Raw genomic sequence first — 231,429 nt, 5'->3', positions numbered from 1 at the left:
TGGGGTTTTCGGGTTTTTTTGAGAGGCCCAAGCCACCTATCGCTGAATGCTAAATTCTTGTGATCCTTAATGAGCAATTTAGAATCCAGTCATGCGGAGAGCTGCGAAAGTTTAGGTGATGATAACCACTTAGTTCGTATTTCAAGGGGGATTCCGTTTTACTCAGTTGGTAGAGTGTTGAGATAGTTGCATCTTGCTAAGCAACACTAAGCAATGCAACTGTTGATGAAATCTAGACTAAAGTGTGGGATTAATCCTGAAAAAATACCCTTTTAGTACAAGTAAACACACACAAAAAAATCATGATTTTGAGATTGCACTTAACTTGTACACCTTAAGTAAAAATGACAAATGAGGCTTCTTGTTGGAGGCTTTGCCTCTTAAACCATGACACTGCCTCAGGTCCCCCTTTTCATATGTGCAGCCTAGAAAATTACATGCAAAAAAAAGTAACTTCTGGAAAGGGTACTTAATAGCTTTTGTTGCAGCAACTGGACACTAATATGTTGCAAAGATTCAGCAAGTATTTTGTTCAGAATAGGGCTTTGAAACACAATAGCAAGCCAGATTTTTCTGGAAGGGCCTGCGTGTTTCTAAATAGGAGCCATACTAGACTTCTGGAAACTTCATGCCCAAGTTCAACTGACTGTAAAGTCATGGAGGACTTGAGTGCCCACAGAGCTTTACTGTGATGTGCTTCTAGCATGTCCTGGGCTACTTGAAAGAGCTTGGAATAAAGTTCTGCAGTTAATGACTGGATATAGAAGGCCATATCAAGTCCATGGGATGCCACTGTTGAAAATCAGCATTTGTAACTCAGCTCAAAGTAAAGCTACTGTTTAGAAAAATAACAAAAGATACCTGTGTTCTGTTACATGGAAGGAGAGAGGGAGTCTTCCTGACTGCTAGAGGTTGGTCTGTGGCTGCTTCTCAACTGTGACAAAACAACATGTTGGAGGAGGTGGAGAGCCTAATTACAATCTAGAGGATCAGTTACAGTCTGTATTACATGGTTTTCCTGCTCCTGCCTCCTTACAGAAGGTGATGCATCAGCTTCAGATATGGATGGGGCTTAGAAGAGGAAAAAAAAGATTTGTGGGAGGTTGCAGAGAAGATTGGGACCCTGGCTAATGATGAGAGAGGACACCATGAGGGGAAGGAAGAAAAGGTGGATCAGTGAGGCCTTCAATATAGACATAAGAACACAGAGAAGGGGAAGAGATGAATACCTTGAAATACAACCACTTGCCCCAAAGAGCCATGTGGCTTTGCTTCTGGCCAACATCTTCCTAAGTGTTCCCTCATCTGCCTCTCTCAAAATTGTAGTTGAAGACTCCCATTTATAGAATTAGGGTTCCAAGGTTGTATGGTGGAACAGGAAATAGAAATGGACGTTTCTTTGAGCATGGGACACAGTAGATGAGCATTTCAGGAGATAATTCAAGCAGAAAACTGTCAGAGTTTACTTTCAATTTCTGAAAGAGAGAAGTTGGCCAGAATGAATAAAAGAAAAGGAGAAAAAAAAAAAAAGGCAAGGAATAGAAAAGTATCTCCTTGAAAAACTTTTTAAGGGTTAAATTGGAACCTTCTTGATGTCAAATTTTCCCAAGCCTCTCTACCAAATCCTGTCTAGGTGAGCACAGACAAATATCTACAATTACAATTACCTTCAAAACAAAAACTCCTAAATTTCTATAAGCCATATATAAAAAAGAAATTCCATTGCAACTGAAATACATGAAACTAAATTTAGACATATTTCTAGAACAGCTGTTGGTTAGTCTAGCCATCTTTGTGCTCTCTAATTTGTGGAATTTATAATTTCTGATTCATACTTAAAATCAGCAGTTGAAAGAATGTTTTTATAGTGTAAAGTGAATTTCAATTATATATGTAAAGAGTTCTGTAAATTCATTTTAAGAAGTTATCTCAAAATCTTATCTAAACCTGGTAGGTACCATTTTGGTGTGAATTTTGAACTTACGATAGTTAAATTGTATAGTTGAATGCGCTGGAATTGTGTATTTGAAAGAAACCCATGTCACATACTAGAAAAATAGTGCTCTTTTCTAAGTGCTTTCACTTCTTTAGACAACAAAAAGATATTTGTCTGTGAACTGTTATTATTCCCTGCAGTTTAACATGGCAGTGGATGTATATTATGTGGTGAGTTATTAATGAAAAACTTAGGGTGGAAACAGGGCACAGGGTTTAACAGTGTTGATAACTGAAGAGCAATTTAACAAGTTTTGTGGTGGATTTTATTTCACAGGCAATTTTAAAATGATGGTTGGAAGTTAACTTTCCTAATAGACATTCTCTATTTCAAACAAAAAATAATTCAGGAAGGATTGTATTTTAAGAATCAGATGAGATGATCACAGTGGTCTCTTAGATTTTTTTTTTTTTTATTCTATACATATTTAACTCCTAATAATGAAAGAGCAACAAATATGTTCAGAAATACGTCAAAGCACAAACCCAAAGCCAGTTTCATCAACAAGTTTATATACATTCTTATGTATGTCATCACTTCTTGACTTGAAAGGAGTCCAATGTGAATCAGTATACATCATGTTTTATTAAATAAAATATTCTGTTATACTTCTTTATTCTGTGTGTTTATGCATATAAAATGGCTCAGTTAAGAAGAGGTGAGTGGGAAGAAATATGAATTAATGTTTTACAGATTAGCCACCCACAAATGTACTTTAAAATTGTAATTAAAAGTAGGTAATTTCTTTAAGTTTTGAAACCTGTCTTATAAATCATGACTTGCCATTTTCTCCTGGTGGGAAGATTACTTTTTATCTTCTGAAGTTACAAAGCAATAAAGTTTTCCTCCTGGATGGTTTTTATGGAGACACCCAGTTTAAAGCCATAGTGTTAGAAAAATGTATACTAAAACTTTTTTCGTAGTCAGGAGTAGTTGCAGAATCATATGTCTAACTTTCTATTCTCTTATAAAAACTGTGGCGATAGTGGTATGCAAATGAAGTCCAGGATCAGAGCAAATAAGTGAAGGAAGCATGGAATCTTCTCTCACAAAATTAATAAAATGTGGGACTCCTAACAAAGTAATATTGGATAGATTCTGATATTTTTCCAACCCAAATGAATAATCTTTATTTTTGTGCAATAGTAAATTGAGTAGTAGTCTACTATGTTTAATTAAATTAAAAGTCCAAATTTAATTCATCTGTAGCATTCCATAAAAGCAATACTCATTTGCTAAGCAAATTTTTGATGTATAGATCTCCTGCGTACACTTAATACTGTTTTTCATAAGCACTACTGTGCTTTCACGTTCACTTACTGCACAGTCTCCTGTTTATACATCCTGACCACACCTTTGGGCCTTCAGTACTTTTACTGGCCACTTTATTTAAGAAATATGCACTGGTTTAATTTCAGGAGATGTTTAAAGTTATCCTAATTAAACTGGTGCAACCTATTTTTAATGCATTTTAAAAGTGGTTTATTTTGATTCATCATAAACCTGCTCCTAAAGGTATAAACAGACAATCAGGAAAAACTACCCTGTATAAAAATATAACCTACATTGAGAGGAAACGGATGGTAACAAACCAGTTATTAGCAGTTCCATCTTGTGACTCAAGCAAGTCATACAATGTATGACTTAACAGATTGAGTCTGGGAATGGAGAAGAGTTGTGTGCACTGTGAGCCCTTCACTCGTTTCCATCAGTGCATTGTGCAATTGGAGGTGGGTTATTCACTGATGCACCTTTTTCAATTCCTTGGAAAATCCTGTAAATCACAAAATGAAGAATGAGTCACCATTTCAGGCTGCAGAGCAGCAGCTCAAATACATCAAAGTTCGCAGACATCCATGCTATTGCAGGCCAGCAGAGACAGATAGTGGAATCCAAGCTGCTTTCTGCTGGCAGCTTCACAAATCCACAGTGGTTATCACTTGCATGCAAAAACAGATGCAATGAACTGCGGGTGATGGTTATTCACAGGAAAAATTATTTATTTTGAAGGTCCCACCAAAGAAACTGCCCTGTCATTAGTGAAAGAAATGATGGGTTAGGACCGCTGTCTTTCTCTTAAATGGTATTTCTGAATGCATGAAGCAAGCATTGATGGGAAAAGGGTGCACAGCAGTGCAATGGCTGAAGTGTTAGCAACAAAATAAACTACTTCAAATTTCCTGTGGGGATGCTGAGGGAACACAGTATGCCACCAGAGCAGCTGCTGTGATAATGCCAAGAATCTTATTTTTGTTTTACAAGTCTTCTGTTAACAGTGTCCACATTAGGAAATTGTATTACTGCAACCATTCTTGTCTAGGTAAAGCAGTAGCTTTGGACATAAATGTCTAAAATTCTAAAGCGGACACAGCAGTGCAAACGTTGAGTGCCGGTACTCTGCGTGCATCTTTGGATTTCAAACAGCTTCAATAGCACTTGAAGTTCCCTCCTTTGAAGGAGTTAGTGTGTAAGGCAGCTGAGCCACTACAACCGACTACATGCATGCTTTCAGGCATGCCTCAAACCTCCCTGCCAGAAGTCCCTACAGACACAGTTAATGGCGGGCTCTCACAACCCCCTGCATGGCTAAGGCACCTGCCTGGACACGCTGTGGCCCCTCGGCTGCCCGAGGAGCAGCCCCCCCCGCCCTCTCCCTCACGTAGCCGTCCCTCGCCCAGACGGATCAGGCCGCCGGGCCACTCCCGTACCCTGCCGGCCGGACTCCGCAGGAGCGCTGCAGATCTCACCAGGCCTCGAAGGACGCGGAGCAGACGGCCACGGCCCCGCGGCGACGGCCGCCGGCGGCGCGCTCTGCCCCTGCCCCGCCCCCCCCGGCGGGGGAGGAGGAAGCCGGCCCCTCCCAGAATGCCCCGCGCGCGGCAGAGGCCGGCGCGCCTGCGCGCTGCGCGGCCGGCTCCCAGCTCAGCGCAAGATGGCGGCGGGCGCCTCGGACCCCCTGGAAGAGATGCTGCTCTTCTCCGAGGAGGTGGACGAGAAGGCGGTCAGCGACCTGGTGGGCTCCTTGGAATCGCAGCTGGCCGGCGGCCGGGGCTCCAGCGAGGCGCCTCAGCCCAGGACCTCCGCCCCGTCCCAGCAGCAGCAGCCGCAGCAGCAGCACCAGGGGAGCCTAGCGGGGGGCAGCAGCCCCGTCCGGCAGCAGCAAGGGCATCCCGCGCCTCCTCCCGCTCCCGGGGCAGAGGAGGCGGCGGGCTGCCCCGGCGCCGCGGAGAGCCGAGCCCCTGCCCAGGGGCCGCTCCCGTCCCCGTCCCCCCCGGCGGCGGCAGCGGCGGCGGCGGCAGCGGCGGCGGCAGGGAGGGGAGTGAGTGTAAACAGTAGTAGTGTGCAGCAATCACATGGAGCGGCTCTCCTCAGCAGCGGCGGCAGCAGCCCCGGCGCGCCCGCCGCCCCTGCCCCGCCGCAGCCCGCCGCCCCCCCGCCCGCCGGCGCCCCTGCCCAGCCTGTCAACAACCATGTGGCTGCCGGCGCCGCTGCCCGGGACGCGGGGAGCCCCAGCCCCGGCGGCAGCCCGCCCGCCGCCGACAGCGCGCCGCCGCAGCGCGCCGAGGCCGCGGCCGCCGCGGGGGGGAGCGGGACCCCGGCGGGGGGCGGCGGGCCGGCGGGAGCGGCGGAGGGCGCTGCCGCCGCGACCGCGCCGCTCCCCGGCGAGGCGGCGCCCAACGGGGAGGGCGCCGGGGGCCGGCCGGCGGCAGTCCCACCAGTCAGCAGCCACGGCAGAGCCGACGCCGCCACAGCACAGACCAAGCCCGCGCACGGCCCGCTCCCCGCAGTAAACGCACTCAGTAACTCCGCCAGCCCCGCGCCCGCCGCTGCCGGCGCGGCCGCCCCGCCGGGACAGGGCTCGGTCGCCAACTGCGCCCCGCCGGCCCCCGCGGCCCCCGGCGCCGCGCCCAAGCCGGCGGTCGGCGTCGCCAAGGCGGGCGCTGCCCTCCCCGTCGCCCCCGCGGCCCCCCAGGCCCTGTCGCCCAGGCCGGCGCTGGGCGCTGCCCCCAGGATCGTGGCCCCCCAGCTGATCGTGAGGCCGCCTCAGCAGACCACCATCCAGCTGCCCCCCGGCTTCACTATCCCGCCCGGTAAGTGGAAACACAGCAGCCGCGGGCTCGCCGCTCTTTCTAACCCTTTTTTCTTGGCTGAGGGTTTTTTTTTCCCCAAAGTTGTCTTCCCGCTGCTCGACGTGCTGGAAACAAAAGAAGAGACACCTGTCCGAGGGCGACGTCTGACAAACAGGCTGCCGTTAATGAGGATGTAATTGGTACGGGACGGGCGGTTGCTAATGCAAAGTAATTATGACTGTTGGTTGATGAGTTACTTGTTTTGTCTTGGGGAGAGGGCGGCAGTCACGGTGAGTTATTTTGTAATGGTGTAGTGAGCAGTTGTGCAGGAGATAAAAAGCTGGGCTGTTAGAATAATTTTATATATGCTTTGAAGGACTCTGTTTTCTGCTTTACTCTTGATAGGCTTGAGAAGTTTTCCTTTTTCGAAGAGTGTCTTCTGCCGTCAATCAGGTGGCAAGATACAGGCTAATTTGTGTAATTTAATCTAAAATGTTTCATTTCAGTAAGTGTGATGGTGTCATTCTCCACTGCGTCTGGGCAGCCCTTACATCACCGGATTTTATTTCTAACTCTGAAGTAACCATTGCGTCCTGTCTGTTCTCCTTTTAGTTTCTTAACTGTCAGTACTAAAGATGTAAGTTCAGCAAGGTTGCTAACTAACCAAAACAGCATCCCTTCATCTCAGTGATTTCTACTCTAATTGTATAGTGATTCATCTGAAATTTTGAAGGGTTCTGTGGTCCCCTACTTAGATTTCCATGTTGCAAAAAGTTGGTAACTTTGTGCCTTCTTGATTTAGGATATGATTTAACATTTGAACTAATTTTTTATTTTTTGCTTTTAATATCAATAGCATGATAATATGCGGAGCTATCGATGTAGTCTGAAATAACTTACTTCTTCCACCATGTTTCTTAAAATATTTGATATTTATTAGCTAAGTGGAGCAAAAATGTGATGGTGTAGAAGCTTGCTTCTAAGTGGACTTTCAGTAGTTGTGTCTTTGGCTGTAGTTTATGACACTCGTGCTCCAAATTCTAATGCTCCAACCAGATAAAGCTCAGTGGTTTCATGAAGACCTAACTAACTTAAAACAGATAAGATGTTGCTATTCAGACTGTATTAGTGCCTTTAGCCTTTGATTTCCTGTTGTTAATCTGTTTGATAATTAATATACACATATGATAATGTGTATCATAACTTTGCATACAGTTTCTGAAGTTTATTGTGTCAGTACTTGGTTCTGCTACTTAATTTTCAAACAAAAGAGGAAAACAGAGCCCTTAAAATCAATCTGGTCCAAGGTTTAGAAAATGTTACAGAAATAATACTGTGGAAAGTTATAATTTTATTTTGTTATGAGATAGTTTGAAATCCATTAAATTTGCATAAATATGAAGACAGTATGTTCTAAGATGAAGGTATTCAGAAAATGCAATGTTATTTTTGAGTTTTTACTCTTTAAATTAGTGGATCATTTTTAATTTATTTTGAAACTCCCATATGGTAAACTTCTGTCTAAAGCAGAAATTTAGAATCAGTTTTTGAGAATAGGTTATTTTAGTATATAATACTCAAAAATTGTGTATTTCATCTTGACATGGCTGACAGGAAAAATTAATTTCATAATTTAACCAGATTCTAATTTGTACATATTGTTCAGTAAAAGAAATTTGAAGTCCTCCAAACTGAATTAAAACATAACATTAATACGTGAAAATTTATGCATCTATAATGGTAATTATGTCTGCAACTTTTTTGAAACTGTGTGGCATGTATTGCAATTAATTTGTCCATTCCATTCTTTTTTTTTTTTATTCAGAATGAGTTCTATAAAATTGGAAGTTAAATTAACAAAACACCTGTGAATCAGTGTAATGCCAATAGAGTGTGTGTTTTTTAATGCATAGCAGGCATTATCCTATGAGGATTTTTATATAAGGTTCACAACATAATCAGAGAAGCGATACCTGTTTGGCCAGTTGGCAACGTACTAATTTTTGTGTGTCCAGATGGTTTAGGAACGGTGTGTATCAAATACATCACCTGCTTACAGAATTTTCTATAAATACAAACCCTGAGCTTTGGTGCTTGAAGGGCTAGTGAACCTAAAATGCTATCTTTTAAAATAATTTTTATGGTGTGTTTTTTTTTCCCCCAACTCTTCTTTTAAAAATTACTCTCTGGGCTTTGAAAGAGAGTTAGGATTGTGTCTTTTAGATGTGGTCCTTGCTGTAGCTCTCTGTGCCTTTTATCTTAAAGCTTGATTTCCACAAGTCTTTAATTTGTAGTAGCAGAAATTTGCCTTCTCTTCATGCTTTTATCAGTGACGGTTGGCTGGGAGCACCTAAGACTACGTGAGTGAGGGCTTTTATTGGTGCTGCAGTTCACTCGTGTTCATCCCAGGACTGGGATTTGTATTTCTGTGTCAGACACTGAAAGAAAGACTTTCTTGGTACAAGGTACTTTTGAAATTTGTTACTTGCTTGATGTAATACTGTTCAAATTTCTTTATCCTCATGATATGTTGCAAGCCGCATCCATTTGCTGAGGTGTTTTTTTTCTGGGAAGCTAATAATTAGAAGTGGATGTAAGCTTGTACCTTCTTTATTTTCCCTTGAAAAGTTAAAAAAGATATATGAAGCAATTTGCACGTAGAGATAAGTTGCGGAAACGACATCTACTGACTTTATCAACAGAATAAAAGTTGACTTCCTAGATCCATATTTTTTGGTTCTCCAGTAGTTACAGGCAAGATGTTTTTCTGGTTATAGACCCATTATATCCTACGTTGTATCCTATCTAGGTTAAATTATTAAAATGTATTCTGGAACGAACTTGGAAATTCTTGTAAAATAATCTGGCTGGGGAACTGCTTCTTAATTCTGAGAGGACTAGAGGAAGCACATCACATGCTTTGCAGTGATCTTGAATAAGTGTGAAGCTCCAGATGATCCAGTGACCAACTTAACCATTGTCTCCCCTTTTCTGTCCTGCTGATTGTGGAAAACTTAGGCCGGTTACACTTGGGGCAAAACTTGTTGGCACTGACTGTGTTGTGTAGAAGGCCTCTATTTGTGAAATGTGTTACTAGAAAATAATCTGAAAGTATTATCCTTTACTTCCAGAAAGTCTTAGAAAACACTTGCCAAGTACTCAGTTAATTTGAAAACAATTCCTTTGGTGTTTTCCTAAAATATCTGCACTTGTATGATTCTGTGCTGAGGAGTAGTTGTGTTGGTTCTCTGGGTATGACGATATTTTTTCTTGATGTCTGAACCACAGGTAGTGCCTCCCAATACAGTGATGGTGGGTCCCAAATAAATCCATGTGTTAATGCTCAACAATTAACTAAATCTCAAATACTGTATACTCAGAAATGTGTCTGGCCTAATGTTTGCATGTACACATCCCCTGAAGCTGTTGTTTTAGTAAAGCTCTCATGTCATTGTCCTGGTATGTTCATACTGAATTCTGTTCTCAGCTACTGGATTGTTGTTATAGTTTACTTTTAATGAATATTGCTTTCTAATTTTATTCTGCTGACCCTGGCTAGACTGCTGCAAGTCGCTGTACGCCTGTACACTCAAGTGACAAATTTTTTTTCATCGCTGTTATCCATAAACTGCAGTTACTTGAATTCCAAACTGAATTGAGTATTAGTTTTTGTCTGCTAGTAGGGGCTCCTTTTCTTTGAAATAAAATCTCATGTTATACCATAATAAAAAAAAAAAGATACAGTATAAAGAAAAATGTACAGTGCTATATGTTAATGTTATTCTGTATGCTGTAGTTAGATAGTTCTTTATATATTATTCTTCAGTCTATAGTTATTGTTACTTTGTTCTCATTAGGTATGGTCTTGGTGCGCACGGATGCTGGACAGCTTGTAATGGTGCCTCAGCAGGCTCTAGCACAGGCTCAAATGCAGGCTCAAGTACAAACACAGGGACAAGGTCCTACCAACATTTCACCTAGACTTTCAGTGCCCACAACTGGCCCTGTTTTTCGCCTCTCAACAACTCAGGTATGTCTGGCTTGATTTCACTTTACTTTTGTGCATGATGTTTTCCTCTGTCTTACACACTGTTAGCTCATATGTTTTTGCAAATGTGCTTTCCTCCCCTTTTTTGTTGTGAAAACAGGAAAAACTTACTCAAATGCAGTTTATTTTCTGAGGCCTAGGATTTTTTTTTGTATTTCAGAAAAAAATCTACTTTATGGAGTCTCTCAAGACCTTGTTCAGACTGTGAGATCACTGGAGGCTAGAAGGCTCAGTCTTAGCCAGAACTTAGTTTGGACTGTATACCACTGGTTCAGTAAGCACCCCTTGTTCCTCTGAATCAGAAGCATTGTGATATCCCAGCATGCTGAATGGATGCACAGGATAGCTAGATTTCACTAGAAATTAGAAAAGAAAAAGCCAAGCACATTCAATACAAGGAGTTGGAATAATTAACTTTTCTAATATACTTTATTCAAAATAAAGTTTTGATTCCTTTGATTCACCTCTGGGTGTGATCTGTCTACACTTAAAGTTTTGTCTGTGTTATGACTACATTTCCTTTTTCGTATGGATTGACAGGATAGTATGCTTTCCTACCCCAGACTCTTGGAGTGTGTTTATTTCAACTCAGAACTGATTTATTTTCAAGGATGAAGGTGTACTGTTTTTTAAATTACTTGATAGCCTACCAAGTGCATTGGTTTAGAATTTTGTAGGGAGGCTGTTTAGTTTTGGGCCATTTGGGGCTAGAGCTGAGCTATCTTGCTAAAATCACAGAATCGTATAGGTTGGAAAAGACCTTTAGGATCATCGAGTCCAACCGTAAACCTAACACTACCAAGACCACCACTATACCATGCCCCTAAGCACCTCATCCAAACGTCTTTTAAATACTTCCAGGGATGGCGACTCAACCACTGTAGAGGCAAACATCTTTGGATGTTAGTACAGGGCAGCTGTGCCATAATAATAATAGGTGGAGTTTAAGGTAGTTTTGCCTAAGGTCTTTGTTTGCAGAAGTAATTAATAATTCTGAGTGGAAAGAGGTGAAGAAGGTGTTTTTATAATTTTTTAATTGATTGTTGTATAGGTTGCTTGAAATAACTCAAACATATATTTCCTGATGTTTAACATTTGATTACTGTCCCATTATATGGTTTGTGCATTACACCATATTTACAGTCTAAAAGATAATTGTTTAATTCAAAACTGAAAACAATGATAAACTTTTCAGGAGAGGAGGAAGCCAGAATAAAACTGGAGACTTGAAAATAAATTACTAACATGAGGCAATCTAAAACACAGAGTAGCCAACTAGAATGTTAAGCTTTAGAAATGAGTGTCACTAGGAAGACTGTAGCTCAATGGAATGTATCTCAGGAAAGACATAAATAAAAGCCTGGAAACACTTGAAGACCTTTATGCTCTCAGAAAAGAGATAAGTGCGGTATTGGATGGAATTCGTAAAAGAACTCTTCACAGAAAAGGAAGCCGTTTAATGTTTACATTTGTGATATCTGGAAGGACAAGAAGACTTGTAGAAGCCTTCAAAGATAAATGTATTTCAGGAAAAATAAACACAGAGATAAGCCTGTGTTAATTTTGAGATTTTTTTGACTAGTTTGACGACAACAAAAATCCAGACAAGTTGTTCTTTTCAGTTTGTATGTCTGTCTTTGGTTGTTTGGAGCTTTCTTTGTAAATAAGTACAATCAGTTCTTTAGTAGTGACTACAAGGGACTGTATAGCACACATTCTAGCAATGGATCCTGAGACAAGTCCATAGCGTAAGTGCAAAACAGAAATTGTGGAGTGGGACTGTACCAAGAATATGATCTCAGTCTGTTAGAATGAGTTTTTTATCTGTTTCTGTTTCATGCTGTTAGTTTTCATGTAACTTTAACTGCTGTGGCCAGCATACAGAATTAAAATTCAGAGTGGAAACATTCATAGAAAATTAAATATTAACAAATTGTCTGTAGTTTGAAAACGTTTGAGGAATACATTTTTATTGTACATAGAACCTTAGGAAGCATACAAAAATGTAGACTGACTGCTTGGCTATGTGTGTTCAGTCTTTATTAGAAGACTGGAGTTTAGATCCCAAAGTCAACCTTAAGATGTGTGCACAGCAAATGTTGGGAGTCGATCATGTTGGCCTCAGGCAGCTGTTCTCTAGTTATATGAAGCAGTTAAGGTTGCAGAAAGAGTATAATCTGACTTGCTGGATTTATATAAAAATAAACCTGTGACGATACTACATGTTCATGTGTTTGTAGAGATACCTAAAAATCTGAAGGAGTTCAGGTATTAGAAAGATGCAATTGTTTTTGTGCAGAGTTCTGCTCAGATAAATACCCCGCTGCATTATAGTTACTGCTTTACACTTGTTAGTGCTAATAAACTGGTTGAGAATAGAGGAAACCAGCAAGGCCTTATGAATGATAAACGTCTTGCAGGATGCAAAAGTTTGATTATTTTAGTGTGGCAGGATTAGAATCATGGTATTGTAGCTTGTCAGGATTCATCTCCTTTGACAGATCTTTGTGGTAGCTGCCCAAACTGTACTGCATCATTTCTTTATTTGTTGTAATTAGCAAGGATAAGAAATAACTAATATTGTCCTTGGGAAATGTAAATTGAACTTCCATGACTCTGCATGTGGTCTGCAGACTCTTCTTTCATTTTTACAGTGCTTATGTTTTATATATGTTTGACCTTAGAGTGTTCTTTAAAAATCATGGTTGACAACCTTTTAAAAACAGATTGTAAAGGTTTAAATTCTAAAGGTTTATCATATCGGAACTAGACACTAGACTTTTATTTCATTAGGTGGGTGGTTTATAACCAGAGATTATTCATTGGTTTTCTGGAAGAAATGTCCAATGACAAATATTATGCTAAGGTTTTAGAAGTATCAGTTACTTGTTTGAGTAGTCATTATGATTAACCAAGAAAAAGGATCAAGTTCTAAAATAGAGGAAATTGTGTGTACTGACAATTTTTTCAGTGAGTTTATAATTAAACTTTTTTCTTTCAGAATCAAATTCTGATGTGTCAGCAAGCTAAATTCTGTCAATTAAAATTTTTGGTAGAAATTTAAAATGTATGGAAAATAGTGTCTTATGTTTTTATGTCTATAAAGTGTAATATTCAGGAGTCCTAATCTCCACTGTGACTGAACACAGAAAACTTGTGTGTGCCATTAGCTCAAGACAGACAGAATGTAAACATTAATTGCTTGAGTCCTGTGAAATATTTTGCAAGATTGATGAACATTGCAGGCTATGCGGTTTTAACCTCTAGAACATCAAATACCTCTCTCTCCAATACGTTAGTGAAATGATTGTTACTTTACTGTGCAGAGCTCATTAAATTTACTATTATGTTTTTATTCAATTATTTTAAGATAGTTTTATTTGGATTAAAATGCAGGGTGCTTTAAATGTGTAGTATTTAGTGATGTACTTCAGTCACTGAGTTTGTGTTTTACTCTACTTTTACCTATGTAGAAAGTCTATGCAGGTGGAAGTTTGCAGTCTACCATAAGCATTCTAGGAAATAGTATCCTGTTATGAAGAATGTATGATCTGTCTCAGAAAAGCCATAGCTTTCATGGTTCATAGGTATTATGGTTGCTTTTCTTCAGAGTGTCCTAATTTTTAGCCAGTGTCAAGTGTCACAAGTTACTCAGCTAAGTGATTATTTTCAGTGTTATAGTTAATTTGTATATACACTTTAAATAATTTTTGTGTTAAGAAAGTGTGTTATGAGCTATTAGTTAGATATAAAACACAGGTTATTAAATAATATGCCAAAGAAGTTGCAAAAGCTGGCAGTTACTTTTGGCAACTCATTAAGAAGTGTTGAGAGTGATAACTGGAGAATATAAAATGAATTATGAAATCACCTTTTTAAAAATTACAAGAAAGATCGTCTGAAAAATTACCAAAGTGTTCATCTAAATTTGAAACTAATCGACAACTAATTTATTTCTCCTTCACTCTCAATAACGGAGGAGGGGAAGATAAGGAAATGTTTCAAATGTTCTTAAATGAGATTGAGTTGATCAATACATACAGAGCTGTCCAGTTTCTGAAGTGCTTCTGCAGCCTGGTAGTATAACAGGATTTCTTCCCGTATCCCAGGGCTGTCATTTGATACATCTTCTCCCAGTTATTTGGGAGGAAAATGATTCAGATTTCCTGTGAAAACTCCTCTAGCTTCAGTAGATGGGCTTAGATCCAGGACAGTGTGTGAGGAAGGAGCCACCTTTCTCTAGGAACAATGGAAGCTGCTGAAAGAGAGAAAGTGTAGTCTGTTTTCCCTTGGGATTTAGTGTATGGGCTTAGGATAATGCTTTCCTTGAAGACAGTGCCTTTATCCTTACATGTTGCATTGCTGAAGGTTTGGAAGTCAAATATCTGTATACAGTAGTATTTACCTCTGTAGGGAAGTGATATAGCCATCCCTCCTCCCTTCCCAAGTTAAAATATATATTGATTGCAGTGCCAAACACAAAAGTTCAGAAAGATTAAGATACATAACTTCCCGTTCACCCTACATTAATCTCTTCTCTACATGTGCAGTGTATTACGGTCTTTGCATGATAAATGCACAAAGATAAAAGCTTCAGCTAGGCAATCAAGGCACACAATTGATGTTGCACAGCAAACTTACATCTGATGTTTCTTACATTTCGAGTGCTTGGCTTTGCTATTTAAGTTATTGTTTGACTTCTGTTGTTTGTAATACCTTTGTCTCATTTTTTGCAGCTTTTAGGAGTAGATGATGTAAGCAAATGTAGTACGGCTTTGGGGACAATTTTGTGTTAGATTCTTGGAAGAAGATAGGCAAATCAATTTTGAAAGGAAGACTTGGGTTCTTTTCTCAAGTCTTCGGTGGGGTAATCTTTGATTAGACATTTACTTATGCTCCTCTCGATTGCCGCTGTGTAAAATATGAATAAAATCTGCTTGTTTTCAGTTCCTAGTGGAATTCTGGAAAACTGGCTAATCAGGATAAATAAGTACCTTGTAGGAAGGATCTCAATTGTGATCAGTTCAATGCCAAGCTCAAAGGGTCTGGAGCATGGGAATGTGTCCCAAAAGGATGTACAGTGTCTGAAGCACAGAGTCAGAAGCACATTTCACTGCACAGAGTAGCAGTGAAATGGATTCAGTCAGAAGAATCAGAATATGAAAGTAACAGACTAATATGGAGAAAGCAGTAATTGAGAGAAGTGCCTGTAACAGGAAGATGTACTTGATATTTTAATGATCTTTTACAGTTACAGTCTTTCTGGTTTCTTTAAGTAAAATATTCAAGAAAAGCATGAATAGGTACAATTGTACCATAAAATAGTTTTGTTTTAGGTCCAATTATAAGATTGTAGAGGACTGTAATGGGGGGATATTAACTACAGCTAACTACATTTTTTTTAGGGAAAAAATATTGCAAAATATTCAATATATAAAACCATATATATAAATGGTATATAAAACCATGTTTTGGTATATAAAACCAACATTTTTCAGATTGTGAATATAAATTCATCTTCTTGGTGCAGCTACCAGAGGCTTGACTTTTTAAAATTGGTATCCTATGTTTTACATGGAAGTACTCAGTCTTACCAAATATTATAATAATCTTTTGATGCGTTAAGAAGTGCAATTTTGTTGTACTGTGAATACATTTTCAGTGATAACATGCTTGTTTGAAAAACCATACTTAATGAAATAAAAAAGATTTGGATGTTTAAAGCAAACATTGATTTGAGTTAACTGTGAATAATTGTGATTGATCAATTTTCTCTTTCTTCATGATTTTAGTTTCCTTTTAGTTTTTGATTGACATTAATTTTAGCTGAATATTAAAAAGTGATTAATGTTGCCAAAGTTTCATCTGCTATAGGATCATAGTTAAGGTACAGGATTTTTAGGAAACAAGCGATAATTCGATGGAACTTCAGTTGATCTTAGAAAAATTTTGTTCTGGATTCTTGTATTACAAGCAGGTCAAATAAGTGTGGGTTTGTTTGCATTACTATATTCTTCAGAGATAATAAGTAAATTTGGAAGTCTTTTAGAACTGGTTATTTAGATTGCATTACATTTTTGCCTCCACATCTTGTTTTGAAGCTTATACTTGTGGAATTATGAAAAATGGGTAGGTGCTGCCATCTAGTTTTTCTTTGGTGAGTTTCTTTTGTTTATCTACATTTTTCATTTGTACAGTTTATGACTTTTCATGCTTTTGATGCAGATTTTATTTGCTGGTTTCAGTATCTTAATACCCAGTTGGATTTACATTCATAACCAAAAAGCAAAAATAAGTTACTTATTTTAAGTTATTTTTAATTAAAATTATTTTATGTTACAAGATTAAAGTGCTGCTGTACACCAGGAACATAAAGTGAGTATCATACAGGAAAGACCAATGTTAGCTTGGCCCATAATATTTTCTTGCGGAGTATCTGTTATTGGAACTTACAAATTGGGTGAAATAGTGTATATTAGAGTTTTCATGAGACTGCTGCTGAAAATGGATTTGGTCTTAGAGTTTACTAATGTTTTTGTTTCAAGTTAGATTCAAAATGTGTTTTCCAGTATTAAGTTGCTTTGTATATTTCTAGGGATCAGAAAAGGTAGTGTAAAGTTATGTGTAAAGTTTGATGGTTTAGTCCAAATATTTAGGCACATAAGTGGGCTACTTAACAATTCTTCTGCTACAAATATGATTACCAATCACTTGAGTTTTCTTTCCATTGCATAAATAGTCCAATCAATATATATGGATGTATTTTTAAGAAAATGACAATTCTTTTCTAGCTTTGGTTTTATTTTTTTGCTTTAGGCATTTTTCTAACTTCTACTCTGCAGAATTTCATGTTCATGATATAAACTTTACTGGTTTGTTTTCTGTGTTTTGACATTCACTTTCTGTTAAGTTTCACTTTACCATCCTTTTTCAAAATGAAAAAAAAGTCTTTTGAACTTGTGAAAAATGCTGAATCACCTGCTCTGGAAGTGGCTATATTTTTGCTATGAAATACATTTGATGCAGACAACAGCAGCTTAGTCTTTGCCATCACGTGTGATGTTGAGAGCAGTTCTAAACTTTTCTGATGTTTCACAAGCTGCTGTTCTTGCTAAAGCGGAGCCTTTCAAGTCTGAGATAGTTCTGATAATATGCTATGCCTGTGTTTTCAGCAGTGTTTGTATTTTTATGTCATCTTTTAGTTTTGGTAATTTTTTTCTTGTTTTTTGAGCTCTTCTTTCTTTTACACTGTTTTTCCACACCCTTTCTGCTTTTCTGACAACTGCTTATTTTACTTTTTGCAGAAATTTTAAGAAAATGGATAAATCTTTGTTGTTGCCTGAGGTGCATTACCACTGTTATCAAATAAGCTATTCTGTACTATTTCTTTTGTATAGACAGTTTTTGGGTTTCTTGTGCAATGTTCTGGAGAAGACGTTTGTGTTAGCAGGGCAGGTAGGTTGAAAGGCTAGAGAAAGTAAAAAATGTGTGGTCTCGGCTATGCTTTAACCTCAAAACCATTTTCCTTCCTTGATTTCATGGTGAGTGAATCTTTCTGTATAAGCAGATAATAAGTTCTTGCTATTTACAAATTCTACCATTTACATTTTCATAGTATTAATGTATCTTTCAAAACTTTTTAGAAAACACTCAAACTCAAATTAGAAAACACTTTTTAGAAAACACTCAAATTAGTAAGACTGTAAAATTAAACATGCAAACATCAGGAAATGCTATAAAGAAGGTTCCTGAGCAATCTAATAGTGGCTCCCATGTGCATATGCATTATACTGCATGACCACATACTACTGTTATTTTTAATTTCTACAGTATGTAGGCTGGACAGTCTTAATTAATGAAGAATTATGTAATATTTTTTTTTCCTCCACTGTTCAGTGGGTTGCTTCAGGCTTATTTGCTGCATATTATCTAAGCCCCCCTCTGAAGTGGGAATTAATAACCAAGCAGGTTTTTTTGTGAAGCTTATCCCTATAACACTTTCTCAACAATGCAGGGGATTGTTGAGAAATTAAGGGGATTATTAGCCTCTTTTTATAAGTAGAAAACAGAGCCCAATTGCTTCTATTTTAAATATTGAATTAAAAATACTGGTTAATTTTTTGTGTTCAGTTTGACTTCATTGTCTTCATTCCTGGTCACACTGCTGGTCACAAACCCCACATTTCAAGTTGTCTGGCCGAAGAGGCATTGTTTACAATAGATTATCTACATTTGCATGCAACACAAGTACTGAGAAATTGAGGCAGGGGTAGAATCTAATTGTAGGGCCAAAATTTGGCTGCTTTTTATCCACCAGATTCTTTGGATGAATCCTAGTGATTATAGATGGACCAGCCACTTCACCAGAGAATGAGAAAGTACTTTGATAGTGTATTATATAGGTATTTGCTTATACCAACAGGATGCTGAGACTTCAGAGGTAGGGGTTTTGGACTTAGAACCCCTGGTTTCTGAAGGTTTTCTCTGGTGGCCCCAAGCTCCTCTGCCTGTCTTGTCTAATTGCTCCCAGTCCTGTGTCTTCCTTCCCTGTTGTTCTTCTAGTTCGTGAACCCAAATGGGACGTCACGAATATGAGGAACACAGCAGCGTCTCCCTGCTTTGGGTTCTGATGCTTGACTCCAGCGATGCTGTGGTGTCCCAGAAGTGTCGTGGTAATGAAGGTTCTGCCTCTGTTGGCTGACTTGTTAGAGATTCTGCCTCCAGTCATTTTCTGCAATTGTGGGCAAATGTCAAGTCTTTAAAGGGTTAGTACTTTGGCTCAAATTTGGCTATATTTTTACCAGAGTGAAAAAATCAAATCCCTGACACACAAGTTACTCTTCAACTGACGTCTTAAGTGCATGTTCCAGATGAACCATAACCAAAAGAATTGAGAGGCAGTCAATGAAGTTTCTCCATGAACTCTTTGGAAATCTGACAGAATTTTAACTATTGGAAAACAGAGTTTGGTAGTGGGGAGCGTTATGATACCTTACTAGTAGGTAGAACTACCAGCCATGCCTATAAGAAAGGTTGTATAAATTAGTTACTCTGAAATGAGCTACCAGATTTGACCTTTAGCCTATGCTTCTGCAGGTGTCTGCAGCCCCACCTTAGTTTTCTCTTTGTTAAACACTGCCTTTTATTGTTTGAGGCATCAGGGCATCTTAGCATGGCCTGTTTTGTTTGTAAGAAATCTTCCAGATTAATGATTAAAAATAAAATGAAGTTTTATTTCAGATTTTGCAACTTTAAATCCAAACTTAAAGGTCATATTCTGCTAAAACTGAGTTTTGCATAGTACCTAGCAAAGCCAGGTATTGGAAGACACAGAAAGAGGTGTCATGATGTGTATCGTGATAAACTTTCCCCTGCTTTTGTGTTAACGTTTGTTCAAATGCTATTGGCGTATTTTCTTTCTTCCTTTTGTGATTGATAGTGGACAAGTTTATTGACAGGACTGATCATGAAATGATGTATACAACATACTTGTCAAAAGTAAGCTCTCTTGCTTTGTAGCGCAGAGACCGTGTTGCTGGTACCCTGAGTGTTCATCAGTAGGTGGTACTATAGTACAAAATACAAGTATACCACAAACTTGTTTCCAAGGATTTACATACATCAGTGTACTAACTTGTGGCAGCTTTAATTGTCTTGATTTTATAAAGCTGTGAATACACAATGCAATCCCTAAAATTGGTGTAGTCCTGCCTTGGCAGTGACAAATAATCCCTGGATATTTTGGCATATTTTCTCCATATTCAAGTGTCCTGCTTTTTCAAATGCAGCCTTGTATATTCCTCCGAATATAGAGGCGGCTTATTTGTGCACAGCAGGTACAATGCGATTTGCTCCTGTTTACGCCTCGAGCTTTGCCTCTGTATTCATGTGTCCAGAGCTCTGGGGAGAAGGTCTATGTAGGAAAGTTAAGGTGTAGTTATTTAGGGAGTGGATTTACAGGACACAGAGTAATTCCACACTAACTTCTTCTGTGAACAATTATAATGTGCACTGACTGCCTTTGTGGAAGTGATTTACTGCACACTGAAACTGGAGTCAGTTGCATTATCTGCATGACATGTGCAGGCAGGATGAACCTTGGGACATGCCCCCTCCAAGCTGGCCAGACATGAGCCAGATCTGTTTTGAAATCCCTATTTCCACAGTAGCACTGTGCTGCGCTCCACTTACAATTTCTAACCTCTCTGTGTGGACAGAGCCAGCTCAAGTGTGTATACAAAAGGCTATCTTAAGCATTCTCAAGTGTCCCCATGGAGATTGGTAGGGGATTATATGCTGTATTCATTCATGTTCTAGTTTCCTGCCTGTTAGTGTCAGAGTACAGGGAAAAAGCCTCTTAAACATTACTTTCATGTATTTAGGAAACGTAAAAATATGTGATGTGTCTAATCAAAAAGAATACAGTTACATCTGAAAATATGTTCCTTTCTAAGTCTCTCTTGGTAATTTTGGAATTTAGCATCATACCAAACCTTAGCAGTTTTTCTTTAAAGAACATCATAAATTCTTTTAGATTGTTCCAGTAGGAGCTTGACACATTGGGTTATGATTTTTTTAATATAATGTTGATCTTTTTTGTTTTCTTTTTGATGGATTTCTCATGAGATCTGTTTACAGCTTTCCTTTCATAGAAAACATAGCTATTTGTTTCTAAATAGTTTTTACTAGTTCTTCTTGAAGTATTTGTGTTGGGAGTCCTTATAGTGTCTTCTGGCAACTTGTAGCTGTCATTTGAAGATCATTTCCATGATACTTAAGAATTTCTCTAGGCTAGTTCCTTGTTATGTTTCTCATCCACTCATTTCATGCTTACCTTTTTAACATTTATGAGTTTTAGAACCACGTCAGTAAACTGTTGCATTACTTTTTTTGCAGTTCTTTGATAGGCTTTTTTTTCATATCCAACATATTAATAGATTTTACTGCCATTTTGTATCAAAGGCTTTTGTAACTATTGATTTTTAAAACTGAGGGTGAATTTAGTCTGTATGTTGCACAGTTTGCTCCTGTGGTCTGGCACGGTGGAATACTATGTGTGGAATGTATTGCATACTTAGTTGGGTAATATGCTGTTATGATACTGAAATTTTATATTTTAATTATATGCAGTTTTGTTTTCAAGTATGTTCCTATGATGAATTGTGGGCATTTATTAGCTGAGAAAAATTTTCTAGCTAGCAGTCTGAGCTATTCATTTGCGGATTTCTGGCTGCAGATCTTTCTTGGAACTGAGTAGCTGGTTCCAGAAGTTTGCCTGGTTGTCTGCTTGCTTTGTAAATCCTCACCTCTGGAGTACTGACAAGAAGGGGGTAGATAACACAGGCATGCTGTGTTTTTAGGTTGGAAACACTGATTGTAAGCAAATGAACAAGATGCACAGTATTTGTGTTTTTAAATGCAAACATTCACAGGTAAATATAGTTTAATTCAACGAGTATTTTAAGGAAATCGAAGCAAGTGACTTCTTTGCAACAGAGGGAAGAGGTATGGTATCTAAAAACAGAAAAAACTTATATGATCCTTCTTCCAAAAAACCAGACAATTCTACCTATTCATGATGATGCTGTTTATTGCCTCTAGGCTGTCTCAGTATGAAAGACATCCCTAGTCAAGATTTTAAAAATCTTTAAAGCTATCCAAACAAAAAAAAAGGTTTTGTTCAGATGTCAGGTAGATTTTTTTTTCCCCCCTCTTTTCCCCAAGTACAGAAGATTGATATCCAGTAGATGATGTTGCTGGACTGATTGGTAAGGAATGCTTGGGGCTTTGAATGCCTGCCTGGGCCTCTGTTCCTTTTGGAGATCTCTTAAGTATACTGGATGTTCTTTGAAGAAGTATTTTATGTAGGTCTACTAGACAATGTAAGAATCTAAAATAAGCCATTCTTTATAAAAATATTAATTATAGAGACATATAACTTAAAATGTAAATCAAGGAAAATTAGTTTTATCTTGTGAGAAACAATATTGTCTGTGGTTTATTACTCCAGCCAGTTAGAAAATTTGTCTTTTCTAAGTATGTGTTTGAATGCAAATCTTAATAAATGCAAGTTATAAGAGACCAGTGGGGCCTCCATTTTTAATAACGAGTGGTTCTCTTTTTGTCATAATTGCCATATTGTGTGAAGTATTTCTTCCATAATGGTATTTACATTCCTGTAGAATTAAATAACTTTCCTGGAGACATTTTTTATTCCTAAATCTTGTCCTTTTATATGATGGTAAGAGATTTCAATCTCTCTCTCCCAATTAAAGTAAATTACAAAACCAATTAATATGTTTGCTGCATGAGGCAAATTTACTGAGTTGTAGAGTATGCTATTGAGTGAAAGGCTGTAAGCCAGTCATTTTCCTTTGTCTGCACTTACCATTCCAGTTGCTGTCTGGTAACAGAGTGTGCATTTTATGACAAAGATTCTCAAAATGCTTAGAATTAATTTCCGTGCAAGTTAGTTTCTATGTAATTTAATCTGAAATTATTTTGAAAATATTTTTCTGCTCTCTGAATTTTCTCTCCATATTAATTTTCTTCAAGAAAAAGCCCTACAAAAGGCCCATAAATACCAAAATGACCAATATGTGTTACTGGCAATTATAAACTCAAATATTGATGAATACTGACATGTAAATATTACAACTGAACTAATACATCAGTGTAACATCAGTTTTTGCATGTCACATCGTATTTTTTCTAATCTTTTCCACGTATCTGTATGAGAAATAGCTTTTAGGAGAAATATTGCAAACTTATCGTTGAACATAAGAAAACTCATTTTTGCATTATTTGTGAATATATATTTAAGAATATATTACCGTTTTTGGTTTTTTGCAGCGTTAATAATCATTACTCATGTAATTGCTATTATTAAAAAGTCTTGGAGATCAAGTTATGAAGGAGGAAAAAATTAAAATGCTTATTTTTCCTTTATTAGCAACCAACTTCTGTAGCCACATCTACTGTCCGCCTAGGACTTCCAGTGCAAGCCAAGGTTGTTCAATCAACTGCTACACCTGTCAGTGCTACGTCTGCTGCGACTCTGCCAGGAGGCTCTATTCTTTCACATACCACAGTAAGTAGTAGGAATATAAAAAGCGGAAGATGTGTGAAGAAAAGGATGTTTGTAATTACATGGTTTTTTGAAAGTGAATTTTGATGTGCATATGTTTGCTTTGATCGCAAACATAATCCCAGAAATTAATAATGAATGTATAGTCAGACTGTGTTATGTAGGTGCTGAGTGATAGCCTAGATCTTATTTTCTGTTGTTTCCTAGATGATAAAAAATTTGGGGGTAGTATAGATTCAGTTTTAAGCTTTTTTTTTTAAAGAAAAACTTAAATCAGCTGGACTTACAAATACTGTGTCAGTAGTGGACATGCTGCACTACGTTTGTCCCCTGTCAAGAGCTATGGTGTCTGCTGCATGGTCACCAGTGCCACAGGATCCACAGCATCACCTGTGGCATTGCAGTGCAGGTGCCTGGGTCAGCTTGTTCTGCATCTGTGCCCAAGACAGAGCAAAGCTCTGCAGTCAGGCTGGGTTGGGAAGTCCTGGTAGCTGCTGCTCAGCATGTTATGCTGCCTGGCTGAGCTCTCTAGCTTCTGCAGTGCCGTTTGGTGTGTCTGAGACGTTTTGGCACTTGGAAGGGTGGCATATTAGGTCAGATAAAGTATGAGAGCTGAACTGGATGGTGGGGGTGTCTGTATGTGGTGCTCTGTGCAGCCTGAAAAGCTTTCCAGCCTTCTAAGCTTGAGTGTGCGCAGCATGATCTTTGCCTGTGGCCCGGCTAGGTCCAGGACAGTTTTGTTTGCTAGGGCTTTGCATTGGTGCAAAAGCATGTATGCTGCTTCTGGGTTCAGATTAGGTTGGGATGCTGTGTTACTGCATTTGTGTCATCTGGATCTGAGCTGTCACTGTGACTGTGGTATAGGTAATTGTAAACCTGATGACATGACCACAGATCATTGGGAATTGACTTGTTTATATCAAGGGCCAAATTTACAGAAAGTTGAGTTACAGAAGTCACATCATCATGGTGATCTTAAAGGGCTGGATAATAGCAACTAATTTTTTAGTGGTACATTTATTTTTGTAATAAAAAGAACTTCAAATGAGGACTTTCACTGTTCAGTAAAGGGTGACAAAATTAGGGTTATAATAAGTAAGTAAAGTCAATGGTTTTATTTTGGCAAGGGTGTGTTTGAAAGGAAACAAGTTTTTCTGTCAGGCTTTCAAGAACTTCATGGTTGAGTAAAAGAATTAAAAGAAGATAATTACCTATTTTTTCAATATAAAATATTAATAGGTATCAGTAGCTACAACGAGCGCTCAAAATTTATTCAAGACAACAGTAGCAACTGGAACATCAGCTTCTCAACAACCTGCAGTAATTACTGGTGGACAAACTCAAGCTTCAGCACAAAACCAGGGTCAGCCTCGGCTGCCACTTCCACCTCATACAACAGCACAAGTACCAGCACAGCCCCAGGTCATACCAAGCTCTCCTGTACCTGGAACTACAGTTGTATCACAGGTAAGTTTTTTAAAATATTAGATGCTTGGTTTTCTTAGTACTCGATGAACTTCTGAGGTCTGTTCAGAAGCAGAAAGAACTTTTTCTTCATGCAAGCACACTTCCCGTGATGGAACAAATACTTTATAAACAAGAAACCCTTCCCCTCATTTCAACTAAATGGGATACAAATTCTGAGAGGCAGGAAGAACACTTGTGGTCAGTTTTCCCCATCCTGCCATGTATGTGTCAGTAGTGAAAGAACTATTCTATTTCTGTAGACAGAACAATCAGGCCTTCAGTCTATGGCCTTCATTATTATTGTGTTGCTGGGCCTCAAAACTGTGGTTAGACTGAAGTGTAACGTTTCTTTTTCTCGGAGTAATTAAATCATATAGAAATAATGGCTTGAAAAAATTAAAGCATCTGTTTTCCTACTGATGAAGAAAAGATTAGATATGATGATGTGTGAAGACTATTTCTAATTTGACTTTACTGCTCTAGCTGCTTTGTACAAAAACATATTGAATCAATCATTTGTTACTGAATTTAACAAATTAAGATAGCTTGGGGAACACTGCACATTGTGTATTGGGCATCTCAAAGGAGAATGCATCTCCAACAAATTGTCGTTACGTCTCGTATTTAAGGTTATTTTTATCAAAACAGACTGTAAAATATTAAATATATTTCTTTCATTGATTTTGTTGTTGTTGTTAGTATTTGTGAGGTATGATGTTCAGTTACATAAAGAAGTGAAGAAAATGTCAGATAAGTAGCAGTAATAGTAAAATAGCTGCAGATGTATTTCAAATATGTCCTGCCTGAATTAGAACAATTTCATCATTTTCCCTATTTATAGTGATCAGAGCTTGCATTGATCCTGATTGGAAAACAGCATGGATCTGATATTTGTTTTCTTTGACTTTTGCAGGAAATGCAAGAGAATGTGAAAAAATGCAAAAATTTTTTAGCTACCCTTATAAAACTTGCTTCTCATAATTCGCCATCTCCAGAAACGTCCCGTAATGTGAAAGCTCTGGTTCAGGATTTGTTGGTAAATATTTAGTTATCTTTCATTTTGTCAGTTATCTATTAAGCTTGTTATTTATGTATGCTGAATACTATTGCTTTGATCTTAACAAATTTTTTTTGCTGTAATTAAAGTGAAAGGAGTTGGGCTACATCAAAATGTAAATATTCTGTACGTTACATATCTTCAAAAATCTGTTAAAGGTAGGCTTTCTCTTAGTTTCGGAAAGGGGAAATGCAATGAAGTATTTAGTACGCATTTGTCAAAAACACTCTTGTTTTGATGGATAATATTTTGGTCGTTTATCTAGAAAAATAGAGTAAAATACAGGATTTTTCCTTGACAATTTATTAAGTTTCTTTTCCTCCAAACGATGGTCTTTCCTGAAACAGTAAGAAGCTATTAAATGTTTTAACCACAGAATGAATGTAGATATATGCCTCCGCAATGTGGTTTAGAGCTTCTAAAGTATTTTGCTAAGCTGCTGAGTCCAAGCAATTCTGCAGACAGATGCCCCTGCATGGAGCCTTAACTGCAAGTGGATTTCAAGAGGCAAAATTGTGTTTTGGCTAGACAGTCCTTGGGCCCGGAAAAAGTCTGACTTACTGTAGTCTCCAGTGCAACAGATGTTTAAGTGAATTGTATAAATGCATTGCAGACAGATGTTACTGTGGAGCTGGACAAATGGTCAAGCTTCTTAAAAGAAATTAAATACAGTCTATGAAGAATTTGTATTTAAAAGTAGTTGATACGTATTTATTGGAATTAATTGACAGAGAAACCTGTGTATTTTAGACAAGCCTAAGACTTTTTTCAAGTATGAGCCGTTCAACGATAATATTCAGTGGTTCCAGTAAAAACTTACTTTAACTTCTGAAAACTAAGAAAGATTAACTAAGTAAAGGTAACTACTTATAATATTTTAAACAAAGTCATGAGACACATATATAATAAATATATTTATTGAAGGTTGTTTTGGTTTGTTTGGTTTTGTTCTTGTTCTATATCTGTTCAGGAAAGTTAATTAATGTTTCTATTACAAGTTGAGATTGTAACTAATGATACTTCAGAAGTATTATAAAATACGCCTGTGTTACAAAGTTCTCCTGTATTAACTACTAAATAAACTGCTGACTATATATTTCATATATTTTTAAGTGTATATTTTGTGAGTATATACACATATATATACATACACACATTTATATAGGTGAAAATTTTATATATATACACATACATGTATACTTTTTATATATGCATATACTTTACATATATAGGTTTTTATATATGCATGCACATACTCTACTAAGTTAAACTGAACTTTCAAAATTGGTTTTGGAATTAAGTAAACATATTTTCTTATTACAAGGGCTGACAAATTTTATAATAGTTTGTAAGGTTACTTCAACAACCTGTTTTTATTAATATTTCTAAAAGAAATCACTATGTAAATGTTAGCAAGAGAATGGAATCCCCCGAAAAGACTTGAGTGTTTGTGGGATCTCGTTGTGTCTTAAATTGTGCATCCCAAAGGGAACTCTGTGAATTCTGAGTGCAATGTTAACATACCTAAATTAGCTCTTGACAGAAGGATTTTATAGCTACAGAGGAGTTGAGGGACTTCAGCTTTGAAAGTTCTTCTTGATATGGTAGCCTATTTAGCTAGAGAGAGAGAGAGAGATATTTTATCTGGGGAAAAAACCAACCAAACAACTGAACTGAGCTGTTGATGCTTTTTTTCTTCCCCCTGAAGGATGCAAAGATTGATCCAGAAGAATTTACAGGCCGCCTTCAATCAGAACTCAAATCATCTCCTCAGCCATATCTTGTACCTTTCCTTAAGGTAATGTGAATATTGTTTAGATAAATACAGTTTAATGCAAATGTCAATACATTAAGTTACAGACTGTACTTTTAAAATGAAATTAGCTTTGCCTGTCAAGAGCAGAACTACTCAATTTTTACTTCATGCTGCCAATTTCTGCCGAAATCGTCTTGGCGAGCCAGGTTCTGCTTACTGCTTTCGTGGCTGGGAGCTGTGGCTGTGTGCTGCAGCTGACTGCTCCCTGACAGGTTGAGAGAATGGTAAGAAATAGGGATTTCCTGCAGGAGGGAGACCTCGTGTTTGGGGCCTTGGTTTAGGTTTAAGAAAAATTTATTTGTCATCCAGAGCTGATCTGGAGTTTACTGCTTGAGTAGCCCTGATCTAGAACATTGTAGTAATTAGATTAACATAAAAAAGCAGTTACTCCCTAGTTTGGAAATAATCCATTGTCTATTCTGTAGTGATCCTTTACTGTTATAATGCATATACTTTTCTGTGGTAGTAGGTCATTTTTTGTGAAGAAGTACAGCATTCACATTTGGAAGAGTCACGAGTTATTTCTATAGAATGCTTCAAGTAATTTAATAAGCTTTTCCATATTGTTTTTATAATCTACATTTGAGTCATTGATAACTTTCAATGCATGTGTAACAGTGATTATGAAAAACTAAACTGGATAATGCCGTTGAAATAATTGATGAGCTGATCCTGCATGTAATCTGGAACTAATCTATAATAGAAGTTCTAATGTGATACCAAATCGATTTATTGTTGGGTCCTAAGTTAGTATATGTGGGAGTAAATTTATTTCGTTCTTGTACATTAGCTACAATAGCTTCCATATGCAAGATTATATATAAACATACAAAGCGCGTTTAATTATGCCCCAGCAAAACCACAACTATAATTTTAAAAGCATTTTTCTTCTAGTCCAAAACTTCTCAGTTTAGGGCAGATTTCGTCCTCTTTCTTCTCTCCCTTCAACTTTTCTTCAGAACTCTCTCCCTCTGCTTCTGTTTTTTCAAGTTATCATTAACCCTTATTTGTGCCTTTTCCTGCTCTTATACTGCAGTCACTTCTAGCATCATGATAAGTTTTAACTTGCTTCCTTTCTTTGAAGTCCTTTCTTGGCAACAGGCATTAAGTTTTTAAATAAATATTAGAAGTTTAGAAAGAACTGTAGCTGGGGCTAAACACTGTTGCATTCTACAGCTGCCTGGGGGAGCACTTCAAAAGAACACTACTACCACTTAAAAAGTAAAAAGTTTATTTGTGAAGGTACAGTATAGCCTTTTAGAACTATATTTTTTGGTTGAACTGGTCTGAACATGAAGCTTACAATAGTATACTTCTCTAATCCAGTCAGAATACATTAGATCAGTAATAATACAGTAAACACCTATTGCTGTAGGGCATCAACAGTTAAATCATCTTGTTCTGGGTACTGGAGGCATGTCAGGAGAAGTGAATCGGTGCAGCTTACTTTTTCTAGCATGCAATGGGAATAGGGTTGTTCCTACGGTTCTGCCTTTTCTATTTCCATTTTTGCCCTTCCAAAGACCTAAGCTACAAGTTCTAGATAGTCTTGAGGAGGGGAGTGTTATATTTTACTGCTTATGGTGGAATTAGGGCACATCAAAATCTACAGGATTGCTAAATCCAAATTGAAAGCTTACTAGAAATGTAAACTGAACTTTCTCTCTTACAAAATATGTTCAGTCTTATTTCTTTTTGATGAATAGGCAGATAGTAAAATTGGAAAGAAAGCTGCATTCTTTGAATTATATTTACAGCAAATTTCAAAATATTTTTTGTCAACCTGCTAAATTTGATATTTCATAAACTTTCTTCTGTTTTTAGAAAAGTCTACCTGCATTGAGACAATCTTTACTGAATAGTCAACATTCAGTTTTGCAAGGACAGCCGTCTCAGCAGTCACTTCAACAAACCAAGCTATCACAAGTTATACCTCAATCTGCCTCTGGAAGCATTTCCTCTGTTGTCACAACGCAGACAATAGGAATAAGGCAACCAAACAACATTTGCACAGTCTCTGTATCAAATACAGTGCAGCCTCCTCAGGTTAAGGTGGTACAGTCAAATCAGAGTTCTCAACTGGTAGGTACTGTAGTATAAAAGAGAATTTATTAACAAACTGAATAGCAGTTTTCAATGATATTTTTATTGCAGCTTGTTTGGGAAAATACTTTTTTGTTTGTTTGTATCATGTTCTGTGATATATAGTAGTACCTCATTTTGTGGCAGTTCACGTGTATGTTCAACCATTAGTTTAGATAACGTTATTAACATAGCTTAAATTTAAGAAAGTACACTCTTGGCCTTTTTGTCTGGAATACGGTGATTGTTATATGAGCACAGTGGAATTTGAATTAATTACAAATGTAGAACAGAAAGCTTTTCAAGACTTACAGGCAAGAGTATAATTTTTAGTGTGTCATTAGGTATGCTGCTTTGCTTAGATTAGTCTGCATTAAAATCAACTCTATCTCATTTTAAACTCTTCTACACATAGTTATAAGATCTTGTAGAAGAATAGCTGTACTATACCAGCATGTTTTGTTTAGAAATAGTGCCATACTTTATTTACTGAAATGTATCATTGTTGTGCATATTGGAGTATTATGTGCTTAGACTGATTAATTTCAAAGGCACTATCAATAAGGCAGCTGTACAGCCAGTTACTCACTGACAGTGTGGTGAATTATCCTGCTGTTATATAGGATCTTGCGTGTGTGTGTACAGTTGTAATTAAAATATGTTTAGGATTTTTACGAGGCCTTGAGTTTATACAGGCATTGTCATCCTTCAAGCAAAGATGTAAGAGTTTCTTTGTCTGTGGTTTCTGTGCATATATGAGTAAAGTACTTGACTTAGGTTTCAAAATCAAATTGACAAGTTCCAGAAGGTGTATGAAGTTGGTAAAATTTATATTACCAAGATTCAGAAATGCACATACGTTAATGTAACACCTTACAGTAATCTATCCTTGAGTTTATAGGCTCTATAAAGGATATAAATAATTTGTAGGGTGTGTGGAGAGAGAATATTTCTTTTCCTTTAATTTAAAAGTAGCAGTGCACAATCTGAAAATGTCTGAGCCATCTGAGCCATGTCTTTTGAACCTTACAAATACTTTCTAGCAGTTAAATTACTAACTTTAAAATGAAATTAATATAATTTTACCATCATTTAGTGAGGATAGTTTTAATGTGTAAGAACATTTTAGATGCTAAGACTTCTGACTCTGGATTTTGTAATACACACAAGACATTTGGAAATTTTGCACCTTAACTCATCTGCTTTCTGTTCAGCCACTTGCATTCTTTCTTTTTCTAAGATTGGTTCTCCCCACCCCTTCTGGACTGTTGTATTAGAAAAGTGTTCCTCAGACTTCTTTTTGATTTGTCCATGTTTCGTAAGACTGAATTGACAATAGCTTTGGTTCTTCGAGGTCGGGGAGCAGGACCTGGTTGTAATTAACAGGCAGTAGGTGTAAAAATTACTCCCTGTCTGGGGGAAAGCACATTTCTGACAGCAGCTGACAGGTTCCTTACAAGTATAAATGTTCATGGCCAGTGAATTTAGCCTTATCTCATGCCACAATCTTAGGACTAACCTAGTGCCAGGTAACACAGCTTTTCCCCATGTTTTGCAACCCACTTTAAACACTCCTGTGCCTACTAGGCAGGTTGCACCCACCTTTTGAGAAATACTGATGTAGAACAAAAATGTGTCAGTAAGTCCACAGGAATTCTTAGTCTTATGATTGTAGTTCTTGTGGAATATTTTCTGAATGGAATAAAGCCAAATTTATGGGAGAGACACCTTCTGTGTCTCTCTCTCACATGTCAATGCATACTCAAAGCAAGCAATCATGATGTTAACCTGAGTAGAGATTAACAATGTGAAGAGTTGCTCTGTCATCTTATTCAACATACCTATGCAATATGAGGGAGTTGAAAACTGCTAATATAATATATTGTGGAGATTGACCTGATGGGCAAAAGAAGTTGTTTTTCTCTCTGTAAGGAGCTCGTAGGTCTAGGACTGAATTTTCATCTTACTGGGTACATGAAATGACCACTACATTTTCAAAAGGTAGCAAACTGCACAGAGTAAAACTATGCTTACTTAATACTATTCCTTTTCTAGAAAATATTTAGGGAGAAGTGAATATGCTAAAAATTATAATTTACTGGCTTTATTGCAAAACTGGCTTTCTGTATTTGCTTTCAATTTATCAGTAATTAGTTAATAGAACCAAACATTACATTAACCAAGCACTTAATGGCCCTCAAATTAGTTCTATACAGACAAAAGCAGCCTCAGACAGTGAGAGTTACTGCATAAGAAAATCTTTTATACCACAACAACAATCAACTCAGGTGCCAAGCAGACAACCCAGCAACATCTCCTTATCACACTAGTAATTGTTCGTAAGTATTGACTTTTTTTGTAGTGACAGTGATCACACTCTTCACACTTCTTAGTGCTCCCCGAAATCAGAGCATGGCAAAGAGCTGCTGGCCATCTTGCCTGGGACTTGTCCGGAAGAGGAAGATTACAGCTGGCTTGCCTAAGGGTGGCCAGCGCTGATGGAGGAAACTGGCTGAGCTCCAAATTTTCCAAGCCTGAAGCTCACTGGAGAGAGTTCCAGCTGGCTTTGCAAACTGTCCAGCTGCAGAAGGGCAAGCCTGTTTTGGAATATAGATCCTTTCATACCAGCCAGTTTACAGTAGTCTAGTTTCTTTTAAAATGTGGAGAATCTGTTAGCTGTTCCTTTCTTTTGACTTTTCTGTTTTACAAAGGGGTCAGATGTGGTGATACTTCTTCCAGTTATATTGAGGTATCTTGCAACATGGGAATTCTGTGTACGCTGTTCAGCATGCAATGTAGATTGCACAAAGGAGACTTCAGCATTAAAATGTATAGTGTTAGTGGACATGAAAGAGGATACTATTTTATTTATCTGTTTTGTAAAGTATTAGAATCACGTTCCAAAACTATGAAAAAGCTACACTCTACAGAGCTAGTGCTGTTAGTACTGGTAACTACTTCTAGCTAGGGAAAAGGGGAATAATCTTAGGCTAATATTTTATTGATGAGACACTAATGAGATAAGCCAGCAATCAATTTTTTTAATTGTTCTAAGTGCAATGTTCAAAGTTTGTCTAAATTGTCATTCTTAGGGGGCAGGAGCTCTATATAGCCTTATATATGCAGATGTTACCTGTCTTGTTCTGGGTGTTACAGCAGATAAAGAATGTCTCTCTTATTCATAGAAATGTTATTAAATGTGTTGAAGTTGTAAGTAGATTGATGAGTAACGGAGATCGATTAGCACTTTATATATTGTGTTGACACTGCATCGTAAGGAGAAGGGGAGGTTGCTTCTGGAGGTTGAAGCCAATTATTAAATTTAAATGATAAAGAAACAGGAAGAAATTCAAAGTGATCCATCTTAATTAAAACAAATTTAATTATATGCAAAGCAATATAAAGATTTGTGCAGGGCTCAGATTAGGAGAGATGTATAGAAATACATCTGGACCGTTGTTGCTGCAGTAAATTGTGCACAGTGTCCACATCACCGAAATCGGGAATCAAACTCCTTAACACCAATGTAGTATTAAGAAGCAGGCATTCTTTATTACGGCGCCAGATGCACGGGGAATCGTTCCACCTAGTGTGCATACCACAGGTTACATCAACTAAAGCTTATATTATCTGATTACATACATATGCATCAAATTTCCTGGAATGATCATACATATTCATTCTGTTTCCCAGAACTAATTATCATATTTACATGGTCATTCCGCATGCGTCCTTGAACTCCAAGGGGCTTCCATGGGGGGTCTCTGGTGGTCCTTGGTGGATGTACAGGTGTGTCCTTTAGCTGACCCCTTCTTATGGGCATGCGCAATTTCACCTTGCTTATGTAACTTGCTTCCCTTCTTCATGGTGCATGGTCCCTAACAATGATTTGGCACCCTTAACACAAACCAATTATTCTAACCACCCTCGACTCGTTGTCAAGATGGGCTGGGGCTGTACTGGGTGCATAGCAGCATGTCCGTACTACTCGTCCAATTGTCTTTGGGCATAGTAGCCTATCCGTAGCCATAGATCTATAAACACAACATTAAAGTATTGTCTACCCCGCTCCTATCTCTATGTTGCTTAGTTACAAAAGAACAAACTAATCACTTTGGTTACATCCAGAGGGGAGATTTTGCCATCTTCTAAGTTATGTTAGAATAGTATTTGCTAAAACATTTACTAACACTTTTCCAGGGACTGTCATAGTGGTTGGAGGCTCCCAAAAGGTGAGATACAGTAATGGAATTTGGAAACAAGGTACAACAGCAGAATAAGCATTATGTTATATGGGGATGTTCTGCTTTGCTTTTTAATTCTCTACTGAAGCTTCTTCTGGCATCAGTTTTCTGTTGTTGAATGGTTGTAATTTGTACACATTTTAGTTACTCACAGGAAATAATTTTCTTTTTGTCCTGTGTGCAAGGCAGCTTAGAAACGGAAGAGTAAAAGATGGCTATTTGGATAAAAGAAGTAGTTTCTATTAATGAACTAATAAAGACCTAGTCACTGACTTGGAATCTGGTGTACAATAAAATTTAAATAAAAATGGCTGTTGAACAGTAGACGTCTGGGATCCATTAACAGGAGCAAAGCCTATACTTGACAAATTGTCTGCCGATTTGAAATGGTGCCTAGTAGTTTTCTGAGTTGTTATCATGGACTTTACTTTCAGAATTTTGTAGGCTTTACCTTAATATAAGGAGGATATTGGCAATGAATGTTGTTTAGAAACCGGTAACAAAAGATGGCAGTTAAAGGACAAACTTGAAAGCAAAGACTAAAAGAAAAGCTTAAGAGAAGTAAACACACGTAACTTGGTCAAACACTGACTAAAGGGGAGCATAAAAAACATTTACAAATATTTTAAGGGTTTAAACATCGAAGCATATCGATGAATTATTTAGAGCGGTCTAAGAGAGTATACATATGAATAGCAGGATATAATTAAGCAAAGTAGGATTTAGGTGAGACATAAGGCAAAATATCCTTACAGTAAGACAGATTATTAGATGGTAGATCAGGCTTCCAAAGGCAGTGATGAAAAAGCCATCACTGAAAACATTCAAAATTAGACCAGGTGAAATACTGTAGGAAGAATTGCATACTAAATTGGGGAGCAGGTGGGACAAGTGATCCAGTGGCTTTTGGTTTTATTTTTCTTCATTGCTTCTTTGAAAACATGTACTCAATGGAACAATATTGTTGTCATATTAACATTAAAAATTACGTGCTGAGTTTTTAAAAAGTCCTTTTTATTTGAGAGGAAAAATAATTGCTTATGCAAATTTTGAAGCACTGTTGAAAAATTGTAACTTAATATTACAGCACAGTAAACAATGGTAAATACAAATTCTAGGCCCATAAAAGCATGAACATTGTAAGTTAATGCTGCCAGATTACATGATAGCTGAAGTTTGATATGACATTTATCTTCAGGAGTGAGTAGACTGATAAATCACAAGTGGCATAGCCACAAGTGAGTTAGCAAGTGTTTACTCATGAGTGAAGATAAATGTCATATTGGACCATAGCCATTCTGAATTTTGTACATTTACAAGTGGCTTGTTTCTTCCTTCCACAATACTTTTTTTTAACTCAATTGAGAGAAAAAAATGCTTGGTAGAGGATATATTTTCCAAATTTATTTTTATTTTCCATTCTTTGTGGAAGCTTCTATTTCCAAATGCTTTTGTTTTTATTGCTGTATTTGATATGCTTAAGCTTTTGGATCAGATGCTTTTGTTGCAAAATGTGATTTATGCAAACTGAGTCAGGCTGATTTTGCAGCCCTTGTCAAGTAAGGGGAAGCATATCGTTGGGACCCCATGCATCTGCATTGGTAAAGGAGCATCTAGATTGTTGAGACTTGGAAAATCCTTGTCCTCAAAAACGTTAGCAGTGAGTTCCAATCTAATTGTCCTAAAGGACTTTTCCTTTCAGTGCTTTGTAGGTAGTAGCTTTCATTTTTACATAGTATCTCCTCTTTAGGTAAGAGAAAAAGAACAGAAGTTGCTTCTGTTGCTTCTGTCTTTCTACTTTTATACATTTTATGTGCTTTGGCTGAATTATTTCTCAGTCTGTGTGTGTTAGTCATTTGTGGTGTTAATTATTGGTCTGTGTTCACATTTGTAATCTGTTCTTTGTCCTGCAATAACACGTATGGTAGAAGATTCATACCTGTCATGGTGTGGTCATCACCTTTTGGCTTGAGATTAGGACCAGAGAGCACTATTACTTAATTCTCGTATAGTTATTGAATCTAAGCTTTTTGAAGAAGGGCCTTAAGAAAAATTAGTATTTCAGCTGTCACCACTTTGGTATTCTGGTTATCAGTAGTGTGACTGTTAAATATCCTTTTTTCATCTTCATAAGTCTGCTTGGTTTGTGGAAGCACCTTTGTATAAGCATCCCTTTTTACAGATGTGAAAATAAAGTGAACTTTAGAAATGGGCAGAGTAGTAGTCTAAAGCATTTGGGAAGTGAGAGAAGGAACTTGTCTAGAGGAGCAGACAAATGGTGAATCAAAGTGAGTGTGACTAGTGGAGTGGAAAGATGATGGTAAAGCGGAGAAGTGGGAAGATGAAATAAAAAAATAGGGAGAATACTTTCTATTGTGAGAAATATGAATCTTATTTTGCAGAAAAATGTTATTTTATAGGAAAAAAATGAGGTAACTTCACGTATTGCACTCGGAGAAGCAATGCCGTGACTTTGCTGCTTCAGTGTGTTCCCTGAAGAGCTCCAAAGTGCAGCATGGAGCTGATCTCCAAAGTGCACTAGGAGATGATCCTTCAACTTTTGACTGGTAGACTGAAGAGGAATAAGCTGGTATATGACAGTACTTGCTGTCTCAGCACTGTCTTGATCATAATTTTGTTTGGTAATTTTCCTATTTTCCGAACTCATTATCAAATCCAGGCAATGGCTAAGTCACATTAAATCTTTTCTATTTTCCATGCCTTTGTTGTTATTGTTCTGCTGTTGTGCTTGCTGTCTTCAGTGGTGGAAATAATGAAAATGGCCTCTCTTCTTTTTAGTGGAGATGGAATGATGAACAGTTTCTGTAAACTTTGAAGACTTTTATATTCTGTCTTGTTACCTTTTCTGACTGAGCACTTTTATAAGATCATTGATGTTATGATATGGATGTAGTGGTGGGAAAGGACTTCTGGAGGTGTCTAGTCCAACCTCCTGCTTACAGGTTAGCATGTTGCCCAGGGCCTTGACCAGTCATGTTATGAGTATCTTCAAGGTGAGATTACACAGCCTCTCTGGGCAATCTGTTCCAGTGGTTGCCCACCCTCATGGTAATTTTTTTTTTTCCTTATATTAAATTGAAATTTCACATATTCCAACTTGTGCCCATTGTGTCACATCCTTCTGCTCTGCACCTCTGAGGGAGTCTGGCTCTATCTTCTCTACATCTTGCCATTAGGTGGTTGCACACAGCAATAAGATCTCCCGTTTTCTGAAGGCTGAAGTAATGTCTCTGATAACCTCAGTATACTAAAACATCCACTTCTGTATCTTCTATATCAGTCTGGGTTAGTAAATTGGTGCTTACGAACTGGTCATTTGGGATTCAGCATCGATTCAGCATATGAATAGGTAACATTAGATGGGGTACACTCATTGTGTGTATTTTTAGTCTGTGAGAAATATGAAATAATTTGGTTAAGTTAATCATCTCCCTGACTAGCTTGCTAGTACCTTGTTAATTGTCTACACTTTTCAGGCCAAGTTAAGGACATAATAGTAATGTTCATGCTGTTGGGAAAATAAGCAAGAGGATTAGAACAGTTTGAATTATTTTAATTGATGAAGGGTGGTTTAGATTGTTTATAAATTTTAATGCAGGGTCAATTACCTCTGATTCATCAGTTTTTACTATGTCCCTTGTTTGCCTGCAAAGAAGGTTACACATTCTGTTTCAGAAACAAATTGCTAATGTCCATTCCTTAATCACTTCCAGATCTGAAGATTACATCTCTGTTGAAAGGTATCTTAAAACTGTGTAGAAACTGGAATTCAAGTTAGTGTAAAATTTTGCTCTGAGTTCAGGTGCAGTTGTTCCTTTTAGAGAGTAGGTGCTTGTTGCTGATTGGTTTCTGTATGGAATTTAAGATGACAATTTTGATCTGTGCCCCTTGGAAAAGTTTATTTCTCAATCGTTTTCTGCACTTTCAGCACCTTTGCATATGTTGAGGTCCTGGTACAGTACTTGTTGAAGGATACTTTTTGAATGTATTTGATAGTAAAGAAAACATTGCCATTATTTATGTCATCTTAAGTGGTTAAATACTGTCCTATCTTTAATGGTGTTAGTGGCTCATTTTTTAAGGGCATTCACATGAAAGTATTAATCAGGTGAAACAGAACTTGATTCTGAACTGTAGAAGTTGCTTGCTTCACAGAGAAAAAAAATCTAATCGCAGATGATTACTGTAATACCAGATAGTAATTCTATTCACAGGTCTCACACATCTCCTTTTTGGCCTGGCTTCTGGCCAGTTAAGGTATGGCTGCTTTTCTTCACTATTCTCTAAAAACTCATCCAATAAATTATTGTAAAAGTGGTAACATTCTCCTTCTTTTTCATACCAATGTAGTCTTTTTTTTCTTCTGTGGGCTATTCTGTCTCCTTACTTATTAAAATACACTTGTACATGTTTCCTGTGCATCAAAATGCAGTCAAATTGAACTTTTTCCGTCATTTTCACTTACCACCTCTATTTCTTTCCTGTTTTTAAGCATGATAGCTACCTTATTCTTTCCCCTCTGAGTGTCACTATTTACTCACTGCCTGCCTTGACCAAGTAAATTTACATCCATTTGCTCCATTTCTGTGCTTAGTACAAATGCTTCATTTTCCTTCAGTGTCCATAGTTGAAGTGGAATCCTTAATCTTTTTTTCCCTTTTCTCTTTCTGCAAGGTGGCTATTGCTAATACTTCTACATCCACAGGTTTATTATTACTTTTCAACTTTTAATATTTTAGGATGTACAGAATGCAATTTTTTAACCTCAGAATGCCCCTATTTGTTTTTTCTCCAGACTACATTACAGGTCTTGTTCCCTCATTACTCTTTTCTTGTTTGTAGTTTTCACCTCTCTTCCTTACGATTTGGGAGCCCTGGTTCCTGCTGATGGAACAATTTCCTGTTTGTTCTGTAGCCTCTTCATTCTCTACTTTTACATCTCATTTGAAAATACTGTTTCTCCTTTCCTTTTCTCCATAGCATACTTTGAAGTCAGAGATTTGGCCATTCATTATTCAGCTAAATAATATGGTTTTAGATACAGTTTGTAAGAAGAATGCCGACTGGTGCTGAATAAAGGTGCAGTCGTTCCCATTTGCTTCATGTAGCGGTGCGTAGCGTGGCATATTGTCTTCTAGGAGGGAATACTGCGTCCTGTGGGTGTGAGACTGAGATGTGCAATTCAGAAACAGCAGACTTGTTATGCAATGGGGGTAATGTAGTTGTGACTGTGAAGAGCACATGACTTCTGAAGTTGTCATGCCTGAGTTGTGGTTGTAATCTTATTTGCACCTATTTGCCCGTGTTTTGTTTTCAGAGTTTGTTTATGCATTTTTTTTCCCAGCTCTGCAGCATCCACACGTCTTTTTGAATCTTCTGTTCATTACATCTGTGCCTGCCTTGTCCTTGATTTCATGAACATACATGTTGCTGTTGCTTAGACATGACCCTTGAAGGTTGTTTTTTTTTTTTAATTTGATTTGTTTATGGGTCAAATTCTAAGTTTCTAACCCAGTTTCAGTTTTGGGTAAGAACTTGGCTTAGTAGTAAGTGAAACCTTGAGAATATGCAATTAACATTTAAAAGATGAATAGTATATGATCACCACAAAACATTGTTTTCTTTCTTGTGTATATCTGACTTGGGAATCCATAGTATTTTAGAATTTACTTTTAGTATATATTTTCTTTAAAAAGCGTAGATATATAGTGAAAGGCCTGATGGTTGTAGGTGGATACCACTAAAATTATTGCAGCATTTTCTTCTACAAAAATGCTTTTCTTCCTAGTAAAGTTTCTGAAGACAAAAGTCTGAACTTTAATATTTACCTTACTATGAAATATATTTTTGATGAAGGTTGTGACATGACATTTGTGTCAACTATTATTTGATTTTTTTTTTAAGCATAACAGCAAAATAGGTATATACACACACACACAACCACATGCATTACATGAATATGACTTTTGTCACTAGCTGATTGTGCTTTTAGAGATCCACATGCTTATATTAGTAATTACAGGTATTAGTTTATTTACGTTGTGTGTGTTTGTGTATAAAGAGTATAATATAAGTATACTTTTTTTTAATAATAGCAGATTATCCAGTCAACATCTGCTCAAACTGTGAAACGAAACCCTGCTTGCCAGACTACCCAGATTAGGATGCCAGTGGTAATAACTCAGACCATTAGACCACAAGGTATGGGTTTAAATATTTTAGTGAGATTGTTACCTTTGTATGAATTTCATTGTAATTACAAACTAGTAGCATGGGAAAAACTTACAGTGTTGACATTGGCAGGCTTGACATTTATTTTTTACTTCATACTGGCTGAGGAATGCATGTTTTCACTATGCAGTTTCAAGGTATTTCAGACCAACACAGTGAAATGTTTTGAAACAACCTTAGGACTAAACTCTCACATGATTAGCTCCTTACTCAGCAGTTTTTCATGGAAAGTTCTGAAAGAAGTCAGGAACTTGACTGTTACTATCCTAAGCTCTCACTCTGGCCCAAGAAAGAAATTTTTCTTTTTTTCCTGAAGCCTAGAGGATGCCTCAATTTAATCATCTTACTTTTAACTCCTATCGCTGAAGCGGAATGTGATAGTCACTGTCTCTGCAGCTACAGAGGTCAAGGTAGGAGTCCTAGAGAAATCTCTCAACCCACATACTTTTTTTTTTTCTCCCCCCCCCTCTCCTGCCAGTATGTTTACTCTTTGGTGAGGTCAGAGACTGACTGCAGCAACCTGACATGCCATGGTTAGCCAGGGGAGCAAGAGGTGGGGTTTGTACACAACTTCCTCATCTGTCTGTGGACAGGTGGATTAAAGTCTGGCTGATACATCCCACTTTTTAAGAGGGTTCTTGAAGCCTTCTTACTTTCTAATAAATATCCATTTGTTTCTTTCCATCACTAGACCTATTAGGCTCAGGTTTTATTTTTCCTGATTATGTGTGGGAGTATCTTTTTGGATGTGGGCATTTAGATGATTGAGGGTTTGTAATGGAATACAGAGCTTGTCATCTTTAGGTATTGAATCAGAAGTCAAACTAGTTTAAATGCATATAAAAGCTATTGCTGCCTATTTGACTTTATTGCTTGGTCTTTTCTGTTCTCCTTGGGAAAAGAAAGCATCAAAAACCCCAATGATCACAGTTAATAGCAGTTGATAATCTGCTTGCTCTGTTCTCTTCAGAGAATCCAAAGGTTGAATGGATGTGGAGACCAAGCAGTCACTGTAATCCTGTAGGCTGTTTTTCCAAGTTAGGAAGAAATGCATTTACTTGTCATAAAAGGTGTATATTTGATAGCACTGATACTCATGTCCTGAGTTTATAAACAGAGAAGGTATTTGGCATCTTATAGCATGAACTTCCACTTCTGACTAATGTGTCTGAGCGTGAAGGCTGATTTAATTTCTTTGCTTGTTCAGTCTCTAAGTTGTTAATGTCAATAGTGTGCCAAGAATTTGCATGATGCTGGCATCTGTCTTTTAAACAGTGGATTCAGAATACAAATTTATTCATGATAGCCATTGATCAGCCAATGAAATGCAACTTAACTGGCAGTTCGGCTTAAGGAAGACAGTGGTTCACAAAGGCCAATTCATGCAAAGCCCTGCTTTCAGATGAGCTTATTCCTTATTTACAAGTTTGTTTAAGCCCACCACTATATTGTTTTAATTACACAGGCAAAGCAAACAGGATAGAAATTTAGAAAACATCCCATTGTAAAACTGCTCATCCTGCAGCCCACGTCTAGGGAAAAGTCCGCCTGTGTGCTTGCAGCTCTAAGAAATGCTGCTATGGCGTACTGTCAGATACCAGTTTATTTTGATCTTGATATTTTGTTAAAACTTTCTACTGTAAACACCAGTATAATTATATTTTTATACTGGCCTAGGTATTCGTGTAGAAGGAGGTAAGATACTGGGATAGGACATGGTCTATATAGAAAATTACAGTAGTATAATATTGTGTGGAGTGTGACTTTTTAAGGATCGGTACACCAGAACTGAGCTGACTTCCACAGAATGGTGCATTTTCCTTCTCAGATAGGAGTGAACATCCTAGTGTAATGTATCTTTACATTAATATTAATGCATCCATGTGAACAGACTGTAATGGTTTTTAAAACAGTAGTTTAGATAAGGTTGGCAGGTTTTAAGGACTTTTTTATTAATAAAATTACTTCCACACTAGGGGAAGTAACACTATAGTTATTGCACGAAAAATTCACACTCCTTTATCAAAGCACTTACCAGTATAGTAATTAGATGAATTGCATCTTATGGATGGGGGAATTGAGCCAAAGAATAAAATAAATAGCCAGAGTATTCATTGCAGCTATTTAACCTGTGCAGAAATACAACTAGGAATTTATAATCTCCTAAATTTGGGCTTGTTTCTCTAGATCATGCTACTTAAAATTTGAAATGAGGACCCAGTGGTGAAAGACTCTGTATGTCATTACTAATCCCATGAAATATCTAGGCCCACCGGTGATTTTCATTTTCAAAATATGCCCTGCCTCATAATATAAATTGATGTTTTACCCATATTTTATGTCTAACTGCTCAATCATGCACAGTTGTGATTTAAACCAGAAAACTTGTATGTCATCCCAAAAACTTACATTTACTTTGCCAGATCCATCTGAGTAGAATTACATGTACATGGGGTGAAAGAAAGTGAGACTTAATTTTCCCATATCCAGTGTAGACATACTGTTTTCCTGAGACCAAGAAGTTAACTATTCTGTTGCTGTACCTTTTTGTTTTGGGTTTTTTTTTTTTTGATCAAAAGTTATTATCTGTAGAAAACAAACCATTGATACTAGTTCTAAAGGAATATAATATTAATTCTGGAGGCGTGCCACTGTTACCTTAATTTTGCCATTGCAATGATTTTCAAGGTTAACACACTTTTAATCTCCTAGATGTTAAACGTAGAAAGCAGAGATCTGCTCATTTTTATTATTGTATTATTTCTTTCCTTCCAGTTCACTTAGTGGAAAGCCTTTCAATTAGTTCATCTGAAATAGATAAATGAATTGTCTGGTCCATGAACTAATGCTATCTGTGACATCTCATGGACCTTGAATATTCTGATGACAAAATATTTTTGTTCCCCAGGCTTGGAGCCTGAAGTCCTGAATCTTGTTGTGTATTTGCTAATCTTGAGAGTCCACACAACAATTTATTTATACAGACTGAAGAACTGAATGAACACTGTCAAATTAGTTTTGTTTTAAGATCATATGTTGAAGTTGATGAAGACTTCAAAATAAAACAAGTAATGCTGGACTTGTTCAAAGCTAACACTTTTGTTTTAGCAAAGAACTGTTCTTAAAAGGACTTGTTGGGATAGTTGTGTTTCAGGTTTTTATAATTCGTGAAAGTAGAATAATGTAACTCTACTAAGGTTCATGCCATGCCATTTATATGCAATTGAGCCATAGATGTGCAGGAATAACTTCCATGTACTTCTCAAAGTCTCAAACACTGTATGTATGTAATGCTCAATAAAATTGGGTGATACACAAGAAAAAGGTGAGATCTTTAAAGTCAAGTAGACATATGAATTAATTATTTTCACATGCCAAAACACAGGTGGGATTAAAGGAAACAAAATATAACCCAAGTAAACGTGTTTAAGCAGTAAAGGAGGGCTTACTTCAAACGTTTCATTTGTCAGTGCTTTTCCAGTTGCATACTGATACAATGTTTTTAATAATAATACTACAGGTCTGTTGATTTACTAATTAGCAACATAAATTTGTAATTATTTTTGGTTAGATTTTCCAAATGTCAGAGAGGAATTAATATCCATTTTTAAATTTACTGTCACAAGAAGCTGAATGGCCACTACACTTCAGCTCATTTAGAAAGCCCAGTTCTACTTCTAGATATAGACCTGTAAAGTCTAGATACAGATATGAATTACTTTTATATTATAATTTTCAAAGTAAGAAAGTAAAAGTCAACGTTTATGAGGGGGGTTATGTCAAATTTTACAACAGTATTTTTTCTTTTACAAACAATATAAAACATTTAAAATAATGTTTTCAACTCTGAAAATACATGTTTTTCACTGCGACAAAGAACAATGAGTATAGAAAAAAATGTAAAAGGCATAGTTAATACTCTGAGTGACTGACTTAAAGCATCTGTATTAAGAACATTTCAAATTCTGCTTCTTTATTCTGTGCAGATTATCTAGAAAAGTGGTTTACTGGCAATTGCAAAGACACTTATAGCCATTATGTGTATTATAACCAGTTATGGCCAACAGTTTTCAGTTTTGGAATCTTCAGTATTCTGTAAATATTGAACAAACTGTAATGTTAATAGAAATTTTGTATTTTAAATTGTTCTTCTTCAGCAGTGTAATCTTTAAAAATAATAACTTCCTTTGTTTGCAATTTACAGACAGTTAAATTTAGTTCCTGGACAGAAGGTTCTTTGATGTAAATTGCCTAAGACAGCTCATAATAACATTGCTTGGTGTTTTTCAGGCACAGTAGGGAAGGCACCAACAATACAAGCCAGCAAAAGTCCTGGGGGCTTTGGTGTTCAGGTCTCTGCAAATCAGAAAAACAAGCTGAATGACCCTGGAGGTGGTTCTTTCAGGTAAAAAAATAAAAAATAATAATAAAAAAAAAATGCAGGGGGGTGGTGGTGGTAGGATCTTAAATATAAAATAGAATTTAGAATTGGCTTAACACCAGAGGGCAGTGTTTTACAATAATTCCTGCATTTTCTTACTGTGATTGGATGACAATTTTCTTACTTAGTTCTATTTAAAAAAAAGGGAGGGGGTCATCACATGGCTTGAGGATTTTTCTCTACATGCACTTTTTAATGTTTAGTAAAGCCTTCAGTTCTGTGGCTTATAATAAAACTTCTGGTAAATGGAGTTATGTGTATGAAGTTTTAAAAAAAATACACAGTTGGTTTTATGTATCGGATTCTAATATTCAAATGGAACGTATCGTGCTGAGAAGGTGCTAATTGTGACAACAAGGCATCCTGTTGATAGGCTTCTGCAGCTAAGCTGCAGCTATCCCTTCATCAGCATAGAGAAAATACTGCATCGTTTTGGTAGTGGGTTTGGAGGGGGTTTTTTTGTGTGTGTGGAGGACTTGTTCTTGGTTTTAAAGAGAAGACATTGCTGTATCTATTCTTCACGTGCTTACTTAGGTAGCAGAGGTTGGGGCGTTCTGTGGGTCCCTGTAGTAATCAGGTGCTGCAAAGGTTCAACACTGTAGTATTGATGCATTGTGCTGCTATACCAGTTCTTTTGTACTTCAAACTTCTATTTTATATATATTCTGGATATTTTTACTCTTTGTAGTGAAAAGCTAATCTTATGTTTACTGCATTTTGCTTTTGCTACCATAATTTTATTTTTTTTCCACTGATGAAAGTACATTTTATTTGTGTTTAAACATTTTCTTTCTTTGTTAAATGATGAAATATTCCTAGATTTTCATTTTTGTCTTCTGGAATTCTTATGTTGCTCTGACATCATCAAACCAGTAATTAATTTTCAGGTTTATGCTTTTGCAGGTGAAGAGAATTTGTAGCTCTTTGAAATATCTCTCCTTTGAGGCATGTCAGTATTGCAACTAATAGTGGTAGTACTTAGTATTAATCTAGACGCAAAATCATTCAATTTTTTATTTTCCAATGCTTTTGCCTCCCACTGAGTATTTAAATGATTTAAAATGTCTGTTGGGTTCAATTGTACTGTCTTAATAAGTATTTTTTATGTTTGTAAGCAACATGAGCATTTATTCTTCGTTAGTATAGCTTTCAATTTTACATACACCAAAAGGGACAGCATGTTTTTAACTGGATGTTGTAAACTGTGCCAGGATTGATTCTTGCATTCACTTAGTTTATACATAGAATATATTAGGTTAGCTGGAATTGTTAATTTTCCCTTGGGGAGAAGCAAATGCTCAAGGCACTGATTGATAAATCAATAAATCTTTAGTGAGTTTGGTAAATAAGCTGTCAAGGGTGTATGTCATTTTTCCTCTAGAGAACAAATTTTAGTCAGAATGAATGTGTTTGTTTCCTTGCATTGTTTTCTCCTGCAAAAGAGTAAGACACAAAGCTGCATTTAAATAAGTCCATAAAATTGCAAGGATTTATTAAACAGCAGCAAAGATCAAGCTTTTTCTTGATATCTTAACAAAGAATTCCGTTGTTTGTGTATTTGCATTTCAACCCCTAACCTCTCCTGGGGACAAATAGATGTCTGACTATTAAGCCTAAAGGCACAGAGCTGGAAATCTGTATTAATCCTCTGAATGCTGACTAGTTTTCCTCAACATTCCCAGCATGTGTGAAGAATGTGTTTTTAGCCAGAAGGCAAACTGGCATCTAAAGCAAAGCAAGAATTTTGAAAAATAGTTGTGTTATGTATAAATTTATTTTGCCCTTAGTGTTTTATTATTGCATATTTGTTTCATTATTTTATATTCTGCTTTCTTTAAAATAACTTACTTGAGCTTTTCACTCTTGTGAGCAAAGTGTTGGTCACCAGAAATGGAAATGTGAACTTTTTTATTTTCAGTTTCTTCTATTCTGGATTGTGGGAAATACAGGAAGGAATTACATAAAAGATGTAGCAATTAGGAATTTTGCAAATTACCGCTTAACCTTTAATGTCAGCATTTATTAATGAACTGTAAGACTGCTTACATGAGTCCACTGGATATTATAGTAGCTGTTCTGTGATGCAGGGTTTTCAACCCAAGACTTCTGCAATGTAAAGTTGTATTCATCAAATTTTATGTCACCTTTTTTGGTATTAAAATTTCTTGTTGCTAAATTTTTCAGAGAGAACTACAGACAAATCCATTTAGTTGACTTTTCAACTATGTTAATACCTAAGGATGGAAATTTGAATTCCATTTTTTGTAATTTTTTTGTTTGTTTTACAGTAGAGATCCAAACTTACATTTGTATCATAATAGTCCAGCTAGAAGTTTCTGTAGTTGGGAGAGATGAAGCAGAAGGCCCACTGAAGTCTGCTAGGGGCCTGTGTATTTGGCTACAACTGCTGTGTACATCATCATCTAGTTTGGTAACCTCAGAGCTCCCACTAACATAATTACCACTGATGACAGTGAAAGTAGCAGGCTCTCAAAGTAATTATTGCCCATAGTTCAGATTGTGGCCAATATAAAGAACTAGTGGAAACATTCGTTGCCCTGATACTGAGTTAGAATAATTTCCGTTGGAAGGGACCGTGGGAGGTCAACTAGTCCAACTTCTGACTCAGAGCAGGTTTGGGTAGATCAGGGACTTGTCCAGTTCTGCGTATCTTAAAGGACGGAGATACATGTTTGTACTCTTGCATTATCCTACCACTTCCTAACTGTATTGAGTAAGGCTCAGTGGCATTGCATGTAAAATGAGGCAAGAAGTGGACAGAACCATTCCCTTAGTATGTGTGATGATGATATGTTTGCCATAGTGTACCAGCTAGCCAGATGCTCCTTCCTTTTCACAGCAACCTTTCTTTTTCTGAAACAGTATTGCAAAGTTATACGTAAGCTCTTGGAGCCTGGCAGTATCAGGTTTTATACAGACAATGTGATGGGTTTTTTTCAGAATCAGTTCTATGAAGTGACTGAGATCATTTGAAGCTTATCTTAGTATTTTATGCTGCTGACTGGCAACATTTTAAAGTAGAGTCTACCTGGAAATAAAAAATTTCTTTTCAGACCTCTTTTGCCTAGCCAAAAGAATCTGTTGCCTATTATTCTATTTTTATTTTTAAAAATAAAAGTTTAGTAACACAGTTCTGGCAAAATGCCTCAAAATGCATGATGTTACATCTAATAATGTGCAAAGCAGCCTGTCCTTTAAGGAGAGATAGAAAGCTAATGTAGGTGTTACATGGATAACTTCAGTGTTTTCATTTCAAAATGGTATATGATGTAAAACCTTAAGCTTTAAGTTTCTTTGTTTTTCCAAATAAATATTTCAAGCTATAAGGTGATTGTGTATTTTTTCCATATTTTTCAAAATAAGGAAAAATGCTGACCCCAAAGGTGGTATGTTCTGTTATCCCTTTTGCTTATTGGTGAGAAGATCCAACATAGACCAGGAATGAATTGTACAACAGAGCAGTATTAGGGAGAAATTTCAAATTAAAGCTTGAAAGTCAGAATAAACATTATAATAAATTTGTGTAAATAGAATTTATGCCATTATGAAATGTAATATAGTAATATAGTATGTAATTTCAAGTCACCGTTTATATCCAATGTATTGTTGTTGATCTCTGATCTTGTGATTTGTGGAATTTGAAGACTTACTCAGTCTCTTGCATACGTGTAGGCACTTTGCCGTAACAATATGAAATTTCACTTTTGAGAGACAGTGGAATCAATAGTATAATGTTGTCTCAGTTGCTTTATGTATTCTCATAGCTTATTTGGGAACAGTTCATTATTGCAGATTTGGACATCATTGGCTCAAATATTACAAAGTGCATGAGAAAGAAAAACAGTATGCAATCGTGCAGTTAAGATTTGTTCATAAAGAAAATGCTACCGGAGTTTTATAATGGCTTGTCTTAGTTTATACAACATTTGTGAAGCATGTTACAGACCACTCTGCAAATATTTTGGTTTTTCTTTCTTATTTTCAAATAAGATTTTTCTTTTTTTGTAATTGCATGAGTGTTTTTAATGAAGAGGAGAGGGAGAGGTGTTACAAGAGATTGAACATAGGAGGAAGAATTGAACTTTTAGGCTGCTTTAAGATGTAGCTTGCGTTTGGAAAAAGTTTGAGAACCCATGCTGTCGTCTTAAAAATAGCACGCATGTTGGAATGTTAGATTTATCCCATAAGAATTTATCAGAATTTAATTCAGTAAAAACCAGAATAATTACTGAAACAGTATAATTAGTATGAGCACAGTAATATATACCAAGAAACATAAAATCGTTAAATACTGTGCTGGGATGAAAATGGAAAGATAGACAGTAATCATCAATCTAGACGACCACTGGATGGCATCTTTGTTCCATGGAGTGACTTCTGAAAACTCACTCATCTGGACTTAAAAGTTGACTTCTATAGGAAATTGTTTGGGAAGAATGCCAGCCCTCTTTATGTGTAAACGTGTGTGTGTTTCAGTATCCAAACCCAAGCTCTTTTTCGTGATGAAGTTCCTCAAAGTCAGAAAGGATATATTGATAGAGTTTTTCCCATTAGACTGAAAAATTGTAGTCCCAACTATGATTAAAACATTTCATATCTATCTTCCATGTAACATTTAAAACCAAACCAAAACAAAACAAAAAACCAAACCCAAACCAGATGTACTCACAGATAGTAGATTGCCAATGTAAGATGGAAGGCAATTATTCTGTCCAGGAGTTACAGTGATGGTCTTTATAAGTGCTATTGCATTGATTTTGATAATTTCACTGGAATCCTGGTTTGTGCCCAAATTAATGGTCTGGTTTTATTTCAGACAATATTTTTTTATTTATAATGTGGTCGCAAATCTGTACTCTAAACAAAAATTGGAATAGCTAAAATGCTAAGCAGAAGGAAGGTAAAAGATTGTTTGTACTTTCTTCAGCTATTAAGTAAAAGTAGAGATAAGTATAAACTTCTCTTAAAAATTGTGTTCTTGAAGTCGAGTGCTATCTTGATTTTTGTATGGATGATTGCTTGAAGGAGATGAAAGTACCTCAATCCTGGCAACCCTATCTGGAAGTACGGGATTGAGACTGTATTACTTACTGCTAGCCAGATTGTGCATAACTGTGATAAATGCTTGCTAAAGCAAGTGAGATCATGGGGGCTGTATATAGAGAAAGCATATGAGTATCCTACTCAGTTAATATTTTATCAAGATCCTTTGAGTCCTTGTGCTCAGGTCCCCCCAGCAGGCAGCGGTACCCAGGCACTGCTGGACCCCACAGGGCAGCAGTGCTGCCTTCGCACCCACAGAGATGTGAGGGTCTACTGGGAATTAATATTGGGGTTTTTTTTCTTTTTTTTTAAACTGCACAAGCTGGTTAATGTTTTGTAGTATGGTCAGTTTTAGCTTTATTTTGAAATTGTGGGTGCAAGTCTGTTTTCCAGTAGCTTTCACTATCTTACATAGTTTTGAGTTTGTGTTATGATAACTACCTTTATATGAATTTGGTTTTGCCATGGTTTAAAAGGCCTGGTGGATTTGGGCCTTGTGAGTCCTGGGTAGATTACCTTGGGTGATGCTCATTCTATTTCAAGCGTTGAGGTTTTTAACCCCCTCAAAATCTTAGTTTTTCCCCTTTTTCAGTTTTAGTCGCTGTTTTTCATTTGTAGTTAGAGTCTTTTGAATTTGTCACTGAATATTTAAGTCACTGTTAGTTGTCCTGTGGCCAAATACATTTATCAGCTCTGATACTTGGGGGCAGTTTCACAACTGGTTGGACAAGGCCGAAGAGTAGTTTGGTCATCTATGCACTAAATGCATAGGAGCCCAGTTTCTTCATGGCAGCTCTCGTGACCCTCCTATGAGTATCACATACATACCATGTGAAATGTAAAAATGAAAATCCTTTAGACCCAGCATTAAAACCACCAAGGTAGGAGATCAATTTTGTGACACTATCCTCAGGAATTTCATTCTAAGAGAAGAAATCAAGTGCTTAGCACTTGTGGAAAATAATAAAAGCTCATTTGTGTAGCATTTTTCTGACAATCATTGTAAATTTTCCATTTTCTGCCTTAAGTGCTCAGTACATTTCTCCAGATTGATACGAACAAAAATCCCTTCTTAACTTCTTCCCACAAAAGAAAACAAACCCAATATTTAACAAACCATGGAAGTCTTCCACCAAAATTTGGCTGCTCTAGTGCAGATATCAAGGAGAGTATGGGAGGACAGGGAGGACCTAGATTATGGATTTCTAGATTTCTCTCCTTTTGTTCTCAGACCTCACTTGTAGCTTTTGGTTTTTACTGTAGGCGTTAAACTTGTTACAAATGACAGAAAGTATTCCAGGGTCCACAGGGTGACATCTATGTAATAAGTTTTTAAAAATCTTTTAAATTAAGCTTTTATTTGTTTGCTTTATGCAGTAGTAGGAGCCTGGACTATGTATGTGGATCTTTTCCATATACATACATATATATACATATATATATATATATATATATTCTCAAAGGTTGTGTAATTGCTCCTAGAATATGCTGAAAGACAGTGTTCATGTCAGTAATGGCTCCTAAACAGAATGTGCTAAAAACAGATGGTTGTTTCCACAGTTATGAGTCATACCTCATAGAGGTAGGAGGTAAAAGATGCTTGGGCGATTACAGGTATGGAAGCTCTAATTTGTTAGTCAGTACTTCCTCAAGCTGTTAGGAAGGGTATTGCAGGGCAAACAGTGGCCTGGGAAGTGCTGCTATCATCTTCTCAAATGCAGCTCATTTTTCTAAAACTAGTTGACATGTTCAACTGATTTTTGTGTGTTGCCAGAGAAAAATATCAGTGCATATTCAAACCACCCTTGGAACCCAAACTTACCTATGAACTCATCATGGTCAAAGAATCTTTCTTGACTATTGCTGAAAATGCTTTGGTGCCCATTTTGATAGGAACTTGTGAAACATTTCAGGATTCCAAACTCATGTTTTTGCTTGTAATGTCTGTGGGGTTTTTATTTATTTTATCATTTTACGCCTAGTTTTCAGCATAAAGAGAATAGCCAAATGCTCTGTCTTTAGTGGTGATCACTGCCTTTAGTTTCCTGACCATCCTGGTTTCATTGATATCACTGACTCTCAGATGAAGAAGAGACACCTCTGTCACACCTTCTGTTACAGACAAATTGTCCTGCTTCTAAAGTTTTCCTAATGTGATCAGAGAAATATTTAGTTATTTCTGAATCTAGAATATATTCTATGAAAATGGAGACCCTAGCGGTTGTGCCTCAGGTTGGCCCAGCCACCAGGCACGTTGCATGATGATTACTTTTGGAGAAGCAGGTAATATACAAAAAGAATATATCACATGCAGAATTATTTTTATTTGGGTTTTTTTTCATTATAGAGATGATGATGACATCAATGATGTTGCCTCTATGGCTGGCGTTAATCTTAATGAAGAAAGTGCCCGAATTATGGCTACCAACTCTGACTTGGTTGGAACCCAGATACAGTCCTGTAAAGATGAACCCTTTCTTGCTGCTATACCTCTACATAAACGCATACTTGAAATGGGTGAGAAACATGTCCTTTCCTTTTGACAGTGTTTCCTTTGAAGTTATGCGCTTCTGAGTAACAGAATATGCTTAGCACTTAAGACTGTTTTTTAAGCGTTTTATTACATAATCCTGTATTACTAAACTTTCAAGGTTTTTGTGATAAAAATAACTTAGTTATCTCAAGTTGGGAAAAAAATAGTATACTGGTACTTTTATACTTTATGCTTTCCCCATGTTTTTTATATCCAAGGATCTCAAAGCTCTTTGCAAACATGAATTATTTCTCACAATCCTCCTTCATGTTTTACACATGAGAAGATTGAAACAGAGAGGTAAAGTAAGTAGTACAGGTCACAGAGGACACCTGTGAATAACATTTAACAGAATGTTGAAGTTATCTGTCAAGATTTTCTTTCCCCTTACAAACCAGTTATTCAGTTCTTAACACCTGCATCTATTTAAGTTCATAGTGATTTTCTTACAGCATTTTTTAAAAAAGTTGTATTTATTTATCCTGGCAAAAAAGTATATTTATTTATTCTGCCATTTGAAAATAGAAGTTGAAAACTTTAGTAGAAAAAAAAACCTATTCAAAATTAGTAATGTTTTATGGTTAGTATGTATGCTCAGAATGTATTGTGTATGACATACTTCATTAATACACTATATATGCTCTCGTACCTAAATGTATCTCTGTCAACATAATTTTAGTAATAGTTTCAGAGCTATCAGGGTCTTAAGATACTAAGCTCAGATTGTTTAGGGGCATAAATCATGTATTTCTTTTAGAACTGTGCTTACATCACTAGTTAAATTTGTAAAATTTTTAGGGATCTAGTTCTCATAATTTTAAAGATAAGACCAAAATCTTGTTACAAATCGGTACAGTTAGGTTTTTAAGTCATGCAGTTACTTCTGAAATGTTGTTTGTGTTTATGTTCATGGAATTAATGGAAGCCTTTTTATATTGCAGTTGCAGGCAAAGTTCTTCATGGACTTGTTGTCAAGCTTCACTCTTGTATTTTAATTAGTGCCCTTTTAAGTTCTCATTCAGAGAAATGAAATATTTTGCATGCTATAGCTATCATGTTGCGATGATGTGATGGATGGCATTATGTGATGCAGTCTGGGAAAGCATATGTGCAACACTTTGTGAGATGGCTTACCACCACCTGAGATAGGAAGCCAGCAAGCTTTTAATGAAATTTGTTTGAGAATCTGTTGTGAGGGATGCTCACATAATAGTTTATACAGGTGTAAGAAAACAGAAGGGAAACAGACATAAAACTGTTAAAAAGAATGGGAAATCAGTAATGAATTCGCCATATAAGCCTTAATGAACTGTCTGGGTGTAACAATTGCTGCACAACATGAAGCTGTAATTACAAGTGCAGGACTTACAGGAATCTGTACATACTTTCAGAGCCACAGAACCCATCACACTATTCATCACTGCCTTTTGGGGTTTGCTCCTCTGAGGAACAAATCCCTATGGCTGTTTTTGAAGCTTTATTGGCTTTGATAATTGAAATGAAACTTTCAAAGCTTTTAAAAGCAGCTGCAGGGATTTACTTCTCAAAAGCAGTGAATCCAGAAGAGCGGCCACTCCTAGTGATCTCCTGCAGCCACTTTTAGAGCTTTATTTTGGCTTTACATGAAGCCTTTTATAGTTTTGAAAGTGGCTGTGGGGTTCACTAGTGGCTACTATCTGGGATCTATGGCTCTTGAGGAGAGAATTCCTTCAGCTGATTTTGAAGTTTTAGAAGCTTGGTTTTCACTGTGTGTGGCCAGATTTGTTGTTTGCATAGGACCACACACAAATTTAGTAGTTTGTGCTACTGGGCACTTAAAATAACGACATTGTAAGTTCACGACAAAACTCAGTCTTACCATATGTTGCTGTGCCTAGACACACCAGGACTAAGCAAAGGAGGCTGTGACCTTCTCAAGCACATTAGGAAAAAGAAAGTATGTTATGTGAGTCCTCATTCTTCTGTTTCCGTTATGGCTGTTGACAAATGAGATAAAATAGATTGTTTCTTCTTACTTTTACCTGAATATGACTTAAACAGACCTTATTTCCTACCTTTAAATCTATTCATATTTAATGATCGCTTTAGTTTTAGGGCACGTTTTTAATGTTTTAGTAAAAGAGAGATTTGTGGTATGTACAGTATTAGGAAACTGCTATTCTCTCCTTTCTCAGAAGCTAGATCTTTCAAGTTTTCTGTAATATTAATCTTCTTCTCTCTTTTTCTGAGCAAGAGCTCTGTCGAGCAACTCAGTAGTGTTCCCCAAAGGCTGTTTCAGAGATTGTGCTTCCATTCACCAGAGTCAGAATATAAACTGCTAAAGTGAGAGCAGATGCTATTCAGTCTTTGGCAGTAACCACCAGCCAAATGCCTCAAAGTTACAGTGAAATATATTGTACGTTCTTATCTCTACTGTAACTTGGCAGTGTTATCATCCAAAGTTTATTTTAAATCTAAATGACTAGTATTATTATTGATCCTTTTAAATGGAAGAAGTAACTGAAAGGTAATTCATGCAAAGATATTTATCTACTTCCCACATGCTTCCTTATCCAATTTTGTATCTAGTCATCTTTGGCTGGTAATCATTACTGTTTGTTCATGTAGGAAGACAGGGCTGTGACTGTTACAAATTCTTCTTTGATGCAAAATGAAGAGTGGGTATTTCTTAGCAGATAATGTGTTTCTTTTGCTATTCCGTTCAGGATCATAAAATTTTAAACCCTGATCTTTCTACATGACAGCACAGCACAATGAAACACATGCAAAGAGTTGTAAGGCTTTTGTTTCTCCTTTTGGGAAGTTGAGATGTAAGAGGTTGATGTTCTTCATGCATGTGCATGCTGATGTGCATACAAACTCTTAAAACTTTCTAGGTCTTTAACTTTATTACTAAAATGGGTAGTATTTCTTTAAAGGGCAAGATAAGCCAATTAGACCCTCACAAATAAATGATGCTGAAAAATCCTAGCTTTTTCATGTGGTTTTATGGGAAAGAAAAGAGAAAAATAACCTTAATAATTTGTAATTGTTTCACTTTTATTTATTCATAAGCTATTTCTTGGTGGGTAAGAATGCTGTATTAGTTAGGTTTTAGAAGCTTGTTTTTGACATTCTGAGTTTCTACTGTTTACCAAAAGGGGCAACGCTTTAGTGAATAAATCTATGACTTAGCAAGTTGTTTTAAGCATAACAATTTTCTCTGGTTTGTAACCATCTTGTGATGGTTACACAAGAAACTCTGTGACTCAGGAATTACCTTATTACAGCATTGTTTCTGAGAGCAGATAAGAATTAGGCTGCGCTGTGTTTTATATTTAATATTAGTGAAAGGTAGCAGGACATGGTGAAGGGTGGGATAAAAGGTGATCCTTTTCATATTGCCTGATAACTAAATCCATGGGAAAAGATATGTTGTGTACTTTCCTGAGAAGTCTTTTGACTGAGAGTTGGTGGTCTCTAGAACCTCCACTAACGGTTCCAAAAATCTTTGCTTTATATTTTGTGGTCAACAGAGCATGATATCCTCACAAGCTTAGAATCTGCAGCAGCTTATTAATTCCCACAGCTTTTGTTTTAATTCTAACTGATTTCTTCTACAACCAGATGATGCCATTTTTGCTTTTACTTGACTATCCCTGGAATGTCACAACTTGTGGAGAATCTTAACCATAAATTAACTGTCTTAATGCAATAATAATGAAGTATAAGTTTGGCATACTGTATTCTTTGACTTGGATTGTTTCTTTCTCTCTTTCTCTTCACTTTCAATGTTCTTCACCCAATTTTTCGACTTCATTTTTTATTGTTACAGAGCACTGACTGAATAGAATAATTACAAATGTGATATTTTAAGAAATGTGGGACTGGTTTGGCATATTGAATACATTTTAACTGTCCATCTTGTATTTTCAAATTATTTTTATTTAAATATGTATGATAAAAATGTATTGGAGAATCATTGATGATATTTTTTTCACATTCATTCAGAATTATTTTTACATCTGCATTACGAAATCAATTTTTCTATAGCATGAGTTTATGAAACGCACTGTATTTATGTCTGTTATCTAGCATTGTTATAAATTTTCTTTGGAAAAAGTCTCTTACATTGACAACATAGCATATACCTGCAACATTTCCTATCAAAAAATTAGTACTGCATTCTCTTGCTTCGTCCAAATAGATTTTTAGGCTAGAACACATATACTGGTGCAGGCCAATTATTATGAAGCTTGAAAATGTGCTGATGAATCCAAATTCTCCTAGTCCAGTAGTTAAAAGGCCTACAGTCTTCCTTAAAACAGCTTCAGAGAAGCTTGGCTTGATAGAATTAAGCTACTGTCTCTGTCAATGTAACAGTTGTAGGGTTAGGCTCAACATAATTTATAGATTTACCTTTTTGTTATTTTACATGTAATAGGTTTTTTAATTCTGTCTGATGAAATATTGATCACTGTTCTACCTTGATTCTTTCTTTGTTCAGTCACACTTGAATTGCATGTCTGCGATAAAAAATGCATGTTAAAACATAAGGAAATAGCTTATCTGTGTTTTCTGTATTCTGGAGTGTATTGAATCTACTATGTGGCATCACAGTGGCATCCCAGATTTACACAATCCCAGATTTATACAACGCAGTGGCATCCCAGTTGTATGCATATGTATATATTTTAAATAAATAATTTGAATACTGTAGAGGGCATTTTATATTGCTAAACCATCTAAAAACTGGTTGGGATATCCTTCATGGAACCAGGCCAGTAGATTTCAGAGCCTCTATTTAAAGCATTTGTTCCTAGTTTAATAAGAGAGTCACTCTGTCATCCTCATTTCATCTGTTTGTTTGTCAACAGTTGTATTCATGTTTGAATGAGATGAAACTGTCCTATTGATGATTGCTCTTTCATATACAGAGCAGTTCTAACATAAAAGTATACTTATTTCTCTGGTTGGTTTACTTTAGAGGGTTTTTATAGTTGCTTAGATTACAGTTGTGGGTTCTGAAATTCTGAGCTATCGGATTGCCTGTGAACATAAATTTTTTGTTTTCACTGCACTTTTTGTTGATGTAACTTAGTTGTTTTCATTGTTGACTTTTAACTTTTTATCCATGAGTTGATTTGACTTCAAACCGAAATATTCCTTTTAGTATCAGTTTTTCCACCAGCATCTTTCTGTCAGGATGACCTCCTTAAATACCTGTGGACATAACTCTTGATTGTGTTTGGAGATAGGTCTAAAATGTACTTGTTCTTAAGCATAGCATTTTGAAGTCGTGTGTTGTCCTAATGACATACTTAGTCCACTTGAACTGTACCTAGAGTGGTGTTTTCTGTGATTCTAGTTGCTTTTTCTCAGGAAAAAGAAGTCATGATAGGTATCGTATAATCCAGATTGCAAGTTATTGTGCATGCCAAATACGCTGACTTTCTCTAGTTCCTATAAACTTCAGTATGTCACCTGCAGATGTATGCAAGTGTAGAGATGTATCTACATTCTGACATCTGGAATAGTTCTGTAACTTAGTGCAGAGTTAGGAGGTTTTTTCCATTAGTATAAAACGAGCAATTTGCTAGAACTTTTATTTAGATTAGAATGTGTGCACTGCTCCCAATCTTCTTATCAATGTCCGTAGTTGTGATAATTTAGTTTCTTATGTTGAGATTGGAGTTTATTGTACATGTTCAATAGAGAATCTGGTTTTATATTCCAACTTAATCGATTACTAATCTTACAATATTATAAGACAATTATATGTTATTTGCATTTATTATTTCCTTTTCAAAAAAGGTGGGAATACATTCCAATGTTAGTATCAGCAGCAGTGTTGCCAAATAAACATAACCAGTAATTATTTCATCAGAATGTTAAACCGTATTGTTGTTCTTTCTTTAATAGGTCCATGATTAGACTTCCTGTTTTACAAGATGTCCCAACATGTGTTGGAATGGTAACTTCAGTACCACCTGAGAGCTTGGAGTCTGCCTTTCTGTGAAAGGTAGGGCAGCTTCTGTTCAATATTTTTTGTGTATTTCTAAGGTTTTCTTTTTATTAATCTTACTGGTTCTGCAACACTACAGAATCTGAGTTATGCTTTTAGCAGTATCACCTCTAAGTGCCAGACTGATGTTATTTCATCAAGCAGTAATTTCTCAAAATAAATGTAGATAATGTTCAAACTATGATTATTTATGACAAAAATGAAGCTGTTTCTTCAGGCATCATTTTCAAAGGTTTTACTCACTTGAACTGAGAGCATGACCATACTGTTTGCTCCCAGAAATATTTGGAGAATTCAAGTTTTGTTTTCACCATAATACCTTGCTTCTGTTTTATGAATGTAGTGGAAGAGCCTTCTGTAAAAGATCTTGCTATTTCTGGAAGGCAGTTCTGGCCTTCAGGGCCTACCAAAATACGTTGCCCAGCCTCCAAATAAGTTTGTATCTGGGAATTGAATGACTTAAATTTCTTGGTCTTTGCAAAGGAGAGTAAAATTAAGATCATCATTCTGTGGAGATGCATTCTCTACCAGATTCACTTATAATGTCCATCTCATAAAGAGATGGCTGGTAATAAATATCGGATGTAAAATAAGAACAATAAAAAGAAAACCTTAGAGAACCATTCAATATTGCAATAAAGCTGACTTACGTTATCCCTGTAGGCAAACTCCATGCTCTAGAGGTGGTACTAATGTCCCCAACTCTCAACACATGTTGGAACATCTTTGTGGAGGAGGAAGTCATTGATCAGTGAGCAGCATCTTCAAGGATCGTTTAAGGGGGAAAAAGTAAAAGGTAATATTTTCTAAAATATGTTGAAATGATTGTTCATTACGTTTATTTGGCAATCCTGCTGCTCATACTAAGGTTGTAATGTTTTCATTTCTTAAAATTATTGAAAAACCTCATAAACTTCACTTTAGTCTTTCCTTCTCCAATGAGTTTGAATTGCATTTGTTAGCCTCCTTCATGTTGCTGAGTCTACTGCATACAAAGTCCAGATTCTACTATAACTCATTGGCAATTTGATACATTTTTTCAGTGCTTATAATATGGAGAGTGTTAGTCTGTGGTTTAACCAGTTTTGCAGTGTCTAGTGTTAAATAAGTCACAGCCAAATGTTGCAAAGTGTCGAACTGGTACAAAGATATTCTACTGGTGACGAACGGGTATTTGTTTTCAAGGAAGTAGCTGCAACACTGGATGTTGTGCCAGATGAGGTACTACCATCTGTTCTTGCACAATAATGTAGAAGTGCGACTTTAATATGAATTATCGTAAACTACAGCTGTTTTGACAAAATCAAATGACCATGTCTGATCTGGATAAACTTTGTTGTGGTGGATGATCTTGGTGGTGATGCACAGATTTGTTATTAATGAATGTGGCCAATGTCCTGATCTTGACAACTTTTCCTCTAATCTTGGACATACACAGATGAAGGTGCTGACGTTTTGAAATTCAGGTTATGGTCTTCGATCTACTCTTCTGGTATCATTTATAATTTCCTGTATTCTTTGTGCGTATCCTTTCCAGCTGACATGCGCATCCCGCCTCCTTAAGATGAGGCCTCATGTTGAGCTAGTCTGCCTGGCACCAGGCTTGTAGTGGACAGCTGTGATACCTGTTCAGACATGTCCCCAGTAAGACTTTTATAGTGTTAGAGAGAAGGTTTCTCCAGAAAAAAAAAAATTGCCAAAATGTCTGCATTGTTTACAGAAGTTGCTTTAAAAGAACAGAAGCATATAGGCAAATTGTTATACTTGGTACTCCTTTTAATCCTTGTGTGGATGTGATTGAGAGTGTGTTCTGTTACTGCAAGGACTATGTTACAGGATGCTGGCCTCTGTGCCTCCACGTGTGTTTGTCATCTCTGACATTCTTAACAACAGTTCTTCTCCATCTCTGTCTCACCTGACATTGTCATAACCATATACTTCTTGTATTTAAGCCTGAGGTCCTGTAATGGTTTATTATCTTTTGATCTTGGGATTAGCCCAAGAAGCACATTCTTCTAGCCTGCATGAAAACAGGTAGGGGATAAATCCCCAACTTACAACTTCTCTATTGTTTTCTTAAGGACTCTTATTGGTGTCATTGCCATATTAGTTCTTTCTCATCTGGTTCCTCTAACAATCTCTTTTGATTTGACTCTGTAGTGAGTAACCAAACACAAAAGTGCATTGAGGCATGTACTGTTATTCGTAAAAATAGTGAACATATTTTCCAGTTCTCTACAGCCGCTCTATGTTTATTCTTGAATGTTCCTGAATGTCTTTGGACATGCTTATTATGTTGTATTGTATTTATGTTTTGAGAAAACTAAGATTAAAAAAAATATCATATAACCGTAATCTGTATATTCTCATTTGACTTGTTGAGACCTGCATCTATTTCAGTTCTTATCCCCTCCTCTGTCTTTTACATTTTCCTCACACTCTTCAGTTGCTGCAGCACAGGTTACTGGGATTATAGGGTAGGATCTGGATGTAGTTCTCAAAAATTCTTTGACCTTCAGTGCCTCCCTTTTAATAACTTCAGCATCCTCCCTTCTTTTAGCATATACAAATGAAATTACACAAAAGTAATCTTAAAGAGGAATTATTAAAAGAGAAGGAATTAAACATCAAAATTAAGGATAACGTGTTTCCTTTGTACATTGAGATTTTGATTTCTTCTAAAAGGAATTAGGTAATATACAGTTTAGTTACAGAAAAAAATAGGGAAAAGATTAATCAAGTCACTTCCGTTCCTTCAGAGTTTACATTCCTTCTGTCCTCTCCGATCAAGCTATAAGGCTTCCTTGCCATCTGAAGACCAAGTATTCTCTTCTCCTAGATGCACTGCTTATGTGTTCACGCTTCCATGATTTGTGGGAGCTCCTTCCATTTTCCAAGCCTCCACATACCTGTGCATAATGTTGTTTGGTGACTAGCTTGGTTCTGTTAGAGGCAAACCACTAAGGATAATAAAAAGACTCTTTAGGGATGATTAATAGGTACCTTTCAGCTGTTTAATTATCTAGCTTAGAGACAGAATTTTGGAAACTGGATTGTCTGGTTATATACATTTTAGGTCAGACCTCTTCTCAAATTAGTTCATTCTTTTTGCCAAAAAGTATGAATTATGTGTGGGTTCCCAGACTTACTTACCTGCTTGAGAATTCTTAGAGAAGTGAAGGCTTTTTTTGGTCATTCTTACATGACTTTCATCAAAAAAACACTAATCGTATAAGTAGGGTTAAGTAGGATTCTTGAGAAATTCTTTTTCTAATTGATGAATTTTTTTGTCCTGCCCCAAATCCCACCGACTTGCATGAGAGCTTTGAATCAGCACAGAAAATAGGATCAGACATCTTGGCCTGGGTTACAGATAGATTTTGCATGGATACAACTATTTCTCTGGCTCTGTTGAGTTAAAATAATTATACCAATATGACCCCCGAGAATGGAGGTATTTTTCAGGTTTTCCCTTTACAAGAATTAGGGATATCAAATGAAATGAAAAGGCAAAAGTTCAAAACAAGCAAAAAGGGCTATTTTTTTTGCCAGGTGAGTAGTTAAGTTGTGGAACTCTTTGTTTTAGCATGTTGCAGGTTCAAAAAATTACTTGAAAAATTAATGGGAAAAATATTCCATCCTGACCTAATAGAGAGAAAGATCCTCTAACTTAAGATGGTCCTAGGCTGTATATTGTCACATAGTTATCACTGCACACTTTTTTTTTTTTTTAAATAGTCTTCTAGCAGCATCTCCCACTACTGCTGTTAGAGAAAGGACACTGGACTGTATTACCCAGTATAGCTTTTCTTAACTTTTTATACAATTATATAAATACGTAACTATTTATTATAGTATAGTTTGTACTGAATAAGTTAAATCCACTATAGTACCTGAAGGAAGCTTTATGAGTGGTTTTGTACCAGTGCATTCACACTACAGAGCTTATGAGTCTTAGCTGAATCTTACTTTGCTAAAATAATTTGGTTGCCATTTACTTTGGAGGGAGCAGAAGGAGAAGAGAGTATTAAAATTTGTGTAGCGTTTATTCAGAATTTTTATTCCTTTAGGTTACATTACAATTGTATGCCTGGTTATCTTTCTTTCTGCTGTGTCTTGCACTGAAAATGGCTATGTATTTTGAGGATTTTAATCTGTAAGTTTGGGATTTATTAATTTATTTTTTTAAAAGTAACTGATGTTTCACTAGTTTCTCAAATTTCACAAAAAGCTTCCTAGGGAATCATCTCAAGGTGGGTAGTTCTGAAGAAGTATAGAACAAATCCTACACCCAGCAAGTCTTGAGTTCTCAAGACTTCACGTCTTCAAGTTGTCCACTTTTATCCAGAAGCCGGCTCATGAGATAATTTTTATCCTATGAGAGGAGGAATGTTCTTTTACAAACAAGCTTACTGAAGTAATTAATGTAGGGTCTTCTGTTATTTTGTAAATAACAATTACAGGGTGATAAAAAGTTAACAAAGTTCTCCGTAACAAAGTCTGTTTATTACATATGAAGGTGAACTGGAAGTATAGTGTTGAACAGTATCAGATACTGGTTTACAAAATCTTTCCCATTCCAGTTCAGGGCTGGTTTGGAGCTGTGGAATATATCTTGGCCATCTGCCCCTCACAGAGGGGTGCTGGTTTGTACCTGCTATAGGGAATCATTTACCAAATCTCAAAGCACTTGGCACTGATAGTTTGGCAGGGAATGCTCCCTAGCCTGTGGCTTCCCTAAACACACTCCAGGTTACAGGTTCCTCAGAGGTGCCTGCTCAAACGACTTCATTTGGATTGGCTTTTTTTGTGAAGGTAGCAACTAAAGTTTTTTGGTTTCTCCTTTCTTCCTCCTCTCTTCTAGCACCAGACAGGCTTAACAGTACAGCAAGTCAACATTTATTAAATTATTTATGCATTTAGTTAGTAAGACTTAAAATGAAGCTTTTATTTAAAGGACTGAAAACAGAAAATTACAGCTAAAATTATCATACTGGTTTTTTTCGCCTGGGATCACTAGGTTATTTTGTACCCCTAGGAGTCTCTAATCCTAATCATCAGAGCTAGTGATTTGTTGTTTGCACTATCACTCTGTTTAACAAGTTTTTCCTTCAGTTTTTAATACTTAAAGTCTGTCTGGGGGTCTGGTAGCCCCCCCAGCACAACCCCAGGGTATTTTGTACCCAAACAACCTCCTCAGTTTTTTCCTTTGTTGTGTTCCACGCCCCATTCTCTAGCTTAATATTTAAGATTAGGTTTTCCCTTTGATAGCAGTATGAATGCAGTATTGATGGATTACTTTGTAGGCTGAGGACACTGCTATATGGGAGATGTGCCCTGTTCTTAAGTCCCACCTGATTAGGTTGGGACAAGTGAGTTCAATTGCCATTTATGGCTCCTCAGGGTGCCAGGGGCCCATAGTGTGTTAGAGTCGTTTCCCCTTTGTGTTTAGTCAGCCTGATAGTTAAATGCTGTTGCTCAGTTTAGAAGTACCAATATAATAGTGTTAGACAAAGCAGCTATTGCTTTCTCTTGATTTCATGACCCGATTTCTGTGGACACCACACATGGTGTGTCTTAGGACATACGAATATTGCTCGTCTAGTTTTAGAAGGTGAACTGCTCTCCCCTTTCCCCCCAATTTTTTCAGCTGTTAGTCTCCAGAAGTTCCTGTATAGCGTAAGTCTTGAACAGTGACTACTTAACTGATAATGTTGTATTTAATTACCTGTAATTTTACACAGATTAAGGTGTTTTAAATGTTTCACTGCTGACACCTACAGCAGAACTATAATCATCAGTTTCCCTTATGCTATTGAAATGGAGGAATGGAATTTATTAAAGAATTGTGTAGTTTGGAAGGCTGCAGAAATTCAAGTGGCAGTTTTTTGAATACCTTGCTTTTCCCGATGGGAAAGATTGCAGAGGGACTGAGGCATGTAAAACTGTGGTGGTTCTGTTGGGATAAAAGAGGAAGGAGGCTTGAGCCTAAAATTGTAGATGCAATCCAAGGCACAGCCTAGTACTTACTGTGCTGTGAGGATGAAGTAGGGAGGTAGGTAGATATGACCAGATGCATCTTTGTTGCATTATTCTAGATCTGATGCTGTTGAATGAGGTTAAATAAAAGTTTAAACAAATAATGTCACAGATTCAAGGGGGATGGACTTTTGTGATTTGTTTCCATCCTGTAGTATGGAAGCTAGCTATAAAAGCAGAAGAGGCCTGGACCTAAGAAGTCTGGTTCTAGTTGCATCTTGGGCCAATATTTCATGCACGGAATTTAAAACCAGGAGCAAATTCTTAAACTTTAAGGTGATAGCAAAGAGTGCTTTCTGCAGTTCTGGCTGACCTGTGATTAGGGCAAATAGAGACTAATTATGTGTTCTCCCAATGTTTCTGTTGGGGAACAAGACAAATTCAAGCCCTAAATACGTGCCGTTTAACTGTTTAAAACCAGTTCTTCAAGGTTTTTTCTGTTTTAAGTGTAAACATAAAGAGATTTTATACAGGCACTCAATAATTTATCACATCAATAATCAGAGTCAGACCTAATGTTTTACAAATAATTTTTTTAATCTTTGATCTCAATCCTGTCAGTCCTCTTAAAGTATAAATTATTAAAGTAACTTTTCGATTCTTTGAAAGCCTATCTGCAAAGATAGTATTTTTCTTCTGCTTCTCAAATAGAGCAGTACTCTTCTTACGATTTATTTCAGTTTGTTTGATCAATAAAATATAATTAAACTTTTAAAGTGCAGCAAAGCCAGTACCTTTCAGATAGCTAAGCAGATGATAGCACTCTTCAGAATTTTCACTTCTTGGGACCTGAAAGTTTTCAATGACAAGGTTTAGGTGCTTTTATGTTTGTAAAAAACAATCTTGTGCTAGTGACACATATGCCAATATCAGAATAATATTGCTGAACGTTTTTTCCCTCAAGGTTTTTGGAACTTTGTATATAAGTTCTAACTTTGAGATATTGCAATAGAGTTTCTATAAACTTTTAAATAGAATATAGTTTATTTGTAACTAAAATATTCTAACACTTATACTTCCTTTGCATGCTGTCTTGTATAATGTTGATCTTTATTAAATGCTGATTGAACCATGGTTTGCTATTAAAGCTTCCAAACATGTAATTAAGAATTAATATGTAGGCAGGCTTTATTGTGTTGTTCTAGAAGTGCTTGGCAGATTAGAAATTTGCTTACTTTGGGGGTATTAATCTGTGATCCCTATTTTTCATATAGGATAGTGTGACTCAACTGACTGCTTTAGTAGCATTCGATGCCTCTGAGGATGTGTTGAAACTGAGTCCTGCCACAAAGAATTGAAGTGTTCATGCAATCAGTCATCAGTTCTTGATGGTCTTGTACAGTTCTGGTGTAGCAGAGATCTGGCAAGAACACTTGAATGAAGAACATGACCTTAGTTATGTCTTTAAAAATATAAAAACTGGAATTCAAGTCGAGAGATTGGTTAAAATTATAGCTTGGAGCATTGCTTTGCTCCAGCTCCATTTTTGTTGTTATCCTTGATGATGTTTTTATCATAGCTCTAGGAAAAGTTCAGAATTACATTTGCTAAAGTAATTTTAAAGACTTGAAGCATATACTTGTCAAAAATGTCTAAATTTAACAAATATATTATTTAAAAGCAAGCAACTTTTTTCAAATTACACATTTCTTGATGTTTTGCTTTTAAGTGTGTGGCTCCTTACTGCTTTAGATGCATAATTTTGGTCACAAAACTACAAGTTGAGATGGCCACATTATAAAACTCAAAGCACATTAGGAAGATCACCTAAAAATGAGAAACAAGTTCAACTTTTTTTAACAAAAGACAGATGATAGCAGTCTGTTGATAGAAATAAGTTAATTTTTTTGTTTAATCTTAATTTTTTCTCTGGGTTTTGAATTTCTGTACATATGTAAGTGTGTATGTTATGACTTACTATTGCAATGATCAGATGGCGCAATGAAGACCAGAATCCAGAATGCTAGGACCTAAATAAAAACATCTGTAGATGAAGCCACTGTCCAGTGACTTGGTTAGAAAGATGAATAATATATTTAGGATATTTGTGTTTTGTGATACAATTAAGTATGTATAGTATTAGAAAATATATATGTGTGTATATACACATTTCTTAAAACTAGAAATTATAGTTTATATTAATATAAATTATAAATTATTATTGTATATTACTTTATATACTATAAATAAATTACTATAAATTATTTTCCCACATCATCATCAGTCTAGGGAATCTTGCAAAGGGAAGAGAAGCCTTTCCCTGTTAAAACTGGGAAAAGTAATTATGCAGACTGGAAGAATATCTCAGGAATTTCCTATTTAGAGATCAGCATTATTTTCCTTTGATGGCAGACAGAATTCCAGTATGCTTTTTATAAATGAGAGTGGATGAAACTCAGGTGGAGATGTAGCAGTCAAGAAAAGAATATTAAGACTTTTATATAGAAACATATGAAAATCAACAGTTCCAGCCCTTTGCATAGATTCAGTTTCTACTTGTCATTTTCTCTGAGTAGCAGAAAGCAAAAAAGACAATCCCTAAACAATGGTATCAGAACTTTTCTGAGGTCAGCGGATCAATAAAGTGGTATGCATGACTGTTTATGAACGTGTAACTAGGCCAGCCTTTCCAAGTGTAGATGAGATTGTTTCAAGAGCACACTGGTACTTTTACCATGCTTCCCCCAACTACAATCCAAGTATTTAAGCAGTGTGCCAAATCTTCATGTAGTATACAGCTTTGGAATGCACCCTGCTTCTGACATCCTATGCTAACAGGATTTTGACTAATGTAATTTAGAGCAGGGAAGACATGATGATGCTTCCACACATGATGAATGTTGTGCATGACAAAATGACTTTTTAAAAATTTATCTTTTTATCTTTTTGTAGTCTGGTTTCTTGATGCAAATTCATTTTTGGGGAAATTTGTTTTGTATTCTTTCTTCCTTAGCCTATTTTCTAAAGTAAACTAGCTTTACGTGATTGAACAGTCTATTTGCCTACCTTCTCTCTCTCTTCAGGTAACTTCTGAATCCATTGATAAATCAGCAGTTAGGTAGCCTCTCCGTGTGTCCCAGTTGAGGGGGAATTCAACAGTTTTTTCCTTTTCTTTGCTCTTCTGTCTAGTTGGCTGCCAGTCAGCACTCTTGTACAGACTGGCCAGGCTGTCCTCAGGGTGAGCTGACTGTGCCCAGCTAGCAAGCTGGACAAATATGGACTGGGAGACGTGCCAGGGGGTGACCCTAGATGTATGAGGGAACTAAGGGTATTGTGCCATAATAAGGAATATGGGAAGAAGTTTGAGCTATGCAGGAGGACAGGGATCATAGAATTGCTCCGGTTGGCAGAGAACTTGAGTGGTCATCTAGTCCGACCTCTTGCTCAAAGCTGGGTCAACATGAAATTCAGACAAGGTTGCTTAGGGCATTATCTGGCAGAGCCTTAAAAACCTGGAAGGTGGGAGAGTCTACAACTTTTTTGTGCAAAGTGTCCCAGTACTTAATTATCTTCATAATGAAGAATTCTCCCCTGTATCCAGTCAGAACCTCTGCTGTTTCAGTTTATGAATTTATTTCTCATTCTTCTTCCAGGCATCCTCAATAAAGAGTCTGGCTCCATCTTTTCAATAACCTCTCCCTTAAGCCTTCTTTTCTCCAGGATAAAGAACCCTCAGGTTCTCCTCATATAGGTCATATGCTCCAACCCCATAACCATCTTGGTGACTTTTCCCTGGACTCAAGTTTTTCCAAGTCTGTCTTGTACGAGGCGACCCAAAACTGACTGCAGTATTCTAGGTGTGGGCTGAGTGAAGAGGAATAATCGCTTCCCTTGACCTACTGGTTACTGTTCATCTACCATTTTGCTGTTGATACAATCCACTCTGCTGTTAGTCTTCATTGTTGCCAGGACGCACTGCTGAATCCTGCTTAGCCTACTGCCCACCAGACTCTCATGTGCTTTCCATCAGTGCTGCTATCCTGGTAGGCAGTCCCCAGCCTGTATCGTTGCAGACAGTTAGTCCATCCCAGGTGCAGTACTTTGCATTTGTCCTTCTTGAATTTCCATGAAGTTCCTGCTGGCCTGCTCATCAGGTCCTTCTGACTGGCAGCCCTTCCCTTTGCACCGCTCATTGTGGTGCCATCTGCAAACTTGATGAGGGTGCTTTGTGTCTCCCCATCCAGGTCACCAAGAAAGATATTAAAAAGGGTAAGTCCCTGGACAGACTCCTGAGGGACTCTGTTTATAACTGGCCTCCGAGTAGTTTTCTGGACTTGAGAATATTGTGTTCAGGGATTTCAGGAGTAGAAAGTTACTGCGATATCGCAGAGGCTGATGAAGAGGATGTAGGACAAGAATCTTTAGGAACCAGGCATCTCAGGGAATGGTCCTTTGATTATGGATGGATTTCTGAAGAGTGGGATAGGCAGAACCAGCCATATAATGGTTGAATTTACTTAGAACAAAAGTCTTTACAATTAGGAAAACCTTCATTGTGAAAAAAAAACAAGGTGTGATAGTTCTTTATTATGAAAGGATAATATTGAAAGGATTGAAAGGATATTATGAAAGGATAATTGTGTGTGTTCAGGGAAGTTGAGTAGCTGTAGTTACACTGCTGAAATTAAAAAAATTATTATTTTAACAATTATTCATTCGTACTGTTACCTAGAATACTCGGCAGAATTTTCCATCTCAAACCTCTTTTCTGGATACTAGTTAATTAAATTTCCCTTCTTACTTGCGTTTTATCTTTCAGACTAGGGTTTTTTGATTGATAGCTTTGCTTACACATGTTTGCATAATAAAATGGTGCATGCTCAAATAGGTCTTGATATTGCAAGTCTGACTTGCACAAATAGCTCCTACTGATATGAATAGTCCTACTGACTTCAAGGACTTAATTTGCATGAGTAACAGTTGCAGCATTGGGATCTTAATGCGTATGTCTGCTTTCCATTATACGTTCAGCTTTCAGCAACTTCAGCGCAGGTTCCATCTCTATTACAGAGGACAAATTGGGCACCAAGAAAGATTTAATTTTTTTTTAGCGATAAAGCAAAAATCAGTTAAAAAGCATATATACATATTGCTAAAATCCTTAAGGTAACGTGTACAATATGGAGTCAGTGATGGCTTGAGTTAGTTTAAGAGATAACGACTTCAAAGAATCATTAAAAAAATTAATATCAGAAATACACGACATAGAGAATTCAGCTCTGGGAAGTGTGGGAATGGTGTACTGTAGTGATGTAATAAAATATACATTTAAATAGACACTGCAGATCAAAAAAAAAATGAGGAAGAGACGGGGCGAGGGAGAGCTGCAGGAAACATAATCTGTTTCGTTCGGCTTAGCACAAAACGAGCGATAATAGCCGTATCTGCAGACGGGACTCACTCAGAGCGGCTGGCACCGCGGGCGGTGTTGCTGCCCGGCTCCGCGGCGCGCCAGGCACTGCGCGCAGCGCGGCCCGCCTCGGCGGCGCGCGGGAGGAGCGCGGGCTCGGCGCGCGGGGCCGCCGCAGTGCCCCCTGCCGGCGGCGGCCGGCCCGCCCGCGCCGTGATTGACCGGCCCCAGCCCGGCCCTGACAGAAGCCCAGGGTGATGCTGAACGCTGCCAGTTCGTCTCAGATCACATCATTAAAATAACAGAAGTATACATCCATGTAAGACCACTGCTCACTTGTTCGTCTTCATTTTTTCGACGTGTGATGGTTTCTCGCTCTTGAATTTGGCCAGGAAGAGATAGGAATGCCTCACAAAACAAATACTCGTTCTTAAGCCTCTCAGGTTTGTATTTGCTCAGGGACCCCTCCCACAAACGAAGATTACAGTTTTAATTAGCCATTCAGGAAACACTTTCCAAAATATTCTCAAACAAATTTCCTGTAGTGTTTTGCGTACCCGTTAATGTATTGCGAACAAACAGATTCACAAACGTTATTAAAAGACTTGTGTTCGTTCAGTGGAAAACTGAGTCGGTGTAATCAGAGTATTTACTCTTTTATGGTGGGTCAAATCCAAAAACAAAATGCAACTACTGATTTTTTTTAAATATATAAAATATATATGCGTGTGTGTGTGCACACAGAGTTTTCTATCCAGAAAACTGTCCCACTGGGACTACTCATATATATGTCATTGTAGGACTGTAGCTTAGATTAGTATGTATGTTTTTATGTCTACAAATCTATATCACATACTTAGTATTTATTTTGATGAATTTAGGAATTCTTAAGTGTTACCCATATTCTTGTTTCTGTAGCTTAGGTGGTTTTTTAATATATCAGTACATTAGACTGTAGAGTGCTTTTTGTGTAAACTCAGCACAAAGTATCAAATGTCCAAATAACTACAAATATGTCTTTTAGCAGTGTTTGGGGGACAACTGGTGTTTTTAAACAACTGTTGTTAATATGACTTTATTTCCTCATATTCAATTAATAGTTTTTCTTCCTAAAGAATTGTTATTATCAGTAGTACACCAATAGTGTAGGCTAAAGTATGCAACAGTATGCTTTGGGCTGCAGCCTCATCTCAGTGACACTGAAATTAATCTGCACTAATGCTTCTGAAGATAAAGGAAATGCTTTTTCTTGTGTAGAACAACTGAGAACTCAAATTGTCTTATACTCTGTTATGCTTTGTTTTAATATACTAGGATAAACTTCAGTAAAGTTCTTAAATGCTTTCTAAGTGGTAAAAAAAAAAATGCTCTGATTTCTCTTTCAAACTTTGAAGTGTAGTCACACCTCTTTTCAAGGGGTCATGAACGTATCACCAAAGCTACATAAATACACTGTCACGGATTTTTCTGTTCAGGAAAATGAAGTTATGACTTCATGTTCTTTAGAGTTGTTTGGTTTGGTTTGGTTTTTTTTGTAGGGTGTAAGCTAATTCTGTTTTGTTTTGTTTTTTGCTTTAGCTAAAAAACTAGGAATTACTGATGTGCCAGCTGAGGTGGTTACTTTTATTTCCCATGCAACACAAAACAGATTAAGAACAGTGATAGAAAAAGTAACAGTGATAACCCAGCACCGAATGGAATCGTACAAAGTAAGTGTGCAAAGAAAGGTATTGTATGTTACAGAACGATGCAGTGTGATGCCGTTTTTTCTTAGTACACAGTAGGTGTTTCGTGTTCATTCTGTGTGCAAAGCATGTTTTAATTGCAGGTTTGTCTACCTCAGCAAATAGAAAGTGGTGGGATGATAGCACTGCTTGCCAGATCTGTCTTCCTCCTCTGTGATAGAATTTGTGTGTAGAATTATGTTTTCATCCTTTTGTGCTAAAGGGTCTAGCATGGAGCATCTGTTAAGCTGTTTCTGCTCATGGATTGCAACTAAGGCTGTTGATTCTTGATGTCTCCTTTTTCGACCAAGGTATCCATTGGTTGGATCAAAATTGCTTCAATATATAGGAATCTCTAGTAACTTTACATGTCCTTAGCTGTGAGAAATACTAATATTTTACAAAAGCTACCAATTTGTCTTAAACCAGCAACTAAAGAATTCAGCTGTAAATTCTTCACTGTAATTAAACAATGATGTTCTCTTTAAAAAGAACATTTCAAGATAAAATGCTACTCTGATTCCATTGTTAGTGATTGTATTCTTGAAGAAAATTGAAACAATTTAGATATCTTAAACCAGGGGGGGAATTTAAATGAGAATCTGCAAACCAGCTTGAAATTCAAATAAATCAAACATCTTTATTGATAAATATGAAATATCTTTTTTGATAAAAGATGCTAATCGTTGTTAAACTGGTGTAAAAGAAAGATGGCAATAACTGTGGTTGTGTGTTGTGTCTAAGCTGTGTTTAGATTTCTTTAGTGTATATATATGTTGAGTAGCTCTGGTTTGGTTTTTTTGCTTGTTTTTGATTTTTTTGTTTGCCTTGAGTGAAAGCCTGGTCAAACAGCTTTGAACTGTATCTTTGCTCACCTATTTCCCGAACCTGAGTCACAGTTGGACTAATTATATGTATGTGGCATTTGCAAGAAAAATTATCTTTGGGCTCTGTGACTAGAATCAACATTACTGTGATAGAAAAATGGATTAAAAAAAGTAAAGGCCACTATACCTGTGTAGTACCTACACTTACATCTTTCCTTGCAATTGATGGGTATATTCTACTATATTGGACTGAAAGTAAAATCTCCTTGTTTCTTTCCAATGTTCTTCATCAGCTTTAGCAGTGTTAAATCCCTCCTTCCGTCTCCTTAGGATGGTGTCTGAGAAGAAAGCACTTTGCTTAGTCCGTGTTAAGCCAAAGATGCATTTTAAATAATACCTTAACAGATTGTTAGAAGAATAATTAGTGTTGTCTCTGATTGAACTACAGCATTTTCATTGTCTTCTGTATATTTCTTGGTTAATAGTTTTCTTTCATTTCATAGCATTGCAGTCAAAAAGGAAAATATTAAGCAGATAAATGAGATGGAAGTAATATGGCTAACTTATTTTTCTGACTGACATTCTGAGTGTTCCCCATGCGGCTTGTCATAAATTCTTACTGTTTGTTGGGTCCTAGGAAAGCTTGCATGCTCTTAGTTGTCATAAAGTTATTCTATTTTAATGGTAATTAGAGGCTTATTTTCAACTGAATTTTTACCTTTAATGCTTTTATAATGCTGCATCTTGATCATGCTTGTTACTAGTTCAAGATGAGTAGAAATACAGGAATTGCAGTTTATAACCAGGCTTATATCTGATGTCTAGGATTGTTCAGTAATAAAGTTAAGCATCTTAGGGTTGTTTAATCGGTAAGTCTGTTGGTTTTACTTTTTTTAACTCTTTCATGTCTCTGGTGCAAATAAATCAATCCTTGTTTTTTAATTTGCTTAGATATTAGTTAAATAATCAGATTCTAGCTGCGTTATTAACCATAGGCTGGCTTCCTTCCCCTGAGCTTAAAAAAAAAAAAAGATAATTTGTTTTTTTTATTGTTAGTACAATGGAAAGATTTTAATATCGTAACACCTATAGTCTTCTTTAAATGCATAGTCTTGATGAAAATGCATGCTTTTGTACAACATGGTTCTTATTTTACAGGATGATGAATGGTATGAACAAGCTACAGATGTCCGATCACAGTTAAAGTTTTTTGAACAGTTGGAGCGTTTAGAAAAGCAAAGGAAAGATGAACAAGAGAGGGAAATCTTGCTAAAGGCTGCCAAGGTATCTGTTTTACTCTATTTTTTTAAACTACTTAACAATTCATAGTCTTCAAACAATTATTTAATTTTGTGAAATCTGTTTCATAAACACATTTTGTTTCTTATAACAAAAAGATACTGTTGTTGTGACATCACACCTGTAATTCATTGTCTTGCTGTCTTATCTATGATGACTCCAGACCTACCTGACTGGAATGCTCCTGTGTCTTCAAGATACAGCTCCAACTTTGATGAGTTCTTGGCAGTATAGGAGACAATGGCTAACATTTTCAGAGTAACTTGGTGAAATAATTTTCACAATTGCCTTTGAAATTTAATAGAAGCCAGGGTTTCTGTGCCATTTGAAAATCATAGCCTACACCTCTGGTATTTAAACACAATTCAGTAAATTGTTACGTATTTTTCTGAGGCTTTTTACTTTACTTCTTGAGTTTTTTGTGGCTTCTTACTTCTTGAGTTTCTAGACTTTTTTTTAAAGAAACAGTTTTGTTCATTTGTTTATTTTAATTTAAATACTATGTGTCCCAGTTAGTGTTCCAGTCACCTCTATATAACTGCATTATTTAATTGATTCATGCCTGTCTTCAGTTAACTATCAGTTCTTCTGGACTTGTTCCTTTGTAACTTTAATTCTGAAGACTGAATCTTCATACATGCAATAGAACAAACTAAGACGATATTGTTTCAAGAGCATACGGGTATAGATAAATCTGCTGTTTATAACTGCAAATTTAATTATTTTGTATATATCATATAAAACTGCAAATAAGTTTATCCCTTAGTTATCTCAATTTTCATTGCATTTGCATTTTTATTGAATTATTTATTGTATATTCTGAAGAGATTACACAGAACAACTCAATGCTCAATTGTAACACTTAGCCTCCTGATTTTGTGCCATTAATGTTCACAAATTGAGAGACTTTTTAAAAAAAACCTACCCTTGCTTATTTCGTAAATTTGTTTCTCAGTTTGGCTACTTCAGTCTGTCCTGTTTTCACTCTTAATTTATAATTGTTCACATTGTTAAATATTCTACAAATTCCCACATAACATATATGCTTGTTAAATGTTCAGATGAAAACAGATTTACTGTTTTCGTTCTTAATGCTTATTTTATAAAACAAAGAAATGCCCTTTTTTTTATCCTGTTTTCTCCATTCAGTGAATACATCTTGATGAATCATGTTTTCTTTTCTGTGTATCCTGCTGCTTGTTTATGTTGGTTGTTTTTTTTAATGGACATTGAGGAAATACAGTAGCTTGCAGTCCTTAGTTGAAAAAACGTTTCCCTGACTGCACAAAGCCTTGCTATTGCTACGCAGGCTTATCTGGGGTTGGGTTAGATGACCTCCTGTTGTCCCTTCCAACCTGAATTACTTCATGATTGAATGTTCTTTGTTTTCATTTTTTTGGGGGGGGTTTGTTTGTTTTAGTCTTGAATAATATAAACTCCTCTGAAGTGAAAATTTAGGAAATAGATGTATGATCAACAACTTTGATTCCTGTAGATTACAGAAAGAGCAAACTAAAGAATTCTGCAACAAACAAATATAAAAAAAGAGTCCTCTACTTGTTTTGAATAAATTATCTTAATGAAAATAAGGAATGCATAAATCAACTTCATAACCAGAAGGTGATAGGATACAGCTTGGCATAAATACATGGTATACTAGAAAAATAGATGAAGGCATTAAAAAACCAAAACCAAACCACAAAGTAGCCATGGAACAGCAGTGCTGATTTATCAGTATTAATGTTTAGAAAGAGAAGTTGAAGATACTGTGAACTTTTTGGGGGGTGCTTATGCAATGTTGTGATTTAAGTGTAAATGCCAATTTGGAGCTGAACTTACATTGATAGCGTCTTTCCTTTGTGGAGTGTTCAGCTAGCTCTCAACCATCCTGTTCCGATGGATTGACCACCTATTGCAAGATGTAGGTAGGACATAGTTTAGCAAAATGTGGTCAGATTACAACTTTTTATTCTAAATAATAGATTGTTCATGGTTTCCTTAGAATCTAGGTTGCTGCTCAAATGCAAGACCACCTGTACATTAACAGTGATAACTGTTGAGGTCTTTATTCTGAATTCCTATGTACTAATTCCTTACCTAGAATTTATTTTTTTCTGGTCTTTAATGAACTTGGCTAGTTGTCTACGGAGATCTAAGTCTTTGTGGAAAGGATGCAGTAATTGTAATGACATAGTTATTAAATGGACACAGTTAAAACCTGCCCCAGCTGCCCTGATAACTTGTGATAAAGATCAGTAACCATTTCCTGTCTGTTTGTGGCCTGCTGATGGATATTTGTGTCTGCAAAGTGGGTAATGATTAAATACCCACAACTGAAATACCCACTATGCAAAGACATTGTTTCCCCGATCATGACATCTTTATCACCTTGACAGTGTGGTGTCTTTAAAGATTAGAAAACATGGGATTTCAAAATGAAATTTCTGTTTCTGGTTTGTTGTTTTTTCTATAAATGCTTAAATCTAAAAATCAGAAATTTTTTCTTTTATTTGTAACTGCAGCTTCTAAATATGCCTTTTGGACGAACAGTGTGATCTTTTATCTTGTACATGTTTTGTCATGTTATTTTGCAACATGTTTTTAAAGTTACTCAGCAGAATAATTTTAGGAAGAGTTTCAAAATTGCCTGCTAGTGGTACGTCATCTATTGTCTAATATGGAAGAGTGTAAACAGGTTTAACTTGCACAGTGAAAATTCTATTTTAATTATTTACACTTCGGCGCCTTGTTAACAGCCAAGGTCCAGGTTTTGACAAAGAATAAGATAATGAAGGAAATGTTTTAGGCATTGGAGTAGATTTGTATTAAATAATCAACAACAAAATAATCAACTGAAAAGATGATGAAAAATGAAGGAATAGACTGAAATGAAAGGGGAGTCATCATGAGTCTTTGGGAAGCCTTGAAACCAACTTGGTAATTTTGCATTAGAATTCAGTAAGGAGTAAGAAAGATATGTAAATGATGGTCAAAGAAAGTGTCAGGTTTGCAGGTTTTTGTTGGGTTTTTGGTAGTGGGTTGGTTTCTTTAGGAGGAGATAAGAAAATATTTGACACTAGTGTTCTGATTCATCTGCAACCATAATTTCAGTTATTACAGTAGGATGTGATTGCAGAATTTGTAAGCACCCAGATGGGGTTGGGTTTGCTTCAGGAAGTGTTTTTGGGAGAATGAGAGATAAAATCAGATGGGGAGATAGAAGAAAAAAAAGTTAGGTTTCAAAAAATATTTTAAATTTTTTACATTCTGAGAAAAGTCACTATCCAAATTAAAAATAATTGTGAAGCTACGAGAGTATCTTTAAAGCAAAATAGCAGTATTATTTGGCTTGTTAAATGAGAGAATATTACAAAATCTTACGTCTCATGCCTGGGAAGTACTTGAGAAATAGAAACTTCATACCACAAGCTTAGAAGAGTAATGACTGATGTTCACATTCCAGTGAGATATTTTGGGGGAAGCAAACTTGACAGGAAAGGAAAAATCATAAGGTATGCTATAGTAGCAATGCAACATACAATTTCTTTTTAATTAAAATCCTAAAAATTGAAAACAAGACTATACTGTTTCAGGAGCTAGCATGATCTCTTGTACTTCAGGGATCTCTGCATCATGTTCCACAATGTATGCATAGCAACCTAGAACATATGGCCCAAAGCATTTCTCTAATTTACTTCCTAGTGATTCTTTCTGTAACAGAAGTGTTTAAAGACATATTGGTCCCCAAAACTGTGAGATCCAGTCACCTCCTGCTGCTGGAACAGCTTCTGTTTCAAACATCCAAGATAATATGCTGTGTCAAATATAGAAGCTGTACAGGGAGAGACTGCAACTGCCTTGATTGTCATTACTTTTGGGTTATCTTCCTGATAATAGGGTAAAATAATAATGGCACAACAAGGGGCCATCTTGTATGTAAGCACGTATGTAGAGTGCAGTCTCTTTAAAGGAAATATTTGGGAGAGTTAACTCTTTGCCCCTGTTTGTTTTCCCAGTAAGAACCCACTGGCTGTTGTTTCCACGTGTGTGCAGAAGCAGATCTTTTGAATCTGTATTTGGTGGCTGGTATGGGAAATTGCAAGAAGAGCTAAGGAGAGTCTTAAGACTGCAGAAAGGTCAAAAGCCAGATTAAAATCACTTGAGGAATTTACCTTTACATGTGACATGGTGTGTGGACTTTCAAAAAAAAAAAAAATTCCACAAAACAAAACAAAAAACCCCAAAAAACAAAGCACAGGTCTTGCTATAGTAAAAGATGTGTTCCGTGCTGCTTTCATAGCTATTTCCAAAACTTGGGAAATGCAGGTTGTGTGTGTCAGATTGAATGAGGTTCTGGTTCTGGGCTAATAATGGAAATATTTCTGGCAGCAGGAGGAATAGGAGTTTGTAGCTGATTTTTTTTTTTTTTGGTTGGTTTTATTTCTGAATTGTTTTTTGGAGAGAGTGGTGCTTTCTACAGTAAAGGTACAGCTTGGGGTTGTCCTTGTTTTCAGAAAATCAATGAATAATACTTCTATAATAAAGTGGATCACGTTAAAATTACTGTGTTAATTCATCTGCTCAAACTGGCTAAACGCATGTTTATTATCAAATTAATTTTGAAAATTAATTCCTAATAAATACATTCTATTGGTCTATTATTTTGAGTGTTCTGTTTAAGTAGCACAAGCCTGTCAAGTTTTGGGGTCTTAAGTGTGACTATCACAGGAGTAAGATCTATTCTGTAAAAAGAATAATTACATAAATTAATGGAAAATTATGTTTAGTGTTGTTTGCAAAGTTAATTAGTATTTATGGGTGATAGTGATTTTATAGTGCTATAGGCTGAAGGGCTTTTTTATTGGAGGGAGATCACTGAAATTTGGCAATGCAGATTTCCTTACAGACGCATCCTATCATTACTTGAAGGGGCTACCTTCTTAAGCCAGAGATGAGTTCAGTCATGCCAATTTAATCCTTTCCCTCTTTTCTGAGAGTACAGTGGATGTAATGCAGCTTTCTGTGAGATGAAGCACTCTCTGAACAGAAACTTATAACTCACTTCTGATGAGAGGAGAGCAGAGAGGAATTATTGTGTTGAGATAATTTTTCTGAATTTTTAGAAATTTGTTACTTCAATTTTAATGATTTTAAAATAAATCTTTTTTTAGACATGTACTCTTGCATTCCACCTCACTGTGGTCGTAGCTCTGAATAGGGTTTTACCCTCAGCTATGCTGCTTTTAGCTTTGTTAATAAAAAGTGAAAGTTAATGTGAAAGCAAAGTGTTTCATGTTGCCAATTTAATTTCTTTAATTAAAAGTGAAAGTTATAAGCTGGTACAGCCGTGGGTGAAGTTCTAATGTCATCAATGGGGAAAAATAGGTTTAAAATTGAAACTGTTGGCACAGCAGTGGCTCTCAATAGTACAGCACCTGCAGTTGTGACTCTTAACTTTATTTAATGAAAAAAGATGAATTTGAAGCATTAAAGACTCCCAGTATATGTGTTGGGAAGGGGGAGTAGAGGTGTAAGTGCCTTAACTGGGATCAGATGTTGTTAAATGCAGGAGACGTATTTAGGAGGAGAGACCCTGTGAGACATTTACTAACGCAGGTTTAACAAGCTGAGACTTTAAAATTACTATAAATCTAATAGAAAACTTTTTTTGTTAGTGGGACAGAATTAACAACAGTGCAGCTTTGACATTACAAATTACAACAAAATACTGAATAATGATCATAAATACATCAGAAGGACTGTTGGTCTGCCCATCTGCATAGATGCACAGAGTATCCTTGAATTTTAAAAATAATTGTTGCATATATTTAAGTATTACGTGAGTTATCATTATTTTAAAAATATTGTTGCTTTCTAATTTAAGACAATTCTATGAAATACAAAATCCCCTTCTTACAACTGTGCTGTTGAATGTGTAATTAGATGTCTGTTTTTGTGGCATTCTTCCTTAACACAAGCAAGGGGAAAAGCTGAGGTTTGGAACATTAGGGAGTTTGGTAACATGTAAATGAAACCCCATATTTCTAATGTGTTTTGAATACACATTTAACATATGCTGCTTTTCATACTTTCAAAGTCTAATATTTCCATAGACCTAATGTGATCTATGCAGTTTTCAGATAAATAAGATAGCAAGTTCTCTAACACAAAGCACTTTCTTTCTTAACAATTAAAATATCAGGCTGTCTGGTCTAATAAAAGTAGTTTATGTTTTGGAGAAATGTTAACAAACCTGGTTTGGTGAATAAGTTCTCAGTAGGAGACAGCATTTAATGTATTTAAAAGTATGTTATCTGGTTAGGATCAGGCCTAGGTTTCTCTAAAATTACTATGGGAAGCTAGCTTGCTTCTAAAGGTGTTTATTCATCAACACGAAAATTTGTTACGTAAACCCAGATTTCTTTCTTTACAGATCTAGACGTGAAGAATAGAGAAGGGAAAAGGGAAAGGACTTGTGATAAACTCCTTGAAAGTATTTGAGTTGGGGGGGTTCTGTGATTTGTGGGTGTTTCCGAAGCTTTAGAGGAAGTAGGCATTGGTGCATTAAAAGATGGTGGAAAAACATGTTTCACAAAACAGGTGAGATGCAGCATATTATGATTTGGATGTTAGAGGGAAAGGAGAAAGTAAGACAAAACCAAAAATATGAGATGACTTTGAAGAAAAAATTTAAACTGGAGTTTAAAAAAACTAGGAATGATTTGTCAGTAGCTTGATGAAAGTAAGTGTAAAATATTAAAATAATTGGTGAGTAAAAATGGTGAGATGTAGACAAGCACTACAAGAGTTGAGCAGGAGCAAAATTTTTCAAACTCTTCAGAGGAAGGAAGAGATGTTCACATGTGGAATGGAGTGTAAAGAGAAGCCAGTGACATTTTTAAAGCTTATCTAGGCACCTCTATTAAGCTTGACATTTTCATTTGCTTATATTTGCTTTAATCTGTGTTACATGGGCATTGAGGAAGCCTTTTATAATTTACATTAGATCGTAAAGTGAAGAATTAATAAAATAGTCAATGTTTATACTTTTTCTTTAACACATTTTAGCCTCCATATGCTGATGACTTTATTTCTGAAGCTTACTGATTTGCAAACTGACATGGTAGTCAGCAGGAAGGTATTTTAGTCTTAACCATCTGTTTAAAAAAAAAAATCTGTTAAAATTTATCTGAACACAAAAAGAAACAGAAAATGACAGTTAAATTCCCTAATTTTATTAGTGTTACTTACACCAGTAATGACACATCCAGTGTAAAGTTGGAATTCTACCTGTTTGAAACAAGAGCTAGCCTGAGCTCTTTGAAAAGGCCATTTTGTGTCCGTTCAAGGAATAACCAGAAACTCATTGAGTTATTCTAAATGTGTAAGTAATTCTACCTTCACCTTCAGTCTGGGTTTATAAATCTAACATCACCTGGTATTTTAAATCTTCATTACTGAAAAAAATCCTGTATTTAATATCAGTCAGGAGTTGAGTACCTGTTTTCACCTCTGCAATAATTTTTATTTATTGTGAATGAGCTGGAGGTTTACACAGAGTAGATCATCTGCTTTTTTGCCTGTTGGGATCTGCTTTTTCAGATTATCCTGAACTCCAGATCTACTTTTATTTGGTCAGTTTCAGGGCGGGGGGGAAAGCCCCAACTTTTGAATGTGGTGGGGGGTTTTTTTGTGTTTTTTTGTTTGTTTGTTTGTTTTTAGCACTTTCAGATTTTTTTCTTTCACTGATGGAGTCCAGGAAATTGCAGTGTTACTTTGCATCTGTTGCTTTAATTTTTCTTACAATGTCCCCAAACACAATGTAGATCTGGTATGTTTTCCAGGATTCTATCACTTTCTTGTAGAAACTTGGTAACAATATTAGAAGTCTCAGCTTGACTCTCCCAGGACACTCTGCTTTCTCCTTAAGCTGAAGTGCTTTTAACTTATACTTTGCATTTGGCAAATGATTCTGCTTCATACAGTAGTAAAACAACACTTTGTATTTCTGTACTGCTTTCACTGCGAGACTCAGAAGGCAACAGAAGTTCATTGTACATTTATAAATTTATCATCAAACCCATGAAGGGGCTAAATATGATTTTCTGTACATCATACTGGAGAAACTGAGGCACACAATGATTGAACTGTCTTCACAAAATGACAGAGCAAGGACCTAATTCAGCTCAGTTCATAAATACTTACCTAAGTCCATCTCCTAGAGAAGCAACTCATTGAATGGGGGGTTTTGTTTGTTTTTTTAACCTAATAAGTATAAATATAATCAAGTTCTTAGTAATTGCTCTAGTGAATAGACTCCCAGCTCTCTGGCAGATCCACATATTTCATGAAATGCCTTTTTGTTCTCTAAACATTAACTAGATCAGATTATCTACATTTTTCTTTTTGTCTGACCACAGCAGTTAGAAGAAATCTCAGTCTAAGTTAAGTTGGGGTTTCTTTCTTGATTGGCACAACTACAGCATAGGAGTCTAATTTGGTCATTAGCTATCTACAGATTTTAATTTCTCATTACTTTACTCCAGACGCTATCCTGTCAAACTGCCTTTTATGCTAACAGGCACAAAATCACTAGTAGGTGGTGTTGGAAGATGAAGCTAATGTGCACAGTGGAAGAGTCAAGCACATCTTCTAAAAATCTCATTATTGTTTAATTTGGCCATGTTTTGTCATCAGTGTGTTTTATATGAGTGCTATATTAGCTGAAAAAATAATCCCAGTTTAAAAAAAAAAAACAAACAGGAAAAAAGGATAGATGATTCCGTGTCATTGGTGCCCTGTCTGCCAAATCATAGTCAAGGCTCTCTCCAGGTATATCAACTATATTACATGTCCCCTTACCCTTAAAACCTATCTCCCTTCGGTTTTCTTCACGGATTTTTAACTTCTGAACAGAATATGTGATGAAAAATTCAAACAACGGGAAAAAATCTTAGCATATGTAAGTTTGCAAGCTAATATTCTTTCAAGTTTCAGGTCTGTCTTCAGCATAGAAAGAGGCAGAGAAAGATAGATGGGAGAGGGCATAGATATTCTTATTCCTTTAGGAGTTGTGTAAATGGTATCACTTTAAATCTCAAAGAAATACCGAAATAAAACAATTACATCTTTCAGGTATTGGGAACAACAGTTTTCCATGGATGTCGCAAGTTTTATGCAGCTTCTTACAACTTTTTATGCAACCTTTTCTGAATACTGACCAATCATGCAATTAAAAAAGTATAATGCATTTATTATCTACCTCTTGTGTTTTGAATTTAATAAGTTTGAGTATGCTTAGTGAGCATAAATAAGAATTTAATAATTTAAACATATGGTTGTAAAACAGTCTGTATCTGAAGAAATGTACTGTTATAGGATTTTATTGCAATTAAACAGTTATTCTTAATGGGGTTTTAGAGCTATTGTTCCTGGTTTTGAAGGAAAATATGAAAGTTGCCATTTGTCAATATTTCTCCAGTTTTAAAAATTACAATATTAATATTATTAGTAGTGCATGAATGAGTTTAACTTATGTGTATTTCTATGCTGTACTCAGAGTAGGCTCATACGGATAGTAACATCTTCATTATGAAGATTTACTGTTTGGGAGGCTGACTTTACAACTGTTTTCTCCACATTTGCTACCAACAGCTGAATAAAAGCTTAGTTGCAAACAGTAAATTACTTTAAAATAAGTGAGTGTAAGGAGTTTAAATTAAAAAGATCAGATAATGGAAAGGGTGTCATTTCTGCTCTTGGATGCTTGAATTTGTTTGTATTAAATAATTGAAATCTAAACCTGTATGGAGAATTTAGCATTGACAAAAACATGTTTGTTTGTTTGTTTTTTTAATTTAAATCTAGGGTAGATCTTATTTACAACTGAATGTTTTGGGTGAGGCCTACGGGTTTGAAATAGCAATTCTATGAATTCAAGCATCCCATCTTTGACACCTTCTATCCTGTTCCCGTTTCTTTGCTATTTTTTAACTTACTGCAACAGATGAGGGGTTCTTAAACCATCTGTTAACCTTTTTTCCCCATTTTTTTTAAATACGTAGAGTCGCTCAAGGCAAGAAGACCCAGAGCAAGCTAGGCTGAAACAAAAAGCAAAGGAGGTAAGCAGAGCTAGAGATCATTACACTTGACATTTCAAGGCTTGAACATATTAATTTTTTATGCCTTGCTACTTGTATATCGTTAATAAAAATCTGACTAAAAACTTTTTAGGATGTATTTGTTGCTTTGCCTTTGATCTTAATGTTTGCAAACTAATACATTAATACATGTGAAGCCTAAGGAGATTTTATAAGAGAATATTTCCATACATTACATTTTCATTTCCATTTTAGGTAGCTGTAGCTTTTGTTGGGTTGTTGATGACAGCAGCATTAGATTTTGGTGGAAAATATATGCCTTTGTCTTTTTGTAAAATATCACTTTCTTAGAAATGTGTTACTTAACAATTTTGTTCTGGTAACAGTCTTTGAAGTAATGTAATTGCCAGTCATTTTCTCTACACTGTGGTTCAGTGGACTATTTACTCATCAGTCTAAATTGCAATAATCTAAAAATTATCAAATAATTTCAGATGAAGTTTTGATATGTTATTCTAAGAGTTACAATTTGTGAACTACTGAGTACCTTAATTTGCTGTAAATGAGAGTGGCTGTCCTTTGCTTAAGGCATCTCATGGCTTAGGATCGGGTTGTAACTTAAATCAATTAGACTAAAATATCTATCAGCAGAAAGTCATTCCTATTTTGAAAAATTAGCAACATCATTTGCAGCAAACGGATGTTGGGGGTTTTTTAGCCAACTTCTTTGGATATATGCATTAGAAGGTAATAATTATACATTAGAAGGTCATATATACAGAAAAATGCATGTAACAGGTTATTTTGTATTGACCCATTCTTCCTGTTTTATTTTCTTGTTGGCAGTATTCTATAGTTCCGTTAGCTATACAGATTTTATATATATAACAGTCAAAAAAATCCACGTATGTGGTTGAGTTTTATTTGTCTTTTTTTTTCATTATGCAGTAAGATTTGCTGAAATGAGTTCTTGTAAACATTGGGCCATGCCTTAGTGTTTCCAGAGTTGGGTTTGTCAAGCAAGTATTCAAATGAAATAGAGTAACCAAGTTATTTGGCAGGAAAAGACATAGGATTTTAATACTACTTGAGTTTAGTATGTAGCCAGTATATGCAAAGGAAGAATCAGATTTGTGAAAATAATTGATGGCAGGCAAAACTTGCTGTTGAGCTGAGAACTAAAACTACCATGCTGCTGGAAGTGAAAGCAAGCTAGAAATAAATGCATTTTTTGCTGCCACAATATTTGCATTCATTGTAATTCTTTTTTGGCCATTGGAAACTCGAGGAAGCAAAAGCAAACAACAGGGCTAGTAAAAACATTTTCTAGTAGTCAGAGTGAAACAGTGGTTCTCTTTATAGCTGTGATAGAAGACTTGCACTCTAGCCAGTGTAGATGCAGGAGTACTTCTCCCTTGTATGAAAATTTGGGTTGTCCGTATAAGCTGTGTTTCTTACCCACTAGAGGGAGTGATGCTGTGTTGACATGTGAATAAAAGAAAGTGTATGAAATATATTCTGAGTAATGGTAATAGTGGTATTAGTAAAGAGGTAGCGAATATTTTGGTGCTTAGATCAAACTGGTATGTGATTTTAAAGTTTTTCACTTTAAAGAATTTAAAGTGATGTTTCTGGATATGATAACATATTTGAGTAAATGCAGAATGAATACTAGGTTTTCTGTTTGAGTGCTGTACCTTATTCTTTTGTACATTAGCCCTGCCTTTTTTCCCACCCTTCTAATGAAAGTGTGTAATTTGCTGGCACTATGCCTCTCTCTGAAGTTGAATTTCTTTCTACATATTTGAAACCATAAGAAATATAAGCATGTCTCTGTTTTTGGTAATTAGGGTTCTAAAGCTCTTTCTTCAACTCGTTTAGAGACTTTCACCTAAAATATTCAAATATATTTAATAAAAACATATTCTTTTGCATTAACTTTTGCAAAGGGGAGCAGAGAAGTGGGACTGGCAAGAGTTTGGTTTAGTATTGTTCATATTTTTTTCTGCATTGGATACCAAATATATGCTGTTCTCTCAAATTGTATTGGCACTGCCAAAATAAAATATAACCAATTTTATAGTATAACAGGTCGATTAGATAGAGTGTCTTTGGCATGGCTTTGTTACCTGAAATTAAAAGTTTTTAATCAACTCCTATAAAAATGTAAAGATTTCAAAACTTCACTGCCAGCTAGGCTACTCTTTAAATGTGCATATGACCCATAACTGAGAGAGAAATTGGGTTTCTTCCAGGTTTTGTATAAGCTGATGAATATAATACTGTCAGCTTTGATAATAAGCTGATTTTGAAGCTGTGTTTCCATTATTTCAGTGTCTTGAATATTGCCTGAAAACCTTTGTTGGTCAGATATTCTTCTGGCCAATAGTAAAGTGGCTACTAGGTAGTGTTTTAAAAAGCATAAAGAGGGCATCCAAGAAACCTGCAGCATTTTTAGCTTGTGTTACGTGTTTAATGATAAGATTGTCAAATAGTTGGGGTTTTTTTTCATATTGCAAAGCAGCTGATGATTTCATTATTATGTTCTGGAAATGGATAATGTTTCAGACTTTGCAGTGTACCTGCATTTGAACAGTGACACTGCTGCATTCCTTCTGCTAACCAGGCAGTCTGGAACCATCCTCTTCAAAACTGAGTGGGATCGATACTATACCCTGGTTCCCTGCCAGATAGAAATGGATGAATATATAAAACAAATGTAACCAATGTATGAAGTCTGATAAAGAAAATATAGCCCAAGATACTTAATGAAGACAGAAGTCAGAGGGAGAAAGTGAAATACCAAAGAAGTAATTTAAAGTCTTTAAGAAAGTCTTTTAAATCTTTAAGAAAAAACTTTTCAAAACATTGAAAGAACTCTAGAAAACACTGTCTTGGAATGCAAAATAAAGGTACCAACACAAGGATAATAGGATGAAGGGGGAGGAAAGAAGACTAGCAAAGGGTATTTGTTCCAAAACATTCTCCTTTATGGATGTTTTGGAGTCCTTCATTCCATAACGCTCTGGTTTTCTTCCTAATTTAAAAAGAAAAAAAAATTAGTTCAATTTCTTTCACAGACCTACCATTAAGAAGTCCCCTTCTTGCTTATTGTGTCATCAAGAAAATGTACAGGGAGATCACTATGTCCTTTGAACATATTTAAAAATGAATTTGGTAAGGTGAAGATTATTTTTTGGTTTGTTCTGTAACTCCGTCTTACTCCATTTATTAGCGAGTCTTCAAACCACTCTGCATATTGTTTAAACCAAACTGGCATAAATCAAGTTTAAACTTCGTTTAAATACTTACAAAACAAACAGAAGGTCCATCTACATATGGTCTTACTGCAGAGACTAGACATAACAGTCAGGTTTCATTCACACACAGACTAGCACTGTTTTAGTTAAGTCAGTGCAAACCCACTCTTATTTCGGTTTGATTGACTTATTTTGCTTTAGCATTAACCTGTTTCAAATGGACTTGAGTGAAAGCAGTAGGATAAATGTGCCTGTGGGGGGTTATATTGCTTAATACTCTCAATTTACTTTCACACTTTTAAATTGGTGCAGCTTTTTGTCAGTGGACTTACATGATTGTTTTAATGGTAAACCTATTTAATAAACTACTGAAAAATATTTTCCATTGAGACTATTTCAGGGAAAAATGCTGCTCTTCAGCTGTTACTTGTTACATTGTTTTGTAACATAAAATCTGAAATGTTTGACTGTTAGTACCACTTGATGTAAGAAATAGTATCATTTGTGAGCAGTGTCTACTTCGTATGGCATGATTAAAGCTTTTAAAATCAAGTTTTAGAAAATACACTGTGATTTATGTAGTCTGTTGGAAGCATGGAAAGTCACGAATACAAGTTAAAGAAATTATGAGTTCTCTAATTTCCATTAAAAGCGTTCATTAAATAGGACATAAAACAGGCCGTATAACTGATAGCAGGAATAGATCAACATTAGGAATAATTGAGTCAACACCTAGTAATTAATAATACCAAATATCTAAAAGAAAGACAGGAAAGGTAAAATCCTAAACATCTGGATATTTTTCTACATATTCAGTGTCTATTGGCTAAAAATCTTTTAAATTAAAAGTCAAGTAGCTGAATTTGATCCTGAAAGATTAACTTGGTAAAAATCTTTGTGTCATCACCAACCAAGAATATTGCATAATAATAAAGACTTAAACCAGACACCATAAATGTCTGGGCATGTATCCAGGGACCTAGATCAGTTTAGATAACACTCAGTTGAGTCTATTCTCAGATGTACTCGTCAACCACGCAAGTGAAATCTCAGACCTGTTGATACTCAGAATATAGAAACCTTAACCGATTTCAAGGGAAGGCAGAAGACAGCCCTTTACATACCTTTATCAGCACAGATAGCCCATCTTTCTAGGATTGGATAAAGTCCTTTAACAGTGATATGTATTTAAGCAGGTTGCTGTTGTGACTGTACACCGGCTAGGAGCTTTGGGAGTACCCAGTTCTTGCATAAGCAGACCAGGGGCAGGTTTTTTCCATACTCCCAGAAGGAGTGGTATCCACTGCAGCATTGTGGTAACCGCTCTGCTTTGGTACTGTTGTCCCCCGTGTCTGCAATGTCTTCTGTAACAAGAGTCTTACTCAGCTAAGTTTTAGATTTTGAACTGTATCCTTTTCTGAGTTATGCATCTGGACTGTTAGCAGATAGAGTTCTATAAGAAGCCATAGGATCCTTCTCTTAGTTAAAAATAATAATGAAATATGTATATCACATGATGTAAACCTTATGCGGCTCTAACACCGCCTTAGAAATTTTAAATCCCACATAAAAAGGTAATGTCATAGCAATATTACTGAAACTCCAGCATCATATATTTAACAATTAGATTATGAAAACAGTTTTACGCTGTTTATAATAATTTCTTGTCACCACATTAATATTTATTTATCAACAAGGTAGGAGTGGTTTCTTTTAAAATATTTAAATAATAGTTTACTGCAGTTATCCCTGTTTTCATAAGGCGTTACTGCAAATGAAAAGGATTTTGTTCTGTTTGGTAAGTTCATTTATTCACTTTTTTAGCAAAACTGAAGTCCTTAAAGATTGTACTAGTAATGCAGTATCTCTCGTTATGAGAAGTCTAAAGAAGTTTTCTATTTTATCATGCCTGACATAAAAATATTGATTCAAAATCAACAATCTTCTCTTAAAAAGGTTTCTTATAACATTCCACTGAGAAATGGAGCACTTGGACAGAAATAAGTTTAAAATAAATTTCCACTTAGCTCTCTAACCCATCTGAGGGGTCAGTAGGTAGAAAGAAGGAAAAGCTAGGAATATGATACCTGAAGTAATGGTAGTGCAACATTTAGGCAATAATGATTCCTCAGAACTGAGTTGTTCCATAAATAGTTTTCTGCATTAGGTTACCAATGCTATAGCTGTGATGCAGAAGGAATGAAAGTGTTTTTGTCAATGCATGTAGAAGGTTAGATAACTTTGTTTACACTCTCCCTTTACCACAGGTCTGTTGTTTGTACCCAGAAAAATGCTTCAGAAAAATGCATAGACTATTCCGGTACTGTCTAAGCCCATGCAACACTGCCATGGATTTGGCTTTAGAGTACAAGATTTTCCTGAAGTTATAAAGTTGTTGCAGTGACTTCGAATGTTAATTAAACTTGCATCTCAGAGAGAAGTGGTCCTGTCTGTTATCAGTCAAAATACTTTCATGAAAATCCTGCTGCGTTATCAAGCTTACTGCTTTAATGTTAACTGTATTTTTTTCATTTTGAGTAGATGCTACTTTAGATGTACAGATATATTACAATAACAGTTACAAATTCTGATAACTGGAGTTGATTATGAACTCCTGGAAAGGACAGGAGAGGAATGGTATTATATTTGCATATGCAAATACTGCTGCTGAAGAAACAAGAAGATCTATAACCAGTAATAAATTTATGGCATATGAATCTTGGTGTGTAGATCTTGATATCGATATGATCTTTCACATTTAGTTTAAAGACAGTGGGTTTTGCCAAAAAATTTCCTGTGTTTCCAAGGATAAGGTATTACCCTGCCATGAATTCTACAAGTCCAGAAGAACTTCAGGCAATAGTAGACTTAGTATTCACCAGAACTTTTGCATATCTCTTTGTAAAATTGAAGACCATGACACTTCCAACCTGTTTTCCTGTGCTTAGAGCAGAAGTGAGGGCAGTTGTTTGGCTGAAGGTAAAGTGTGGTGTTACCCTTGCTGTACAGAGAGTCAGAAAACTGGGTAATTGACGGAAACATGCCAAGGGATCAAAGGAATGGCTGTAATATTTTCCAACTGAGTCAAATTGTTTTATTCCTGCTTAGGTAAAATGTATATTAATTAGAGTTAAGTCAAGGGCTAGATTTTTTTTTTGTCTTTTCTCTAACCCAAGCTTGACCCAAGATTACCTCATTAGTCTAGCAGAAATCTAAATTAAATCCAATCCTGTCCAACATAGTAATTTCCTTCTACAAAATCATATTGGTGGAGTTCCATAGTGATTCATTTTAGTGTCATACACTGCCTAGCTCTTGTTTAGTTAACATGAATGCTTATTTTTTGTGACTGATGACAACTGTTGTTTTTAGCATTCTAAAAGCAAATGCTGTTTTACTGATGTATGAGCTAAATGCATGGCCTTTCTTAAGTAACAAACTGGTTTCGTACTTGATACATCTTTATAATTTAAAGAAAGAACACTCTTTTTATGTTTGTTTATACTTGCTGTCTAGAAAACAAATTCTTAGAACTTCGTTTACTCCCTGACTAAAGTTACATACAAATTGAATGTAATACATACAAATTGAGAAGGGTCATTAGTATTGTATCGATGTGTAGTCCTACCTCATGAAGATCTGTATCAGATTTGTGAGTCTTTGTATGCGAGGTGTTTATAAACGCAGGTAAATGGGATTGCATACTTGGAGAATGGGGGCTAATGCAAAACAAAATGGGACAGGTGAGTATGACAAGAGAAAGGAACAAGAAAGCAAGCTGTTTAGTCAAGCATTGTTTGTTGTTTAGCTGATGTCTCATGTCAGGGTAAAAGTTACTCTAGAAGAGGTATTTGAAAGATAGCCTTCAAATTAACACAGTAGCAGTGTAATTTCCTTAGATTTTGTATGACAAATGTATTTGTACTGATGCAGTCTGCCATTTGAGACATTAGCAGCTATGTACACAAATGAAATATTGTCTTAGCTTGCTACCAAAAGGTTCCCACGTGGCGCTCTGAGAATTTGGGGACATTAAACAAGTAAGAGTTGTATACATTTGTAAAAGTTGGCTTTTCTTTTCAGGATTCTTAACTTGTTTTCTCACCTTTCCCAATGAAGTTTTAAGTAAGTGTGTACTCTAATTTTCAAATAAAACTGGTGAGGAAGACTTGAGACTCATTTTCAAATTAGAGTTTAGCTCTGTTGTGAAATATATTTGGTTTGTGTTTGAATATTTCCAAAAGAGCAATATGTGTTACAAATTCTGCTCTAATGGATTTCATTTTTTTAAAAAGCTGAAAAGAAGGCAAGGGAGGAGAAATCCATCCCTGTTGTTTACATTGTCTTCCAGATTGCATACACACCAATGGAGTCCTGCCTAATAAAAGATTGTTATAACAAGTAGTCTCTCATTATAAAGCAACAGGGCTACTTCAATATGAATTTCCAGAACTTGGGTTTAGAATGGTATAAGCTTTTTGTAAAGAATTTCTGAAGCTGAAGGTGACTTTGCTTTTCTGAATCTCACCAAAATACTTGAGCAGGAACTTTCTCTTGTAAAATGAATTCTCTGAAGGTGGTGTCTGACTTTTCCACCACAGGAAAGTAACAGAATTTTCAGCCCTTCAGATCCCCTGCAGTTTTCCTTCCAAGTCTATAGGAATAACCAGTGCTACTGCTTTTGGATTTTGAGGCACTGCTAAACAAGTGGAGGGTGGCAGCCCCCTTTTTCTAATCACTTTTGGGTGCCCAGACAGCAGAGCTCAGTGGAGGGATAAGGGAACTGTTTTCTTCCACCTTTGCAGTGTGAGATTTGTGATAAGGATGGTTTGGCTTTGCCTCTCCTGAGTATTGACAATTGCATCCGGAATTTCCCCGAGAGGCAGTGAGGAATGCATGCAATGGTACTTCCTTTTCCAAAAGATTTTAAAAATTCTTTTTATATATCTAAATATATACATGTATAGATATATATGTCAGATCAGTTTCTGCAAGGAAGATGTCAAGACTGAATTTCCAGTTCTCTTTCTTTGTCACACTGGCACAGCCAAAAAAAACCAAACAAACAAACAAAAAAAAACCCCCACATTCATTTGGAGCAAGCCATGAACGTGGAAAAATCACGTAACTGTTTTATCTGAACACTGCAACAGATTTACTTCCCTGCTGATCTGGCAAAATAATAGCGCTTTAGACTTCAGAATATGATTGCCTATTTAATAAGTAGAGGGCAGCAAATGTCAGCTGTGTCTGCTTGTCAGAAACTGAGGAGGTTGCTTGGACAACAATCTAAATTATTATTTAGATGTTTTGGTCCCTTAGTCAAGCCTGCCCTACAATACAGAAGCTTGCAAGGAGAGGTCAAGGTGTACTTAGGCTTCAGCCTGCAGGGCAAGTTTTCCCCCCATCCTCTGTATGCACATTGGTTTCTTACTCCAAAATAAACCTGAATAAGGGCTTTAATTCTGCCGCTGAGCTAACATGTTTGTAAGCCCTGTTTGGCAGCCTCGGAGCGCCTGAGGCAGCACACAGCTGCCAGCTTTCATCTGCCCCCAGTTCCTCCGGGCGCTCCGCGTCACATGATATAACCTAAGGGGATTGAGACGCACCTACTAAATCTTCTGTTCCTCTGCCCACTCAGTCTGGGTGCTGCACATTGCACCGGCAGCAGGCAGCTGGCCATCAGCAATCAGCTGCATACCTCCTGCTGACAAATCTTCAGTCTCTTCTTTGTGCAAGACCCACATACAAAGGTCTACCCGTGGTCCCCACATCTACTTCCCGGCTGTAGTCTGGAAGGGTATTTGCATGTTCTGTCATCTTATAATGGCAGGACCTCGTTTGAAATGCATACATTTCGTAGAACGTGCTGCATTTCATCAAATCTGTGGTCCGTTTCTAGCCTGTTAGTGGAAAATGAAAGAGTTCATGGGAGCAGAGTTAAAGCTGAAGTTGGAACTATAGTAATAAAATTTTTAAGAGTAATTTAAAACTTCCTTGCCAGCACATTTTTGAGAGAGTTGATATATGTGCATGCGATACTTTTGTGTATCTCCAAGTAATTTATAAGATACACAAGACATTAATTTTCACAGCTCTCTTGAAGAATATTTTATTTAGCAGATTGTAAAATCAAATACAAAGAAATAATCTGGTTCTGCAAATCTGCTTTGTAAAGGTATGCTATAATTTTCCTACAAGGTTCGTCAGCATTTCCTCTCTGTCTGTGCTGGGATGTGACAATTTATGTAGTTAGGTATGTATGTAATTGTTGTGGAGTAATGTGAACATTAGCTTTGTTGTCATTTTCAGGTAGTTTATTGTGGTAGAGTTTTAAGGAATATTTAATACAGTTAACAGTAGGGTAAAAAGTGTCAGTTTTGACTTAGTAAATAGCAAACATTTCTGTCTGTAGCTAAGTTATATGCATTCTCTTCTCCTAAACTACACCAAACTACAGGTGGCTGGTCAGTGACGTGTAGAGGTCATGAAAGGTGTGTTAGCATTTATTTCCTATTTTTAGTTTGGTCTTGTCATTAAAAATACCTTTGTGTCAGCCTGTGAAAGTCTCCCAACAGTTACATCATCCTAGTTGAATAATGAGAGGCTGCTCAACATACCCCCAAAAAGTAGTTCCCCTTTAGTAATAGTAATTTTTTAAATAAATAAAATGTATTATTGCCATTCACAATGTAAACAGGATGGTCATTTTTCCCTCAAGTATGTGTTTACTAAAGGTAGATATGATTATCTCTAAAATGTAAACACTTGAAAGGTATTACTGTATTTTTAATGTTATTAGCCAGTTGAGTAATGATTTTAAGACTTTTTGTTTTCATTTAGCGTTGAAAATTGTTGCTGAATTGGTGGTTAACTTCTGGTTTTCCATGGAAATGGTCAGAAAGATGTAAATGGGGTTTTCTGGAATGGGAAAGTGTATTACATGTTTGTGCTGCTGAGTGTCTGTATACTGAGGTGTTACAGCTTCCTTAAGACTGATATCTCAGTATCTGTAGGATTGAAGTGAACCAAAATGAAAAACAGTATGATGCAATTACAGTTCATAGGTTTATTGACTCTGCACAGCCATGCGAAAATCTAAATAAGCAATCTGAAGTACAGAGTAGGCTTCCTTACACTTCTGTGTCCTTTCCCTTTGCAACTAGTCAATCTATTTATATTCGGAACAGACGTTTGTATTCTTGAAACAGAAATAACACCATGTAGATTTCCGAAGATTTCTCTTAATCTTCTTTTTTGACATGCTATCAGGTTTTTAAAGGGGTTTTCACCCTATATGGCTAAAAGTCATATTCACATGTCCAGGTGCATGAAAATCTATTAATTTCCCAAAAAGTAAGAATAACTAAAAAAAAAAAAAAAATCTATCCTGGAAGAAGTACTCATATCTGGCAAACATGTCAGACAAGTCAAGTAAGCTTTAGGAAGGTGTCAAATATACAGAAAGGGAAATTAGACTGAACATCAAAACTGAAGTTGGGTGTTAATTGTGTACAGGAAGACAGGAGAGAGGGAGAATGTTCACTTTAAAAGAAACATAATAGAAGTGAGACTGGTGAGAACAGCACATTTTTATGAGAAATAGGATAATTTTGTCTGTCTCTTTTCAAAATCTATGTTTAAATTCTTGAAAAGTTTTATATATGTTTTCATAAGGAGCCCTTAGCCTTAAGGCAGCCCAGCCCTTTGTGGCTCTAATGGACATCTGCTAGCTCTGGAGAAGTGAGATAGGTATAGGGTACCTGTGGAATATATAGGGATATCTACTGTGTCTTACTATGACAGGAAATAATTAAGAAGGTTATTGAATATACATTACTACTTTACTGTATATGCTGCTGTTTAGTTAAGTAAAACACTTTCAGCTTCCTATTTTGAGGAAGAGTAAATTCAGTATTCAACAAAATTGTTCTCTATTTTAATAATGGTCTGTCATTAGCAGTTGCCAGTTTTTCCTTCTTAAGCAATATGTTCAGGGAATCCATTGTTTACTAGGGTGTATCAGAACACATAAATATGGGATGATATTTTTTTCCCCTCTAAGAATGTAAGTTGTTTGGATCTTTTAGCTATTTTACCTTTTTAATGATCTAGGTGACCGCAAGATGGAGTGATACAGACCTCTAGCTTGCATGGAAAACATCTAAAGAACGTGCAGCTATACTAGCTAACCCTATAAAGTTCTCTAATTTAGTCTCAAGTTGAAAACTTGTGCGTTATTTTAGGATGCAGAAGTTGAACAATGGTCTGGATTATACTAGAGATGTTACTTCTCAGAGGAGAAAGGTAACTTCAGGTCATGAGGGTGTCTCTGGCACAATTTTCTCAGACCAGTTGTTAATCCCAGTTTTTTCAAGGTTTAATCTCAGTAATTTACGTAGAGATAAAATATCCTTCACTATTGAGCTAAACTTTTGTGTGTGTTGCGTGCAGTTGTGGTGCTCAGTAGAAGGTGCCGGGGTTTCAGTAATATATGATAGCATTCCGCTCTGTATTTTTTTATGTTTTGGATATACAGCAATTATAATGCATATTTAAATATCTTGTACATTGTAATTTTATCTAAAATGCATATGTTTCTTAAATTTGTCAATCAATGATTCTGTGAACATTACAATATATGATGATTTCTGTGATCTGCTCAGCTGTACAAAATAAAAAAATTAATAAATGCACATTTCATAAATATCCTCAGGTAATTTCAACTGAGGCATTAAAAATAATTCCTGAGTAAAAAATGCTCATCTGTCCATCTATCTATGTGGAGGGATTACTTCTGGTTAGTATTGAAATTTGAAAAACAAATCCCCTAAATCTGATGGAGAAGGAAATGTCTGTCGTAGCAGGCATGCCAACATTAAGGAATGCTGAGAACATGTGGTAGGCTATGTGGCAAATACGAGAATGATCTGTTTTGATTTTTATTTTTGCCCTGTTTGCCTCTTAGTGCATTTTTGCTCCTGTCACTTCTTAAATGTGCGTTCCTCATATTTAAAATATTGGAGATTGAATTCTTCTCTGTCATACCATTGTAACTCTGGAGTAATTCTATTGACATCAGTAGCAGTATTCAAAACAAACAGAATTTGTCCCTCTGGTATTAGATATAATCTTACATCAAAACATCTCCCGTGGTCAATTATGATTTATTGTTATCAGCTACATTTAACATTTTTACTTAAAGGCAAAATATTTTTTAATTATATATATAAAATAATCTGTGTTTATGTATACCATTATTTGAAAATCAACTAAAAATTTTGTGATTTTGCATTAATTTCTGGTTTTGCATATTTATCATATATTTCCAGTCTCCTCACTTTGATTTTGTTACTTAAGATGCAAAGAAGAACGTAAAGCTTTTTAATGCACCAAATCTGTTTTGTTTTTGCAGTAGTTTCACATTTAATTACAGCTGTCTTTGATAATAAATTGTGTGCCAGAGTTTGTAACATATTTTATAAAGCGAAGTCCTTTGGTGAGTTGGTTACTGAAACAATAAGCATTTGTGACAGGTTGTTTGCTGAATACTTCCTCTGTGCATATGGCAGATCATAGTTCAGTTGTTAGCAGATTATCCATTGTGCCTGGATGTTAAAAGCGGATACTTTTCAGCCTGTGTTTAAAGCTGTTCTGCACTGTCCTAAGAATGGTTATGTTGAGTGGGATCTAAGAGAAGTTAGGGGAAGTTCACATATACTAAGAAGGGAAAAAAATGAACACAGCAAATAGCTTGTAGTGATTTTAGCTTTCGGCTCATGATCTCTGACAGTATTTATTGTGAATTTTTCCACTGAATTTAAAACTGCTTTGAAACAGTTAATCAGTTCTATAATAGAACATCATTAAATAGTCTCCAAATTTATAGCCAAAAAATAACCTTTAAAGGCGTGTAGAAACATTATTATTTAGGGGCCAGTATTTTAATCCCATATTTTTAAAACTGGACTGGTCAGAAAAGTGAGGGTTTTTTTAGAGATCAGTATTTTGAACATCAATTTTAGAACATAAGGAAATTTTAGCCAATTAGAAGAGGAAAGTCAGAAATACTTGTTTTCAAGATTGTGAGGAGGAGGAACCTGTAATGAGGGGATAATCTGTAGCTTTCCTGGCTTATTATAATGTGCCAAGGAATAGAGAGCAAAGAATATAGTGGAATTTTTCTGTGAAGAATTAGATTCTGCTGCTGGTGACACACATTTTAGACTTCTAATATGTTGGAGGATCATTAAGATCTAAATCAAAGGTTCAATTTGCAATAAATTGAAAATGAACTAAACCCCATTGTGTTGTTTTGGAGATGGGGAGAGTGTTTTTGGGAAAAGCAGAAGGAAGAGTGAAAGATTAAAAATATTTTACTTGAGAAGATGAATGTAAGGAGGTACATTTTAGATCATCTCATTTCCTTTTTAATGCAAATCTGATTCTTTGATTATTCACTTTTATTATTTATTTATTTATCCTTATACAAAAGTTAGAAATTATTACTTATTGGGAATGTAGGCATTTCTATAATGCAATAATAATAGTGCAACTATTGCACTAATTTCAGCTATGGGTGAAAAAGGATTTAAAGAAAAAATAATTTTTAATATAATTAATTAAGGGATTCTTAAAGTGCTAAGCTTAATGTAACTGCAGTTCTTTAAAGCAGAAAAACAAGAGAGAAAACAAATAATGCCCCTTAAGCAGGTGCTTATTCATGTAGGATAGCTACTCTTTGATTTTGGAGAGGTCGTGTGACTTGCAGTTGGAAACCTTGAGTATTGTGTCGTTATTTTTATCTGCAATAAATGAGGAATAAGCATAAAACATGAAAAAGGAAATTAGGTATTACGCTAGTTCTCTTACTTTCTCTTACTATTTACATGAAATACACATTTTTTTAGTGGTGTGTTGCTGTGCCTTTTGTTGATCGTATCTGTACGCCAGGTCTGTCTGCTTGTTTCCATTGGCTTGTCATGTTCACTAATTAGGGAACTGCTGCATGATTCACCTTGTTAATTAGAGGGACTTGCACACAAAGGCCCTTCGGGCAGTGCGAAAGAAGAGCCTAGCACTAGTGCCCTGAGAAAGCTACAGCCTGTGAAGTAATTCTTCTCATCTACCTTCTATTTTTTATTTGAAATGAATAAATCATTGAGATTTTCCTTGTGGAGTGAGAATGCAAGAATTCACATCTTTGTAAGATGTAAATTATATGTGATCAATAGAAGGGGGTGACTACTGTATTGTACTTACAAGATTCCCTAATTTACTACTTGTCAGTGTATGAAAAATTGCTTGAAATATTTTGTCCCCACACTGTGGTATGTTGTTCCCTTGATCTGCAGGAGAAATGAACAGTAGCGGTTTTGCTATAGTTAAGTCTAAAATAGAAAAGATGTAGATTATTTAAATTTCGAACTTGTTTTGCATCCCCAGTGGAACTTCCATTTTGCAAGTGAACGCCCAGTACTACCCCCACAACTTTTAAGGGGGAGAAGAAGGTGGGCGTCTGGCTATTTTTGTTCCCGATACCGCTCTGCCTCAACTCTCACTTTTGAAAAGAGTAGCATACTCACTATATTGTGTATTCTTTAGTTGAATATAGTTTCAGAATAAATTAAAATTGTTTTTGTCATGTCACTTAGACTTGATCAAACCACAATCCAGACTGCAAAAAAGGATATTGCGTTAAAAGTGCACAACCAGTCTCTACACTACACATTTCCCATCTGTTTATGACACTTCAGAAATTAACTTCAATGCCATTCTCTCTAACTATTGGATTAAAATTTCTTATTACAGCCAAATGATTTTTAGTAGATTGCTACATTTGCCTCATTTCCTCAAATGAAGCTGGCAGTTTCAAGATGCAGATTTCCCATAAGACTGGTAGAGGACTGGTATCAAAATCCGGGCAGTTTCTTTTGGAATAATCTAGTTAATAAAGCCTCTTGCCAGAATTTCTCATTAACTAGTATTTTAAATGCACTTAAAATTTCTGCTCTTCTGAAGTTTTGTGGTGATGGCATATAGGCAGAGAAATTTTACCAAAAATTAGAAATATTTCTTTTGGAAAAAATAGGGAAAATGCTTCAGGCTGACTTGGATTATATGGTATGATATACTGTTGCTCTTCACTTCCATGAAGCTGAGATCTTTCTACATACCTCAGTCTTCAGTTAATTCCATTGAAGTACTAACCAAGAACATACTTTCCCCGTGTTTTTGGTACAGTTCTGGTATACTGGTTCTTAATTATTTCAGATTTCAAGTGTGTGCCAGGGATGGAATAGAAATAAAAGTACCAAAAGCCCATGCTATGCTATCGAAACTCATCATGCACTGAAAAGATTATGCAGATAAAATTCTTGATTGGAGTCTCATAGTAATAAGACAAAGTTGTAGTGGCCATGGAGAGTTTTCACTATCCGAGTAGCTGTTGTATTACTCAGATACATTGAAAGATTCTTTAAAGGGTGTTTCCAAAATTGTTATTTCAGGGATACTTCACCATCTGAAAAATAGAGCAGTTGATTCATGTTCTAATACAACCTTTAACACTGTGTTACAGTGGACAGCATAGCCTCTGGGAGTTACTGCATGCACTCCAGCGGCAAGCATGGGGAGCTGATAGAAAGCTTGGTTGTGGGGTTCATCTGACCGTCATATTTTCCAGTGCATGATTTAAAAAAGCAAAGTGTATTTCCTCACTTCTCTTGGTTGAGTTAGCTCCCATTATCCCCATGTTTCTGTCAGACCTCCCTAACTAAAGCCACAGCTCAACAAGTTTGCTGCTCTGTGTAACTCTAGTCTGTAACTCTAGACATGACTTGTCATTCATACAGCTTTTCACTGTATTTTATATTCCCTAATCTTCATTAAGGCATTGGTTTTGGAGCCCTCACATAGTGTCTCACTTCAGGGGGAAAGGAGAACATCCTAGAAATCTTGGGAGGATAGTAAACCCCCACTTAGATTAACACAGGGCCTGGGAAAAGGTCTTAACCAGGCTTTCTTGACAGTGCCCCACGAGTGAGGATATTCTTCTGTTCCTTGCACCTGAATTCAGGAGCCTGTGAGTAAGCCATCAACCTTTTTGGCTGATATTCTTACCAGTCATATTTATACTATACAAGTATGTCTCGTTTCTTTTGAAGAACAGTTTGAGAAGATTTGTAATTGGCCATTGTTGGGTTGCTCCAAAATAAGACAGATAACAAAAAATAAAATAATAGATCTTAGGGAAATTCTTTCAGAACTTTTTCTGATCTTACTACAAGTAAGTTACCTGCTCAAAAAGCTGCCAGCTCTACTAATGCTGATCCTGGCAGTTGTCTGTGCCTCAGAAACTGTTTGCTCAAATGATCTGTGTTTGGTTCAGTAAATCTACCAAACACCATTATGGGACCTAACAAATATCAAGGCTTAAAATAGGGGTGTCTCCAGCTTAGTATAGAAGAGCCTGGAACTGGTGCGACTGGAGAAAAGTTGTTTGAGGAACAGTATAACCAAAACCAGACCAAATGTGCTGGAGCTCCAACAGCAGTTTTTGAGGGATGAAGAGATGTAATGATTAAGGTTACTGGAAGGACAAAAAAAAAAACCAACCCCACGTTGTAGAACTTTCAGAGGAATTTGAGGGATATCTTTCTAAAAAAAGTAATTATTATACGTTGTATACTATAGATAGGAATATGTAGCTTAAGAGATGGTTGGAGAGTTGTAGAAATAAATGGTTTTAAGTTAAACTAAAATAGTGCATTGTATTTGGAAAATCAAAAAGGCAACCAACCAAGAATATACAGAATTAACAAAAAGAAGTTCATAGATACCCATAAAAAGCATTAGTTGATTAAAGGGACTAGTGGGATGAGAAGAACTTCAAACTATTTGGGGAATAAAATAGTACTAGAGACAAAAATATGCTAAAAAATGACAATACTTTCTAAAATCACACTCAAAATTTGTCATGCTTTTGATTTTTTGTAAGCTATGAGCAATCTCTTAGGGAGACTTCCAAGAAAATTAAACCTACGACTATGAGTGTATATGAATCAGTTCAGACAGTATGTGGTCTTGAGTAGTAAGGAGATAAAATTCTAGTTTTACTGATAATTATTTTAAAATTGCATTTAACTAGGTAATGTACATGACTTGAGAAAATTACAATTAAGGCTTTTCTTCAGGGAAAAATAAAAATGAAAGGCAGGATGCACCTGGCATTTTCTGTATCAGAAGTTTGACATATATTGTGTCGAAAGTAATAGGGCAAATGTTAATGGAAAATTTGAGTAAACTTCTAAAACATAATGAAATTAGATGTAATAAACATAAGCGTCTATTGTAAGAAAGACACTTGGTCAAAAGTATCCCAATTAAGGTTCTAGAACTGTATTCAGATGCTCATTATTTCGAGAAACATTCATCTTGGGGGCTGAAATGTTCCCAGCTTAGTCTTTGCCTAGGGTGATTTTTTCAAACACTATGCAATAATTTTCGACTGTTGTTAAAAGTGTGTGGGAAAGAAAAAAAAGAAGAAAAAAAGAAAAAAAACCCCAAACCACACACACCTTTTTCAGTAAAGTAAAATCTTGATCTACTTCAAATAGATGTACAGCCATTGCAAGTGATGATTGGAGCTGTTACTGAGTTGTGGAAGAATGCTTGTGGAGAAGTAGCATCCAGTTTTGTATTGAAGAAAATTAGATATATTTTGGCAGAGCTGTGAATGTTTAAAAGTTTCACAGAATGTGTCCGCTATATGATTTGCTATTATACATGTAAAACTTCTCTGGTATTGCATTATTGCAGTGCCACTTGTAAACTTCAGCTACTTTGGACCAGTTTCTTACCAGTCAATGTTCTATTTCTGTAGGAGTTCTGCTGACCTTTAGAGACTTCAGTAATGCAAAAGAGAGGCGGTAGCTTAGCATGGGCATTCTGCAGACATTATCTGTTTTTCAAGACAATCTCTCTGAAGTTCACTGATGTACTGATCCTTCTTGATCATTGTCCTGGACTTGTTGAGGTTACTGCCAGCATTTTTAACGAGTTTCATTTTTTAATGGCACCTTCTGTTGTGGACATCTTGGGACATGTGTAAATGGTTCCACATTTCAGGCTCTCCTCAGCAAAAAAGATGTTTTTCCAGGGGGTGTAATCACTGCCTGAGACTGATAGATATATGTTGCAGAACCATCAATTAAGACAAGCCTTTCCCAGCATATGACCCTGTTATCAGGAATTAAACCATCCATCGCAAACAGAATTAGGAGGGATCTCCATTGATGCCTATTGGCTAGAAATCAATGCTTAAATCATTGTTTATGTGATCTTGCTTTCATCAAACACTTCTGCCATTTAGCTCTCTCCGTTGCCAATTTCCTGTTCGGTGTTCATTCCTGGCTGTCTTCATTCTTGATTGCGGTTTATAGTCTGTCGATATTTATAGCTTCTGCTGTGCTGTTAGCCTCTTCTCTGTCCTCTTTTCTTCTTCTTAGGTGGTATTTCTGAACTATGTTAGGAATTTTAGGTAGCCAAAGTCTAGTTCTTTGTGGGCTGAGTTGGCTCTGTGGTTACAGAAACTTAATTTTACAACTCAGCTTCTATTCCCCTATCAAATCCTATGTTGACAGTATTTAAACATACTTGACTACTTCCTCAAGCTCTTCCTTCTTCTTTGCAATCATCTCTGTCTCTCTGTCACTGGGTTATTTTCCTTCCAGGCCAAAAACCATCCCTGATTTCCGCCTGTAGGTAGAGAAACACCTCCTTGACCTTTCTTTCTCTCATGTGGTGCCACTCCCTCTTCTCCCTTCTATTTTTGAAGGTATTTATGTGTAGACTTGAAGCGTTAGAGTTCCAGTCGTCCTCTTGCTTTCTGATCATATTGAAGGAAATTTCTCTTAGTGTAGGAAATTGAAGGAAATTTCCCTTAGCAGCTACAGCTCAGGCCCTTTTTCCATCTACATCTCTGCTTTAAACAAAGCTAATTTCAGTTTGCTTAGGTTTTGCCCTCCATTTGGAGCACATTTTGCCTTCCTTTCAAGATGCTTTTTGCTCATGGTTTTGAACAACTGCTGTCTTTCTGATAACTAATGCAGTGCCTCATTTGCTGTTTGACATTCACTTTTCCTGTGGATTCAGGTGAGCAAGCGAGATTCACTGGGATGTTTGCATAGCTGACATTAACAGTCTTATTTCTCATGAGAGATTCACTTTTGTGCTCACTGAAGAGGAAGAATTCTCTGTTGACAGTACAGATTACAGCCACTGCTAGGCCATTTAATGTTCTGGATTGGAGGTGTTTGACTTGAGATCTGTGGGTGTTTATACCAAGTATCCAGCATTTGTTTTACAATTGTCTTTGCTGACCAAATTCATACCTTGAACAAATCCATAGAATTTATTCCTCTAGACATAACTTCCTTGAATTTACTCTTGTTTTAGTTGATCTTGTAGAAAAGTGGAAAATAATCTTCACTGTTCTCTGTGGTTATTATAATACTAGTTAGAGTAACGGATGGGGGATTTAGTTCTTAGAGAAATGTTTAAAATGAATCCATACTTGTCTGTGAAACAGGTGGTTTCTTCCAGTTGTGTGGACTGCCACAACTGCTGGTGGAAGTAGAAATGTAAGAAGAAAAAAAAATTCACTGAGCATATATTCACACTCTATATTTATTTATTTATTAATATCTCACTGACTGTTCTCACAATGGCTTGTAGTGCAGAAAATGCTTAAAGTGAAAAAGGCTTAAAGTAAATGCTTGGTTTCTGTTGCAAAATTATTTACAAAGCATGCCATGAATAAGTGTGTTCTTGGTTTTTGAAAACTATTAAATCTAGATTTTAAGATCTAATGTTGATACTTCAGATAGACATATAGCTGTCTTCCTTGTGGCATATGGCTTGTGGCACTTCTTTCTGAAATACCTAAATGTATCATAACAAATAATGATCTAAGGAAAACAAATTAAAATTTTAGAACCTCTATTGTTAGCTCTGCTTTATTAAAGTAGTGAAGTAGTGTTCTTTCTGTAGTTTTAATGTTATGCCACTGTCACAAATAAGAAAATTTCATTGTGTGAAATAATATTGGTGCCTAATTCTTATACTGTACTTTTCATCAAAGGGATCTCTTTAAGTTAAAGTTGTCATTAAGTAATTAAATACCTCTCAGTAAGTAAATGGCATGCTAAAAATAAATTGGGATCAGATAAGGAGCAAGGAACAGCATCTCCTTTGTAAGCATTTTTCTTGTATAATATATTGGAATATTTGTCTGTGTTTTAGATAAATATTTTGACTTTCAAAAAAGTTAATTGTTGTTGATTAGTGTGGTTCTGAAAGCATTGCTTCCTTCCCAGAGGGCAGAAATTTTAATATGCTATTGATAAATATATCCATGTTAATTGTGATGAAGGCAAGTTAAAGAATGATACCACGTCAGCAGTCCAATATGAAAATGACAGTGTGAATGAATGCAGCTATCAACGGTTGCATCTTGTTGGCTGATGTAGTGAGTTAGATTCATTTCTGCGAAATCATGTTAATTAACAGGAAATTTATTTATTTTATTAGGATGTATAGATATTAACAGGTGCTTCATTTGTTTAAATATCCAGAAATTATTAACTGGCTTAGTTATAAGATAAACTATGTTGTAATAACAGGCTGCTTTCTTACTTTAAAATATAATTGATCATGTAAAGTAAGAAGCTTAAGTAGCTTTAGTTTCACAGGTACTTTTAAGCATAATTTCAGAACATTGAAGATGGCTACGTTTAATTCACGTTATTCTTAGCGCTGAGAATTTAGAGGGTGATGACTTTGGAACTATGTATGCAAAACTGGTTGCAAAGTCATTTCCACTTGATGTAGAGAATATGGTTCCAGAGTATACTGGGGAAAAGAGCCTCCACTGGTCAGGGTCGTGCATTTGGCATCTGGTGGTACAAGAGGTATGTCTTAAAAGTAATCTCTGTTGACAGCAAAGTAGAGTAATTAAATCTACATTAATTACACAACTCCCACAAAACTGTTTGGCTATTCCTAAACTTCTTGCAAGATACCTGCAATAACCATATCGGGTTTTATGACTATTAAAAATAGTTCATATCTCCATGGCATTCATTTTTAAAAGCTCCTGTTGGATCAGATATTACCAGCCACATTCATGTGTAAATATCTTTGAGAGGTATAGTGTCCCCTTCTTTTGAACCAAAGCCAAGATACTTTTTTTTTTTTTTTTTTAACAAAGATTATGATTGGGGATAATATTTTTGATGAAGAGTCAGATGATGAGTAGGAAAGAGATTTGGTACAGCTAATCTGATGTGTAGGGGTATGAAAAAAACAGAAGTATGTGACTTGGAGATGGAAAGAAGAGAAAGTTGGAGTGGGGATATGAAGAAGCCAACAATGGTGGTTAGTCTGCTCTGGGATGTTAAATAACATCCAGGAATCTTGTCAATGTCTTGCTGGTAAGTATCCATAAACTGCAAAGGTGTCTTATTGTAAGCAAATTGATAGTTAATAGTGAGTATGCAAAGATGTTCCCTTAAACCAACTGGAGTAGACTAACCACTGCAGATGAATGCCTCTGTTGGTAACTGGTATCAGGATCATAATTCTTTTGATTATTTTTAAATGTAATTTTATGATCCTCTGCCTTCAGATGAGCTTTTAAAAAAAAAAAAGATCAGTGATAACTAATTTTTAAGAGAGTGATGAGAATTTGTGTAATATATTTCAAATATTTCAACGCTTCAGCCCTTATTTTATAAAACGTCAGGATACTGTGATCTTACTCATAATGCATGTGTGTTTGATGTATTTGATATGTTTTGACCAACATTCATTAAGATTTACATAAGAAGGTTGTTCTTTTCTATTGTAGTATACCAAGGTGTGTACTGTAAAACCAATATCAGAAACTTTATTGTGGTTTTGTCTGGAGTTTTTGTACCTGGCAGCATATTCCTTATGTATTAAAGTAGTGTCTGTTAGTCCCACCGGGGCTAGATGGTAAGTAAGGCACGTAGTACAGGAGGATCCACGTCTGGAGAGCTTATAGCCTGAATGGACAAGCTGGGTGAAGCGGGGTGAGAGGCACAGGGAAGTGAAGGGAAAGGTCTTGCTGGTATTCACCCAGTGTCAGTAGAACAGAGCCCAGCTCCCAGCTCCTGTCATGTGCTAAATTACAGGTAGTTGAAAATCTTATGCGTTTGTTTGGGCAATCAGTGCTAGGCTAACACATTTGTCAAAAATTAGTATGTGATATCAAGAACTATGTTTAGCTCTTCTCACTGAATAAAAAAGAAAGGACAAAGAACCTGAGGACTAAATGAGTGCAAACCCTTCTGCAGACTCTTGAATCTATTCCATGTTTGCTTGGTAAAACAGCACCAGAAGCTTTGCAGGTTTCAAAGTGAGGGCAGGATTTGTCCCACTATGTGGAATTTAGCGAAATGCCATGTTTTGCTTTACAATTTGCATGTGCAAAAATAAAAAAATACTAAATTATAGTTCTTAGAGCAACTTTTCAGAGGCACTATGTGCTTATATTACATGTTGAAACAAGCACTGTATATTGCAGTACAGGTATTATAAAGAGCCAAGTAAGTATTAGCTTACAGTTGGTTTGAAAATGGTGACTTTGGATAAGATACTCATATAATAACATTTGCATGATACCAGTTATCTATCAGACTATATTTCTCACCTGCACCTCGCAGGAAACGAATACTTACTCCAGTGCAAAATTTCTTATTCTGTGAAGCCATCCACTCTACAACTTTGTCTGAGATCACTCTAAGCCAGTTGGCCCTCGCTTAAATATTCATCAGACTTCTGATAATTGTGATAACCCTTATAGGCTGGCAAGCATGGCAAATTAGCAAAAAGATGATTGATCTTTTTTTATATGCAGTTTTATCTTCAACCTTTCCTGGATATATGTTATACTATAGTAATAATTTCTTCTCTAAGGTATTTGCCAGTATCTGGATTTGCACATCTATTTACAGTTGCCTTGAAGCCTCATAATTACAATACAGCTGAAATGTCCATTTTCTTTCCCTGACTACAAATAGGGATCAATCGAATTTTAAATGACTGCTTACGGGCTAGCTTCCGATCATGACCTTTGTAAATGATTAGAGCTCACCACTGTTGCTATCTACCTTGAAAGGGTAAGCGGGCAGGTCTGTCTAACTGGCATTTAATCTGGAAGAGAGCCAAAGATATTTGAGCTAAAAACCTAATATGAGTTGGCAAAGAGAAGTATGTATAGACCTTTGCACTATTATTTAGATATTTTTCCACATTCCTTTTTTCTATTTAGGAAATTCCTTTATCCTGTAGATAAATGGGATGTGTATTTGTAGATAATTTTATATTGAAGATATGATAATATCTGAAGCTGCAAAATATATAGCATAAAAATGTGAAAAATGTTTTTTCAAACTCTAAATATACTGAATTTTCTTTTTCTGAAGAATGTCAAGATATGTTGCATTGCTAAATGAATAAACGTGAAAAATGCAGTAAATAGGATGCATGAAGTGGACCTGCTTTTTCTAGGCAGAAGTGAATGGAGAAAAGATACCATACGTTGGTACTTTTTTGTTTAAACCTCCTTTCCTTTTAATACTGACCAAGATAGCTCAGGCCCCGCTTGTATATGCAGCCCCCATGCAATTAATGGCTGAGACACTTCTATCTACACTTGTCAGTTCAGTTTTATTTTAATGAAGAATTGTGCCTGTGCCATACGATGTTTGTATTACCACTACTGAATTTCTTGAGGTAGTGTTCTGTGCGTTTCTGTTGAAGTGGGAACAAGTATGACATCAATGAGATTAGAAAACAAACACCTCCTCTGAATTTACTGAAGGATTTTGCAAACCTAAAGTTTTTAAATTAATAAGAATGATTACTAAGAGCTATGAATGCTTTTATCTAATTAACATCATATGCTGCATTACCTAATCAATTATTCTTGTGTAGTATTGATGATCAGAATGTTTATTAAAGTAATGTTGTTCATGGGAATATGTCTCTTACCATTAACTCTCTAAAAGGATTCTACAGGTTATAATGAATGTGCAATCTTACGTCTTCATCATGTGGTGGCCCGAGTATTTGCTTTTATTTTCTGTAGCATGCCACACTGTTATGTAATGCAGCTGGCAGGTTGTTTTCTTAGCCTCAAACTAGTTAAATGTGTTGTTACCTAAATCCTAATCCCAGAAAGCAGTTGTAAATTCAGTTTGTAGGATTTCTGTGTTAGCATTACCTTCTGCTAATGTTTAGATAGAGGTGTTTTATTCATTTAGATATAAATTTTTTTGGAAGCAAATATCAAGTATATTTAAATATTCAAAATCTGAGATGAAAGAAAATGTTTGAGAAATTTTTTGGGGATTTGAATTTGTATTTACACTCTTCATATTAATCTTAAACTGGAGATGTGTAGTTAGTGTATAGTACTTACTGGCTAAGGCAGTTTTCAAGGACAAGGATGGAGTTTTCAAAAACGATTGAGTTATTTGGAAGCAGAAATCCTATGGGAAGTAAAGAGAACTTCTGTATCTTCTTTATTACTCTACTGCAAGGCTGCATGCTTGAGCTGCTAAAATGGCATTTCTAGGAACAGCAAAGTACTGTTAGGGATTGCTCATGTGTGATTTTTACCTGATGCTCACAAGTCTGAGAATAACTTTTAGAAATGACTACAGAATAAAAACTAAAGAGAGTTTTTTCTTTCTCTAATAGATGCAGCAACAAGAACTTGCACAAATGAGGCAGAGGGATGCCAATCTAACTGCATTGGCAGCTATCGGTCCCCGGAAGAAACGGAAGCTTGATTCACCTGGACTACTTACTATAGGAGGAGAGGTATATGTCTATACACAGAATAAGAGAACTGATTATTTCAAAACCTAGTAGGAATAACTAGAGATGCTACATGCCAATATTTTCAGTGAACTGTGTAACTTGGAAAAGGTGATACAAATTACTAAATTAGAAGGACTGTGAGTCCAGTTTATCTTACTTTGCCACAGTTAAAATGACATCTTCTCTCTTAGTTTTATTTTTCAAGTGTTAACTTTAAACAGATATTTAAAGAGTATTTTAAAAAGAAGTTAAACCTGAGGTATAGGTCTCCCCCTAAAAATGCTCACTGCCTTTATACTGGTTTTCTCCTCTGCATAATCCAAAGGAAAACAGGAAACAGTAGGGCATGAAGCAATATCCGGAAAAACATAACTGCAGCATTGCTTAGTTTGGACCAAGAGCTTGTAGTAATACCAGTAAGTGTGGTTTTGTGATGAATATGTGTCAAAACTTTTTACAGAATGGCTGGTTGTCTCCTGCAACTGCAAAGACGAGTTTGTAATCATTCTAAAATGTATGTTATTTTAATAAGAATACTGTGCTTTAGAAGTAGAATCAGACTTGTTAGTGTGATTCTCCTGTTACCTTAAATGGAGAAGTAGCTATACTACACAATGCAATGCAAAATCCTCAAAAGCAGGATATGTTAACCAAGGTGGAGAACGAGGGTAACATAGCTGCATTACCTTGGATAACTCTTAGAGAGTACTGTGTTGTTTAGTACAGATATAGTTGGGCTTCTTTTGTTTCTGCTAAATATGCCTACACAATAGGAGTCAAAGTAATTTTCCCTACTATATGTCTGTTCTGAGGAAAATGCAAACATTTTTGTTTTGAATAACTAACAGTTTTGGCTCAGACGTTTGACTGTCTAAATGCCAGGCCTTTCCAAAGGCCTTTTTGTTTCCCATTTTGGATAGCTTTTATCTGACTTCTGTCTCTCTTTTCATGTGCTAAGATTAGTGCTAAGGAATGGGCTGAGCTAGGAATAGAAGTGGTCTTGTTTATATTCTAAAGTTGACTTACGACTTCAGATATGTAGGAGGTGCTCCCGTTTTCTGGTCAAATTAGTTTCAGACTGAGGGAGCTTCCTGGGTTTTGTGTTGTCCTCTTACATTCCCTTCCTTTCGGTCTCCCTCCTTGTCTTGCATTCAGTAAAGCATTCTGTTCTCCTCTGTATGCACCTGTAAGAAATCCTGCAGCAACAAGCCAAAAGAAGCTTTCATTAGAAGCTCAGTTGGATAGTGATAGCATTGGCTTTCACACAGGATTCATTTAAAAATAATTTGAACCTTCTAATAATACATGGATCCCTTCAGATTTTAACAAATGTACATTCCCCACTTGTCTTTACTTGACCAAAGGAGTATTTTGTCCTAAGTATCAGAATTTAATTTTTATTGTCTATTACCCCTTTTAAAAATGATCCTTTTTTAAGCTTTTATAGTTTGATGACCCAAATTGTGGTCACCTTTGGCAAAACATTTTATTCAGAGCTGTATGCCTGAATGGATTTATGGTGAACAGTTTCCTTCTCTTTCTAGAAGCTCCTTTCTCTCCTGGCACACTGCTTCAAGGAAAGATAAAGGTCTGTGGCAAATTCCAAAGGCTTTGGGAGATTTTTGCCTCCTTTTGTTGCTCCCCTAGTCCAAATTTTGCTGAACTTCTGTGTTATTCAATTGCTAAATTATCCTCGAAGTTTTTGCCGATACATGGATTTCCTGGAGTCATGAATTGTGTGGATCTTCTGCCAGTTCAGACTGAATTGCTCCCATCCCTCTCCTCTTAGCTTCTAACCATCCTGGCCAACTCACATTGGTGCCTGGCTGCAAGCTGATTTCAAGGACTTGGATACTGTATCTGGATTAGTCAATGTATTTTCTGGGGATAGGATAATAAAGCATTGTAGAAGCTGTGTCATGCAGGTTGGCTGCTAGAAACTCTCTGTTATTCTTCTGAGCTACTCATTAGGGCTGCGATGCAGAAATAAACTCAACTCCTCAAAAATGTTTCACTCTAAAAAGGTACTGGAAATTTGCATTGTTTGTCTAAGACTATCTGATTTCTCTTCTTTGGATTTCTGGAGATTATAAACAATGTAGAAAACTATTATAAGACTCTGTCCTGTCTTACAGACATCCCCTTAGCCCAATTCCACCTTCAGATGTCTGACTTCCACCATGGTCTGTGACCCTCTGATTTCTCTAAGCAATTTCTAAGCTTCTTAAGATAATCTCTGTTTGCAAGGTCTGACTTGGCAAGAGCTTTCTTGGCCTGCCCTTTTTTTTGTCAGAACGTCCAGTTTTTGTCAGTGAAGTTGCTGGTCTCGTCATTAATCTTTTTTGACATATATGTCTGCTTTTGTTGCAGCTGGGACACTGCATGTTTGCTGATCCAAAGAGATATCATTTACAAATCATCCCACCCCTGCATGTTACATTTTTTTTCCTTTACTGAACTAACTCTTGTTTGATATTTTACTTAGTTGCATTGGCCATTTTTTTCAATGAGAAGTGTTGGATTTCAGTCCAACTTCTTGGTTCAATAGAAATACTAGCTCACGATTTCTCTCTGGATAATTGGATCTTTTTAATAATACCCTTTTGATCTGAGCAGGAGGTCAATTTAGGGAGCAGTGATGGTTATTTTGCTTAAGAGAAAAGTTGATGGAAAAGCTTAGTGTTTCTGTGATCAAGTAGTGTTTGTTGTATACAGAGAAACAGCTCTTATACAGCTTTTATAAATGTGAAAGCTTGTGCTCATAATTGCAAATATTTTTCCACCAGCACTTTGTTCAAGAGTGTTTTCTTTAAACTTATTCTCTGTCTCACATTGCCAGGGCTCATTTGGACTTCTTTGCTTCTTTTCAAGCCATAGCTAAATAGACTTTTTTTCAGATCGCAGGATTAGTTTAAGTTACCGAGGCCAGGCCCATCATTTGCCTCTTCTGTACTAGTACTTGGGGAGATGGAAAATTAGCAGTTTTGGGGTGAGGTTATTTTTCCATCATATATGTTCTTTGATTCACTTCGTGCAGCCATATAAAAAATTCCTTTCCAAAAAATGGGGAAAAACGATTTTATAGAGAAGTGGATGAGCATGGGCGAGACGTCCTCAAATAACACTGCCACCAAATGTGTAACTAGTTTCAGACTGTGATTACACAGTAGCCTGAACTGATCTGACTGTGATCTCTATACCAATCCCTAGCAGTGCATTCCTGCCCCTTGCCTTTCATTGGCTCTGGCTCTTCTTGTACCCTGTGCTAAGCCATTTCCATTTGATAAATTGGCAGAAAACTAACCTAACAACAATAAAAAGTGAATAGTTTCTGCTTAGCTTGCTGAAGTAGTTTGGCCTAGAGCCCAGTGAGCACTGGAAAAGAAACTTACAACAAGGCAGAGGCAGCAAACTTGAGATCACCTGCTCTTCATTCGCTTTCTTTTTAGTACCTTTCTTGTCTTCTCGTATTTTAGATAATCTGCTAGAAACACAGCTACCTCTGTAGCAGCCAGAAGCTCATCAGTAATTCAGCCTGCTTATTATTATAATGCGGTTTAGATCAAGAGTGAAAGAGAAGGTGTAAAGAGAAATGAGATACTTTTGGAAGAATTCAGCTTCTTCTGCCTTGCAGAGTTGAAAATATTGCATTTGCAGAATTTTACAGTTTTTTAAATTTATGTAATGATACTAGCCAAAATTATTGGAAAATATATTTTAAACGTTACTGCTTTTTGGAATGTAATGCATGGTTATCAAGTTAGGTATCTAACTCCTGAACCATGTTATGCATTTAGCAGCAGTACTGCCTAATTCTTATTTGCTGTGTGGGTCCTGTTAATGCTTGTGTTGGTACACTGCAGTGGATGGTGAAGGTAGGGCAGTGGATGACATACAGGAAAGGGAAGACAGCAACCACTTAAGCTCTTTAGTTAGTATCCTTAAGCACCTCTAATATCAGATTAAAAATAATAAATTTTGAGTTGCTTTTGTTCACCTTATGGATTTTGAATCTATTCAGTTCACATTTTCAAGCTTTTTTCTTGAATTGTAAGGCTTTTAAGAATTAGGATTAAAAATTGGTTTTGTTTATGAAATAGATATTTTCATGTAATTGTAAGTGTTAAAGCTTTAGGAAAAGCATTAACCATCACAAGACTAGATCAGGTAACTTTACAAGTTAAATATTTGAGTAGTGCTAAGGTGGCAAGAATGCAGAATTTGGGTATTTTGAAGTCCCTCATTTTTTACAATGGAATTAAAGTGTAGAGGTGGAATGCAACTATTTTTCTGTATTTAATAATAATAATAATTAAATAATCTGGCTTTTCATCAAGACCTATGGCTAGTATCCCAAAATACATAAATATAGAGTATATGTTTGAAATATCTGAGGGTATAATTTGTTTAAATATCAAGTGAAAGCCCTCTCCTGGTACTTGCTGGCACAGATGGTTTTTGAATACTGAGCTTCCAAAGGCAGCCTCAGGGCTAGTTCAGTGAATCACCGCTTATTGAAGACAGTCATTTTAGGGATAAGAAAAAACCCTCTTTCTCACATAGTGGAAGAGCAGTCATCTTAAGGATATTCAGCAAACTATCCCAAACACCATCTTCCACAATTTGCAAGACCATATGTTGGGCCAGCACTTAAGGGAGATCTGATATTTTGTGTCTTTTCTCATCCAGTGTATTCCAACCATTATATTAGTCAAGAAAGATAATGTTCTTGCAGACCTGGAAAGTCCCAAAACAACTACAGTTAAAACAGTGATGTTTTGTGTAGAGAAAAGCTAATTACTAAGTGATTGTGAAATGTATTTTGGGTACAAGGCACCACATTTTTTAATTAAATTCATCTTTCAGATGGTATAATTTGAACATTTTAAAGCTGTTTTCATGTTAAGGTTTTGTATAAAACATGATTAAGATTCTGGTTTCAGACCTGGAAACCTGTGTTACACCAGAGACTTCCAAATGCAGACATAGAAAAGTTACTTAATATTCCTCTCTATCAGATCTTTATACTACTAGTGATTCCTAATTTCTAAGTGGAAATGTAAGGATTAATTCATGATTATTTGGGGGGGCACTTGGGTACTATGACATAGTTGGAAAAAAGTACTTTTGACTACAGCCTCTTTTTAGTTATCCAGGACTGAACGTGATTAATTTGTTTGCACACATTACAGCTGGCATTCTCACTTCATGCTTGGGTTATCCATAGACATTTCAGCAACCCCTGCAAATGTTCCTCAAATCCATTGTTAATATTTTAACAATACTAAGAAGAAATCAGGATACTAGGTAATTTTCACTTTGGAATGGGTCAAACATGATAAAAAAAGTATGACAGAGCTGTCTCTTGGAACACCTGGCCTTGTTTCCTTCCTTTCTTGCCCTTTTAAACAAAATTAGATGTATAGTGTGTCTTGCAGAAGCCTTTGTTGCAGAAAGGTTATGCACTGGGTTCTCTCCAAAGTGTCTACTCAAAGAATATCATGCAGATTTAGAAGTTCATGAATCAGCCAACGTAACTGTGAGGCATAACTGCTTCTGACAGACCTGGAAGAATTGGAACCGGTGAATAGTCTTTTATTTTGGGGGAAAAACACCAGTCAGTGGGATTGCCATGCTCTGAGCAAATCTTTAGGCTATTCCCTCACCTTTTTGGAACCAAGGTAATTTTATGGCATCCACTTTGAAAGATCCTTGGAATGACTTGTTCTACAACTCAAGTCTCAGCTTGGTCTTCATACTGTATAGTTGGCTCTTGATAAATTACTTTTTGTTTTAAGTGGTCAAGATATGTTTAGAAAGCACTGGAATCTAAAGATCTTTTACACTTGTTAAGCTTGAGTTATATGAAAGCAGATACAATAGACCAGAACACCTTTTGCAAGTGTTTATGGTCCAAGAAGTTAAAGCTTGTTTTTTGCGCTTTTAAACCTCTAGACTAACAGCAGAACAGGAGGAATTTTTATGATTTATTGTATCATTGCCTTTTCAAGCACTCTTTGCTCCATGTATCACTGACATGATAGAATGCAGTGGTTATCTCAGACCTGTTTTGGTGTAGGATGTCACTGCTGCTGACAGTTATGATTTCATTTGAGGTATCCCAAAACTATCAGTCAAATATATGGGTTTGAATTTTCAAGGAGACAGAAGAAAGTTAAAGAGTCTGTCCTTATAATTTTTTTATGGAATTACATGCATAGTACTATATGAATCTTTTAAAATCTCAAGTTTAGCTTCAGCTTCTCTGGCTCGCTTTACATCCTGTTTTCAAAAGTCAAATAAATATTAAAATAATTCCCAAGAAATGTGTTAATATCTATTTGAAAATCAGTCTTTTGAAAGACTATATAGATGTTCTCCTAATTAATAGTTGCACCTATTTTTCTCATTCTTAAATAAATTAGATTTCAATTTAAAAATAAATTGCCCCAATGATGAATTTCCATTTTTAAAAATTTAATTTCAAACTGTGTTTTAGCCCATGACAAACAAATTCTATTTTTTTTAGAATTCTGGTTTTATTTTGTGAAACAAGGTTTGTAAACATTACTGTAATGCATTTTACAGACTTAACAGTAAAAAGTAGGAAGGCACTAAAGATGATGGATAATGCTATGTTTACATTGATGATTAAAAATTCTAATTTGGAGTGAATGTATAGAAGCACATTTCTGTGCCTGCTGCAAACAGGCCGGAATAGAGACAGTGAGTCAGGAGGCAGTAGAACAATTTTGCATGGATCTCAGTTGACAGGAGGAAAAAGCCAGGCAGCAGTGCAACAAAATATAAAGTGGCTCTGTGCCAGCAAAAACATTCTTTTTTACTAGTAGAACAGGTTTGCATATGGTATGTATTCCTTTGATCTATGTAACACAAAATATTCTGACAGGGGTTCAATGATATTAATCATTTTTCCTTATTGGCCAAGACAAATTTGATTTTTACTTCATTGGGAGATGGAAATGGTAGTTGATCCCACCTGACTGCATGGTGTTGATCTAGCACACAGAAGGAGACCGTGAGAGCATTTCTTTCTCTGCTTTTCAAAGGTTTCTTACTGGAGTCTTAAATAGTGTTTTGTTGGTTTTTTTAAATTAAAATCCTCCTCCTTGGTTAAAAAAAAGGAAAAAAAAAGTTTGCATTTTTAAAAAGAAAATAATTTTATCAATGTGGTAATATTAAATACAATCTTTTTATTTATGGATACTTTATAAATAGAGTGTGTGCAGCTTATTAGCGTGGAAAATGAGAATTTGGCAAAATTACTTTTGAGTAGTTAATAGTTCATCCATTATTTGTCAATCCCTATAGAGGTCTGCTGCTGTTACTGTGAAAGAGCATTATTTTTCTTCTTGCAAAAGGCAGCTACCTTGAGGATTTGTGGGGACAGAGGGTATGTGAGTTTGGTTTTTGTTTGGAGGTTGTTTTGGTGTTTGTTTTTTCTGTATTTTCAATTGTCTTCTCCATTTGTCTTCCTGATTTTCAGACACTGAAGGATAAAATATATTTTGCAACCTCTCTTTTTCTGACACTTATTATTCCAGAATTTTTCTTTCTTCTGGCTAAATAAAACTGATAAGACTAAGAGAAAGAAAGTCTGAAAGGGTCTAGCTGAGGGTTTGTCAAAATTGACTTTAGTCTCTCCATTGACTTCAGAAGGTAAGGCCCAAGGTGCTATGACATTTTTACATGTCAGTGAAAATAATTTTTAAAACCTGACCAGAAAATTTCCAAGGTGCAACTTTTCAACATATACATGGAAAGATTTAGACCTGTATCTTAAAGTGGCAATGCTTGTCTTTTAATTGATCCTCCTCTATAAGAGTCAGATGAATCATCAAATAGATTAATTTCCTTCTCCCTTCCATCCCATTCAATGCCAGATAAATTTTGTGGAATAATTTCTTTTCTTCTTGGCTAAAAAATCCTTTACTGAAGCTGAGGTTTTGAACAAGTCTAAAGAACTTGAAATTTATTAGGATGCCCATTTTTGGATATTTCCAGCCAGATTCTTTACAGGAAGTCAAGTAATATATTGGTCATACAAAGAGTGACAATTAGTGTAACAGTAATTTAACATTTTAGTTTACCCTGAGCCTTTAGGCAAACAGGCTTGAAGTTCAAGGGAATCCTGTTGCCAGCTTCTAATGTAAACACCTTACCTAGAAGTACTGAAGAGAACTTTTTGTTATTTTACCTGATGTAAATTGTAGAACCTAACCGTTGTCCAAGTCCCCCTCCCAAACAACAGTATCTAAACTCTGCTTCTGTTAAGTCTTGACTATTTCAGAGACCCTCTTCTTATGGGGTAATTAAATCTATCGGGGAGTCTCTTTTACATTTCATAATGTAAGATACAGAGAAAACAGTTTGAAATAATCAGACAAGCTCCTCTTTCTTGAAAATGTGAAGTTATCTGTGCAAGCTTTCTAAAGTCTTGCAGGAACTCTGTGTTGATGCTCCTTAAATGGATCTTGCCACCACTATGTATTACGATACAGTTGAACGTTGCCTTACAATATTCTGTTGATAAGAAAAGGAGAGGTTCTTGAATTAAAAAAAAAAAAAAGCCTGACAGATAAACAGTTCATTTAGAACTTGCTGTCTTATTATGTGTAGTAAAAAATTATCCCTTCATTTTAAGTAGCTCTAATCGGAAAAAAAGCTCAGTGTTTAAGAAAGAGGAATGAAGACAGGCCTTTCATGGTTTCCTTTTACCAGATACAAGTCTTCCAAGATTGTACTGTAAGTCTGAATGGTTTCTTTATCAGTTTGGGATATTTCATGTGTATATATTATTCATATGTATATGTGCACAAATTTTAGAGTCAGGTCCCTACTACAGGTTTCGTAAGTGATGTAATTATGAAATGACACAATATCAGCAGTTTGTGGTGCAGGCAAATTTATTGTGATGAACTTTGCTGTTCAATGGACGTGATGTGTTTTTAGTCCCTATGATCTATTCTGTATTGTAAGAGTATTTTGAGCAAACGCTTGTTTAATTTGGAAATGGTTGTTCACACTTCTTCCACCTATGTTGACCAGTCTCCTACTGTCCACATTCCTCTTTTATAATTTGGCTAAAATTTGCCAATGGTAACATTCAAAGGTGTGGCTCAATTATTTAAACTTTGAGCTGAAAGTAGCCTTTCAGCTTTGTTAAAAGCTGTTTACAAGTTTACATGAGCAGTGTGTACTGCACATCCTTTCTTTGTAAGAGAGAGAGTAAAATGGGTCCTGTTTGGCCACATTCACAAGAAGTTAAGCGTTTGAGCTCCAAACCTGCAAGGGCATGTGCACATGCTTAACTTTAAGCACAGTGGTTAGTTTGTTTGAAGTTAGTAACATGCCTCGTGTAGAACCTTAATTACCCGTAATAAGCTTTTGTTGGATCGCTGTGTATGTCAGTGTTCCTGTCAATCTCATCGTGTTTCCTACTGCATGAACTCAGGTTTGCTAAGACGTAACTGATTCTGATGTAGGAAATGCTTTATTTCTCTTTTTTTCAATGGTAAAAACAAGGTTTTCCTTCTGGAAATTGGCACATCACACGCTTTTGAAAAGTCTCATGTTGTTTGACCACAAAAGTCTTTGGGACTATCAATGTGTGTTAAATGCAGGTTTATGAAGTTTCCCAACGTGTCTTGAATATTACAGGCTGTATTTTGCTTTCAAAGAAATAATATAGTAAAAATATCTGATAGTGGGATCTTCGTCTTGGTGTTCGTTTTGTTACATACTCTCTTCTAGTGAGTGACTAGGAAAAAAGGGGTTTTTGTTTTTGTTTTGCCTGGAGTCAAACAGGAGCATGCTGGTTAAAGGGATTCTGTGGGGGAGTTGGGCTGGAGAGGGCCTGAGGGAACTCGGAGAGACATCTACCACCAGCAGCTTGTCTGTGCTAGCTAATTATAGCTAGGGTACTGTTTACTTTAGTGGTATACTCCTTATTTATTAGTTACTTAGTTACTGCTTGCCTTCAAGTTACAGGCTTGCAGCCAGTTGCTGCAGGGGAGGTGCAATAGGAAGGGAAGGGCATCATGCAGTACTGCAGATCACAACTCCCCGACCTTGGCATATTTTTTTAAACTGTTTTTTTTTGTTGTTTTTTTTTTTTAATATAGACAATGGGAGAGACAGTCAAAAAGAAAAGTAGACAAGTTAAAAAATGGGAACAACTTAAGGAAATTTTTTACAGTCTAGAGGGACTGTGGTGATAACATTGTCATGACTGTCTCCATGACTTATCAATCAAACTGGGTTTTTTTCCCTTCTTTTCCTCTTGTCTTCAGAGCAAAATCTCGCTTTTTGGTCTATGTGAAGTGCCATTGATTTGAATATAATTACTATTTTTATACCTTTTTTAACTGGTACCACTTTGCGGGAATCTGGAGTTAGTTTCATGGGGCAGTTTCACTAACTGGTAAGTTAGTTTCATATCGGCACTTTTCCAAGCATGAGTGAATCCATGCACACATATTTCACATAGTTAACTAAAACTAAGTTAAACTTTTATAAAGATTGTGTGTGGAAACCGTAAGTGATTTGAGAGTCCCAAGTCATTAAGAGTCAGACTCCTAGGCCTTTGAACCACTTTGGGAAATCTTACCCTAATTCACCCTCTCATTTTTATGATGAGCTTTGAGCAGGGCCCGTGGATTAGCTATCTGAAGGAGGTAGTGCAGTAGACCTATTTCCACTGCTAGTTTTGCAGTTGCTTTTGTTATTCTGTTTGTAGTAATTTTAGTATTATAATTATCTCGGCAAACAAAAGGACAAAGAACAGTAGTGTTGTACGGGGAGGCAAATGAAGACAATTATGAGATTTTCTGCAACTGTATGTGCAAAAGTAGAAGATACCGTAAATAGTGATTTCCATGCTTTAGCAGCATGGAAATGTAGTGTTTTAATTATCAATAAAAGAGATATTTCTCCAGTCTTTTTGAGCATGACAGTCTCTTGCAAAGCCAGGAGCATAACAAGAGCTGAACCTCTCTATGATGGGCCAATTACTGAACAATTTAGAGGAAGCTCTGTCAGGAGAATGAGCATACTGTAAGATCCATAAAAAAGGCAAAGTTTCTATCTCCAAAGGAGAAGGTAGGGAATAAAAGGAGCACAACAGGTTAAACAGCCTTGGCCAAAGAAGTGAGTACCCCTAGGCAGACCAGCATCTCTAATCAGTGGTAGTGGTACTAGCTCTGAGGGGAGGGAAATTCAGACTGGTGCTCTCATGTAACATTAAAAAGGACAAGCAGTCTGTCAGGGGAAACAGTCATTGGCGTGGGATTTCTTCTCTTGATCAAAAAGACAGCAGCACTGCAGCCTGCTTTATCTATAAGGGAGGTGTTGGCAGAATGCATTTTTTTCCCAGGCCATATCACTGGCCTGTGATACGTTTTTCCCAAGCCCTAAAAGAAGTCACCAACTTTTCTCTCGTCGCAGTTTTGTTAATCCCTCTTTTTCTTCTTTTCATTTGTTTTCATTTTTATGCTCTTACAATTTAAAAAAAAAATTTAAGAAACATCTTTACAAACCAGAAGGGGAGCTAAATCTGATGGACCGGGAAAATACACCTGGTGCTTGTGTCCAAAGCCAAAATTAATTTTCTCATCTCTCTAAGTAGTTCTTTATGAATAACATAAAATGCAAGTTCAGTACATTGTTTCCCTTCCCCTCCTTTAATTGAGCTTCAAATCACAGTCTTCTCAACTTCCCCCTCCACACACACACACACACACACCATTGACAGCCATAAGACATCCTCAGCTGTAAGCTACAATGAGATGGGATGAATTTTATGCTGCTGTTGACTTAGTTTTTATCTTACTAAGTAACAGAACAAATCTCTAATGAAGAACTGCAGGTAGTGTTCCTGGCGTGGCTGTCAGCTATGCAGGTAGTCAAAGTAATAATAATTGCCAGTGATGTTAGAAAAAAAAAATCAAGATTTCAAGTATTCTTTTCATTTCATGATATACCTTAAATAACTTAGAACCAATATGGAAGGGCTTCCAGAAGAAAAAAATTAAAATAGAAAGTAGGTTTTCTCTGTTTGAAGAAACGGTAAATAAAAATTACATCTTTGGAAATATTTGACATCAGTGTGTCTCATTTCTTGATTGAGAATCCAGAAGAAGAATTATTTTATTTACTTCAAGAAGTACTTTGAGTCTGAATCTTCAATTAGCTACTTCTTAGTATTGCAAAATGTTCATTCATTTGTTGAGCTTACCTGTAATGGGACAGGTTCTGTGGCTATTCTTGATTAAAGGCAAGAAGAATTACAACAGGTGGTCTGATTCCATGCCAGATCATAACTTTCAGTTTTGAGCATTTGTCGGTGTCCAAATCACTTAAGCAATAATACATTATTTTAGAAAACTCTTAATGAAGATCTAACGAAAGTGTCCAGAATAAAGTCTTAAAGTAATAGGCTAGAGTCAACTCTGTTTATGTTGACTCTGGTCTCTATGTAATTGAATCTATAGATTGTGTACGTTCTGCATTTCAGTTTGACATCTCATCAGTTTGCAGGAATTAATGAAAGTTAAGAATTCTTAATGAACATTTTAATGCTTTTTGGTTGACATTCTTGATACATACTGGAGACTCCCAACATTCCAAGTGTTTTTAAAAATCTCTACCTAGATCTAGTTTGTGGCCCATTAGTTGATGTTATTCACAGTATTTATTAGCTATAGTGATTAATAAGTCAGTTTGACCTATTGGGGTTTCTTTTCTACAGTGCCATATATTAAAAATGTAATGTAATCCATAATTCAGCTTGTTCAGCCTATGTTGAGCAGTGAATCCTGGTTGGTCTGAAGTCAAATGCATTTTTTACACTAGCTCTACTGAGACACAAGGTTTTCTGGACTTCAGACAACTTTTAAAAGGTTATATATTGCCTTTTAAGCCATTTATCCTGGTGGTGATCAAGACCAATTACTGTTTAACATAATTTTTTATATTTCTGCCTTTACAATATAAGTAATATAAATTATTATAATTGTACTAAGTGAGTGGGTGGGAGAAAGCAAAGCAGTGTTTCTTCTTGTGAAAATGTTTCTCCAACTACAGATTCTACAAAATTAGATTTTTGCTTCTTTTATGATGAATTTAACGTAAGTCTTCTAATTTCAAAATAATTCTTTAACAAGGCCTTATCATCTCTAACTTAATTCTGAGTTATTTCATTATACTCTATCTTGAGAGTCATTGCTTTTTAAATTAAACATTTAATCATATAAACCTTAAAAAAAATTATATACTTTTTTAAGGCTTTCACAAGTATATTTTTATCTCCAGCATTCAATTGGTATATCCGAGTAGCTCTTTTCTGAAGAATTCTGATTTGTACTGAATTTCTGATACAGTTTTCCTCCAGAAAAAACAAACCCAAAAGCAACTCATTAATAGCTTTTTCTACCCTCTCTGCTCTCTCCCTCTCAAGACAAAGCTACCTGACTTATGTCTGGTTAGAATGAGCATCACGTAAAATAGACAAATCAAGCTGTGTCAGATTAATCCTCCTTAAGCGGCTTACACTCCAGTTGCATAGAAAGACACCATAACATGGAGAAGTTGTTCAGAATTGACACCAAACTAGAGATTGCATATCAAAGAAAATGCTTTACCTACCTATTCTGAAGTCTACCCTTTAGTGTGAATTGTTCTTCTATATCTGATAATAGAACACTTCTGGCTGGCTGTGCCGTATCATCTTGACATTTGGAATACAGATACATGAGAAGCATGTCATGTTAACAGAACACTACAACAGTCATACTTTGTCTCAATTGATGGGGGAATTGCAGCATACAGAGTAATTCATGTTGACAGTAAGAACTTGCAGATAGGCAGCCTAAAATGGTGAAATCATTATAGAAATTTATTTAACTGGTTGAATGGCCATAGCAGATTGGTTGAGCCAGCCAAATCAAAGAGACTCTGAAGGAGATATCTTCTCTACTGCAATTTTTAGGATTAATTTGTGGCTGGCTTATATATCTTTGGAATGCATGTATTTTTATATTTGAATGCATATACTAATATCAAAGTTAATATTAATTGATAAAATATGAAGTACATCTTTTCATCTCTATTCAGACATCTAAAGGTATTCTTTTCATGGTTAAATTTTGAGGAAAAGTCTTGAAAAGGCAGCAACCATATAATTGGAAATAAACCTATATAATTTTTATTGATATTTAATTCTCCTTAGAAGAATGTGTTAGCAATTTAATGAAGAATATAGTTTTACATCTTGTTTTAATTAATTTACAAAATGTTTTCCAATTGCTTGTTATTCTATGTTTTTAAATCTCTTATCCATGACAAAAATCAGATTTTTGTCTACAGAAATTGGATAAAGATGAGAGTTTACAGGAGGAGCTGCCTTAAGTATTTAAACAATACTATTTATTAAAGAATCTATTTTTACATTTTCTTTCCCTTTTTTTTTCTTTTTCTTTTGCAAGCTGGTACTATACTTTTCTTGCTTACACTTCAAGAGTGTAAGTTCTTTTGATGTGTATTAGCTGCAGCATTATTATACCTAGTTAAAAAGAGGGATGTGGCAACCTGTGTCCCTAATCTAATGCAGTGGCATCCCTAGGTGAAGAACAAGAGGGATGATATTTTGTCACTGCATTTTGTTTGCAGGTAGAGCCAGCTCCTTTTGCCTAAGTATAACAGTCTAAGCTATCTTCCTGCAGTATTTGTTCATACAGGACGATGCTGGCTTCGAATGAGAGAGGGAAGCCTGTTGGTCTGGCAGTATTTTTAATGCATTATTATTTTTCTCCGAAGCACCTGATTCCACAGTCAGCCCTGTGTATTTATTATTAGGGGCAATTGGTTATGAGAGACCTGGAAGTACCTCCTGTTCTTGACTTTAACCAAACCCTAAACAATCACCTACATTTATATATTTTCTTGGAACTTAATTTCAACAACTTTTAGTCATACCCTCTAGGATCTCCATAATACAATTCTGTAGGTACAGCAAATTCTTTAAATCGCCGTTAGCAGCAGAGCACACAGGCATGTTACAGACTTTAAGCACGAGAGACCTAAGTCTGTAGAGAGAAACATGCTTTGAGTATTATCCATATAAAAAATGAAGATATCCCAAACTTTGCATTTAAAAATATTTCTTTAAAGTGTCTCTTTCAGTATAAATGCTGATGTGCGTTGGCATTAAACGACTGTATAGAGAACACTCCGTAGCCCAGTAGGATGGGAATTCTTCCATTTTCAGTCTGGCTCTGCTTCTGTCTGTGGCTTACTGTATTTGACTTTATCTTACGTGCTCTTATCTTGCTCATTGCTATTCATAACCCATACTTGTGTGAAGATGGGCCTTTATTCATAAGAAATATTTGCCAAGTTCCTTGTTCCTTTATGTAAAGGAACAATAAATACTATTTGAACATATATACCTCTGATTTGTTTTCATTCTCAGTTTAATTATGCAGCGTGTATTTTAGACACATATGTCTGATTCTTGTCTTGTATTAATTTGCCTTTGCATGTTAACAAGCATGAGAAGAAAGCAAGCAAAAACAGTACTGCTTTCTAGGTACGGGGATGGTTCGGACCATCTGTATGTTCTGGTAATAGGCCTGCTTTAGAAGAAGGTAATAGCTGGGTGGTTGTCAGTTTCTGGATAATGTAAGGAAATCACCTCCAAAGAAGTAGAAGATGAAAAGTTGGCAAGTCCTCAGCTGTATGAGAAAAGAGGTCTCTGACATTTGACTCCACTCCTCTTTTCCCCATTTATTCCCCAAACTCATGCTGTGTGTAGTGTTTAGTTGGGGGAAAAAAAGGTTGATTGCGTAGTGGAGTTAGGTTGTGATAAGCAAGTGGAGAGCATAAGATAGAGTTTTCAGTATCTTCTGCTAACTTGTATAAATTCTGTCAACTACAACTAAAATGTTCCGAACCTCTTCCTTTAGTTATTCAACCAGTTGCAGTTGAGCTGACCTATGTGATAGGTGAGGGAGAAGTAATTACTAAGAATTCGCAAAGCAAATGAAAGGTGCATGGATCTGGGATTGATATTCTGATACGCTGCTGCACAGGTACTGTTTAAGGTTACCATTTCTGACTGAAGTCTCTTTCCCCTTTGTATGAAAGCAGCATAATTAATCAGGCTGTAATGAATTCAGGTACTGCCAGTTTGTCACCTCAAGAGAGAATTTACCAGAGCAGGCTGAAATCCAATCGAAAATATGGTCGTGATTAGTATTTAGTATTTAAAGAACTGTTTTAACATGTGTAGTGTAACCGTAGACACCTTTTGAAAAGGTTGGGCAACAGGTGTTGAATGGCTTGAAATATACCTCCAAAAATAAGTGAAGATGATCCAAAATTCTCCTGCAAATATAAAATTAAAACCCCACTATTTTACAATGCATTTTACAGGTTGGAAAGGGAACATGTATCTAGATAAGGAGTCTGCGGCTCCAAATCTTATCTGATTTGTATATTTGATTTTGTCTTTATTAACAGAAATCTCAGCTTGTTTCAGTGTGAAAGTTGAGTCAAGCATAATCTACTCACTCAAAATCAAGAATCACCAAACAAAACAATGTTTTGGCTTGTGGTTTAAGTTGTTACTCTTAGTGATCTCTTACGAGCATTATTTGAACAAAGGTGATGTTTTTGGTGCTGTGCACATTTTAAGTTATGGGAGATCTATATCATTATTGTTGGTGCTGTTTTCAAATGTCAGTGCTGTTGTAAGTCCTGTCTGTAGTTTAGTAGGAAAATTCCATGGGTGTTTTTGTTGCGAAAAAAAATCAGGTTTTAGGCATTGCTTTATTTGCTTAGGTGATTTTAAAAATGCTTTTTATTTATATTATTGGGGGAGATGATATTTTAGCAGTGACTTTTCTAGGGCTTCAGAAAGACGATCACAGTGCAAGCAACTACACTAGTTGCCATCCGTATGACTTCTTACGGAGGTCACCACCGTGAAGTTCTGACGGTGGAATGGTTTGTGCAAGTGCACTCACTTTAGAAAAAATCAACAGGATTATTCTAAAAAATGTAAATAGGTGGTATGGGTTAGACGGGCTGATATTGCCTGGAGTGAATTAGGGAGCACTCATACGAGCTACTCTGCTGGCAGATCTTCAGGATAATAACTTCAGCAGGGGGCAGTGAGGAGCAGCTGGGGGGCATAAAGCCTTTGATCAGCACAGCTGGATCCAAAGCTAACATCTGTCTATAGTCTTAGACTCGACACTTTTGTTAATACTGTGAGCTGTATTTGCATTTGTTAGATTATTTTGGTAACAGTAGTTTCCTGTCTCTAGTGTTCCATTTCTTTCCATAATCCCCCCTCACAGCAAAATCAGTATTGGCAATTCAGAAGAAATAGAACAATTATCTTCTTCATGTAACCCTTTAACAATTATTAACTTTCCTATACTTTTCTAGCAATGGTTATATGTGTAAGTCTCAGTAAAGAGCAGCTGTGAAATTAAAATACAGGAATTACAGAAAGAAGCTGTTTAGTTGCATTGCGATTGCCATCAAAGAGCGCGGATGCATACTAGCTCTTTCTCTCTCAGAACTGATGAGGAGGAGTCCATGTGCCCATATACTCAGGATATTTCAGGTTCCTACAGTCATGAAGCTCCTCTGTGCCTGTGAGGAAGTGAAAATGGCTGATGGGAGGACAGGAGGTTTGAATTTACAGGCCAATGCACGCTTGACCATAGCTGAGTTGATTATAAACATCCTTATAGTAATCTAATGACAATTTAAAGAACACAGGGAAGAGAAGCTTAGATTAAAAAAAAGCAGCGTTGTGAAGTAGCAGTCTTGGTATCTATTAAGCTTCCCTGCGTACACTTATTCATGTCTTTCCCTTTTCTTATATGTTCTCTATATGCTTCAGAGAAACAAATCTTGTAAACATTTGCTTTTTTTTGGCATGGAATAATAAAGCAGACAAGTGTCACATGAATGATTGTGACACTTGTACAAATGTCTGTGAGCTCAAACAGGACAGGCAAATTATGTTTTGACCCATTAACTATAGCTGTCTTAGGAAGAAGAAAAAAATGCCAATTTATCTAAATACTTTAATTCAAGCAAGCACTTCAGCCTTAAAAATTTGGCAGAATCATACCTTCTAAGATTAATAGTTTGTCTGCATATTAAAAGCATGTTAAGATGCACAGTTTCTTCCTCAGTTTACTGAAAAATTACAGCTTTGAATGGATGGCAGGGGGAGGAAAATCAAGCTGAGTGTTTTGATTCCTTTTCCTACAGATACAGACCAACATTTTGCCATTCCTACTGTTTATCCATTTAACTGCAATATTGTGGAAAAGAGGATGGTGAAGGCTTTGGATATATCATTCTTTGGCATTATCAACTTCTCAAATTGCTTTCAACTTCTCACAGTATTGTTTTAAGATTCTGGGGTGGCAGTAAGAAGTTTTCTGCAATGTAGTAAATATGGCTGTCTCTCCATAAATGAATAAGTGGGTTAGCCTGGTTGTGGGGCTCAGATGTGATGCTGCAAATAATTTATTATTTATTATTATTATTACTGTTGAAATTTTTTTTATTTGAAAGAGGTTTTTTTTAAAGAAACTGGACTGTATAAATTCTGCCATGTCTCAATTCCTGTTTATTGTTATTTCCTTTTTAGTGTAGGTGTTTATGTAGTTACATTACCGTGTTGGAGTCTGATGCCATGTGAATTTTTCCAGCCAACTCCCAATAGTGTTATTCTAGAAGGATCATTTGGTACCTGTGTGTTGCAGTAGCTCAAGATCCCCATCTTTTGCTTTTGATTCCTGTCTTCTTCCTTACAAGTTCTTTACCTTAGCTTTCCTTACCTATTCTCCTCTTTCTTCAAATAAGGAAAAAAAATTAAAATGAAGGCAAATTTTTTAATGCTGGGGTTCATTTCCCAGAATTGGAACCTCACTTTTGAAACGTTTTTTGAAAATTGTATTAACATTAATGAATTCTCCGTTACTTGGTTTTGATTATATAGTTGATAATATGATAATACAGCTCAAGAATTTAGGACAAAGAATAAAAGTTTTAAGTATTCGTGTACTCTTAATTTGAGCATTCTAATGGGTCCTCAAAGTGTAACCTTTTATTAATGAGAATATTTTGGAACAAGATTAGCAGTCTGTAGCAAGTAATAAACAGGCTGAATGTACATTTATGTAGACCTCTTTAATATGAACGAGGAAATGAGGTTGGATCTTCTTAGCTAGGAGATAAAAAGCCCATCTAAGTTAAAAGGCATAATAGGAATAAAAAAGCAAGGCACAGTTTTAGAATGAAATGAGAGTGAAGACTTGGCAGATTAGGTTTGCCTTAAGTCTATGATAGTTAAAATAACCCTGTTTAAAATTTTGAAACTGTAATTTACATGTTCCTTTATTATTATTCAGATTAATACTAAAAGGGCAGAAGTCATCCAAGGAACTTATGCATTAATTTTCTTCACTTTCACTACTCTGCAAATTTGTTTCAAAATATTTTTCTAGTACCTTGAATTTTGTTGTTATTTTTTGTTTTGACAAGAAGTAACTTTTCTTTCTGACTGTCTATTAATGCTACTGAGAAATAAAGATGCTTTTACAAAATGCTTTCAAGCACAAAAGGAGATGGTTTTCAAGAGATTATTTTACATATTTACATATTTTACCTTAAGCATTTTGTAGTTACTGCCTACTGGTGAATGTATCAGATTTTTACACACACTTTCAAAATGAACCAGTTTTGCTTCTAAGCCATTGCAAAGGGAGCAAATGAATTCTAACTTTTTTCACTTCATTTTCACATCCTCACATTTCCTTATTTCACATGGTTTAAAACAAAATGCCTCCAGCATTATTTTTCCTTTCTCAAGAGCAAAGTGAATGTGACTTTTCTAAGGGGGTCACAGGATGCCTCTGAGGCCTGTGGGTGTTACTGGACTGCTGCCTGCTTTCAGCTTAACTGAAGGGCTTGTCATAGTTTTCATCTCCTAAGAAATTAGCCCTAGGTGCTGGCCAGAAGCAGGAGAAGGCAGCATTATGAGTCCCACGCTGGTTATTTCCCACTGACATCAAATCCTGAGGTTTTTAAATTAATCCCACACAAAGACAACCCTTCATTTTGGTGCCAGTTTGAAATTAGACTGCAATAATGACCTTTTAAAGATGTCTAGTTGTTAAGATAACCCCCTGTTGAAACTTGAAGATAGCCGTTGCACCCCGTGTTGATAAGATGTTACTGATGCTTTAGCAGATTTTGTAAAGGTGACTGGAAGTCATGGCCAGTGACTTGACCTGTGCTGCCAACAGAAATGAAACCGATAGCCAACCGAGCCCGCCTCGCCTTATATCTCCCTAAATCTTGGTTCCAGAAGCAAACAAAGGGTCTTTATGAAGTTCCAGCAGGCAGATTAGTTACAAACTAGTAATAGAAGACTTGCACAAAAGGGGACTGACTTGGCCATCAGAAAAAGTTAATACTCGGCTCAGAGTGTGAATTAAAAGCATACCTTTTAATGCTTTAACACTGGCTGGCAACTGGAGAAGCTTGGAAAATGGAGTATTAACAGCAACTGTTAATATAAACAAGTAAAAGAAAGTGATTTAATATATGCTACCCTCAAGTGTTATATCTGAAGTGAAAACTGGCCCAATAGAAAATGGGCAACACAGAATAGAACATACACAGAATATACAGGAGATTTTTGTCTAGTGGAATAAATAGGAATTTGTATTGGTCCTAAATTAAAATTACTCACCTAATTGTTCCTGCCTTTTCACCTTAGGGTTTTGCATCATAAACCTGTATGAATTTACCATGTGCAAAATTGTCTTTCATTACCAGTAATAAATAGGTATGAAGCTGGAGATGATATCTCTTTCTAGTCAAAATAGGTGTATGTAAACAAAGACGAGACACTGTATATCTATGAAAAATTATTTTGGTAACCTTTACTCTTAGAGATTGTTTTTCTACATTTAAATTATGAAAAAATATTATCATCATATTGTATTTCTATTAAAATATCTGTGTCATTTTTTACTTGTAAAAATTGACTGTGCTCAATTTTTCAGGGTTTTTTAATTTTGCAATACTTAAAGGTAGTTACAATTGTATAGAGTATAACTTTGATTGCTGAGGCAAATTTGATTATGTTTTTAACTATACGTAATACATGAAAATTTCAGCTGTTTAACCAGCATCAGTGGCATGTTTTCCTTTAAAAACTGTAGTAGGTCCTGTAGAATGAGCACTTTTCAGCTGTTTGACTACTCTACCTTTGACTATTTACAGTTATTTTAGTTCATCAAAAATAGAAAATATGCATTAAACATTTTATTATTTGATGGTGTACTACACCGTCTGCTGCCATAATGCACACAATTCTTACTTGTTTTGAGAAATGTACTGTGAAATCTTAGTTTGAATCTGTAGATTTTGAAAATGTACAATATGCAGACATGTAAGCATTCCTTTTTTAACCCTTAGCATTGTTAGAGATTTAAAGAGCTTCTTTGCAGCATTTCACAAATGAAAGGCTTATCAAAATACAGACAAAAGAAAAATACCGTTTATATCTTGTATTTCTCTTTTGGGTATTAAAATAGTGGGATTACTTGCTTTATCAGTTTAAGGAGGTAGTAGAAAATTGAATCTCTCATTTTGTGATCATTTCTCTTCTTTAATACATTTCACCTAGTTTAGAAGTATGGATCAGAAACTCACAAGGAAAACTGATGCCCTTTCCTGCAGCTAAATTAACAGGAATCACGTGGAAAACAATCTGAGCCTTGTATGAAAAGGGGAGCCATTAAAATTAGCCCTAAGCTATGGACTGCACCCAATATCACTAGAACTGCACTCACTGCAGATGTGGAGGCTGGCTCTCAGGCAAACTGAGCTGTGTTGTATAGCTACAATTAAAATCAACTCCTCTGCCAAAAAATAAAAGGGAGGAGGGTAGAAGGAGAACATCAAAGACAGATTGAAATGTGTAGTTAGTAATAAGAGTGGTCTCCTCTTGAACCAAGCCCTGCAGCGATTCATGGCCCCCTTGTTAATGAGAAATTTTGACCTCTGGTTTGTAAGTTAAACTTGTAATCCCAGCTAATGTAGTAAATCAATCCCAACTTCAGTCTGTTGTTCCCATTTTTCTTTGCACAGTGTGTCTGGGAGTTAGTATCCAGGTCTACAAATACAATTTGGGGGAAAAAAATTATTCTGCTGCTATGTAACTTCTCCTGTTTTGCAGATGCACTTAAACGTATCTAAAGCAGACAGATTATTTTAACTTGTCTGTGCGCTTGTAAAATGTCCTATTAGTTTGGGTGTTTTAGAGACATTTAAGTAATAGGCCTGAGTTACCATTTTAAAAGGAAAGCTGGATTTGTAACTATCCAAAATACTCGTCTCATAAACAGATTTACGCTTTAGATATGTAGATCTGTTTGAAATTGTTTAAGGAGCCTTATTTTAATTCTTGCTATGTATTTAAGGGGATAGCGATGATAGTTTTGTGTCAGAAAAAAGGTCTCCCACTGCAATCTCAATTCTGAGAGAAAACTGATTCACTAGCAATAAAATGAATGCAAAGCTAAGATGCTAATTTTCATAATGGGTGGATCATCCTTTGAAATACATACTTCTGTGTCTTGTAAGCCAGTGAGTGACAAAAAACCCAGCCCCAAATCCAGCCCAAAAGCCCTGGTAAAGCCTCTGAGTAGATTCCATGTCACACCCTGTTATTTAAGAATCTGTAAGAGATCAGCAAACAGTATACAAAAAGTAAAGTCTTTGTGGCAAAAATAAGGAGATGCCAGATTCAAAATGTGATTCCTTAAAAGAAAACATAACCAGCTAGAGAGAAGAAAAAAAAAAAAGCTTGCTTGTAGCTGCTTCACTTTCCTTCTGCATTAGTAATTGGTATCGCTATGGACCCACCTAAATGATACAGGCCCTTTTTTGTTCTAATCCATTTCTCTCCAAAGAGAGTTTTTACATTATTTTGTGGCTATTACAGACACTGTTTTACAGGGGCAGAAGCTTCCTAACAAAAGATGTTTTTCTAAGTGAAAGGGGTATACAAGCCCCCCTCTAACTGCAGGTGACTTGCTGCATCTTTGCATGCATCTCCACTCTCCCTGGCAGCTGCGGCATGGAGTGGCGCAGAGTTTTGGCTCTCAAGTTTTTGGCTCTTTAATGGTAGTTTTTCGTAGCCATATTCCTGCAATTCAGTCAACAAACCTTACAGCATGCTATCTTTTGTAGATGTCATGTATTTAGATTTCTGTCATGAAGAGGGAACAAATGACCAAGTGCTGCTGTATTTTATGCAATTTTATTATAGAAAAGTTTTTTACACCAGTGAAGTAGGAGTCTCCAGGGATTGACACAGTTCAGCAGTTGTTTTTTCTGCGATGACCCCGGAGGTGCTGTATTTTGGTTACCTCGGGGACTGAGCCTGGTCTGTTCTCTCCGGAAGTAGAAGCCGTATTATTTTTATGCCTTTAAAAAAAGGCGACTCCTGACTGGATTTGATTACTTGCTGCCAGAAAGCTGACGGTGATTTCCTCAGGGCAGGCAATTGTCAGAAGGCTGTTGGTGTACCCAGAAGGGATGCATTCCCCCAGGGCGGGGACACAAGGGCTCCTGCAGAGCTTCAGTGAATGACCTGTCATCAGCAGGTGACACCTGGCCCTTGTCTGCTTGCTCTCTTAACTGATGGAGACTGGGGAGCACAGAGAATGGTGAGATTCAACCAAACTTGGAGAAAAGGCCTCTTTGTAACTAACTGAAGGCTATTTTGAAGCTGAGACTTGCAGTGATGGTCCCTGAGTAAGTTTGTTTCAGCCTTTCTCAGAAAAGCAAAGCACCTGAACTGGTCTGGAAAAAGAGGTTGATGAACAGTAGCTTTTGCAGAGGACCCGCAAGTTGTGGAGGGCGAGATGCAAGAGGCTGTCTCCCAAGGAAAGGGAGGAAGAACTTTTCTTTAGAGGAACAAAATATTAATGCAATCCAAATATAGAGATTATATCCCCTAATAAGTTTTAGCCTGTAATGTATATTTTTCCTAAGGATCAAATGTAGTGAAAATTTTTATTACTCTGAGTTCCTCTGTATCTAGAGGGACTCCATTTGGTTTATAAGTAACGCACTAAGTATTACATATGATCTTCAAAGTATACATGAAGGGCTAGATTAAACTGTATACTATTTTTGTTGGTGATAATACTGTACAATCATTAACTTTACCTGTATTATTCTTTGAAGATGCTCATGACCCTCATAATGATTTGAAGCTGGGTGCTTTATACTGTCGCAAATCATTAGTACATTATAAGCAGGAGTTTATAATAACCTACTTTTTGTCTCACTAAATTTAAAAGAAGCTTTGTTAATTTTGACAACAAGTGGAAAAACACAGCAGTGAATCTGTTCTCAAGTGATATACCTTAGTATATGGAGGATCCTGTTGCGAAGAACTTCGAAAATAATCATGGTTTATTAGCTGCACAGTCTTTTCCCCTTTGTTTCTATTCATTTAATTTAAAGTGAAACAACTCAGCATGCAAAACTAAAATTAGCTGCAAAAAAGGTGTAAGTGAATAAACAGGCAAATCCATTAGAGTCGATGGGTTATTGGATCCCTTGCCATTCCTCAGATGGCGGCCTATTAAAAGTGGTAATGTCTGCCTCCGGCATGGCCTTAGGGCAAGAAAGAAGGCCAAGACAGGCATATTTCACATGCATCAGACACAAGAATTAAATAGACCAATGTTCCCTAAAAGACTGAAGTACATCTCTTTCTGACGTTCATCTTGGGCAAAAATTCATTGATCTCAGTATGTCCCTTGGCAATTATAAAATATTAAATCCAAGTCACACTTTTCTAGTTGGCTTAATTTTTTCTCTATTCACAGCTTTCTATTTGATCAATTTTAACAAGTTAGGAATAGCATCTAATAATAAAATAAAAACTGCAGAGTGAAAAAGTTTGTTCATTTGACATTCTTATATTTTTGTATTTAGTCTTTAGACCTGTCTGTCATTTTATTGTATTTTAAATAAATTTGCACACTAAATAGATGAAAAGAATATATATTTATACACACTAAAACCCCCTCCACTGTCTCCTCTGAATTAGCAGTTTCTTTTTAAAGCTGGATACTCGTATGTGGCCATGGTATTGCAGTGAAATCTGTATTTTAAAGCTAAATCTGTGTAGTTAATCACCATCATTTTTCCTAGTGTCAGACAGTAATTATTTCTGCTTCATGTTTCTCTTATTATGTCAGGCTGGAAAATGTAATATTTGTGGAACCTTACTTCTGAATTACTACTTACATGAGCATTTTTTTTTTTAAACTGAAATTTGGTTTTCTTTGTGTAAATACCAGTCAAGTAGCAAAAAGACAAATAACCTGTCAGAACCCAGATCTATTTTAACATGAATTTGGAGATTATAACATACAGTACAGAAGAATGAATGTCTTTGCTGGTGGTCTTTGCTGATGAGAGGCTAATTTTAGGGAAATTTTTTCCATACAGGCAGTCTACCTGTTGTGTTAGCTTGTCCCCTTCCTGCTTAGCATTCTCATCTGGCTGGCACACTTACAACCTTCCATTCCTTAAATAAGCTCATTCAGTGGCCAACAGCTATAAGCAGTCTTGGCTGAAAAGATGTCAAGAAGAATGCTCAGTCTTGATTGCCTTTCAAAAAATGACAATTTTGATTATTTACTATCAGCAAAATTACCCCATGGAAAGGTGGGGGAGGCTAACCAGGAGGTCTTAAATTTTCAGAAAAGTGAAGTTTAAGATTTTGCTTTACATTTTGGAAACAAGACCCTGTTGCCATGTCACTACATGTTTATAAACTGCTTAATTTTTTTTTTAATTAAGAAAAGCTATTGTATGTATGTATTAAATAGAAAAAAGGAGTATGGCTGCTAGTGTAGCTCCAGTAGCACCAATGGAGAGAAATCAGCTTGCCCTGGGTGCCCAGTTTTAAACATGGACAGATTAGATGCATATTTCTGTGCTTTCTCAATTGAATTTTTAACCTGGAAAACATTTACATTAACATTCAACCCAGCGTGTGTAAGATTAGGTTTCCTATCTGTGTTTATAGTCCTCAGCACAGGTTTGGATCCACTTGCCGTGAGTTGCAGCTTCCTGGCTGGCCCTAGGAAGCGGACTAGCTCATTCCGATGGCTGCACTGAGATCCCTGGTTGTAAAATAAGGATATTAGTACAGCTTATCATCCATCCTTTTCTTTTTGTTGTTGTTGTGGTGTTTGGGGTTTTTTTTTTTTTTGTTAGATTGCTAATTGTGCCTGTCCCTTGCTGTGTCTTTGTACAGCGAATATTGTAAGAGAGCTCATTTTCAGATGGGGCTTAAAGGTTGATATAGTTACTAATTGACCAGCATCCATCTATCTATCCTGCCTGTGACTAACAAAGAGGTGTGGGTATAATGCGATATTCAAGGAACACAGGAAAACTGTACTGGTGACCCAGAATCCCACTAGCTGTAGAGATAATTTTTTTCCCTTTTTCATAGAAATTGTGATCCAGGCATTTAAAAGTCACTTCAAGAGCAATGTTACTCAGAAGCATATTGAGTCTTGAAAAAATGCAGATATAATTTTCCCTTTTTAAAATTAATTTTTTATTCTTCTGGAAGAGCCACAATTTAAAAAAGGTCTACAATATAACCTAGACTAAAATGCTTGTGTGTATCTCTCTATATATACACACACATATAGACATAAATAATATTTTCTAACTACATATCTGGTTTACTATCAGCCATTTGATATAGCATTATAAGCTGTCTCAAACATGGCTGAGACTAATCTTAATGAAATTGGAACAGTTGTGTTCTGTGTTTGATGATTGTAAGTTGACGGGGTAAATCAGATCTTTCCAAGTTTCAGCATACTACTTGTTCATATATTCTCTGTAATGGCACTTTTGTTGAACAGCCAGCACACCTTTATGACCAGCCAAAATTTTATTTCCATTTCTTACCTAATGGACCGACACATAATATATTATTTATTAAAACCATGATTCTAATTGAAGTTTTGTCTAAGTAAACATTAGTATATTGGATTCAAATGGTACTTCTGTTCAAAATACCATTTCCTTTATTGAGTCCCTGCTGCCATCAACCATACATTCTTAATCTCGCGCTATTTATCTCATCTGCCCTGAACATAACTCTTGCCTGTTTGTCTTTGAATTTATAAATTGCAGAACTGCGTTTGCTCTTGAAATCCACTTAAGATTCTGTATTTCAACAAAATGAGACAAAATAAGATGATTGTAACTATACCTATTCTGAGTGTTTCCATGACTTCACATTATATGAAAAACTGTCCTCCTCCAGCTAGCAGTTTTATTTTGTTCTGCAAAAATAAATATAGCCATTCTTAATTAAAAAAAAATTCTTTAAGCATAAATTAATGATAGTTTAATCAGTTTTCTGGCTGTTTACATGTTTTTTTCTTAGTCAGTTCTGCATCATGATATTCTTATACATTATGTTATGATGCTATGATCCAAAAGTAAAATTAATAGCTGTAAAAAGTGACAATATTCTGCTGTAAGGATGTGCAATATTGTTTATTAAAATGATCCTTTTTAAAGAACATTTTACTGAACTTCATTTTTCTTGAACTGCATACTAATTTTAAAGGTCAGTGTGGTTAGTTACCATAGTAGTGACCTAAAAATAACCTTTCTAGTGTACCTGTATATTTCTGATCTGTAGTGTTAGCATTCAGAAATGTTCTTTCCCTTAGAGTTTCAGCAGCTAAATAAGTTGCAACCCCTTCAGCTATACTCATAAAAATTTGCTTCCAGACAACATGGTCTGTTTATTGTGTAATAATCGAAATGGCACTAAATTGCAATGATTGCTGAACACTTAGGAATTGCATTAACCACTTAACTGCTAAACTATTTTCCATTTTCTTCCTCACTGTGAAGTATTATATTGATTTTCCTCTTAGTTAGAGCTGCTTACTCAACCTCTGAGATGAACAGAATATTTTAGTAGCCTCATACACTGTCATATTTTGAGTCAATCAGCAGTGACCTTGGCTAAGAATTTTCTAGAGGTTTTTAAAAAAGCTATCAAGCAAAATAGCTTGCAGTGCATAGCCTTGAATCTTTACAGAAAATAGAGGGAAACACAAAACATCTCTGCTAAGTGAGTTTAAAAAATTAGAAGGAGGATTAAATTTTTCTCTTTCTCACTATATGAGACGGGTTATTTCCTATTACCTTTACTATGCTGCTACTAAGACAAATCAGTTAATAGTTATAAGGCCTTATCCAGGGACTTAATTGTAGCCTGTTATGTGGTGTTGGGAGTGTAATTAAAAATCTAAATACAGTGATAGGTGATGAATTTTAGGAGTGCCATTGTTTTCTATGGGGATGTTGAGGACTTTTTGTTTTCTACCTATTCTTTGTTAACTGAAGTAAAACAGACAAACATTTGAGCAATATCAAACTTCAAAGCTCCATGATGATTGCTAGCTCTACTAGTTTTGTTACCAAATATTTTAGTTTAAAATTTATTTCCTTTTCCTCTCAAAGATTTATAGAGATAAATTCTAGTCCTGTTTGTTTCTGAGAAAACTTGTCAGAAAAAGCAGAGGGGGTTTCGGTTTGTGTTTTTGTGGGCTTTTTTTAAGCAAAACCTTTCTGAAATCTTGCTGCAAAAAAGGGGGAAAACCGCTGATACAGGTAAGGAAGAGTTAAATAGAAATTGAGCGGGGATGCTGGGGGGCAGCAGTGCTGCAGAACATAGCAGTGTTCGTGCGAAGGCAAGTCATTTCCCGAAACACTGCAGACACATGGCCTGAGGCAGTCTAAAACCTTTGGAGACCAAAATGGCTCGCAGGAGTTAGAAGTAATAAGGTGTTTTTCCCTTCTTTCTCCTTCACTGAAATTCTGTAAGGTTGCTATGCATTACCAAGGAACAATGCCACTATTTTTGTGTTTTATATGGGTATTAAGATCCATTACAATTTGACATTTTTAAGATTGGTTATCCTGTAGTTTGGTGTTAAATTGAAGTTGTTTGTTTTGAATTTAATTCTTTCATTTTTCAAAGGAAAAAAGGCAGCACTGCTGTGCTGATAGCTTACTGAAGTATGCCAGGATTTGATGTTTGAATTGAATGTTTGCTATCTCAAAATATAGGCAAAATTATCTTTAAAAGAAGTCTTGGTTTTTATGTATTTTTAAAATATTTTTTAAGGCTGAAAGATGCTTTCTGGCTAGCTTTTCACAATCAGACTGTAGAAGATATTGCACATGTAATATCTTTAAGGCATACTGTTTCTGGGATGATTTTTAACAGTTACACATCCAAGATGTATTGTGCTTAATGCAACCTGCTTATGATTATTATAACCCTATATGTTTGCAGCAGCTAAATAAACTCCACATCAAATAAATTACTGCAGCAACGTTATTAGGCCAGCAGCAATGTTAAAGACATCTGTTAACTCTTTTTCAAATGCCCTGTCCTTACTCATTTATTCTAAACATTTCTGTGGTTAATTACTACTTAAGTACATGAAGTAGTCATTCAGACATAGCTGTGAAGACCAGCGGAGGAGGATGAGACAGGTTTAGGGCCCATTCTTAGCCTTGCTCTGAATGCTGGGGGGACCTGTAGCTTATTGTTTTATGGTAAACACAGGTAAATCAGGACAGAGCAATGGATAATTGACATCTATTTTCATTACTGTAGTTACAGGAATAGTCATTGCTTTAGCCAGGGAGACCTCATCTCAGTCAGCAAGGCATAGTCTGAGCAGCTTTCCCCACTTAGGCCCTAAAAGTCTTAACTTTTTGTTATTAGAGCTGGTGAAAAAAATTTGCAATGAAACTTTCTCTGTCAAAATAAATTTTTGTCAAAGATAAAATGTTTAGCAAAAATACATCTGTTTCAAAAACATATTTGTCAAGAGGGTTTCTCAGCTCCAAGATGACATTTCTAGTGAGAAAGTGAGTCTATTGCTGAGTGGTTGCAGCCCAGATCTGGGAGATGAAAGATGAATAGCGCCTTAGCCACTGGGTTGACTAGTCTCTCTGCCACTCATGTTTGTTATAACATAGAATGAAAACATTGTTGAGAATTGAAATGTTTTCCGGCTTAGTCTTTATTATGTGGTAAAATGTTACACATTAGAACCCAATTCATAGTTCTTTTAAAAATCATTTCTTTCCATTTGGAATTCATGTGAGACCATAAGGTGTTTTTCTAGTTGGCACTAGGAGTGGCCCAGGTCTTGTTTTTATTTGTAATTTAGTGAATTGCAGATACTTCATCATGAAAACAAACAGGAAGCTGTTTTTCAAAGGTTAGATGGAACTTAAGAGCAACTCTGGTAAATTAAAACAAAAAAGCAATAATAAAAGGACCTGCAGAAATTCTCTATAGACAGTGTCTAAAAGGTTTCTGTTTCTGTTGGGAAGTTTGCCAGAATAGTGTGAATGTACGTAGCTTTTCATCAGCATTACAGGAAAAATAGATGCAAAGTAAGGAATACTCGATAAGTGTGTTTCAGTTTTGTCATCTGAGCAATGTCTGATTTTCAAATTACAGTCTTGCCTCTCAATGTGATTGAAGCAAACCTGTAGTATATACTTGCAGTATTGCCAATTCAGGTACTTTCTCTTGCTCATTACTACTGCAATTCAGTTAATCACAAAGCGTGTGTGGCTGGCTCGTTGCAGTGTGTGAGGCTGTGGAGGATCACAGCTCAGATAGAAACCCTCTTGTTAAATGATTCACCTGCAAACAGACTGAGCGACCAAAGACGGGACTGCCTGCAAGTATACACATTCCAGGTTGCAAGATGGCATCCTCTCCTTTGCCCTGGTTCTCCTTGGCGAGACCAAGACGCGCAAGCGGAGCGCTTGACCTCTGGTTGAAAAGCCCATAGTGAGATTCCCATACGTGCTCCCTAGAGTCTGTCAGATAAGATCATGGGTTGGCCAACTTTTATTTATGGGCCAATGAATTATGCAGCTGGGGTAATTAGATGTTTTTGTTTTGTGAATCAGGATTATGCTCCTGGGGTGCCAACTGAGGAAAGTCTGCGAAACTGCATAATAAAAGTCATTTTTATGCAGAGGTGGAAATATTTGAATGCAAAAGAGAATTGTAGGAGGGGGGAAGCTAATGTCCTCCTGTATTTGGAGAGGAAAAGTGAAGTGTAAACTCTAGTTGTTATCCATTAAAGCTTTTATTTTTCTTGCATTGTATAGGGAAGGAAGAAGCTGTTTTAGCATAAACTCCAAAAGAAAATAAGTACTTCTCTCTTGCCCCAAGTAGAGCTATAAAATATACATGTTTTTGTGTAGTTGAAAAACATGTATGGAATTATACATTATGTATATTCAAGGATTCTGTATAGTCACTGTATGCTATTTGTGTAATAGGACCTTGATTACAACTAAAATTCAATATTCTTTAATTAAAACATAGTTTCCATGATATCCATGCCTGTTTTGGAAGACATTTGAGGTAGCAGACTAGTATGTAGTTTTGACTTCTCTAACCTACATGCCTTATGTTTGTGCCTCAAGATAACATTGAATAACATATTTAAACTACTCATGTGTGAAAAAGCAAAATTATATCTCATGAACTGATTTCTTCACACATTTAAAAAATTGAATTCCCCTTTTGTTCAGATACTAAACAGAAATCAGAAGGGAAACAATGTTTGTAGAAATGATACGGTATTTCAAAATGGAGACAATATGAATACCTTTAATGAGAAGGGATTATACTAATTTTAAAAGTTAAATCATTTTACAAAGGTATTATTTTATAAATGTAGTTTTCATTATGTAGGCATTACAGTCTGGTTCAGTTGATAATGAGTCAGAGAAGTTTACTGAGCTGTTATGATTTAATATTTTGAGTTGAATCTAGATATTGTAAAATAGTAATTGGTGATAACCGTATTTGATTCTCTCTTCAATTTCATCATCCATAAGAACTAGTACTGTCAAGTGCTAATGCTTTATTTACATATAATAGAAACTAGAGGTGCATATGTTCTTGTGGCTATCATTAGTATTTATTAAATATATATTTATGTTTTCTATATGTCTGTGTGTATGTAGTAGTTTTGTATGGGTATGTATAAATTATACCAAAGCCACAGTCTTTCATGGATTTTAATTACTGGGTAGCTATTATTTGAGTTTTTGTAAACAAGGCAGACTTTAAATTTGAAAGCAGTCCGCCAGATGAGCTGTTCTGGCAATCCCTAGCATTAAAGCTTAGACTTTCAAACTCCAACACCTGTATGAAAACAGAACTTGATGACATGGGATGTAAGTCTTAAAAAAACCCAAACCAACAACAACAACAAAAAAAAACCCACAAACCCCCCCACAAAAACAACAACACCCCCCCCCAATAATAATAATAAAAGTTTCAAATGTCCTCTCTCAAATACAGAATCTGTCCAGTTTTCCAAACGTTGGGGAGAACTTATGTTTATTACCATAAAATTAACATCTTATTTTTCAGTATGATGCTACTGTTTAGTTTTTATGGGTAGACAAAGTAGCAAGATGGTAAGGTGTTGTAGTAATGTTGCCATTTGTGCAAAAAAAAAATTAGACTCTGTCTGTTTCATAGTGTGAGTCGATTGGACAGAGACTGAGTCAAGCACTGTGGGGAACATTGCTAAAAACCTGAAGTTTGCTCTTGGAAAGTATTGAGTCCACTGCAGTTCCACTGAAGGTGATGCACTTTTCTAAATAAGAGCGTAATAGAAACAAAGTACTTTATAAATGAGTACGTAAAGAATATGGCAGGATCTTGAGCAATATTTTTCAGAATAAAGAATGTTCTGGTTACTGATTTGTGTTATTAAATGAAGAAAAAAAGCCTGTAGTTTTGAAGGAATTACTTGTTTAAGACCCTGACCAAATTAAGTCACCTGGAGAGCAGTGAAGGCTTCTGAAGAGCAGCATATAATCCGGCCGTCCATTTTGCTGCAGTTTAATTTTAAAAGGGTAAGTAGAAGCCAAGACCTAAGAACTGCGGCAGTTAGTGGGAAAAGCTGATACGGGATTATCAAGGTTAGAGTTCAGATAGAACAGATGGTAAAATAGTTATAGCCTACTGTACCATATGTTACTGCCGCACACGTTCAGGTAGCACGTTATATGTACTGTGTGGAAAGATCAGTGATTCTAATGTAGGTATTTAGAAAGACCAAAAAAGCTCTTGAAAAATTGATTTCATAATTTCAGGCCAGGTGAATGGAAAGCCATAATTGGTTAAACTGCACAACAGAACTCACTATTCCAGAAAGGGATACAAAAAATTAGGCATAGCATGCAACTGTATCTTTTCTAATTCTCAGAAAGCTAAAATGAAGCTTATCTTTCAGGAAGTCTGTTTCAGGCTCATTATACTTGAATTTCTGGGGAAAGTATTTAAAGAAAACCCAAATTCACAGCACTTGAATTCAGACCATTAAAAACAGGTTACAATTTGATTTATGATTTTTGTAACTTTTAATCAGGGGCCAGATTTTCAAAAGAGCACGCGATCTTATTAAGGTGCCAATGAAGTTATAAATTTCTCATTGGAAACAACTGGAGCTTCACTGGGTTAGAGTACTGCAGAAAATCTGACTCCTGATCTATAATCTCTGCTGTTATTACTCAGACGCTTTTTAAAGAATCTGATGTGATACCATGAAAATAGGAAAGTAGAAGAGAAAAAAGGGTTAATCAAGTCAGAAGTACTGGGAGAAGAAGTGGAATGGTAGCAAAGAAGAAAAATGAAGGCAGAGAGTTGTGATTTGGAGTGGTGCTAAAGAGCCTCTGGGCTTGAGATTCATCTCGCATTTTATAATGCTCATGTTGTGTTGTATCATAATGCACTTGCTCCTACTAGAGCTAGCTGTTTCTCCTCTCTTATTGCCAATGGTAAAAATAGGGCAGTAGCATCATTCTGTACTATTGGGCACATTCTGAATTCCACGTTGTTTTTTCACTTGCCTCTCTAATTAATTTAGTAATCCTCTTCAGTGTGTGTGCATGTGTACGTTGGCGTGTGTCTGCTCGGTTGCCCTCTTCCGTCATCTGTTCGAGTTCTCACGTTGCTGATGATTGGTTGTGCCAGCTCCCTTCCAAAGACAGTGAATATATTACACTCCACTGCCTTTTGTTTAACTTTGCCAAAAAAAATCCCATCATGAGCCTCCGTTTTTGGCTAGTACTTTGGGAAAGGTTTTTCTTCTGTAGTTGCAACCCTCTTTTTTTATATAATATTCATGTTAATTTTATTTTGGAAGTAATTAGATCTGAGAGATTTGTCAGTTTATACATTGATCATTGTCAACTTTTGGGATCTGTTAGTAATAGTTATTCAATATGTATCAGATGATTTATGGTATTAGGTGATTTTGTGTCTCTTTTAGACTTATTTCCTATTATATATTACAATGTCTGTTTTAGAGTTGTTCGTAATGGAGCCTTTGATTTTGGCTATCTGGTTTTTAATTTATTTTAATTAATAACTGTATATATTTGGGTTTTTTTCTAATAAAGGAAGGGTGGTGATGGTTGTGATATTTACTTGTTGTGATATTTACTTGTTAATTCTTCTTGAGGTAGTCTGAGTGGTATCCAAATTTATTAGGATAGTGAAGATGAGAAGTTAGAAATAACGAAGAGTAGAGCTTTAACTTCTGAAAAAAATGTTTTTGTACATCACCATGTCTCCTCCATGATCATCTGTAGACTGGAGAAGTTGGTTTTTTTTTTTTTAAGATATTGATATGGGTTGCTCAATCATTTTGTTACAGCAAGATACAGTTGGTGAAAGGATCTTCTTGAAAGTTTTTGTGATGCATTTAATCCCACTTAATAAAAAGAGGTGGATCTGGGATAATTGCAAGAGTGTGAAAGTGTTAACTTTACAAAACCAAGTAAGTTTGTTTTTTTTCCAAATGGCTTAGTTTGAAATTCAAGGTTTATTCTCTGTTGTTGGTTGTGTTGAATGTAAGTGTCTTTAAAAAGTTGGTGGTTTGCTTTGTGGTGAAGTGGGTTGGAGGAAGATAAGGATTTTGGGAATTCATGAAGTAAGAGGGGATTACAGGGTTTTTAAAATGTTAGAGCAAAGTTTAAATTGTCAGCATAGTGTTTATAGGTTAAACTGATCTGCTTTTTACTCAAGGCTTGGCTGTCTTATTTTGTCTGATAATGGAGAGAAAGGAAAAACCTGGATTGGCACTAAGAGGTTAGAGGACAGTATGAAGCAGAGGGGTTTTTTAAACAAACAAAAAAACAGACGATGGAAGTGTGTATGCTGAAGCAATTTGAAGTTTGGTGGCAGATTAGATTGCAGTCTGGAGGACAGAGAGCAATGAAGAGTGCTGGAGACACGCAGGTCACGAAGTGTATCTGCTTTGAGTCCTGGATAAGTGATCCTGGTGTGGAAGAGAGAGAGAGAGGCAAGGGACTTAGAAAAGGACTTGAGAAAGAGTACAGCATGATAAACAGCACATGGTGACCATGATGTGCAAGAGACTGTCTTCGTAACGTAGAAGGGGAAACTAAAGAACGTATTGAATGGGGGCTCCGACAAGCTTATTGATGTCTGTAAGAAAGAAAAGCCACCTTGTTTCCTTTTTGGAGCCATTCTTCCAAGAGTTATTTGTGCCGATCTGATTTAAGTTTTTCGAATATTTTCTGAACAAACAAAACCACTAACTTAAAAAGAGTCCAGAGTGAGACTGAACTGTAAGAAACAGAAATGTTAAGAAATCAAGAAATGAGTGGCTAAATGATTCAGCGACTTCTCCCTGCTGAACTCTTATCATCTCTCCCTAATGTCTGAAATGCACCAGGCCTTAATTATATTCCATGATATTTGCAGTAATAGAAGGAGTGTTAGCCATCTTCCACATTTTATTTACAAATGTTAACATCTTAGTTCCTGTACACTGGACTGTGTTCTGACAATGTGTTTATCCTGCAAGCTGAAGGTATTAGCATTTAGGGCTTAATTTTATTGCCACTCAATTCTGAGATAACCACGTTGCCTGCTTTGTTTTGTTTTATTTAATGGGCTGGGTGTACAAATTAGGGCCATATACTACCCTCAATCCACAGAGGAGCCTCTGGTAATTATAGGGAAAGGTTCATACCACTGTTCGTAGATTGTAACTAATCTATGAGCGAATTTTACACGGGAATAAAATGTGCCAAGAGCTGGTAGATCTGTGGCTATTTTTGCCCTTTGTTTGGCAAGTGGTGCATAAAGTCACTTGATTGGCACTTGCACAATTGCTGGGAGTGCACAAGATGGCCCACAGTTGCAAACGTAATTATTTTAAAGTCTGGGTGTTATACATCATAATTAGGCTTAAGAACTGAAAGTCAGTTGAGATGAATGAGGGCAATTCATGTTCTCAAGAGTTGAGAAAGTGATTTTGCATTTAGATTTTGCATTTGTAAGATTTTTTTTTTTTTTTTCCCCCACAAGCGTTAAGATTTAGATACATTTCTCTCTGTCTCCCACTCTTCCCATGGGAGGACTGGCAATATATGAAACAGTTAGATGATATCTGTGTCTCACCTTAAATAGGTGAGATATAGCTAGCACATGAAGTGTCACGATGCACTTCTTAGTGCTGATTTTTTCTTCATCAAAACCTGCTATGAATTAATCTAGTCCCCCACAGTTACCCTGTCCCCTACAGTTGTTCTGCTCAGCATGTCTTCAGTAAGAGACTGAAAAAGCAACCTTTACCGGTTAGCAATAATGTATATTTTAATTAGATATTTAAACAATTAAATTTTACAGTTATATGTGTCTAGAGATTGATGAATGTTGAGAATATTTTAATTATTTTAAGTTTCTGATTAAATGAAAGTCACAATCATACACGTTAGAAAAGAAAGGGCCCTGCACACTATGTAAAATTGAGATAGTTTTGAACTAATATCAAGGATTACCACGATGTTATCCCACAAGTGTGAGGTCGTTTACCCGGTGTGCGAGATGCCAACATACACACAGGGCAGAGGTATTTTATTTCATGTCTGTGCAGAGATGGGTGCTATGTGGTAGCTCCACAAAGCTAGCACAAAGTTCGGTCATACAGGTACAGTATTTATACAGTCTAGTTATGCATATGCATAAGTAATTACCCAAAGCCATTTTCTATTGGTCTACGTTTCTCTTATTTCAACTTAAAGCTACAGTGCTGCTTTAATATTCTGCGCACGCTCAGAGGTGAGGGGTCTCTGCTTGGGCCGGGGTCTCCAGCTCGAGGGGTGTGACTTTTAGTATTATAATGAGGATGGTTCGCGTGAGGGTGCTTCTTATCACACTTCTACTAGTTGTTTCAGATGGTTCCCAAAACGTCTTAATTAGCTTACATATTTCTCCAGGATGTGCTTCTCTCCCAAGGACAGTAATTCTTGTTCAGATGTTCCACTTTCCAGCCTGAGTCCCCCTTATCAGCTTTACATAAGCCTTGGCCTTCCACCAGCTCCTGTTAGACTACGCTGTTAGACTCCAATGAGAGAAGATTCAGCTGGGAATCAAATATGATTCAAGGAAAATGTGAATCCTGCAAGCTGGGCTGTAGGGCTTCTCCCAAAGCTGGTTTGACGTTTCTTGGCTCTTGAGAGAGAATATAGGGACATACAGCACGACTGGGCTGGAGTAAGATGGGCAGGTCCTTTTAAAAAAAAAAAAAAAAAAAAAAAAAACACAAACCCCAACAACCAAAAAAACCCCCCATGCTAATATTGAAAGATGAGAAGGGAAAAGCACACAATGCTTAAAAAATAACAAAAAAAAAAATTTGGCAGGATTAGTATTTCAAAGGGAGCAGCACTTGATTAATCATTTGGAAAGCATGGGAGGAGAAACATTCCAAACAAAATGAAAATATATGTGTATGATGGAAACAGGATAAATAGAATATTCCACTTATAATTACCACTGCAAGAATGCAGCCCAAACTTAAGAGTTCTTAATCAGGTAAAATTGTCATTGCTTTTAAGTCCAAGTATGGCAGTGAATTGTGGTAGGTATGAGATGTTTGCGGATAAAGATGTTGGCAAGATCTATAGCTGCAGTGAAGAGCAGGTCCGTGAACAAAGTAAATGAAAAGACCTGGAGCCTGCACCACCGAGCAAATCGTGAGTGTGTTGCAAGAAGTCAGAGGATACAAGGCATCTGTTTTTATCACATACCAAGTGAGGAGTGAGGGATACAGAAAGATCTTTGAAAGGTTAAAAGTCTTCACAGACCGCAAAGCTGTATCTCTGTGCAGGAAAAACTTGAGGTTTTCTTTCTCACATTAATGCAGTGATTACTCAGAGATCTGCATGGATATATTGATTAGGAAGTTAAAATCAGTTGCAGTCTGGTTTCTTCCTGAAAATGACCTGTTGAGGACTGGGCAGTTGAACACCCGTCTCCCTTGAGCAGGTAAATGTCATAGCCTATAGCTGCCTTACATTTAATCTGCATTACTTATTTCCGTTGGGGTGGACTTCTCTTCTTCCCAAGTTGTTTCCCACTGAAATGCTGCATAGCCTGCTTTTTACCCCTGCTTTAATTCAATTTGTGGGGGGAATGCTCTCTTAAAGGAAGGAATAGGTGGTCAGGTTGGTAATAGATGCCAAGTTCTCTCAACTGGAAATTTTTGGTGTGATGCTGTTTTACAAAGCAGGTTTTCAATTATAACAGTACTGGCATATGTGACTTAGCTTAACATAATAAAGGCAAAGAGCAGGTACATATAAAGCATTCGTCTTGTAATGGCAGCCCATTTCTTTGGGTTGAAATAACGTGTAATTATAAACTAAAGTGATCACATCTAAAGAAAAAATTTTCACTGTATCCATGTCTTAGTATGATTTACCTTCCTCTTATTATTTCTTAATATAAAAATTACTGCATGCTGTCTTTGAAATGTTGCAATTGTGTTGGTATTTGAAGTACTTGTAAATACTTGTGCAAATCAGTTTTTCTGATGTTTGTCTGCAGGGCGAGGTGTGTGTTTATGTGCCCAGGGGAAATGAGATGTATTTGCATCCAAGAGGGTGTAGCAAGCGAACGCGTGCCAAAACGGAGTCTGTACGAACAGTTGCACTAAAATAGTACAGGATAAAAATGTTTGCAAATGAAAATAACTAGCTTCCAAAGAAATAATGGTATCTCATCCTCCCTGTAACTGTTGCTGATCTGAAGGCCTAAATGATAGCTTTTGAATCTTTCTGAAGATACTTGTAAAGCCACCAGATTGTGCATATGAAGATGCACAATCTTTTTGTAGATATAATTATATTTCATATAGTATTGTTAATCTTTGAGGTGCTGACAAACAGTTATTACTTACTTTTCTGTACTTCAGGGGAATACTGATTTAAGGATGTTTCAGCGCTCATTTAAATCAGTGAAATCATTACTATTAGCCTCAGTAGGTGCTGAATTAAACCCTATATTATGTGGGGCAGCTAATCATACATAATATTATACCTGTTTTTCACGTACAAAGTGCCTCTCAGCCAAAGATCTAATACCCCTTTATGCAAGTAAGCATCGTTGCTGCAGAATATCTCCAGAATATTTCTTATGATCCAAGACCTCTTATTCATAAGAGCAGACTAATAGATACCTTATCTTACCACTCCTCTTCAGTGCGTGGAGGTTGGAGAGACAAAATTCCTGGCATTTTTTTACTCCATAGATAGCTTGGCTTTGAATTGTTACTGTATGATTCCCACTTTCAGACTTTGGCTTGAAGTGTAAGCTGCCACAAGGATGTGCCATGTAGCCTGGGAAGAAAACCAGCAGATCTTTTATCATTATTGCCTTGTCTCTCTGGGTCACAGAGAAGCAATCGCCGCAGTTCAAGACTATGTTCAAAGGAGAGATGTCAGGACTGAATTGTTTTCTGGTGAAGGAAGGATGGGTAAAATATTAAATGCAGTCTTCTGTTTGCCCTTATCTTTGTGTTTCCTGACAAGAATATTGCACTGTATTTCCATGGTTCTATAATTCAAAGCTGAAGGTATATAGATTTGTGAAAGAAATGTATTTAATTGCTCAACAGTAGAAACCACTGTTATAAAAATCAGTGTAGATTTGATATTACATGTTCTTTCTTAAGTGAAAGCACTTCTATCTCAAGCAAGGAAGAGCACACTTTTGAGAGTTTAATTTTCATACACCTGCTGCTGTAATTACTGTAATTTAATGCACAGAGACATTTTTACTTTCTGAGCAGTAGGGGAGTTTGTCCATGAAAATTTCAGACGAGGTGTGTCTGTCTCCCTCAGTCCTCTTTGCCAGTAGCCTTTAAACCTTTCAGGAAATACTGATCAAATCTGGTGATGGGGGCCAGCAGGAGGGGGACAGAGGGAGGAAGGAGCTCGAGATTTTAAGTCCCTACAACTGCCATGTGATCAGTTGGCTTGGGTACAGGAGAGACATGCTGGTCTCACAGTGAGGAAAGGCTGCTGTACGAGCTCAGCAAGCTTTGGGGTAAGTTTGGTTTGGGGGCCACGTCTGCTGGGTGGCTGCTGAGCACATGCAGCCTGGTGGGTCAGCCACCCCATGGGATGATGCTTGCCTGGCTGGTGAGGATGGGAGAAGAGCCGACCATGGAGTAGTTCTGAGACTGTTTTGAAAAAGGTGAAGGTTTGGGAGGCAGGGGAAAGTTTGTGATAGGTGGAGGGTAGTACAGCGGACTGAGAATATTTCTGGAGGAAGTAAGAGGTGATGAATGCTTTGTAGAGGAGCCAGGTTTATCGTGGTAAGTATTCTTTAATATTCTCTGTAATAGTCTCTGTGCACAGGACTATTTGTTTTAATTTCTTACCCTATCACTGTGAGAGCATGTTTCTTTGGCAGACTGTTGTATACTTACCTAGTGATCTACCAAGTCTTTGGTCAGTATTTTATTTTGAACTGGTTTTATTCTGCTTTTCAAACAGCATGAGTTTTCTCATAGGGGGAGAATCATGAAAACAGCAAGCAGGCCGAGATTGGTGGCCCAAATCTTGTGTTACATCTGACATAAATTCAGAATGCTTCAAAATGTGCCTACTGAACCAATAATTACACTGATCCTTCTTCTTAAGCCATAATTTCAAGCTAGGTAGCTTCCAACAGTTGAATTAAGCTTGACGGTCCAACACTGTTATTTAAAATACTGTAAGCTACATAAGCATCAGCTGTGCGTATCTGAAGTGCATTAAAGCCCATTAAAGTAGATGGACTCTGTTTCAGTGGGTCTTGGATTGCAGGTTAACAGAGAGCATGGCACCATGGTGTTTTTGCAAATTCCTGCATTTGATTTTCCATGAATTGATTTTCTCTTCAGTCCTGGCTGGGAGTGGGGTCTCAGGAAAGCCCCGTTGTAGCCCACCTCTCTGTAGCCCCGTGAGGAATGGGTGGAGCACAGAATAATTTGTTTGCTCTCTGCCATCTTCCTTGCTGTCCTGTGGGATTTGCAGCTGCCAAGTCCAAGGCAGTCACCAGTCGCCTTGGTGTGTTACAAGAAAGTAGGATTGCAGGGGCAAGGCAGAAGAGGCAGTGGGGAAAAGGAGAGGGGATAAGAAGTTGCTATAACTCATGTATGTAAACAATCTCAAAATGAAGAGGCAGAAAGAGTTCATATATAAATTAGATGTTTTTTTCTGATCTGGAACATCTTAAATTTCCCTTAAATTATAAATAGAAGCTCACTGATACAAAAACTAGTACTGATGTATATTTGAGTGGGTGTGATTTGGTAATAGCTTGGGTGTGGCAAGCCAGGAAGTAAAGGATGTAAACAGTTTACAACCATTCATTTTTTTATTGGAGCTTTTATCTTTGTAACTGGTATTAGTTGCCATAGATACAGACAACACAGGGCTTGTTTGGGTTAATGAAAAGTCTGTCATGCTGATAAAAAAAATGTGATTTTTTTTCTTGAGAAAAACCTACATTATTTCAATTCCACTATTTTTGGCAATTAATTTTAACTATGCTTGCATTCATGTATATAATTAAAAAATTGTGGCATTTAGTAGTCTACATGTTTTTATATAGCATCTGCAGAATGATTTTGAGTACAATGCAGTACCAAACAAATTGGTCTTTAATTTAAATTAGAGATCATATTGACAGATATAAATTACTGGTTTGTCAGTTTACAGATGTGCTTCTGTACTTTCTAAAATCATTCTTACGATTTTTTTCCACCTTGTAAAATGATTACAGAACATTATCAGGTAACTCATTGGCTCACAAGTGTGGTTATGAATGTGCACAGCTTAATGTCATGTTATGATGTCACATTAAGTATATGCTCTTCCTACGTAAAAGTTCAGTATCTCAAGTGATAAATGCAATGAATATGACTTACCACATCTTAGTTCCAGCTACTCTGTCCAAATAGAAAGCAGTTACTTGCTGTAAATGTACCTCAGCTGATTCAAGAAATGGTTTTATATGAAGAAAAATTTAAAAAATTAAGTATCTTTTCTGTTAATATTTGGTAAGTGTGTGCAGGATGGTTCTAGTCCAGTATGCTATGGACAGTATTTTTTAATGAGTTTAAGGTGGCCACATTTCTTACAAGTACGTTTGTCACTGTTCAGGAACTGTAGTCAGGATGAATCTGAAATAAGTATTACTTGGGGCGGAGCGAGAGATGCACCATGTGGGGAACAGAGAAGAGAGAAAAATATTTTTGAGTCAGCTTGATTTAAAATAAAAATACACATGATGGTTCCTTGGAGAGTTGGAAATAGTGGCAACAGCCCTGGCAAAGTGGATGCATGGTCAGAGTGCAAGCAGGGTATCGTTCCAGACCTGTGGAAGATAACGAGTATGAGTTTAAATGATGCTATTCCTTTTAGGAATGCAAAGCTTTTGGCGTAAAGGCTGAATTCAGAGCACCACTAAATAAATGGATTGTGCACTGGGGATGTGTCTGGCTTCAGCATGGATGAGCAACCCTTGCAGCTGCAGCTCATGCTTTTCCTATGAGCAGTGAGGTTAGGTGGTAAATCAATTAATCTATTAATAAAAACTACTCCATACTGGAGGACAGAATCCCTCAGATCAAATGCTCATGGTGCTCGAAGGTTGTGGGCTTCTCCCTCTCTTGCCTGCAAGCTTAGCCACATTCATTTCACTACATTAAGCCTTTTGTGTTTGTGGTTACAAGAGAGTAGGATTTGCCCCACTACTGTAATTTAATAATCAGATACAGGAGAAATAACTTGAGTGGTATAGTTCTGCAAGGAGTCCGACTGCTGGTACACAGAGAGAAAAGCCACAGAGAAAACAGTGCTACGTCTTACTCGCAGTATACCATATATGTTTCCCCTACAGTCTTCCAGAAGTAAAATTATTCTTAACTGTATTTTTAATGGCTATGGAATCAAGATCCTAGAGTAAGTATTTCCTGGGAAAAGAAGGTAGGTTATTAAGAGCAGCAGTAAGTAAATCTGGGATTTTAAAAGTATTGAAAACATTGCCAGATGTCTTAGAGGTTTGAAAAAATAATTTAAATCTTTTTAGCGATTAAAACCTATTTTTCTAAGAACAGTTTAGTGTCAGAAATCAATTGGAATTCATCTCCTAAGGATGAAAAAAGGGCTGAATACGTGTGTGTATCAAGTTTCAGTTTTAAACTCAACAAGACTGCAGAAAGTCTGTAATTACGTCGTTTCAATTTCTAAATATTCAAATCACAGTGTTCTCAGGCTCAGTTTGTGAATTTTCTTTCTATACAGAAAGCCAGGATGAAGTATGCAGTAATCCAGTAGCTTTGAACCAATTAAAAACCAAAAATTATTTACATAGCTTTGGAAAATAGTATACTAATGTTTGTCTTTATCATCGCACAATGTTTGAGTCTTTTGTGATTTTTCTGTTTAATTTTTCTATCTCTCAGCTGAGCGTTGGTTGTGCACTCGAGCAAGACTCTTCAGTATCTCCCCACACTGAGCCCTTCTCTTCAGTAGACCCAGAGGAGAGAATCGGGGTCCCCCAAGCTGGGACTGGCAGCTGTGGAGGTTATTGCAGTAGCAACATCCTGATACCCCACTCACCTTTTTCCAGTCCTAGGCCCAGGATGTGGATGGTGCACACATTTGATATACTAAAGATGGCTTTAGCTGCTGCAAATAGTTCTGTCCTTAAAAGGCTTCTGAAATGAAACTGGTCAAATACATCTACGGTTAACACGACTGTAGCAGAATTAGTCAGACACGTTTGTCCTGAGTTGTAAATGAACAAGGTCTAGCCTCATGTGTGTTTTCATTTGAGTTTCTTTACTCAGGTTAACTCGGTGAGACTCAGAATAATAGAAAAAAAAGAAAAACAAAAATCTCATGTAATACTTTCAGAATTAGGCTCATAATAATCCATTTAAGATGTTTAAAACAATCCAGCAGTTAGTCGTCATAAACCTGAGAGTATGAGGAAACTCTTTACTGTTGCAGGACTTTTGACTTTGCTGTGTTTTCTTTGTAGGGTCTTGGTATGTCCGGTGGAAGTCAGGCTGGCTTGGGGACTCCTTCATCCAGGCAGTATGCACGACAGAAAATAACTCGCGTAAACCTCAGGGACTTCATCTTCTACATGGAACAGGAAAGAGAAACGAGCCATTCTCTCCTGCTCTATCGAGCTCTGCTTAAATAAAGCCAAGAATTGTACTGATTTCTCCATACAGAAGCTCAACTTGCATTGAAAAGCTGTCATTTTAATGTGCCTTCTCTTTTTTTCAGAAGTCAATGTTCCGGTAATTTTGTTTTGTAAGATTGTCAGACACATGCAATAAATTCCCTTTATGTAAAAAAAAATATATATTAAAAAAAACACAAAAAAATGTGCAAAAGGTTTTAAAGTGTTAAATCCACAGATATAACCAACATCAAAGTCTTGCTCCATTTGGCCATTTTAGATAAGGCTGAAGTAGATGGTGTTGAAGTTACGCAAATGGAAAGACTGCTGCAATGGCTCACCTAAACCATCTCACGGCGAGGAGGATTGGGACAGGTTCACAGGATTGGGACCTAACCATGGTGTTAACCTGTATGTTCACTTACGGTGCTGTTGTGTTCTTTTTAGTTTTACTAGCACTGTTTCCGCTGACTAACCATGGTGATACCTGTTGTTATTTTAGATTAGTTATAATCGCAGGTTTTTGCACAGCTAAGAGAATAGCCACTGCACACTCTCACAAATTTTATATATTTAGGATTTTTGCTTTTACTGCACAGCTCATTTCCTGAGCCATTTGCTGAACCAAATCCTAAGTGTATGAAATCTGTGCATTCGGGTCCCAGCTGAGTTACCTTGACTGGCTTCCAGTTGTTTTCTAAGTCTCTTCAATCTTTTGCACATTTGTAGCAGCTGGTTAGTAACATGAATCGAAGTTGGGTTTTATTTTCTAAAAAATACCTTAATTTATTTATTGCAAAGAGTATGGTTTAACGGTGGTTTTAAAAGAGAGTATTGTTCAGTAAAGAGTTTAGAGTATTCTATATGGATTTTTAAAGTCACTGTAAAGGAAGTTTTTGGGGGCCGGTTCCACTCGTAGAGAATCACGAGAGGAGGGGCGAGCCCTGGCAGCCCGGTGCCGCCAGGTGGTCAGGGCAGCACCGCAGGGACTGGCGATGCCTTTGCCTTGGACGACTGGACCCGAGGGCTCCAGTCCAGAGAGGCTCGTGAACAAGCGCATGACTTTAAGCATAATGACTAGTTTTAAGTACTTAAGGGTGGGATGAATGCTTTTTAAATGCTTTGCTGAATTGGAATTTAAGGGGCCCACACCAAAGCCAAGCGAAGTCAGTGTGAGTCTTTTAAATGGGTATCGGATAGGAATACTGAGCAAGCAGGTGGGCACAAGCTGTTGTACTTCAAACATAACAGTATTATCAGTAACCATGGAAGGGAGACATTTGCTTATTTATTTTTTCACTTTTTACTATGTTACGCTTGCCACTTTTTTGAGGCAATACTTTTTTTTTGATGGGAAACCATAGCGAAAGCACAAATAGAACTATTTGTCCAATAGTTTTAAAAACAAAGTTTTAATTATTTTTTAAGGTTTATGAAAAGCAGAAGAAAATTTATACTGCTGCTATTTAGCCAAAAGATTATTCATAAGGTATTTAAGGCCAGGAAGTGTAAAATTATGTTTTAAATGTATTGATAATTTGTACATATTGTTTATAAAGGCCTTGTGTTTATTAGAATTACGTTATTTTGATGATTTCTGTACATACTCGTAAATACCCCCAATTTGTGTGAAAACATACTCCCTTATTTGTACTTATTTTGTAAAGAAATAAAACAATTTACTAAAGTAACACATCGAGTGACATACAGTATTAATTTATCAAACATGAATTTCACATTGTCTTGTAGTTATTAAGCACTGTTCAGAAACATTTTGCATTAAAATATTAACAGAATACCCACAAAGAAATATTAAAACCAAATACTTCAATGTTTTGTTGTGCTGATTCTTATCCTTTGTCAAAGATCTAATAAAATTGTCAACAAACCTCGATGCTATTAATACAGTGAATGAATGCACTCAACAGCTGCTTTCTCAAAAGCGATTAGTGCAATGAGCACAACATAACATTCTCTCTTTCACTTTCTTTCCGAGACTTGGGAGCACAGTGGTGTAAGAGGGTTGTACAGAAAGTGCTAGCGAAGACTCGTGTTCTTCAAGCCAGTTTCAGTGCTCAGCAACGGAGAATCAGAAGAGTTTTGTTCAATCAAGTTAGGCAAACACCCAGGCTACGCCTACTTTTTGGCCTTCATAATAAAAACACTTGCTGGCTGCACACCACAGCTTTACTGGAGTTTCTATGATATTTTAAAACCTGTTTTAGCGACGCTGAGCAATGTTCTTAATTAAGTTATGTTGCTATGGTCTAAGGCCAGAAGTAAAAATTCAAATCAGTTTTTGCTGATATTGCTGCCTAAAAATATAGGGAAGTAAGTAAAAAATATATAAATGAAACTGTAATAAACTTTAAATAAGTGACCTGAAGTTACTAACTAAAAGAACATGTTCTAGCTTTCTGGTTTTTTTAAAGGCATATTTCTTCTAACAAAGTGATTGTTTCCACATGTCTGCCGTGCCTTAGTGCTATTTTGCAGTCAATGTTGTGATGTCATGGCTCAAACTTTCCATCTCAAGTTCACATTTAACTTGGCTGGCGCAGCCTGGAACCCTTTACGATGCCACCTTAGCAAGCTGCCCAAAGTACTGGAGCTGCTTTATTGAGCTATAGAAAAAATACGGTAAACACCAAACTGAAGAAAAACAAACCAGCCAACCCCAAATACTTCCAGTGGCATTCTACGTACACCTAAAAGCATCATCCCGCTTCCAGGCTTGCGAGAGCTGCTGCCTGCGCCTTCGGCGGGAGCTGGACGCGCTCGGCGGGTACGTGGAGTCCGGTCCCACTTGCAGATGCCGACTCTGGGGGAGGCTTGGCCTGAGTACCAGTGGCAGAACTGGGCCCCCGTGTTCAAATGTAAACGTGAGGCCTTCGCCTTTCTCCCCTGGCTGAGAGGTAACGCACGGAGAGGGTGCGCCGACAGACAAGCGCTCAGCCGCTGCTAGTGCTAACTCTCCCTCTTCAGGAGGGCAGGACAGAAGCGTATACAGGATAAAACCACAAAGCTAAACGGATTATTTAAGGATACTTTGAACTTAAAGTGAACTCAATGTATGAAAGTAATAAATAAAACACTTTTTTTTTTTCTTTTTGTAAGACATGGCTACATCAAGCTGAACGGAGCAAAAGGCTGGAGGAGATGCAATCAAAAGTTCTCACCTCTTTCAGACCACATGGGAGATACAGTGAGTGTTCCACCCTACTTGCTTGGTTTTGATCATTTACTTTACAGAAATGTTTATGGCATGAAGTACTGTATAAGAAATGTGCATACACAAATACATGACAATTATACGTTAAGTTCTTTACAATATTAAATGTATAATATACAATTCTACAGATATCTTACATACAAAGGTGAATGTTGTGCCATATATTCAAATATGGCAATGCCTAGCAACTTTAGAATGTCATACAAGTATAAAACCACAAAATAAAATAACTTTACAACTCTTTTAAAGTAGACAGATTTGCTCAACTGTTCTGCTAAGTTAGCAGGCCAAGACGTATCGGCTAAGATTTCCAGAAGAGATTTCTGAGTTGAGTAACCAAGGTGAGAAAATCTGCAGAGGTCTGATTTTCCACGGACAGGTATCCAGCCCTTTTCCAAAAATTAGACCCCTGCCTAGATTGTACCTTGGATATTCAGTACTGCTCATTGCTTTTGAAAATACTAGTCTTAAATGTGATTTTTTTACTTTGCCTGATTGTAATCATTTGGCATTAAAGAATTGTTGACCATTTCATACTCTGTCCCTTGTTCTATATGGCCGTATTTATGCATCTAAAAAGAGTTTAATTAAAATTCAGCATCTACAACAGTATTCTATAAATTAATGTGGGAGAAACTAAATTGTGATTAACACATGAATCATGCTAAACAGCAATAAACAGGATTTAGCAGAATGCTATTTATAACCTTGCACCTGCAAACACGGTGCTGTCTCCTGAGTTAGGAAGCCCTGCAAGTCAGAGTCGATACTGATTCGTGGAAGGAGCAGTAACCTCCTGCAGACAGCGGGCTTTGTTAAAGAGGAAATTACACAGAGAGAGGGCAGCTACAGAATCGGTATTTTAATAAGAGTTTAAAATAATAGAGGAAAAACAATCTAAACAAAGGTGGCCTGCTTTCATCGGACAATGGCAGTAGAGGGGTTTAACATCTTTTTTTGCAAAAATTCCAGACCCATAAAGAGTAGGCTTGTCCAAAATTCTTAACGTTTCCTCCTAAATGTGGGCTTATAACATGGTTAGTAAATGAGTAACAAGGGGTGGCAGAGCTTGCTTGGCAGAACCACGCTTCTTTGATGATGCAAAACTTAACAGTTTCTGAGTCAAAACAGGACTGGCTTTAAGAGAACTACAGCTCCACGTTAGGTATGTGACCCTTGTGTGATGGTGGATGGCATTTTCTTTTGTGCTTCCAGATCCCTACTTTTGCAAATATTGCCATAATTGGCCTTGTCAATTTGTCGCTTTTTTGTTTTGTTTGTGTGGGGTTTTTTAGTACTGAGCACCAGTTGACTATAAATCTGTCCTTTTCTGATTCTGGATTCACAGAGAGATATTTCAGTTGGAAATGTTGTATAAAAATAAGCCATTTGCTAGTATGAGCGAGTACAATCACGGAAGTGTAACGTAATGTATGGAGGTGTAAAGCACGTCTGATATGAAGGAGGTGCGGCAGTCAGGGAAGATACTCAGTGCAGTTTTTAGTGTACCATCTTCCTCTCGGAGGCGCCCACTTCCACGCGTCACAGCATCGGGGTATCGTTGGAAAGGCTGTCAGAACCGTTTCTCCTGCTGATCTATTCAAATTGCTTTAATCGGTCTTTCTGCAGAAGTCCAATCTAGGGTCAGGGGTTTATGAAGCTTTGCCTTTTTCACCACCACAGCTGTTCAGCCCAAAGTACGTTCCCAGCAGGGCTGGTATGCTGAGCATGCTCAGGAATTTCATCGTGAAAAACAGACAAGTGGTTTTTCAAATGCATTTCATGGCTGGCTATGTGACAGGTAGTTTCAGAATACCACTAATTGGCAACATAAAGTCAAAATCTGTTTGCTAATACTGTTTTGCAAATCCTTAGTGTTTCACATAAGGGACTATTAAACACTTCTACGGTTACAAAGGAGTACGGGTAGCATCTAGTCCAGGGGCTCCTGTTTTATTCTGATTGTTGGGGTAGGTTGTGGTCGTCTGTCTTCGCGACACAGCACGTATTCACTGAACTGAGAGGAATCCACCCCACCACCACATGAAGCTGCCACGTTAAATCCCTTCTGAAATAATCTTTCGAGCACCTGCAATGTGAGGGAAAAAAATCAGATTAATATTTAGCAAATGTTAGTGATAAAAACATTCAGGAGCACTGGATCTAAATGATGGATTTAGTCTTTCGAGTCCTCGTTGAATGAATATTATTCAGCTATAATTCTATAACTTATTCTTAAATGACTACACTGTGATTAAAGTCTCGCTCTCAGCAAACCTCTGTAGAAAACAAAAATTAATCAAACAAATAAGCGCTCTGCAGAGCAGCTTAGTACATTATATAGTAAAATACTGGACTGTGGTGATATTGATGCTATCTTACTGCTTATAGAAAGCAACATCAGGTTTAAGTCATAATAAAAAGTGCCCATTATTCATTAGTAATACGAACAGTCTTACAGAAAGTCTTACAAAATGAAAACATTTCTCAGCTCTTCCTTGGCAGATGAAAATGTATTAGGAGTCTGAGTGACATTTCCACCAGATCTTCATGGAAGTCGCAGCTGTGATTTTCCCTCGCTGGAAGGGAGCGCTGCTTTTAGCAAAGCATGGCAGGGACGGGACGTGGAGCCAAGTCGTGGACAATAAGGAAACGTTCTGGCCCAAGAAAGAGGTTAACTTTTATTGCCCAAATATGTATTTTCTCTTTCTCCTTCTAAAGAAAAGTTGGTACAATTTAGATGCATGAATTTAAGGAACCCAGAGGCAACTTTAATTTCTGAGACTGTCACACAGCACATTACCCTAGGATATACTGATCTTGGCAATATGATAGAGGCCATGTTTTCACATGGGTGAGCGTGTTGATATACGGTTTCCCAGCAGAGCAGGATGCACACAGACTTTTCTCAGCATTAGGTGAGAGCGGATGCCAGATCCACCTTTGGCAGATCTGCGGTGTAAGATCCACCGGAGGAGATGCCGAGCTCCCTCCCGAGCTCCCGCTGGCTGCTCTCCTGAGTCCAGGGCAGTAACCGGGAAAAACGGTTCCTGTGTTTTTCTCTACTGATAAATGCCATCGAGGGGGAGCAGCCCGTACTGTTCCGTAACAGTCTTGCCCAAGGTACCGCTTCCATTGCTACAGCACGTGGGCCCACTGCGCTGGAAAGTGAACCTGATGATTTACTAAACCCGATGAACTTATTAACACCAGCATCCTTGTGTGACAGTCGTCTGCCACCCACAACGACAGGGACTAAGCTATTTAAAAACTTGTTCACTCAACCTAGAGAAGCGTCTAAGCAATATACCCAACTTCAGACGGAGGCAACTTGTATGCTTTCACAGGTTTGTGTTACAGAAAGAATCTGCTTTCTTTTTTGGTTTTACTAGCCCTGTGAAGCACTTCAGCAGTTATACCTACTGCAGCAGTACTTAAAAGCCGTGTTTCAAGGCCCAAGCTAACTATGTTAAAGACCTGCACACCAGACCTCGCACACAAACCCATGTGAGGCCAAGGTGCGTTTCTTAGTGCATTCTTCTTCTGACTGAGTGTTGGCATTGCTTTCTCCAGAAACATCAAGTTTGGAGCCTTTATTAACAGTAACTGATTTCAAAAGCACAACTGTATCCAAAGTGGTATCACAGTGCAATGCAAACCATGGCAGCATTTGCTGGTTTTAATCCATGGGAACCCTCCTTTGAGGTCGCCTGTGTTAGCCATCTACGTTTAAATCCATGGTTTGGGTTTTCAGTGGTAACTAAAACCTCATACTTGCTACTCTGGCTGCTATGGACAGACGAAGGAAAGGAGCTGCTCTAGCACAGCTTTGCCTAAGCCATGCAGAATCTGCTGGAAATCAGCTTGCCTGAGGAGCTCTGCCTGGCCTTGGGACACAAGGACTTACATTCTCAGAAAGTTGCATCTGCCAAATCTCACTGACTTTTGCCCTGATTTTTATATATACTGTAAGAAAGTTGTAGAACTGAAAGATTGAAAAAGCACCCCAGTGTAGGGAAGAAAAATGAACCTGGAGAGATGAAAAGAAGGGGGGGAGAGTGGGTTATCAAAATATATTTGAGAGAGAGAGAGAGAGAAAGCTTACAACTCTCTCCTTTGTCCGGGCTGTACGCAGCCTGTAGGACAGAAACGGGGTGCAGACACTAACACTTGTTCCTGCTCTAAGAGGAAGGCAGGAGTTTGAGCGGGAAGGAGGAATAAGACATCATCAGACTGCTGTTTCACAGGCTGGAGTGTATTTTGACCGTTTTGTGCATCCCTGTTCCTAGACTTGGCAAGATGAAGACAAGAGGCAACCTAGCTACAGGAAAGGAGGCTTCTTCCATTTAACTGGATGGCAAAACAGAGGGTTGACAGATAAGATTTCAGAGAGACACGTGACTTCAAAATCCTTGCTAAAAACTTAAAATCAATTTGCTTGTAAGACAAAACAAGCAGGGGGATGCCCTCGGCTTGCCTCGGTCCAAAGCTATGGAAGGCTGCATGTTAACATAGGACTCTTCTTCACCGAGCCAGCTCTCTGCAAACACGCAATCCAGGTAGGCATGACACCTTAGAGCACCGCACGCAGAACAAAGCGATTCATTTTTGCTACCTACACGCTCGAAGGACTAGACTGCAGGCTATAATCTAGTGTTAAAAACCTTGGTATCATCAATTTTCTCAGCAAGAAACAAAACAGGCCAAATCCTGTAAACAATGCAGAGAATGTTTAATTGTAGAGTTTTAAGTGTAACTTGGATGCGGTTGTGCTCAGGTCCATGGAGAACGGCTCCTAAAGGCAGCTTCCACATGCACTGAGCACCGGTTTGTATGCGCTGGTATGTGCACAAGACTAAACGGCATGTTGAACATGAACAGATTTAAATGCCATTTAGTGAATCTGGCACTATCCGCATTACTTTTTCTGAAGGTAACATACAGATAGAGGGAAACCAGTAAGCATCTCTGAATCAAATCAGAGCTACTTTCCTGTAAATCTCCAAAGAGAATATGCCAAAAAGTAAATACGTATCAGCTGTGTTTCTCCTATGTACAGGGAGACACACACACAATATTAAATAGAGGATTTGTGCTAGGATTTAATATACTCTGTCTTCCAATATTCTGAGCACATCTGATTTTGTTGGAAGGTTTTCCAAATAGAAACATGATACTTTCCCTTATTGCATTTCATTTAAATTTTGCAGAATACTAATGAATACATTCTTAATTATGAAGACTCAATGTTCAACATATACAAGCATCACAGAATTTTCTCTAAGGTAAGCTCACGTATCTCACCAGAACCTGTTGCAAGGAGTTGAAAAACATTGTCAGTCTTAAGAAAACTCTATTCCTATATGTAATTACAAATAGGCGTTAAATTAAGAGTTACTGTATTTTTTTGGCTGCCACTACCTACTAAATGTTGACATTCTTTGCTTTATATGCACAGTTCTTGACACAAAAGTTAATGAAAATATTTTCCAAAGATCCAAAGAATTTATAAGTATTGCAGTTGTGCTACCAAGTACATTCAGCAGGGCACAGGTAGACAAAAGTGATGTATCTCAGCAAACAGCAGGCAGACTTACCGCGTCACTCTGAGATTCTTTGGAAATTATTCTGCTCTTCCAACTACTACCTCTTTTAACTGATCTCCCTTAAGTCTTGCATTTACTTCACTGTACTTCCAACTTCTGATGTAATATTGTTTTGCCAAAAAATCCTGGGAAGGGGAAGGGCAGTGCCTCTGTGCTGACCAGAGACCATCAGAGCCAATGATAATTAGCTGCTGATTTCATCAGGTCTCAGAAATGCATCATTTTCCAGAAAGTGTTTGAAAACACTTTCTATTAATTATATAGTAAAATGATGTAATTTAGTAAAATGATGTAATTTAATAACATTATTTAGACTGTAGACTCTTTGACAGAAATTTTTTTTCACAACATGAACCAAGGGACTCTTTGATTCTGTCTGAATTTTGACTGAATTCAAAACACATTCAAGTAATAACAATAATTAGCATTCAGCTTTTACTATACACAGACATTTCCTACCAGTATGCTGCTTTGGATAAAACAGAGCCAAGTGCTAAGCCATGTGGGCATCCAGCACTTTGGCTGGCTGCTTGCAGTGCCGAGCCTGTCAGTAGCTCGCAGAGACCCTTTATTGTTTCAGTTATTCTAATTTCTTGCGTGCATCTGTATTGCATGGCCAGTGTGGCTGAGACACGAACACACTTCCCTATGCACTCACCTTAGCTAAACTGCAGCTGCTCCCTTCTCCACCCAGCACAGCGGCGGATTCATCACTGTTCCCACTGCCAGCAAACGGATCTGCCTCCGACCCACCTCCAGCCTTCTATTTTTGGGGCAGCCCACTCTAAACCTTGCCAAACGTGAAATTGCTAAGGACTGTGCAAAATTAACCACAGGCATCGGACTGCTAAAGTTCAACCAAATAAAACACTTGGGAGTCTTGAACCAAAAATCACCAAAAATAGCTGGGTTTAGAATGGTTTCAGACAAAAGCGTCTATTAGTGCATGGTGCCCCAGGGAGTGCTGCCCCAAGGAGGGAGGTGTCAGTGTCAAATGCAGGTTGTTAAAATGACTCCATCCACCTTTACATATCCTGGTAACTGCAGGTCTCCCGAAAATGTTGTCTGCTGGCAGCCTGGGAGATGGAGGGTGCCTCAGCTTGCTGTGTAGTAACAACACAGGTAAGCCAGGGCTCTAGGTTCTTGCCCTCCCTTGCTATTACGCCTCTCCCTCCCCAACCCGTCTGTCCAGCCTGTCCCGTGGGCCAGCTCTTCTGTGGGTATTTGCCCACAGGGAAGTTTATCAAGACCACTACAGCATTCCCCCCAGCCCAGTCAGCACCTCTGCAGGGGACGGTAACTTTGGAAATATTCCCCTATAGGTTGATTCCACTTTCCATAATGCAAGTATTTGCAGCATATTTTAAAGGCATACATGCAAAAACCAAGAGCTCTGTTTTGCCCTTGTTAATTAAGGCAGAAGTTAACAGCATCATCAACACCGTTCCTTCTCCGCAGCCCAAGGACAGCTACAACACCAAAGCTTTGGCCGCAGTGGTGGTGATCCCTTGTGAAATGGCATTTCTTGCCCATAAGGCTGCTGCCTAAACACGAGCCACATATTTATTTCCACTGCCATCCACCTATCTGTCCAGTTATCTTCTTTTGTTTCATATGTTTAATTTTAAACCAATGTCAAAACTCTGAGTATAAAATGAAATACATTTTGTTTAAAATACTCTGGGCAATTTTTATAGAACATCCTTTTGAAAAAAAAAAAAAGTGCAGAGATCAATTTTTTTAAGTCCATCCCGCAGGCACCATCATTTAATTATGAGTGAGACATAAATTATGCATTTACACATTGTTGCATTTTCTATAAAATGGTGTGGAGATTTTTTTTTTGTAGTTTTTGGAACTCTCTCTTTCTTCCTGGGGGCACTTTGGAGGAAAAAAAAAAACCTGCTGCGGGCTATACATTGATGAAAAAATTAGCATTTATCAGTATAACACCATTATGAGACCAGCATGGCACTAACATACACAAAATCTAAATCTATTTTTCTGCTTAGACTTTGGAAAATCTGGAAGACTGTGATCTCACCAGGCAGAAAATGTCTCCTTGCAGTATAAGCACTGAAGGTAATTGGGCAGAAGCAACTAATTTGCATATAATTGAACAAGAAATAATAAAAAAACACCCCAGCAAATAGATGAGCCAGCACCGAAAGGCCATTACCTGCACTGAATTCAACCGGCAGTATCCGTTCAAAGGAAACCTAATAACGTGGGTAGGGTCCTGGTTCCAGCCTGCATTTACGGAGTTGCACATGACGTCCCCGGTCTCTGGGAAGATCTCTTCTATTAAAGCTTTCTCCCCGCTCAATGCAATTCTTTCCCCCAGATCTGGAGTCACTCTTACGACCAAGCAGTCACAAGGCTGGAAATGTTTCCTTTGTTCTTTCTCTTGTTTCCATCGCTCAAGTTCCTTAATCATTGGCTGCAGCTGGTAATACTTTGCTTCTTCATATAAAAGATTAAAGTCCTGGGGAAAAAAAAAAAGAGAGGGAGAGAGAGAAACTAGAAATGCTTATAGTTCTCTTTTAAAAATGAGTATTGTTCCTGTTTGACCTACTTAGGCTTATGTATTGTCAGCAAGAGTGCAAAGGCAACAGGTATCCACATACTTTGTCTTCATCTGACACCTACACAGAAAACCACACTCTGTTAGTGTTGAATCTATTTGAGCTGACCACGAAGTTCCCATTGCACTGAATTATTCTTTCATTTATTATCCCACAAGCTCAATGCCAGAAGGATTTACTTTTGGATTAAGAAATCAAAATAACTGGCTGCAATAAGCAAAGCCTGCTGATGTAAGAGATGTCCTGAGCCCTAATCTTCACTCTTGGCCTCAGATACTCACTTCTGATCTTAGAAGATCTCGGGCTTCCTGTCACCTCTCGCACACATGTTACAAGATGGAGGTGTCAGTTCAGCTTCACTTCTTACCTGTCTTTGCTGAGTCTGAAATTCAGCTGCAGCAGCTCAGCTGCTCCCTGTGTTTCATGATTATTCATGTATTTAAAGGGTACTTTGGAGCCTGGTAAATTATATGGAGGTAGTGACTATCCCACTGGCTGGGAGTTCAGCTGTGCACTCCAACAACTGAAAAGAAACAGTTCTTCCCAGCCATTTGTCCATCACCTCACTTGGGCTTTGGGCAATTCAAATTCCGAATTTGATCCACTTCCAAGTTCATTGATTGAGATGTCTTCTGCACATGCTCATTAATAACTTTTCATCAGATTTCCAACTGATCTTCCCACCTCATATTAAATGCATGACAGTACGTCGAGGCAAAGGGTGTCAGCAGCCCCCCCAGACCCAAGGAGGCAGCAGTGCCCACCAGACCAAGCCAAGAAAGGGAGGGGGAAGCACCCAGGGACGGTTTGCTTACACCGGCCCCACCGCCTCCTTCAGCCTCCTGAAGAGAAGAGGAGCAGCAAGAGCACACCACCAGCTCCTCTCTCCAAAGAGCTGCCGTTTGCTTTCCTAGCTCTTACGCCTGTTTACAGATGGAAATGCTGCACCGCAGGTACGCTACGTGACTTTTGTGGAGTATGCTGTAGGTCAACACCTGGACATAAAGGCCAGTTCTCCACCACTGCAATGAAATGAAATGAAAAATCACAAGAGTGAAATGACTGGAATCATTTAGTCTGGAAAGAAGGGCGTGACAAGAAGTAATCAAGAAATGGGGACCAAAATTACATGAAAAATAACGGCAGCGCTGCTCCTCCAGGACTCAGGGAAGAGGGGGAATCAAAGGCCAATGAACGTGCAGCACAAAAAGGTGTGACTCTTCATAGTGGCTTGGAATTAACCTGTAAAATCTGCTGCTGCAGGATGCTATTGAACCAAAGCAGTTAGCCGTGTCCAAATTTGGCACCACAGACCCACCGCCGGTAGGGGAGAGGTGCTCCTTCACCCCAGGGCTGCCTACAGCCTGGAGATGTACAAATATTCACAGTGACAGCAGCAAGGTTATCACGTTACAAAAGGGACATCCGATCCTTCACATCTCTTTGATGTCTGTTAAGGCTGAGACAATATGCACACCACTAAGGGAGGCAAAAAGGACCGTAGAAAGAGAGAAAAGAGTGATAAGAGCACTTGGGGAGAAATGAGGGCAACAAACACACTCACGGGAAGGAGATGGAAGATGAAAAACAACAGGAAGATTAAAGAAGAAGCCTCGTCACCTGATGGAAGGTATTTTCCCCCCCTCCCCAAAATCAGCACTCTGTTAACCATTACTGCTTTTCACTGTCCACTGGTGAAGCTCCCTGGTTACTGAGCATGGGATTGGTTTAAACCTATGGGGATTAGTGGCCTAAATTAAAAAACAACCCCTGCCCCAAACTTTCTGAAATCTTCTTCATGCGGGACACTGGAGCAACACAGTCCACCACTTAACTGCAGTTATTACAGAGGTGTGTGCAGGGGGGTATCAAACGTTCACTGGGCATTTGCTGGTCCCATGTATCTCTTTTCTGAGCAAAGGAAAACATGCAATGCTAAGGAAAAATGTAATGTAATGCTGTAGAGTGAACAGGAGCATCCAGTGCTTACTGAAGGCAATGGAAAGTCTCCCACTGTTTTCAACAGGTCCTGAAAAACCAGTTTTAGAATATCTGTGTTCATGGTCACTATAAAATAACATATTATGTGTAAGGTCAATCAAGAATATGTGCTAAGAAAGCTCAACAGTAAAACCCTGAAGAGGTGGTACAGCCATATAAAAACCAGTCCTTCATTTCTGAAAGCAGAGAGGTACAGTGCTCCTGAGGCTGGATGCAAAGCCCATTACATTCATGAGAGTCTTCTTGACCGACTTCACTGGGCTTTGGACTAGGCTGACAGTATCCTGAATCACGGGAGTTCAATGCTCCAGCACCCCCAGGCCAAAACAGTAATGCCATAAAGCACACAAAACCAGGATCACACCACCTCTACCTCCCCCACAGCCAGCTATTAGCCCACTGCATCAAATGCAGCTCTAGTGACTCCTGCTAGCCATCATTTGTCCTAAATAAACAAGATAAATTTTATATTCTGATATCATTTTGTGATAAGACAACTCATTTTCAGGTGAAACAGCTCTTCCACTACTGTTCCCAGAATGACACGGCCATGCTTCAGACGGCCGTGTGGAAACCAGAGCTGTGCTGGAGCATCATGTGCTCAGTGGGATGCACCGTCATAAACTGCCTGGGTCGAGCCAAGGTGCTTGGGTTAGTTTTTAAAGTAAGACTCTCATCTCCATGTCCATTCCACACTTGGGCTGAGCACAAATACGCTGGAAAGGGTTTTGCACCTGGACGAAGGGGTTTGTAACAGAAGCTGGGAATCTGAGGCGTGCTGTTGCGAAGAGGCAACATGCACGTGTGGCGTTAGGGGGTCTGGGCACCGGCCTATTATCAGGCACTGGCAATAAAGGGAATTCGTTACGCTGTAACAAGTAAAGGGGATGAAAAGGCGTCTTCTGCTAGGAACGGCAAGAGAAAATTCACAGCTGTCCACCAGTGACAGCGCTGGAAAGGGACACCTTCCGTGACCCCCACTCCGCATACTGCACGCTGCCCTAGACCAGCCACCACCAGCACAGCCCGCCCCACTGCCCTGACCTGCTCTGGCTCCTGTAACAGGAAATCTGGCATTTCTGCCCCAAGTGACTTGGGCACCGCTATGGAATTTGACAATGTATTTAGGGAGGGAAGAGGATTTTGCAAAACCACGAACAAAGAATGAATGGTTCACAGCGTGGGGGTCCAGTTCTCTAAAGCCTGTGCTTGGGCAGGGTAACGGACTCAACACACCGCTAAGTACGTGATCTTCTTGTGCAGGTTTTATACACTGTTCGGAGTACTGTGCGGCTGCAACCAGACTGGAAGCAATGCCCAGCTCTGGATTGTCTACACAGGATACTCAGGATGCCCAGGCAATACTGACACAGGTATTTCTACCCTTGCACTCTACAGTGCAAATATAAAATAAAATCCTATCCTGATGATTTGCAAAAGTTTAATATGAAATATGAAGTAGAAGAATTCAACCCACAAGGGACCTCACCAGGGAGGTGCCACAGGAGCTGCAAGAAAACATTTCCATGCTGCTTGTTTTGGTAAGTTACCAAAGGCAGACGCAGACACGAATCTTCCTAGACCTATCCAGAAGAGGCACATTTCGCTGAAACAGGCACAGGAGTAGCTACAGGGTGTTAACTGCCAAGCACAGTGGCAAAGTGCATGCAGTTTCATTGAAACTCAGCCTCAGAGCCGCCTGGTACAGCTTCTGTCCCAGGCACATGCTGATAAATGCATACAGATACCGCACCCTCTCGCTCTCAGGGAGGCTCCAGCGCTGGCATCAGTGCAGTGTTGCTGAGCAGCAGGCAGCATCCCACAGCAGATTTTGTACGGTATCCAGGAGTTTCTTGTCCTGCAGGACTAATGATGCAACTCCCGTTTCTTCTAAGGATTATTTATTTCCCTACCTTCCCAGCTTCTTAACAGCAGCGTACCTTGTGGCAGCACAGCCCAGAGTCAAGCACTGTGTACAGGAGCTAATGGAGCTGCTTGTGTTTAGCCAAGGAAAACTGCTTTACTCTGAAGGTGATTCCCAGCAGCCAAGGTCCCTGCTCGTGAGGAGGGTGCTCCTTGCTAGACTGAAAGGGGAGATGGACAGTCCACCCTCTGATTTTGCTGTAAAGTACCACAAAAAGCCTTCATGAGCTACCATGAGCCTTCAACTTCTTGTGGCTGTTGTAGGAACTAGTGGGGAAGTTCTGTCAGGTCACCTGGAAAAGGGAGCAGATAGCCAGGTGGGATGCACACAGCCTTTCTCCAGCCACAGCTTCTGGACAACACTTAGATCTCATGGGAAAGGTAAAGAGATCTTTCAAAGATGCATCTTTTTGCGTTTCACAAAATAATTTTCTGCTCATGATTCCATAGAAAAGCTTTTTTTCTGGTGGATTTCACGTTGGCTAAATTCTGCAGTCACCTCTGACAAGGGTGACATCTTCCTGGGGAGGAGACGGGAAGTGTGACTGCAAGGCCAGTTGTGCGGCTGTTTCGACATCAGTGCCCGTGGGTCAGTAAAGATCTGCTAACTACAGGCAGAGACAGCCAACAGAAACTGTAAAACCATGTCTCCCGTGAACCTGATGCTGTTCTCTCAGTACTAAAGAGGTCCTTTGTTTTTGTACCTAATGTTGACTCCTGAACAGGCTGAAATGGCTCTTTCTGCCCATTTTTCACGTGTTATTCTTTGTCACATGAAACAACAAACTGTCATCCTGACTCAACGTTTCTTCTATATTTTAGTGCTGTGAAGATCTGACTCCTGGCTACGAGAGAAAGTTGCTCACTTCTACGATGACAACTGTGCCATTTGCTAAGGTCAGTTTGAGAGCACATAAATTAGATGCAAGCACAATAATTTTAAAATGATACTAATAAATTAGCATGCCGGCCTTGTGGTTCCGGTGCTACAGGTGACCTCTATAATCCATATGAAACTCAGATGTCCTGTGCATTTGTGCTCCTCCCCTCCTTAAGATGGAGTAATACTATACACATTGCCTATGGAGTAATAATATGCACGTTGCCTATGACTATTTTTGTTTGACGACCTCTAAGCAGGGAGTGAGTCTCAAATAAGTAGGTATCATGGGTCCTGGTTTTGCGTGAAGTTACGAATTGGCAGTGAAGAGGACAGGTGCTGCTCATAAATGTCCTGGGGAAACACCTCCGATGGCGGAGGGGATCAAGGCAGAGAATACTTAGGCTGCAGAGGAGGGGCAGCTCCTGCACCAGCCACCCCCTAACCCAGCAGCGTGGCAGACCGGGGGGTGCTGGCTCCATGCTCTGCTTGAGGACATTTGTTGCTCAAGGTGTCGCGGTCCCACACGTGGGACTCTGAACCAGTGCGGGAAGAGGGAGCTGTACGCGGCTCTGGGCTGCTCGCCATTGCCTTGCCCAGCTCAGGCTGGCTGCGTCAGAGAACCGAGCCAAACAACTCACAGTAATTTCTCAGCATACTTCATGTGGCTTAAAATCCCCTAAACCCAGGAAAATTATATGTACTATTAGAGTGCTGCTTTCAGCAGGGAGACCTGTCAGATACTAAACACTTTCAAGTTCTGGCTTATTAGTAGTTGGAAGTGTAATTAATATTCACTGTAAACACACCAGTCAGACTTGATAATAAAGAATCACTAGCCTAGGAACACATACCCCACTTTCTCTGCATTTCAGTGTTAACTTAGTCTGAAAACAACACTTAAATAGCAAACACAATAACGCCGGTGCGGTACTAACATTCCAAACTTTCCAAAATAACCGTCTGAGCAGCAATTCAAGTTGAAAAGCAACTTGGCTAAACCTTGAGGCTAATAAACTGCTTGATTAAATTAAGGGGTAAAAACTAATAAATATTCAAAACACTTGATAATGCTTTGTTTGACATAAAGAACATTTAATGCAAGTCTCACTGGAAAACCTGTCAGGTTTTATACCTTAAATAGTTTTGCATTTAGAAACACCGAGTGATTCCATTTGCTGCCTTTGATTATTGTCTTCTGTCACTTTAATCATGCTGGTAAAATTACACGATTTCTGTGAAGTCAAATCCGTTTACAATGCAGTTTTAATATAGCTTTGCAGCGTATTCTTCTATGCATTTTTATTTGTTACTCCCTACCTAGCAATACTTTGCTTTGTTCTTGAGCCCTCATTAGCCTGGGGTTTGCTCTAAAGCTCTCCCAGGGAGGAACTAACTAAAATACAGTTAACCCTATGCAAAGAGATGGTCTGGAACAACGGACTGAGCCTGGGCACAGCGCCGGCTCTCCCAAGTCTCTCCCAGCCCTGCCAGCGGCTAGCTGCGCAGACAAGTCCTTGGCATCCACCGGCACTCTCACCTCCAGGCTCTCACCGAATCCTGCTGGTTTTGTTTCACAGCACCTCTGAAATCTGGATGCCAGTCGAAGCCATGATCACCTTGAACTACATCTCTTCTACCCTCTCTTCTCACGCCTTCTTGTCCCACCAGATTGTCCAAAACGCTGCCGCTAAAGCGTCTCTCTGGCATTTCACCTGTACTGCTTCTCCATCCACCCCCCTTTACGTGATCCATCTTACAACCCACAGAACCAGTCCGGTCTTTAGCTTCACTCCTACCTGTGCGTTTTCTCTCATTTCTCTGTAAAAAGCTTTTCTCACATCCACCCCTTAGTGCTCTGGCTCTCGCCCTGCTTCACAGCACCCCAACCCGCAGGCCAGCCTCCCACGCCTGCCCGCCGCTCCCCAGAAAGACCAGTGCTCAGGACAGCCCTTCTGGGCTGGAGCTCCAAAACCACCCATGAATGTCAAAACTTTTCCCTGCCTTGGGACTAGATGTGTGCTCCCATCGCGCAGTGTGTCTGCTCAACATTAACCGTAAACACTCCCATGCCGGGGTCAAATACAAGTATACTTGTAACTCAGGCAAGAATGGCTGAGGAGCGGTTTGCAGCATGAGGATCAGCTGTACTCCAAAGCTAAAGCCACCACAGCAACCACAAATCTGGACTGACTCAGTAATGACTGGCCAAATGATCTTGCCTACCTAGTCCAACATGCAAAGTGAAATCTTACTGCACAGCGCGGGAACTTTCCTCTCCAGCAATGCTCCACGTCCTCTAACTCTGAGCAGATCCCCGTTGCCATCCCAATTTATTCATCATTTCATCCTGGAGTTAGTGCTTTTGTTGAATCTTGTCATCTACAGTTTGGACACTTTTGTCTTCTAATTTTCATACATAAGGATGACAATGTTGCAAGTCTCATAAGTGCAAAGCCAAATAAACAAGGCTAGGAGGAGAGCGTTTAAACAATCAGGATTTGCAAAGCAACAACCAGCACCATTATTTCACAGAAAACATGTACTGCTCCTTAAAAAGCCCTCAGTAAATGCCATCTCCCAAGAATATTTTGACATTCATAAACTGTGTAAAAGATTACTTCCTGAAATCAAAGTATCTGCATTGGTTATATCTAACACAAATCCTCATGGGCTTGTTTAAGGGTGTTTCTTTTTTATACCAACAAGAAAAAAATTATATAATTTAAGCCCTCTAAGTATCAAATTTAAAACACTTCTTTCAGATTCTGAGCATTAAACCCTGGTAAGTGCTAGTTGCTGATGTTGCTTCTTAATTGTTGTTATACTCTGATAAATAAGCTAAAAATTTGAGAAAATACAATTAGTTTAGAAAAACTGATTTAGCCGTAAGCTTCATCGTTTAACTTTTTATGGTATCCATGACAACCATTGGTCCATTTATTAAATAATAGCATCCCTGGTGTAATACACAAGTACTAAAAATCCTAACAATAAACAGCAACATTTAGTTAAGTGTGTTTAGGTCAAGCACACAAACCAACCTGCACCAAAACAAATGACAGAATGGGAGGGAAAAATGGATGGCAGACTATAGCTTTCCTTACCTTAAAGTCATCTGGGAGCAGTAGCTTAGATGTCCTTAGGAAGCTTAATATATATCTGAAAATTTCACCATCTCGATCAATGAAATAATGTTGTTTTAAACTGTCCAAGACAATAGGCTCTGTGCCATTAAACAGACGACTTATTCTGAAAAAAGAAAAGAAAAAGAAATGGGCAAAAGAGACAAAATCTCATTACACCCTCAGGGCTTAAGAACATCCAGCCAATTTAGCTGCATCAATTCAATGTGCATAAGGTAACGCAGTATCTTCATTTGGCGACAAACAAGTGCGCAAAGATAGATGCCTTAGACACATGTGTGCACCCACACACTCGCACACACAAAGCGCATGTGCAGATGCAGACACAGGTCCACACACCAGCAGTGAGAGCCTTGCAGCTGCCCTAGGGCTAAGCTCGCGCTGCCCCGAATCAGGGCTGTGAATGAGGCCCGGGACCCCAACAAGGAAAGTGCCTATGAAACGTTCACCCCACAGCTGGCAGAGTAATTTTGGTGAGAACATGCGTCACTGGCTCCGTTATACATCCCTGCCCACCACGTCCTGCTAACGGGGAACCAAATGGTTACTCGGAGATGGGTTCCTGGCCATCAGCTTTTCCTCCAGCTTGGCTGTCGTTTTGATCAAATGCCATCAAAGCCTTTCCGTGCTAGAGGAGAGGCTGCCCGTACACTGAGATGAGCTGTATGGACCTGTCAGTGCTGGATAAGTGGTCATCCAACGCTGAATGTTTTGGCAAACCAGCAACCAATGGCCCATGCAGCATCTGCTGCACTGCCTGTGGGACCCCAGTCCCACCACCAGTAGTCCTGGGGATCAGAGTCTGGCAGAAGGAAGCAACGTGGCAAATCTTTCATGAGCAAAGAAAAGGAAGCGAGACCTATGAGACCGGGGGATCAGCTGGTTACAGGACCAAAATACCACATCAGCTACATCACTCCAGCTTTCTCCATGTCCTGAGGAGCATGCTCTGCAGAAAGCAAACTGGGCATCTGCCTGGCTGCCATTCCTTCTGCCTCCCCCCTTCAAATGCCTGGCTCCTCTCAGAACGCTTTGTCTTCCCATGAGAAATAACCCAGCTGAATATATGTTCTTGAAAGGAAAATCGCAGGAGACAGACAGCAACGACCTATTAAGTAATTGAGTCCATCTCTCTGACAGTGCAGCATTGTTCCCAACTGCAGAGTGTCTCGTGTTTCAAAGTCAAGTCTTAAATAACCCTGCCAGTGAGGACTCCTCCATTTCCCAGAGAGACTATCCCGCAGCCTGCTGGATTTCACTGTCCAGCTGTCCCTTCAACTCAGCTATGCAATCCCCCCACGTCCCTCGCTGTGACCAGGGCAGGGCTTTCCCCTGCCGTGGTTAACGAGCTCGCCAAACCCTACCAAAGGCAATGGCCAGCACTGCTGGCGAATGCCGCAGCCGCAGCCTCGCTGCCTCCCTCCTTCCAGTATCACCACCCCACCCCAAGATTTCTGGCCCAGCAGCAGGACCCGAGAGCCCTCAGCCTGGCTGGGGAAGGCACGCGCCCACCCCGGCCATGGGAAGGGGCAGGTTTGCTCCCACCGCCGCCCGCAGCGCTGGTGCTTCCGGCTGCGCCCCGTGCCGCTTGCTTTGGGTTGTGGGTTCATGCAGCTCGGTGAGATTTGCTCTCCACAGCTGCACCTCAGTCTGATGTTCTAACTTGCTAATTTAGTTGCAAAGTTAATTAACGTGCCATTTATTTCTAAATTAACAGTGGAGATATTAAATAAAACTGGACTTAGCAAGTCCCCACTGAATTCAGCTGAAAACCCTTCTGCCCTCTTAAGCAAGCTCCAGGTTTTACTGCCTGCTCTTGTGTCCGTGTCAGCATTCAGCTAGTCTGAGTTACGTACGAGAATAACCAAATGCTCCCCTAAAGCCTAATTATACTATGTTTACTGTTTTTCTTCAACCTCTAGCTTTTCAATGGTATCAGAAAACACCATCAAGTTCATGCTGCAACATTTAATTTATATAATCCCAAAGTTCAGTAAGCCTCCAGTAATGCATTATTTTCTTTTTTGTTGTTATTTTAGGACTATTTGCCTGAGATGGTTAAATATATTGCTTTGTACAGTGTTAAGTTTTATTCCAGGAACCAGACAGTTAATTTATTTCCTTAGACACGCACATGAGCCAGCGTGCTCTGGTGGGTTAGACTGAAAGCAGAGGAAACACTGATAGCGCGGCTTAAGGTTCAGTACGGTACATTTATCGAGTAAATCTGCATGGCTATTGAAGGTTTTGAGATCTCACACCTAAACAAGCTGGGCTATGGCTTAAACCTCCTCCCTTTCGCTACCCTTTCTCTGTGAAGTCTGCAAAAGCAACTCGCCGGCTGCTGTTCGGCTCTGCTGCGCGTATGGGGGAAGGTTTGCCAACAACGACAGGGCGCAGGGAAGACAGGGTACAAAATTTTAATGGGCCGCTCTTTAATGTAGTGAAGCATTTTTTTGGTAATGAAAACAAAACATGAATTTTGAGGCCTTTGTGGAGTGCCCTGAGCTGTATTTCTTCACCAGCAAAATTACTGCTGGGGAAAGAAACTTGCAGAGTGTTGAAAGATTTAACTGCCACCCCAAAAACAGAGTGATGAATAGTTTAAGGATTTATTTGACGTTTTAGGGGGCTGCTATGTTCCAAGAACCAACTTCACTGCAGCATGTTGTAACGCTGCGTGCAGAAAGCACTCCTGCTTCTCCCTTCTCACCACTATAAACCGTACCTGTAGAATGTCCATCAGAAAACACAATGCTGTGAGAGTACAAAGTGAACTCAAATGGCAGCTTCGAAAGGAAAATTTGCCTGACAGGGTTACTCATCACGTGTGAAGCCATGGAAAAGAGCACAGTGACCGGGGCAGCTCCGCAAGCCCCACCGGGACGTGATGTGCTCAGCGAATGGGTCTTGGGTGGCCAGAACAAAACGCCGTGTGCAGAAGCGTGGAAGCAAAATGCACACAGGCTGTCAGAGAGCCAGGAAGTCAGCAAGGGCAAGGGGATGGGAATGGTTTTGCATGGTATAAACTTGCTGATGTTCAATCAGAAAGGAGGTATCAGTCTGGCTGGCAGCCTCAGGAAGCTGCTTCCTCCAGCCTCCCCCCATGTGATGTGAGTTAAAGTTGTGGAGAGCGGCTGCAGCTCTCAGATCGGGCAGTGGTCACCCTGGAAATAGTTGTTTTTATGAGTGGTCATCGTGCCCAGTACCATACTGGTGGACAAGTTGGGTAATGGCATTTTCAGGAGGCACTTGCTTATGGCATGAGGGAATGGTGCTTCTAGTGATGTTTGTGAAGAGGTGGAAGGCACAGGAAAACAGAGACGAGGCAAAAAGAGCTGCACTTGGATCCTACAGCAATGGGTGAGTCTGAGTGATAACGGCTTCTTCAGCATTCCCACCTTTTGCAAGAAATGCTTCACTTACTAATTTAAAAACACTCCTAAAATTTCTGTACAAGATTGAATTTCCAGACAGGGAGCAGACTGAGCCAGGACCAATCCAAGTAGTTGCAAGCCTAAGGATGGCGAGCTTGCCCTTCCATTGCCTCCACCTCCCTGGCCAGGTCCCGCTATGCTCATACCATCTTCCCAGTGCATGGCTCTTCCAAGCCATCTGTTTCTGCTCCTCAGTTGCTCCTGCCCTCCCGGCAATGTGCTCTTCCCTACCGCCTGGCCACCGCTCCGCAGTGCTGCCCACCCCAACCTTCGCAGGGCCCCTGCTCCCAGCCACTGCTGCACTGTGTCCCTGCGGAGCAGAGCCACGTCAGGGCTGGCGTCAGGCTCTCGCTGGCACCTTGAGCCCCGACTGGATGCTCTTCCTCGCTCCTCCCAACATCCAGAACACAACCTGTTGATCCTATTTCTACAATTTCTTTGTGCTTCTGTTGTTTCTGCTAAAGGCTTTTACATTTTCAATAATGTTTCGCCAAAATGCCAGGGGGTGAGTTTCTAGCTTGGTACCAATTTTACTATGATATTAAGATCTCCTTTTATTAGATTAAAAACAAACAATGCAGCCAGCCAACCCACAAGGACAAGAGTGCCAGTAAATTCTTTTCTTAGTTTCTCGGGCAGGGGAGGAAGCCGCATGCTGTGTGCAAGTACCTACAGACGGCTGCTGCTACCCACACCCCCCCATAACACTTGCAACCAATTTTCCACCACGCAAGGCCCCTGCAGCGCCTGTCGAGATGGGAGCACGGAGGGGGCCCGCAGGGCAGTGACTCCAGCCCCCAGCCTCGCAGCACACCATCTCTTTCATAAACTCACCCAACTCCACCTTTCATAAACTCACCCAACTCCATCTTAGACGCAGCCAGGGCTTTTTGCACCCCAGCTCCCTCTGGAGCACCCTCGGTCTTCCTGAGGTCATCACTGACGACAGCCGCGGCTCTGCACATAACACCCGCTGTCGGGGGGTTTAACGGCACACTGGGGCAGGAGAGGGTTGGGGAGGGGGGCAGCGTGTGCTTTCTGGTTTGGGGCCAGTTTAGCCATTTTCTTGACAGCTCTCTTTTTGAATAGGAAACTGAAGTTCTTTCTTAACAAATCTGGTTCCAGAGGCTTTAAGAGGAGCACCCAGTGTTGTGGGACCTGTGGGACAGCCAGCAGCAGGGGTCGTGGCAAGCACCAGCAGAGCCCTCTGCTCCTGAGCCCCAGCGCCGGGGGGTCGCTGCGGTCCCGTCCCCCCCATGCACCCGCCCAGCCAGTGCAGCGATGCTGCATAAGTAAAACTCTCTATCACAACATTGCACTAAAAGTATTAATTTAAGTAATTACGTGATTAATATTTAACTGTTCAGTGATATTTTTGTCATTCATAATTTAGTTGTTTACATTTATTAAAAATTGATTCTGTAGACACTTTTTCTGCCCAATGTCAAATCAGCAGGGAGTGCACATTTCAGCAAACTGTCATTAAAATGTGTCTCTCTCCGAATTTTATGGGAGGAGAGGGGAAGAAGAGAGAAATGCCTGACTGTGGGTCCTGCAAGCACGCGGGTCTGTGCTCCACTCAGTGCCCTCCGCTGTACCTGCTGCTCCTCCGTGCACCCTCCTGCTCCACTCGGCGCAAACGCACAGCGAAGCCGACATGAGCTCTGCAGCTCTCCCTGCGTTTTATACGGCGGCTGTCAGTTGTACTTGGCTGTTGGGCCTTGCTGGGGAGCTGGAGGAGGAGGAGGCAGCAGTTGTGGGAAATGCCACAGAGCGGAGGAAGAGGGTTGTTTAGAGCCGGGACACCAAGCATGACCTGAAACTGCCCCGCGGGACACATTAGCAAAGCGTCCCAGGTGTACGAGCAGAGTCCAGTTACTGCTGCTGAGCACAAACAGCGCTGCTTATCTCTTAAATATTTGTTCAAGGAGGGTAGGATAGATACTGTTATCTGCTTGGAAGAGAAAAAATGCTGTGAATTGGAGCAGAGGTGCTTGAGAGACCGGAATGCCTTACACTGTGTCTGGCACTGCTGTCTGCGTAGCTACATCTGTTACAAGAAAGTCTGTTACTTGTCCCATCACAAGAAAGTAACTGCTGGAAAAGAGAAGTGGAAAGCCACTGGAACGGCTGTGCTCTACCCAACACCAGCGTGCCAGGAGCCAGCTCTCTGCTGGCACTGCTACATCCCAGCTGCAGCAGCACGGTCCGGGGTGGGCAGTGGATGGTGCTGCTGGATCTTTACAGTAGTGTTTTTCCTATTTCCATTATTTTTACTGTAAAACTGGTTGAGTTTATGCACAACTTCCCAGCAAAGTAAACTGTAATGGAGAAAGCACCTGCAGCTGCTTTCCCCAGGGAGGTATGTTAAAACACCCAACCCGTCCGAAAAGCAGGCAGGGCTGGCCAGAGGAGGACAGGGATAACCCAGCTGAGCAGCAAACGGGTGTCTTCTGCCTTCTGGCCCGACAGTAGTTATGAGGGAGACGTTAAAATGTTGTCTCTGCCAGGACACATGCTCACTCACGCCCTGTACAGAGAGGAACGTGGCTAAAGGTTGCATCTGGCTGCAGTAAGTTTTCTGATCTGCCTCAATTTAAAATTTCAGCTTAATTAGTGTGAAAGTCCATAAACAAAGCTCTGTTGTATGGTTATACCATAACTTCACACACACCCTGCTACCTGACCGGTGATTTTAAGCCCTTCTCCAATTATGGGACAATACGCTAAGGAGAGGCACCGTCTACAGCGCGGATCTGTGCACACGCAGCCTGGCTGCGGTACGGTGCAGAAACTCTGTGCGGGCTTTGCCCTTACAGCTCTGCCACAGTTCCCGTTTTAATCAAAGATAACATCTTGACCAGCTCAGATTGCTTCAGGCATACACTTGGCTTGGAGCATGTTTCAGCTGGGGAGAATTTTGTTTTAAGCATCTTTTAAATCTTTTATTTGTACAGTGATGGGGAAAAGTGGAGGGGGAGAGTCTGAGTGTTAAATTGGGGGTATAAACTGCTGCTCTGCAAACTATGAAATCCAAGCAGCCACGTGTGCTTTGGGACCAGTTCATGTGCCTGAAGACACAGAGAGGTGCCCCAAAGGCGGTTTCTGGCATAAGTAAGCCCAGATCAGGTACCGGCTTCTATTCCCAAGTGGATTGCAGACATCAAGCCTGCAGTGTTAGGCAGGTCACAGCTCCGCGCGTGCTCAAGCCACCCCAACCACCGACTCCTTCTCCCACCACTCCTAGAAAACCAGGGTGAGCACCTGCGTTTCAGCAGGACAGCCTCAGATGCCAGTGTCCTACAGGCACTGCCTCGCCCCGCACAGGCATTGCTCAGCCCTGGACCCTTCAATCCTGATGGCAAAAGTGAGCGACCGCATTCAAGCACAAAACTGACCTGCGAGAACCAAATGCAGATACTAAAGCCTGTGACCCCAAAACCCCTCTCTCAATTTTTAACAAGAAAAGAGCATCAAGTAGTACAGTCCTATCTCAGCAGAGGGATGGAAGAGGTAACTCACAAGGTAACAGGTTTATCCATCTCCAATTCCTATAACCTTCTGTTCCTGCCTTCCAACGCTGATCCTGGAATGCCATAGGAGTTTTTTGAGCCATATGCTCACTTTCAGTGCTTTTGAAGGATATTACACTCATTAACTATTAAGCACCTGAAGGAACTGCAGGATCTATTACCTAGATTTAATACTTTGTATTTTCCTGTTCAGGCTAGAATATCTATTTTTGCAATAGATCAGAGCTAGTCTATATAGTATCAACATGTATTTTTAAAAGTCAATAATCCAGAAATAACATTATCATCTACCATGCAGAATCATTCTTAGGAAGTTCTGCAAGGAATTTTTTTCTTTTTTTTATACCATCACTAAAAAGCAAAATCAGATATGTAATGGATTTTGTAGTTAAAACAAAGGCATGGACAATTATGTTTTCAGTTCTCTGTTACTATCAATTAAAGTCCACTGAAGCAACAGGTAATAAAATCCACTGAAGTGGAAATTACCTATTATTTTTAAAATACCACAAAGCATTCATGGCAAGGATAAGAGATCCTACAGCTCTTTCTCTTCCGCCTGTTGCTATCTCCACACTTAAGACACTTTGGCGGGTGACTTTCATATAGAATTTCATGGAAATATATATGTATTTTTAGATTTTGATACATTACACTTATTTTTTAATTTGTAGCAACAGTATTGCCTATACATAAATTAGCAGTTAAGATAAGAAACTGGAAACACTAATCTTGGGTAGAGAAGCGAGTGTCTTTTCCTGCATTAAAAAATTCTCTTGGTAGTCAAGAGCCACCCTGGTCCTGCATCCGTGCGGCCAAGCATCCCATCAGATCTTGAGGGAGGAGGAGGAGGAGTGGTCAAACCATTACAACAGGCAGACTGGTGACTAAGGGAACTGAGGCTCCCATGAGCTTTCCTTTCCAGGCTTTTCATTCCCACCATGTTTACAAAGGTATTAACCCTAAGCCCTTCACCTCATTGGGATACTGGGATTAGGCCCATCAGCACTGGCCACTCATCCCAAATTTATCAGCAGTGTGTTTGTTGCCCGGGGCCCTGCTTCTGCCACCCCTCTCGTGTGGAGTCAACAGCTCAGGAGCAAAGTGCCGCTTAGCCATGAGTAACGGTGGCAGAATCCAGCCCTCCGTCAGGCTAATGATTTTATTTTGCCTTATTAAAGCATTTCTGTATCTTAGTGTGTTATTTTAACAGCTCTAAAAAGACTTCACTAAACAAACGGTTTCTAGTATGTTAATTGCTATATTACAAATCCTTTCATTGCATTTGGCGTATAACCACATTTACAGGCAGGGTAACTAGACACATACAGACAGAACAGCACTCATTCGCTATACACATCAGCATCCCACCACCTTTATTTAAGTCATCAGTCACGAAATGCATTTGCTGTGCTTAACAAGAAAAAAAAGTAACTTTCAAATACAGGTACAATTTGCACTTCTCCATTAAAAGTTCCCTACGGGCCACTGACGTGGCTTGTTCATCCTTTGTAACAGGGACAGTGACAAACAGCCTCCCATTAGTTTTTGATGCTTAACCATACCGTTTGCATTCATTTGGTCTGGCTGAGCTGCTCTGCAGTAACCATGACCAGAACAGAGGCCTTGACCATGGCGGGTGTGCAGATGCACGGCAGCCCAATGCACACGGAGAGGCTGCAGTTACTGTAGTTCAAGATAGGCCAGTTCTGCCACCCCTACTCCTAACAAGCAGTAACTACTCGGGGAGAGTGAGAAGGGCAGAGTCTGGCTGACTTGCATATTTTTAATAAAAGCAACCAAATAATATTACAATATAATACGAACCCTCAAAACACAGAACTTGCTAGCGGTAGGAGCTAAATGTTAGCCTTTCAGTGAAATATGCCGAAGTCTATGTAACTGCACTGAAGTTCACACATTGTAGGTAATACCTATCTATTTGGGAATTCCTCTCTTTGTTTTAAATTGTGAACTTACATTTGAAGTTAAAGAAGCATACGTTAGCTGGATCTGCAGTACTATCATTTTTTCCAGTATAAAGTTCAGGTTAATTTTGCTCTTCTTGTGTCTTTTACTTCATTCTAACTGAACTTTTGTCTAAACAGCTGGTGAAGATTAAAAATATTAATACAAATTTATATTGCTAAAAGTACCCTATTTTTATTATGCCATTGTTGCTGCTGGTCTGATTTGAGCCCTGCAAGGGTTCTTGGCCTTTCACGTTTTCTCAACAGAAAATTTAAACTAAGTTTTGGCCATGAAAATCAATGCAGGAACAAAAATTCTTTAATTTAAAACAAACTCCTAAACTAGCATCTTAGTTTCCCAAAGCATTCCCTAGTTTCCCAAAGGTCCCAATCCTGCAAGAACTGCATTTCAGTTCAAACTCTGTGGGAGTTGCGGGCACTCAACAGAATTAAGTTGTTAATACATGAGAAGATGCACAATTCAAATAAAACATTCCTGCCTATACAAGCCTTTTCTTGCTATTCCTTTAACCATCCCTTCCACCTAAATCATGGTGCTATGAGGGCCCTGATGAGAACAGGGTTGCACCAAATGCCAGCTCTCACCTCACCTACTTGCTGTAACTTCAAGTGGGAGCTAACTCAGTATTTTTACTAAGATTTTCAAATCTGACTAGATCTGGACATTACTTCCATTAACATCACCCTTGTACAACTGGGCATGCTGGGAGGTTGGAAAACATGCAGATACTAGTTTTATTTTAATATAAATGGGCTAAATCCTCACTCATTGAAGTCAAGAGCGGAACGCCCACTGGGAGTCGGCGAAGGCAGGGAAAATTTCAAATGTAACTCATTTACCTTTCAGGGTGCAAGTCTGGCCCTCCACATCCTTTGCATGTGTGGGTGCTGTGAAACCAGTATGTTTCAGTACACAGCAGGAGAAAGAGGGATGGATACTCAAGGGCTGCACAACCTTTTATAAAGTGTAAATGGTGACAGCTAACCCTTTCCCTTTGGTACCTGCTGCTCGTGCGAACAGCTAGAATATTTAATCTGCTAAAGCCACAGCCCTTTACTTCTCATCTCAGACAAATGAAAGCTACGCAGCTTTTTCCTATGATTCTTTTATTTATTTCCAGATCCACAGGAAAAAGTTCCCAGGCACAGGGCTGCTCGGGACTCTGCAGCACCGCACTGCCTGGGATGAGCAGGAGCACCAGGCTACCCTGGGTGCCCACACCTGCCTCCGCTGCATCGGGACACTCTCCACTGCTGTGAACAGGAATGATACCAGCCTCTCTGGGTAGTGATAAATTAGCTTTCTGCTTAAAAGAAACTGCCCATGCTGCTTGGGCAGTTGGTTGGTATGCTGATTCACTAAACTGGTAATGCTCTTGTGTTGCTGAGAACGATAATATGGAAAAAACCAGCTTATCTTACATTCCTCCTCTATTTGCTTTTCCTGCAGCCCATCCTTCTGTCCTCCAGTGCGTAAACGACACCAATTTTGCCCAGTCCCAGAATGCAGCACTGCTGCAATTACACTACTGTACACCTCCGGTACAGCTCACACCACTGCTCGCTCTGGCACAAAGACATTGCGGGGAGTTGCAGGCAGGCTGTAACTGCTTATAATTCTCTACAAGCATGTACGTGATTGGGAAGTTGCATCCAGTTCTCTCCATCCGTATTTCTGTCATAACACTTAGAATGATGAATGAATGATGCTCCTGTTTATTCTTACATTTGTTTAAGCTGCACCCAACATATTTTTCCTGGCTGTTCACTTAAAGAAACTGAACGTGTCAAGAACGATTTGTTAAAAAGCTATTTTGAAAGTAAAACAGCCACCAAAGCCGTTATATCCACAACAAGTAGGAACGCTTGTGTAATAGTTTCTGCTGCTGAGCCTGAGCCATTGGCAGATGAAAGGCAGAACTGAAGAGGCATTCCTAGTAGGTTTTTTGTTACTGCAGCCGGACAAGAGCAGGGACAGAGAGGAAGTGACCTGCCGACACGTCCACTGGGAAGAGCCCAGCTCTGCAGCCACGTTCCCAAAAAAAGGGGGAGCCCTTGTCTAGGGGCTACGGAGAGGGAACCCGCACCCGGGAAGGAGACAGCAATACACCTGCTGCACAGCGCATGCTCGCCCTATGGAATTAAGCTTGGAAAAAACTTCAAAATAATAAGAAAACTGTTAACTGTTGGACTCTGATGAGGTACTGAAAGCTGAACCTGGCTTTCTTATGTGACTGCGAAAGATTCATTCTTAAATACAATACTATGGTCATGGGTTTGATTCTGGTCCCAGTGAAGTCAAGGCCAAAACATCCTTTGATTTAATTGAAAGCAGAAGCAGGCCCCCGCTTTAACCCTCACATCTGCAAACAGAATATAACTGGATGTGAACAGAAGAGGAAATATTTTTGGAACTGTCTACAAATCCATGCGTGATTTTTTTCCATTCTGTAAGATTAAAAAGTGGTCATTGAACTTTTTTCCTCATTCAACAGCAGTGTTAAGTACTACTGGCCCAAATTCAGCCCTCATTCCCTCCCAGACAACCCCAGCACAAGCAGAGGACCCAGTTTCTCTATTGTCATCTACTGGTTCCCATGGAGTTCCACTAGCCAAATTTGTCCGTGAAATTGTCTGCAAGTTTTGCAACAGCAGAATTTAGGCAGTGGTCTCGTGGAAGGCACACCACATTCCCCAAATGCCAAAGCTGCAGCCTTTGGTGTAAATCATACTGGTACAACTTGTTGGCATAACACAGTATGACATCAAAGAGGTTAAATAGAGTCTCTAGTTTTCATTGTCCGCTTTCTCAAGAGAGATTTGCTGCTGCAAAAGCTTCTACCAGATCTAAATGGATTACCTGCAGCACTGGTACCATCTGCACTCCATTAGGAGAGAGGCGTAACAGGAGCCTGCCCTTTGGACTGGGATTCCTTCAGCATTTCAGCTTTACGGTGCAAATCCAGTTTCCAATGCTTGCCAACTGATCCCTTCTGAGTCTGACTAAGAGTAACAGTGCAAATGCTGCATAACAGCTTCCCAGCATCCACGTGCAGGACTCCTTTCAGGTTTTGCTTTATGTGGTCCTCAGCAGATAAAAAAGCAGAATTTTAGCCTTTGAACGCACACCGTGCTGCAGCAGAGTAAAATCAACACAGTACAGGTGAACACCGGAATACTTCTGCTCAGCCTATCTGCCCTGGTGCCCAGCTCTGACAGGCAGGCAGTTGTCACAGTGACTGCATCAATAAGGAATGCAATCGTGCACGCATGTGAAGCCAATAGCCATCCCGCCTGCCTGAGTTTCAAGTGAGAGCAAATCAGGTAAAAACAAAAAACAAACCCCTCTAAAATGTTTACAGGTGTCATTTCTTTTTTAAGCATCAAAAGATTGAAGTACATGCTAATCACAGCAGATGAGGTGAAAGAGTAGGCAGTTTGGTGGACAGAGCATGGAGATACGAGTTTATAATGCTGGAGTTTAATTCCAGCTCTGCAGCTTCTCCCAGCTATCAAATTGGGTTAGGAGAGCCACCAACCTGGTGTAACTCTGTATCGATGGAGTTATACCAGGGATGAGAGCGATTGACAATACTTACCTGTTTCGATCACCAGATTACGCATTTAATGTCAGTACAGCACAAGGGAACAAGCTGATGTGCTGCAAGGACTAGGTATACTCATCAAGTTATTACATTTCACGTAACAGAGAAACTTGGCAAAGTCAATAGGGCCCAGCAGCATGGGGCACGACCTGTGTCAGCTACAGCCTGGCATCCTCCACACCATCTTCTTACTCTGTGCTCAAGAGATCTAGCCTCCCTTACGCTTTCACATATGAATCCTGTGTTTGCATGCCTGCATATTTCTTCTATTTAAATATGCACTTTGTTCTTAAAGATTTTATTAATCCATGAATAGATTAATTCTGATTTCAGTTATACAGGTACAAATTTGGAGTAACTCCTTCAAAACAGCAGAGTCACCTCTTGGGAAGGCCATCTGACCAGGAAAGGTACATGCACACACCTGTAAGTGCACAATGCTTTGTCTGCATTTGCCTGTTGGATTTACACCTTCGGATGTTTTTGAGACTGAGTACTGTGGATACCCAGCAGAAGCGTCTTACTACAATGTTCAGGTTCTCGTAATTCCTCTCCACACATCACATCAGTATACATCCCTGGTGTAACGCCACAGAGGTCAACAGGGTTACACTAGGGATTACTTTGCCCAGGTTTATTATTAGGGCAGTTTTCTAAAAGAATAGGCCTTATTTTGTTTCCATTTAAGCTTATGGTAAAAGTCTAATTGACTTCACTGGAAGAGAGATTTGGCCCAACATACCAATATCCAAACCACCTCCATTTATTTCAGTGAAAGTAGGCAAGGAATTAATAAGGTCCAATGTATTTTTAAATCTTAGATTTCATAAATGATCACAAGCATGTAGGTCACAATATATCCACAGAACGACACCTACGACAACCACCAGTGGGATCATTAAAATAATTAAGTTAGGCCTAGAGACAAATTCATTTCATAACATGTTCCTTACAAAACAGATACCCCCTTGCTTCATAATCTAGGGAGTCTGTTTTATAAACTTCCTAAGTAGTCCATGAAATATCCCCCTAAGCAGACCAGGTCTACCTGCCACTGCAGGGTCTTTATAAATCAGAAGTTTATAAACCAAAAGACAAACACCAGTGACGTGTATTCAAAGACCAAATATGAAGAGGTAACGCCTCATCTGCTCCACTGGTGCGGTGGTTAGCTGTGACCTCAGGATACAATTTCTAGCACAAAGCTACCAAATCCGCATCTTTACATAACTCTCTCCATGCGATGAGGGAGCTGGATGAAGAAGCAATCAATAGAGGACATTCCCTTTGCTTTAAGCGTAAAGTGGCTACCACTGTGAACCTGAGCACAGGTGGGGTACTTTACACCATGCTCATCAGCAGGAAAACAGCCTCCGCTAGCAGCACAGAAAAGGAGGAGACAGGTTGCTCCCACAGTATCCTATGGGAGTGGTTTCTCAAAATATGGTGCTAATGCTTTTCATGTTACTGCCCTGAAAATGACTGCCGAAAAACACTTAAATTGCGCTGCTGGCACCAAAGTGCCCTGTCAGGTGAGTGGTAAGCAAAAGAAGCAATGAAAGAAATTACAAAGTACTTGACCAGCTAACCTCAGAAACTGCTATAAATATAGAGTGCTAAAAAAAAAAAAAAAAGTTGAATTTTTGGTCTCCTTGTCTGCTGGGTTATCTGTGTGAATTTTAATAAATCAGATGAGTTTTCAACCCGTTGTAAGCAGGAAGGGTGGGAATTACTAATGTGCTAAGTGTAACTCAGCTACAGTCACGTTATCCTCGCAGAAGAAAGGAAGAGCAGAAAAGGAGACAGCGTCAGCTGAGTTTTGCACCGAAGGTAGTGGAGACGCTGTTCAACACTCATCTTCTGGGCTCCTCTCAGAGGCCGTAAGTGACATCCCTCCTGACCACAGCCAGGCTGCACGAGCTGCACAGAGAAGCCTGTTCTTCCTTTTGACTAGCCAAGCCAAATAAGCTAGTATCTGGATAGGAATGTGCAATTTTCTCAGATTCAGGGTTTTTTGAGCAGCCTGTGCCAGGTGTAGCAACACAGACATAATTTTATTTTGATAAGTCAGACAAGAGTGATTTGCTATCTTCTCCTCTCCATGACTAACTTGGTCTGCCCCTTCCTAGATGCCGTAATACCCATTTATGCCTAGAACTCCACGCAACCGAGGCTGTAAATGTATACAGAGGAACAGTAATTTCCGAAAAAGTGTTCTTCAGAGACCAGCTAAGCAGTATTTTCTTGTACGTTTCATCAAATATTCCAAGTAAACACACAAATAATTCATTCATCGACAGGGCCCAATATCAGCACCCAATTACAGTAAGATTTGTACTCCCAAAGGGTAAACTCTGCTTTCTTCTCCAGAGCCTGCGGGCAGTCCCCAGGCAGCAGCCGTGCCAGGCAAGGCAGCAGTTATGAAGTCCAGTAAGGAGTAAACACCTTTATCACAGCAGACAGCTCGGTTCTATTGTGGCTCCCTACATGCCAGTTTGTAGGAGATCCTGGAGAGGTGGACGCAGACAGGTCTGAGGAATCTATTTCCATATAAATTCCTTCCCTCCTGTCTCCCCAAGTCACTGGAGTGAAGGGTTAAGGTTACAGGGACTATTTCTCCTTCACCACTAAAGCTACCACTCCAGCTGTGCAACAACAGCCCTGGGTAACGTGGGAAAATCTGCTATCATGGTGTGCTTCCATGGGCTCTGCCAGACCCCGAATCCAGGATTTTTTCCCATTAGTGAAAGCTAGAGACAGGGTATCTAACAGCATTATTCCAAGTTGTAACTACATCCCTGTTACAGGTTATTTTTACTTCCCATAGCGGCCAAGCCACGCACCCCTCCTCTGGCACAGTCATGCCCTGGTGCTCACAGACCCAGGACGGGTGCAACTCCTGCCGTAGGTGCTCCGGCCAGTCCGTCTGCAAGAGAAAGCAGTTCCTCACCTCCACCCACTGTGCTCTGCCCTGCATGCTACCCGGGAGCTGTGCTGGATGCATCCTAGCAGCAACGCACGTCTGGCCATGCTTCACACCTTTCCCAGAGCTTATCAAAGTGCTGCATGGCCTTGTGTGACCTCAGCCACGCAGCACCCATACAAAACAGCAATATTTGGCTTTGCAGATGGGGAAAGACTGGTTTGTTTTACACTGATTCAGTAGCCTGGGAACAAGAGTTCTTTCACTTGCTCCAGCTCCCACTCTGGTAAGTGCAACACCCATGGGCTTGTATGCAGGCTGGGGGGAGACAGAGGATGGGAAGGGGAAAGGCCCTTTTTTACGGATTTCTTTCCTTATTTGTTCTGCTGGTCAAAATTCCCTTGGAAACCAAAGAGAGATTTGCTCAGTTAACAACCAAATAAGAAAAACTCACAAGATTTATCTGTAAATTGCAGGTGCATGAAATGAAACAAAAAATTATTCTAATCTCCATGAAAATTCTTATGTTAATTCAGAAAAGGTACTGCATATAACCAAAACCTCTGGTTTTCTGCTCTTTTACTTGTTCTCATCTGCAGCGTACACCTGATCGCCTTGAACAATGGCAGAGCCCCGGGGAGCCCTGGCAGGCGCACCCCTCTCTGCAGAGCTGCCGTGCTGGTGCGCAGTGTCATTACGTGTGCGCAGTGCTCGTGCACCGTGCCCATAACTTGCATCTCTGAGCATTTACAACATGCAGGAAAAACACTTGCTCCTGCCTGTTCAGGTGTTTTGCTTTAAAGTCTGTGTACGGTTTAAGTTCACAATACCTATTAAAATTAATGAGCTTTGCGCTGCAGCTCGCATGCAGGCGCGTTTTGTAGCGCTTTGCCTGAATGTGGGCTGCTGGCTCCAACTCAGAAACTCTTTGCCTTTTGGGTAATACACAACAGTTCATAGCCTGTGAGCGTCAGAGCCTGGTGTCACCCCACAAACAGGGCGCTCAACAACTGACCTCAGTGGGAAAAGCAGTACCTTATGAAGGGGGCAATGTGTCATGGCAGCATGCTTGCCTATGTCCTTCACTGTGCTTAAAACAGAGTCATTTAGCGGGTGTGCAGGGATGAGAGAGGGACTGAAGAGGGATAAGACACTATACAGATGCTGGGTGGGTGAGCAGCATGGAATGGCAGTGGCATGGAGAGGCTTGGGGGACCCCTAAGTCAGGATGAACACTACTGATGCTGCAGTGGTGCAGGCAGGAGGCTGTGCTGGCCCAGGAGAGCTGACACCACTTCTGCTCCAGACCGGGATCCTGCCCTCCAATGTGCTGTGCTTTCGCAGCCACCAACAATCTCTGGTTATGAACAAATCTGGTCTTCACTCCTTAACCTGTCCAGAGTACAGGCCTTGTTCAAGGACTGATTTACACCCTAACTGCCAGCAGGGGGTAAGCGACAAAATTTGCTAACTGAACACTTCTTTCAGGCAATAACATCAATAATACACAGATTTGATGGGAAATTAGCAAGTAAGTTATAAGAGTGACACTGGATTCCTTCTATGTGAGCAAGAAATGTGAAATGCTCTCAAGTATGCTAAGCCTGGAGAATTATATAGCATAAACTTATCCAAAGTAGGAATTTCCCTGCTCCCTCCCAAGAAGTGCAGAGCAGGACCCTGTACAGAGCCCTTAGTGTAAAGGATGATATGGAAAATCTGTCTTGTAGATCTTGGTAGCAGGTGTGTTTGAGCTTATGAAACCACTGTACCTGGCTATACGGGGTCAGCAATCCTGTTCTGCCAGGGACAACAGAGGGGTCCTAAAACTTGGAGAAGAGCATTCCCCTGAACTCAGTCCAGCTTGGTGTGGCTGCAGAAAAGGGGGGAGAAGAGGAAGACCTCAGGTGTCAGTGCTGAGCTCCAACACCCAGAGAGATGGAGGCGCTGGAGGAAAAGGTAGGGGAATTAAAAACAACAGATACCTACAGAGCAGCTAGAATCAGAAGGCCATGCTTGGTAGGAGGGCTTGTCTGAAGGTGGCTCTATACAAGAATGACAGTTTTTTTGACAAGAAACACTCAGAGGAGAAGACATACTTTAGGGGACTCCTTTGCAAATCACCAAAAAAGTCCATGGGTTCAGAGGAAAGTGAGGCAGGCATATGCCTGGAAAACTTGTAACAGCTAAGGTCATTAGTTTCTGAAACAGTTAATAAAGCCGGTGCTGGTTCTCTTTGGAGGACAGAGCCTCCAGGGACGGAGGTGGTAAAGCCCAGATGCCCCAAGAGCTGAGATCAGGACATGCGCTATGTCAGCACTGGCTCAGCATGCCTTGGGCCATGGGACCAAAAAGCTCCATTTTCCTGAAGAGGAAAGGCTGGGAGCAGAGAGGTCCCAAACACGGTGCACTACAAACTGTCAGGGGGAGGCTCCCTGGGTCCTGTGCACCCACACCATTGCCACCTAGACGTTGCCACTTCAATTAAAATTATTCCTGCTTGCTTTTGTCATAAGACTAATGCCACAGAAAGCATGAGCTTTTATAAATACATTTTGAACAAAATAACATACTTATCTTTAATAGAGGGTTATACAACAAATACTAATTAACCAAGAATGTAAGGTAAATATATTTACCTTTTATAGCAGAACAACTCACAAGGAGCTCACAGCAAGTCTCCGAGTCAAAAACACTATTCAGGGCTGTGAAAAGGACAGGCTTCTTTTCTGCTTTCTAACAGAAATTCAAAGTGATATCAAAATTTCCAGTGAAATCGAGACGCTGGGGCTTGCTGTGATATACAGGGATTTGGAACTTCTCCTTCTTTTCCACTTGAAGTCAATGAGACGTCTGCCACTGAGTTCCCTGGGAGTAAGACAGGAGGATCTGGCAATGTCTTTGGGTATTCCTGACTGCCCATTAGGAGCTTGGACTTTTGGTGTGGGTTTACATTTTTTAAATGTAAGAATTGTCTCACTCCCTTGGATAAACACAGTTTGCAACTCACTCACTTTATAGATGTGCTAGAGTTTTGCAGCCTTTACAATCTGTCATATAAATCCATATTGAAGTGTCAGTGTGTGAAGGGACTGCTTTAGAGGTCTTCTGGGTGAAAACATGAATAGAATTTCTAGAGGAAATGCTCTCAAAGATGAATAATTTGTCTACTTAGACAGTTACTTTAGAAATAAGATGTTCATGGTAAGAGTCACTAGACTGAATTCAACAGGGTTTTTTTCTTTCTACCTGTTAACTCACAACTACCAGAGTTGGGAGTTTTGGTGGGAGAATAAACTATTGAAACTGAGCCTCAGATCCAGGTAAGACAGCATCAGCCTCCTTGTACCTCCAAAGCTCGTTAACTTTAATGGCACTTTTGGGTATGCATGGAAAGCAGCGTCAAGTAGCTATAAGAAGAGGGATTAACAATATTATTTCTGAGATAATTTCTGTGACCACCATCATTATGCTGTTGTTGACCACAATTTCTTTTATATGTTTCTCATTTTCCTTGCCTTTCACCCTCTGAAAGGCCAGCTTGCTTTCTTGTATGGCGTTTCATTCAAAAAGCCAACTGGAAAGGTGTGTAAGAGTAGTGTGTAAGGTGAGTGTGAGTGGTTTAGAAACCATCTTTGACAGTGGCTGTTTAACCCTCTTCTTCTTTGTCGCACCAGTTGTGCGCTGTTCAAGTTTTCTCCTTTTTAGATGAGAGAACTTATGTGGCCCATAAAAATTTACTGGAAAGAGGGCGTCTACCCCCTTTAATGCCTAATCTGGCACCCTTTACTTATGCAAATTTAATCAATGGACAAATGCTCTTCTCACAGCAGCTGCACTAATACAAACAACATCAAAGGCTTTGTCAAAGTTACTCTGAAACAACTCTGGAATCACTGAGATACAAGATGTGGCCTCCCAACTTCACATCACCAGCCATTCACTCACGTGAGTAAGACTTCCAGAATCAGGTCCTTTCTCTCCCCGAATCAGAGCCAACCACATAACTTGGGAACAGCCAAGCAGAGCCAGCTGAGTGGGCTGAGCACAGTCAATCCTAACAAATTACAATAAGAAATGTATCACGCTGCCTGCTGTCAGGTGTAATTTATATCATACCAGAGGGGTGACTGGAGAGCAGGTATAGGCAGGAACTGGTCATACCTATACTTGCTCCTGCTGGGCCTGATCTGGCAAGCTGCTGGGAGCTCTTCCCTCCCATTGAAGTCAACGTGAACTGAGTTTGTTCAGGACCTAACAGGACTGGGCCTCCTCAAAATACTATGAAAGGATAAACACGATTTGATTATTTATTTTTTTCTGTTTTCCATTAGCATGTGATGTCTCTGTGTATGCACACCCTGACTGTATTTATACACATGCTCACAATCTGTATGTGTCTTTAAACATACATGTACAGTATATACTACAAGCTAAAAGCCTACTTAGGATTTTGGAGCACAGAGAAAGAAATAGAGATTGTAACACAAATAAACAGGAAGTTTATTCCCACAGCTTTCAATTTTAGTGAGCATAAACTATTTTATGTGACTGGAGCTAAGGTTTAGCAAAGCATTTCAACATATGCTTACATCTTTTGCTGAAATACAATCTACAAAGTTGTTTGATTTCTTAGATTTGAAGCTTTTAAACTCACGCTCAAACCAAGAGTTTAATATGCTGTTCAAAATAATCCAGAAAGCTCTGTGTGCAGACAAGTATGGCCATGTCTCTATATGTGGCCATGCATGTTATCTCTGAGCATAAGCTAACAGTGCTCTGGCATTATTTCCAGATGTCTTCCTCAGAAAAGCTATCTCCTTCCTCCTGCACCTGTGAGAGACCCGGGATTCCCTTCCCAGCCAGACCACTGCGAAGACAGTCTGTGCCTTATGGAAGATACACACCAGGGCAGCGAAGCACCACCAGGAGCTCCAACCATCCCCACTGAAATAACTGCAAGTACTTTGCCTTAACCAGGAATGAGAGCAGGCCAGACTCAATGGGGGGTAACCAACCAAGTCTACTACGCAGCACTGCAGAAAAACAAATAAAAAAAAAATAAAAAAAGGGAAAAAATAATAAATTAAAGTGTACGCTTCATCCAGCCTCATAATGTATGTAGCAATATGTCCTACTTGGGATGCTGGTGAAGGGTTATCTTTTGCTATAAAATTATATGTGATTTACAGGTCTCATCCTGTAAGCTCTTACTCCAATGAGAACTGAAGTTTGAGCAGCTGAAAAAGCATTCAAGCCTCATGAGATAATACAGCAATACAAATGAAAGACAGTACACAGCAAAACATCAGGCAGCACGTGAGCTCTGGTCAGTCACAGTTTTGTACTTTCAGTTTAAACAAAGTACAAAATCTGAAGAAATATGCTTTTGTTGTTTATCAAACAGAAAGAAAAAAGGTTTTAGATCACTACTCTATTCTCTTTAAATGAAATCTGTGAATTTATGTATATTCTCCCAAAGCTTCCATAAGTGAAGCTTTTATTAAGGAAGCCTGATATGGGATGTATTTTTAAAATAGTGTCAGCAGTGATATTTTAAAATGTGGAAACAGATGTGCTACTCTATTACAACTGCTGAATCTTCTCTGTATTTTTTATACCATGAAGCATTTGTCTGCTTCTCTGTTATAAATCTCTCCCCACTGAACAGATTTCTTCCCTATGATTACAGTAGTACCACACAGACATCATTAAACAGACACTGTCCAGAAAAATCATATTGTTTTGGCCTGACTGTAAAATATAGGTATTTTAATAATTGTTTCTTTTCCATAGAGAATTTCAGCAGCTCCCTTTCCTTGGAATGAAATCACAGCCATATGCTTTATGACATCAGAGGCGTTTCAAGGTGTCTCCATAAATGTCATTTATTGCTTGGGAACCTGCCAAATCTGTGCAAAAATCCCTAGTTCTTTTAAAGGAAAAATCTTCAAATGAATCTAGAGCTTTACACTGGTTGTCATACCAAAAAAATAAATCTACCCCTTATGGAAATACTGGCCATGCAGGTAGCAAAACCTCTGGCAATGAAACCTGCTGACCTGGGCTCTGGTTTGCTTTTGAGTCAATAGTGCCTCCTTTAACCAGTCTGCTGGGCACCCTGACACTGCACATCCACACCTTCTCTTGATCATACATGAGGCATTTACCCTCCTGAAAAATAAGCAGTCTGAATGACAAAAAGCTGAATTGGTTTAGTGATCATAACTGTAAATCAAAATCAGGTACGTCTTAACGTACTGCTGCAATGACTGCGCTTGAGCCCTTAACACAGCGGTCCCTTCCACACTACCTTCATAGGCTGGATGCTGCCCAGGATCCCCCATCCTTCACGGTGCCCAGTTGTCCCATGGGACTGGAAGCCGGGCAAATCATAAAGAGACTCTATGTCATATACAAAAATATACTCTCATGCCACATCTATTCATAATTTGGCATATCTGGAGTCTACTCTGAGATAATACTGGCCAGATCCAAATAAATCTCGCCAGACATGTCACCAACCTGTCCAGCACAAATCAGCTACCTTTAAGCATGCAAAGACTCAATCCAATCTGCAGCTGCAAGCAGACAGGGCAGGTCAGCTGGCCACTGCCCGAAGGAAATGACCACTGACACTGAGGCACACAGCTGCCACTGAGGTTAGGATTTTGGCTGGCCGACAGAAGCATCCATTAGTCCCAGGGTATCAGAGCCGTTCTGTTTTCTTAAGGAAGAAAAAAAGGCTTTTTTTTTCCCTAAATCTGAAAGAAAGAAGTTGCTTGGTACAGTTGGAAATAATCTAGGGCAGCACACCAACAGGTGCTTCAAACGTATCGGCAGAGCGCAGAAGATGTTGAGAGAGAAAATGAATAGACTCTCTAAATAATACATAAATTTTACAGGCTTTTTTTTTCTGTAGAACCCCAGTGAAGTTACTGTATAAATCGGAAACTGAATTATTCATAACTGGTGAATATATAATAAATCATATTTCACACTGAAATATTCCTCACAGGTACATGCCTCTTTCCATGCAATGAACAGAAATGGGCAGCGAGCCTGAAAACACCAAGGTCTTACCTGGAGTCTGGGTACTTTGTCAAGGTAGCCAGGCTGCTGGTGTACATGTGTCCTCCTACATCGATGTGCACGGGAGCGTTCGACTTGGTGAGTTGAGCTGGGAGAGGAATTCCTTGAGCAGCCAGAGGAGAAACCGGGGACCGTGTTAGAGACAGACGGGACATGCTTCTTCCCTCCTGCAAAGGGAAGGCAAAATAGAACAGTTTCTCTTAAATGTAGTGGTGCGTTACCTTTCTTTCCAGAGTGATCACAGATCTAATCAGATCATTTTTGCATCTGCCTGATCACATATTCAGCTAACAAATTATTGCCACCACTGTAATTAAGTGTATTTGCATCATTTTCTTCAAAGTACCAGAGGGGAAGAGAAAGATGCTTATTAGCAATAAGAAATCAAGAAAAAAAAATTTCAAGGTGTCAGCCTCAAGGGGCATAAAACAAACTGCAAAATTCTAATTAAAGGTCGCGGGCTTATGTGTTAGATGTGAAATATCCCCTGACAAACGAATAACCAATTTGTGAATTGGGATTCAGGGGTTTTTGCAAGTTTGTCTCAGTAACGAGACACCTCTAAATTAGTGACTTCCTCAATACCTAAGGCATTTAGTTTATATATGTAGTAAATTTCACATCAAACTAAGATCAATTTTCTGGTTTATTTTCAATAATTGTGAAATAAATGGATAATTTTCAGTTAAGCCTTAATATTAGACATAAAGAACTAATAAGCTTTCAAACTGAAAGCAATTAATACCTGGAAGCAGTGAAAACAGTAAGATCTATAAACTGACCCATGCTTTCATGACAAGACGCGTTAGAAACTACTGTACAATCTGGCATGTGAAATTACAAATTCAACAATCTACCTAATGTTTACTGCTCTAAAAATATTTGAAAATTAATGAAATTTCTGAATTGAGTCCCAAAATCTTCAGCTGATGTACAAAGTAAAAAATACTGAAATGTCTTAAAAATGAACAGGACAACCATAGCAAAAGAAAATTCCTCAATTCTCTTCTGTAAGAAAAGCACAGCTTATTCTGCATGAAACGTGTGTCTCAAAGCTGATTTCAGTTAAACCGGTATAGACGGCATACATGTCAAATGGAAAAATAACCTTTTATAAAAGTTTAAGAAAATGTCCATCCATTCTCCCCCCTATGGGTAAAGCAACATATGCAAAACATTATAGCTGAAGACATTTCTGAATATAATCTAATTTTCTTGGTATTTTGTTCTGCAAGCATGCTACCAAGCACCCAGGCTCTTCCTTACATCTGACAAGCACTTTACATGCAGCATTGCAAAGTGAATTCCTGTTTCTCCCGCATTACTTTGACAATGTTTCTTAGAAATCTAAAGCTGGTCTTGCCTTTCTCTTAGCAGTATTTTGCACAAGATGCCTGGCTACACCACTCGATGAACATACAATTAGCAACATTCTTTGTAAAGAAAAAAAAAATTCTGAGCTATATAGAAAGGGATTGAAAAATCTTAACACATCTGGACAGCTTCACAAAGTCATCACATCTCCGTTTACTGTATTTCATCTTGCTTAGCTCCTAAGAATTTCCTGCATCTACAGCACAGAAATACATCACCCCATTATGAATCCACATCCTTTTCTCTTCGGAGGCTGGACGGACATCTGCACTGAACACGAAGCAAATACCAACTCTGTCCTAGGACTTCTGTGTCAGCCGATGCAAAATTGGGCATTAACATTTTTACTACAGCACCACCTTCAAGGAAAGTGATTGAATCCTTTCATGACTGAAGACATTGCTTTCTTGTTTCCCACAAGAGCCTGTTGTGGGCAATCTTCAGTAAATATGTCACATAGCATAAATAAAAGAACTAACTTTTAAAAACAATGTAGTATGTAAGTACCTACAGTATTTTAGCGATGTGTTTACTAATCTGTGGGTGCCTCATCTGTCTGCCAACACAGACAAAGGGTTGTGTTTTTTTTTTCTTCTTACCAAAGAGCACTGTAAACTCATGTTCACTCTCTACTCCTTCACTTAAATGAAAGGGTCAGAAGATCCAGGCTGAATGTCAACCCTGTCTTTGTTCAGACCCCAAGTATTATCACTAATGATAAAGGTACAGACCTCGCACGGTACAGAGCTGCCTTAGAAATAAATCTCGCGCAGTTTCACAAAACAAGTGCCTAATTAGGGCTCCTCTGCACCCCTTGTTACAATTTCCAAATGAAATCAAAGGACTTCCAGTCCTCTGTAAACGCGTCTTACATTTAACCATTTGTCTTGAAATACAGACTTCAATTTTAAAATATGCACAGATAGCTGAAGATCAAGTGATCTGAATCTATTTGTGCATATTTAAACACTGCTGCTATCTTAGGATTTTGTTTAATGTTAGTATACCAGTAAATTCCTTGATCTGTAAAGAGTCTGAGATTCTCAGTGAGGCCATCCTCACACAGTAGATATTTAATTTATACTATTCACTGGAGGGACCTTTTGAACAATCCTCTGCTTTTGGCATCTCTCAGCTAGAGCATGTATTGAAAAAACACTTAATTATAGAAAATCACTGGAAAGCTAAAATAGTTCTCAAACTTTTATGGCTTTTCATACTTATTGAGGGTGCCACTGGCTTTTGGGGGGGAGGGGAGGAGAAGGGGAATTAAAACACAGGCTTTTCCCCTGGTTGGAGAGGATTCGTATTAAAAAAATGAATCCTATGTTTTTATTAAAGTTGTGGAATTCCATCATTTTCACATGAGCAAATTATCAAGGGGCATAATTGTTAAGCACTACATAAAGGGCACTGAAAACACTCCTATTGCTCCAAAAAAAGAAATACCCCTATTTCTTAAGGTACCATAACCCTATTTCTAATGACTCCTTCCTCTTCTTAATGTAAAACACAGCTAAAATTCATCACACTGAGTAATGTACTTATTTTATGCACAAAGCAAAATCCTAAATGTATTTATCCAGTGAAAGTCTTTATGCACATATTTTCTAATACTGATGTGAAAATTAAAACCTTAAGGGTAAATATCGCAGAAACACTAACAAACTTCATTTATTAAACCATGTAAAATAATCCTTGCTCTTTAGTTGCCTACAACAGGATACAGCATCCCAACTAGTGACACAGGCAATAACCCTGCTCTAATAAGTAACACAGGAACCTGCTGAAGGCAAAATCAATAGAGCCCGATTCCAAAATTATCTGAATATTTAGTTTTTCAAACATTACACACCAAGATCTTTCAGAGCCAGCTTATCTTTTTCTGCCTTTCTAAGCTAACTGCATAAGTACTGCTTGTAAAAACTATTTGCCCATGCAAAGTGAAATAATCACAATGCCATGCTCATTTACACACAAAATGATTTTGTGTCCCATTGTGCTCACAGTTGTTCAGCTCTCTAGGGGTGATTAAACTAGCTATGCTGCTACAGCTTGAGATGATTTCACTGAATCGTTTCTCCATGAAGTTGCTTCTTTGCTAAGCTGTTATTTTAACCATAAAAGGTAAACAGAAGGCAGTTGTAAGAGCTCCATTCAGCTCCGTGCCCAGGGCTATAACCCTAGGGCAGAGAATGCTGAAAGACTGCAGAATTTTCCAGGGTGTTGCCTTTCTTGCTCTAAAGCCTTCAGGAATACTGTTCATTTAATACACACTCTAGATGATACATTTCAGATCCTACTAAAAGAAAGACTTCAAAAGTGTAAGAACTTTTGGGCGGATGAAGCTTTCCCACCTCTGCACATAGCTCGGGGCCATGGTAACCAATACTGCTGTTGATGTTGGGAAAATACAGTAGAAATAAACTGCACGGAGCAGAGCAGACAGATAGGGACAAGGGAGGTGAAAGGTTGCAGGGAAGAAACAGGCAGCAGTCTGGAAGGGATAACGAGAAAAAAGGGAAAAGAATGAAAAAGGAGGCGGCCCTGAAGGAGGGACAAAGTTAAATCAAGGAGCAGGCACTTAAAAGACTACAGATGGGAAGCAAGACTAATTAAGGATGTAAAAGCGCTTTGTTTCTAAAGTTTATTGTTGCCAGGATAAAAATTAATTGAAACTAATGCTGTTATTCACTCGTGCAGTTTAATTCCTTCATGCACATTTGAGACGTGAAATGAAAACGGCAGGTTTAAGGACCTGCCATGAAGCAGCTCTCTCCCGGGGAGCCGGGGCGAGGGCAGGTCGGGGCCGCAGCCCGGCCGAGCGGGGTCCAGCCGGCCGCAGGACCCCGGCCCGGCTGGAACCAGCGCAGCACCCGCGGCTGCTCCCCGGCTGGTCCCTCGGTCGGGTTCCCGGGGAAGCTGCTCTCCCTCCCCAGGGACCTTTATTTCTTCACCAGCAGATCCACGAGAGCACTGGGGGCAAAGCACCCACGGCAGCCCCCCGGCCGCCCCATCGCCAGCGCTCTGGGGCAGGCACCGGCTGCAGAAGTTACCCTGGCGCTCCCGTGACTTCATGGCAACGTCGGCGTTTCCCCAGCCTGCGTTTAGCGCAGCCAGAGGGGCACAACTACAGACTTGGCAATTACCTTTGTCTCCACACAGGGACGGCGACCGCTCGGGTCTGCCTCCAGAGCCACTGGGAGACAACTGCCTGCGCCGTGAACCGAGCCTGAAGACAAAGCAGGGGAGGGGGGACTGCAAACCTCGGGCCCGATGGCTCCAAAATTAAAAGTCCGTAAACATCTGCACACACCTTCGCGCTGCTTCACTGAACACTGGACCGAGTGACAGAGGAGATCGTGCCCAAAACTTTTACAGGAGAGGGGGGGGAGCTCCCTCTGGAGCTCTGGTTACCAGAAAAAAAAAAAAAGGAAAAAAAAGGCTTTCTCCGTCCCCCCCACCCCCCCGCAACCCGCCTATCTCTGGCAGTCTCCGGTCTATTTAGTGCAAGTTTCACGTCACCCAAATGCCTTTCCCTACTGATGGTCAGGGAAATCACAGCGAGCAACGCACCCGGTCACTCAACTTCTGCCTTTTTCTTTTGAAGACACACTATATGCTCAAAGGTAAAATTCAGAAAAAAAAAAAAAAAAAAAAAGGCACAACATGGCGTCCTTTACTTATTCCCACATAACAAGAAAGGAGATGTCTTAGATGAATGCAAGGAAAAAAAAAAAAAGCCAACCCCGAATCCCCGATCCTGTACATTTTCCGTGCAGCCAATGGTGGTGAGCATTAGCCAGGCTAATGTATTAATTTTGCAGAAGTGTGCCACATCGCATGCAGGAACAGAAATGCAAACTATAGCCTAGAGTGGTTTGAAGTCTACCCCAAACCAAGCCTTCCACTCTCACTGGCGCCAGAGTTTCATTCACAGCCCGCCCGTGTTTTCCATACGCGGCGCTCCCCATTGTCGCCCGCCTTCCCTTTGTGCCGAGCCGCCCCGCCGCCAGCCCCCGCGCCCCGGCCCGCGCACCCCCGCGCACCGCCGCGCCGCGGCACCCCGCCCGCCCGCCCGACCCCCGCGGCGCGGCCGCGGCTCCGCGTGTACCATGCGAGAGCGCGGAGCGAGCCGCGCTGCCTCCGCCGCGCTGGGGCTTGGCCGTCTTCAGAGCCGGCGCCGGGGCGGCAGCGCGGGCACCCCGGGCCGCGGGGCTCCGCCGGCGCTGCCCATGCTGGAGCGGAGCAAAACAAAACATACACACACACGCGCGCACACGCGCGCACACGCGCACACACACACACACAGAGCAGGAGCAAAGCGGGGCGGCTGCAAACGGGTCCTGTAGCTTTAAAAAAACACCCCTCCGCCGCTTCTCCTCCGGAGCCAAGAGCCGAGTTAGTTTGAAGAGGCACTTTCCAAAAAAAAAAAAAAGGGGGGGGGGGAAGAGCGCGAGAGAAGGCGCGAGCGTGCCGCGCGGCGCGGTGCAGCGCGATGCAATGCAATGCGATGCAATGCAAAGCACGGCGCGGCGCGCACGGCGCGCTCCGGCCCCGGCCCCGGCACCGGCCCCGGCCCCGGCAGCCGCGGGAGCCGCCGCCGCCGCTTTCCTTACCTTGAGCTCAGAAGAGATCTGCGAGCCCCGCTTTGGCTTTGGGCTCTGCTGGGTTTGTGTGTGGATGGGCTCAGCTTTTTGCTTTTATTACTATCTTTGCTCCGCAGATCCTGCTGTGATTATTATTATTATTTTTAAAGCTTCTCTCTCTCTCCTGTCTCTCCCCCTCTCTGTTTTTGCTGCTTCTTTTTCTATTTATTTTGTGTGTGTGTGCGGATGTGTGTGTGTGTGAGGGGGAAAAAAAAGCCTTTAAATGAAACTGCCGAGGCTGTTATGAGAAGAAAGGCAATAATCCCGTCTCTAAATAACAGAGGGAAGGGAGAAGAGGAGGAAAAAAAGCGAATTCTTGCTCAGGGCTTTGCAAACGCCTGCAGGGCAGAGGATTAGGCTACAATTAGCTCAGCCCTTTGCTCTCGCCCTAGCTAATTTTGCGATGAAAATTGGATATTTTTCCCTCCTTTTGGTGAAGGTCTCCAGATTTATATCCCCCCCTCCCCCGAACAAAATAAAATACAACCCTTAAAAATGAAATAGGGCTGGGAAGGCGGCCGGCGCCCCAGCCCGCGCCCCCGGCGCCCCAGTCCGCAGAGCCCCTCCGCGCAGCGCGGCGCGGTCGGGGCGGGAGCCCCGCGCTGCCCCGCGGAGCCCCGCGCAGCCCAGCCCGGCCCGGCCCGGCCCGGCCCTGCCGGGGGATAACGGTTCGGTGTTGGGGAGGATCAGGCCACTGTCACGTCCTTCAACAGACTTACTGAAAAGAAGAAGGAGGAAAAGGGGGGGGGGGGAAGGGGGGGAAAAAAAGCTGATTTTAATCATTGTCATTTGGTCTGATGTAATATTTCCCCAGGCATTTTCAACTAGGCATAAATTTTCAGCTCCCAAATAAGTAACACAGGGCACGTTTCTCACATCTCTTGACTCCTCTGTTACAATTAGGGTAGCACCCACTCTGCACTTGTTGATAAACTAGATCAAGTTCAAAAATAAATAATAAAAAAAAAAAACCCGACCCCCCTCCTCCCCCGCAGCACCCAGCGCCGCCGGGCTGCGGACGGGGGGTCTCGGAGGCGGGGGGGGGGGGCTGCAATTATTCCCATCCATCCATCCATCCTGCCTCCCCCTCCCTTTCACCCTTTGCTAATGTCTCGCATTGTAAACGCCAAATTTCCTGTAGGCCATTAAAACCAAATGACGTCTATCGACATGCATTGTGCTATTGCGGAGCGCCCTGGCAGCCCGCCCCCGGCCAAAAGCGCCATTTCAATTAGAGCGCGCGGCGCGATGGCGCGGGGCTCCGCGGGCGGCTCCGCGGGCGCGCACCGCGCCCGGCCCGCGCGCCGGGGGGGGGACGACGACGACGACGGCAGGGAACCCCCCCTCAAAAAAAACCCCCAAACCAAAAAACAACAGGGCAAAAAAAAAAAAAAGCTATCCCTCAACTTTCAGCCAAAGACGCGGGTCTGCCGTTGCCTGCGCGTTTTTGCAAGCCCCCGCGGGGGATGCGCCCCCCGCGCCCCGCTCCGCGCTGATCCCCGCGGACGAAGTTTGGCGGGGGGGGGGGGACGGCTCCGCGCCGCAGCCGGCGGGCGGCCCCGCGGCGCGGCCCCGCGCTTGGCCGCCGTCTGCGCCCCGCGCTCAGGGCGGGGCGGGGGCCCGCCGCCTACCGCGCCCGCGGAGGGGCGCCGCGCGTCCCGGCTGCCGGCCAGCCGCGGCGACTCGTCGGGCTGCAGCGCCTACTAGCCGCCGAGCGCGGCCGCGCAGGGGAGTTATGCAACGCTGCGCGGCTGCCCGAAAGGTCAGGCCGCCGGCGCGCAGGAGGGGTCCGCGCTCCCTGCCCGCGCCCGCGCTCCCCTCCGCGCCGCGCCGCGGGGCCACGGGCGGCCCCGCCCCGCCAGGAAGCAGGGGAGGAAGGCAGGCAGGACCCCCTAAAATCGAGGGGGGTTTTTTAAAGTTCTCTTCCGTGGCAGGAATAAACAGAAACTTTTCTCCTAAGGGTAGCTTTTTTTTTTTTTTTTTAGAGTACAAACTACAGGAGAAGAGGGAAATTTTCTCATTAAAGTTACATCCCTGCAGTTAGTTCAATTACTTGATATATGCAGAAGATGTTGTAAATTTAAAGATTTAAATAGCTTACAAAGATGCCGGAGGCTCCATCAGTTAATTTCCTTAATTTATGGATTTTTAGCTGAGCTTCTGAAATGAAAAGGAGAATGAGAACTAGGTCAGCAGAGAGATTTGCATCCAGAACAGACTAAAATTTGTTTTCCTTGACCATCCCATCAGCCCAGGTGCGATCCTTCGCGGGGGTCACTGTCCCACCTCTCACCTCCGGGCCGGACTCTCTGTTTGCCTACGAGAGCGCAGCACAAAGGGGTGGATTTTATTCCAAAGTAACCTCCGAACACAAGCGTGTCCCCAGACAGCTGCTTCGCCGGATCATTGGACAAGGCTGTAGCCTAAGTAGTCTCATTTCCCCAGCACTCTGGTCAACAAGTGGATGCGGGGAGGACGAGCTCCACTGAGACTCGGTGACCTGTCACGCAGCCCGAGTTTCACTCAGCTTTTCTGTAGGGGTGCAGGCGGACTATTTGGGATGACTTGGCATCATAATTTTTACTTCCTCTGTGAATTACTAACTGCTAAATGAAAAATAAATATGAGAATCTCGAACAGCAATCAGAGCATCGTAAACATAGGATGCTTCTGCATTGAGGCACAGTAAAGAGGAAAGAGAAGATCTAAAAACGCTGCACTGAACAAAAAGTAGAAATTGTTTTCTGACTCATCCCAGCACATCTGTGACAGGTACCACTTAGTTGTGCTGCATGGAAATGGGATGCATGGCTAATAAAGATTTGCTTTGTTTGTTTGTTTGTAGATCAAAGCAAAGACACAGTAGCACTTGGCATAAAAAAGGCATGCGCAGGGTACGTAACTTGTGCGGGATTGTTTTTACGGTATCTAAGAAAAGGACAATGTACTTGGGAGCTTTGAGTTTTTTCTTGCCTGTATTAATGTTGAGGGTAATAAAGGTACGCATTACAGCTTTATATGCACTCGCTCATTTCTTTCTTCTCACTCAAGTGTGTGAATGCCTTCCTGTTATTGTGTTTCAATATGTATGAATATATACATATGAATTAATACTTAAAAGATTGATATAAACTAAACAGTTTTAGGAAGCAACATTGCAATATGATTAGTATTGGTGTTCGTGATTTAACATTTCTTTTCCCACTAGATGAAGTTTCTAAGATTTGCAAGGTACATGTCAAGGACGGGTATATAAATGGATTTTTATTTATTCACAACTCCAAGACTAATTGCTTCTCTTTGCCTGAAGGCCAAGAGATTGGTTTTAATATGACACTTCAAAAGTATTCATAGAACTACAGAGATACTAAGTGTCATTGTTTGAGAGAAATCTCGCTACTTGTGACCCTGAAAAGAAAATCTTCCACTGTATTTTGAATCCTAATGTTGTTTTTCAGAGTTTCACTTAAAGCTCAACTATTAAGAAGTGTACAGAGGAAAATATTATGTAGTGAACAAAAAAGAAGAAATACTGTTAGAACTGAATATAACTTATTTTCTCAACAACTCTATTATCCTCCCTATAAAGCAATACAAAATTTATAACAGAAGATTCCTGAGCTCAGTTGCAGGATATTATAAGTAAAAGAGATAAGTTATAACTTATCATAGGTGTTTTAAAAGTTCTTGGCCAAATGCCCAGCATAAGATACTAAATACTCTAAAATTAATACTTAGGATTCTTTTCTTACCAGCAGTTCTTTGTATTCTGTGCAGATGCTTCAAAATGGAATTAGACAGAACCTTTCTGTAACCTGTTTTTTAATCTAATTATTCCATAGTTCACTTCCATTTTTTTCAATAAACAGGTAAAAAATTTATTGACACTCTTAAGAGACCATGAAAGAGAAGCCCATAAAGAACCCCAGCTCATTTTTCTCCATTTTTTTCTGCTTTCCAAAAATAACAAATAGTGTATATTTTACAGGACAGAAAATGACTGGATTGTGACAAGATGCAAATTTGAAGGAATGTAAACTTCCTATCAAAAAGATGTTCCAAATAGATTTTGAAATGATCCGGTTTGAAATTTATTGACTGTGTGAAAGACAGTATCATGAATTGAAAAATAATGTCGACCTCTTTTACACTGTGCTATATGAATTAGAGTAACAACAGCTTCCAGTCGGTATTGTTCTTGAAGGCCCTGTATGAATTTATGCTAGTAGGCTTCATCCTGTCTTAGTCCTTACTCTTTTCCTTGTATTATGTGTCTTATTTTGAGGTTTGAGCCTGACTTCAGGACTTCTTATGTTACATATCTTAACCTGAGGCTTGATCCTGGCTTCCTGGTGATGATATCAATATTCCCACTGACTACAAAAAGTGCAGGAAGAAATCCACGGACTGCCTGACGCCCCTCTCTAAACACACCATGCTCTACTGGGCATTTTAAGATAAAGCAGTAAGTAAGAGAGAAAATGGATCATTTCATGAAATGTTTAAAGCAGATAAATGAGAACCAGGGGTTTGTTCCTTTAAAACAAAGGAATCAATGTCTATATGTAGATTAATACTCTTCCCAGTCACAGTTAAGACACCACTGTAGTCTAGATGGACTTTTATTTGGGGAGAGAAGATTTGAGTAAGAAATCGGTGCTTCAGAAGTAGTTGTTGGACTCCAGCGCACCTTCAGTCAGCAAAGCTTACGTGACTTTGTTGCCTTCAGTGAGGTTTCATGGATGTGACTGCATTTAGCCCTGTCTCCTAGACCGCAGAGGCACCACGGAGAAACACATCTGAATGCAGAGAGTAGGCAGCCGTGGATCCTGTGACTAGCACCGTCGCTTCCGTCACTGAAAATGAGATAGAAGCAGAAGGTGTGGAAGGCCGATGTTACAAATGCGTTGAGCCGCCGGAAAGGTTTGTTCTTGTGAGAAACCTGAAAGCACCTTGAAATCCCAACACTCGCTACAGTCAGTTGACATATAAGGAATAATAAAAAGCAGGAATTAAGGATATCTCCCAGTTGAAGCAAGTTTTCAAGCCAGCTGCAGTGCCAATCATTCTGGAACAGGAACTTGACCCTGGGTTTGCTAATTAAGTCAAATAATTGTTTGTCATTTGTAGGCAGATAAGGGGTTTCCTGGGAGCAGTAAGCATGACCATGCAAAGAACAAAATCTGATCATTAGGAAATCACTAAGTCTTGTCACTCTTTTCCCTTGAATGCTCTTCTATTCTTTTCAAGAAACAGCTTGCTGCTGAGTGAGTTTACAAACCATTACTTTATTGACTAAATACAGATGGACTGTTTTTAAAACTATCCATTATCCAGTGCCTAACTCATGACAACAGCGTGATACAAAGAAATAATCTACACTGGAAGGCCAAGATGAAATAGCTTGTCAGAAAATACAGTATAGGAAAGGTTTGCCTGTCTCTTCTGCTTCCAACTGTGGTAAGCCAAAAATAGCTTCCAAAATGAAATTTACTTAATCAAGATGTCCCATGTTAACATTCAGCACGGTGGTTCTCAGCTTTATACATTGCCATTTTGTTGTGTGCTCTCACTCCTCTTCTTAAGCGGTTACAATACTGAGGAATATTTTTAACCCGTTTAAGTAATGTGCGTGGCATTAGTTTTTAGCTACTTATTAAATAAAGCTTATCCATATTATATATGTCATGGAGAGGAAAAAAAAATTTTATGGCTGAGTGTAATCCATTCATTGGTTTATTAGAGACACAAAGTACTCTGAAGAATGTCACAAATCCACATGGTGTCCCTGAGAGCTTGATTTTTGCATATGGATCGCTGACTTAGCTGAACGATGTATAAAATCCTGTGTAGCCAGGCAGCTCCCAACTGAATACACTTCTGAGGGAGGTTATATGCATTGCTTCTGCCAGCAAAGGTCTGGAATATGTTAAACTGCGAAAATATCACTTAACAGAATACAGAGAACGAAGAAAAGAGCCATAACGGCTCTTTTGTATCGAATAATTTACTGGTTTTAGGATCTTTGGGCACAGGCACATCTAGAATCATAGGTGAATTGCTTCTTATTTACGTAGCAGCGTTTCAGCGTGCTTTTTCTTTGGCAAATAACAGACTGAGGGGTCTGGATCATGCATGGCTGGGACAGAACCTGAGAGAGCAGCAGCTCAATAAAGCATCATGACAATTACATGAAAATGGAAGAAAAATAAAACGGAGCAAATTCTTCCAGATATGGAGGCCCTCTGTGATTCCAGAAAGGGACAGGGTAGTCAAAGAAAGACCAGGGCAGGGAATGTCAGTGGCAGGGAAGGGAATAGTCTCAACTGCTCCACTTTCAGATCTGGTCTAAACGAAAGGTGATATAAGCTGTTGTGACCCCCAGACAACAGGCTGAGTAGATAGGTAAATTCTCCTGGGAGGCAAGGGAATGACTTCTTGGCTGCTAAAACAGAACCTGAATTGAACAGCATGTGAAGATAGAATTAAGCACACCTTTATGTTGCAAAATATCTAAATAATAGAAAAAAACTACAACTAGAAGGCAGAAACGAAAAAATTAATTTGCGTTTGTGATGTTCATCTGTTAGATGAAATGAATAATGAATAGGATTTTGTGGGACTGCGACTAACTTGCAGATTGAGACACACCACAGAACAAAACTCATTACTGCTAACAGTATAAAAAGGGAGCAATAACAGTGTTGTGGTCTAGGATTTCTGCATCCTAACCCTGCGATGGTTATCCCTGCCCACCTGTGACGCAGGCGGGCTCAGCTGGAGCGTTTCCACCACACGCCATGGTGGGAACGTGCTCCTACCAAATGGGTGATGCATAGCAGTGCTGCTCTTCCTGGCCTGCCGGGGAGGAGAGCTGAGCTGCAGCCTCGGTGCCATTGTTTTAGCACAAAGAAGACGAGAGCTCTGAACCTGGCCAGCTGAGCGAGAGCCTATCCAAATCCCGCTATGCCAGAGACCCTTGGAAAGGAGGCAGTATGTCAGACATATGGTTGAAACATGCTGTGCTCCAGCCATCCTCAGCTAGCGTATGGTCTCCCGAGTACCACTGCCAGCTGGGCTCTAATTTACACTGGGCCTGAAAATCAGGGACCTTAGCAGTCTTCCCTGATGGTCTCTTCTCCTTTGCTTCACTGATTTCAGATATGCAGATATTTGGAGCTTTTCATTTCCCCTGCCTGGCATCCTTTCAGGCAGACACAAGGGCATATACTTCTTTACTTAAACAGTGTGTTTGGTTTAAAAAGCAGAGACCAATATTCTGTGAGAGTAACATTTCAGAATCCTGACTGTAAAAATTTTAGTATCCATGGTATCACCTCAGATGTTGTGCAAGTATGTGAAGTTAATAAAAACAAGTGTCCCCAAAAGTCTGGTATAGAAACAGCATGCCAAGTAGTAGAAATCATACCTACCTGTTCCAACCTGTATTTTTGAGGATGCATGTGCTGCAGCATCATTTTTAATGGATTTGCGCTCTTAAATTCTTAAGCATTGGATTTTTCCATGTTTCCAGAAAGAGAAGAAGGGGATGCCTTTTTTCTTGTTGGCATCAATTCCTAAAATAAGAGGCATATTTCTCATCATGAAGTATATATTGAATGGTGCACTGAGGAGAGAATAACCAAAGTCTTTGTTAAACCCTTGTTTAACCTTTAGTTCAAGTATTTGATTACAATGCCACAGGTTTTGCCACCTTGTAGTCAGTCTTCAGTTTGAAAAGTTATTAAAGGAACTCAGATTTGTATTTTCATATCCAGCTTTTAGTTTGCAATTAGCCTTTGAGATGTGGAACTTGTAGAAGGAATCTGTAAACAGATGAGTTCAATACAATTTGAAATAAAAATCATTTGATGCTACTGGACCCAGCATAGTGCCCTTCTTAAAATGGTTTGTAGCAGCAATGACATGGTTATGTTTTTGTCAATTTTTGGAACATTATACTCATTCTGCTTTATGCACAGGACCGTTGTGCATGTTTAATATTTTGTGAATGTTATTCAGTTAAGCTTGCTGTTGCCAAGACATCCTCTTGGAAAAAAAGTGCAGGTAAATTTTCAGACATGTGATAGTCTTTGGTGAATAAAGGTATTAGAAAAGTCCTAGCGTCAGTGTTTCACATTAATCCCTTATTTCTGAATGCACTGCATTATCTGTAACACAGGAGATCGGTTGGCCTTGGCTGCTCCTCTGCTTGCTCAGAAATGGCGCTCCTTGTAGAATGTCATCTTGGAGTTAGTTTTCTAGATCACCTCCTGTTCCTCACAAGATACTCCTGAGTTATGACATAAACAAGGGACCTGCTGGCTAGCAACTGCCTTTCCTCTGAGGAACTGGTGATTTAATAGTAAAAGGGTAAATTAACTGAACAAGTGGAAATGATCTTCAGTTAACAGGACCATAAAGGTGTCCAAGGCCACGTAATCCCGACTACATCACCACAACCCTCCAGTCCCTTCCTTTTGCTGCTTTTCTGTTCAATTCTTGCATCTTATTTCAGATGATACTGGGAATTTTTGGAGAAGCAATGCTTTTACGTGGCCCAACACACTGGGAACCCGTTTCTCACCTGGATGCCAGTGCTCACCATGTGATTGCTTACGAGTCATGTCATCAGCTCCGGTGACATGATTAAATAATAAGGGATGTGAGTAAGAATTACACTTGGGTCTGCGCAAGGATCCCATATCGCTTCTGCATTTGCTGCTTTTTGGAGTTTCACTCTTCAGTCACAGGCCTGAAATTCAAATGCAGACTTTTCCCCCAGGTGGGCCAGATATTTACTGGCTTTTCACAAGCATCTACATCCGTATTCCCAGAATGGCGGGGAGCAGGCGGGGGTGGGACAGGGACGTTTTGACTGTGAAAAGGGCAGTTCTTCCAAGAGGATTAAAGGTTCTTCTTTCATGCATCTGGGGAATGATAAAGCAGGGTGGGTGACTGCTGCAGTGGCTTCCCCAGGGTCAGTGATGGGAGAGACAGGGAAGCTGCTCTCCTTTCCTTTCCCCTTTTCTCTCTCCATTTGGTGGAACTGGTAGGAATTTGGTCTGGCTTAGGGGAAGGAGAAGGCCTAGAGGCCACTCTTAGAGGACATCTCGACCACAGTGTTCCTCCTGTGTGCCCTCTTTGTCCCACTACATGTATTTTTGCCTTCATTTCCCCAACCAAAGAGCCCCGTCCGCATTGTTCTCCCGCTCGGCAGCTATGCCACGGTAGAATAGCAAGTCCCCGTCTCTCTTCTTATGCTACATGAAACTAAAAATATGAACCCCACTGGAGTTACTTCTACATTAAAGATGTAAGGGAAATAAAAATCACTTTCGGAGCTTTTTATTTTTTATTTAATTTTTAATTAATCTTAATTAATTTGAATTTTGAAGCAATCTGAAAAATAGTTTTAAATGAATCTATATATATATATATATCTCTCTATCTCGTTTTTTTTTTTTTCCCATTTCCAGTGCTGAGAGCATGAATAATGCAGGACAAATGCTGTGGCTCCCCGTTGGTATTGCAGAAGTCGGGACTTTGTGCAGGACAGGCGGGGGGCAGCCGGAGGGCCGGGTGCCCCCACGTCGGCCGGCCTGTGCAGGCGAGCCGGCCCCGAGGCAGCCGCGGGCCCCTTCTCCCCGTGGGTGCGTGGGAGAGCCCGCGGCGCCGGGCAGGGCAGGGCCGGGTGCGGCGGGCGGGGAGGCCGCGCTCGGGGGCCGGGGGAAGACGCCCGCGGCCTCCCGCGTCCCGCCGCGGCGCCTGGCTCCCGCCTCAGCCCTCCACACGGCCTTCCCGCCGCCCGCCGTTGCCGTGGAAACCGGCGGCTGCTCCCCGGGGGGCTGTGGGAGCTGGCAGGCAAGCGGTGCCCCAGGGGCCTGAGGGGACGGGCCTGGGGATGGGGCCCGGCGCTTTGAGGGGGGTCCCTGTGGGGCTGCGCCTGGGGGGCTAAGGGCCTAGCACTGGGGGGGGAGCAGGGAGCCTGGTAGTGCAGAGCAGCCTCTGGGGCTGAGGGCTTGGCGCTGTGGGGGACCCTCTGGCGCGGGGGTCTAGCACCACGGAGGGCCCAGTGGGGTGGGCGCCTGGTACTGCAGAGGGGCCTGTGGGGCTGAGCGCCTGGCAGGAGCCCCCGTGGGCCGCACAGGGGCTCTCCACACGGCTGGCCGGCAGAGCGGGATCAGCTGTGCAGGACAGGCGCCTGAGTGGAGGCAGGTGTGCCTGGGGGTGCTTCGGGTGTGCCGCTCAGTTTGAGGTAAAAACTCTTGGTGTGGGCAGGTGGAGGGGCTGCAGGCCAGGGGAGTAGCGCTCACCGTAACTCCTAGCAACCCGCAAGCGAGCGGCACGAGGTGTCTGGGGAGCTGCTTGGAGAGCGTGGTCCTCTGAGAGGTAGGAAGTGGTGTTGTTTCTAATTAATGCCTGTGTGGTAGCCTAATCTGTGTTATGAGGCTCTCATGAGTATTGTAGCAACAAAGGTATATTTTAGGGTTCAGTTAATTAAAAATTACTTGTAAATCTGCCTAGGTCCTGTGTTGCACTTAACTAAACTCTGCTGTTGTGGCTGTGCCACAGAAGAAATATACCATATTTATACAGTTACAGCAGTAGTTTGACTAACCCCCTCTAGAGCTCTTTCTCTGCTCATTTCAGTCATTCCTTGCTGGATACTAAACGCATGCTCTCCTTCTTCTACCAGTTGAACCAGCTGTAGTGGGGAGGGTAGGACTGATACCTGCTTTTAGCCATCTCAGTAGAAGAGCACCTCCCTAGATCCCTGGGAAGAGTAACAGTGCTGATTTCTGCTGCAGGTATTGCTCTTGGGGAGTGGGCTATGCTGCTCTTGTAACCGTGCTTGGTTGTAGGGCAAAAGTTTGTAGCGGGATATGTCTATATGCTGGGATAAAGTTTTGTCTGGAGTCCTCAGGAGAAATGATAAGATGATACGAATTAGCCTCTGATTTAATTTTATAGCAAGTTTCATTTTTTTCTGGGGCTAATTTCAAGTACATATGGAAGTGTCTAATATGTGTTTTCTTTAGCTATATGGATATATATTTTATATAAACTCAGTATCACTAGGGCACTTCAATACATGTTTGTAGTGAGGATGTGCCTGATTTGTTTGCAGTAGTGTGGTTCAAGCAAATAACTTGATTAAAAAGACCTGATTTTTATATACAAGTATGTGTCTGTGTATATGTTTATTTTGGAGTTAATTCATTTTTGAGACTAACAATAAGGAAGAAGGTCTTTCCCAACAAGCTAAATTGAAAGGAAATAATCTAGGAGTTGGATTCAGTATGTATAGTGACTGAATAAATCTAGCCATTTAGATATCTGTAAGCTCTAGAGTTTCTCGCTGCATTGCAAAGCATGGCAAGCTTTTCTCACCTGTTGGAGTTTTTTCTTTTTCTTCCCTTTTTTTTTTTTCTTCAAGGAATACTGTGCTAAAACTGACACTTGGCTTCCCAAAAAGAGATGTTGAATTAAAGTGTTTGAATCCTGAAATGGTGTTACAATTTCTTAAATTCTTTGTGGCCTATACAAATTAACAGAGTAGTAAGTAAAATTGTTTGATGAAGGCAAGTACTGCATTCCTAGGATAGAACATACACAGTATAGGAGATTACTAGTCAGTTCTAAGAAAATGTTGGAGTAAACTCCTTAAGATAGGATAATAAGCACTTTAATATTTTGCTTTTATCAAAAAATGTTCCAAACAGTACTTTATATTGAGTTTGTGTACTTTTATTCTATAAATAAATAAAGAAAATATTAATTCTCTTTGTTGAAGTACATAACCAAAAATATCTGTTCCTAAGTACAGATATCTGGGAAAACTTGCCAATCTGCAGTTGATGTTTGGAAGCAAAGTATGATCTTTCTTGAGTGTTTTTGAGGAAAAGGATTACTTAATCACGCAAGATTACTTTTTATTATTTTGAGAACAGTTACTGATTGTTTTAAAAAACCACTAAGAGTGTTTCTATCTCATTTCACAAATGCCTCTTATGAAGATTGTCTCTGATTGTGGAAGTTGATTTGTAGTCTTAGGAACTGAATTTCTTGGCCAGCTACGTGTGTAGCTTAAAAAAATCTTCAGTCTGAGGAAAGCACCAAAAGTACTTGTCTTGATCATCGGACTCTGTATGCTGTGTAGAATAATTTTGTGAAAAAGACTAACCGTATCAGGGTAGAATAACTTTGTGAAAATGTTGATGTTTTCAGGGACAACTGCTTGCCTCTGCATGGCTTGCAAATGCTGATCCTCTTACAGATTTGATGACTCTTTTAACATGGGCAAAAGCAATCAAACAAAAAAACCCCTGATGGTATTTAACAGTGCAGTTAGCAGAATGGCGCTTCTAGTGTTCTAGGACTCCTACTTCTCATCTCCCTACTTGAAAAACATTGTATTGGTTCAAGAGCGCGTACAGGGCTGTAGTTAACTATCTTTATTGGACAAATTGAGTTGTCACAAGCTGCATACGAGAGTATTTCATCCTTTGCAGAGCAACTGGGGAAGCAATAATTTTAGGACCAAAGCCCACTGGCAGCTTTGCTCAAAGCAGAGCTGCTGCAATTAAAACATAGGAAGCTTTTAATAAGAATTAATGGGGGGGGATGAAACTGTACATGCCCATTTATTGGTGAGAATTATAGCACACTTGCTACATTCTATGCAAATAACAGTTCTTAGCTCTTCTGTTCACGTGCTGTTATGAAGCGATGTCCATCTTGTAACTTAAAACTCTTCACTGTGATAGCTCCATTAAGAAATCAAGGGAGGAAGTACTTCAGCAATGAAGACCAAAGCCAATCTTACATGCGTATCTGGTAATCTAGTAGATATTTTCTTTCTCAAATTCAGAACTTGTATGAACCAAGTTCTGGCCTCTGTTCATCTACAGTAAACTTGGTCATGCAATTTAATGTGTTTTTTTTTTTTTGTGGTGCCTGATAGTTATGCTAATAGAGTGCTAACTTTGTGATATTTAATGTTTACAGTGCTAATAGCAAAACATAATAGCTGTGGCTTTATTGTGTTGGAGATTTTTAGTATGTTATTTATAGAGCTGAAACCTACAAGATATGATATAAAAGCCTTCAATATGAAAAATGTTACATTTCTGAGCAGACAGTGAGAAAATTGCCTTTTAGAGGTCAAAACTCCCAATGCCTCTGGCAACGTGGCCTTGATGTCATTTGACAGGGTGGAAACACAGCCCTTCATGGGAATAAACAGCCAATACCTGCATGACTCATTTTGTTAGGAGGGTTCTCCCATTGTTGCTAGGCAATATTTGCTAGGTGGAGTTAAAAAAAAACAACAACAAAAACCCCAAAACCCAACTGCTGTCTCCTCAGAATAATACTTCTTGTAGGTTGTCTTGCTATTGATACTGATTTTTATTCCTTTTTTTTTTAATTAGGTGCTAATTTCTCCTTTCTGTAGAATTAATAGGAGAAGCATCAACTGAATCCCAATAGATACCTTCCCCTCTGAGAGGCAGGGAGGGGAAGAGGCAGGAAAGGGTTGTCACCCGGTTAGCGGAGGGTTTCCCTTCTGTCTTCCTCCCTCTGTACCTTCTTAGAGATGTCTGTTTGGAAATGCTCAGCTGTGTTGTGACGTGCAATTCTTACAGAAGAAACATGGCAGAGACCAGCAGACATTCATTTGAAATGATTTTCATTCACTGCATTCTGGAATGGACTTGAAAGCAGGTCTCAGAGGCAACTTGTATGTACCAGTTTGTCTTACATATTTATTTATGACAGACTTGAATCTTCAGGATGGTATTCTATCAAGTGACATACCCACTCAGTGTGATGTGGGTAAAAATAGGTCATTGTCAAAGGACAGGAAAGGAATTGTATAAACTTATAAACTAAATCATCGCAGTCTAGTATGATAGCACACTAGCACACTCTGAAGCTGAGGTAATGCTGTGTTCAAAATTATAGCTTTCCATGGATTATTTTTCTAGAATAATATATTAGCATTGCATTTATCAAACTAGGAGAAGGCTGGTTGCAGACTCTAAAGATTGCTAATGGGTTACTCCTGACACAGCAGTTTGAAAATAGTTCTCAAAGTGAAACAAACCAGAGGTCATCTCAGAAGGTAGCAAGGTTGGACGAAACTTTGCTCTTATGCTTAAAATATCACTGATTTCAAATAACTCATTTTTATGTGTTAAATCGTTAATCAATACCATAAATCATTTATTTAATGCTGGGATTTAAGCCTTTGGGTTTGAGAATAATGTTCCTGCTTTGTGCATTTAGCCAATGTGAATGGAATTTTTTCTTTTTTTTTCTCTAGAGTAAGTATTAGCAGGCCTAAAAAATAAAACCACTGAGAACTGACCCTGTTTAAAAATAGGGCATCAGGAAAGGGATTTTTGTCATCTTAAATAACCTGTTGATGCATACAAATGTGTGGTTTTTGGACTGTAACAGAGCAATGTGGTTTTTTTTCTGGTTGTGACAGTGTAAGCACTACTAGATAAGCAAGGCCTGGAACTTAACTACACAAGTAATGCATGTTTTGGTGTTTAACTGCAGTGTTGTTACTGCAAACCAAATAGAGGGACTAATATTTAATTAAGGAGAGACTGTGGAAGTGGTCAGTAAAGGAACAAATGCATCTGTGTATAGGGTTATATTAATAGGGTTTGAAGTTACCAGGTGAAGGGGTAGGCAAGAAATAAAGGGGAAGTGTGACACCTGGTGGAAAGATGGTATCAGGAGTAAGAGATCCGTTAGTGATAAACGGGCTTATTTGACATGAAAATGCATTATGTGGTGTTTGGAAACTTGCATGCCACTGCTGGAGATGAAGCCAGGATGAGTGACTGATCTTGTGATCTCATAGTTCATATTGTCCAAACCAGTAAATGTGGCAAGCCGATTATATTCTTAATAAATAGTGATCTCTTTTTCTAGGATACTGAAGAAAGCTTATGTTAAGTAGCTTCCCCAAACCCTTAATCTACACTAAAAATAAATTATTATGGTACAGGCTTAACTACCTTTGAAGATCCAAGTAATTTTTCAGAAAAATTCATCATAACTACTTAGATGACATATCCTAGCACTTTTTTTGAAGCTCAAGTTCTTTATTGAGACTTCTGTAGTACTATTTCCAGGTACAAGTCCCAAATTGCCAGGACCATCTGCTGCTGCGCAGCCCTGCTTGCTGGTCTTGGAGATGCAATTGCAGGAGCCTAGCATTAGAGCCCCTGTTTGGTTCCTGTTCCCTTACAGCTGCTTGGATAGTGTGAGCATGCTTTTCTGCAGAGTGCAGGAATACAATAATACTGCGTGCATGAGGGAGGACAAAAAGGGGAAGAACTCTGTAGAAGAGGAGGGAGGGAAAAGTGGAGATACCATTTTTCTTGGTGTCAAATTGCTAGCGTTAGAACTTGCTGTCCTTCAGCCAGTTAGAACTTGCATGAAATCAGGGTGGGCTCAGAGCTGCAGAGATCTTGCTTTATTATTTTTATTTCCAAAGTGTTATAGTATGTTGTGGAAAAACAGTCTGCAATTCATTGGAAAACCTGTGTATTAAGGATGTTCAGGAAGCTTCTAGCTCAGCTGAGAGGCACAGGGGAAAGAAAATAAGAAAATTCATCTTAATCTTTCAGCTCTGCTTTAAAATGTCTGATTCTTCTGAGGTTTCATTCCATATGGTATTGATCATCCCATGTCACTGAGATTTTTCTATGTTATGACTTTGCTACTGAAAGATTGCTTTATCCTAACTGTAGTACAAGTTCAATCACAATTCTGCTTTGTAGTTCAGGCTCATCTCCTGTGCATAACTGCCCCCCGCCCCCAATCATGTGGGATTTCCCACTTCATCAAAAGGCAATAGGTCTTGAGCTTGTCTTGTTCTTTATGCATTTTTCTTCTATTTTTAATGTTAGCATATCACTTGCTAGAACAATATATTATAAGAGTTCTGTATCACTATTGGCAGTGACTTTTTCTTGCTTTGGGGGAAGACTCCATTTGCAAGTTTTTGTCTGCTTGCTCAGAAATAATGCTTTTTGGGAATTGGCCAGTTCAAGCAGGGAAACTAGTTAGTAAATACCTAAACCCACAAATCTAGCATTTCATTCAGTCCCAGCTGGAATAGAGCAACATTGAAATGGGATAGACTCATCTGACGTGGCTGGCTTCTTGGTCAGCCACACCAAGCATTTAACATCAGCATGAGTGAGTAACCTGTTCCTTCAGGTCACCTGATTGCTAGAGCCACAAATTGGGTGATATTTATGAACTGTGATGTTTTAGTAGCATGATGAATAAAATACATTGTTTACTCCACAGAGCGAACTGTTCTGTTGTGCTAGCAGAACTGAAATGCAACTTCCATTAGTCAGAGTTTTTGCTAATCTAAATGGGATTGAGTGGAAGGCAGCCTATGATAAAGAGTTTGCTGGTATACTGTAGTGCAGTTTAGTTCAGTGTTGAACGGTTCCTTCCCAGTCTACCTCCTCCTCATCAGTGTGGCCGTAATTACCCTTTTCTGTCTGTGTTTGCTGGGATAGATTGTGTAGGCGCTCTCATACTAGTGGAACCACATCAATTAAAATCAGTTAAACTCCCAATTACTGTACTGTCATATAAAGACTGGATGTAGGCGAAGCTTCAGTTTCTTCATGAGATGCTTGGCTTACGTTTTATCGGGCAGGAGGGAAACAAGCCTTGTGCATTCCTTCAGGTTATATATTCCTTCAGGTTATATCAGTCAACAGCTTTCTGAAGATTATTGTGGGGTGTGTAGATAGACAAATGGCCCTATTAAAAAGGGGCAGATACTCTAGTTTTAACTGTTTTGGAAATCTAAGTGAGAAACACAATTTTTAGTGATGTGGAGGCCTGTTTATTTTAAAAGATCTCTAGACCTAACCTAAAAAACCCAAAACCAACCAACAACAACAAAAAACAAAACCCAGAAGTTTTGATTGACCTGAGAGCAGGACTGAAGTTTTGGTTCTCAGCTCTGTGTTGGTGATGAGACAATTCTCCTTCTTACTAAATTATAACTGGTGATGGTACTGAGCTTGTGCTAGCGCAAGGTGCTTTCTTAACTGCAAATGTGATCTCAGTCTGAAAATATCTTAATAAATTCACTGAATGGACTTCCTTGTGTAGTATACTCTTACAGTTATAAGCCCTTCATTTTGCCCAGAGCATCTACTTAGATATCATAAAGTGAAAATAACCTTAATGTCACTAAATGAGAAAAAAATGAACATATTGCCTTGGAGAGAAACAAAATGGGGAGGGGAGCAGTACACAATATTTGCTGCACTCTTGTGGACACCAGGAGAAAAAGTCCTTTGTTTTTCTGAGAATAACTTGAAGATGTGTTTGTATCAACGCTTCAGCTTCTTAGTAACAATTTTAAATTTTTGACTATGCAGATCTGATACAGCCTTTGAGAAAGCTGAAGGTTGCATTTGTGCATCTTGGTCTCCATTGCTGGTACTGATGACTGTGGGTGTACGGTAGCTGTTCTGGTAGTGTATGTTGGGGGAAGAGGAGGAAGGGTTCCTTGAGAACCTGTTGCAAAAAAAAAAAAAAAAATTCTGAGGGAAGCCAAAAGTTAGTGAAAGTAGGATATGAAACTTGCTTATGGAAATATACCACTGGATGCCACTGTTGCTTCATGGAATGTCATACTAAAATAACATCGGCTCTGCTTATTTGAAAAATTCTGCTTTACCTTCACTCTCATCTTAGTTCTTTATTACTTTAATCTTTGTTCATATCAAAGGAAAGAAGAAATCATGCCCCACTTATTCTCTCCAGCAACATGGTGATACCGTTCCCATATCTAGAAGTGACAGCTTGTCAAAGGAAAGAAAAGGGAATGACACACAGTTTTGTCTCCCCCCTCCCCCCTTCTAAGGTAAAATCTTCTTGAAAAGAAGAAAGGTTCAGATGAAAGAGCAACCAATTTTCCTTGTAACTAAATTCTGTCTCTCTGGCTCTGAATCCTGTGTTAATCACAACTAGATTTGGACACTGAGCCTTTATTCCTGTTTTAATGTCATCCTAGAGAGCAGGGCAGGAGGTCACTTTCGCAAATGCCTGTTTAGTTCCTTTCCAAGTGTTGGGCATTTTGTACTTGAAAGAATATTTTTTGCTTGTTACAATTTTTTCCTCCTTGGGAAGCAGGGAGGGTGAAGGTCATCAGGTGAATCTTTGATGGCCATTGCTTGTTTTCACAGGCTCATTTGTAATCACCTGATTAGCAACTCCGGGACTTTTCTCTAAGTCATACAGTGGGTTTTTTTGCATTTTGGCTTTCTTGACTGAAGCAACCCTGAAAATTTAATGAATTTAATTGAAAAGAAGTCAAAATCCAAAAATCTGAACCCTAATTTTCAGATGGTTTGGTTTTTGTATTCTCTGTGCACCTAGTTCCTGTGCTTTCCTATGGGAGAAGAAAAAAAAATTGGAAAAATAAAAACCTGAGATATGAGATTTTTATAGTGTCATGGTGGTGTATGCAGCCTGCTAGCCTGGCTTCTTCAGAGACAGGGACCACCTTCTGCTGTGCGCCTGCCTAATTGGGTAAGCCCTAAATATTGTTGGTTCCATAAAGTGCTGGCCTAATTAAAGACAGTAGAAATGTGGAGAAAAGGGAAACACAATGGAAATGATCTGTTGAGAGGGCTCTGAAGGAAAAAGAAGCAATAACCACGTAGCCCTGAGAAAGCACGTTTATTCTCTCTCTGCAAGCTGGGCGGGAGAAGGCAGACAGCAGGGCTTCAGCCCGGGGGCCTCGGCAGTGCCATGGAAACGGCACAGGAGCACCACATCCCTCCGGCTCTCCAGGCCTTGTGGCTCTACTGCGGATTTAGAGGCAGCAGCACCCACGCAACCTGTGTGGGGCTGCAAGAGGGGGAAGGTTAAAATGCATGTCTGTTCTGCTGCTTCACAACTGGTTTATAAGGCAAATTAAGGGAGAGGAGAAGAAACAAGTAAATGTGCTAAGTTTATTGTCAAAGATGGCCTGGCAGCTGCAGCACCCTGTGATGGATGTCTGACAGCCAAAATGCAGTTTAATTATGCTACTGTTCACTGATAACTCTCCTTTCTCTTCTGGAACCTGGTCTGAAGTTTTGCCTGGATTAGATGTTGTAATCTAAGTTTTCCAGTGATCAGGACTGGGTGCTAATGTTGCATCGTTGTAGGTACTGAAGGGGAGCCTGCCAGCAGAGCTGCTACTGCTGTTGATGCCGCATAAACTTGTAGCGGTGACCCAGATAACATTGTGACTGACACAGTAAGTTACAGTGTCAGGAGAAATAAATGTCTCCTGCAGCCCCTCACAGAGCTCCAGCTGTGCCATGGTACCTGCCCTTAAGCCCCATCTACCCAAGAAACTGACCCACTGCTGATGGTCTGTGGGACTTACTGGGCTTTGCTCAATTATGAACTAGTTGATATGTGTGTTCAGAAAATACACAGTGCTTGCAATTATTTGAAAATTATGGTAATTTAGTGTGTGTATTAAAGGACCTCTCCAGAATGGTTGCCTGGGCTCTGCCATGTCTGTTGAGAATTCCTATCAGTCATCTAAGTGTGACAGCTCTCTGGAGCCCACTTTTGTGTGCTCTCCCCTTATCTACCACCTTCTGCTCTGTTCCTACTTCTGGCCTAGACCTGGGAGAGGGCTAGTGTTTAAATTATCCCTCCTGTAGCTCTGCAGCCAGCCATGTTTTCATCTCATCTCTGTCCTGAGGTTGAAATCACAAGTTCTCTTTGCATGGCACAATATAAATGAGAAGGTTCTCTCTCTTCTTCTTGGCTTGCAGTAGGACTTGTTTCATTGCTGAAGACTACTAAGTGGCTATGTTGTGGCTTGATGTTGTGGGTTTGCTCAAACAATAAAATGTGAGGTACAGCAAGGTGAAAGAAGCAGACATCCTGCTGGTATCTTTAGACAACAGACTAAATAGAACATCACTACCTTTTGTGGTTTGTGTCTGTCAGAGAAAAATAGCTAAATGAGGTTTGACTTTTGCACATGAAGGCCTGGGGTTTTACATATAGTGTAAACTGGTGAAAAGTGAGTAAGATGAACGAGGCTTGAATCCTGCTCTGTTCCTTGAGAGGCAGCAGTGAGGTTAGCTACCTAATGTAGAAGGCAAAGCCAGAGAAGGATTAAAAAAGCATGGCGTACAAATGAAATACTTAAGCTGCTGCCGCCTCTTTTTTTTTCCCCAGAGTTTGTGCTTGCTTCATCCCTTGTTCATTTTGGAGTGAGTGGATGTGGAAGACTGCTGCTGAACACTGTCCCCAGGCTTCCTCTTTACTGGCATGTGTATATATATGCAAAGATCAGGAATGCTTCCAAAGTCTTGAGCTCCTTTTGAGTGTTCCTTAGGTGTACAGAATTCAGTCCCTACTGCATCAGGAGCCTCTTGAAGATGACAATTACTGATTTGTAGCTGTGACATCTTTTGTTAACTGGAAACCTTAATACATGTATACAGTAAACCCCACTGCCAGAAATGGCCAAAAAAAGGTTCTATATCACTACAAGAAGCAATAGACAAAGAGCAAACGTGTTTTGGAGCAGGGGTTGAGTGCTTCTCCATGCCACAGGCATTGTCAGGGCTGTGCATGTGGCTCTATATGTGGGTTTATAGCCATGAAACATTATGAAGCAGAAATCAATTGTGTTTTACCCCATATAAGCCTCTGCTTGCTTATGTATTTGAAAGCAGAAACTGTTTCTTTTTGCTTTATTTGTAACCTTCACAATGTAATGCTTGTATAAATCTTAAAGGTGACATCTTCACCATGTAGGTCTTCACTCTACAGTCCTTGTCTTTCTTCCTGCTGCAGTATGTTAAAAATGTGAGCATAATTGTTTGCAGACCCCTCTTCTATGGGGGTGGTCTTTGTAAATTCATCTGGTCTCTTAGGGGATGTTGCATCCTCTGGCTGCTGGTATATGGAAAGTGCATTGGTACAAAACTATTTATAACTCTTTGAATTGGTGCTGGATCTCTGTGGTTCTACACTGAAAGTCTCTTCAAACTCTCAGAGGAGATTTTTCAACAGCTCCTAGCTTATAAGCAACAGCTTCCCCCGTGATAACCCTGCAGCCACTCATTTTGTTCCTTCAAGCTTCTGTCTCTGTGTTGCCAACCTAGTCATTAGACCGATTATTATCGAAGCTGATTGTGAATTCTGGTTTGGAGTTTTTGCTTTTGTAGTGAGTAATTAGAGAAGGCATTTTCCCCATCAATTTGTGCTATTCGTAGAAATGTTATCCCTTACAGAAGATACAGAATAGCGTGTTTGTTGTTGATTTTTTTTTTTTTAAAGTGGTTGAGTAAAAGTCCATGGGAAGGGTGAAGATGACTAGATGACTTCCAGTCCATAGCAAGGCCAAGAGGGCAAGACTTCTAGGCGTTTAGGGATTTGGTGCTGGTGTTTTACAACATTTTGATATTTCTCAAGGATGTGGGTGTGGTTTTTTTGTTTTTCTTTCCTATCCTCCAATGTCATGAAGTTAAGCTCATGCTATTTCTATTCTAGATAGGATAATATTTAAACAGTGCATGAAAACATTCCTATATTATAAAATATTTTGAGACTAAAGTCTACAGGTGAATATGTGAGATCAGGGCAGCAGATAGTGGCAAGACTGTCATCATTAAGAATATTTTTATCTTCTGAAATAATGTGGTCATAGAAGTGTAAATTTTAAAGCTGTCCAACAACATTAGTCCTTTGATTAAAAGACACAAAAGATTAAATTCTTCATTCATGCTCCCTGAATATTCTGGGAGCTGGAGCAAAGGTGATAACTGAGGGTCAAGGGGAAAAGACTACCGGTGGGTCATTAATCTTAGCTTGCCTGTGGAATATAACTGTGAAGAAATTTTTCTTTTTTTTCTTTTTTTCCTCCCTAAACAAGAAAACTGTACTTTATTTACTTTACAGTAAAATGTACTTTAGTAAAATTTACAGTAAAATTTACTTTACAGAAAAATTACTTTACAGTAATTGAGGAGAAATAAGGAACATTGAAAATTGGGTCTTTCAGGGTTTTTTTGTTTGGTTGGTCAGGTTTTTTTGTTTTTTACACAAAAACTTGGGAGGGAGGAAGGCAGGCTTGCTGTGATTCAAACCAGTTGAATTTCAGAAGAGGGTAAAGACTTAGTGAAACTGCTAGTCTTTCTGCAGGTCTGAAAGCATGTGTACTGGAGGAAGGGTTGTGACAGGGACAGGTAATCCCTGGTAACTTCCATGTAGCTACTGCAGGTTACAAATACTTCTGAACATGAAGATCTGGATTTCAATGTAAGCAGCCCAAGAATATTCCAAAATTTGTCACTAATTCTGTGCTTTCGGTGCTAGTGCCTTGTTCTGCTCCAGTTTTGTTGCTTGTACCCCAGCTAGTTTCCTTGAAGTTGGAATGAGAGCAGCACAAGAAGTGTAGAGAATGCTTAGTGAAAGGTAGGAAAGATTTACTATGTCTGTTTCTACTGAATGCTTTGTCAATCATTCTTCTTATTTATTAGGTGCGGTATTGAGTGCATAAAACACCCTAACGGTCTAGCTACATTATTTTTGGAAAGTAAAAGACCTTACAAAATGAAAGTATGTTGCATTAGTATAATTTCATACAAAGTACTTAATGATCTGAGATAAGAGAGAATGCAAAAGGGCCAAGTGTTGCCCTAAATATAATCAGAACTGCAGCTCTGTGTAGAGAAGTACACGTTTTGAATTGGTAAGAAAGAGGTGTATTAATTACTGGTATGCCACACTATACATGAACACCATTAAAAAGTCAGCCTTTAAATCTTAAAACCACTTCCAATTCCTACTATCCTCATTATTAACATCCATATTCTACATTAATGCTGCTGGCAAGAGGGTGAAAGCCATCCAGGGTGAAAAGAAATTAGTTTCATTTTTCAGTAATTATGGAGAAAACCCTGTTCACTGGCTTTAGTCACCCTCTCAAGTTATTCTAGTGCTGCTGGTTAAAAAGATCCTGATCTATGGTGTTTCGCTAATGATCAACAGTTTTAGAAATGACATTTTCCAGCAGCACAGCCTCTATTATTGGGACAATTTTTCCCTCTTGGGCAGCTGTGAGATCTTTCAAAACAACTGGGGAAAGCTTATGAAGGGTAAGGGATTTTTTTTTTTCCTCTTTCTTCTTAAACTTGATATCACTATTGCTTGAGATGCAAACTAATGTTTCCAGTTTTCAGAGGAAAAGGCCACCTCCTCCAAGACAGATATTTAAACTATCTATGGCTGAGGGGAAAAAAATAGTTGTTAATATCACAACTAGATAAAGGAAGAGACGCTGGAGAGTTATGGCAAGAAATAAGTGGAAATGACAGGACTAAGGTAGTAGCTGTCTTACAATGTGGTGAGTTCTATATGGATAAACAAAATATCTTAATTTGTCAGGTGCATTTTCCTGTTCTTACTTTGGATGGGCCTTTTGTTTCATAAGGTTGAATGACAGAGGAGTAAAAGATTGCAGTAGGAAGATGGTAATGCATTTTGAGAGATGCATCCTGGAGGATTGAGTAGGTACCTCCTATTGAGAAATATGAAGGTTTGGCTTGTTCTTCTTTTTCACCATTCTAAAGTGGATTTATGTGGTACTTGAAAACATAAGTGGTCAAACACAGAGCTGACTACTAGGTGGCTTTCTACTGGAGTGTACCATGTCACTGTTGTGGTTAATTGCCAGTACTTTTAATCTGTCTCATATGAAGTGTTGATTGTTAAGTTATGAAAAGCTCTGACGGACTTCCCCTGCATCCGTTTATAGTGTCGTGCAAAGGATTAATGACAGTTCAAGTCTGAGCAATAGCTTGGGTACTAAATTTGTGTGACCATTTTCTTATTTACAATAAATTCATTGTTCAAGTGGCCTTGCACCATCTGTGGCCATTTGCAAAACTTCTCTGACATTTTCACTGACACTGCTGTGTGGTGTATAAGAACTGCTGTACTTGGGGGGCCGTGCTGGGGACAGTGACGCTTCTTTAGAGTGATATTCTGGCCACAGAGAAACAAGTAGTTTCTTGCTGGGATGGCTTTTGCCTTGGTGCCCCTAGATAGTTTTGAGAGTTTGGATCTCTGACAAACTTCATTGTGACAACTTTTATCTTTGAAGAACTAATTGAGCTGCTTACCTTTTTACTACATTGTCAATCCTGTTTCAAATGATCCTTCCAGTAATAACTTGATCTTTGAAGCAGTTCAGCATTCCGTGATCAGGAGTTACTTAAGCTTCTTGTGCTTAGCATTGTACTTCTAAATGAAGGCAGCATCTTCTTTCATTCAGTTCTTTCTGAAAGAACAGACTGTATTTAAAAAAAAAAAAATTGCTTTTCTTGGATAATAGGTCTATTGAGTACCTGCAGCAGGAAGTGTCATAACTTAAATACTTTTGGTTAAGGAATTTAATTAGATCATATTCTTTTTCTATCAAGATACCTTATCCTCCCCAAAACTAGAACATGGGAGTCTGCAGATATTAAAACTGCAGCAAGATGTTTTACATGAATAGTTTATACCTTTCTGTCACCAGATCACCTATGTAATAAAATGTCCCTATTCCTTAAGGCTGCAGGCAGTAGGAGGCAAGAGAAATATACTGGGACAAGCTACATAAGACTTCCCATAGAACATCAGAATTGTTCTTCTACGGAGTATGAAATCTTGCCTTTGGCACTGAGCTATATTGAATGCTTCAGAAGGGAATGAAAAGGAAAACCTTTTACTAAGCAGGAAGGTAACTTTGAATGCAGAGCTGGTATGTGTGGATTTCTACCTCTTCTCCATTTGGTGCTTTGATTTACTATCCCTTTGTCTTGACTGGCTGTGCTACAATGCTGTTAGTTTTTTCAGTTCTTTTGAGCAGAAAAAAACTAACACACAAAACTGGTATTGGTGAACTCTGCAGCTGATTAAATGCTATATACACTGTTGTTTCTGTTTTATGGTAAATATCAGAAGATCTCACACTTATGGTAAGGTAAAAGGTACAGTGTCCTTTTTATTCTAATGCTTGCTTAAAAGCTGTCTTTGATCAAAGTTAATGCTTGTTTTGAGGTGTGTTTGGTAAAAGCATGAAAAAAGTCATGCACTGAGCTATTATGCTTATTTAAGGTAACAGCAAGGCTTTCATTGCCTGCGTCTGGGGATCCCTTTCTTAAAGAAGTACATCTCTCTGGCGTTGACTACCCATACCTCTGGATGGACTGTACAACTGTCTTTAATCCAGTTAAAGACTTTGAGTAGGCAAGACTGACCTAATCTATGTTGTGAGTTTGAGGCTTTGATTATCCATTTAGCCTTTCGGTAGATCTTCCTTCTTGCCCATCCTTTCGTTTGTGGGCTAGTCTTCTGGATTTGTGGAGAGAAACAAGTATTGGGAAGAGGGATTTTAATGCATCCTGAGGAAGTTCAGCTTGAGCAATACTTGGAAGATGGCAAATATGTGCTTATTTATAGATATGCAAATATCTATGCTTAGCAACTACAGATAAGCTGTAAGGGGGAGAAAGTGAATGAAATAGGGAATGGAGGAAGATGATTTGGGTGATCTAGTAGACCAGTAGTCCAGTCAGTTCTAAAATGTCATTACCATGAAGGAGAGAGTCTGAAAGCCTGAATTAGGTCTTGCAGTCTGGCACATTGAGGGGAGGGGGAAAGACTAAGGGAGAGATTCTTATAGGAACTATAAGGGTAACACAGAGGAGAAACTGTGAAAGCCAGGGTCAGAAGGTGACAAATGAATAAAACCCCACAGATAACATGTATGATCATAGTTTGGAAAAGAAAATTTGGAAGTATTCTTGCCAGAGGCAGGAGGGTGGCTTTTACCAAAGTAGGGACACTTGTGGAAGGACTACGAAGATGTAAGGGGCATAGAAGCCATAAAAGAAGCAAGAATGCCCCTGCTACAGCTTCTGTAGGTAAGAGGAATGCATATAAAGCAGTTCCACTGGGGGATCAGTCCTGGCCCAGCTGCCCAAGTGTGTAGGTAGTGTGTTCTCCCTTGGGCAGATCCTGTAGTGCTTCTCCCAAGCCAGTTCTTCCTGCATCCAGGGGTTCTGTGTAGTCCTTCCTTTCCTTTTGCCCTGTAGCTTGACACAGGTTCTATGCCCTCCCTGACTTTCACTGTGCTGATTTTTATGCCCGAATCTTGAGGGACCTATAGAATCAGAGGCACCTATAGCCACTGTAGCCTACCTTCCCTTGCAGTCAACCCTGTGAAGTAGCCTGTGTGGTGTTTTGTGAGGGCATGTGATCTTGCTGGATTGGGGGAATGATGTAGAAAATTTTTTAAATGTCAATGAGGAGCAAAATTCTTTAGGCTTTTAATCTTACTGAGTTCTCGCTTGATTTAGTCAAAACCTTCCCAGATGCTAGTTACCAGTGAGACTTAACTCTGAAAATGTGAAGACTTGAGGGTCTGTCTGATTCACAGGGGGGATCAGTATCAGCCTAATGGGACCTTGGTTGAAACTTTAATTACAGGAAGACAGTAAAAAACACTGTTTAAGAAAAAAAAAAATTCCCCTTATCAAATTTTGTTGCTAGTCTAGTCAGGCTAAAAATTCTGCTTAATCTTAATGATTAGTAAGAGTTCTTCATTTCTGGGAGATTTATAGTGGTGTTAAATAAATTACGAATTATTCGGAGGCAGTATATTAAAGGAGATCTAATCAAGATACCCAGAATATTATGACATATTTAAATCCCATAATACTAAAAAAACCCCCATTTTTGAGGGACTAAAGATACTTTATATACAATTAGAGGCAGTATGATTAATAACCTTGGGCTCAGATTCGACAGCTTCCTTTGGGATTTGAGTTTTTTCTTTATCTTTGGAACCAAATATATGCCTTAATTACCAATCAAACAGTCAATGAAGGCAGAACTGAAGTGCGGATGTATATACTTGAATTTGCATTAGCATTTCTTCCACAGACTTGGATTAGTGAGGCTGAGTGTATCTGCAGATTTTAATCACTCTCAGGAACAATGTGAATCCATGTTAAGAGGTTAGATTTTTGAAACTGGCAGACGTGTCTGTTTCGCATCATACGATATGTATGCCGCATGCTAATCCTGCAAAAGGTAGGCGTTAGTCCAAATGCAGATGTGTTTAAAAAGCGCTGAGAAGATTCAGACCACTTAAAACCAGACCACTAGTTGGGGAGGGCAGTGTAGTTTCTCCCCAGTGCTATTTACTTATGGATATTTCAGGAGGGGTAGGAGATTTTGATATGTGAGAAACAAACGCAGCTGGTTTGAAACCATTCTGGTTGCAGATAGTCTGCAAGGCTACACAAAATCTGATTCAAAGACAAGAAAAGTGGAGTAAGATACTTTTGAGATTTGAACACCTACAGGTTGCCACAGAGTCAGTGTGACTTGTGAGTGGGCAACTCTCCTTAAATAGCAAGTCATGGCAGTACTTCCTTTTTACTGCAGAAACAGAACAGAAGAGTCAATGACTTCAAAGCCAATTGGATTGGGAGCTCAGGATTTTGGAAGGTGTTACTGCAGGGTGCTTTGCTTGTCAGATATATCTGTAAGGAAACTGGTTCCTGAGTTGAAGCTAGGGAATGGGAAAATGTGTTTGAAACCAGTCTCTATTGTAATTCAGGGTATTACTTATTTCTCATAGTTTAGAACAATGAATAGTGGGGGAGAATTGGGTCCTTGTGAAAGAGGAAAAAATGGATAAATGGCGTATACTATTTGGGACCTCACTGGGCAATGCAACCATGCAGAAGGCAACTGAAAATGCATCTTCTGTGGGAGGAGGCAAGGATTCAACTAAACTAATTTGTCACTGAATTAAATTTTAAGTCAATACAAAGCTCTTTAACTTAACCAGAATGTCCAGATACCAGTGAAAACTAATTGATTTGGAAATCCATTTCATCAGAGTGTTACCACTTTTAAGTATGTACCAGCTCTGGCATGAGTCAAGTTTGTCTTCAGTGTTGTCTTGCTAATCAAAGATGAGAGTGTGATCTTTAGTATTGACTCAGCCTTGACTGCACAGGACGGCCCAGCAATCTGCCACCTGTTTATCTTGACTGTTAACAAGTGGACTCAACTTGCTGTCATTCTGGCACTGTTCAAATTACTTTGTTTCTTATGGTCTTCACCATTGCCTTGCTCAGATACAGCTTTAGCGCTCAACTCATGGTTACTCCAGAACAACTGGGTAGTGGTGTTCCAGTTTAGGATTGGGCAAAATGTTTCAGTGGGTGTCATGATGCTATTTTGGAACCAGTGGTGCAGAAATTAAATGAAAATATGTAGTGGTTGTGTTTTAACACAATTTACTGGAATTTCATTGCTTTCATATTTACTTGCCTTGCTTTCTCCTTTCTGTAATCAGATATATATATATCTAGAGTTTCAGAATGTATATATCATCCATTTATTTTCTGACTTTTTCTAAAATTGATTTTACATCTGTGCATGTTCATTCTTGAATGTTTATAAGCTGTATATTTTGGTCAAATATGGCAAGCTTAGCTTTTTATTCTGGTTAATTTTGAAACTCCCTACAAAAGAGCTCCAAGGTAAAATGTTTTTGATAATTACCAGCTGCTGTGCACTTGGTAGACTGTAATATAAACCTGATGTTCAACTTTGGTGGGATGATCTAATGAAGTTCTCAGTTTTATTTTAGATAATGAAAATCCCCTCCTTTTTTGCACGGATAAATTGTCAGACTCGTAACCCATCTCATATGTCTGCCACATTTTCCACACTGCTTGAAATGGTCACTGTATGCCTGATTTATAAAGACAATATCACCTTGATGAGTACACAGTGTGTCACTTGAGCAGGATTCATGTCTGTATGGATTTCAGTGGAGAAATATAATGTGAGACGATATAAATATTGTAGCCTCTTGCTCTGTCACATTGTCTGTTTTATTGGCCAGATTACCTGTGCTGTAGTGACTATGGATTTTTTTTTTGTATTAATAAAAAAAAAATCTGATAGGAAAGGAGGTGTCTTGGTGGGGAAAAGAAAAATCAGGCTAAACCCCTTTCCATTATATACTGCTATAGGCAAATTAAAAAGGAATTTGAGATCAGTAAGTGAAATGCAATTAAAAACATTAAAGATTATATCATTCTTGAATTTTCTTCCACACCAGAGATGGGGAAAGATAAGCAGAGCAATTCTAGGGAATCAGACCCAAACCAGTCAGATAACAGATAAATAGTAGGCCAAATCTCCCAGTTACCTGCCCTAAGCATTAGCATAGCTGACTACTACTAGGTGTAGGAGTGTTGTTGTGAATGAATACTGTAGAAACAGGTCAGCTATTTGACACTTTATAGAAATAGACAGCTAAAACTGTGCCCTGTGATCTTCAGTATATGTATCTATATGTAGGCTGGCATCACCTTCACATGGCTTCTCTGTGGCTACATCATGGTACCCAGAAAGGGTTATACTGACTGGATGCAGTAAAAAAAAATAACTTTTTCTTGTGATCATAATGTACATTAGTCTGTATCTATGAATTTGAAGGTGAACTGTAGCCTGGAGCTTTCATTTCTTAGGAAAGAAGCCACCTCCGCTAGTGTTTAATGGATTGGGACAAGCTCTTAGTGCAGTTGCCTTAGGTCATTGCTTCCCATGCTGCTGTTCCCTCTGCTTGAACATAATCTTAACACCTTTTGCAGCTGGTGACATTACTTATGTTTGGATATGTTGAGAGGAAATTTCCTGTACCAAGTGAAAATAAACCTGGACAGGAATCCCAGATTGGGAAAGTAACTGTGGAAAAGTTGGATTGTGAAAGACTCTTTCATTTTTCATAACTTGACAGCATAATTTTAAGCTCCAGGAAAAAATGATGACACTGCTAGAAATGATCACTGATAGAGAGTTCTGTAAAACTGAACGTGAAACATAGGGCCAGCACCACTGTAATAGC

At 38.7% G+C, this 231,429-nt stretch overlaps 2 protein-coding genes across 7 annotated transcripts; one reads left to right on the top strand and one right to left on the bottom strand.

The window, feature by feature from the left end:
- Window positions 1-4,892: 4,892 nt before the first annotated feature.
- Window positions 4,893-155,236, top strand: LOC140656696 (transcription initiation factor TFIID subunit 4-like). Of its 2 annotated transcripts, none has more exons than XM_072872722.1 (15): window positions 4,893-6,087; window positions 9,924-10,096; window positions 23,067-23,204; window positions 24,441-24,668; window positions 25,582-25,704; window positions 27,434-27,523; window positions 29,366-29,623; window positions 39,987-40,089; window positions 44,410-44,524; window positions 51,972-52,141; window positions 71,129-71,259; window positions 73,260-73,385; window positions 83,465-83,521; window positions 108,550-108,672; window positions 153,290-155,236. In XM_072872722.1, exons 1-15 carry the CDS (start codon window positions 4,929-4,931, stop codon window positions 153,455-153,457), a joined length of 3,162 nt encoding a protein of 1,053 aa, XP_072728823.1. In that variant the 5' UTR covers window positions 4,893-4,928; the 3' UTR covers window positions 153,458-155,236. The 2 variants fall into 2 exon arrangements, with proteins under 2 accessions (XP_072728823.1, XP_072728822.1); XM_072872721.1 differs by having other exon boundaries at window positions 39,984-40,089.
- A 93-nt stretch (window positions 155,237-155,329) lies between these two features.
- Window positions 155,330-202,138, bottom strand: KCTD15 (potassium channel tetramerization domain containing 15). Of its 5 annotated transcripts, none has more exons than XM_072872730.1 (5): window positions 201,387-202,138; window positions 195,385-195,560; window positions 172,774-172,918; window positions 164,457-164,762; window positions 155,330-158,760 (listed from the first exon to the last, which is right to left on the bottom strand). In XM_072872730.1, exons 2-5 carry the CDS (start codon window positions 195,546-195,548, stop codon window positions 158,605-158,607), a joined length of 771 nt encoding a protein of 256 aa, XP_072728831.1. In that variant the 5' UTR covers window positions 195,549-195,560; window positions 201,387-202,138; the 3' UTR covers window positions 155,330-158,604. The 5 variants fall into 5 exon arrangements, with proteins under 5 accessions (XP_072728831.1, XP_072728828.1, XP_072728832.1 ...); XM_072872727.1 differs by lacking the exon at window positions 201,387-202,138 and adding an exon at window positions 200,882-201,019; XM_072872731.1 differs by lacking the exon at window positions 201,387-202,138 and adding an exon at window positions 200,084-200,127.
- Window positions 202,139-231,429: the final 29,291 nt, after the last annotated feature.

Source organism: Ciconia boyciana, chromosome 9 (assembly GCF_034638445.1).
Source record: "Ciconia boyciana chromosome 9, ASM3463844v1, whole genome shotgun sequence".
Taxonomy (NCBI): Eukaryota; Metazoa; Chordata; class Aves; order Ciconiiformes; family Ciconiidae; genus Ciconia; species Ciconia boyciana.
The sequence above is the reverse complement of the archived record's forward strand: the minus strand, read 5'-3'. Positions and strand labels throughout refer to the sequence as shown.

Bases quoted from the DNA above. Each gene is read 5' to 3' on its own strand.
- LOC140656696 (XM_072872721.1), top strand. From the start codon at position 4,929: ATGGCGGCGGGCGCCTCGGACCCCCTGGAAGAGATGCTGCTCTTCTCC. The intron at 24,669-25,581 runs GTAAGTTTTTTA...TGACTTTTGCAG, and splicing joins GAACTACAGTTGTATCACAG to GAAATGCAAGAGAATGTGAA. The intron at 71,260-73,259 runs GTAAGTGTGCAA...CTTATTTTACAG, and splicing joins ACCGAATGGAATCGTACAAA to GATGATGAATGGTATGAACA.
- KCTD15 (XM_072872728.1), bottom strand. From the start codon at position 201,029: ATGTTTTGTTTTGCTCCGCTCCAGCATGGGCAGCGCCGGCGGAGCCCC. The intron at 195,561-200,881 runs GTACACGCGGAG...TTCCCTTTGCAG, and splicing joins TCGCTCCGCGCTCTCGCATG to GAGGGAAGAAGCATGTCCCG. The intron at 164,763-195,384 runs GTAAGACCTTGG...TTTTTTCCCCAG, and splicing joins ACAAAGTACCCAGACTCCAG to GACTTTAATCTTTTATATGA.